This window comes from Ochotona curzoniae, unplaced genomic scaffold (genome assembly GCF_017591425.1).
Source record: "Ochotona curzoniae isolate NIBS_2020 unplaced genomic scaffold, NIBS_Ocur_1.0 scaffold_1037, whole genome shotgun sequence".
In the NCBI taxonomy this organism is placed as follows: Eukaryota; Metazoa; Chordata; class Mammalia; order Lagomorpha; family Ochotonidae; genus Ochotona; species Ochotona curzoniae.
In genome coordinates, this window is record NW_024467083.1 from 20578919 (window position 1) to 20866412 (window position 287494).

The 287494-nt window shown below is 45.3% G+C and overlaps 6 protein-coding genes, 1 non-coding gene and 1 pseudogene across 16 annotated transcripts; 4 read left to right on the top strand and 4 right to left on the bottom strand.

Annotated features, from left to right (window-relative positions):
* Nucleotides 1–18901: 18901 nt before the first annotated feature.
* On the bottom strand, nucleotides 18902–106984 carry ST7L (suppression of tumorigenicity 7 like). 8 transcript variants are annotated; one of them, XM_040998980.1, is made up of 15 exons: nucleotides 106195–106984; nucleotides 103297–103379; nucleotides 98956–99118; nucleotides 94445–94499; nucleotides 88553–88668; nucleotides 80759–80837; nucleotides 72244–72398; nucleotides 70423–70520; nucleotides 70039–70153; nucleotides 63621–63693; nucleotides 62649–62751; nucleotides 35062–35212; nucleotides 31153–31245; nucleotides 20081–20217; nucleotides 18902–19233 (listed from the first exon to the last, which is right to left on the bottom strand). In XM_040998980.1, the coding sequence occupies exons 1-15, from the start codon at nucleotides 106397–106399 to the stop codon at nucleotides 19024–19026; spliced, it is 1836 nt and encodes a 611-aa protein (XP_040854914.1). In that variant the 5' UTR covers nucleotides 106400–106984; the 3' UTR covers nucleotides 18902–19023. The 8 variants fall into 8 exon arrangements, with proteins under 8 accessions (XP_040854914.1, XP_040854918.1, XP_040854920.1 ...); XM_040998984.1 differs by lacking the exon at nucleotides 18902–19233 and having other exon boundaries at nucleotides 19391–20217; nucleotides 103297–103328; XM_040998986.1 differs by lacking the exon at nucleotides 18902–19233 and having other exon boundaries at nucleotides 19391–20217; nucleotides 35062–35116; nucleotides 94445–94513; nucleotides 98967–99118.
* A 64-nt stretch (nucleotides 106985–107048) lies between these two features.
* On the top strand, nucleotides 107049–148631 carry CAPZA1 (capping actin protein of muscle Z-line subunit alpha 1). The gene is made up of 10 exons (XM_040998989.1): nucleotides 107049–107151; nucleotides 130137–130200; nucleotides 133069–133120; nucleotides 136271–136334; nucleotides 136949–137155; nucleotides 140629–140708; nucleotides 141960–142038; nucleotides 145099–145170; nucleotides 146585–146647; nucleotides 147024–148631. Exons 1-10 carry the CDS (start codon nucleotides 107113–107115, stop codon nucleotides 147162–147164), a joined length of 861 nt encoding a protein of 286 aa, XP_040854923.1. The 5' UTR covers nucleotides 107049–107112; the 3' UTR covers nucleotides 147165–148631.
* A 3979-nt stretch (nucleotides 148632–152610) lies between these two features.
* MOV10 (Mov10 RISC complex RNA helicase) lies at nucleotides 152611–172809 on the top strand. 3 transcript variants are annotated; one of them, XM_040998380.1, is made up of 21 exons: nucleotides 152611–152806; nucleotides 153023–153224; nucleotides 161977–162180; nucleotides 162385–162620; nucleotides 162811–163069; nucleotides 164273–164407; nucleotides 165321–165489; nucleotides 166834–166988; nucleotides 167206–167382; nucleotides 167472–167619; nucleotides 167957–168115; nucleotides 168394–168497; nucleotides 168603–168700; nucleotides 168804–169020; nucleotides 170264–170381; nucleotides 170582–170773; nucleotides 170917–170991; nucleotides 171691–171816; nucleotides 171904–171992; nucleotides 172240–172361; nucleotides 172450–172809. In XM_040998380.1, the coding sequence occupies exons 2-21, from the start codon at nucleotides 153088–153090 to the stop codon at nucleotides 172539–172541; spliced, it is 3012 nt and encodes a 1003-aa protein (XP_040854314.1). In that variant the 5' UTR covers nucleotides 152611–152806; nucleotides 153023–153087; the 3' UTR covers nucleotides 172542–172809. The 3 variants fall into 3 exon arrangements, with proteins under 3 accessions (XP_040854314.1, XP_040854315.1, XP_040854313.1); XM_040998381.1 differs by lacking the exon at nucleotides 152611–152806 and adding an exon at nucleotides 152835–152904; XM_040998379.1 differs by lacking the exon at nucleotides 152611–152806 and having other exon boundaries at nucleotides 152921–153224.
* A 432-nt stretch (nucleotides 172810–173241) lies between these two features.
* Nucleotides 173242–179192, bottom strand: RHOC (ras homolog family member C). The gene is made up of 5 exons (XM_040998382.1): nucleotides 179115–179192; nucleotides 175532–175695; nucleotides 174950–175070; nucleotides 174655–174785; nucleotides 173242–173833 (listed from the first exon to the last, which is right to left on the bottom strand). Exons 2-5 carry the CDS (start codon nucleotides 175685–175687, stop codon nucleotides 173660–173662), a joined length of 582 nt encoding a protein of 193 aa, XP_040854316.1. The 5' UTR covers nucleotides 175688–175695; nucleotides 179115–179192; the 3' UTR covers nucleotides 173242–173659.
* Nucleotides 179193–184299: 5107 nt separating this feature from the next.
* PPM1J (protein phosphatase, Mg2+/Mn2+ dependent 1J) lies at nucleotides 184300–189160 on the bottom strand. The gene is made up of 10 exons (XM_040998949.1): nucleotides 188859–189160; nucleotides 187422–187536; nucleotides 186777–187064; nucleotides 186465–186577; nucleotides 186154–186238; nucleotides 185511–185629; nucleotides 185265–185328; nucleotides 185039–185146; nucleotides 184739–184890; nucleotides 184300–184603 (listed from the first exon to the last, which is right to left on the bottom strand). Exons 1-10 carry the CDS (start codon nucleotides 189146–189148, stop codon nucleotides 184456–184458), a joined length of 1482 nt encoding a protein of 493 aa, XP_040854883.1. The 5' UTR covers nucleotides 189149–189160; the 3' UTR covers nucleotides 184300–184455.
* A 5292-nt stretch (nucleotides 189161–194452) lies between these two features.
* On the top strand, nucleotides 194453–201396 carry TAFA3 (TAFA chemokine like family member 3). Its single transcript, XM_040998763.1, has 5 exons — nucleotides 194453–194629; nucleotides 197522–197637; nucleotides 198238–198387; nucleotides 199286–199410; nucleotides 200529–201396. The coding sequence occupies exons 1-5, from the start codon at nucleotides 194598–194600 to the stop codon at nucleotides 200538–200540; spliced, it is 435 nt and encodes a 144-aa protein (XP_040854697.1). The 5' UTR covers nucleotides 194453–194597; the 3' UTR covers nucleotides 200541–201396.
* Nucleotides 201397–225724: 24328 nt separating this feature from the next.
* LOC121168618 lies at nucleotides 225725–226389 on the top strand (annotated as a pseudogene).
* A 50228-nt stretch (nucleotides 226390–276617) lies between these two features.
* LOC121168919 lies at nucleotides 276618–276702 on the bottom strand. Its single transcript, XR_005885784.1, has one exon. It is a non-coding gene; the product is annotated as a small nucleolar RNA SNORD86 (small nucleolar RNA).
* Between the last annotated feature and the right edge of the window lie 10792 nt (nucleotides 276703–287494).

Here is a 287494-nt window from a genome sequence, read left to right on the forward strand (position 1 = left end):
CCTCTACTCTGTCTCTGACATGGCTCCTGTCCCAATCCTCTCGTATATGATGGAGGCTGTCTTTCAGATTAGGAGTGTCTTAGCCTCTCTTCCACTTCTTTCTGCTGATCTTTATTTCGTATAATGCATGCAGTAAGTGTTATTTGGACACAAAGTGAAGCTAAAAGATATTATCTCTGTCCTTTAAGGATTTTAGAATTTTTTAGAGAAGGCACATGACTGAAGTGCCTCAGCTGCATAGCCTCTAGCCAGTTTCTGTTACGTAAGAGTGCCAGCCTTAACCCTGCAGGGAAGAGCCCTGAAGAATGGCACTAATCCACACCCTTACTCACAGTGATGCTGGAAAAATGAAATCAGGGATTTTGGCTTAATTAAAGGAATCAGAGGTTGCCTGGCCTGGAGGTTCTGTTTGAAAAGTCTGTAGGTCTAACTGTGAATGCTCACAGCCTCATTTCTATCCTCCCTATTACAGAGAATAATTTCTTCCCCTTTCTCTTGGTTCCCTTATCAAGAACACCAACCACTGTGTTCTTTGCCAAATTCTCAGACCCACTCAGGACTAAGTTTCTACATGGCTTAATAGAAGAGAGATAATCAAGAATTTTTTTCCCCTCTCAGCCTTCCTGAAGTTTTTATTTAAATGCTCTAGTGGTCAGAGGGCAGAAGCCCAAGCTAGCTGCAGAGAAGGGAGGACGCCAGGGAGCGTATGTTTCTCATCCCTGGGAGGCATTCAGCCTAGCTCCTGTAGCCAAATTACAGCACCAGAGAACAATGTGATGCATTCCTGGGCAGGTCGGTGGGACCCTGGGCGCAGGGGCCTTGTGGAGAGAGGTGCCAGACACAGAGCTCTCCGTAAGCAATCCTGCAGAGCCGCCCCCTGGGTGCAGAAATGAAATACGGGAGAGCTTCACATTACACAGAGACCTGTAGCTCACACCTGGTTATTGATGGCCTTGGTAGAGGCCTCTGCCCCTTCCCTCCCCCCTGGAAACTGCCTGCTACTACGGGGGTTGGGCATCTCTGAAGCAGTGTTGGAAAGCAAGACAGAGGTGCTTCCTTTTTCAGTTTCTGCCCTTCCTGTCAACCCAAGTACAGCCATAAAGATACACACAGAATGCACACATATGATGTACCACTCTCAGCTACATGCGACCACTCTTAGCTACATGGAACTAGTAGTATATTCTCCCCTTCAACAACAACAACAACAACAACAAAAAAACAACTAAAATTCAAACAGTATTCCAGAAGTCATACTGACAACAGGGTCTTGTTATAACCAAGGAATATTTTAAAGCTACACTGTCAATATGCCGACAACTGGAGGTGGCAATATGCCGACAACTGGAGGTGGCAGGGAAGGATACAGAGAGGGCATAGATAGAGGAGATCAATGGTAGAGAATGATAATCTAAGCAAAGCTGCCACAACAATGTAACCTGTCAGACATGGTTCCTGCTGGGGACAGGGAGATGCACACACCCTGAGTACTCTAAATGACAGGACAACCTTGGATGATTGCATGAAGGATAACTGCTAGGCCTATTGCTCATGACCTGTCATGGCTGTTGATTTTTAACTCTTACTGGGATCCTGTGGATTTTAGAGATGACTGCCATGAAAGAGAGGTAACAAGAGACCAAGCGGTAGCTCTGCTAGGGTAACTATGTCACAGCTACTGCACAGAACTGAGCTTTCCCAGAAGCTGGCATTCTCTTTGGGCGCTCAGTAGGTTTCAGGCACTAGCCAGTAGAGTTTCTGTAATACTCAGATGCCTGTCTCTGATCCCAAAGTTAAAAGGGCTGGAAGAGACAGAGTTCATAAGTTCATTTCCCTGTTTCCAGTCATGGCTTAAATTATCTCGGAGCATCTCTGTGGCTATTGCTCACTTACTTAAGATGTTTTCAGTCGTCCTGGATTTAAGAATGCAAGATAAGCATTCTTCCCTTGGCCTTCTAACTCAGAGCTATTCTGGATTTCAAAATGCCTTTCCTCACTTTCATTCTGTCCACAAATCCGTGGATGGAACAGTGGGACATGGGAGTTCTTGGCCAAAAGAGGCAAAATCTAATGATTCGCCTTCATACCATGGGGCCCTGTAAGTAATCCTGAGCAAAGTGCAAAACTAAGTTGAGGGAAGGGAAGAGAAACACAGCAACATCCATAGTTGTCCTATTTGACAATTTCCAAGGTGGAGCTTACCCTAAGAACAACAACGATGTTCTTAAAACACTTTGAAAATAATTTACAAAATATTTTAATAATGTAATCCTCAACAATCCTGTGAGGTAGGGGTTAATATGCTATTTAAAGAGGTGTAGTGATTTGTCCAAGGTCATATGAACAGTGAGTCAAAATTGAAAAACATTCTCTGACCTAAAATTTGTGTCTTCTCAAAGCCTGAGAATGCCCAGGGTTGAGAGTACCACAGTACCACCAGCATCTTCAGAATAAAAACCAATATAAAGTATTTAAGGCCTGTGGGAGTTCCAGGACCACCAATGGGGTAAACCTAAGCTTTTTACAAAGAGAAGGTCTAGATTTTACTGGACCTCATCAATAAATTCCCTTTTTGTCATTTCTGGCATGATCACCACCTCCACTGAGTGATCACTACATAAGCTAGTCCACACTTACACAACTCTGGCTCCTAGTTCTTTCAAATTCCCCTTCCTTATCAGCCTGGCCTTTAGACTAACATTAAAATTTTGTTTTAATTTTGTCAAATTCCTTTAATGTGATGCTAAATGTGTAGACAGAGTAGCAGTAATCATGAGAGGCCATGAAAGGAAGTTATTAAGACACTGGGCTTTCAAGGTATGTTTCAGAATTCCCTTTGAGACTTTTTTTTTAATGCTGTCAACCCAAGGGTTGAGAACATAAAAACAAAGAAAAGAGGGCTAAGAAGCTGTCCCTTTCCAAGCAAGACACCTACTCTTAGCCTAGTAAAACCGTGGGGCCACTGGCCGAGACCAGTAACTCATCTACACCAAGGCAAGGGGTATCTATCTTTCAGGGAAACTCCTGCAAAATGAGGCAAGCCTCAGATTTTTTACTTGATCAGAAACTTGTGCTGCTCTCAGTCCCTCCTCCTAGCCTCATTCAAAACCTGAACTTCCATTTAGGTACAAAACAGTGAGGAAAAGCAGCTCCAAGAGGTGATGTGTGCAAAGGGAACCCTTCCCTGTTCACTCCTGGAACGCATTTTGCTAGAGACAGCCCTTACATACCCTACATACCCTACCCATCGTACTCCTGCACCCCAACTGTGAAAGCAGAAGGGGAAGCTGCAGGAGCATCATGTTCATCCATCACAGTCCTGGGATGCTACAGCTCCCTGACGGAGGCCCTTGAGTGAGGGGAAGAACACCTCGTGAAAACAGTGTACCTTTCAGGATTTCTCCCAGAGCAAACCTTACTTTTTGGTCCATGGATATTGGCTCTCACTGCTCTCCATGCTTCCCACCCCCACTGCCTCCGCATGTGGGCTCAGAAGTCATCATCTAAAGAATTCCATTGCTCACCTCCTGCATAGCAGCACAGCCCCATGAGGCCGCACACCAGATGGAGGGGATAAAAGTACGAGGTCATGGCTTCTAGCAAGAGGCTTTTTCTTAAACTAACCCTGACTTCTGGAAAAGAGGCAGAGCAAGAGAGTGTCGGGTGAGCTGCTGACGACAGCAGCTTCATAGGTCTTGTGTAAAAAGGAAGGAAAAGCTAACTTGGCTTTCACTGGTAATTTGCCTACACCCATCTTCAGGTCTACTTTTGGACACACGTCTGCTTCCTGAAGGTGTCCGAGGAGAGTGCAGAGGCTGTCAAAGTGAAGGGTTAAATCCTTCTCTGATGTAGGGGCCTATCCAGCAGGCTGCCACACACATGCTGAGGTGGAGGCCAAGCCCTGAACACATGCCCTGTTTCCTTAGGAATGCAGCTATGAGGGAAGGGAACGGGAACGGGAGGTGGATTAGAACTCTGGGGAAGCTGACAAGGTCGTCAGGAGGCCTTTCAATTGTTTGTGTCTAATAAAGACAAGAGGGTGCAAGAGGATCATTATTCTGAGAGTCAGGTTTGCTGGGTGACAAGGTAGAGAAGCAGCAACTACAGTGTAACCAAACAGTTTGGGAACAGATGTCTCAGAAGAGAGGAATCAGGTAAACGAGATGACAGAATGCTTTTCCACAAGATACGACTTTCAAACTGCACTTTTAAAAGATAAAAGGTATGAACTCATTGTGGGCAGTTAGGGAGGGCATTCTACAGAAGGAACTGGTATGTGCTGAACCTTAGAAGAGTATGGAAATATACAAAAAAAGATTCAAACAAGCACACATTATATACACTGGGGAATAGAACGAAACTGGAATTCTGAGATCACTGCTTAAGTAGTGGGAGGTGACTATGTGTACATAGACTGTCGAGTGGTTCATTATACAGCCACATAGCATCCAGATTTACATCAGTAAACATCAGGGCACTAATGAGAAAGCATATGGATGAGGCCATTTGTTATAGCTACAGGGACTAAAAAGTCTGTAACAGCCCAGCAAAATGCTATGTATTATTCATTAGTTTCTTATTTCATATTTTGGGCTAAGTAAGAGGTACTAAATATCCTACCAAGAGTGTTACTAACTTAGGCTTAGAGACCCAGAATAAAACCTCAAGAAATCACAACCTGTAACACAGTTAGTTAACCCACTGCCTGCAGTGCCAGCATCCCTTCTAGGTGCCAGTTCAAGTCCTACCTGCTCTGTTCTGATCCAGCTTCTGCTAATGCACCTGGGAAAGCAGCGAAGATGGCCCAAAGCTTTGGGACCCTGCATCCAATGGGAGACCCAAAAGAAAGTCCTGGATCCTGGCTTCAGACTTGTTCAGCCCTGGCAGTTGGGGCCACTGGTGGGGCTGTTGGTGGAGCTGGGCAGCCGGAGGGGAAACCAGTGGATGGAAGATATCTCTCTCTCTTTCTGGCCCTTTCTTCTGTATAACTGCCTTTCAAATAAATAAATCTTTCAAACAATAAATTTCAAACTGAAAAAAATTTCCCTCATTCTTAGCCTTAAAATCAGGCTGTTCTCTATATCCTATTTGGTATATTGGACTTTAATATCCAGCATATTTATCATCTTCAAGGTCACAGTGAATAAGAAGAGGGCTGCAAAAGACCTTTAGAGACTGCAAAACCAGCTCACTAATACTTGAGGAGGTAATTTTGATGTGCTACAAGGTGCTGGAGTAGCAGCCAAAGACAGATTTTGATTTCTTTATCACTAATTAGGTCTCTGGTTTCTTGCATTTGCTGAAGGTAAAAACAGCTGTTTACCTGGCTTTTATCATATGTCGTAACTGAACTTCCCTAACTTTTAAGAACAAAAACCACAAGGGCAACCTTGTTCTTCCAGTTTCCTGGTACCCCTTTCAGAAAAAGAATCCATATTGGATTTTGGGTCTGAGCCTGTATGGTGCTGAATCTATAGACAGGGATTTTAATGCCCACTGAAGCAGCCAAAAGCTCAGTGGGCTCTGAGTTTTGCTTTACTCAACCCATACAATTTGACGCTGCAAGGAAGAGCCACTTAAGAGAGATAGCATTTGTCGGGATCATCTTAGTTTTTCTCCCCTGCCTAGGCATTTATGAAAGGTGATTGCTGAGACCCTTCACGAAAGAAAAGCTCCAGGGGTTTACATTCACCTGTGACACCACTATGAATTCATTGAGAAGCATGTTTCAGGTTGCACTATAATTTCCCTATGTAACATAAACCCATGGAATCTGACATAAGCTGATTGCTCATGCTGGTTATTTTATTTACATTTCTGAATGGAAGGGATTTCAATACTCATAAAATATCTAACTGACTTATTATTTTTCATCTGTTCTCCCAGGGCAGCTATTATAAAATAGGCATAGAGACAGAACTCTCAACTTGTATGACTGGTTAAGCAACCAAGGAAAAGTTATTGCTCAGAAAGCAATTTAAAAAAAATTTAATATGGAACTTGAGGCCAAACCAGAGATATGGTTACTCTCAATGCCATCCAAAAGATAAAATTGAAAAAAAAAATCTACATTTTTAATTTTGGTCCAAGTCCTAGGGGAGTAGGTAGCTTCACAGGAATGGAGTTTACTTAAGTCTTTCTGGAGACCTAATGTTAGCACAGTCACTAATAGAAGCAAGAACACAAGTGGATGGAGGTTAGTGGGTCCTCATAATGTGTTACAGATTGGGCTTCCGAACTGGTAAACAACTATTATTCATGCATCCAGCTCACTATCTGAAGATGGACATTTTGTTAACCTACCCCCCAAAATAATAATTTCTGCTCTTATCAGTAGGTGTGGCAAGCTCAGATGGATTGCTAAAAAAGTAGCACTTGCCAGTAAAGTAGATTCCAGAGCAAAATGCTCAATCTTTTGCTTCCAAGTCATTGTTCAAGTAATTTCTGTTCCAACTGGGTTAAATCAGCATAGTTTTCAATGCTCTGATACAATCTGAGGCCGATTCTTCTACTCCTTGTAGCTTTATCATTTTACCATATCTATATATTTACTGATTACATGCCTAATTTCCCTAAGGGGAAGTTCTGTGTCTTTTTTAAAACACGTACTTCAAGGCTAGCATTGTGGTGTAGTGGGTTAGGTTGCCTCCTGCAATGCCTACATGCCATATGGGTACAAGTTTGAGTCTGTTATTTCACTTCCAACCCAGTTCCAGTTCCTGGTAAATATGCCTGAGGAAGCAGCAGATGACCCAGGTGCCTGGGCCTCTGCACCCATGTGGGAGATCAGGAAGAAGTCCCTGGCTTCTGGCTTCAGCCTGGCCTAGCTCCATTCACTGTAGCTATTTTGGGTGGTGGGTGGTAAACCAGAGAAAGGAAGATCTTTCTTGTCCCTTCTCTAGCTCTGATTAAAAAATAAAATATGTATTCCAATGTCATATTTCCCATGATCCATCAGTTGATGCATATTATTTGACTAAGAAAGTCCAATAAAGTGCTTTAAAAATAATCTCAGGGATTCCTCCTGTGAAGTTATGCCTGTCAAGCATGCAAAAGTGATTAGCAAAATTAAGCTTGGAAAAGAAGGTAAAAGAATCTAATTTTAGTGACTTATCCCTATATCCACTCATTTGGTATCTATAGTTAGCACAATATGTACCCATTTTCAAAATCAAAACAAGCTGCAGGATGCAGCTTTCATGTGAAGATGTGGTTCTGGGACATTCTTTCCTGTTCTCATTTACCCACACAGCCAAATTAATTCTGGTCCTTAGTCTTATTATTCCATCTGTTTCACAATGACACCACACTATTTCATTTTCAAAACCAGGATGGCCCTTCCTAAGTCTATTAACCTGTCATTATTAGGAATGAAAGGATATATTAATCTGTCATTACTAAGAATAAGAGGATATTACAAAAAGATGGAATGTATGAGAACAGACACACCTGTCTTACAGGAGTTACTGTGAATCTAAGGTGAGATGTTTTGTAAATATTGAATTGTAGAGCTTTTCATTTTTTAAAATAAATTCTGGACTATTCATATAAACATAATAAACACCACTGTTTATAAAAAATATGAACTCTAGCAGCAAGGTGTAAAGATACAATCCCTCCACATTATATCTATTTGGAGAAAAAAGATACTTCTTTTTGTTTCTTCTTAAAGGAATCCTAACCAAATTCTTCCAAAAAGAAGGGTCCTCTATGATTCCATACTGAGTTTCTGGTGTACCACATATTATGGGAAGCACTTGAAAATAACTTATCTGTCACTTCCAGTTGAATAAACATGCAGTGAACTACTCTGAGTAATACCCTCTACTTTACACTAATACATTTTTATGCCTGCCTCAAACTCCCAACAGTTAGATTGAGAGCTGTTTGGAACAGGAACTGTATTTTCATATTTCAAAAGGGCACCCAATACGACCTGCTCATTAATGAAATATTGAGAAAAGAAATCCATTAGTACTAGTATCTTAATGCAATGAATTTGAAACTCAGAGTCCTACAGTATGTTATAAAACAATCACGACTCTAGTATATTATACAGTCATAATTTTAAGTGCTGAGGCTCTTTAAAAACCTAAACTTTAAAAAGAAATTAAGACAAACCCTAATGGAGTTATTCCATTCAGTCAGCTAATACTGCAAGAGGACTCTTTTCAGGGTACCCAGGGACCTCTGAATTGCATGTTATAGTGCAGTTTTTGTTTTGCTTATTAGAGGTGTATTGCACTAAAATATAACAAAAGTAAATTACATAGAGAAGTCATCCTAGCCGGAGCTTAGCTGCAATAGAATCATTGGACTCCCAGTGAAGGATAACACCCTCTTGCCACCTCCCTGCCACACACACCAAAGGAATCTGAATCAAGTCAATTTTAAAAATGCAGCTGAATTTTATCAGAAGGTAAAGTTTCAACTTTGAGAACCATAGGAACCAAGGATGAATTATGAATAAGATTAGTAAAGTGCCTTCATCCACACCCCAGCCAGAGAACATTTTTCTGTCTTACTGTGACTGAAGGAAAAACAGCAATGTGTTTGCCTGCCAAGAACAGCTGTGGCTGTACTCTAGATAGGAATCTAACAACACTGGGGGATTCAAATTTAATTGTAAAGCTGTTGCTACCTGGGAAGAAAGGCTTTAACTCTGGCTTGTGATAGAAACTGGGACTCCAGCATATTGAATAAATGAGAAGAGCTGGCATGTTCCCAACAGGAAGTGTGAGAACATGCTCCCTTTTCAAACGCTCCCTCAAACTGCTTCTTTCTCTGCATGTCACACTGATAATATATAAAGGTGCTCACCAAAAATATAACTCTTTCCCATACTTGGAACAATACATAACATTTCCAGGATGTTTGAAATTATAAGAAAAAGTGAAAAAGAGATTATGAGGTCTGAATTCCTTGAATATCAGTTCTCTTAATTTTGCTGATCTGAGGCTCAAATTGCTTTTCTTGAATCCGGTTATTGTGATTATAGACATGGGGCAGTCATCATAATGTTATTACAGAATGAAGAGAGAGAATATATTTCTTAAAATCAGTAAAAATAGCAATAAACCCCACTCTTTCATTGAGATTTCATTAGCAATGAATGCACCTGTTGCCTACTTGATACAAGAAGAGTACATTGGTTACCTAAAATTCCCACTTTAGGACAAAATCCTGTAAGTTATAATGCTTTAGATGTTTACTTGTTAGTTTTATCAGCTTGAAAAGCAGAGAAACAGAAGGAAAGGGAGAGGAAGAGAGACCTGCTGTCTTTTGGTTCACTCCCCTAATGGCCACATCAGCCAAGACTGGGCCAGACCAAAACCAAGAGCCCAGAACTCAGTCTAGGCTTCCCACATAGGTGGCAAGGACTCAAACACTTGGGCCATCTGCTGCTGCTTCTTATGGCACATTCACAGGGAACTGGATGGGAACCAGAGTAGCCGAGACTCTAAGGAGCACTCTAAAGTGAGATATAAGGACTGCAAGCTGTGTCTTAACCTGTGCATATGACACTCTTCTCCCATGCTTTGATCTTTTTAGACTTCTACCAAGGGCCATTTGGATATGTATAACATTATTTGTGGGCTTTACAAAATAGTCAACTTAAAAATTAACCTGCAGTAGGTATCCTGAATTTCAGATGCCACCAGAAGTTGCCTTGGCAGGTCAAGACTGAATTTCTTAGGCCTTATATGGACCATAGTAATCTTTCACAAACTTGTCCCTTGACTCTGAAAGACAGGTATTAAAAGATGTTATATTTATGACATTTATTACATTCTTCTTACAATTGTATAAAATTGGTCAATCTCCCTCTTAGTCATTATGAGCCAAGGCCTATGTTTCTTCATTATTTCTGTACTTTGCAGGCATTAGAGAAGCTGAAGTCCGTTCCACAGCTGTATGAGTATGTGATGGAAAGTACCAAAGAGCATTTCCCTAAGCAGCTAACTACAAAGAGGAGGAAAGAAACTGGGAGGAAGCAGTTAGAAGGCAAAGGAGCATATTTTGAAGCCTCAGAGTTCATCAAATAGACTTACACCAGCAGTTTACTTAATTACTAATGTCTTTGCAGTTAAGAACTTCTCCTATAAAACTGTGTCACACAATGCAATATAATTAATAAAAATAAATCTTAAAAAAAAAAAGAATTTCTCCAACACAGAAGGTACCTTTTCTATTCTTAAGCTAAGATTAACCTTCTTAGTCTAAGATTGTTCTCCAAAATCAACTCTCCTAGGAAGACTTTACCAGCAAAGCCACCTGACTATTACACGTTGCTATTCTAAGTCCTTGCAGTATTACTAAATTTGGATTGAAGTTTATCCTTTTGTATGTGTTTTGGTGTAAGCTGTAAAGTGATATATTACTGAAACCAAAAATACATATCATTACTAAAGTAGTAGGCTAACTTGTCTGCTGTGTGATTTTTGGTACATGATATAACTGTGATGACTCAAACTCCTCATCTCTAATATTATCAGATTACAATCTATCTCCAATGGCTACAGTAAGGAGAAGGACAATATAACTTTAAAAATGATAAGAACTGGGCCTGGCATGGTGGCCTAGTGACTAAAAGTCCTCATCCTAAATGTGCTGGAATCTCATATGGACACCAGTTCTAATCCCGATAGCCCTACTTCCCAACCAGCTCCCTGCTTGTGGCCTAGAAAAGCAGTTGAGGACAACCCAGGCTCTTGAGACCCTGCAGCCACATGGGAGACCTGGAGGAGGCACCTGGTGCCTGACTTCAGATCAGCGTAGCTCCAGTGATTGTGGCCACTTGGGGAGTGAATCAACGGATGGAAGATCTTCCTCTTTGTCTCTCCTCCTCTCTGTATACCTGACTTTGCAATAAAAATAAATAAATCTTTAAACAAAAGAATTAAGAAATAATTAAAAATGGTAAGAACTAACTGAAGTCTAAGTTACTCTTACTTTAGGATTGTAATAAATAGTATTACTAATTTAGTTCTTTTGTACATTACAAATTTGACTTGAACAGGAAGGGAACAAAACTCCACTTACAAAAACTATTTCTTTTTTTTTAAGATTTATTTATTTATTATTGGAAAGGCAGATATACAGAGAGGAGAGACACAGAGGAAGGTCTTCTGTCCGATGATTCACTCCCCAAGCGGCCGCAACGGCTGGAACTAAGCCAATCTGAAGCCAGGAGACTCCTCTGGGTCTCCCACATGGGTGCCGGGTCCCGAAGTCTTGGGCCATCCTCGACTGCATTCCTCGGCCAGAGGCAGGGAGCTGGATGGGAAGTGGAGCTGCCAGGATTAGAACCAATGCCCATATGGGATTCCGGCGTGTTCAAAGCTATGCTAATGCGCCGGGCCCGGACAAAAACTATTTCTTACAATTATTGTTTTCTTCCATAGCCCATTATTCTCTCCAGTTACAGGACTATCCTAGGTCTTCAAAAGATAAAGATGTTCTCTAAAACAAAGAACAATAGGTTTCCAAATGTGAATTCTAACATTACTAGTATAACAGATTTAGAATGAGTGATTTTAAGTCAATACCAAAATATAGTGGCTCTACTAAGCAGTCCATCTGCCCAGGTGCTAATGATTATGCAATAACTATCTGGGCAGTAGTTAATGACAGGATGTTCCGAACTCTACCCTGAAACTTTCACTTGGGAGATGATTAAATATACTCCTAAACAAATTCATAGAGAGCTTTTTTGAACATCACTCTTTACAGGCACATCTTTTTTTTGTAAAAAAATTTATTTTGGATGATGTTTACATAGTCAATCAGGGTAGGAAGGATCTAGAGTTAGGGAGAAGTAGGTGTGACTCATTGTTTGCAAACTTTCTATTTTTTCTTTCATTTCTGGGGGGACAGGAGAGACAAGGGGATAAGCTATACCCAGCCTCCCAACCATCCCAGCACCCAAGGATGGAGAAAGGCCACTCGATATCATCCCAGGATCACAACTGCGCATGTTTTGAAGGTTCTACCCAGGCCCAATGCAATAGTTGTTTTTTTTTTTTAAATTAAAGATTTATTTATTTTTATTGCAAAGTCAGATATACAGAGAGGAGAGACAGAGAAGATCTTCCGTCCACTGATTCACTCCCCAAGTGACCACAACGGCCAGTGCTACGCCTATCTGAAGCCAGCAACCAGGAGCTCTTGCGGATCTCTCATGCAGGCACTGGTTCCCAAGGTTTTGGGCTGTCTTCAACTGCTTTCCCAGGCTACAAGCAGGGAGCTGGGTGGGAAGTGGAGCTGCCAGGATTAGAGCCAGTGTCTATATGGGATCCCAGCACATTCACGGTGAGGACATTTAGCTACTAGGCCACCATGTCAGGCCCAATGCAATAGTTTTGCAATGCTGTCGATTTCACCTGTCTATGGATAAGGAATCCCTTCCAGTGTCCATTGGCTGACATAGTCGACCTTATACTCTCCAATCGTCCAGATATTTGCTGTCATCATTTGGCTGGGGTAGTTGTCCGTATGTTCTGTTTTTCATTCTTTGCTGTGGAACCAGATGCCCTCTGCAGGCCCCAGTGAGCTGCCATGGCCTCTGTGTGCATCAGCACTCTAGCCTTTGCACTGAGGAGTACCAGTTCTAGGTGGGCTCATGGACCTGAGCCAGGTGACCTGGGCCCACCAGAACTGCCACCCTGGGACTCACAGACCTGGCCTCCTCCACTTAGGCAGGCTTGGTGATGTGGACAAGGAGACCCAGGCGCCTCTGGACCACCCCCCCCTTCCCCGATCCTTGGGGCATCCATTGCTCAGGAGGGTCCAAGGACCTAAGTCCTATTGAACCCTCTACCTCGGGTGCTCACATATCCAACACCCACCACACAAGTGGGGCCTAGGATCTGAACCAGGAGACCCAGGTTCATGCCACATCTCCCACTCCTGCGGCTCATCAAACCAACAACCATTTCGCAGGTGGCTTCATGGTCCCGGCCATGAGACCCAGGACTGGCTCCCTGGACCTTGCACCCTTGCACAATTGGACTCACCCTTGGACTCACAGACCTAGCCCCTCCACACGGCAGGCTCAGTGATTTGGACCAAGAGACCCAGGGCCAGGCTGGATCCTCCATCCCTAAGGCTCATTGGTGCAGCTCCCAAGGCCCCGGGGACAGGCACATCTTAAATGGCAAAAAAGGTGCTTTCCACAAACTTCAAAACCAAATTAAATTCTCAGGAAAGCATAGACAAGCTTTAAAAGTATACTGTTGTTCTTTCTTGTTTGTTTGTATTCCCCCTTTGAAGAGCTCAGTACTCAGAAAATTTGGATAAAGAAGTACACTAGGTATTGCATACATTTTCTGACTAGATCTTAAAAGGGAAATAATGAGACTGAAGCATGGGGAACTCTTACACCATGTTGAAAATGCATCTTACTATAAATATCTTGGTTCACAATGAAAAAGAGATATCCAAGACTACCCCAATAAAGGCTTTAGAGGCAATAGCAATACAACAAAAAAATAACAAACTTTTTTTTTTAAAGATTTATTTATTTATTTATTTTTTATTATTCTTTTATTGGAAAGGCAGATATACAGAGAGGAGTGTTGCCAGCCGCATCTGTATGTACTGGCTACATGCCGTACCCAAAATGGCGCCGGCCGGAAAAGCCACACCTTGGTTCCTGGTGACGTAGCTTTCGTGGTACTGCGCAGGCGCCTAGCACATGCCCAGTGAGCTGAGGCGTGGCCGGCGCATGAACACTGGGACTGACAAATCCAGTCGCCCAGGACCCTGCGTAATCATGACGCCGACCTATCATCGGCGGAGGCGGGGCCAGTCAGCACATAAGAGCAGACAGCCTGCCGGGATCTGGGCCTTTCCCTCCTCATCTTGGTGCGCGCAATAAAGATTACCGCAGAAGACTTCACTCGCGTCTGCGTCTTATCGCCGGACGATAAGAAACGTGGGCGCGACAGAGGAGAGACAGATAGGAAGATCTTCCGTCCGATGATTCACTCCCCAAGTTAGCACAACGGCCTCGACTGCTTTCCCGGGCCACAGGCAGGGAGCTGGAAGGGAAGCGGGGCTGCCGGGATTAGAACCGGAGCCCATATGGGATCCCGGGCATGCAAGGTGAGGACCTTAACCACTTGCGCCACCGCGCCGGGCCCAAAAATAACAAACTTTTTAAAACTTTGACCTGTTGCAAGGGAGGCTCATTTTATTACTGTTTAGGCTCTGGGAAATACCTCAGATGTATTACTTTGGAAATAACATGGTGATAGAACACTTTTATAATAATAAAAGCTCAATTACAATTAAACATACTTTTTAAATGACATGCCTAGTCTTATGAGCTAAAGAAGTCTCACAGCTTTGAGAAAGAATCCACTTTCAAACAAAGCGAAGAAACTTATTTTAACTGACAGCTTAGTTTCTGAGGGTGGTGTTAAATATTTAATAAAGAAGGATGCAAATGTTATTTTTTTTTGGCATTAACAAAGTCAAGTGGAGAATAAAAAATATATTTCACTTAAAACAGACTTTAAGACTCTATATTACCCATATAACAATAAAAAACTATGAGCCTTTAAAAAATAACTATATATTTTTTTCTACTGGAAAATATCAACATATAATTATCAACTCTCCTAGTTCTGAAGATGATCTTTGCCTTGGGGAAAAATAATTAGAATTGTGGACAAACCCTTCTGAAAGCTTTGCATGGCATTTATATCTGCTTAGTATTTGAAAAAAAATGTAATTTGTGTAGAAAAATTTTAATTATTTTTAGGAAGGGTCTGAAGAAACCCCAGTGAGACATTCTGTAGAGAGGTCCTTTGTTAGTATAACATCTGACCTTCTCTATCTTTGGAAATCATACAACTTGGCTAATGCAGTCCTTAAAAAATTAATCAAGCAGATTGTAAGGCCCTAGTTACAGTAGAGTCAGCCAATTATGAGTTGCTCAGAAATTTATCATTGGCATGCCCAACCACATTTTCCCACATACAGATTAGTAGAAATATTTGGAAACAGGGCCCATTCCCACCCACCCCACTTACAATATGTGTTCAGTGAAACCAATTTCAACAAAGTTTTGTCTTAGTAAAACAGGCAATTTATTTGGGAATCTTTTTTATTTCTCTGTTTACCTGTAACATCTTTTTCTGCCAACATTACAAGTACTGCTCTAGTTAAAACCCAACCAGTGACTTTTATATTCAAATACAGTATCAAATTAAAAGCCATATGCCACAAGACTGAATTCATCAATAAGATTAGTAAAATTCCCAAAGATCATCTTAAAGTACCACTGTTGTGATAATAGGCTCCCAAGCTTTACTATGAAGAAAGCTTTTCTTGCACAGCAAAAATAAAGGGGCCAGTATACATGAAGGTTGGTTTTCCACAGAGCAGGCAATGCTGCTCTCAAATAAAGAAGCTCCTCCCAGATAAGCAGAATCAGATTCCAATTCAGTTGGTTTGCTGGCTACCCTTACTTTGAACTCTATATTTAACCCAGCAAGCTTCAAAGCAGGTGAGAAAATGACCTACAACTTAAAAGCAATTTTTCCTTTTTCAGGAATTCTGGCCTTGGAGACTATCAGCTGTGATATCAGCACATTCCACACCTCCCGGGATTTATGCACTTTTTTTCATTGCTCTAAGTCTAATGTCAAACTGGGTTTTCATTTCAACCAGGAGAAAAATCAAGGCAAAAACAAACAAACAAACAAACAAACAACAAAAAACAAATCCTAACTTGCTGAAAATAAAGCCTTGTTTGCAAAAAACATCCCCCCCAACACACTTTGGTGACAATGATGACAATATAATGGCAACAACTGAAGCTAATGCTCACCTAGATTTTATTTTGAGTAGACATGGTTCTAAACACTGGATATATTTTAAAATCATTTAATCCTTACCAACACTTATGTGGTATTACTATTCTCATTTTACAACTGAAGGTAGAAAAAAGGGAGTAACTTACTTGAGATTGCCCAGCCCATATTTGTCAGGGATGTAATTCAGAGCAAAGCAGCCTGAACCAGGGTCTAAGCCTATATCCATTCTGCAATGCTGCCCCTTTTCCACATTGATGGGGTAGAACTGCCTAGGTGTTCTAAGTTCCTCATATTGGCGAGCATGAGTACAAAGGGCCTATTGCAGCTTTAAATGTGCATATAGGACCATGTGGAACCTTGTGAAAATGCGTATTCTGGGGCCTGGTGTGGTCGCCTAGTGGCTGGGGTTCTTGCCTTGCATGTGTCAGGATTCCACATGGGTGCCAATTTGTATCCCGGCTGCTCCACTTCCCATCCAGCTCCCTGCTTGTGGCATGAGAGGCAGTCTAGGACAGCCCAAGGCCTTGGGAATTTGCACCCATGTGGGAGACGCAGAAGAAGCTCCTGGTTCCTGGCTTCAGATCAACACAGTATCAGCCATGTGGCCCTTTAAGGAGTAAACCAACAGCTGGAAGATCTTTCTCTCTCTCTCCTCTTCATAAATCTGATCTGCCTTTCCAATAAAAATGAATAAATCTTTAAAAATATATAGGTTCTGATTCACAAGTCTGGATTAGTGCCTGAGAGTCTAATTTGTTGTTGCTGTTTGTTTTAAAAAAGTTATTTACTTGAAGTCAGAGGTTTAGAGAGAGGGAGAGACAGAGGGAAAAATCTTTCATCCACTGGTTCATTCCTCAGTGGGCTACAACGTCCAGAGCTAGTCCAGGCTCAAGCCAACAGCTTCTTACAGATCTCACAAATGGTTAGCAGGGGCCCAAGAAGTTGGGTCATTTTCCACTGTTCTTCCCTGCATTAGCAGGGAGATGGATCAGACGTGGAGCAGCTGGGACAGGAAGTAGTTTTCTCCTCAAGTGCCTGCCATAGTCAGGGTTGAGCCAGGCTGAAGCGAGGAGCCAGGAACTCACCTGCTGCCTCTGAGGGACTGTACCAGCAGGAAGCTGGAATTAAGAGTCACAGTTGAGATCTGAAACTAGACACACTGATATAGACTGAGGGCATTCCAACCAGCAGCCCCCAATTGCTAGTCCAAATACCCACCAGGCGATTAGAAATTTAAAATGAACATGTAAATCGCATAGGGATAAGTTGTGTTTATAAAACCTCATGTGGCTTGGGCTCTGGAGGGGCCTGGGACTCCTGGCCTAGGTCACTGCTCCATCCTATGTGGTGGGGGCTGGGTCCTTGAGACCTGGGGGGGGGGATGTGGTGGGTTCCAAGTGGCATGGCCCGGGGTCTTGGGCCTGCCTGTGCGGTGGATGTCAGTTCCATGAACCCCAGGGATCCAGAGGGCCTGGGACTCCTGGTCCAGGCCACAAGCCCACCTGCGTGGTGGGAGCCAGGTCTGTGAGTCATGGGTGGGGGTTCTGAGGGGTCCATGAGCCCACCTAGAACTGGTTCTCCTCAGTGCAAAGGCTAGAGTGCTGGATAGCAGAGCATGGTGCACACAGAGGCCATGGCAGCTCACTGGGGCCTGCAGAGGGCATCTGGTTCCACAGCAGAGAATGAAGAACAGAGCATACGGACAACTACCCCAGCCAAATGATGACAGCAAATATCTGGACGATTGGAGATTATAAGGTCGACTGTGTCAGCCAATGGACACTGGAAGGGATTCCTTATCCATAGATAGGTGAAATCGACAGCATTTCAAAACTATTGCATTGGGCCTGGGTAGAACCTTCAAAACATGCGCAGTTGTGATCCTGGGATGATATTGGGTGGCCTTTCTCCATCCTTGGGTGCTGGGATGGTTGGGAGGCTGGGTATAGCTTATCCCCTTGTCTCTCCTGTCCCCCCAGAAATGAAAGAAAAAATAAAAAGCTTGCAAACAGTGAGTCACACCTACTTCTCCCTAACTCTACCTGATTGACTATGTAAACACCATCTAACATAATGATAATAACAAAAAGGGTTCATTTTAAAGTTAGACATTGAAATGCAGCAGGTGAAGTCATACCCCATAACCTAGTCTTTGGTTTGATGCCCAGCTGCTCTGCTCTTCTGATCCAGTTTCCTGCTAATGCAACTAGAAGGCACTAAAATTATGGCCAAGTAGAAGACATGGATGGAGTTCCAGGCCTTTTTTTTTGACCTGGCCAACACCAGCTTTTGCAGGCATTTAGGGAGTGAATCCACGGTTAGAAGGTCTCCATCACTTACTCTATCCCTCTGTTACTCTACCTTTTGAACAAATAAGTAAATCTTAAAATTTTAATTAACATAAAAAACTATTTTTAAGAAGTACATCATCAGGCACATTTTTAACATGATAATCATCAGTTATATAAATATGAAAAGACAGTGAATATAATGCCTGCTTACTCTTTAGTTAGAATCATATTTTACCTGTAATTTTTATTCTAAAATAAAAAACTTGTCTTAAAATAGGTAATAATTCATTCTCAGACTCTGCTAGAGGAGAGCTAAAGAATACATTCTGGTATGTTATCCTGAAGGTTCTTGTGGTGTTACTACTGAACTCACAGATACAGGCAGATTCCATACACTACTGACAGTGCAGGCAATGCATAAATCCAACATTATTTTCAACCAGTACCTCATGGAAATAAACTTCGAACAATTGCTCAATACTTACTACAGATTGTGGCTATTCTCACTCTATTTCACCTCCTTGTCACTTCAATGATCTGAGAGAAACCCAATAACCACCTCTTCCATTGCTCAAATTACTCAAATTACTTCCATTGGTTCACTACTCAAATTAACAGTACATTTATTTTCCAGCTATTTAAATGCATTGGCTTCCCTTTCTAGCGCATTTTGTTTTTCCCTGCCAGATTACATAGTAAAGTCACTACTTTGACATGCATTCTCTTCTGAAATCAGCACCACTGCAAACAGGGCTATGGCATAATCAATCACTAAGCTTCCCTTTTACACTTAAAGGAAACAGAATAGTCAGTTTCCAAACCAAATGTCTATCCTCCCTGAACAACAGTGAAAAGTCATTCTTCTTACAGCTTGACCCAGAATCAAGTGTAGACTTAGACTCCTAGGCCTACAGCCAGTGGCAACTTAACACATTATACAGCCAACCTTGGGGAAAAGGAAACCATTGCTGGCTGCCACTGGTGCCAGAAGAAGGCCAGCTAATCTGTAAGGCACAAAACAAACTATTTTTAAGGCAATAAGGGAAATGGTGAAGAAATAGGGAGTTAGAATGAAGGCATATGGAAAAAAATACAGAGAATATGTCACTAAGAAAGGACTACTTTTCTATGCTCTTGCTGATTTTACAGTTCAGAAGATAATGGAGCACTTTCTTTTTTGGGTTTTAATTCCTACCACCCAGTAAAAATGCAAATGTGTACATCAAAGATCGAAAAGGCTTGGAGACTTGAAGAGAATTATTCTGGGTAACTTTATATTGAACCAGTGACATTAATTAACTTATACAGAGAAACACACAGTCATGGAATACTCTTTGAGTCTTCAAGTAGTTCCTGAGTCAAGAAATGGGGAAGTAGTCTAAAGTAATAGGTAAAAATGAAAGGAAAGCTCTGAACATGACTGTACATGGAAAATTGGGAAAAGGTCACTAAAATCATGTAAAGAAAATAATAAGAAGAACCACTGAGTATGGAGGTCAACTGTATACCCAGGTGAGACGTCCCTCATGTCCCATCCTAACTACCTATTGTACATTTTACTTGCAGCAGCTCCATAGAACTAATAAGTTCAATAAACTAGGAGAAAAAAAAACCCAAAAGCTTGTTTACAAAATAGGTAATGTTTATAAATATTAAAGAAAATATACTAATAAAAACTATTCTTACTAGTAATGAGTAACAAGTTTATCACCAAAATGAGCTATATGGACCAACTTTATAATGTATGGTATTGTTTTCTTTAAACTTTTAATCAACAAATGTATAGCTCAAATCACAAAAAACTTATGCTTGACATATTTATGACAGCAATTTTACAAATCAATTCTTGTAATTTAACATAACGAAGTTTTCCACTGCTCAACCAGGTTAGGCCAAACATCAGGGATGGTTTTCTTGTGGGTTTTACAGATACTCCACACAAGTCCTTGAGATCATACTTACAACTTTGGCAAAAATACCCATGATTTCAGGAAACTGGTGTGTGAGAAGGGCTATCACCGCTGTAGAAGAGCACAGTCCTGCTGTGAAATGGATGAAAAAAGGAAGCTCTTTCTTTGGGTAAACAGAAACATGATGAAAATCTATGGGGAGAAAGATAGAAATTATTTTAATTTCAGAATACAGCATAAGCCACTACTAGTATTTCGAACTGAAATCTATTTTTAAAAATTAAACCAGGAAAACAATTTTATAAAAGAACAAGTAGTCTCTAGCCATGCAAGGCAGAGAAAAATTATTCATTATTTATTTCAATATCAGCAGCCAGATTGTGCTGGGGTCTAGGAACAGGACAGTATCATGCAAAATACTGTTTATCATGTTATGCTGAGGTGGTTCTGAAAAAAAGATTTCTGTCTTACTAGCTGCATGACCTTGAGTGTTACCAAATCCTCTAGAAGTTGCTATGGAGTTGGTGATGTAACCACTTAGTAAATATGAGTTGCTGAGAGCTTAGAAACAGTATAGCAACAAAGAAGCATACATGGCTTTGGACATTTCCCAGAGTCAACAGTTAACAATTTTATACACTTATTAATATGTTTTATATGTGGCACTTCACTGAGCACTATAACATTTAACCAATGTTATAGTTTTTGATTTAACAAAATCAAAGCCATAGGATTCTGGCCATAAGTGAAGTCTCCTGCCTCTCTCTTGGTTTTGTTTTTTTTTTAGATTTATTTATTTTTTTTAGAAAGATTTACAGAGAGAAGGAGAGACAGACAGAAAGATCTTGCATCTGCTGGTTCACTCCCCAAATGGCTGCAATGGCCAGAGTGAGGCTGATCTAAAGCCAGGAGTCAGGAGCCATGGCACTGGCTCAATTGGCTAATCCGCCAGCTGTAGGCACTGGTATCCCATCTGGGTGCCAGTTTGTGTCCCAGCTGCTCCTTTTCCATCCAGCTCCCTGCTTGTGGTCTGGAAAGACAGTACGGGATGGCCCAAAGCCTTGGGACCTTGCACCCAAATGGAGACCTGGAATAAGCTCCTGACTCCTGGCTCTTTATTTGGTCTGATTTACGTATTTACTCAGGTACTATAGTCAATACTCAGATTGACTATTTAATTATCAAGTACTTACATTTCAAGTACTTATACTGATTTTAAATTTAAAAATCCTTGAATAACAATTTTGAGATGAACCTATTTTGAGATGACACATAGTAAACATTCAAAAAATATCTGTTATACTCAGAGCTACTCTGGGACTTCATTAGTCCAGGAAGTTGATCACTCAGGGCTAGACACTAACCCAGAAATTCCTGATGTAATATCCTGCATTAGTAAGGGATGACTAATTCAGTGTTGAATCAAGGTCAGCCATAAATTTCACTTTTTTAAACACAATGATTCACAAAGCAGATTATACCTAAGCTTCCTTCAATAGCTATGATATTTTTATGTCTTATACTGTACTCTGAGGATATAAAACAAAAACCAAACTTACTAAATAGCTAACAAATTTCCAGATTCTTGAGCTATGTTTTTTTTTTTCAAAAAAAAAAAAGGTATAACAAAACTGAATTTTGTTGAAAGCTAGAAACATTAGAAACTGTAGACAACACTGTGCTTTCAGCACCCAAAGAACCAAAGTCCCCTTTGCCCTATCCCTCAGTCGGGAGAGGCCAATTTCTTCAGCAAACCAAGAGAAACAAACCCCGGTATTTGAGAAGACAGGGAACAAGACAGCAAAAATAATAGTATTAACAAAATTATTAACATTTGTGGCTTATAAAGTCCTTTAATTTATGGTAGCTTGTTTGATCTTTTAATAAGCCTAGTTAGATAACAGTCGTAGTCCCACTTTATAAGGTACAAGGCTACAAAGTTTTAACTAAGAAAACTTCCTAAAATATGAGGTTTTTAAACTATGGAGAGCTAATTATTTCTTCTTGGATTGCTTCATGTAGATTCATTTGTCAGTCAATGTTTGGCTAATATATCAATATAATGGATGACTGACTAATACAGAAACACTCCCTTGGAACGAAAGTTCAGATTTCATCACTAGCTTGTAGAGAAAAATTTATCAGGAGGCATAAAAGACAACTAAATAGCTATGTGAACAAGGGGAATAGTTCAAGTCTGAACTTATGTGATCCATAAGCAAATTCCAGAACACTGTAAGTCATATCAATTTTGAAGGAGAACTAAAAACAATACAAAAAAATAAGTACCCATGGGTATTAGAAGTCCACATTATTAAAATGTGTTCATTCTACCAGAATCAGAGACAAAAAAAAAAATACTTTAAGAACATACAATATAATCAAAGAACAGCCCCCCAGCAGATCCCTCCACTGCTGTTTTTGCAGTTTGCACTCTTTATGCAGTCAGAATTAACAAGGGGTTGCAAAAATGCAAGCAGTCTGGTTTTACAGTTTATGGGTCTGACAATATGAAAATAACCCTGAATGGATTCATATTAATATTTAAAGTTAACTTCATATGTGACTACTCCAAAAAGCTCATGGAAAAATATAATTAATACATAAATTTATTTTGGTGCAAAAAAATCTATGAAGTCATGAAGAATGTCCCCCACAATATGTATTTTCCATTAACCTTTACAGATCTCTCAAATTTGTAACAATTTATAAAGACAAGCAGTATTTTTAAAAATTTATTTATTTGTTTTTATTGGAAAGGCAGTTATACAGAAAGGAAGAGAGACAGAGAGGAAGATCTTCCATCTGATGGTTTACTCCCCAAGCGGCCACAGTGGCCGGAGCTGAGCCAATCCAAACGCAGGAGCCAGGAGCTCTTCCAGGTCTCCCACACAGGTGCAGGTGCTTTGGGCCATCCTCAACTGCTTTCCCAGGCCACAGGCAGGGTGCTAGATGAGAAGTAGGGCTGCTGGTTTTAGAACCGGCACCCATATGAGATCCCAGCACATTCAAGGTGAGGATTTTAGCCACTAGGCTATTGCGCTGGGCTCCAACAAGCAAATTTTTAAGCTAAATGTATTATCCTGACATAATACACTCTTGCATATTTGCCTTAAACATCCCTGTTTTCATTAAAATAAACAAGTACTGGCATCACCATGAACTTTTCTCATTAATGACATCCTAATTTCCAAAGTTCATGGATTCTTCTCAGTACTTACCTACTATCTCAGATACTCCTTCTTTAAGTTTCCAAGACATCTAATTCTGATTCTTGTATCTGCTGACCATTTGTTAAATGAACTATTTTCTGCCACCCAATCCTTAGACTTTTTGAGGCCTCATTGTTTCTGTACACTTAACTCACTCTGTATAATGCACAGTTTCCTTCATGATCTTGTTCATATCTTGGACTTCTTTTGCTAGTTATAAAATGATGGCTCCCTATTCTGTCTGTGAGATATAGAGACAAAGAGCTATCAGAATCCCGGTGGTTGGTTTGTTTCTTTCTTTCTTTGTTTCTTTATGTTTAGCATAACCCGCTTATATCCTCAGGCCACAGCCGACTGGACCAGAAATGAAGATCTGAATAAATTTGAGTCTTTCTCCAGAAGCTTTACAAATGGGGTTGAGAAGTCATGTCAAAAAGGGACTGAGGGGAGCCGACTGCAAAAGGCAGCCGAAGGCAGACACACAGACAACTGACTTGTGGAAATCCTAACAGCCCTCCAGTTCTGGTGCTAGTCCCTTATGAGGTCAAATAACAATCGTTGCTTTGGGATTCTCGATATCCCAGGTTGTTCCAACATATGCCTATTTATGCTGAAGTGGCTTTAGTTTACTTATTCCAAAAGTATGTTGACAACATTTACTATTTATACATTATAAATGAACTTCATAATATACACATCACAGATATGTATAACAAATATATCTTATATACATACTGTTATAAGATGTAAATTAGATCTTTATATACATGTGTTAAATAGTTCATATAATGCGTAAGTACATAAATACATATAGACATAACAATGAAATGTTACATGAGCAACATAATGAAAGCCAATATTTATTTACTTCCTCAACCCTTATTCCCAAATCCACTCCTACTGTTGTATGAAAGATGTAGCATTCTTCAAGTCATGAAAGTCAGAAAATGGTGAATCCTGCTTAATCCTCTGGAAAGACTGGTTCTTCCTCCTCAAACTTCCATATAATCTAATCTATAGATATGGCAATTAGCACATTGTTTTTAAGCTTTTTTATTAATCTGTGAACAGCCTAGGAGTCCAGAATAGGGTAAGAAAGAAAGGTACTAACATTTATCCACTTTTTTACTTAAGAGGCAGAAACAGACATGTGGGTCAGGACCAGGAGAAAGGAGAGTGTACTTCCAGTAGCTGGTTCATTTCTCAAACACCCAAACCAGTATCTTAATTGTCAGGTCAAATGTAAACCACAGATTTAATATGCCCTAGGCTTGCTTATTAGAATAAATTAATGTTCCTTAATAATTCAAACAATATTAAATGGTAGTTTTTATAGCAAGCATTATAAACACACAAGAGGAAAAACAAAAACAAAACCAAAAACAAATCCGTAGGCATTCAAAGAGTTTACTGTTTAAAGGGGAAATGAAGTACACAATCAGGGCCAGGGAAGGAATGTGGTATGGCAGTTTAGGCCACCACTAGCCTCCCAAATGGGTACCAGTTCATGTCCTGCCTGCTCCATTTCTGATCCAGTTCCTTGCTAATGGCCTGGGAAAGCAGTAAAAAATGGCCCAGGTGACTGGGCACCTGCTACCATGTGAGATGAGACCTGGCTTCAGCCTCTTCTGCTCTGGTTTGTGTAGCCATCTGGGGAGTGAACCAGCAGATGGATGATATCTGTCTCTTCCTCTCTCTCTGTAACCCTGCCTTTCAAACAAATGTTAAAAAAATATATATATACAGGGGCTGGCATCTAGCCAGGACCTCAATTTTGGTCTTCCATATAGTGGTAGGGATTCAGTCACAGCACGGGATCACAGGAGGTAGAAAGTGGTGAGCCAGGAGCTGTGGCTGCGGAGACCTTGATAAAAGTCAGATCCATTACCCACAGCCTTCCAGGGTTTGCACTAATAGGAGGCTAGAGTCAGGATGTAGAGATGTAGGTATCAAAATCAGGCATTTGCAATATGGACTGCAGGCAGCTTAACTGAGAGTCTTTTATTTTCCTCCATCTGCTAAGAAAAATGATCTCTTTCTGTTTCTCCAGGTGCTCTGTTCTTTCATTATTAGCAATATTACTATTACTCTCCTTGAGGGACAGAAGAGAGAGAGCTCCTAATTCCCAAATATCCACAACAACCTGGACTTGGGCAGCCTAGAAGAAACTGTCAAGTCTCCCCAGCAGCTGGCAGGAATTCAGTTATTCAAGCCATCACTGCTGCATCCCAGAGTCTGCATTAGCAGGGAATGATTCATAAAACAAAGATGGGTACCAAAGCCAGTAGTGAGACCTATTGCTGTTTGTGACTTTCAGCATGCTTATTTATCAAGTACATTATAAAAATAAAGGAAAGGGCCTGGCGTGACAGTGTAGTGGTTAAAGTCCTCGCCTTGCATACACTGGGATCCCATATGGGTGCCGATTCTAATCCTGGAGGTTCTGCTTCCCATCCAGCTCCCTGCCAGTGGCCTGGGAAAGCAGTTGAGGATGGCCCATGCCTTGGGACCCTGCACCTGTGTGGGAGACCTGGAAGAGCTCCTGGCTCCTGCCTTTGGATTGGCTCAGCTCCGGCCACTGTGGCCGCTTGGGGAGTAAACCATCAGATGGAAGATCTTCCTCTCTGTCTCTCTTCCTTTCTGTATAACTGCCTTTCCAATAAAAATAAATTAATTAAAAAAAAAAAAGCCAAACAGAGATTCACCAGTTCACAGAGGAAAGCAGCAGATTATAATGTAGCTTAGATAAGGTACAGACTATTCTTTTGAGAGATTTGGCATCCTGAAGAGGGATTATACAGAAACATTCTCAGCAATCCTAACCATGCCTTGTTCTCTTGTTAACTCTTGGATTGCTCTTTTTCAAACTGAAAAATGCAGTTCTGTTAACTATATATATATATATTCTCACACACACCATTTTGCTATTTTGGATCCTTCATCAAACCATGTAAATTTTAGGACCAACTTAAAATTACAAAATACCTCCCGGGATTTTGATGGAGGATAATGCTAAATCTCTAGATTACTTTGGGAAGAATTAAAATCTAAACAATCATGGGTGTTCCAATTCATCAACACAAAATCTTTCCATTAATTTAGACTTTTGTTAATTTAACTCAGCAATGTTTTGTAGTTTTCAGTATACAAGTGTTGTACTTCTTCTGTTGAATTCATTCCTTAATACCTTGTTCTTTGTGATGCTGCTTCAATTGGAACTGCTTTTTAAATATCATTTTCAGATTGTTCATTATAGTATACAGACAAGACTACTAACTTTTAAATATTGATCTTATATTCTGCCACCTTGCTGATTCCACTTTTATATGAATCATCTTTTCTAGCATTGATGTTTTTTTCTTTTTCTTTCCTGAGTATAAGCAAGATGGTGAAATATGGTAAGGACATGTTTAAACAGAAAAACATTAACCAAGGTGAATTCCAGGAAACAGGAGAGGACAGACCTATGGCAGAGGGGCACCTGGAGACTGATGGACACAGGAAAGTAGTAGAGACAACGTGTGGTGTTGCAGTGACCAGATACCCTAGTGACATCTACCGAGTGGTGATCTGAGCTTCACTGGCAGCTGGAACTCCACCAGCAACAAGGTGGGAAGTGCAGTTCACTGGGAACTCAGGAGGTAAAACCAGAGCAGAGACAGAGCAGCAGATCCCAAAAAAGTGTGGGGACTGGGTGGATTTCACAGCCCAGACCCCGAGTAGAGCTGAATCAGGCACCATACTGTGTATGGAGGAAAAGGCTATGGGTCAGGACTGAATGGCACTGAGCTGGGAGTGAACTCATTTCTGGCTCAGTGAACTGCAATAACATGACATCTTACAGGCTCCATCCATGACAGGTCCGGGGGTAGCCCCCCAGACCTACTAGCAAGCATATTAAGAACTTCACGAATGGCACATCGTGCAGCATTTTACACAGTGTAGCAAAGATTTTGAGACTGTAGGCACAACAGCAGCTGAGTTGGGAGTGAACTCACTGTGCTGAATGCATTGTACTGATCCCACATCAAAAATAATACTGACTTTGGCATTGTACAACTCAAAATGGTCTGTGTGATCCTTAGATTTCAGCAGGTTTGGCAAGATCAGACCACCAACAAGCTAGCTACTTTGGACACCTGGTGTTGCCCTAATCCTGGGAACTGCTTGAACTGGAAATGGGAGAAACATTGTACAGACAATGGTACAGCCACAGCATGTGATCACAGGAGTTGGAAAGTGGTGAGCCAGGAACTGTGGCTACGGAGACCTTGATGAAAGTCTAACGTTAAGAGCCCAGACCTGAAACTCACTGGAGGGAGTAACACAAGTGACTGCAAACAAAGAACCAACTACAATAAATAAAATCAAGCTGCAGATCTGTGGATGATACAGCTTAGAAACCTGCTCCAAAGAGAAGAATCTGCTAACCAGAAGTACAATGACAAAGAGCAAAAGAAAAAAGAGACACAATGAATATTACTGAAGACTCCCTACAAAAGAGTAAAAGCCTTTGCCAGCCTCAGAGTTAACTGAGGAAGACATCGAGAAAATGGGGGATATAGAATTCAAAAAACTCATTATAAAGCTTCTAATCAACAATAAGAAGCACACACTGGAGTTCAAGGAAGTTAAGGAGTATATCACATAGGAAACAGCAAAACTGAAACAAAACCAAACCAAATTAATGGAAATGAAGTACTCAATAAAGCAAAATTAGAAATTAAATAGAAATTCAATGGAAAGTCTGCATAATAGAATGAAGGAGGCAGAAGACAGAACCTCAGAATTGGAAGATATTTCTTTTCACAATGAGACAGTCAAAAAGCTGGAAGTAGAGCTGGGTCAAGCTAAAAAAAATATTCAAGAATTAAGAGACACTATTAAAATGCCAAGTATAAGTTATGGGAGCTCCAGAAGGCGTAAAAAAAAAGAAGCTGGGTTTAAAAATGTATTTGGAAAACACATCCAGGAGGGGCACAGAACTCCAAACAGGGTTGACCAAAAGCGATTTTCACCATGACATATGACAATCAAGCTCTCTTCAATTGAACATAAGGAAAAGATCCTTAAATGTGCATGTGAAAAAAAATCAACTGACATACAGAGAAATGGCAACTAAATTCACAGCTACCAGAAGAAAATGGAGCGACATATTCCAGATTTCAAAAGCAAAAAAATTGTCGGCCCAGAATAACGTACTCAGCAAAGCTTTCCTTTGTCTTTGAAAATGAAATAAAATTCTTCCACAGTAAAAGAAAGTTAAAAGAATATCTCTTCCAAACCTGGTCTATAAATGATACTTAAAGATGTTCTCTTGACAGAGAAGAGGAATAACACCCACCGAAACCAAAGGCAAATGTGAAGAACATCCCAGTAAAATAACAGAAGACTCAATTAAACAATGAACAACCCATTGTAAATGATAGGACCAAATTATCACTTATTTATATTAACCCTGAATGTAAATGGCTTAAACTGATCAGTCACAGATTAGTAGATAAGATTAAAAACACAAAACCCATGTCTGCCTACAGGAGACATATCTCACCAACAAAGATCGGTGGTAACTGTATTTCACAGATTTTGATGTTTTTGTTTTTAGTTTCTTCAAAACACTTTTTTCTCATTAAATTCTTCACTCACAGATCAAATAGTGGCATCATTTTCAAGAAGGTTCTTGATTTTCTTGTCCATTTCTTCAGCAACACATTAGTCATTCAGTAGCATGTTACTGAGTTTCATGGTGTTACAAAGTTTTGCTTTTCTTCCTGTTGTTGATTTTGTTTTGTGGCTTTTCATCTAAGGGGATGTATAGTAACTGTGTAATGGAGACTATCATATCCAGTGGCATGCTGTTTAAATTTACGGTGTTGTAAATTTCTGTTTTTCTTCCTGTTGTTGATTTTGTTTTGTGGCTTTTCAAGTGGGGGTTTGTATTGTGACTGTGTAGTGGAGACTGTCATGTTCAGCTGTGAGGACACAGTGCAGTGTGTATCTCTGCTTCAATCGAGTAAGGACTCCCAGTGAAACTGTTGGATGTGTCTTGACAATGGGATGCTGGATGCTCTTGCCAATGTCAATGCCAGCAGTAATGGATCTATGACCACTTATGAGGAACCATACTACTGTAATGGTATGGGAGAACTCAGTGGGGTAGGGGTGGGAAAATCCCAGGGCCTATGAAAATGTATCACAAAATGATAACAACAATTACAAAATGAAAATAAAAGACATTATTACTTTATTCCAGATCCGAAAGTAAAGCAGTCAGTCTTTTACCATTAAGGTTTTTTTTTTTTAATGATTTATTGATTTATTTGAAAGTCAGAGTTAGAGAGAAGAAGAGACAAGAGAGAAGAAGAAGAGGTCTTCTACCCACTATTTTACTCCCCAGATGGCCACGACAGCCAGGGCTTGAACAGGTTGAAGCCTGGAGCCAAGAACTTCTTCCAGGTCTTCCAAATGATTAGCACCGCCCCAAGCATCTGAATCATCTGCTGCTGCTTTACCAAGGCCATTAGCAGCGAAATGCAGCATCTGTATATCACGCCTGTGTTGCAAGTGGTGCCTTTATGCATTACACCACAATGCTGGCCCAAAGTATGATAAATGAGGGTTTTTCATAGATACTCTACCAGGCTGAAAAACTTCCCTTCCATTAGCAGTTTTTGTCATGAGTAGGTTTGGAATTTTGTTAAATGATTTTTTTCTGCTTCAATAATTTTTACTAGTAGATTATAGGTGAAAAAACAATCTTTTGTAAGGTAAATTCTACTTTTATAACAAACTCTTTTTATACATTAGATTTACTTTGGTAAAATTCTGTTGAAGATGCGTGTGTCTAAAAGGCCTATTCTACAGTTTTATTAAAATGTGTTTGGTTTTAGTGTCAAGTTCCTATTGCAGTCACCAAATGAGTTCAAGACTTCAAGAGTGCTCCCTGCTCTACCTTCTGAAAGAATCTGTGAAGGACTAAAATATATATTAGAGAGAGAGATACTGAAGATTCCTTTCTGTCTTTGAAGAGCAGAAAGACAGAGATGGTGAGAGCCAAAGTGAGAGAAAGAAAGATCTTCTGTTTACTTCTTTATTCACTTCAAAGGCCACAACAGCTAGAGTTGGTTTAGGACAAAGCCAGGAGTCATACATGCCATCCTGTTTGCACATACGGGTAGTAGGGGCCAAAGCACTTGGGCCATCCAGTGCTGCCTTCCCTGGCACATTACCCAGGAGCTGGATTGAAACTGGAGAAGCCACTGGCCAGCTTTGTTACATAACAGGTAAAGTCAATGCCTATGATACCAGCATCTCATATGGGTGCCAGTTCATGTTCGCTATTTCACTTCCATGCTAGCATCCCAGTAATGGCCTAGGAAGAACAACTGCTACTCACTTAGGAGACCTGAAAGAAATTTCTGTCTCCTGTGCTGTTCCTGGCCCAGTTCTGGCTGCAGGAGCCATCCAGGGAGTAAACAAGCAGATGGACAAACTCTGTTTCTACCTCTTTGTCTGTAACACTACTTGGCAAATAAACAAAAATACATAGCTAAAAAAGAAAAACCCAAGCAGAGCAGCCAGGACTTGAATTGACATTCTAACATGGGAAGCTGCTGCTGCAAACAGCAACTTAATCCATTTATACCACAGTGCTGGTGCCAATATCACTATTTTCACTTGTAAAATAACTGTTCTTATTAATGCCATGCATCTTTGTGCTCATTGCTTTTAAGTTAGACAATTTTGCTCAATAAATATTTGAAAATGAAATGAATTCTACAACTATATCCTAGAAATGGTTAAAGTAATACTTAAACAATGCTTGAAATTTCAACCAATAGTACTTTAAATGGAGAATATCATGGAAAACAATCTAATTAATTTTAAGTGTAGGAGAACAGAAACATTTACTTACTAGGCAATAGCTCTCTATCAGCAGTCTCTGTACAACTGGGATAAGGATAAAATAGATGTCCTTTCTCCAGTGGGTACGGAATCATTCTGAAAGCTGTGCAAAAGAAACAATACAGCTGTGACATGTAATTCTGCCTCATCATCCTATATATCACATTAAAGCTACTCTAAACATTTTTATGAAATTATAATATATTACTTTTTAAAGCAGCATTCTAGGCAGATAAAACAAAACAAGCAAGACAATAAGGGGCAGATTAATATTTATTTAGAGAATAATGAATGGGCCAGTCTGGCTGGAGTAAAACTTAAGGGAATGGTGGATGGACATGACTAGCTCCTTTTTTTTTTTTGCCTCAATCTCCTCATTACAAATACAAAAGACTTTACTGTACAAAATTCTACTTCTTACAGGAATATTCATAATATTATAACATGTATAATTGTACCCATAGCCACTGGCAGATTAAAAGACCTCTCAGGAGTTCCCAATTACACACGTGAAGTTCTCCAATGTTTCTATAAGCACAGCTTAATCTAGATCAGGGTGACCAAAGTACTGCCCTTTGCTCATATCTGGACCACCAACTTTGTTTCATTGTTTGTTTTAAATATTTATTTATTTGTTGAAAGGCAGAGTTAGAGAGAGAGGCTGGAGAGAGATGGAGACAGAGAGAGAGCCAAGTTCCATCTGTTGGTCCAATCCCCAAAGGCGGATAATGGCTGGGGCTGGGCCAGGCAGAAGCCAGGAGCCACAAGTTCCTTTTAGGTCTCCCACAGAGGTACAGGAGTCCAAGAACTTAAGTTCTCACCAAAATTGTATTAACGTTGTTTTTCTTTTAGTGGCTGACTCCATTAAACTTTTTAAAAAACACAGATTCTGTTTTGTCATAGTAAACAATAGCTGCTTATCAAACTCACAGAGCATTATCAGTAATAACACTTGGAAGTTACTCAGCAAGCTTCATGAACTATAGTATAAGTCATATATTTATACAGAGTCTCCCAAGTGTCAAGGAGACTGTCAGGCACTACAGACACATACCAGATGAATGACACAAAGTACTTAGTTTTGAGGAGTTTATAGAAAAAAAAAAAAAGAAGAAGAAAAAAAGAAAAAGTCTTAATATGCAAAGGTGTTTAGTTCCTCAAGTACACAGTATCGGTTTTACTTATTTTTGTATTATTAGTGTTAAGCACAGTTTATGACTGTCAGCAAATGGTCAATGCACTGATTTTCTTGGCTCCAAGGGCACATAAGCCTTCAGGGCTCAGTAATTTTTTTAAAAAGATTTACTTATTTTTATTGCAAAGTCAGATATACAGAGAGGAGAAGAGACAGTGAGGAAGATCTTCTGTCTGATGATTCACACCTCAAGTGACCACAATGGCCAGTACAGCGCTGATCCAAAGCCAGGATCCAGAAACTTCCTCCAGGTCTCCCATGTGGATGCAGGGTCCCAAGGCTTTGGGCCATCCTCGAATGCCTTCCCAGACCACAAGCAGGGAGTTGGATGGGAAGTGCAGCTGCCAGTATTAGAACCAGTGCCCATATGGGATCCTGGTGCATTCAAGGAGAGAACTTTATCTGCTAGGCCACCGCGCCAGAACCCAGGGCTCAGTAATTTTTCACGGTGCCACAGACTGAAAGACATATCTAATAAGTGCATTTATTAAGCAGTGTGTCAAAACAAATTAAAAAGCTTATGTCCTAACAACTTAGGAGAAATTTGAAATAAAACACATGGAAATTGAAAGAAAAAATTTCATCCTTGATTGAATATTTCATTTTCAAGCTCCTCTTATTGAGGAGCTATATTGCGAGCCTACTGGACACTGCACAACTTCTCAAAGCTTGGGACCAAGTCCGAACTAGCATCCTTATTTCCTGTTCTTCAGTGATTGTGTATGATGCTCTTGTAATCACAGCAACAAGCAAAAACTGAGCTTAGTAAGGATGGAATTTTGGAAGGAGTGTAGAGTGACCTAACACTGCACCTCTGAACTATTTGAAGCCAATAGTTGGGCTGCTGTCTAACTGATATTTTATTGTATTCTCAATGGAAATGTAAAATATTCAATAGCATTCTCATGAATGTCTCATGGTACCTCATGCCAAACCTTTGGAACAGAGAGGGTGAACCAATTTTATTGAGTGAGCATGGGATTTACTTTAGCATTTTTATTGATACTTTTGGAAATTGATAATCCCAAAAGAAGCACTGCACACAACTAATTGATAGAACATTTTGATTAAGCTTCCTCACTTTTCTATTTGTTTTAAGATGTGAATAAGAGATCTGGTGGGTAGTTTTTTAAAAAGTCCAATTTATTCTCCAAAGGAGATATATAAATGGCCAGTCATTCAATGTCACTAGCCTTTAGGAAAATGCAAATAAAAGTCACAATAAGAGTCTACCTCACATCCATTAGGATGCCTATTCTTTAAAATTACAGAAAATAACAAGTGCTGTAAAAGTTATAGAGAAACTTGAAATTTTGTGCATTTATAGAAGGAATGTAAAATGGTACAGCTGTTATGAAAAACAGTCCAGGTTCCTCAAAAAATTACACAGAATTTTAAGAGTGAGCAATTATAGATACATGCTGCAATGAATTGAAAGCAGGAATTTAAGTAGATATTTATAAACCCACACTCACAGAAGTATTATTCACAATAGCTAAAATGTAGAAGCGGTCATCAATAGATATAAGTGGATAAACAAAGTGTGGTACACACAATGAAACATTATTTATTTTTAAAGAATGAAATTCTGGGTCCCAGCACATTAGCCTAGCAGGTAAAGTCCTCGCCTTGAACGCCCCAGGATCCCATATGGGCACTGGTTCTAATCCTGGCAGCCACACTTCCCATCCAGCTCTCTGCTTGTGGCCTAGGAAAGCAGTCAAGGATGGCCCAAAGCTTTGGGATCCTGAGCCCATGTGGGAGACCTGAAAGAAGTTTCTGGATCCTGACTTTGGATCGGTACAGCTGTATGTAGTGGCCATTTTTGAGTGAATCATCAGACAGAAGATCTTCCTCTCTGTCTCTTCTCCTCTTTGTATATCTGACTTCCCAGTAAAAATAAAAATAAATCTTGAAAAAAATGAAATTCTGACACAAATTCTGATGAACCCTGAAGCCATTACATGAAGTGAACAAAAAAACTAGATACAAAGACTGTTATGATACCACTTAGATAGAGAAGTCAGACTCTCAGAAAAATAAAGCAGAAAGGTGGTTGGGATAAGAGAAAGATGAAAATAGGGAGTTACTATTTAACAAGTACCGAACTTCAGTTTGGGGTAATGAATTTTCTGGAGAGAGGTAGTGGTGATGATTGTACCAAAATGTGAATATTCCAAATGCAGCGAAGTATATACTGACAAATGATTAAAATGTTAAATTTTATGACAAATGATTAAAATGTTAAATATTATTTTATCCCAATTTTTAAAAAGAACAGAGTGTACACTATTTGTGAGGAAAACAGTTTCATACTGTTGACATCTGAAATCAAAACAACGAACCAGACCAAATTTTAAAATATTAGAACAATAGCTCAACCATATTAAAAAGCTCATATGCCAAACAGCATAAACTTTCATTCTCTTTCCTTACAAATATTTAACTTAAATGAACATATGGCAGAATATCTTAACAGTTTCTCATTTTAGTTTTCTTAAATATGGTATCAGTATAAATAAATTCTCTCAATAAACTGCAATCATTTCTTCTCAATAATTCTTCTCAATAATTTCTTCTTTCAATAAACTACAATGCTACTGTTTAATCTGAAACCTACCTGCAGTACAAATTCCTTTCAGAACCCAATTTCTTTAGAGTAACTGCATGTGAATGCAATGACGAGTCAAGAGATTGGTGTTAAATTTGGAAAGAAATACTTACTGCCTTCCCACGTGCACTGTAAGAGGTTAAGAGCACCTTCTATTCGCTTCCAGTGCTGAAGATGAAAGAAAGCATAGGCAATTGCTTCACTATCACCCCGTTTCAAAATGTGCTCTGGGGGCAAAATCAAACTTTTCATCTCTAGCAAATACTGGAAAAATAACACACAACAGAAAAAAGAAAAATGAACATGACTCAAAGTCAGGAACCCACCAAAAAAGTATATTCAGATTATAAAGCCAAATTGATTAAAAATATTTAAACTCATTGAAATGACATGAAGGTATTATTGATTAAATTTGTAGAAAATGCTTATATAGGCAAATACCCAAACTAAGACTAGTCCTATAATTAAAATGAAGGTGATATAATAACCTGTATGACCATGCTAAATACAGAATGGAAAGCTCAAGCTCAGGAACTAATGTGAGAATAAATATTTATTCCTCTAAAAAATATAAAGTGTAAAACCATTATTCTTAGTAAGTAGGCCAGTCTCCAAAAGATAAATATCATGTTTTCTCCTATTTGTGATAGTACAGAAGAAAAAAAATTAACGTACATGAGAGAAATCAACATCTTGAGATTTGAGTATTGTTTATAGTCCTTTGTCTATACTCTTGAGGAACAGTGGTTTTTCTACTATTAATTGTTGAATTCTAGTAAAGCATTAAGCTTGTGATTATAAAATAAATTGCAAGTAGGTAATTGTAAAAATTGAAGGAAAAATTAAAAAAGAAGGAGGGAAGGTGGGAGTGAGGGAGGATAGGATGGAAAATATCATGTTCTTAAAACCTACATGTGGAATGCATGAAATTTGCTCCCTTTATACACATTTTAGGAAGTAAAAATGTATTTTGTGGTAACATATAATTCTTTTTGTCTTACATTTTATAGCTAAAAAACTTAAAATTTGGAAAAGTTCAATTAACTTAATATTTACAAGTGCAAAGTATTATGCCTTTTTAGGGAACACCAAAAAACATGTCATCCTTTCGCTGAAGCTTCATAATATTACAGGAAAGACACATTTCTTAAACAAATAATTGAATATTTATATAAATAATTATAACCAGATTATAGGAATGCTTTATTAGAAGTAAAAATACCATATATAGGAAAATGGATAGCAGGTATCAGTTTTTATTTCATTTTTAAAACTTTATTGACATGCATAATTATAATTCACTTATTTAAAGCATATACAACAAACACAATGATATCTCAGAAGGATTTATTTATTATTTGAAAGGCAGATTTACAAAAGATCTTCCAACAGCTGGTTTATACCCAAATGGCTGTAATGGTCAGAGCTGGGTGGATCTGAAGCCCGGAGCTTCCTCTGGCTCTTCCACATGGGTGCAGAGGCTCAAAGACTTGAGCCATCCTCGGCTGCCCTCCCAAGTCATAAATAGGGAGCTAAATCAGAAATGGAATAGCCAGGACATGAACTGGCTGCCCATATGGAATGCCAGCACTGAGAGGCAAAGGATTAGCTTATTACACCAGGATGCCAGCTCCAACACAATGGTTTTTAATAAAGTAACACCTATGCCAACAACATTACAGCTGCTTTTAGAACATTATCACCTCCAAAGGAAACACTGTTTAGTTATTGCATTCCTCCTAAGCAACATCTGTATAGATTTACATATTCTGGGTATTTCCTATAAATGGAATCACATGACAGCTGATATTTGTGCCTCGTTTCTTTTGCTTATCATGTTTTGAAAGTTCATCTAGGCTGTAGCACGTATACTGTTATCTTATTTCTTTTTATAACAAAGTAACATTCCATTGTATGGCTAAATCATATATTGCTTATTATCATATATTGTTTATTCATTAATCATTTGACAGATATCTGGTTGTTTTCACTTTTTAGCTCTGAATAATGTGGCTAAAAACATTAGCATATCACTTTGAGTTTGAAAATATCTTTTCATTTTACATAGATAAATATCTTAGTATAAATGCTGAATGATAAAACAAATCTATAGTTAGAAGGTATTATGATTTGCAATCTGGAAATAAACCATGTATGAAAATTCAAATTGATATTTGAGGATGGGTAAAATGTAGATGAGAATTAGGAGGGGAAAAATATGGGGAAAAAAAGAACATATTGAAAGCACAGGACCATCTCAAATGTGTTTAAGGGATTTGCAAATGTGCCTATTAGAGAAATTATGGTTCACAAACTCTTCATATACAAAACTAGATTCTATCTTAGAGGAGAATCAAGATGGCAGAATAGGGTAAGGACACGTTTAAACGGACAGAGAAACATTTAATCAGGATGAAGCAGAGAGGACATATTTCAGGAAATAGGAAAGGACAGAAAACAGCAGAGGGATACCTGGAGACTGACTGACACAGGAAAGCAGCAGGCACAGCAGTGTGGTGTTGCAGTGACTGATACTCCAGCACAGCGATCTGAACTCCACCAGCAGCTGGAAATTCACCAGCAACCAGGTGGGAGGGGACTTTCACTGGGAGATTGGGAGGTGAACCCAGACAAAGAACTGTCCTTCCTGCTGGTCCCTTTGATTTGACCAGGAGCAGAGACAGAGCAGCAAATCTCAGATGGGCAGTGTGAGAACAGAGTGGATTTCATAGCCCAGTCAGCCCCTAGAGCTGAACTGGGTGCCATTTTGCTTAAGGAGGAAAGGGCAAGGGAAAGGACTGAGCATGCGCTGAGCTGGGAGTGAGCTCATTTCTGACTGAGTGAACTGCAACAACGTGGCCTTCTACAGGTTCCACCTGGCATAGGTCTGGGTAGCCCTCGGATCTGATAGCCAGCAGATCAAGAACTATAGTGGTGGTACATCAGGCACCATTTTGTGCACTGTGGCAATAGCTTTGGGACTGCAGGGGACAACAGTGAACTGCTTGGGCCCGGCGCAGTGGTGCAGTGGTTAAGGTCCTCGCCTTGCATGCCCCAGGATCCTATATGGGCGCCGGTTCTAATCCCAGAGGCCCCGCTTCCCATCCAGCTCCCTGTCTGTGGCCCAGGAAAGCAGTCAAGGATGGCCCAAAGCTTTGGGACCCTGCACCTGCGTGGGAGAGCCTGAAGAGGATCCTGGCTTCGGACCGGCATAGCATTGGCTGTTGTGCTCACTTGGGGAGTGAATCATCGGACGGAAGATCTTCCTCTCTGTCTCTCCTCTCTGTATATCCGCCTTTCCAATAAAAACCCGGAAGGTACAGAAAGAGAAGCTGAGTTTGCAAATGTATTTAATGAAATAATAAAGGAAAGTTTCCCTAATCTAGAGAAAGAATTGGGAAACAAGATCCAGGAGGGGCACAGAACTCCCAACAGGCTTCATCAAAAGCGATCTTCACCAAGACATATGATTATCAAGATCTCTTCAATTGAACATAAAGAAAAGATCCTTAAATGTGCATGTGAAAAAAATCAATTGACATATAAAGGAATGCCAATTAAGCTTACAGGATATCTCTCACAGGAAACTCTACAGGCAAGAAGAGAATGGAGTGACATATTCCAGATACTAAAAGCAAAAAAATTGTCAGCCTAGGATAACATACCCCACAAGCTTTCTTTTATCTTTGAAAATGAAATAAAATTCTTCCAGAGTAAAGAAAAGTTAAAAGAATTTGCCTCTTTCAAACCTGCCCTACAAACGAGACTTCAAAATGTTCTCCTGACAGAGAAGAAGAATAGCATCTACCAAAACCAAAGGCAAATGGGAAGAACATCCCAGTAAAATGACAACAGAAGACTAAACCAATGAACAACCCATTCATAAAATGACAGAACCAAAGTGCCGCCCATACATATTAAACTCTGAATGTAAGTGGCTTAAGCTCAATCAAACATCATAGATTAATAGATTGGATTAAAAAACAAAACCCATCTGTTTATTGTCTGGAGGAGACACACTCCAACAAAGATCAGTGGAAACTATATCGCATGGGTTTTGTTGTTTTCTGTTGGTTTCATCTCTTCAAAACACTTTCATCTGATTAAATCATTCAATGACTCATAGATCATACAGTGGCATCATTTTCTTCAAGAAGGCTCTTGATTTTCATTTCTTCAGCTGCACGTTAGTCATTTAATAGCATGTTGTTTAACTTCTCGGTGTTAATTTCTTTTTTCTCCCGGATGTTGAGTTTGTTTTGTGGCTTTTCATTTAAGGGGATGTATAGTAGCTGTGTAATGGAGACTGTCATATCTGGTAACATGTCATTTAACTTCATGGCATTGTAAATTTCTATTTTTCTTTCTATTACTGATTTTGTATCATGACTTTTCATTTAAGGGGATGTACAGTAGTTGTGTAATGGAGATTGTCATATCTAGTAACATGTCATTTAACTTCATGGTATTGTAAATTTCTATTTTTCTTTCTATTGTTGATTTTGTATCATGACTTTCCATTTGAGGGAATGTACAGTAGCTGTGAAATGGAGATTAACATATCTAGATGTGAGGATGCAGTGTGGTATGAATTTCCTTTTCCAGACAAAGATGGACTTACAATGAAACTGTTTACTATATCTTGACAATAGGATTCTGGACTCTACGCCATTGTCCATGCCCGCAATGTTGGACATATGACTGAGTATGAAGAACTATATGTTAGTAATGACATAAAGGAAGTAGGTGGGGGGGAGGGGATAAGGGAATATGGAACTGTATCATAAAATGATAGCAATAATAACAAAATGCAAAAAAAAAAAAGTTCAATGCCAGAAGAAAAGGCACATCTTACTGGGAGTTGGCAAAAAGAAAGGTGCTCTACTTGTCTTCTAGTTGTCTCTACACCATGAAGTCAAAATAAAAATACCAGTGATGACCAAAAAAAAAGAAACCAAAAAAACAAAAACTAGATTTTATCTTAAACTCCTCAATAAAATACTTGCCCAACAACAAAAGAAATAGAAGCTATTTCACTAATCAAGTGTCCTAATGATATGAAGAAAGATACAAAAATTAACCATGTGTACCTCTTCTTTACCATTAAAGTGGTCAACTGAAAATAAAATTTTCTAACAAGTATTTAGTCAGCTAAAGACGTCCTTCAAAGACCAAAGCCAGAATACACTTCTACAACAAATCTGAAACAATCTCTGATTTTGAACAAGCTGATACCACACTAGGTGTCATAAAGTCCAAATCACAGTAACTTCTGTTATGAAACATAAAGAAGAGAAACATTCCAGAGGTATCTCAAAGGATAGGCTCTCACATTTAAATTCTAGTTCCCCAGGTTCTCACACAAACTGCTGAGATAACACAAGCCGGTGTTACATTTGGGAAATACTTTGTAAAACTACTATAAATGATAGGAGCCTAGGAAGAATTTTAAAAATAAGAATCTGTAGTAGTTCCAAAATGCAAGCCTCAGATTATCAATATGTATACACTCATGATACAAATACATCTAAAATATTTTTCTTCTTTATGAAATACGCCATTTCAACAATGACTGCACTTAACTCCCATCTTTAATTACGTTTTGCTTCTGGCTCTGTCCAAAGTGTAAGAATTCAGTCTGCTTATTGATTTATTTTAGCAGATGTCACAAACTATAAGATTATTTACTAATCTAGTTTGGGGACTTAACATTTCCCATTCAGTTTCTTAAAGGAATGCAACAGAGGTTGTGTCCTGGTCAAGCAAAGCCCATTTGCTGCCTGGTTGGGTTTTCTCTCCTTAGCGCCTTGCGTCTATATTCAGGAGTGTAATATTCTTTCTAATCCTCCCTAATCCTTGCCCATTTTTTTAAAACACAGTAAAAGATCACTCACACTATGCGGCTGTGGGAAAATGGGCTCAAACAGGTGACCTCTGACAAGACTCCTTATGCACTTTGTGAATGCAGTAAGAGCTTCTTCACAGAAAGCAAAGAAAATGTGACAACTATAGTGGAATTATCATCATGGAAAGTATTTTTTATTTTCAGAAGAACACTATTTAAATGCTTAATTGCCATTCTACTAAAATTCAACAAATATCCCAATAATTTCTAATGAGTTTTAGAATCTATTAACTTTAAACTAAATCCCAACATAATAATTAGTATATAGCTGGTAACTACTTGGCAAAGGCAAGCAAAGGTATCCAATTAAAAATTATTCCATAAAATTTATATCAGGAAAGATATCAATTGATATGTCAAGAAAATGCTTGTTTTAGAAAAGGATGTATTTATTTGAAAGACAGAGTTGGAGAAAGGGAGAGAGGAAGGGAAGGAAAGAGAGCCCCTCAATCTTCTGGTTCACTCTGTAAAAGTGCAATAACCAGGACTGGATCTGGCTGAAGTCAGAAGCCATGAACCTCATTGGGTCTCCTAAGCGGTTCATCTTCCACTGCTTTCCCAGGCGCACTAGCAGGAAGCAGAATCAGAAGCGGGGTAGCCAGGATACAAATGGACACTGCCAGTGTCACAGGTGGCAGCTTAACTTGCTATACCATAATGCCAACCCGAGAAAATATTTTTTCAAACAGCTGTATGCCTGTATTTTCACTGTTTAATAATCTAAGTGATAAGTCAGATATTAAACAAACATGTGGAATACTTATTAAGAAGTTTTATTTCAGAATTTTACATCAAAATCAATTTTTAAAAACTTCCTTATGTTTACCTTTTATTGTTAATCCCTACCAGCAATTTCCTCTCTAATATGACTTGAAGGCAAAGCAATTTTTCAGTTTTTAATTAGATACCAAAATAAAATCTGGTCCCTATGGTATAAGTTTGGTCTGACTCTAATGCGTGGGCTCAGGTCCTGGCTCTTACTCTTGTGTCCAGCTACCTGTTAAAGCATACTCTAGGAAGCAGAAGGTTATGGCTCAAGTAATACAGTTCCTGCCATCCACTTGGAAGACTTGGGTTGAGTTCCTGGCTCCCACCTTTGCCCTAGACCAGACCTCATCGCTGCAAGCATTTAGAGAACATACCAATTGAATGGTATTTCTTTTTCCATTTTGTATGTTTCTATTTGCTGTCTCCCAAATATATTATAAAAAGTTATAGAACTGTTCTTTATAGGTTTAAGTTACTGCACAGGAACAACCACATTCATCATATTCTACCACATTTCACAACTTAGTTAACTGGGTCAAATTGATATACACAATTAAAATATATTTGAAATCATATTTCAGGTTATTACTTACATATATTTTTTTGTTAAGATTTATTAATTTTTATTGGAAGGCAAATCAGATTTACAGAGAGAAGAAGAGACAGAAAGACCTTCCCTCCACTTGTTCACTCCCCAAATGGCCAAAACGGCAAGAGCAAAGTTGATCTGAAGCCAGGAGCCACAAGCCTCTCTGGGTCTCCCATGCAGGTGCAAGATAACAAGGCTTTGGGCTGTCCTTAACTGCTTTCCCAGGATACAAGCAGGAAGCTGGATGGTAAGTGAAGCAGCTGGGACACAAATCAGACCTTCTTTGGGATCCCAGTGCGTGCAAGGTAAGAATTCAGCCATCAAGCCCTACATTTATTTTCTAACTCTCTTGGAAAACTAAAACCTTACTACCTACACTTTATTTTTAGAATTGGAAATGTTAAAGCCTAAAAGGTGGTTTATTTAAATTTGCTTAGGATTTTTATACTTCTTGGACATTTACATGCTCAGTGTGCAAAACAAATAAATCCAACAGAGTTCTGCTGTAAAAACATTACATACTGTATTTATGGAGAAAATTTATGGTTGTCTGGATTTCCTTTTTATGCACAATAAAATCAAAGCATATGCAACTCACTTTTTACATCATGGTACATGTTTTCCTATCTCTATAAAACTACCATTTTACATTGTTGTATAATAGTCCATTAAATGGAGTCATTTCAAAGTTTAAGAAATAAGGTCATTCTGAAATTATATTACTGGTCTTAAAAGGTAGGGGAAAATGGTATCATTAAGTAAAAGTTGTAAAAATAGTTACCTAATATGGCTTAAAATCAGGAAATGGTGGATATAAAACTCGGCTTTTGTTTACTTTATTGGGTTTTGAATGCAAGCTAGTTTGAAAATACAGACATATCTATAAACATTAATTGAGTGGTTGTTATCTTCTATGTCAAATATTGGACATAAAACGATGAATAAGAGCCCCATTCCTGTTCACAGAGAAACAACGAAGGGACACATAAACAGACAAAAAGAAAGGAAAGGGAAGAGAAAGAAAAATATGTGATTGAGATATTAAAGAACAGGGAGGAAGAGAAGCATTATCTCTTCCTGGGAACACTGGGTAAGAATCCTGTATAAAGGAGGTAACAGGCGAGCAAGGACTCAGAAAATGAGTGGGAACTTGCCAGGTGAAGAACCTAAAAGTAGCGTAATGGTAGTAAGATATAACAAAACAAAATCAATCCAGAAAACAGAGTCAGGAGGAATGAGGAACAAGGTACAGTGCCACGAGGGCAGGTAGGAGACAGATTCTGGGCCTGGCAGATGGACCTCTCTATGAGTAACTCTAAGGTATTGGCCCTTATTCTAATGGCAATAGGGAACCAGCAGAGATTTTCTTTGTTTTAATTTTTATTATTGTTTTATGATACAGTTCCATAGGCTCTGGGATTTCCGGTACCCATTCCAAAGTCCCCTCCCTGTTCCCTCCTCCCCCAGCAGAGCTCTTTAAGTAGCATAACATTAGCTGCTTAGGTAGATAATTCTAGCAACAGTCAAAGTAGAAAAGGCTATATGGCAGAAGTTTATGGAGGACTGTTTCAAAATTCTACTTAAGGTGATAATTAATTTGAGACGATTTCTAGATTTATATTTGTATGCTAAGAATTGCATTGAAAAGTCGGGTAAAATATACACCCAGCAGAAACAAAATTATTTCAGGGAAGTAGAACTGGGAAGGAGAGAACAGAGGAGTCACTACTTCGAAAATTTATGAAGTGTCTGAATTGTTAAAATCATCTGTTATGTCTATTATTATAATAACCTAACATTTTTAAATATAGATAGTGATGGCACAAATTAATCAATAACAGTGGGATGTTGTAGATAGTTCAAACTGAAAGACATTTCAAAGGTTAATGAAGAAAACAATAAAGCTATAGATCAAAATTCAAACATAGGAAGGAGAGACAGTGTACAGAAAACATTTGAAAAGAAATTTTAGCTTTCAAGGTACTTATTGAAGATTTCCACAACCATGTGAATGCAAACCTATAAACAAAGAAGAAAGCCAAAGCTAAAAACACAAAATTTGGAAATTATTAGCAAATAAATGTACCTGAAGACTTTGCAGGCCCACTTTAACTCTGAAGAATACTACTGTTGTATTTGCAATAAAATAGAAATCGCTTAGGACAAAACTAGCATTCAACTATGGACAAGATACTACACTCACATAAAATCTGCATATCAGGGCTTTCACTAAAAATTAAAAAATGAAAGCTGCTTAAAAGCTATAGCTAAAAAGGACGATGTGTGGTCTCATGGCTTCTTTCATGACTCCAAAACCTTACCTATACTTACACTCAAATTCACTTCAATTTTGAAGTGCTTTGATCTTTATAATTTATCTTTAGATTACTTCTTTTGATTACTTTGTAAAACTTACAACAGCTTTAGACCAAAAGCAATATAATTCTGACCTGAAGTAATGATAATGCTTTATAATCTTCCTCTTAAAAGCAGAGGCTAAAGAAAAATCTCTCTGAAGGCATCTGAAATTAAGGTACTTTGCTCTTGATCAGTCATGCACACAAAGAACCAATTTATCTCTGCAATTAGTGTTCTCAGGGCAAATTCTATGAGATTGGACAGGCAAGCTGAATGCAAGGAGTTCACACAAATATGTATTAGGGAGACTAAAGACAGTCCTGGATAGAAAGTGAACAGAACTGCTACGTAAATAAATTGAAAGAAAACAATAGCTTCCCAACAGCCTCAGGAGTAAAGGAAAAGAGCCTTATACTGAGGGAGACAAAAAATAGCCTAGAAAGAGCACGGATTTGCAATATGAAAACATATTGCACATCATCCTACAGAGTGACACTTTAAGAGATAAACATTGCATGCTTCAACTCTTCTACTTAGACGAAGGGCGTCATAGAAAAGTGAGGTCTTATTTGGTCTAGTTCAGAACATAAACTTCAACCCCACTTCTCCCTCTTCTCCACATACTCCTGCTATACCACTCAATCCCAACTGAATGCCTATTTCCTTTTTAGCATTTACATATTGAATAAAACACAGGTATTTTGACCAATGAAATACACACTGCTGCTAAGCGGTTTCTATAATACATACTAGATAAAAATTGACATCCTAGGCCTAGTGTGGTAGCCAAGTAGCTAAAGTCCTCGCCTTGCGCATGCCAGGATCCCATAAGGGCGCTGGTTTATGACCTAGTGGCCCTATTTCCCATGCAGCTCCCTGCTTGTGGCCTGGGAAAGCAGTTGAGGACAGCCCAAAGACTTGAGTCCTTGCACCTTTGTGGGAGGCCCAGAAGAAGCTCCTGGCTTTGGATCAGTTCAGCTCTGGCTATAACAGCCACTTGAGGAGTGAATCAGCAGATGGAAGATCTTCGTTTCTGTTTCTCTTCCTCTCTGTATACTTGACTTTCCAATGAAAAATAAATATTAAAAAAATTTCTGCTGAAAAAAATAATTTTAACATGCTATCAATAACATATTCCTAAATATATACTTAAAACCTGTATTAAACATGTTTTTATCATTGTGTTATTTTTTCAAAAAGATTTATTATTTATTTTTATTGGAAAGTCAGATATACAGAGAGAGGGAGAGACAGGAAGGAAGATCTTCTGTTCGTTGGTTCACTCACTTAGCAGCCGCAATGGCCGGAACTGAGCCGATCCAAAGCAAGGAGCCAGGAGTTTCTTCTGGGTCTCCCATGTGGGTGGCAAGGTTCCAAGGCTTTGGGCCATCCTTAATTGTTTTCCCAGCGAGCTGGATGGGAAATAGGATCACTGGGTTTAGAACTGGCACCCATATGGGATCCTGGTGCATGCAAGGTGAGGACTTTAGGCACTAGGCTAACATGCTGGGCCCATTATTGTGTTATTTTTAATGTTCTATTTTAACTCTTGCCCTAAGGGCTTCATTTACATATGTAGTCCTCAAATTAGTTAACTCCTAATTATATCAATATCTTCACCTTCACCTCATCTCAACAAAGGAGAACCTAAATCTTATGCTTTATAGTCACTAAAATAATATACATAAGCAAAAAAGTACTTATAGGATGGATCAAACGGGAAGGAAATAACAAAAATAAAATAAAGCAATGAACACCACAATCAATACTATTGCCTGGCTTGCACTCAACACATGCTGTCTCATTTAATCTGAAGGCAAGATACTTACATAGTTTTTTCCAAGCTGTCATATTCTGTTTTCTTTACTGAGATATAGTATAAAATGCATAGATTTTATACTTGCAGTTCAAGGAGTTTTAAAAAACATAAATAACTAACACCCAAATCGAAACACAGTACATACTCATCACCCCATAAGGTCCTTTTCAGTTAATTCCCCACTCTCATCACTTGGTGGCAACCACAGATCACTTATCTTTTCCTGAACTTCATATATGGATGGAACCATTTAGGATATACTTTTTTTAATGTTTTGCTCTGTCATGTCTTTCTCACAGTTGAATAGTAACCTGTTGACTAAGTACATAGCAATTCGTTTATGCACTTATCTGTTGATGGACATTTGTATTGTTTTCAGTTTGGGACTTGTTTGAATTAAAAAAAAACACCCTTCTAAATCCAAGTATTTTTATGGATATACTTTAATTTCTCTTGAGTGTATGAGTTATTATATAGAAATGCTGGATTATGGGTGTGGACATATGTGAACCTTTGCAAGAAATCAACATTTGATTTCCTGAAGAGCTAATTTTGTAGTCTCAGTAATATATGAAAGTTCTAATTTCTGGGGCCTGTGTTCTGGTGCAGTGGGTTACACTGTCACTTGAAATGCCCCTATCCCTTACCGAAATGCCTAGGACTGAGTCCCACCTGCGCTTCCAATCCAGTTTCCTGTTAATATGACTGGGCAACAACAGATAATGGCTCAAGTACCTGGATCCCTATGATGGCTGTGAAACATCAGGTAGAGTTTCAGCCTTCTGGCTACTGCCCAGTCCAAGTCCCACTGTTGCATGCTTTTGGAGGTGAACCAGTGAATGCAAGCCTATGTACTTTCACTTGCTCTCATGTTCTCTTTCTGTCTTTTCCTCTCTGCTGTTCTGCTTTTCAAACAAATAAAAAGAAATTTTAAAGGAGTACATTCCTATATATCTTTCATAAGTATTTTTTTAAGGTTTTTTTTTTTTTATTGCAAAGTCAGATATACAGAGAGGAGAGACAGAGAGGAATATCTTCTGTCTGATGATTCACTTTCTAAATGGTCACAACGGCCGATGCTATGCTGACCTGAAGCCAGGGGTCTAGAGCATCAGCGGGGTCTCCCACCTGGGTGCAGGATCTCAAGGCTTTGGGCGGTTCTCAACTGCTTTCCCAGGCCACAAGCAGGGAGCTGGATGGGAAGTGGAGCTGCCAGGATTAGAACCTGCGCCCATATGGGATCCCGGCGCATCCAAGGAGAGGACTTTAGCCACTGGCCACCACATTGGGCCCAGATTCCTATATTCTTACCAAAATTTGTCCAGGGAGACCTGGACTCATGGAAATCTTACACATTGTGGTAGGAATGTAAAACAGTGGAGTCACTATAGAAAACAGTTTGACATTCTCTAAAAGTTTCAAATGCAGAATTAGCAATATAATCTATCAATTCCATTCCTAGGTATTTACCTTTAAGAGACATGAAAATGGGAGTGGGAATTCGATCTTGGCAGCTCAGGCGACAGCAGCCCTTCACAGTGGTGGTGACCTGCTTTCGAAGAGTACCAAAGCCAGGTCAGACTCAATGGCCGGGACTCGGCCCATGGGCACCATCGCCACACAGAGAGAGTCCTAGGCTTTGGGTGGCCAGTGTGCCCATTGGTTGCCAGGTTCTGCCTGCTGGCTGCCCAGCGGTGAGTTCTACAGTTTTTAGGGTATATAATTGCTGCCTGGGGATATCCAGGGATAAGGGAAGTGTAAGTGTAGGTGAGGGATGAATTCTGTGTGATTCCTAGCCATGGGGTCACGGAACTTGCTTGCAAACATGGGGACTGAGATCTGAGGGTTTGGAGGGGAGAGTCCATAAGTTCTATTTAGACCAGGCTGATTCACCAACCCACACTGGAATCCTGAGATGGGCTGTTAACGTAAATCACTGACTGCCACATACCAGTCTACATGAAAGCTATGGCTGGGGGCTTGTCTGGCAGGGTTAGGTACCAGTACCTGACTGAGTGGCAAAACAGAGGATGGATCACACCTGGCAAGGTAAAGATGCTAGCCAACATGAGAGAGAACCAGATCCAGGGAGAGATTTTCTGGGGGAAGTGCGGGCCCAACCCCATAGAAATACAAGTCCCACTGGTTAGCTTGCGAGTTGGGGTGGTGATGGGCTGAGCTAGGTATGAACATGGAACCTGCTATCACTTACTGGTAAAGGAACCGACAACAATTTTGGCAGGTCAAGGCAGCAGCACCCAAATGTGCATCCAAAACAGGATGTGGGGTGGGCCGAACTGCAACTGGAAAGGGGGCAGACCAGGCAGGGCTGAGCAAACCTTAACTCATGAGGAAGAATAGAAATCAAGATGGAACACAGGTCCATCTAGACTCTTACACAGACTGGTCTGCATGAGCCAGGGATACTAGGCCACAGTATTGAAGGCAAAGGCCAAGACTGAAGAGGGGCTATGCCAAGCTGGGTCAGAGCAACCACTAGCATGCATGCAATTTATGGTTGGGAACAGGCCTGACTGGGGAGCAAAGAAGATACCCTAATTGGGTTAGGGTTCCCACTGGTGAGTGCAGGGGCTGGAGTGGGGGCTGCATTCTGGTCTGGATTTGGCTGCAGCCTTCCTTTGCACAAGTGTGGACTGGGACTGGACGCACAGACTGTGCTAGACGCCAGCAGCATCTGGTGCTCTGGAGGACCAGGGTAGCTATAGGACAGACTAGGTTAGGTCTCTGCCCCCATTGAGCCATGTGTGAGCTGTGTCTAGGTAAAGACGAGCCGTAGCTGGGCTGAAACATTCAATAGTGAGAACCAGAATCTGTTGAAGTCCAGTTAGGAAAGGCCACTGTTCCTGCCAGGACAGGAGGTAGACTAAGTAGGGCTGGCTCATGGACCTACCAATATGCATGAGATCTGGCAATGGGACAGGCTCTGATGGAGGAGACTGGGAAACTTCTATGTCGGAACACAGTCCCTGCAGGTGAATGCAAGAATCACGATAGGGAGCAGCCCAGGCCAGGCCCGGGAAAGGTACCTCCTGGCATACATTTGGCATAGGTCTTGCACAGACCAGGCTGAACCAGTTCACATCATCTGCTGGCAAATCCGAGGACCAGAACAGAGTGAGGGTGGGGCCAAGTATGGTTGCAACACAGCCAGTGCACATTACAGTTGAGATTGGATGCCTGCTGGGCTGGGCTAGGCTATAACCCTCACCAGCGTCAGCTGGAATTGGGGGTGGGCTGGGCTGGGCCAGGCTACAACACCCACTGGCAAATGTCAAGGTGAGGAGGGCCATACAGATGTGGCCGCAGCACCCAACCAGCACACGTGAGAACCAGGGAGGGAGGAGAGAGGGAATGCGGAGGACTCCCCTGCTGGACAACCACTCCCGCTGAGGAGCATGAGCTGGGATGGGGGCATACCAGACCAGGCAGGACCACAACACCTGTGTGCCTCATGTGGATTAGATAAGGGAAAAGCCAGGCTGGGCTGATTGTTCCTACTGGTGGGTGAGGGTTGTTTGGGCTTAGCTGCAGCATCAACTGGCAGAAGCTGGCCCTGGGGGCTAATCTGTCAAGTTAAACCACAGAACCACCTGGAGAGTGCATAAACCAGGAGTGCAAGTGGGACCAAGAGGGAAATAATGGGCACCTCCCTCTTGGGTTACCACTCCCACTGGAGAGTATGAATACCAGGCCTGGAGCAGGAGTGGCAAGACAGAGTGGTACCCACCAGCATGTATGTGGGCTGGATAATAGAGCAGGTTGGGTTGCACTAGGCTTCAATGCCCATTGACATGTATGAGAGCTGAATGGGATGTGGGAAAGAATGAATAAGTTTGCGGTACATATTGGTAAGCATGGGAACAAGGGTAGGGGGCAGGCCTGGTGGGAGTTATGGGGAGTCGCCCCAACTAGGTTGCAGCTCCCACTGGTTTGTGTGAGGGCCAAGTATGAAGTGGGCAGGTTCAGGCTAGACTGCAACACCCACTGTTTTGTGTGGAACACAGGGTTGGAAACAGAACTGACCCAGCAATTGCAACCACTAGCATCTACATAAGTTGACCACGGGCAATGGACTATGCCAGATCCTGTACTGGCAAGCACACACAAGAATCAGGTTTGGGATCACCTCAGATGAAGTTTCTCTGTGGATCTCTCCAACTGAACTGCTGATCTCAGAACCCCAACCATGAAGAGACTATGTCAGCCAGTGGATTCTGAAGAGATTTCATCGAGCTTGGAATGGTGAGACTGGCAGCAATTCAGCACTGTTAAACTATCAAAACTGCTTGAGCAGGACCCTCGGAGCATGCACCCCGTTGGGGATCCAGGGATGGGTGGGAGGCTGGATGGGGCTTTTCCTTTTATCTCTTTTCTTACCCTGAATACAGAAAAAAAATCATACTAATGTGGAAACAATGGTCTTACCCACTTTTCTGTAGCCCTTGACCCTTTGTACCCTAATCAACTATGTAAAGAATACCAAAATAAAAAAATTAAAAATAATTAAAAAGACATGAGAACATAAACCCACACAAAAAGTTACTTATGGATGTTCATAATAGCTTTATCTATTCTAGACAAAAAATAGAATCAATCCAAATCTCCATCAATGGATACATAAATATAGGGGAATAGATAAGAATGGAGTACAGGAACATGTTGCAGTATGCTAAGTCAAATAAATCAGACAGAAAATCTCATATACTGTATTATTCTGTTTATATGGAAAGTCCAGAATAGGAAATCTATACAGACAGAAAATTGATAAGTTGTTGCCAGGAACTAGGGGAAGCAGGAACGGAAGTAATGGTTAACACATGTAGGTTTCTTGCAGGTGAAATAAAATGTCTTATTAGTAAATGGTGGTAATGATCTTACAACCTTGTGAATATAATAAAAATTAATGGGATCAGTATTGTGGTTTAACTGGTAGAGCCACTGCTAACAACATTGGCATCCCATATAGGAAAGAGTTCAAGCATTGGCTGCTCTACTTTCAATCCAGCTCCTGCTAATGTACCTGGGAAAGCAGAAGTGTTTGTGCCACTGCACCCATGTGGGAGATCCAGAAGAAACTCCTGACTCCTGGCTTCTGACCACTGCTACCATCTAGACAGTAAATCAACAGATGGAAGAGTTCCTTGGGTCACTCTCTACCTCTTCCTCTCTCTGTAACTCTTTCAAATAAATAAATAGCATTTTCTTGGTACAGCAGTTAAGATACCACTTAGGAGGAATCAAGATATATGCATAGGGCCCGGCATGATAGCGTAGCACCTAAAGTCCTCACCTTGAAAGTGCCGAGATCCCATGTGGGCGCTGGTCCTGGTCCTAGTCCTGGCAGCCCCACTTCCCATCCAGCTCCCTGCTTGTGGCCTGGGAAAGCAGTCAAGGGCGGCCCAAAGCTTGGGGACCCTGCACCTGCGTGGGAGACCTGGAAGAAGCTCCTGGCTCCTGGCTCCTGGCTTCGGATCAGCTCAGCTTTGGCTGTTGCAGCCACTAGGAGAGTGAATCAAAAGATGGAAGATTTTCCTCTCTGTCTCTCCTCCTCTCTGTATATCTGCCTTTCCAATAAAATAAATATTTTTTTAAAAAAGATATTGGCATAGGGTGCAGACATGTTCGAGATGATTGAGAATCATTAGGGTAAGGCATAGAGAGCAGATTTCAGGAAAAGATAGGATTCTGGCAATCAACAGGGGGGTACCTGGAGAGTTGCTGGACACAGGGAAGAGGCAGTGATGGAGCAGTGTTACAGGGAACAAAAAACCTACCAGCTGCCAGTGAGCAGGGATCTGGACTCCAGCAACAACCAGGAATCCAGAGGTGGCCACAGATCAGCTCTTGTGGCAGCCAGGTGGGAGCCCTGGTTCACATGGGGGGCTCAGGAGGTGAGGCTAGGCTGGGACTGGTCAATCCTGCCAAACAGTTTGGCTCAGCAATGAATGGAAAGGGAGAGGGGGACTCCATGGGGCAGACTGGGGGCAGGTCAGAGCTAATAGCACAGGGACCAAAGTCAGAGTGAGCACGTTTCCAGTTAGTCACACCCAGCTAATCCCATGCGGAGGACAGCGACAGCTTCATTTCCTGCAGGATCTGTTTGGTCCCTAGATAGGAAGGCCAACAGCCCCGGCTCAGGCAGTGCCCCGTCAGGCACCATCTTGTGTGTCTAGACAAGATCAGTGTCTCCAGCAAACCAGTTATCTAGGACAGTTGGCGTCTTCCTAATCCAGGACACTGATTGAACGTAAAAATTGACTTGTAGACCTGTAGGTAATACATCTTAGAAATCTGCACTAAGGAAAAGAATCTGCCACACAGAATTGCATGTCAAAAGTTAAAAGAAGAGACAGAGGCACAATGAATGCTACCGAAGACTCTCTGGTTAAGGAGCAAAAGTCTCTACCATCCTCAGGGTTAAGCAAGGAAGACATGGAGAAAACAGGAGACACAGAATTTAGAAAATTCATTATAAAGCTTCTGACCAACAATGAGAAGCACAGAATACAAGAGCTCAAAGAATTTAAGGAATATATCACACAGGAAATGAATCAAATGAAAGCTGACATTTCAGAAATTAAGAATACAGTAGAGCAAACTAAAAGTACAGTGGAGAGTCTCAAAAATAGAATAAATGAAGCAGAAGAACGAATATCAGAGATGGAAGATAACTTCCCGTCATCAAGAGAAAACAAACAAAAAACTGGAAGCAGAGCTAGGCCAAGCTAAAAAAGTATCTAAGAATTAAAAGATATGATTAAAAGGCCCAGCATAAGAAATTATTGGAGTTCCAGAAGGCACAGAAAGAGCAACTGGGACTAAGGGTGTATTCAATGAAATAATAAATGAAAACTTCACTAATCTAGAGAAAAACTTAGAAAACAATATACAGGAGGATCACAGAACTCCCAACATAGTTAATCAAAAGCGAACTTCACCACATTACAGGATAATCAAGCTCTCCTCAGCTGAACACAGGGGAACAATCCTTAAATATGCACATGAGAAAAATCAAGTGACCTATAGCAGAACCCCAATCAAACTCACAGCTGAGTTTGTGAGGAAATGCTACTGGCCAGAAGAGAATGGAATGAAATATTCCAGACTCTAAAAACGAAAAATTTTTATCCCAGAATCACGTATCCTGCAAAGCTCTCCTTTGTCTTTGAAAATGAAATAAAATTCTTCCACAATAAAGAAAAACTCCAAGAATTTGCCTCCTCTATATCTGTCCTACAAATAATATTCAAAGATGTTCTGGTGAAGGAGAAAAGAAAGAGCAGTTACCAAAACTAAAGGTAAATGTGGAGAACATCCCACTACAGGGCAAACAGAAGATTCAATCAAAGAACAAGTCATTGCCACTTATCCATATTAACACTGAATGTAATTGGTTTAAACTCATCAATCAAATGCCATAGATTAGAGGACTAATTAAGAAAAAAACATCTATCTGCTACTTACAGGAGATACATCTCATCAGCAAACATCAGAATAAACTGAAAGTGAAAGAATGGAAAAAAGATATTCCAAGTGAATAGTAAGGAAAAACGTGTGGGTGTAGCCATTGGCAGGATTGACATCATCAAAATGTTCATATTACCAAAAGTAATACACAGATTCAATGCAATCCCAATCAAAATCCCAACTACACTCGTCTCAGAAATAGAAGATGCAAAAATTCATCTGGAAATACAAGAGACCACAAATAATCAAGACTACCCTGAAGAATAAAAATCAAGCTGGAGGAATCACAATACCAGATCTCAAGACACTCTACAGAGCAGTGGTCATCAAAACAGTCTGGATTGGTACAGAAACAGAGAAGAGCAATGGAACAGAATAGAAACACCAGAAGGGAGCCCACACATGTATAGACAACTAATCTTTGACAGGAAATTGCAAACAATCCAGGGAAAAAGCCTGGTCTATTCAACAAATGCTGTTGGGACTACTGGATAGCAGCCTGCAGAGGTAAGAAGTGAGACACACACCTGTCACATTATACAAAAATCAGCTCTAAATGAATCAAGGACCTAAATCTATACCCAGAAACCATCAAATTATTAAAGGAAAATATAGGAAATACTCTTCAAGAAAGAGGAACAGGGAAGCTGCCACCAAACAAGTTTGCTCATGCTTGCTTACAGCCAATTCTTACTTAACCTGCAGCCCAGGGGACAATTGATCAGCTCTGTGTGTTATATAGTTTACCTCTCTAGAAATTTGGTAAGAATGAAATTATACAGTATGCTGACTTTATCACTGACTTCTTTCACTTTACATAAAGTATCTGAAGTTTATTTATGCTGTTGCATGTACTATTTCTTCTATTTTTTGATAAGTATTGCTCCATCAAATGGAAAAACCACAATTTATTTATTCATTTACCTGTCTGAATCACCTCAAATTTTAGTTGCTGTGAACATGAGCATCTGCATAGAGAATCTCTGGGTTTTTATTGTTCTTGAGTGGATTCCTAGAAAGTGAAGTGACGAGTCATATGTTGTAAGACTAGTTGCAATGTATGCAATTTCTTCACATCTTCTAGCAAGTAAGGAGTATCACACTGTTGTTTTATATTTCCCCAATGCCTAGTGTTATCAACTATATTCAAATATGTTCTTTAGTGAAGATATATATTATGTGTACACATATATATCTTTTGCTCATGCTTTGAGTTATTGTTTTCTAAGTTTATGTATATCTAGATATTATATATATATATATATATTCTATAAACATATGTATGTAAATTATATAGTCTTATCCTGGCTACAAATCCTTTAACTGATACATAATTTGCAAATACCTTCTCCCAGTCTTTGGCTTGTCTTTTCATTTTCTTAATGTCTTTAAAAAAATTGTATATTTTTAAAAGATTTATTGGAAAGGCCGACTTACTGAAAGACAGAAAGATCTTCCATCTGCTAGTTTACTCCCCAAATGGCTGCCAAGGACATAGCTCTCAGATCAAAAGCAGGAGCCAGGAGCTTCTTCTAGGTCTCCCAAGTGGGTGTAGGGTTCAAAGGCTTTGGGCCATTCTCTACTCCCACAAGCAGGAAGCTAGATGGGAAGCAGAGCAGCCAGGACATCAAGTGTCACCTATATGGGATGCCAGTGCTTGCAAAGCTAGGATTTAGGCACTGAGCCATCGGGGGGGGGGGGGGGGAGGATTCATATTTGTTTGAAAGGCAGTGCAAGAGATAAAGGTAGAGAGTAAATCTTCCACTAGTTGTTCATTCCCCAAATGGTTGCAACAGCCAGGGCTAGGTCAGGCCAAAGCCAAGAACCAGAAACTCTATTCAGGCCTCGCATGTGAATGTGAAGGGTCCAAGTACTTGAGCTATATCTGCTGCTTCCCTGGGTGCATGAACAGGAAGAAGAATAGTAAGTTGGGGAATTAGGACTTGAACCAGCACTGAAATATGAGATAACAATGTTTAAGTTGAGCTTACCCTTCAAAGTCACAATGTTGGTCCCCTTAATGATATCTTAGAAAAGCAAAGTTTTTGTGGCCTGTACAGTAGTAGGCTAAGCTTCTGCTTGTGACCTGGACATTCCATATGGGTGCCATTTTGTGTCCTGGCTGTTCAACTTTCAATCCAACTCCCTGCTTATGGCCAAGGAAAGTAAAAGAGGAGATGGTTCAAGCCCTTGGGCCATTGTACCCACATAGGAGATATGAAATAAGTTCTTGGTTCCTGGCTTCAGATTGGCTCAACTCTGGCCATTTTGGTCATTTAGGCAGTGAAACAGTTGGCGGAAGGCCTCTTTCTTTGCAACTCCGCTTTTCAAATAATTTTTTTAAGCGAAGATTTTTAATATCTAAAAACTCTAATTTATCAATTTTTTCTTTCATGGATCAAATCTTTGAATAAATCTTTGCCTAACCCAAGGTCACAAAAAAATTTTCCTACCATGTCTACCAGAAGTTTTATAAATTTTTCTTTTACATTTTAATGTATAATTTTCCAGCAGTAGGAAACTGCTTAAGTTGCCTTGAACCTAGGCAAATGTTACAGTTTTAGAAGAAAATCAGCGTATAGCCAGCTAGCATCCTGGACCTGGTTAATGCCAACTCTGTGTTAACTATACCAATGTGCCAGTACAGTTGCCTGTTCTATTTGGGGGGATGGTAATCCTGGAGCACCACCTCAGGCTCATGCCATCCAGGCCTTCCCCCTGCCACATGCACATTGTGGGGCTATGCACTGCCAGTGGCCGGGTGATTGAGGACAGGTTGGAATGAGGGTTTTTGTGATATGTATAGAATTATTTTTGGGTCCTCCATGGACTGGACCACTGTACACACAGATAATCAATCGAGTTGAGCAGTGTGCGGAGCCGTGCAGTTGGGTCAGATGGCACCGCTCAAGGCTATGAGGAGTTTCTGACTGCATGGCAAGGCCCGGTAGAATGTCTCCAGTCACCTTATTGCTGCCTCACCACATTGTATGGACACTCAATCACCTCTCTGATGTTTCATAGAATTCTCCTGAGGCTGTTGTTTTTCTGCTAATGTGAAGTGATTCCTGTAACTGGTATGACACCTCAAATTGATCAATCATGTTATGATAAAAACACCTTTAGTAATGTAAGGTTATGACACACAGTTAAAAGTATACAATAGTACAATTGAGCCCACAATGTTTCCAAACATCTTGTTATGTGCCCACTTTTGTCCTGAAGTTTGCCCTAATATAACCAATGTTTTCCTTAAGAAATGGCTTGAAAATATCTTGGAATAGATGGCAATCATGGAGGTACAAAGAGTTTGTTTACCATGCACCTTGAACTGTTACAACACATGATATGATGCATTTTAGTTTCTTAACACAGAAAGCAAAAGTATATGGGGCATCTTTTATAAGGAAATAGATGTGAACCCCCTCAAAATGGTTTAAAATCTCTATCTTATATTGACACTTATATTTAGGGAAAGAAAACAGTTTATAAAGATAAAAGAAAATTTATTGTAAAAGCCCTCTGTTTGTAGATTGGCTGAATTGCCTTGATCCCTTTCACTGCCCTTTAACAAAAGAACAGAAAACAATTGAATCAGCACTAGGTGACGGTAATTAATGCATGATTTGATTATAAGATTTAGCAAAGAATATATGTTATATGCTTTTATAAAATCCTTTCATTTATGACCTTTTAATTCTGTACTCTTAATATTTCAAACAACATTAGTTAGTTTGTGTTTAGTAAAAATTGATTTTGAGTATAAGTAAACCACTTGTCACTATGTAATCACATGTGTTCTGTCAACTGTGGAGTTCCTGGCTTCAGCCAGGCGACTGCAGGTTTCAATGAGTAATGGTTTGTTGAACATATTTTCCTTAGGATTGTTTTTTGTATTCTCTTAACCATGAAGTAAAAATGAAACAATTGAATATTGTGCAAAAGCTTGTGATGATTTGTGTATAAATAAAAAAGGCAACTTTTCTGAGTTGTCCATTATGAGCATCATGTCATAGTGGTCCGTGTCTTATCTCTTCTTCCTATCATCTCCTCGATCCGTGCATCTTCTGCAAGCTCTCAGTCAACCGGAGCTGGTCTCCGGTAGAGCAGTGGCAATCAGAAAGGGGAAGTGGATGGCCTCCCCGGGTCAAGACAAAGAACCCATCCATGCACACAAGAGCAGCAGCTGGGGGTGGACTGGACTGGACCAGGCTAGGTCACAGAGACCACATGTGCTAGGGAGAGCTGTGTTTAGAGGCAGGTCTGGAAGTTCTTTGGGGGTCATCCTGTCAATGTATACGAGCCAGGCTTGGGAGTGGGTTGGGCTGGGCTAGGTTGCAGCATTGGCTGGTTCATGTGAGAGCCAGGACTGGGGGTAGAACTGATCAAGCAGCAGTACTCAAGGTACATGTGTTGGCTGGCACAGGGGGCAGACTGAGCCCAATCCTGCATCAGCTGGTGCACCAGAAAGCAAGGTCTGAGGTGAGGTGTCTTAGGGGGCTCCCTAACTAGATTGTGCTCAATACATGACCTCAGGGTTAAATCACATAGACCTGCTGCAGCACTGGGCCACCTCAAATGCTGACTTTGTACAAGAATGGAAAACACACAGCCAGCTCATCTAAGCAATGAAAAGACTTCAAGTACCTCATCAAAAGATGGGGAGGATAGTTGAAAAATACTCCAGGCCAAGCTCTAGTACAGGCACCTAGTACAAGGCACACTGAGTAGACAGGGACAGCCAAATGGCTTTAGAAAGAATTTTTCACCTCTGGTGAAACGAAGCTGATGACTTGTCAGGAATAACCAAGACCACTCAATTAATACCCTCAGAACACTCTTCCCCACACTGGGGCCTCAAAAACAACATCCAAGGACAGTCTCTGTCCCCAAGCATGAATGTAGTGTGACAGCATTGAGCAGTGTACTTTTTCCTCCCTTCCCCCCTGTACCCGACCCTCTCCATGCTAATTAGAGGCTATTTGAGTCTGCTACCTTCTCATTTTCATAATAAATATTAGTAAATTAATAAGTTAGTAAATTTTCAAATACAAGTTTTTAAATTAAAAAAAAACTATTTGAAAGAGAAGGAAAGAGAGTGACCGAAACAGGTAGCGTCATCTGCTGGCTTACTCTCCAAATGCCTGCAGTGCCTGGACTAAACAGACTGAAGTCAAGAGCCAGGAAATCAACACAGGGTTCTCACATAGGTAGCAAAAACCCACTTCCTTGGTTATCTTCTATGCTCTACCAGGAGCTGCATTGGCAGGAAGCTGGAATAAGGTATAATGGGTGGAAATTGAATTCAGATACTTCCATGCAGGGCCCAGGTGTTTTAAACCGTGTTATAACAGGTACAACAAACACCACCCCTTATTTTCAACCAGCTATTGGTTTACTACCCAAATTCCCACAATAACCAGGATTGGGTCAGGCTTAATCCAGGAATATTACATAGGTGGCAGGAACCCAACCAATGAGTTATCACCTGTTTTCTCCTATGGTGCACATTAGCAGCAAGTAAGTTAGAAGTGGAGCTGGAACTTGGACAAGGCACTCCAACACCAAACAAGGGCAACCTAATCAACTTTTTACCTACCAGGCCTTAAGGCTGTCTTATATTTTTACAACTTTCCAAACAAAATAGTTGGCACTACAGTCAAAGAAAACCAGGCAGAAATGGAACCATAAGCATTATGCAAGAAAAAATGAATATTAAATAGAAATAAGCATATAGAAGTTCTAGATGTTGGAATTTTCAGAAAAGAACTTTATAGTAACCACCTTTAACTATTTTAGGGTTTAAAAACCTCTATTTAAAATTTTGGTAGAGTTTCCCTTGCTGTACAGAAGCTTCTTAGTTTGATGAGGTCCCATTTGTTTATTCTGTTCTCAACTGCTATTGCTTTTGGTGTCCTTCTTAGAAAGTCGGTACCTACTCCTAGGTCTTGCAGGGTATTTCCTACATTTTCTTGCAAGAGTTTGAAGGTTTCTGGATGTAGGTTTAGGTCTTTTATCCATGTAGATTGGATCTTAGTGTATGGTGATAGATGTGGGTCTATCTTTTTGTTTCTACAGGCTATCAGCCAGTTGTCCCAACAACATTTACTAAAGAGTCCTTCCCACTTGCTTAAGCTGTCATTGGTCTTTTTGTCAAAGATTAATTGGCTGTATCTGTGTGGATTCCCTTTTGGTGCTTCTATTCTATTCCATTGATCTTCCTTTCTGTCTTTGTGCCAGTACCAGGCTGTTTTGATAACCACTGCTCTATAGTATGTCCAGAGGTCCGGGACAGAGTGGGAGAAGATCTTTGCACACGATATAGGCGATAGGGGGCTAATTTCCAGGATATACAAAGAACTTCAAAACAACCAAAAAACCAAAACAAACAAGCCACTCAAGAAATGGGCATGGGAAATGGGCAAACATTTCACAAAGGAACAAGTCCAAATGGCAAACAAACATATGAAAAAATGTTCCAGCTCCCTAGCAATAAGGGAAATCCAAATTAAAACATCGATGAGGTACCACCTAACACCAGTAAGATTGGCCCACATAAACAAGAACACCAACGACGCTTGCTGGCGAGGATGCGGGGAAAAGGGAACCCTACTCCACTGCTGGTGGAGCTGCAAATTGGTACAGCCTTTATGGAAATCAGTCTGGAGAACACTCAAACAACTCAAAATCTGCATACCATATGACCCAGCAATAGCACTCCTAGGAATATATCCAAAACACCTGTTTTACGACAAACCAACATGCATCCCTATGTTCATTGCAGCACAATCAGTAATTGCGAAAACATGGAAGCAACCGAAATGCCCATCAGCAGAAGATTGGATAGGAAAGCTTTGGTTCATCTACTCCATGGAATACTACTCAGCTATTAAAAAAAACAAAATGCAGTTCTTTGTGGCTAAATGGGCACAACTGGAAACTATAATGCCAAGGGAAATGAGCGAATCCCAAAAGATTAGATACCACATGTTTGCCTTGATTTAACCTGTAATTTTTTGTTTGGTTGTTTGTTATTTTTTGAACCTGTCATTGATACTGTCTCAACCCAGATGTTTCGAAGAATGGAACTTGCATTATTTTTAACATATTGTTTACCCAATACTATGTCAATTAATTCCATAATGTTGTATAATGATACTGAGGCTTTGTTGGGGCTTTTAACTGACTGGAACTTTACTCTGTTAGACCTATCTTCAGACCATAGAAGGTCTCCCCAAGAGGCCACTGAACTTATCTGGACAATAAGACGCTGAACTTTATGCTAGGCATGTGTTTGCAAGCAATGAATCTCAACTGAACTTGAACTATGGTTATGCAACAAGGTGGAGGAATCCACCATGGGGGGAGGGGTATGGGAGGGGTGGGGGGGATCCCCAGCGCCTATAAAACTGTACTACATAATATAATGTAAGCAACAATAAAAAAAAAAAAAAAGATGAGACTTTAAGATGACAATAAAAAAAAAAAATTTTGGTAGAGAATTAAAAACCAGAAATAACATAAGAAATATGAAAAGAAATTGAAATCTAAGAGATGGAAAATGTTTCAAAGGGGTAAAATCAGAGTATACTTTCTGGCAATGAATTTATGCTAGAAATTACAACCCTCTCCACTCCAAAAAATAAGCTGTATCAGAAAATTAATAGCTATAGCACTAAATGAAATAAATACAAAGGAAAGGAAGAAGTGAATATAATTAATCTCAGAATAATGATTCATTTTAGGTAGGAGGCAAGAAGTTACAACTGGGAAGGGGAATTAGGTTGATATTATTCTCTTTTTTTACCCTAGTGGTACTTCTCAAGTATTTATTTTACAATAAATCATTAAGATGCACAGTTCTGTTTCACTCTTCTATAAGGTTTAACTTTTCTAGAGCTTTTTACTTTTCTACAACTTTATCATAATTCATAATAAGAAATTTAAATTTTTGAGATCAGTATCCCTAAATGAGAGAATAATATAAATTAAAATAATGCTCATCCTTGAATTTCAGTAATTTTCTTAACCTTGTCTTACTTGCTCTAACAGGCCTACAACTTCCTCTTGGTGGAGACTATCTTTCAGAGATTAATATCTTACTGTCTACTAGCTTCAAAATTCCACTAACACACTATACTAGAATCAACAGCTATGATTACATTTTGTAGTAGGACATTTATTCTCAAGTGTTCTGCATTTCCTAACATGGAACACTGCAAATGCAAAACTCAAACCTGGGTGATAACACATACAGATTAACCATCAGTTTATATAACTGCAAGATGTGCAATAAAACAAATGAAACAGGTACAAATTGCATCTGAGACAGAATAAACATCACCTAAAGCAGTTTTTCTGGGAACTTTCACATCTGTTTCCTATCACTGATTATTTTAATCTATTTTCTTCAGTTTTTCTGTCTATCCAACTCTACTCCAAAACCCAAACATTGTCTAGAGAAAGCTTTTACAGTTTAAGGAAATTTGACTTAATGATCTAAAATACAAATGATATTAAGTCAAGGCATCTGATTTTTTTCTTCTCTACCACAAAAGAACAGTTAAGTGACAAAGTTAAACTTCTGATAGCAATCACTAAGTCTACACTTACTATCACTCTTACTCACCTTTCTAAAAACCTTTTAACATCCCTTCTAAGTTGAGTAAGAAGCATCAAAATATAAAATAATTCTGACAAACTTTGGTCTACACATTGTCATCAGTCTCATAAGCTTAAATAGAAGTAATATTTTCATCAAAAAATTTCTCACTTTTGGAACATGAGGATTAAATTCCACAGCTCTATGAATTGCTTCCACAGCATTAATCTCTGCTGAGCTTAACCCTCTTCTAGAAGCTGTTTCTGCTGAGAATCTGTAAGAAAACCAGAAGACGAAAAAATAAGTATACAAGGAATAACAATAACAAATAAAGGAGAAAAAAAAAAGAAAAGAGAAAGAGATAGAAAAGAAAAGCTAAAGGAAAGGATTTAGATCATAACATTCCTCACTGAAACAAAGAGGTTTTTGGCAAGACAAGGCCAGATAACTACTAATTAAACTTCTAGTTCAACATACAAATGAAAACAGAATAAAGAACAGAAATCTTCAAACTAGAGTAAAGAAATCAAGCAAATGTCCAACGAAGGCACTCTTTGTGAAAATAAAGTAAGATATGTTACATTGGGATATTCAATGAATTTCATGAAACAATTATATTTTATCTGCTCTGCATATTTCATTCAAATTCATATCAAAGCATAGTTACCTAAGGCAGAAGAAAATGGTCAGCAGCTAGCTAGCTAGCGTCTGAATATCTTAATATGCAGAATAAGGAGAGTTAAGGACAGCCAAAAATACAAGGAAAGGGACATAACTCCACTATAAGAACAGATAACATAAAACTTTCCTACCACATGCCTTACCATTATCATCACGACTGCTATTTACTGTGTGTATTTTTTAGCAGTGCTCTAGGCAGTTACAAACCTAATCCTCACAGTCACCTTACACTGCTATCACTTTACAGTACAGATGAGGAAGAGTCTCAAAATGCCTGAAGTCCTACAGCTGGTGTATGGCAGAGTCTGAATTCAAGTCCTAGTTTACTTAGCTCTAAAAAGCCTCACCTGTAATAAGGAGCCCCAAAGCTGCTGACGATCAAGGCAAGGTAAAAGAGCACTGATAAAATCCTTAGAGGAAAACACAACCTTCTAAATTATTATAGCGAGCACAGCTACTTACTTCTCTGAAACAGTCCTTGTCTTCAACAAAGCTGCTGTATAACAGATTGCTGCTGACTTTGGAAGGCTTATATCTGTAACAATAGTTTTCAACTTAGGTAAGAATTTTTAGAACGATCAAATAGTGTTTAATAAGAACAATTCACAGCAAAAATTCAACAAATGTAACAGTAGAAGCATCTGGACATGTACTTGGAAGATACAAGTTTGAGTCCTGATTCTTTTATTTACTAGCTATACATCCTTGAGCTAGTAGCAACGGCTTTGATCACAAGTTTTTCTTCTCAAAACAAAGAATGAAACTTTTAAAAACTGCATCTTTTTACCTATTTGAAAGAGAGGAAGAGACATAAAGACACACAAAGATCTTTCATTGCCTATTTACTCCCCCAAATGCTGAGACTCAATTTGCTATCCCATACGGGAGATTGGAACACAAGTGCCTGAAACATTACCTGTGCCTCTCAATGTGCACATTAGCAGAAAACTGGAGTGGGAAGCAGAGCTGGGACTTGAACTTAGGCACTTCAATGTGGAATGTAGGCATTCCTAGTGACCACTACACCAAAACCTACCTTAAGAATGCCATTTTTCTGGCAGGGATTAAATCAAGTCTATGAAAGCCCTCTGTACAACGGTGAAAAGTGCTCAACAAATGTTTATAATACTCCACCTACAAGAATATTCAGTGGCAAAGGCACAGAACATCGGGAACTATATTAAAAGCTCCACCAGCTTAGAGAAAAAAGAAACAATTAGAAAAAAAAATAGTACTTGAAGTTCATACAAAGATGATTTTTTTTAACTTTTTATATTTTCCACATATTTTTAACATTCATTGTACATGTTTGTGGGTTACAATGTGCTATTTCTGTTTATTGGATAGTACATAAACACAATGTATGTTCAGCAAAATAGTATAATCAACATTTCCCCTCGATTGACATTACTATATGATTGTAGGATTGAAGCTTCTGCTTGCTCATACAATATCTACTAAATTATTGTGACTACGTTATAGTCTCCTCACTATGCTGTACGACACTTGGAACTTCATTATCTTTTGGTCAAACTCTGATTCAGCACCTGCTACTCCCAATCCCAGGACCACCCCTCCCAGCTTCTAATAATCACCATTCTGAATTCAGATGTTTTTAGCTTCCATATGGATTTGTCTATAGCATATGAGAGTTCTATTTCTAGTTTTTAAAGAAAACCATACAAATACAAGTCACTGGTGAATGACTGGGCTTGAAGACTTGTGCCGTTGCGGGCAGCGGGGGACTATGAACTGCTCAAGAAAAGGGGGAATGCTGATGTGTGGGAGGGAGGATCACTGAGGGAGAACAGTACAGGTGAGGAACGGTTTCTGGGGATTTCTACCAACTAGGCTACCGTACTTGCAGGTAAATGAGTGGGCTGAGACAAGGTGATTTGGAGGGAAACTAGAGGATCTTTCTGGGACAAACCAATACACCTGCCCATGTAAGAGACCTGAGCTGGACTTGGTATTGACCACCTCCCATGGGTGTACACAAAAGCTAGGGTTGGAGGGCCGATCTGTCAGGACTTAACCACAGTACCTGCCAGTGAGCATCCGAACAGGGGATGGGTCATGTTAAGCTGGGCCATGACACTAACCAGCACAAGAGAGAATCAGGTCTAGGGGCACATTTTATGAGGATCATGTGGGCTCATCCCTGTAGGATTTCAATTTCTGGTGGTTTGTTCAAGAGCTGCAGATGGTGATGGGCCAACCTAGGCATGACCACAGAACTGACACTCATGGGAACTAGGATTGGAAATAGGACAAGCTGGTTCTGGCTGTAGCACCTGCAGGTATACCCAAGAATTGGGTTGAGGTTGGAGGGTAGTAACAACCACCAGCACACACAAGGGCTGAGACTGGGGGAGCAGATTGTCAGGGTCTAGCATCTGCTGGCACATTTGAGATATGGGACTGGGAGTAGACTGGTGTGAGAATTTTGGGAACTTTCAGAGCTGGATGTTGGTCAGGCTAGACAAGGATGCGTTACTTAGCAGGTGTGGGGGCAGCCTCAGGGTGGTAGACCGGGCAGGGTCTGGCAAGCTCAAGAGCCAGATTGGGGTGCAAGCCATGCTCAGACTAGGTTGTCACACCTACCAATTTGCATGAAAGCCAGGGATGGGCAGGGATAAACTATAGCATCTATCAGTGAGAGTTGGGACTGGGGACTGGCTAGATCAAGCCAGGCTGCAGCATCCAATGACAAAGATCAAGATGAGGAATGGGCTATATTGATCTGGATCAGAGCAACCATCAGCATGCGAAAGATCTGTGGCTGGAAGCAGGCCTGGTAGGGGAGCTAAAACGATGCCCATGCTGGGCTATTGTTCTCACTGGTAAGTGTGAGAATAAAAATGGGGGGGGGGGGGACAAATTGGGCTGCACATGACTGCAGAATCCCTTGGCATGGGTGTGGACTGTACCTGGGGTGTGCCAGACTGGGCTAGGCTCCAGCACCTGCTAGTGCTCAAAAGAGCCAGAGTGTATGGAAAATAGGCTGGGCTAAGTCTCGGCACCTGCTGAAGCACATGAAACCTGGTTCTTGGATGAAACAGGCAGATGGCACCCACAGGGAAGAGCCGGAATGGGGTGGGCTTGTAGGGCAGGCTGCTATACCTGCAGTTAATGTTGGGACAGAGTTGGGCAAAGTCAAGCTGGGCTAAGCATCCATGGTATATGTGATATCTGCAATGGATGGGAGATGTCAGGATGCAGTCCTATTAGTGAGTACAAGAATGGAGTCTGGGGGCAGTACAGATTAAGCCACACTACATATCTACTAGCATACATATGGGTTAGGTCTGGGGGCAGGCCAGTTTGGGACAGTTCATAGCACCCACAGGCAGATGTGAGAACCAGGAATGGGTGCAGGCCAGGCCAGGTTGGGCTACAACACCAGCCAATTCACATTAAGGCTGGGACCAGGGGCTGGCTGGACTGTGCTAAGATATAGAACCCACCAACATTAACTGAAACAGGGGGCATGCCAGGCTGAACCAGGTTGCAGTACCCATTGGTGAATGCCGAGGTGAGGCAGGGCATGCCGGACTGGGTCGCAGCACTCAACAGCACACCTGAGACCCTGGGGTAGGGGGTGAGCCCAGTAGAAGGATTGCAGGGACTCCCCTGCTGAGTCACTGCTCCCGCTGGTGACAGTGAGAGCTGTGACTTGGGGTGGAATAGGCTGGACAGGACTACAAAACCAAATGGCTTTCATCTGTGTTGGCCTGGGGGAGAGCCAGGTTGGACTAAGCGATAATAACCACTGGTGCATGCATGAGCCACAGTAAGTACAGGCTGGTTGGGCTCTGTTGCAGCATCATCTGGCAAGTGCTGAGACTGGTGGCAAGTCCTGTCAGGCTAGACTGCAGAACTACCTGGAAAGTACAAGATCCAGGGCTGGGAATGGGCCTAGTAGGGAAACTGTGGGTATCTCTCTGATGGGTTACAGCTTCCACTGATGAGCATGAGAAATCAGGGCTGGGAGTGGGCCTGTTTGCAGTAGCACCCACTGGCAAGAGAGTGGGGTTGGTTGGGCTGAGTTGGACTCCAACACCTACTGAGGTGTACAAGAGCTCAATGGGATGCAGGACAGACTGGAGCAGTGTACTGTACATATAAGCATATGTAGGAGCTAAGGCGTGGGGCAAGCCTGATGGAGGTTATTGGGGTTGTTCTGACTAAGCTGAGTTTCCGCAGTGCATAAGTTGTGAGTGAGGGCCTAATGTGTACTGGGCAGGGTTGGACTGGGCCACAGCAACTGTTGTTTTGCATGAGATGGAACTGGGGACTGGGTAACTGCAACTGTGGATGACAGACTTAGCTGGACCACACATCTGCTGACACACAGGAGTCAGGTCTGGAGTCGCCTTAGTTGAGGTTTCTTTAGGGACCTCCCAAACTGGATTGCTGGACTGAAAAGTGTAGCCAGGGGAAAAACCACAGATCTGTGGTCTGAGCATGGAGTGCATATGTCAGAACTAGGTCTCCTTGATTGTTGAACCCTTTGCAGTAGATGGCATACACAGGTGCATATGGGGGACATGACAGACCACTGTGATCTGCAGAGGATGTCTAGTACCATGGCAGAGGATGGAGAACAGAACAAATTGGACAACTATCCCAGCCATGCATGACAGCAAGTATTGGGGTGAATGGAGACAATAAGATGAACTATATTAGCCAATGGACCTTGGAAAGATTTCCTTATCTTTGGAGCAACAATTTCACCACCATCTCAGAACTATCAAAACCACCTAAGCAGTACCCTCGGAACATGCTCCACATCATGGATGCTGGGATGACATCAAGTGGCTATCCCACATACCCAGGTACTAATGCGGTTAGGTTACCAGGAACAGCCCTCTCCCCTTCCTCTTTTACCCTAGATACAGGAAAAAAAAATGAAAGCAATTGTCTCATCCACTTCCCCTATTCTTCCTTGATGCATCACCCCAACCTGATGAGTGTGCACCCTTCTCAACTATGTAAACATCATGAAAAAGAAATTACAATTTTTTTTTAAAAAAAGAAATCACCATACTGCTTTCCATAATGGTTATGCTTATTTACATTCCACATAGGAGTTTCCCTTTCTCCAAATCTTGAGCAGTATTTGCTACTTTCTTCTTGGTAACAGCCAATGTTTAAAGGTTTGTTTGTTTATTTGAACGGCAGAGTTACAGAAAGAGAGGGAGGGACACATAGAGGAAAGAAGGAAGGAAAAGGTGGGATTTGGGGGAGAGAGAGAAAGATCTTCCATCTGCTCGTTTATTCTTCAAATGGCTGCAATGTCCGGGGCTGGTCCAGACCAAAGCAGAAGCCCTAAACTCTGCAGGTCTCCCAAATGAGCACCAGGAGTCCACACACAGGGAGCTGAATGGAATCCGAGCAGCAGCAGATGGAAGTCAGAATCAGCACTACACCATGGGATACCAGCATCAAAAGCAGCAGCTTGAACCACTGGCTACAATGCTGGACCCTGTCAGTAGCCATTCTAACAAAGGTGAAGTGATACCTATGTTTTCTTTATTTTCTAAATAACTATATAGATGCAATCTTAAACAATGCCCAAAATAGTGAATAAAACAGCAAGACTGAAGAACTCTAGATGCTGTTGATTCTAGTTATACAAACAAAATGGAGAACTAAGCAAGTTGCTTTTAACTTTTCAATGGTAAAACTTGGAACTTAATGAAAACAAATAAAAATCCAGAAGCATATCCACTTAGACATGCTTTATTAACTTTATTTTTAACAAAACAGGTCATATTCCAAACTTTCATAATCTTGCTCATCCTAAGTATCACAAGTAGGACGCCAGCCTAGTAAGTTACATTCAGAAAGAATTTCTCACAAATATCTCCATGAGCTTCCACTATTCCACAGCACTTCCTAAGAATTCCAGATGGTTGAAAGAAATAAACTTCCTTTTCCAAATATAAAACATTTCTAACTCTCCAGAAGATGGGATTCTTAAGCTCGTGTGTAGGAAACTATAACAGGAAAAACATGAATAAATTACTTATAGGTGTTCTGTTATAATGAAAGATATGACCTTCTAAAATATTGTTTATCAGGAACTCTCCAGCTTGGGGACTAAAAGCTGATGCCTCATTCAGAATAAGGAGAAAGTTTCTGCATCTTTTAAAATTCTCTCATTTCTATTTGTGGCAAACTGGCACTGTTACAGCATATAATCAAAATAGCCAATATATATTGTATTGCTAATTGTGGGAAAACTAATTAACAAAGAAATGATTTAAGTTTAGGCTTGCCATTTATTGATCAACTTTTCCCAGTACTTCATTTTCAAAAATTCCACTTTCCTAATTTAGTAATAAGAAGAGAAAAATAACTATCCTATCTTATTATACAGATCAGATCAGATAGTAAAGCTTTGTACTAAAAAGTATTGTAAAAATGCCATTTTGAATTACTTTTATAGGAAAATTCTCTTAGCCTTCCTTGACACTCCAGAATAAACCAGGCATCCTCCTACACGCACAGCGCCCATTGTTTTCTAATCATCTAAACAGACTCTCTTCAGTCTAACTGCTGCTTATACTTTCCACTAAACTACAAATTCTGTGAGGTCTCTACCCCTGTCCTCTGTGACTACTATACTCCAAAGCCTCACTCATACTAGCCACTTAATAAATACACAAATTAAGTATCGACAGAAGCAGGCACTTGATTTTGAAAGTTTTTGATAAACTAGATGTTTTATAGCAACTTACATCTATGTACACTAAATATCAGTTGACAAGACTTGACAGAAAAAAATATATATGGTATAAAAGGAGCATATGTAGGATTATGTAACTAAAACAATACTTGAATCATGCTATCAATTCCAACAAATACGACTTACCATCATACTTTGCTAGGACTGCCTGAACATCTGCATAGGCCTGTAATTCTAAAAGTGATTCTAAGAGATTTTCATGGATGTTCAACATGGTAAGAAGAGGAAATTCTTTCATCAACTGTATATTAAAGGGAAAAAATGATTAAAATTGTAACAAAACTCAATAGAGCTGAACCAGTTTTACTAAAGCAGAAATTTATTTGTTCTATATAAAACTATGAAGACCAAACTCTTAAGAAATGTAAATACGTTAAGGAATTATTTTGTTATAATATCTACCAAATTTTTTTAAAGTGATTTGTCATTAAAAATAATTGGCAACTTGAATTACATTTTTAGTTTTTCTGAGGAATAAATACAATTAATTCGGTCATTAATTTTACTTACATCTCTCATTATTTTTACTGCTTCTCTTATTCTTCCTAACTTTCTTGCACACATTGCCAATCTTCTTTTAATATACACCAGCACATTGGTATCTCTCCCTATTTAGAAATGCAAAAAGATGTATTATGGCCTGCTATTTTTCAACATACTAACCACTAATTTTAATTGCTTACATTGAAAGATCCAACCAAAACTAAATTGTGTCAGAAGGAAGAATATTAATGATTGTTGAATTTGGGAGATGAATACTGAGTAGAGGTTCTCTGTACCTTGTGTGTATGTTTTAAGTTTTCTGTGTAAAGCGTAAAATATATACAGAATTAAATAGAAGGGGAAACATATATATATATATATATATACTGAATTGTTTTTGCCTCTAACACTAAGTAATCTAAATATTGTAACATATAGAGAAATGTATTTAAAATTAAAAAGCATATTTTAACATTAGCATAAAAGAAGCAAACATTAACAGAAAATATAATGCTAAATTATTATTTAATGTATATATAAACAATTATATTTCCTATACTTTTCACCAAAAAATAAAAATGTTATTCAAAATAAGATTTCCGTAGTTAATGTAAACCTTTCTTAACTATGAGCAAAGAATTAAAAAAGACTTCTGGAAGAAGCTATAAAATTCTGTAGCCTAACTATATTTAAGATTACACGAGGACAAATGGCTTTACAAGCATACTTTCAGGTTGAAAAAGCTCATATTCCCACAGTTGTATGTTATAACAACATGAACTAATGAAACATAAACAGCAATATTTAACTTAGAAAGACAACATGTAAATTTTAATTTTCACAAACAAAAGTCTTAGAATTTAACTGCTAATGGATAATATAAACATATTTCAATTTATTGCTCATTATATGCCAAAATCATGAACTAAAATCCTCTGTCCACAAAAATAGCAAGCAGCAGTATTGTTGAGTCTAACATCCTTTTTAAAAGTTTCTCACTCATAACTAGGAAAATATGCCCAAGAACTAAATGAAAAGACCTCACATTGGGTTATAGCCAATTTTATCCCAAACAGAACATAGAGAAAAAGCAACCAAAAAATCAATGCACATATAAGGCTAAATTTTGTACTTAGCTCAGAAAGCATGAAATAACACACTTCTATTGTTTTCAAGTGTAAAGATAAAGGTAATAGCTGCTTATTATCACTAGAAGGCTCTCCAGTGTCCTGAACATTTTTTGAGTTATGCAAAAACATAACCAGTCCAATTTTTAAATGAAAGATTACTGTTAAGTCTCAGGATAGCATATTTCCTCTCAATAACCGGGGCAGGGCTGATCTGTTTTCTTTACACAAGCATTCCTTGGCTAATATACATTGTCTTGCTGGTTTGTAGGCATTACAATTAATGATCACTTACGAAAATTAGCTAACAGCTACAAATTTTAACTATTGCTTCTTTCTTTCTAATTTTATTTACTTATTTAGAAAGAGAGAGAGAGAGAGATCTTCCACTCACTGGTCTACTCCCCAGTTGGCCATAATGAGCAGCACTGGGCCAGGCCAAACCCAAGAGCCAGCAGCTGCTTCGGGGTCTCACACGGCAGCAGCAGAGGTCCAAACACTTCAACCACACTCTGCTGCCCTTCTCAGGGCATTAGTAGGGAGCTGGAAGGGAAGTGGGACAGCTAGGACATGAAGTAGCACCCATACAGGTATAAGAATACGAAGCAGCTTTAATCCCTGTGCCATAATGCCAGCCCCCTATTGCTGTTTCATGTTTCAAACATTAGACTGAATTATAGAAGCTAGAGGAGACAGCAAAAATCAGTTTAAATTTGCTTACTCAGTTGAGCTTCATGCTGAGGACTTTGGTGCTGGCACTGCTGTGATCGCCTATACATTGTTTCTCCTGCTTTGAGTGCCTGCTTAAATAACCTTTCCGCATCTATAATGGTTGTTGCTTCTTCCTCAGCCAATAGGACGTAAGCAGTGGCACAGCTATGAAGAAAGCAAGCAAAAACAATTCTAAGTAAACTAGTTAGGCAAATAATTGTTTTATTTTGAGCAACATGTTTCTTTTAACATTCATTTCATGTGGGACAGAGTGCAAACTGGAAAGACAGCATCTTGACCAATAGAGCACTATAACTTCTGACTCAGAAATACCTTTTGCCAAAATCTGAGCATTCCGTCTGCATGCTGCTCTGTATCCTTTCGGACTCAGCCACAACAGGATGCAGTAAACTTCCCTTGATCTGAATTCCAATCCTTCCTCCTACAATCCTCCTCTTCCTCCTCATGCTTCTACCTAATCCAAGTGTTCTTCACTCCATTAATACAGAGATTTTTCTTTGTGTCTTTTAAGTCAACAACAGGCTAACAAGATAAACTAATTTCTATTTTGGTCCAACAAAAAGAACAAGCTTCCTTTTCATTCCCAGAAATACCAAGAACATCTCTCTGAAGGCAATGTGCTAGTTTGGATTATCTAAGCCTGCACTGTCTACCATTCTAATCATTAGCCACACGTACTTGAAATGTGGCTACCCTCAATTAAGACATGATGTCAGGGTAAAGTAAGTGCACACAGGAGTTTGTAGACAGAAAAGCCGGAAATATTGCAATAATATTTTTAAAATAATGATGTACAGAATGTGTTAATATTTTGAACATAGTTAAATAAAACATTATTCAAATTAATCTCCTCATTTTTTACTTATTATTACCCTTCTACATGTTATTCTATATGTGTGTGTATACATAGATATATATTCTTCCTTATATTCTTGTATTGAAGCATGCTGATCTAGGCAAGGGGAGAGAGATAATTGGTAAAAGCACAAGACCAACAGTGATGGCAAGACAGCTATCATCAACTGGTGACAAGAGAGTCTTCCCGACATGGAAAATGAAATTCATACCATTCATGATATCCTAAACTAATAATTTCACTAAACAACAAATATTTCCCTATTATAATGCACTGAATTTTTCTGAAGCTTTAAATACAATGCAACTTCACTTTTTTTTAATTTTTAAGAATTTATTTTCATTTTATTTGAAGGGCAATGACACAGAGAAATACTTCATCTGCTGGGTCACTCTCCAAATACCTACAACATCCAGAGCTGGACGACAGAGAGGTCAGGAACCCAGAAGTCAATCTGAGTCTCCTATATAGTTGGCAAGGACTCAGGTACTTAAGCTATCACTGGCTGGAACACCCACTCCAAACTGCTACCTAAAACACTAAGTTCTTGGGCCCAGCACAACTTAACCACTTACCTTGCATGCACTGGGATCCCATATGGGTGCCGGTTGCTATCCCAGTTTTTCCATGTCCCTTCCAGCTCCATGCCTGTAGACTAGGAAAGTAGTGGATGACGGCCCAGCTAATCCACATACAGCTTTAAACTGTATAGTTTAATTGTATATTTTTTTGTGTGAATTTTACCTCAATAAGAAAGCTCTCTCTCTCTATATATATATATATACACATATAGATAGATACACACACACAATTATGTATATATGTGTGTGTATATATATATAAATATATATGTGTGTATATTTACTTATTTTGGAAAGGCAGATATACACAGAGAAAGATCTTCCATCTGTTAGTTCACATCCCAAATGGACACAATGGCCAGAGCTGAGTCAATACAAAGCCAGGAACCAGGAGCTTCATCCAGGTCTCCCAATTGGGTGCAGAGGCCGAAGGCTTTCACGTGTCCTCAGCTGCTTTCCCAGGCCACAGGTAGGGAGCTGGATGGGATGTGGAGAAACCAGGATACAAACTGGCACACATGAGGGATCCCTGCCCATGCAATGCTAGCCCTTTAGCTGCTAAGCTATCATATAAGGCCCAGAAACCTATATTTTCAAAAGTGTAATTCATTAGATAGTCATAATACCAATTTTTATACTAATACATTGTTGAAATGATATATGAAATCTTTAAGGAGAAGAACCTCTTTAACCCTGTACTTATATTATATACTTTTAAATCATGGTGATAATTTGATTCTCACCTAAAAAAAAAAAAAAAAAGCTATTTTTATTGTGGTTACTTGAAACCATTTTAATTGCTTTTCAGAATAGCAATTAGGACCCTAGTGTTGTGTCTTGTTTTATTTTTAAAAACTTATTTTTCTTAGAAAGCTAGATTTACAGAGTGAAGGAGAGACAGAAAAAAAGATCTCACATACACTGGTTGACTCCCCAAGTGGCCAAATGGCCAGAGCCGAGATAATCCAAAGCCAGGAGCCAGGAGCATTTTCCAGGTCTCCCACATGGCTGCAGGGTCCCAAGGCTTTGGGTCATCCTCAACTGCTTTCCTAGGCCACAAGCAAGGAGCTGGATGGGAAGTGAGCATCCAAGTTATGAACTGGTGCCCATATAGGATACCTGCATGTGCAAGGCAAGGATTTTAGCCACTAGGCTATTGCACCAGGCCCAGTTTAAAGCAATTTTAAAGTATATTAATTTGGGGGGCGTTACCCCGGCCACCATGCGGCCGGGGTTCCCCAGGCCCAGCTGCTTCTTGACCTGGTAAGCAACTAAGCAGTCTCCACGCTCACTTGGGGGACTGCTTCGGGCGGCCAGCAGGTGAAGCCTGGCGCCAACTGATGCACTGGCCGCCCGGCCAGGGAGCCCTGAGAACTTGGTTCTCTGTATGCTGCTCAGACAGCTCCATGCCGAAACTGCGGTATTTTGGGGACACCAAGCAACCCTAAAGATTTCCAATGTCTGTAAATCTTCCTCAGACGAACCTGCAGCTAATACGGTCTCACCCCATATGTTCTGAATGATTGTAATTCCCAATATACTGCCAATTCCTTACGATACACAGTAACTGGGTGGGAACACAGAGAAATCTCTCATCTCCTTTGAAAAAGCTAGGAATCCGCGTAGTGTAACCTACAGGAACTGGATAGGTATCTTAAAGTTGATAGATCCAGATCAGCATTAGACAATAGCAAAAACTACAATGACACGCAGGGGGAATTAGGAACGACCCAAAACAGTCTATTAACAGGTGGTCATATGCACAGAACTGGGGAGAACCCCAGGGCGGAACAGCGGGACAGGAGGAGGCTTATCTCCCACCCACAAGGACTCCTGGACAGGAGTATCAGAACGGACACAAGAACGTCATCACAACTGCCAAAGAGAACACGGGGATCTGGAATGCCTCCGGATGCCGAGAACCCAGAGGACAGACATCCCCCCTCTTTGGACAAACTACACGAGATGGAAGAAGCCCGAGTCCTTCCACATAGGAACTAAAGACATCAGAACAACAGCCAGGAACCACGATCGGTCATCAGAACCAGAAGATCAATAAACTTCCTGCGGGACAATGGGAGAGGAACATTCTCCAGTCCTTACCTAGTTCCAGCTCTGGGCCTCCGCCCTCTATAATGACCAACAAGGTTCCTCCTAAACCCCCTCCCCCCTACACACACACACACACACACACACACACACACACACACACACACACACACTAATAGGATGAGATAAGCAAAGAACAATAAAGAAAGATAGGTCATCAAGGACTCACACATGTCCTATTAGATGGAACACAAAGAACAAGTACCCATCAGCAAGGTATGAGAGATTTCTCTGCAACACCCCCCAAACTTGTTGCACACCTCAATTGATGAGGTGTCATTGAAATAGTTACAGGAGGTTGTCAAGAACTTACAAGTAAATTTAACATATTGTCTACTCAATACTATGTCAGATACCACATGTTTGCCTTGATTTAACCTGTAATTTTTGCTTGGTTGTTTGTTATTTTTTGAACCTGTCATTGATACTGTCTCAACCCAGATGTTTTGAAGAATTGAACTTGCATTATTTTTTAACATATTTCAATACTATGTCAATTAATTCCATAATGTTGTATATTGATGCTGATGTTTTGTTAGGGATTTTAACTGACCGGAACTTTACTCTGTTAGCTCTACCTTCAGACCAGAGAAGGCCTCCCCAAGAGGCCACTGAACTTATCTGGACAATAAGATGCTGGACTTTATGCTAGGTATATGCTTGCAATGAAGGAATCTCAACTGAACTTGAGCTGCAGTTATGCAGCAAGGTGGAGGAATCCACTATGGGAGGAGGGGTGTGGGAAGGGTGGGGGGAATCCCCAGTGCCTATAAAACTGTATCACATAATACAATGTTAATAACAATTAAAAAAAAGAAATTAAAAAAATAAAGTATATTAATTCAAGGAATTCTTTAAAAAAAAAAAAAGATTTATTTTTATTGCAAAGTCAGATATACAGAGAGAGGAGAAGAGACAGAGAGAAAGATCTTCCGTCTGATGATTCACTCCCCAAATGACAACAACGGCTGGAGCTGTGCCTATTTGAAGCCAGAAGCCCAGATCCTCTTCAAGGTCTCCAACATGGGTGCAGGGTCCCAAAGCCTTGGGCCATCCTTGACTGTTTTCCTAGGCCACAAGCAGGGAGCTGGATGGGAAGTGGGGCTGCCAGTATTAGAACTGGCGTCCATATGGGATCCTGGTGCATTCAAGGCAAGGAATTTAGCTGCTGCTAGGCCACGGCGCCAGGACCCAAGTCAAGGAATTCTAGCATATTGACAGAGTTCTTTGACCATCACCACTATGTAACTTGAGAACATTTTCATCATTCTGAATTAGGCAATCACTCACCATCTCCCTCAACTCAGCTAACCCTAGCAACACAAATCTATTATCTATTGCTTGAAAGTTTATTTGAAAGGCAGGATTAGAGAGACAGGAAAAAAAAAAGAGAGAAAGAGGAGGATATCCTCTATCTACCAGTTCACTCCCCCAAAGCCAACTAGTTAGGGTTAGAGTAGGCTGAAGCCAGGAGCAAAGAATTTCCTCCAAGTCTCCCACATGGGTACCGGGGCCCAAACACTTGAGTCATCCTCTGCAGCTTTCTTATGCATATTAGCAGGGAGCTAGACTGAAAGTAGAGCAGCTGGGACTCAACATGGCGCTGGAGTGACAGGTGGTGCTTTTATCTACTATGCCTCAGTGACAGCCTCACTAATGTTCTTTGATGCACAAAAGATTTTAATTTTCATGGGCTAATTTATTTCATTTTTGTGTTGCTTTTAGTTGTAGTGTAAAATCTAAGAAATTACTTCAAAATCCAAGATCAGGGCCTGGCGTGGCAGCCTAGTGGCTAAAGTCTTTGCCTTGCACATGCAGGGATCCATATGGGTGCCAGTTCATATCCTAGATGCTCCACTTCCCATCCAGCTCCTTGCTTGTGGCCTGGGAAAGCAGTTGAGACTGGCCCAAGGCCTTGGGACTCTGCACCCATGTGGGAGACCTGAAAGAAGCTCCTGGCTCCTGGTTTCAAACCAGAGCAGCTCTGGCCATTGCTGCTGCTTGGGGAGTGAATCATTGGATGGAAGATCTTCCTCTCTGCCTGTCCTCCTCTCTGTATATCTGACTTTGTAATAAAAAATAAATAAATCTTTTTTAAAAACCCCAATATCATAAAGATTTTCCCCATGTTTCCTCTAAGAGTTTTGTATTTCAGCTCCTATGTTTACATCCTTCATTAATTTTGAATTGATACACATGGTATGAAGGGCCCAATTTTTACATTTTGTTTTTGTTATTTTGTGTGGCTATCCAATCATTCCATGGCTGCTGCTCCTGATTCTAGTTTTTGGCCAGCCCAGAACCCAGGAGGCAGCAGATCATGGCTGAAGAGCTTAGGTCCCTGGGATACACATCAGAAACCTGGATTAAGTTCCTGCCCCCAGCCATTACAGTCATTTAGGGAATGAACCAGCAGTGTAAGTGCTGCCTCCTGAACAATCTTTTGTTTTGTTTTGTTTTGTTTAGGTGCCATTACAGTAACACCACATTTAGACACATTTAGACAACACATTTAGAAATAAATTTAACCAGGCATGGCATAATGGCTTAGTGGCTAAATCCTCATCTTGCAACCACCAATAACCGACACGTGCATCGGTTCATGTTCAGGAAACTCCAAGTTCCTTCCAGCTCCCTGCTTTCCATGGCCTGGGAAAGCAGTAGAGGTTGGCACAAAGCCTTGGGAACCTATACTTGTGTGGGAGACCCAGAAGAAGCTCCGGGCTCCTCACCTCAGATTGGCTTAGCTCTGGCTGTTGTGGTCACATGGGGAGTGAACCAGTGGACAGACGATCTTTCTGTCTCTCTCTCTGTAAATATGGCTTTCCAATAAAAAGAAATAAATCTCCTTTTTTTAGGAAGGAAGGAAAAAAGAAAGAGAGAGATGATGGATGGATGGATGGATGGATAGATGGGAGGGAGGGAAGAAAGAAAGGAGAGGAGAGGAAAGGAGAGGAGAGGAGAGGAGAGGAGAGGAGAGGAGAGGAGAGGAGAGGAGAGGAGAGGAGAGGAGAGGAGAGGAGAGGAGAGGAGAGGAAATTTAACAAAGAAACACAAGACTTGTGTATTTAGAAACTACGGGGACAGGTGTTTGCAGCAGCCACTAAGGTGCCACCAGGGATGTCCACAACATATTTCAGAGTGAATGGATTCAGATCCCATCTGCTCTAAATTCTAGGTTCCTTTTAATGCACCTTATGGGACACGGCAGGAGATGGCTCAAGTACTTGGGTCCTTGTCAGGCACACAGGAGACATGGCTAGAGTTCTAAGCGCTCAGCTTCAGATGGCCTCTCCTCCACAAAAATCAGAAGTTTTATTAGATGGATTCTGTGTGTGTGCTGTGGCACACTTTCAATTTTCAGCCAAGCCGACTACAACTCTGTCTTAGCCTTTCCTTCCTACTGTGTAGGACCTGAAGGCTTGCCATCCAGGAGCACTCAGCTCCTTTTCAGGGCTTTTCCAAGCACAAGTCTAGTTAATGCCATGTTTTCTGTCTCTGATATTTCCAGGAATATGGAAGAGCTTTTCAAAGTGTCTCATTCCCCAGCTTTCCCTCATAACTTTTTTGTCTTGTCTATCCTCTGCCCTAGCTGTTAACCCTTGCTCAAGTAGGAACTAATGCATTTGCCTTTAATGTTCAAATAAATACCCTCCACAGTAGTAATGGCAACCTTGAAATGGCTTTTATTTAGCAAAAAACCAAGAGCAAATCTTTTAGCTGATTATTCAGGGAGCCATCAAATGGGTCAAAATAAACAAACATTGTTCTTTGGAATAATCTGTTTTGCTTCCTCTGGTACTAAAAAGCTATACAATACACAATGCTGGCTTCACGGTTCTGCTGAGCTAGGACTTGAGGATGGGACCATGGTAAATTAAAACACAACACGACTCTTATGAAAGTTCATCCACTAGATTACTTTTAGCTAGTTTCAAAATTTCAGTAAGGCTGTTTACAACAGTTTTTTTCAGTTTATTCACTGACTTTAGAGTTCCCTACACTGACATTTTAAAATAAGATTTATTTTTATTAGAAAGGCAGATATACAGAGTGAAGGAGAGACAGAAAGATCTTCCATCTGCTGACTCACTCCCCAAAAGACTGCAATGGCCAGAGCTGAGCTGATCCAAAGCCAGGAGCCAGGAGCTTCTTTCAGGTCTCCCATGTGGGTGCAAGGTTCCAAGGCTTTGGGCCATCCTCAACTGCTTTCCGAGGCCACAAGCAGGGAGCTGGATGGGGAGTGGGGCAGCAAGGATATGAACAGCAGACCATTTGGGATATGGTCACTTGGGGTGAGGGATTAGCTAACTGAGCCATTGCACCAGCTCTGGAATGGCATTCTTAACTAGGACACTATATTGGGGTGAGGTAGAAGATATTTATTAGTGAACTTTAAATTCACTATCTAGGAGGCATTCCTTGATTAATCTAAACTGATATCGTATTTTAACTCTTGCCATCTACTTAGTATGTATTAGATTAATATTTATTGATCTGTTACTTTTAGATATTGCTTTTTCAAAATATAAAACTGGAATAAAAAAATAAATGCTAACATTTTAAAAAGCCCTTAAATTGCCAAAGCTGTTTTATTTTGAATCCCCTCTTCATGCCTTTAATACAATTACCCAATAAAGTTCTTAGGGATAAGCAAATGCTTCAAATGAATAATTTGAATGAAAACAATTATTAAAATAAATGTATTTTAGTGCTCTTTTCACTATTAAGTATTATCAATATTTTCCATTGGCATTCCCTACTTTTAAAAGTATTTCTAATAGAATCTCTACTCAAAAGCACTTGTTCATGTTTTCAGAATATTACCTCTAGTACGAAAACAAGGAGAAGGACTGATAATGACTACAATTGTCTCAGGAACAGATACAAGGAAAGAGAAAGTCATCTGCTTGCATTTGCTTCAAAAGAAACTTATTTTTCATATACTTCAAACTTACTCATTGTTTAGTTCTAAAGCTTGATAGGCTGCTTTGATCCGAGCTGGGGGATTTCTTTCCCTCCATGCCTTCTGCATAACTGCGGGAAAAAACATTTCAGAAAGTAGAGGATATGGTCACACATGGGCAATCTTATGCCAAACGTATGAAGAATGAGCCAAGAGAATAAACAAAGCTTTAAGTAACAGGTTTACACAAGTGAAATAAGAAATTGAGTTATTAGTTCACATTAACCTTATGAAAAATTTACATCAAATTTGGAATTGTGCATATAAAAATACATGTTCCAAACACTTGAATAACAGCATATAAGGTACTTAAAAAGGTTAGTCACATTGTTACCGGACACGAACATTTATATATCTAATATCACAGCAAAACTGAGTTTAAGGGGCAGGTATTAAGGCACAGAACTTTAGGATACCAGCATTCCATATTGGCACACCAACTCTACTCCACTTTCAATCCATCTTCCTGCTAATGTGTCTGAGAAGCAATAGATGATGGCTCATGTACTTCGATCCTTGTCACTCGCACAGGAGACCAGGACAAAGCTCCTAGCTCCCAGCTTTGCCTGACTGATCCAGTTATTGAGCGATGTGGAGAGTGAACCCAGCAGATGGAAAGTCTATCTCTAGGTCTATGCCATTCTCTGCCACTCTGCCTTTCAAGTAGATATACAAATCTTCAAAAAAAATTGAGTATGAATAACATCATATTGTGACCAATATGAAGCACTACAGTTATACTTTTATTACTTTGAAAAGATTCTATGGACCTGCTAAAATTTATAAATTTAAAAAACAAAGTCTTGTTTAACCAAGAATTCATTCTAGAAAAAAAATGTTTGGATTCATATTTTGTATAAAAAGGAAGAAAAAGGAGAATCAATTTAAAATATGGTACATCTCTGGAAAATGTCAGCCTCATTCAAGATTCAACAAAAGCCTGAGTTAGAGCTTCTCTGGAATAGCAATAACAGCTTTGCTAGCATTTACTGTGGTGAAATGAAGATTTCATACTAAGCAAAGTTTCTAAAACTTGAGCAAACAAACAAATAAGGTTGATTCATGAAGCTATCCGGCCAGCTTCAAGATTGATAAGAATACTAAAGAATATGAGTGTTGCTCTTGGAACGAACCCCATAACTGTCCAGAAAGAATAATGTGGAAAATGTTTGAGTTTTCCTTTGGAAACAAAATATTAGTCTTGGCTAAGAAAAGGAGACAATATATTCCACTTGTGTAACAAAAATACATTTCTCATATCAAACATGTCACCAGCTAGCTGACAGCTAGTGCTTCCTGAGCTTGACAAGCTGATGCAACTCAGCACTCAGCTGATACTGCACAGGTAAAGAGCATCAACTTGCTGAAAAGCCAAGCTATCACACAAAAATACAGTGGACTTGGAATTTTTGATGGAGTGGTTCTCTCCTATGAATTATATGATACTTATTTACAAGACAAATTTTAGCATGAAATTTTTACATGATCATTTACCATTCCAGTTTATAAAGAACATATAGATCATAATTTATCCAATTCCCTTTGATAGTCAATTAAGTTACACCAAGTTTTTTTTTTTTGGCAGAAAACATGTTAGTAATTTTTTAGTGTCTACACGTATCTGAACAAAGATTTTATTTCTAAAAGCAGAACAGTTGGGCAAAATGATTACATCCTTTAAAACATTTTAATCTGGGGAGTATGGTGGCATTGCAAGCTAATCTTCCACCTGCTAGTGCTGGCATACTATATAGACATTGTTTTGAGTCCCAGCCGCTCCACTGCTGGTCCAGCTCCCTGCTAATGTGTCTGGAAAAGCAGCAGAGGATGATCTAACTCCTTGGGCCCATGCATCCGTGTAGGAGACTAGGAAAAAGCTCCTGGCTCCCAGTTTGGGATCAGCTCAGCTCTGGCCATTGTGGCTAGTGAACCAGCAGATGAAGACCCTCTTCTCTAGTTTCCTCTTCCAGCTCTATCTCTTAAAATTTGCTTTTTAAGCAAAAATAAATAAATCTAATGAAGATATTTTTTATGTATAACCCCAAACTTCTCTTGATAAGTCCGTTTTAATTTGTATTCTTTCAATCTAAGAGACTTTCTCTATGTTCTTACAACCGTGTTATAAGTATCCCTAAAACTCAAACTCAGAAACTCAAATTGCTTCTAAATCTGAATAACTCTTGAGCACCAACATGATGCCACAGTGGAAGATTCCATATCTGATCTCATGTGATAAGTCACAGTCAAAACATAGGCATCCCGAAAATGCTATATAAAATTATATTTAGGCTATCTGAATAAGGTGTGTGTCTACACACACACACACACACACACACACACATTTATATTACACAAATGAGTTTTGTTTTTAGACCTGAGTCCCATTCTCAAGATACTGTACTATATACATGTATATGTAAATACTGCAAAAACATTTCTTTAAATCATCATAATTTCTGGTCTTAAGAATTTCCTGTAAGGGATGCAAAAACAACATACATCTCTCTTCTATCTTTCTTTCTTTCTGCCTCTTTCTACTCTTCCTTCATCTCATTATGATTATTTTTATTTGAAAGTTAGGGAGAAGAGAGGGGATAAGTGCACTCACACTTGCTCATTCATTCCCCAAACACTCAAAAAATCAGAAGTTGGACCAGGCTGAAGTCACAAGCCTGCAACTCATTCTGAGCATCCAGCATGCATGGCAAGGATCCCAGCAGTTGAGCCATTATCTACAGCCTCCCATTGTGTGCCCCATCATGAGACTGGATCAGAAGCCAACCCCGGGCTGGAACTGGAGTACTCCTGTGAAGTGCAGGTGTTCTAAGCAGCATCTTAGTCTCTGTGCCCAACATCTGTCCCAATCCTTTCTAATCAGAAGCATTTGGAAATATACATCATTTTACTGTACTTTTAAAAAGTTGTGATGAGATCATCTAACCCATATGTAAGTACCTTTTTTATTTTATTCTTTTGAATGTTCTATTCAACCTTCAAATATTATTCACAACCAAGACAGCCCTAAGCCTAAGGGAAAGGGGAGAACACAGGAGAAAAAATCTGCATTTTATTCTAAAACACACATAATGCTTGCTTAGCAGTCAACTGCTCTCTAGAAAGAGCTACTCATGGGATTAAAAATAATCAATACAAGCAGTTGGTAATTAACTCAAACTTATCCATTTCTCAAATTAAATAATATGTTAGCAAGCACAAGAGACCAATAGTCATCCTAAGATCAGGGGTCACAAATGTAAATGACCACAAAGGGCAGGCAGGAAGCACATGCACCACCTGAAATGGGAAGCCACAACTCAACTTTTGCCAAGTGGAAATGCAGGTTCAGTTTTTTCATATTTTCCAACTTTCAAACCTGTAAATCTAGATTTTAATGTAAAACTGCCCAATTTTTAAATTCTGAAAACCAAAACAAATAAAACAAAATACTGGTGACTGGCCTTTGAGGGAATATTTGGTATCCATTCAGGATGATCAAATTAATAATGTCAGAAGAAAACCAGCTAATTCAGTCATTACTGATGACAAAATGTTAAAGGAAATTTGTCATATCACACATATCTACACATCTGTCTTTTGTAAAAAAAAAAAAAATTGAGAGGTAGAGAAAGAAAAGGCAAGGTTCATTGCCTGGTTCATTCCCCAGATGTCTACAAATGATAGAGCTGGCCAAGAATATAGCCAGACGCCAGGAAACTCAATCTGGCTCCCACACAGGCGACACGGACCCATTTTCCTGAGCCATCACTGCTATCTCCTAGGGTTTGCATGAACAGAAAGCAGGAGCGCAGGGCCAGGTTCTCAACACAGGCATGCAAGGTGAGACTGGTGCCTCTTATCCAGCGTCCTCAGCACTAAGCTGAATACCTGCCTCCATTTGTTTCTTCTGAATGCAGAGCTATTGATGTAAGTCATTACCCTCATGTGAATCACTAACACGACCAATATAGAACCAAAAGTCCCTCTCTGAATTTCAAAATAAACTATCCTTGAGTTTAGGCATTAACAAGGATTATGGAAACATCTAGATGTACATGGAATTCTCCCAGACTAAAATGGTATGCATTGTCTTAACAGAATCAGTTTCTAAAGCTTCAACTCCACCCCCTAGCCTCGGCAAAGGAAACAGGTGAATGCAGAAGGTTTTCCTCCATTTTTGTTTTAAGATTTTTTTTCTTTAAATCTCAATTCACTAGCATTTTTTGTGCAGAAATGCTATCATCACAAGAGTATATTTTTTTTGAAAGATTTATTTATTTTTATTGCAAAGTCAGATATACATACAGGAGGAAAGACAGAGAGGAACATCCTCTGTCCCTTGCTTCACTCCCCAAGTGGCTGCATCAGTGGGAGCTGCGCCAATCCGAAACCAGGAGCCTCTTCTGAGTCTCCTACATGGGTGCAGGAGCCCAAGGATTTGGCCCATCCTCTACTGCTTTCCCAGGGCACAAGCAGGGAGCTGGATGGGAAGTGGGTCTGCCAGGATTAGAACTGGCGCTCACACGGGATCCTGGTGTGTGCAAGGCAAGGACTTTAGACACTAAGCTATTGCACCAGGACCAAGATTGTTTTTAAAAAATTTATTTTTATTGGAAAGTCAAATATAGAGAGATAAGAGACAGAGAGGAAGATCTTCCATCTGCTGATTTACTCTCCAAGTGGCTACAATGGCCGGAGCTGTGCTGATCTGAAGCCAGGATTCTGGAGCCTCTTCTGGATCTCCCAGGCGAGAGCAGGGTATCAACGCCTTGGGCTGTACTAGACTGCTTTCCCAGGCCACAAGCCAAGAGCTGGATGGGAAGCAGCGCTGCTTAGATTAGAACCAGTGCCCATATGGTAACCTGGTGCATAAAAGGTGAGGACTTTAGCCACTAGGCTACCACTCCAGGCCCTTATTTTAACTTTTTTGTTTGAAAGGAATTGCTGGACAAGTCTGCTGCTTCAATACTCAAGTGGTCAGAACTTACAGATGTGAAGCCAAGAGCCAGCAGCTGCTTGAGGACACAGCTTGAGCCATTCTCTGCTGCTTTCCCAGGCCATAAGCAAGGAGCTGGATTGGAGGTGAAGCAGCAGGACATTAACCTGAACTGCTTAGGGATACTGGCACTGCAGACATAGGCTTAGTCTATCACAGCATGGTATTAGCCCCTAAGGCTTCAACTTTTAGGACATTCCTATAACTATCTGACAAATGCTCCTCTGCTTGATTTATCAGTCACACTACTGTTCTCTCCCCTAACCAGCCAAAATCCCCCATATCTCTTCTTTCTCTTATATGCACCCTTTCATTTCACAAAAGAAATGCTTGTGTCAGAGTGTAAACCTCTCCAGGTGCCAAAGGGACAATTTAGCTTGCATTCAGGAGCATCCCTTCACCATGGCACCCTATAATGTGCATTTCTATTTCTTATTCTTTCTCTGCAAAGTTATTAAAGAGGCAGATAAAGACGGAAATTACATCTAGTAATTCATTCCCCAAACGCCTGCAATACTGTGCAGTCAGGAATGCAGTTGAAGTCTCATATGTAGTGGCTCACTGACATGAGCCATCATTGCTGCCTACCAAGTCCACACGAGTGCAGCTGAAGGCAGAGGAGAAGCTATGGAACCCAGGCCCTGCGCCTGCATCTTAACCTTACACCAAGAAGAAAGTCTCTTAGATTGAAAGAATACAAATTAAAACAGACTTATCAAGAGAAGTTTGGGGTTATACATAAAAATATCTTCATTAGATTTATTTATTTTTGCTTAAAAAGCAAATTTTAAGAGATAGAGCTGGAAGAGGAAACTAGAGAAGAGGGTCTTCATCTGCTGGTTCACTAGCCACAATGGCCAGAGCTGAGCTGATCCCAAACTGGGAGCCAGGAGCTTTTTCCTAGTCTCCTACACGGATGCATGGGCCCAAGGAGTTAGATCATCCTCTGCTGCTTTTCCAGACACATTAGCAGGGAGCTGGACCAGCAGTGGAGCGGCTGGGACTCAAAACAATGTCTATATAGTATGCCAGCACTAGCAGGTGGATGATTAGCTTGCAATGCCACCATACTCCCCAGATTAAAATGTTTTAAAGGATGTAATCATTTTGCCCAACTGTTCTGCTTTTATATCATTTTTAAAGATTTATTTATTTTTATTGGGAAGATGATCAGATTTGCAGAAAGAAGGAGAGACAGAAAAAAAGATCTTCCTGCCATGCTGCATCCCATATGGGTGCCAGCTCAAGTGCTGGCTGATCTATTCTCATTCAACTCCCTGGTAATACACCTGGGCAAACAGTTGCAGATGGTCCAAGTGCTTGAGCCTCTGCACCCAAGTGGACTGGACAGAATTCCAGGCTCCTGGCTTTGAACTCACTCAGCCCTTGCTGCTTTGGCCATTTGGGGTGTGAATCACAGATGTTCTTTCCCTCCCCTTCTAGGTGATGCCTTACTCAACCCCCACAAACACATATACTGGAACTCTGTCTTTCAATAATAAAATAAACCTTTTAAAAAGAAAAAGGAAATGAAGTCTTTATTTGACTGAAAGGACTGCCAATGAAGACCCATTTAGTCATGTTATATTTAGGACATATGCCAAGTTTAAAAAGCTAAATATGGGGCCTGGCATGATGGTCTAGTGGCTAATTCTTGCCTCACAAGCACTGGGATCACATATGCAAGCCAGTTCATGTCCTGGCTGCTCCACTTCCCATCCAGCTATCTGCTGATGGTCTGGAAGGGCAGTGGAGGAGGATGGCACAACGCCTTGGGACCCTACACCCGCATGACAGACTCGGAAGAAGCACGTGGCTACTGGCTTTGGATTGGCTCAGTTCTGACTGATGTGGCCATTTGGGGAGTAGGCCCATATTTGGGGGATCTCTCTCTGTCTCTCGTGTCTTTGGATCTGCATTTCCAAGAAAAATAAATCTTTAAAAAAAGAAAATGCCATAGATAACATTAGCTATTATTAGTGAAATTGCTTACTACACTCAACACCTAGACTACCCATTGGTTCACACTTAGTTCAAAGAATAAATACAAATATGAATAGTATGTCAAGAAAGATTCAAAGGTAGAACACGATCCTTGTTCTTCTTCCAAGTTTCATACTCTGTTAGAGAAGACCAGCATGAAAGCAATGCATAATGCTGACAAACACTTGTGGATGAATAAGTAACTACAATTACTTCACAGAGGCTTGTACTAACTACTGTAAAAGTACAAAGAAGAAAGTGTCGAATTTGATAGGAGATCCCAGAACAATCTTCCTGGAAAATGTGACTTTTAATTTGGGTACCAAAGGATAGAAAGTAAGTCATCAGATAGAAAAAAAGGGTAAGAAAATGAAAAAAACAAGGAAAGTTGTCATCAAGATTTTTATGTAAACAATTACTTCAGAGTCTCAAGAGAAGACAGAGCAAAACAAGATTTTTCTATGACCTAACACTCATATTGCAAAATACCCCTGATTCTTCTTTATATACATTGTCCTACTCTTTTTATATATAACTGCAGGTATTTATTTGCCAATTCAAAACAGAAAACGCTATTGTAAAGGTAGATTTTTTTATCTGAAAGGTTTTTTTAAACAAGAATCATAAAATGTTTAAATCTTTTATAAGTAAGGGTAATAAGAAAGTATATAAAGTAGTTTATAACCATACTAATTTTAATTTAACCTAAATTTCTTATCAATAATTCCAAACCAAACAACTCTTGATAATAAATAATTCGACAGAACTTTCATGATCACTTTTATCTCCACAAACAGATATGACACCTACCTGTGTCTGAAGGACGTAGACTGTCTGTGTCACAGGTGAAAAGGGTCTGATGGTCCTGAGCTGACAAGTTCATGTCATAGTACGTAAGTGGCTCTTTCCCAGTCACCCACGTGTATCTTTACCAGAACACAAGAAAAAACTCAAATTGGACGTGAGCCCATCAGTCTACTACAACACACTATTTAGATTCCTAAAATGCACTGCCAAGAATTCTGTTTGGTTTTTTTTCAAGTTTATTATAAAAAATATAACAAAATTTGTAACTTAGAAACCAATACTATGAAACAATCAGTAGGCCACCACTACATAATGCTGGTAACCCATATCAGAGCGCCAGTGTGGGTCACTCCGCTTCTGGTCCTGCTCCCTGCTCTTGTGTCCAGGAAGCCACCAGAGGACAGCCCCAGTACCAGGGAGCCTAGCTACCAAGGTAGGAGGCCAGGACGGAGCTCCCGATCGCTGGCATTGGCCTGGCGTAGACCAGGCTTTTGTAGTCATTTGAGCAATGAATTAGCAGTTGGAAGAGCCTTTGTCTCTCCTCTCTGTTGCCTGCTTTTTAAATAAATAAATAAATAGAAGGAGAAAGAGACAAACTAAACTACTAAGATATTAAAACATCAAAAAATAAGCAATAAGGCCTGGCATGATGACTCAGTGGCTAAATCCTTGGCTTCAATGCGCTAGGATCCCATATGGGTACCAGCCGATGTCTTGGCTGCTCCATGTGCCATTTAGCTCCCTGCTTATGGCCTGGAAAAGCAGCAGAGGATGGCCCAAACCCTTGGGACCCTGCACCCATGCAGGAGACCTGGAAGAAGCTCCTGGCTCCTAGCTTCTGACTGGCTCAGCTCTTGGAGCCACTTGGGGAGTGAACCGGAAGATAGAAGACCGTTGTGACTATCCTTCTCTCTGTAAATCTGCCATTCCAATAAAATAATAAATCTTTCAAAAAAAATACCACCAATGAATGCTACTTTGAAAATGGGGCCCGGCAGCGTGGCCTAACAGCTAAAGTCCTCGCCTTGAATGTACCGGGATCCCATATGGATGCCGGTTCTAATCCCGGCAGCTCCACTTCCCATCCAGCTCCCTACTTGTGACTTGGGAAAGCAGTTGAGGACAACACCAAGCCTTGGAACCCTGCACTCGCATGGGAGACCTGGAAGAAACTCCTGGTTTTGGATCTGCACAGCACTGGCCATTGCGCTCACTTGAGGAGTGAATCATTGGATGGAAGATCTTCCTCTCTGTCTCTCCTCCTTTCTGTATATCTGACTTAGTAATGAAAATAAAATAAATCTTTAAAAAATAAAGAAAATGGATCTGAGGGGCTGGTGCTGTGATATAACAAGTTAAGCTGTGGCCTATAATCCCACCATTCTATATGGGCAGTGGTTCAAGTACAAGCTGCTCCACTTTCAATCTAGCTCCCTGATAATGCACTTGGGAAAGCAACAGTAGATGATTCTGCACTCAATGGCTTTGACCTGGCCCAACTCCAGCTGTTGTGGCCCTTTTGGGAATGAACCAATGGATGGAAGATCTATATCCCAACCCTGTAATTCTGCCTTTTAAAACAAAAAGAAAAATAAATCCTAAGAAGACAGGTACAGACACTAGTTCCATTAAAAAAAAAAAAAAAGAAAAAAATAGATTTGAAGGAATAAATCTATTTGAATTAAATAAATACCTGTTAGATAGCTATATTATTAATAATATCACAATTATCTTTAAAAAGTAAAAGTACAGGGCCTGGTGCAATGGCTCAGTGGTTATATCCTCGCCTTGCATGCCCCAGCATCCCATACGGACACCAGCTCATGTCCTGGCTGTTCCACTTCCCTTCCAGCTCCCTGCTTGTGTCCTGGGAAAGCAGAAGAAGATGGCAAACAGCCTGGGGACCCTGCATCCATGTGGGACACCTGTAAGAAGCCCCTAGCTCCTTGTTTTCAATTGGCTCAGCTCTGGCTATTGCAACCACTTTTACTAACAGTGAAATTTATTGGTGGTCTAGGTAGAATGCAGTACAGCCATTACAAATAATGTTTCTGAAGAATTCATATGTGTGAAGACTGTGATGAGAAATCACATTATAGCAGAAAAAGGTAAGTTATAAAGCAATATGTACATCATGGTGTTTTGTTTATATATACACAGAGAGAGAACAGATTAGAAATAATCTGAAATATTATTAGCAGTTATCACTTGCAGTGAGAAAAGATGATTTTTACTTTCTTCTTTTTTTAAAGATTTATTTATTTTTATTGGAAAGTCAGATTTACATAGAGAAAGATTTTCCATCCATTGATTCCATCCCAAATTGCTGCAATGGCTGCAGCTGAGCTGATCTGAAGTCAGGAGTCAGGAGTTGTATGGTATACCCAGAAAAAGCCCCTGGCTCCTGGTTTTGTATATGCTCAGCTCTGGTCGCTGCATTCACTTGGGGAGTGAACCAGCAGATGGAAGAACTTTAGTCTCTCCTCCCTGTAAGTCTGATTTCCAATTAAAAAATAAGAAATCTTTTTTTTAATTTGCTGTGCAGTCTATAAATAAAAATAATCTATGTTATAATTTAAAGTTCTTAAAGTACGATATCCATAGCCTAAACTGGAAATAAATAAAATTTTAAAATGTCAGTAAAGGAAAAACAAGAATTAGGACACAAAATGAAGCCTAGAATTAACCTAACATATGAAACATATAGAAAAGAGTTCTATATACCTGCTAGGCAATGGCTACAGTAAAGACTTTAAGCTTTCTTTAAAAAGATGTGGGTTTTTTTTTGGTTTTTTTTTTAGATTTATTTTTTTCTTGCAAAGTCAGATATACAGACAAGAGGAAAGGCAGGAAGTTCTTCAGTTCACTGATTCACTCCCCAAGTGAACACAATGGCTGGTGCTGCATCGATCCAAAGCCAGGAGCCCGGAGCTTCCTCCAGGTCTCCCACACAGGTGCAGAATCCTAAGGCTTGATGCTGTCCTTGACTGCTTTCCCAGGCCACAAGTAGGGAGCCAGATGGGAAGTGGGGCTGCCGGGATTAGAACCAGCACCCTCAAGGTGAGGCCTCTAGTTGCTAGGCCACCACACCAGGCCTGTGTTTCTTTTTTTTTTTTTTTTTGCTTTGTTTTGTTTTAAAGGCAGAGTGACAGAGAGAGGGAAGAAAGGTGGAGAGAGAGAGAAAGACAGACATCCACAGGTTTACTCCCATAACAATTCCAATGCCTAGGTCTGTGCCAGGCAGAAGCTAGGAGCGAAGAATTCAACCAGGTCTCCAAATGACTAGCAGGAGCCCAAGCCCTTGGTTCATCATCCATGCATTCCCAGATATAGGACTGGAAGCTACATTGGAAGAGGAGCAACTGGGATTCTTTTTTTTTAAAGATTTATTTTTTTATTATTTTTTTATTGGAAAGGCGGATATACAGAGAGGAGAGACAGAGAGGAAGATCCTCCGTCCGATGATTCACTCCCCAAGTGAGCGCAACGGGCCGATACTATGCCGGTCCAAAGCCAGGAGCCTCTTCAGGGTCTCCCACGCGGGTGCAGGTTCCCAAGGCTTTGGGCCGTCCTCGACTGCTTTCCCGGGCCACAGGCAGGAAGCTGGAAGGGAAGCGGGGCTGCCGGGATTAGAACCGGCGCCCATATGGGATCCCGGGCGTGCAAGGTGAGGACCTTTAACCACTGGTGCCACGCGCCGGGCCCAGCAACTGGGATTCTTAATACGGTACTCTGATAAGTAATACTGGCATGCCATTTGGGAGTTTAATCTCCTGTTCCACAACACTGGTTTTGGCTTCAAGAATTCAAACACCAATACAGTTATAAACTCGATTTAGACTTTCACATGGAGACAAACCAAGTACTCAAAAGCAGTATAAGCACTCCCGATGCTAAGAAAATTTTAAGATCTTCATAAGGTAATGTTTAAGAACCTTTTTTTTTAAAGGTTTATTTTTATTGGAAAGGTAGATTTACACAAAGGAGAGACAGGAAGATCTTCCATCTGCTAGTCCACTCTCCAGGTAGCTGCAACAGCCAAAGCTTAGTCCAATTGAAGCCAGGAGTCAGGCACTGCTTCTCTGCCCCTCCCCCGCCTTTTTTTTTTCTTACAGGATCTCAATATAAACTAATAACACCTCTCTTACAAGAGCCTAATTTTTCTTCCCAGAGTACCACAATATCTTATATTGCCAACTCCTCAAGTACAGAGGTTATTGCTGTATCATTTTGGTATTTTCACATTTTGCATAGTGCCCACACTCAAACACAGCAGACACATGCTTCTTGTTCAATAAATTAAATGCTCAATCTACCTCCAGGTAAAATACTGTGTTCCACAAAATGAAAGTGAAATATCTGGCTGTAAGCTTCAAAATATTTTTTTTTCATTTAGAATAAAAGCTGGAAGAGAAATGCACACAGTTGTATAGGCAGAAGATTGCAATATAAAATCAACAAATAAGTACTATACTCTGTACTTAAGTCACCAAAAAAAAATCCACATTCACATTCAGATATTTTTTACTGATTCATCAAATAATGCTGAAATTGGATACGACATACATAGGAATATGCTGATATCTGTCATTTTTTCTGAACCACACATATTCTTTGAAGAGAGCTTTTTAACTAAGGCAGGGAGCTAATTAATATTTGTTATATATCATAAACATGATTTCAAACAATGCTTTTCATTCTTGTAAAAGCAAACACAAAATATATTCGATTAAGTCTTGAGATATATGTCAGAATCACCAACAACAAGGCTGTCATATATTAAAAAAAAAAAAGTCTCTCTAACATTTTCTAAAACTTGGAGCAGGTCCCAGCATATTACTAATAGCCTATATGCCTTTTGTTTTTTGAATTCAAAAGCAGTCAACAATTCAGACATGCAAAGACAGAAAGATCTATTCACTGGTTCACTTTGTGAATGCTTACAACAGCCAGAGCTGGCTCAGGAGCCAGGAGCCTGGAACTCAATCCAGGTCTCTCACATGTGTTGTTAGGACACAACTACTTGACCCATTACTTTCTGCCTCAGTCAGTGTGCATAAGTGTGAAGCTGGAATCAGAAGCTATTCCAGGTTTCAATTCAGGCACTTCATCATGTAATGGAAACATACCAAGTGGCATCTATTTTCTCTTAAAGATTTAGTTGCTTCAACGACAGAGTGACAGAAGAGAAATTTTCCATTTCCGGTTTCATTCTCCAAATGGCTGCTATGGCTGGGATTAGCAGGGCTGAAGCCAGGAATCTAACACTCCATCTTGGTATCCCAGGTGAGTGGCAGAGGACCAAGTACTCTGCCCATTTTCTGCTTTCCCAGACATGTTATCAAGGAGCTGGGCTGGGGGCAGAGTAGCAGTGCTCAAACATATCAGCAATGTTGTAGGAAGTAACTTAACTTGCTATACCAAACACTGTCTCCAACAAACAGCATCTTAACCATAGTATCAAAGGCCAAGCACAATAACCTAGTACCTAAAGTCCTAGTAGCTAAAGTCTTCGCCTTGCTTGCACTTGCTGGGATCCCACATGAGTGCCAGTTTGTGTCCAGGCTTCTCTGCTTCCCATCCAGCTCCCTGCTTGTAGCCTAGGAAAGTAGTTGAGAATGGCCCAAAGCCTTTGGACTCTGAACCCATGTGGGAGACCCAGAAGAAGCTCCTAGCTCCTGGTTTCGGATGGGCTCAGCTCTGGCTGTTGCAACCACTTGGAGAGTGAATCAGTGCACAGACAATCTTTCCCTCTGTTTCTCCTTCTCTCTGTAAATCTTTCCAATTAAAATAAATAAATAAACATAAATATTTAAATAGGAAAAAATGCTTAACTCCATAATACTTATACTCTAAGAACATTACCACATTTATACTGAAAGCAAAATATAATACCTCCTATATTCTGCTCCTCTGAAAAGGTTTAGAGGGTTTCTCCACACTTTACATTCTGAAAAACAATGGGGAAAAAAAGCAGAGATGAGACAGTTTAATTAAATACAGTCAGATCCTTGTTTAATCAACATTTATTGTCAATCTTCTGTATATTCGATACAGTGCTAACCATGGATGGTGCAATAGTGGGTAAAGCATGGATCACCTCACTTTCAAGAAGCATAGAATTAATTCCGTCTCTTTAGCATTCAGTGCAGAATTTAATTATAAGACTTGTGATGCAATTATTTGGTTTTCAATTTCCCCTCTAAAATGTGATCACTTAAAACTTAGTTCATTTTTATGTTCTTGGATCCTATCATAGCATCTGGAACTGACTTGCTTAATTGCATTAAATATAGCATGAAAGTTGGCCATGTAAACAACTGCCTAAACTGTGCAATAAGTGCTGTAGTAGAAATTTGCTTCATTCCAAGAGAAAAATAAAGTGATAAATTTTCCTGTGGGGAAGTCAGGGGAGGCTTTAGAAAAGAGGTGACATTTGAACTGACACTGAATGACTGTAAAAGAGGAATAAAAGATTGCCAGTTGAAGAGAACTACAAAGGCAATATCATAAAACCACACAGCGTGGTAAGTAGAGAATAAGGGGTGGGAGGCAGAGCTATAAAGGAGGCTAGAAAATAGACTATGGGAAATTAATGAAGGGGTTTATGTATGACACTAAGGAGTTTCTATCTTAACCTTGGTGAAAAACAACACATCAAAAGTATACAAGCAGAAAAATAACATAACAGATCTTTATCTAGAACAGTTCTCAAAAGGATTCCTGGAATTGCAAAGTAACAACTCTTTTCATAATAACTTTTAAAGCATTATTTGCCTTTTGGGCTGTGTTGACTTGAACCCAGTTTCAGGACACTGAGAGCTGTCCTTAAAGTTTGCTCCCTAGGCACCTCTCTTGTCTTGTCCCAATCCTGCAAGGCTGAGCTAACGATTCAAAAGCAGTTGTGGACAAAACTGCTACTACTTTAAGAAATGAAGCAGTGACACCAAATTGTATATTAAGTATGGGGGGGCAGGGGAGGGACTAGGAGAAGCAACAGAGGAAAGGAAATTGGTTAGGATATTACAGTGATAGTTTAGAAAAGAGATGTCTTAGACTGTTGGGAGAAAAGCAGCCAATAGCTTGCAGGCATTCTGGGTCTGGTTAATGCCAAGTTTGTGTTAACTATATCCATGTGCCAGCATAGTTGTCTATTCTATTTTATTTATTTTTAAAGATATGTGGGGATGATGTAGAACACAGGAAAGGGACATGCCACCCCATTCCCCAGGCAGACTGCCCAGGGAGAGGTCTCTGGGGATGTACCAGAGTGGGAACAGCTGAGGGCACGGTTGACAGGGAGGAATAACTTCTGGGATCTTCCACAGACCAGACCACCACACTCCCAGGTAAGTAAAGGTGTACATCCCTCTCAACTATGCAAACAATATTAAAAATAAAGCAATACAAATAAAAATTTTTAAATAGGATAGAGATGTCAAGGGCCTAAATATGAGGCATTAATGTTGGAAAGAAAAAAGGAACAGAAGATGGAGTCAAGATAATTTTTCAGAGAGAATCAGTGTAATTTAGGATTAATTACCTGGAAAAGGAAGAGGAAATAGACCAGACTGTAACAAAAGTTTCCAGTATGGAAACTGGGTACCACTAACAAATTTTAGAATCACAGAACAAGAACTAGAAGAAGAAAATAATTAGTTTCACTTTGGATAGTAAGTCCAGGATAGTCCATATCATCAAAAAATGTGATTAGGAATATGGCTCTGGAATTTAAAGAGCTGGGGGGGGGGGTCTACATTTAAATGGGTTTTCCTACCATATATGACTGTATTCAGGGTAAATACTATCAAATGAAATGCAGCCACTCAGCAGAAAAGTTAAATAAAGAGCTATAGACTTGCCTTTGAAACCTAACAAGCCATTCCTTGTGAAGTCTTCGGTTCTTGTCCTCCCTCCAAGAGTAGATGACCATTCCCCTCTATTCTGCCACCAGGAAATCCTGTACATACGCTTACCTAACCACACTCCAGCTGACAATTTGTTTACCCACATCCTCTACCAAGTCAGAATATTAAGGTTATTTTCACAAATTATAAATGGCATATTAAATCTTAAAATAAGGAATAAAATCATATAATGTATTATTGCTATTCTTAAATTTCATAATTTGAAACAGAAATATGCTACATATTTATACATATACATACATATATACATAAAAAGAGAGAGACAATGAATGAACGTGAGAAAAAACTTTTATCCACTGGTTCACTCCCCCAAATACCCAGAACAGTCTAGGTCAAGCAGGCCAGACCTAGAGGCCATGAACTCCCACTTGGAGTCTTCTGAGTGGGTGGCAGGGACCCAATCCTTGAGCCATCATTGGCTGCCTCCCGAGCGTGTACCAGCAGGAAGGAAGATAGATTGGGAGCAAGGTCAGAACTCCATCCTAAGTACTCCCATATGGGATGCGACATCCCACGTGGGAGCTTAATCCGCCGTAGCACAACATGCACCACATTGTTAATACTTACATACTAAACTCTGAGCTGGAGGACAGATTTATGTCATATTCATCTTAATATATCCTGTTCTCAGGGAATTAAAGAATTTTTTCATCAACAGGGAGAAATGAGATAGGGAAAAAGAAGTCTCATTCCTTCCTGTGCTACTGAATGGTTGCCAACCCTACCCCCACTATTTCTGGTCATGGTTCAGGACTCTGCTTAAATGGTACGTCCTCAGGAACTTTGGCCACATCTAAGAACACCAGCAACTGCACTCAAGCAGTAATCTAGGTGGTTGGGATTACAGAACAAATGAGACATTGTAGGAATCTTACAGCATGAACTCCTTTGCATTACTAATGTATCATCATTGCCTTTTACTAAATGAAAATAGTAATCTAAAAACATAGTTTTTATTTGGCTTTAAAAATGTTACTTCCTTAATTATATGTCATTAATAATACTAACTTATTGGGCCTGGCACAGTAGCCTAGTGCCCAAAGTCATTATGGGCACCAGTTCTAATCCCAGCAGCCCTGCTTCCCATCCAACTCTCTGCTTGCAGCCTGGGAAAGCAGTCGAGGACAGCTAAAAGCTTTGGGACCCTGCACCCAAGTGGGAGACCCAGGGGAGGTTCCAGGCTCCTGGCTTCAGATCGGCTCAGCTCCAGCCATTGTGGCCACTTGGGGAGTGAATCATCAGATGGAAGATCTTCCTCTCAGTCTCTTTTCCTCTCTGTATATCTGGCTTTCCAATAAAAAAGAATAATAATAATAGTAACTTCCTGTAATTTGGTACATATGCAGGAAGTATCTGTAATTAAAGGATGATGATGAAATATTCATATATAAAGAACAGAGATTTTAATGTCCTCTCTGAAGAACTTGTAGACTGAAAATAAAAAGTATATTTTCTCCTTTGCTCTTTTAGCACTCAAGCTGCTAGATTACTCCTTTATCAGTAATAAGACCCCTGATTATATGATGGGCATTGAGAAGCAATGACCACACCCACCTTTCCCTAACCCTTGATCCTTCCCACCCTGATTGACTATGTTAATGAATGGAGAGTACGATTATAATTTTAGTTTCACTTATGGTTATAATGGCCATCTGACAAAGGCCTGACCAGTGGGAAGTAAACCAAATCAATATGTGACATTTCAGGGTAGTGTTTTGGCCTACAGTGAAGTAGGGTAAGGAAGAGGAATGTTTTTCTAGTCTTTTGTCCTTGCTGCTAATTGGAATATAAGTATGAAGGATGAATCCATAGCAACTGTCTTGGGTTACAACTAAAACTTGCATTTTGAGATCAGGGACTAATAAAATAGAAAGGATCTAGGTCACCGATGACCACCACTCTCCAAACCAGCTATAGATACTAATATTTACATAAAAACCTATTTGAACAGTTATAACAAAATACCAGTGTACCTGGACCGCTGCGGCTGCTTGGGAAGTGAATCATCAGATGGAAGATCTTCCTTTCTGTCTCTTCTCTATGTATACCTGACTTTCCAATAAAAAATAAATCTTAAAAAAACAAAAACGCTTTAAAAAAAAAAAAATGGGGCCCACCACAGAGGCCTAGCAGCTAAATCCTCGCCTTGAACGCGCCAGGATCCCATATGGGCGACAGTTCTAATCCCGGCAGTTCCACTTCCCACTTAGCTCCCTGCTTGTGGCCTGGGAAAGCAGCAGAGGATGGCCCAAGGCCTTGGGACCCTGCACCCGCGTGGGAGACCTGGAGGAGGGGTTTCTGGCTCCTGGCTTTGGAGCGGCACAGCACTGGCCGTTGCGCTCACTTGGGGAGTGAATCATTGGACAGAAGATCTTCCTCTCTGTCTCTCCTCCTCTCTGAATATCTAACTTTCCAATAAATAAATAAATCTTTAAAAAAATTAATTATACAGCTCTGAAAACATAGAAAGATAGTCACCTGACAAATTCTGTCTGCTGGTTACACTTTGTCTGCTGCTGGAAAGAGAAACTGGCTCTGAGATATTGCTGTCTGCTCCTCCCATCAGTGGTCTCAAATGGCTTACAGACACTTGCTCGATAAAAGATGTGCCATGCTGATGGAAATACCACCATTCAAATATCTGTGACAAACAGAAAAAAAATACACTTAAAATGGAATTGAGCAGAAAATACACAAATTTAAACTAAAACACTCTCAAATCGTATGCTTATTATTTTTAAATACATTTGCCAAAAAATAAACATAAGAGTCTGGGGTCTAGCACGCAGGGGTCTAGCATGTAGGGGTTTGCCTACATGGCAGATGCTGGGTCAATGAGCCTCAGAGGTAGGAATTCCAGCAGGGCCGAGGTCATCTAGCTCAGCTCCTTGGGCCAACCTACAAGAACTGATCCTCCTCAGTGGAAAAGATGAAGTACTGGACAGCTGGGCCAGATCCACATGGTACAGGACATCTGTACCATGCCAACAGGGCAAAACAAATTGGACAACTACCCCAGCCAAGCAATGATAGCAAATATCTGGGTGGATGGAGACTAAGGTCAATTATGTCAAAAGGGTTTCCTCATCCTTGGGTCAGCAAGATCAACAGCGTTTCAAAACTATCAAAACCACCTGGGCAGAAGCCTTGAAGTATATGCCGCATTGGAACCCTGGGCTGACACTGGCCATTCCCCATCCATGAATACTAGGGTGTTTGGGAGGGGTATGGCTTCTCCCCTTATCCTCCCCCAGAAACAGCAAAAAGAAACAGAAAATTAAGAAACAATGATCACACCCACCTTTCCCTAACCCTTGATCCTTCCCACCCTGATTGACTATGTTAATGAACATCATCTAAAAATTTTTTTTAAATAAAATAAATATATTTAAAAAAAAGATTCTGGAGCTGGCATTGCAGCTTGGCAGATAAATCTGCCATAGGCGGTACAAGGATTCCATACGGACACTAGTTTGAGTCCCAGCTGCTCTCCTTCTGATCTAGGTCCTTGCTAAAGTTCCTGGGAAAACAGTGGAGGATGGCCCAACTGCTCAGGTCCCTGTAACCCATGGGAAATCTGGAGGTGGCAGTGGATCCTGGCTTCAGACCAGCTCAGATCTGGCTGTTACAACCACCTGGGAATGAACCAGTGGAGGAAGATCTCTGTCTCTCCCTCTTTTTCTTTCTCTGTAACTGTCTTCAAAATAAATAAAGTGTTAAACAGACACACACACACACACACACAAAGTTCCTGAACAACATATGACACATAAAAGTGAACTATATTTGTTTTCATTCCATCATGAACTTTCAATAACCTCAGGCAAAACTATGCATTTATAATCAACTGTTAAGAGCAATAGGAAACATTTTAACTATTACATTACAGCACCATGTTAGTCTTTTTTTTAATTATTATTATCGTTTTTATTGAGAAGAAAGATCTGATTTTTGGAAAGAAGCAGAGACAGAAAGATCTTCCACTCACTGTTTCACTTCCTAATGGCCACAAAGGCAGGGGCTGAGTTGATCCTATCCAAAACCAGGATCTAGGAGCTTCTTCCAAGTCTCCCATAGGGGATATGGTCCCAAACTTTTTGGTCATCCTTTACTGCTTTACCAGGCTACAAGCAGGGATCTGGATGAGAAGTGGGAGCAGCCAATATGTGAACCATGTCCATATGTAATCCCAGTGTTTGCAAGGTGAGGATTCACCCACTAAGCCATTGCACCAGGCCCTTGTCATGTTATTCTAACTGCAGCATGATTAAAAGAATTTTAAAATAACTGGCACATTGACTTAATGCTACACAAAGATCAGAATGGCCACATTTGACTACCAGATCAGCCATTTACTAGCTGTGTGCTGGAGGTAAGTCATTTCAGGTCTAACATCTTGGAGCCTCCATACCCTCATCTATTGGCTCAGCTCTGGCCACTGCGACCACTTGGGGAGTGAAACCATCAGATGGAAAATGTTCCTGTCTCTCCTCCTCTCTGTATATCTGACTTTGTAATAAAAATAAATAAATCTTAAAAAAAAACACACAAGAAGTATGATGGGATGAGCACTGTGCCATAGGCTGCAATGCTAGCATCCTATATGAGCAAGGATTTGATTCCAGACTCCTCCACTTTCAGCTAAGCTCCCTGCTAATGCACCTGGGAAAGTGAACCATTTCTGTCTGCTTACCACAGTATCCCTAATATCAAGAACAATGCTGGATGTATAAGAGGCTCTCCACAAATATTTACTGAATGAGCTTTCAGTTTCAAATTCTTTACTTGAACTTTAAGTAACTAGTTTTCTATCTTTTGACTATAAAACTACTTTAATGATTTCCTCTTATTATTTATAGCCATTGCATCTACTTGGGGTATGAACCAGCATAGGGAAAATTTCTCTCTCTCTTTCTCCTCCTCTGTAACTCTGCCTTCCAAATAAATGAAAAATCAATCTTAAAACGAAGAATTGGCTAGGTGCTGATGTTGTGCTGAGGCAGTGAGAGAGGAAACAGGGATGCCACCTGCTGATTTACTCCCTAGATGGCCACTATGGCCAGTGCTGGGCCAAGCTGAAGCCAGCAGCTTCATGTGTGTCTCCCACATGGATAGCAGGCACACACATGTGGACCATCTTCTGCTGTTCTTCCCAGGTCTTTAGCAGGAAACTGGATCTGAAGAAGAGCAGCGGGGACACAAACTGGCACCTTCCTAAAATACCAGCAATGTGACACAACATCTACCACTTGAATTTCCCAATTTTTATAATTTTAATATCCTGTTTTAAAGAGTAACAAAAAAAAATTCTAAATGATCCTAAATATACACACACACAGGGTAACAAAAATGTTATAGAAAATGGAATTAAAAGTTTTCTTTATGGCAAAAAATTTCCAAGTATAGTTTTTTTCATGATACTCATCTTCATGAATTTTCTGAAACAATTTGTGTCTGTGTATGCATCTAGATAGATACTTATATTGAAGTTATCCCTCTCTAAAAGAAAAAGAAAAATTAATATTTAGATCATTTATGTGAGTTACTTAAAGTTACTAGTTAGTGAAGAGTCAAACTCAAAATCACATCTTCTGGCTCCAAAACTAATGTTTTGTTTTGTTTTATGAGATCAGCTGTTTAAATGTAGTTTATTTTATTTATTTACACTTCGGTATTCTATAGAGCAAACATGCTAGAATATTCTTAGCTGCTGGTGTGTTTTATAAACCAACCAATTGTGAGCTTTGTAATTTTTATCTTAAATGCTTCAAGAATTTTTCTTTCTAAACCCAGAGTAAAAAAAAATCCCTTTTTTAATGACATTTTACTTTAACAAAATGGTCAATGTTAGTAGTAGTTCCTATCTTAAAAAAAAAATCTAATACAAATATTATTTCTTCTATAGCTGTATAGCACCACCTAGAGATGAGAAAAAAGAACAAAAATTTTGATGTACTGTATCATACTTTCAAGGATTTTTATCTATAGGGCATTTTTTCCAAAGAGTACACTGCGAAGCATTATATCCTAAGGATGTTAATGAAGATCACAAAGCTATGAAAACATGTTTAAATTTCAAATGCTTTCTTGGTCAAAGAATAACTTAAACAGATTTATTTATTCTGGGACTTACCAGAATAATAGACAAAATTCATTAAGTGCTCACCCTGAGATAATTACTATAAGCTTTTACATGCATTATCTCATTTAGTTCTCACAATCCTATAAAAGTGGACATTATTATTATTCCCTGTTAACATATGAGGAAATTAGGGCGTGGAAAAACCAGACTGAATTCTAGATACCAAAAATTTTAGTCTGCCCAATATTGCACACAGTAAAATATTGGCAAATTCTACACAAAATCTACATACTCTGGATCTCTTGAAATGTGCAAAGGGGAAGATCTTGTAACACAGGTCACAACTCTACAATGTCAAGTAACTAGTGTCAGTCCCTTTTGGGAGGAGGGAGGAGGCATGTACCTTCCAGTTACCCAGTTCTCAAAGCAAAGAAGGAATTTAATTCCTAAATGGCCCTCATTAGTCACTTTGTTACCATCCTAGGCCCTTTGACATTTAGTTGTTAACTCATACCCAACTCCTCCTGATTGCAGAATACCAGAAGGCTTTAACGGGCACATAGATATTGGCAATCTGTGTAACTTTTGCCCAGCTTATTTGAATAGATACCTTTTCAAATACTGAATATATTTGGGCATATGTACTGTTACACCAACACTTACAATTTATTGTAACCAAAGAAAAGAGCATTTTTAAACATACCAAAACACAAATGAAGGAAATGGCAAGTACTTACAAATATTAGTCCTGATATCAAAGAAGAGATCCCTGTAAGTGCCACATAGAACTTGGGTGTCAATGAATTTAAAAACACTGTCACTGTCAAAAGAAAAAAAGTCAAAAATTAAAAATTGCAAACTGAAAGTATTTAATTTGCAAATATGCAAGAAATTTTTAAAGAAAAATTATACAGATGCTTCTTGATGGGGTTACTTCCTAATAAACTTATTAAGTCAAAAATGCATTTAACATATCGAACCTACTAACACAGTTTAGCAATGATCGCTGTAGTGTACCAGTCACATACTCTCCAGATCTGTGACTAACATTACAACATCACAAGAGTGCATGTTGCTAGCTCAGCGGAAAACCATCTACCTCCACAACTCGTCAAGTGTGGTTTCGACTGAATGCGTTTCATGTTCATATCTTTGTAAAGCCAAAAAATTGTCAAATCAAAGTATATTGATCTAGGGGGCAATTTATATTAATATCTAGTAAGAAATATGAATTTCTTTCTTGAGAAAGTTTTAACTGTTAGGGCCTGCCCTGTGGTACAGCAAGCCAAGCTGCAGCTTGCAATGTTATCACCCATATCCTAGCACAGTTTCAAGTCCTGGTTGCTGTGATTCCAATCCAGTTTCCTGATGACAAGCCTGCGGAGGCAGTGGATCATTGCCCAAGTATCTGAGGGTTCTGTCATTCACATGGCAGACCTAGATGGAGATCAGGGCTTCTGGCTTCAGCCCTTGTGGCCATCTGGGGGAGTGAACCAGGGGATGGAAGTTCTCTCTGCCTCTCCCTGCTTTGTCATTCTTTCAAGTAAATATACATATTAATGTAAATTTCAAAAGGCTACTTTAACATTAATGGTATACTGGGCCCGGCGCAATGGCACAAGTGGTTAAGGTCCTCGCCTTGCACGCCCAGGATCCCATATGGGCGCCAGTTCTAATCCCGGCAGCCCCGCTTCCCATCCAGCTCCCTGCCAGTGGCCTGGGAGAGCAGTCAAGGACGGCCCAAAGCTTTGGGACCCTGCACCCACGTGGGAGACCCTGAAGAGGCTCCTGGCTTTGGATCGGCATAGCATCAGCTGTTGCGCTCACTTGGGGAGTGAATCATCGGACGGAAGATCTTCCTCTCTGTCTCTCCTCTCTGTATATCCGCCTTTCCAATAAAAATAAAATAAATCTTTTTAAAAAAACATTAATTTAATGGTATACTAAAAATTCATTCACACATGAAAAGGTAGGAGTTTATAAGCAGCATATCAAAATGAGGTAAATTTAGCTTGCTTTTGAATGTAAAACTCAAGGACTTGATAAAAATCACAACTTCAACAAGAACTTTTGCAAATCCGTAAGAAGTTTAAACAGACCTCTTTTTACAAAGGAAGTTTACAACAAGTCCTTATTTTGGAGAAATACAAACCAGTGTTTGAAATGGGAGGGATGTGGTAAATCAGCTCCAGAGGGACAGAGTAACAAAATGAAAGTTTCAAATAATTGTCACACAAATACTGTGGGCTTTAGAAAGAAAAAAAACTCTAACACGGTCAGCTACTCTCACGTAAATGGATATCTGGTTAACACACAGGGGCAAAAAAAAAAAAAAACCCAGTAAATTTAAAAACATTTTACTGGGCATACAAACATCATTAAGCACTTTATTCACCTGTTACACATGCCAAATTAGCTCTTCAGTATAGTATTAGCAATTTCTGGTTTCATATTTGTATCTTTTTTTTGTGTGAGATCAGGGTACACCTGTATCTGTCTTATAAAAAAATTAGTGATGTTGTAGCCAGCATTGTGGCATAGTGAGTAAAGCCACTACCTGCAGTGCCAGCATTCCACATGGGCAGAGTCAGATCCCTGCTAATGCACCTGGGAAAGCAGCAGAGGACAGCCCAAGCCTTTGGGACCCTGCTTGAAACAAACTCCTGGTTTCTGGCTCCTGCCTTCGGATTAATCAGCAGATGGAAGATCTGTATCTCTCCCTTCAACTCTGCCTTTCAAATAAATAATATATTTTTAAAAATATGTCAGAATATTATCTCACAGTCTTTCATGTCATCTCATGGACTACAAAAAGAGGTATTTGTCATCTTTTGCTACAGAAAAATAAAACCATGATACTAAGTCATCGCAGAATCATTTCATCCTATTCTGAGGCTGCTGCTCAGAGCTTTAGTGAAATCCTGTAACAGGCCGGTAGTTCTTATCTAGCTTCCTCTTGCTCAGAGCTGCAAGAACAGTCCCTGCGGAAAAACCACGGGGGATAGCTACCTCTGACATATCTTTTTATCTTCAGGATAGACTACAAAGCAAGCACTCCGCACATAATGTAAACAGCTAATTAACAACCCCACTGTTACTTCTCTCTCCCTTGTCTCACTCTCAACCCTACCTAGTTCTGTTCATTATTCCAGATAAAACTATCACTATCACGAAAACTTTAAGAGCTTTTAACACAAGCGTATGGTGCAGTGTGGTCACGGCATTTGCCCTGAGATGTGCTTCTCTGCAGCGGGTTCTCTTGAAGGGCGGCGGGAGATTCAAAGCAATGACTTAAGGGCACCCTTGCCAACAGGGAGGGGGCTTATCAACTGGATATGCAAATCTGCAAAAGCGCTCTTCTGTCCTACTACCCGAAGCTTACAGCTGGTCAGGTGGATTCTCCGCAGGTGAGCGAGAACAGAGAAGAGGGCGGATCTTAGTTCTAGGGAGGAGCGGCTAGCGGCAGATCGGCTTTGACAATCAGCTGCCGGGCTGTGGCTCTAGAGGAAAAACCATGCCACGGGATCGCGCAAAGGCCGGCACCTTCTCCAAATCCCTCCTCTGCTGTCGGGTCCGCCCCCCCCCCCCCGGCCCTTGGCGACCCCAACCTTCCCTGGGAGACCCGAGTGTCTCACCCGCTGCCAAGTTCTCACACAGCCTCAGCGGGACCCTCAGAGCGTAAAGCAGCCCCAACCCCGCCACGAGCCACAACGAGGCCCCCGTTCCCGCCAGCCCGGCCCGTAGCCGCTCCTTCCAGCCCAGCCTCGGGCTCACGTCGGGAGGAGATGCCGGAGTCGAGGTCGCGTCGCCGGCTTCACACAAGCCGTGCCCGTCCGCCATCTTGCCGCTGCCTCGGGCGCCGGGAGCTGGGAGGGGAAAAGGGCAGGAAACCGGGAGTCGGGAATCCTGGGATAGTGGCGGACCTCAAGTTGGCCTCCGTGAAGTCTGAGAGTCCTGGGGGAACGGGGCGCCGAGCTCTGGAAGGAGGCAGAGCGCGTCCAAAGTGGGGGTTCCCTAGTTCTGAGGGGAGGGGCGGATGGCAGCACGTATTGAGGGAACTAGACTGAGATGTGACCCTGGAGTGCGTTTTTCTTTTTGCTTTCACCCCCGAGTCCCGGAATTGGAAAACAAACCGACTGTTTCAAGGGCCGAGCAGCTCTTAACGCTTTGGACTCGGCTGCCATGGAGATTACGAATACCAGGAAAACTTAATAGTCGAGTAGTAATCGCTGTTTGGTCGGATGGAGCCCAGGCGGCAGGAACAATCCAAACACTGCCAGCATTCAATAGCTGAACGGGGAAGTGAATATAATTCAGTGGGGGTGGAGGGAAAGAAAAAAAAAAGATACTAGACTTCAAATCCCTGAAGGCAGAAGCGACTTCCTGGGGCGCTGGCCGCAGGAGCCCTCACGCCCGCGCCTGACTGACATGGCGCCGGGCCGGTCGGGGTTTCCGGGCGGGTCCTTGCGACGGCCCCTGCGGTGATTCCATCACTCGGCTTTCTTCCCGGCCTGCCTCGCGCCCGCCGCCGGGCTGGGCCAGAGCAGCCCAAGATGGCCGACTTCGAGGATCGGGTGTCGGATGAGGAGAAGGTAAGGGGTCCCGCCTCTCCCTCACCTCCTCCCCCCCGACAGGGAACAGGGGTCCGACTCGGCTGCGGTGGGAAGCTTGGCAATGTCCCCAAGAAAAAAAAAAAAAAGAAAGTTCTTGGCCCCTGATGGCATCCGCTCTCCGCAGCCGGAACGCTGCTCTCTTAAGGCGCCTTCCTCTGCCTCACGGTGGCCCCAGTTCCCCATTACTCAACTCTTCTTTTCCTCCGGGTCTGAGGCGCAGCCCCTCGGCCTTCCCACCAGGGACGACACTTTCTCCCTTTAGTCTCTCGTGACCGTGGGCTCTTTGTGGTCCTTAGGAGAGGGGCCGGTGGTGATGTCGCAAAGCAGGGAAAAGCGATTTTTGACCTTCTTTAGCAGTTGGGCTCGTCCCATCCCCCCAACCCCCCATTTTTAAATATGATTGGGGCTAGTTTAGGGCGAGTCACTTCCTGGTCAGGGTGGCCTCTTAACTTCCCTTTTGCTCCTCCTTCGTCAGGAAGTGATTTCTGCTGTCCCGAGTCCTTAACGAGGAGAAGTCCCCAAAGGTTGTCCAGCTCCCCCGGGGGTGCCCACCTCACTGCACGTCCGCAGCTTTTCTCACTTACTACCGGTGAACTCACTCACTCACTTGTAAGCTTCGGGACAGTGGCTTCAACATTTGAACTCCACTGCTCCCCGCTGACCAACCCCGTGATGGATTGTAGGGTACCTGTCACCGCCGCGTTGGCTCCATCCATCCGTTGATCTGAACACCCTGACGATTATTTTGATTGTTTTAGCTTTTTTGTGAACAAAAAAGCCGTTTTTTTTTTTAATTCAATAAGGGTCTTTTATACAGTATGAACATGTTAACACACTTAAGTCTGGACAAGCCACCCTGCCAGATTTGATGCTCCATTGTGATGCTTAAGATTGCAGGTGGATGTGGCAGCCTACAATTTGCAGATTCCTTTTAAAGTGTCTTAAATAAGTTCATGCTCCACTTTTTCTTTTTTAATGACAACTGTGCACTTTCCTTAACAATGTCACGCTTTCACTACATCATTTTAGAGCTTGTGAACACTAGAACGGCTTTACTACGCAGAGTAAGAATTAGCACTTGTGTCTCCTATAGTGGCTGTTAACGGAAGTGTGTACCTTTGAGTGTGCTGTGAATTTGAGTGCTTGCTTGCTGGCTTTTAAGATTGGGGTGGAAGAAGGGACTGTGTTTGTGACTCAGGATGCTTCTGGACAGAATAATTTTGACATGTCCTACCTGTTTATGGAATGCCATTTTGAAATGCTTGAGAATGTACTCAACACCAGCCATTGAAGAGCACTTTAGTGTTTGGTTGTCTTGCTTGGATGTTGATTCGTGTGTGTGTGTGTGTGTGTGTGTGTGTGTGTAGCATGTAGGAGGGAAAATCCTCCTCTAAAAACTTACACTAGGAAAACAACCGAAATGTTATTTTAAGGCAAATAGTTGTGATTCAGATAAAATTACACTGAAAATCCTGGGATAAAATTTTTATTAACTGATGGTCTGCTTAGTTTAAGCAAAAATATTGTTACAGCAAATTTTTATTAAAAACCTTAGTTAATAAACTTTTAAAGGTTACTGTGCCAATGTGAAAGGCATTTGCTGGTGCTGTCAGATTGTTTTTGTCTTTCTCAGTAGGATTGAATGCCTTACAAATTAAATTTGGGAAAATATCTGTTTATTTTGAAGTACAGATTAGATGTTTTTGGACACTGTCAGGATCTTTCACTGATGGTCTTGATTTTGTACCAGCAGATTTGTGACTATTTCCTCTTATCTGCAGGCATATTGTTTAGTCTTAATTATAACATAACGAGCAAATGATAATTAGTGAAGTGAATCTTCCCCAAACTGTTGAATTTCATGTTGGGTAAAGAGTTCTCATCAACCACATTGTCTTTTTTAGGGTGAATGGCTAAGTAGAGCTAATGGGATGAAAAGCTCATTGAATAAATCCACTTGATTTGCAGTTGAAATTTCGTTAGGTTTCATAGTGGAGGTTAGAAATCTGTCTATTCTTATCTATTGTGAATCTATGTGTAAAATCAGAGGGCCTTGATCCTAAGGCTATTTCAGTTCCTCCTCAGCTTCATATCGGCCCTGCTCACGCCTTCCCTAGTTTTCTGATTTCTTTTAAATGAATGAATGCAAGACTTGAGAAGGTATTTTTTCCAAAATGAATTGATCCTTTGGCTGTCTCCGCATTCTTGAACCGTAACCCTTCACAAGGTTTTTGTCTTTAAGACTTTCACAACTACTAAAAACACATTTTGAGCCTTTCTTTATATCTGATTTTTCCTTGAAGGAAATTTAAATTTTGCTTTTTTTTTCTCCTTTTAAGTTTAAGCTGCAACTGCGTTTTTTCTGGGGTATTGATGTCATTGTGTCAGACATTTTAACATTGCTCTTTATCTTTCTTGCTTTCTTCAGAAAGCAGTAAGCTTTGGGGTGAATTGAATGATAATAATTTCTGATTCTCTTGCAAGTATTTGAATAGAAACTAGTAAAATCATCCCTTCTCAAGACTAACTGCTGAAGTTTTTATCACTTTATGAAGAGGAAGTTGGTTTTTTTTTTTTAAACTTCTGCGTTGTTACCTGAAATGGTCATGAAGAGCTGTCTAAATAAAACAGGAAGTTGAAAGTGTAATAACATCGGAAATGAATGCTTTCAGTCATATCCTTGAGTTTGCAGTTTCTAGGAACCTGCTCTAATCTAGTTACTTGGACTCTCCAGTTACTTCGTTGTAAATTCCTACAAGATCAGGATGCCATAACTGACAGCACTGACATGTGAGCTGGTTGTTCGGGTTCTTAACATTGTCTATTTCTTTTATTTCATGGTTCCGCATTTAAAAAATATAAATGGAAGCACATGTTAGTGCTAAAGAAAAAGGTAACTAGCTGTTTTTCCCATCAGCCTAACTAGTATAAGTTTAGTATGGAACTTCAAAAATGCTGTAAGTGAGAAATGGTTCTCTGTATACTTTCAGTCTAGCCGATGATAGTGGTTTCAGAGCTGGTGTTTTTTTTTTTTTTACAAGTTTATCAAAATTACTTAATGAAGATAGAGAAAATGTTATAAATAACTCAGAGGCATAAATATGAGGGTTTTATATAGAGCTCATGAAAACTACATAAATATAAAATTCTTGTAGAGGAGGTAAATCCCAAAGTTTATTTACCTTGGCTACAGATTGATGATTAGCATTAATACTGTCATTCTTTGCCATCTCTCCCTTTCATTTTCTTTGCTGAATAATGTTCATGTAATCTGTTTGATAAACAAATTCAGATCAATCTTTTGTTAAGAATGTAAGATCATTGGAGTGGACACTGGCAAAAGGAGCTAAGGTACAGATTGGGACCACTCCCCATCCCCCGATCCCATACCTGAGTGCCAGCTGGAGCCCAGCAGCTCCACATCCCATCCAGCTTCTGATTATGCAGGTGATGATTCTAAATGCTTGGACCCACATGGGATGCTAGATTGAGTTCTGGGCTTTTACTTAGACCCTGTGTTGTGGTTTCCTGCTGTGGGTATTTCGGCAATAAACCTGTAGTTGAAAGTTCAGTCTGTCTCTTGTTCTATCTCCCTACCTTTCAAGTAGATGAAATTAAGGCAACATTTTTAAGAAGAGTATAGGCTTGGGCTTGCTGCTGTAGCCTATTGGCTAAAGTCCTTACCTTGCATGCACTGGGGTCCCATATGGGGACTGGTTCATATTCCAGCCACTCCACTTCCCTTCCAGCTCCCTGCCTGTGGCCTGGGAAAGCAGAGGAGGATGGCCCAAAGCCTTAGAACTCTGCACCTGCCTGGGAGACCCAGAAGCTCCTGGCTTTGGATTGGCTCAGCTCCTGCAATTGCAGCCATTTGGGGAGTGAAGTAGCAGACAGAAGATGTTTCTGTCTTTCCTTTTCTTTTTCAAGAAAAATAAATAAATCTTAAAAAAAGAAAAAACAGAAAAAAGAAAATCCATAGCCTAGGTTTGTCTTCTGAAGCAATTGTTTTTTAATTACACTGGATTTTTTTCTCATGTAATAAATGAATACTCAGTATGCATGCATCCATTTAATTAATCATAAATGAATTGTCCTGGAAAAGAGTGATCTTGAATGCTGGAGGATTAGGATCTCCCTGATACTTTTGTAGCCATGGGTGATTTTGGAAAAATCATTTGTGAATGGACTTCGGTTTCCTTCTAGAAACAGAGGAAGAGGGATTGGATCAAACCAACTGAACAAAGTTTAATGAATTTATCAAAGTAATGGAAACATGTGTTTAAAAACTGAAACGTTGGTTTGAGAAAAAAACACTGAAACATTGGAGCCAGGCACAATAGCCTAACAACTAAAGTCCCTCACCTTGCACACCCCGGGATCCCATATGGGTGCTGGTTCTAATCCTGGCAGCCCTGCTTCCCATCCAGCTCCCTGCTTGTGGCCTGGGAAGGCAGTTGAGGACAGCCCAAAACCTTGGGACCCTGCACCCACATGGGAGACCTGGAAGAGGCTCCTGGCTCTGGATCAACACAGGTCCAGCTATTGGTGGATCCTTGGGGAGTGAATCATCAGACTGAAAATCTTCCTCTCTGTCTTTCCTTTTCTATGTGTATCTGACTTTGCAATGAAAATAAATAAATCTTATAAAAAATAAATCTTATTTTGAAAACCTGAAACATTGGTTTGAGAAAAAGAAAACCACTGAAACACTGGCCCAAAATTGTGGTGTAGTGGGCCAAGTCACTGCCTCTGATGCCAACATCCCATATGGACTACCAATTTCTGTCCCAGCTATTCCAGTTCTCATCCAATCTCCTTATAAGGCCTGGGAAAGCAGTAAAAGATGCCCAAGGTGCTTAGACAACTGCTGCCCCTCTTAAGAGACCAGATGAAGCTCCTGGCTTTGGCCTGGCCCAGCTGTTACATTGGAGCCATGTGGGGAGTGAACCAGTTAGGAAAGATCTCTCACTCTATCTTCTTACGACCTCTGTAAGTCTCATTTTCAAATAAGTAAAACAAAATGGAAACATTAAAATATCCCAGGGAGCTCTTAAATTGTCTGCTTCTATTTTCCGTGATAACAGAACTGTGAATTAATAACTGAAACCGTTATCTTGTCATCTTTTGCACCTTTGCACCAGTACACATACACAGTGTAGGCACAGCTTGTTGGTATGGAGATCACAGCTTTATTGATTCTCTGATTTCCCTAGCACACACGCCTTTATTATAAAATAAAATATTTGCTTTTCTCTGTGTGCCAGTGCTGCATTTCTGATAAGCACTGGTATTTCTAGTGTTCAGGCATGTGCTATACCCTGAGTGCCCCTCTGTACATTCATTGTATCTGAGCATGCGCTGCCTTCACTGATACTCTGCTGCGCCTCTGCTGGGAGTGTTATGGCCCTCCTGGGAACAGACTGCTACTAGACCTCATGAAGTTGCAAAACTTTATGATTACCAAAATTGCTATGTACATGGTTCAACTCTTGCGAAGTCCCTGATTAAGGTATTTGTGCATCTGCTGTAAATTATCTCCTTTAAATCTAGAAAAACATACCATATAGGACAAGATATCATTTATTTTCTCTCTTCAGTGCTCAAACTTCTCTTGTGTCTTTGCTAATTTTCTCACCTTTTTGCTGATTTTTTTTTTTCACATCTCTTTAATTTTCATCTCTTGAGTCAGCATGTGGAAATAAACTATGGATGGAAGAAATTAGTCATGATATAAAGACAAATGACTATGTAGGTATTTTGGGGTTCGGCAGTAATTTTAGTGTTCATTTAGTATTACTTTTCTCATCTCCATCAGAAGCTCTCGTCAACCTTTGCATTTCTATTCATCTCACCGTTCTTTGAATGGTGCAGGCTCAGAACATTGGCATTATCTTTTTCTCCCTTAAGTCCTATGGCTTGTTCCTTCCTGTCATTGGATTATGTTCCTCCATTTCCATTAATTGATTTTTTTTAAATTTTAGATAATGGGAATTACTGCCCTAAAATCAGAACGGTTAGAACAGGGCATGAATAAAGTTTAGTCCAACCCCTCTTCTAGCCATTTAGTTCCTCTAAGAAGCAACCAGTAATTTTAATTATTTCTGTGTTTTTTGTCTTTTATTCAGGAAGAAGTAAATTTACTTTATACTTGGCAGTATCTCGAACATGTCTATATTGCTCTCTGTATTGCTTCTCACATTGTCTTCTTTCACAATCTTTGCTTGTGTTTAAGTTTTTTAAAGACTTATTTATTTTTAAAATTTCTTTATTTTTTGAAAGGCAAAGTTTTAGAAGGAAAGGCGAAGAGAGAGATCTTCCACCTGCAGTTTCACTCCAAAGGAGCTGTGCTGATCTGGAGCTTCTTCCGGGCCTCCCACGTGGGTGCAGGGGCCCAAGAATTTGGGCTGTCTTCTGCTGCTTCCCCAGGTCATTAGCAGGGAGCTGGATCAGAAGTGGAGCGGCTGGGACGGGACACTCATATGGGATGCTCACATGGGATGCTGACACAACAGGTGCAAACTTAGCCTATTATACCACGGTGCCAGCCCTGGCTTGAATTATTAACTGTGTTAATTGTTCCATCTTCAGACTCTCCTTTCTTTCTACATTCTGGCTGTTTTACTGCAGATTGTTCACAGCCATGTTAATCTTGAGCGCATGCTATAACTACATATAGGTACTTCAGGATAGTTCTCTAAGGTGAAATACTCAGTTGAGTGGGTCATAGGATGACAGATCAGTCATGGCGTGGTATGAAGCTGAAGCACTGAAGGCATAGTGCTAAGCCAGGCCAGTGCAGATTTATTGGGCCATGAGAAAACTGCCTTGTGGTTTCTGTATTTTGTATCTAGATAACCTACAAGTGCCTGTGTGCTAGGAACATTATATTGTAACCATAGGTTTATCTACAAGCATGTCTCTAGAATAGGAAATTATTTCCATTTTATAGTTGAGTAAATTGAGACACATTTGAGGTTTAAAAAAAAAAGTACCCAAGTGACCAGAAATAGTCTGCTTCCAGAATGTGTGTTCCTACTCATTCAAAAAATATTTTTTCAGGCCCTATGCAGTAGCCTAGCAGCTAGAATCCTCACCTTGAATGCACCGGGATCCCATATGGGGCCAGTTCTAGTCCGGCGGCCCCTCTTCCCATCCAGCTCCCTGCTTGTGGCCTGGAAAAGCAGTCAAATACCGCCCAAGGCCTTGGGACCCTGCACCCATGTGGGAGATCTGGAGGAAGTTCCCTGGCTCCTGGCTTCGGATTGGCACAGCACTGGCCTTTGCGGCCGCATAGGGAATAAATCATTGGATGGAAGATCTTCCTCTGTCTCCCACTCTCCATATATCTGACTTTCCAATCAAAATAAAATATATGTTTTTCTTTGAGAGGCAGAGACAGAGCTGGGGATTACTCTGTAAAGCCCCAAAATGCAATAGTTGGGTCAGGTCAAAGCCAGCAAGTGAAGACTCAATTGGAACTGAGCTGGACCTCCCCAAGGGGCACTCCGGATGGGGCGGAGTGTTTCCTAAACCTGAAATCCAGCACTGCTTCCTTCTTCCCGTTTTGGTTCCTTTCAGAGAGGAGGTAGTTGTTAGGATGGTGAGCAATTCTAGTGATTGACACAGCCCTAAACAGCAATCATGTTAATGGTGTGGTAGCATGGGTGCTTACATAGACACTGAGACATTCATGTTGCCCGGCTATTACTGCATTTTGCCGAACTGACAGAATGCCCTTTGCACTTCTTTAAATGTGCCACTAAGAATTTAGTACGTTTTTAAAGTACGTTGTAAATACACATCTACTTTGAAGATTCCCATGACAAGGATAAAGGGGTCGGCTGCCTGCTTAGAACTGCAGTATGAGAGTGCCATGGGCCGTTTTTGCCCAGAGTAGAAGCTCAGGTATGCTTCTGTCAGAAGCAAATTTCTTGATTTGGTACTACTGGTCAGAAATCTATTTTTATAAGCTTCCCAGTAATTCCTGCGCAGTTCTAGAGCCATTATCTTCATGGAATCTCTGAAGTTCAAATCTTGGGCCTGTGCCAGTTAAATTTAAAAGCTTGATTCATCAGGATACTGAACTCTAAATCTCTCTCAGGGGTAAACTCATAGTGACTAGGCTGATGAAATTAATTAATGTATGAGGTGGGGTTTAATAAATACAGAAAAAATATTTTTTGACAGGTCAGAAACATAGGAAATTATAACATAATCTTTTTAACAGTTTGAGCTTGGAAATAGAGCCAGGAAAGTTAACTATGTGGTCTAGGGTTTTGTGAAATTTTCTTTCATAACAGGTGTACACCCAGTGTAACACCCAGTGTAACAGCATTGGATCTTTTTCACTGACAGGTTACTTTGTCACATTGCCAGCAGGGGGTTTACAGGGCTGGAAAGAAGTCCCTCTGTAGAAGCCATTTTCCTATTCAGCCTTAGTTAATGGCTCTTCCATTCTTTGGTTGCATAGGCTAAATCCAATAGTATTATCTTTGATTCAACTCCAGACTTTTTCCTTTCTCGCCCTACCCCTTTTCCAGCCACTCTGGAAGAAGTCCCCATACCCCTCACCTGGATTATTAGAGAGTCTTTTTGGTGTTACTGCTCGTACTGTTCAGCAAGCTATCTTTAAGGAACCACTCAGAGTGGAGTGGTTCAAATGTCGGTCCCAATGTGCCAGTACTCTGCTCAGAACCCTCTGCCGGTTTCCCATCTTCCTCAGCATAGGACTTCTTCACTCTGTCAAGTCCCCTCCTGCTCTGGATTTACTTCTTTGCTCCTTATTTGTTCGCCTTTATCTCCCACGTTTTTATCCCTTTGCTCTACGGTCCAGCCACACATTTTCTCCTCGGGGTCTTTGCCTTGGCTTTTTTCACTGGAGCCCTGTTCGTTCGGTATCCCTTATTCTCTCCAGCTGTTTAATCAGCAGTTACCTGCACATTGACGCCTTCTCTGGTATCCAGCTTCAAACCCAAACGTTTACCATCCTGTTCTTTGCCTTGCCGTTTAGTCCTTAACATGTATCACTTACTAGCACACAACATGTTTTGTTGTCTGTCTATCACAAGAATGTGTGTGCACCGTGAGGACAGTGTGTTACTGAAACAGGTATCTGTGGAATGAATCACGCTTTGATAATATCTGTCTTGATTTTTAAGTTAACTCTCAGAGGGCAGTCTATCTTCCTGGTTTTGTGAAGCCAATTTGAGGATGCTAGTGTTTCTGTGTTACTGAAAAATTCTATTTTGTAATAGAGCTTTCTATGCAGCATGTCTCTGTTACCCACCGTGGGAGGAAGGGGGCTTGAAAAAAGTTAGCTTAACTGCTGCCATCTGACTCATCTTACTGTTTTAAAAAAAAACTCTCCAAATAAATCCTCTATTCCTAGAAACTGATCTGCTTACGGAAAGCGTTTCCTCCCACTTTTTTTTTCATACTGTTGCCTCACTTGTCAGGCCTTCCCCAAAGGATCTAATACACTTTGCAGAGCTGAAGCTTAGATTCTGTTGCCTCTTCCTTGTAATTGTCAGTAGTCCAGCCTCTGTCCATCTCCTTCCTCTCAAGTTCTGTGCCATATTTTACCAATACTACTGATTTGACAATTTTGCTGCTTTGAATTGTAGTGATTTTGGAATGTTTGACACATCCTTACTAAGAACTTTATTTTTATAAATAGTTTGAAAACAGTGGCAAAGTATACAAAAATTGGAAAACTTTGCTTACTCTATATTTCTCTAAGGTTATTTGTATCCACATGATAATTTGCATTTTTATACTAGCTCAAGATGAGTCAGCTAAACTTTCCAGCATATAAGAATCACCTGAGGAAGTTTAAATATTCTGATACCCAGGTTCCCCAACCTGTCAGTCAGAATTTCTGCTTATGGAACTCACCCATCAATCTATTTGAATCTCCCAGATAATTCTAATCTATAACCAAGGTTCAAATTCACTGGTTTAAGCCAAAAGGCAATTTGTTGACTGTTTCACAGTATTTTTTCTTAAGTTTTTAATGATCCACCTCAATGTCTGGGATCAAATCAATGATTTGTGTGTTTAAGATTTATTTACTTATTTACCTGAAAGGTAAAATGATAGAGCTAGAGGGAGTAGGGGAGAAAGAAGGAGTGTGTGCTGGTTCACTCCCCAGATGGCCACAAAACCAAGGCTGGGCTAAGCCAAAGTCAGAAGCCTGGAATTTCTTTTCTTTTCTTTTTTTGTTAACTTTCTGTTTGATTTTTAATATTATTTACATAGTTGAGAGGGATGCACACCTATGTCAGCCTCTGATTAAAGTGGGGTTGAAGCATGGAGGATGTTGGGTGGGACAAATGTTTCATTTTACTTTTTTCTCCTGTGTCTGCAGGGAGGGAATGGGAAGGGGCCACTCCTTGCTGTCCAGCCATACCACATCAGCACCCAGGGACAGGACCTTCATTTGATAATGCCTTAGAGACCCCAATGTGGGGAATAGTGTTCTGAGGGTGTTACTTGTGTGGTTTTAATTGTTCTGAGGCCAAGACTTCATTGGCTTCATTGCACCAGAGTTGAGAAAAATCTTTCTGAAATCTTTTGGCTGATCAAGTCCACCCCAATGCATTCATGGACCCAGAAACATGTCGTAAAGCTTGGACAGGAGAGTTGTCCAAACTGTTCTGCTTTCCATCCAGTGATAAGGCATTTGACATTCTCTCTTGGCCCAGATGAGCTGATTGTGGCCAGGATCTGAGTCCAGTGATCTAGTTGGGGAGTCCCCCAAGAAGCCTTACCTGGAGTGACCTCATATCTGACTGTTGTGTGCTCCAGTGCAGGTTCAGTCTTTCACCTGCACCAGCTGCTTAGATGCAGCTGCCTGGTCAGTTCTGCTCCTGGCCCCATCTCTCACATGAACTGGTGAGTGCTTGCAGCCTAGCCCTGCATAGCCCAACCCAGCCCTGTTCTTTACACACACCAGCAAGTGCCCCAGCCTAATTAGGGTGACCCTCAGTAACACTCGCCCTAAACCTCGATTTTTGTATGTGCTGCCGCCTAGCCTGGTCTGTCCCACATCCCACACAGCTCTTGTTCACCCTGTGGGTGCTGTGAGAAACCTGGAATATTCATCTGGGTTTCCCACATGGGTGATAGGCCCAAGTTCTTGATCCATCTTCAGTTCTTTCCCAGGGCATTAGCATGGAGCTGGATAGGAAGTGGGACAGCCAAGGCTTGAACCAAGCTCTCTAGTATGGGATGGAGATGTCCAAAGTAGTATCTTAATCATGTGCCAAGTGCTTCTTTCAATATCTGAACTTTTTTAGAAAGCACATCGCTTGAAATTTGGTAGGGCCAGCATGATGACTCAATTGACTAATTTTAGCCAGCAAGCACTGGTTTCCTTAAGGGTGCTGGTTCCTGTCCCGCTGCTCCACTTCCCATCCAGCTCCCTGCTTGTGTCCTGAGAAAGCAGAGGAGGATGACCCAAAGCTTTCAGACCCTGAACCTGCCTGGGAGACTCTTAGGAGGTTCCAGGTTTCACATTGGCTCATTCCAACCATTGTGGCTATTTGAGATGTGAACCAGAAGGTGGAAGATCTTTCTCTTTGTCTCTCCTCTCTGTAAATCTGCCTTTCAAATGAAAATAAATGTTACCCAAGAAGAAAAAAGGAAGCAAAGGAAAGGAAAGGGGAGGGGAATTAAAGGGAAAGAAAAAGGGAAAAGAAAGAAATGTGAAATGTGGTACCACCTAGTGTTTGCTTAGTGAAAAATTAAGCATATTCTGTGTCTTGGTCCATCTATTACTTCACTTGATTTTTTAAGTATTTGTTTATTTATTTTTATTGGAAAGTCAGATTTACAGAAAGAGGCAGAAAGATCTTCCATCTGCTGATTTACTTCCCAAGTGGATGCAACAGCCAGAGTTGAGCTGATCCAAAACCAGCAGCCAGGAGCCCCTTCCAGGTTTCCAGTGCAGGTGCAGGGTCCAAAGGTTTTGGGCTGTCCTAGACTACTTTCCCAGTTCATGAGCAGGAAGCTGGAAGCAGGGCTGCCAGACACAAACAAGTCCTCATATGGGATCCCAGTGTGTGCAAGGCAAGGACTTTAGCCATCATGGTACCACACCAGGCCCTTCATTGGATTCTTTAAAGCAGTTCTAGATATGAACAGTTATTAAGATCACAAATGAGGAAACTAAGCAAATAAGAAAGCTGGAGTGTGAAATCAGGTCAGACTCTTGATTTTGAAGGAAAATCTAAATTGAAGACCTTTTTTGTGTGTGTGTGAGTTAGAATGCCATAACATGCCAAAGATGCACCATATATTATACACAGAGTCTGTGGACAGTGCTGTGGCCTAGAGATTAGTCCTCCATCAGTGCTGGCATCCCATAAGGCCACTGGTTCAAGTCCTGGCTGCTCCACTTGTAATCCAGCTCCCTGCTACTGTGTCTGGGAAAACAGCTGCGAAGGATGGCCTGGGTCCTTGGTCCTACACCCATGTGGAGATCCAGAAGAAACTCCTGGCTCCTGGCTTCAGATCATCCCAGATCCAGCTATTTTGGACATTTGGGCAGTGAAACAGTATATGTAAAATCTCATGTCCGTCTTTCTGTTAACTGCAGTTCAAATAAAAATAAATCCTTTATAAAAATAAACAAAGGCAAAATCTTTGTTTGCCACTGGTGCCGTTTCCATTCAGCATGCTTTCTCCCGTGGCCAGCTTTACCCTTTTGAACTTGACATGTGGATTTCTTATTCCCTGATGTCTAAATCTTAGGTTGTCTGGTGGGAACCTTTTTCTTATTTTTTAACTTTGTTTTGCCTATTTCTGGCAATTGGTATTTTAATATGTTTAAAGTCCTGGGTAGCAAGTTGCTTATGGGATCTTTACAATCATTTTTATCTTTTTTTTTTTCTGACTCATTAGAACAGTTTATCTCAGACTTTGCTACTTCTTGGTTCTTAATCTCCACATTTAGGCATACCTGCTAATTAAACTGTAAAGGGTCCTTTGCTTCTCTGTGGGATGTGTCTGTGTGTGTATGTGAGTGAGAGAGGGCCAGACAAATTAGAGCTGTTTTGCATTTAAGAATTTTTTTTAAAGATTTATTTATTTATTGGAAAGTCAGATATATAGAAAGGAGGAGAGACAGAGAGGAAGATCTTCCGTCCAATGATTCACTCCCCAAGTGAGTGCAACAGCCGAAGCTATGCCAATCCGAAGCCAGGAGCCAGGAACTTCTTCCGGGTATCCCACACGGGTGCAGGGTCCCAAGGCTCTGGGCCATCCTCAACTGCTCTCCCAAGCCACAAGCAGGGAGCTGGATGGGAAGTGGAGCTGCCGGGATTAGAACCGGTGCCCATATAGGATCCCGGCGCATTCAAGGCGAGGACTTTAGCTGTTAGGCCACGCTGCCGGGCCTTTGCATTTAAGAATTTTTCTAGTTTCATTTAGACTAAGCCAATACTTTGTTTGTTTTATTTAATATGGCTTGCCATTTAACTTGAACTTGTAGCTAAACATTCTTAGAAATCTTTACCACTATTGTTTGTGTCTTATATTAGAAGAGTCTATAGGATGATTTCCCTCTAACTTCATGCACAGGGAGATTACTAATTAAAAGGGAAAGACTGGAAGAAGTAATTAGAAAATAGAACCTGGTATTTGTTTCATTCTTGCTTATAAAATTAATTCCTAAGTATGTCATTTTATACACTAAGTGTTATAAACTGCAAAAATTCCTGCTACAGAAAAAATTATCCTGATACTTGTTAAAATGGTTGGAAAGATTATTCAAGACTTTTTATTTGAGCCGGTGGCATGGCCTAGCAGCTAAAGTCCTCACTAATCCGGCAGCTCCAATTCCCATCCAGTTCCCTGCTTGTGGCCTGGGAAAGCAGTTGAGGAAAGCCCAAAGCTTAGGGACCCTGCCACCTGTGTGGGAGACCTGGAGGAAGAGGTTCCTGGTTCCCAGCTTCAGATTGGCACAGCACCAGCCGTTGCGCTCACTTGGGGAGTGAATCATTGGACGGAAGATATTCCTCTGTCTCTCCTTCTCTGTATATCTGACTTTCCAATAAAAATAAATACATCTTTCAAAAAAAGAGAGATAAATCTTGGAGTCAGCCTTGTGACATAGCGAATTAAGTCTCCACTTTGGACTTCTTCATCCCATTTCAGAGTGCTCTGTAGCCTTAGCTGCTCTACTTCCTATCCAGTTTCCTGTTACGGTGCCTGGGAAGACAACCAAGGATATAGATAGGCCAAATACCTGAACCCCTTCCACCTAGTCTGGAGTCCTGGCTTCAGCCTTGGCCCAGTTGTAGTCATTAAGGGTTTAAACCAGCAGGTGGAAGACCTGTTCTTTTTCTCTTGTTCTATCTCTGCCCCGTTCTTGCCCTCTGATGTTCTACCTTTAAAATAAAATAGATGTTTAAACCTTTTTAAAAAAGATACACCTTTGTGTTTTTTAACTTTAGGCCTGCTGATAATGATAACTCATACTGAACTTATACATCAGAAAATTTGTCTGAAAATTTTGTCTCATAATGTTGCCAGTTTTAAACTGGAAAAATGTTTACCTTATTTGGAATTTTAAAAAAAAAGATAACAGTTATTCAGTGAAGCCAATGTTTCATTTTTGACCTAGAGATCACTAAGATATATATCTTTTCTAGAATTGTAGCCCTAAATTAAGTCCTGACCAGCCTCTGAGAATCCTTAACTGGCAGGTATTTTGTTTGTTTGATAATGGCACTGAAACTGGATTTCTGGACCTATTTTGATATTGAAATATATGTATGTCAACAACTTATAATTTACAGCTACCAAATTTACTGCCCCAATTTGTTGTTGATAGTTAAGGCCTTAGAACCAGATGGAGAAAAATAAAATTGGAAAAAGGTTTAAAAATAAAATTCTTTACTCTTGTCAAGAATAAGCATCTTAAATAATCTTCAAATGGGAAATACTCCATTAGGAGATAGCACTGATTCTAAGATTCTTAACCATAATAAAAATAGAGTATATCTCCTTCAGGAAAAGAAATGCAACTGCTTGCTTGTGCATTTGTAATTCTACAATGGTATATAAGAAATAAGTAAAATAAGTATTTAAAGAGGCACAACTACCACACCTGTGCGCCTCATGCGGACTAGATCAGGGAAAAGCCGGGCTTGGCGCATTATTCCTACTGGTGCAAACAAAATTAAAGTGGGCGAGGGTTGTTTGGGCTTAGACACAGCATCAGCTGGAATCTGGGAGTGGGAGAGGCCTGGGAGGGAAATAGTGGGCTCATCCCTCTTGGGTTACCACTTCCACAGGACGACATAAAACTAAGATAGCGGCTGGGGTGGATGGGGTGTGGGACAGACTGGATTACTGCTACACTTACAGGCAAACCAGGGTAGGGGGTGGGCCTGGTGGGGGTTATTGTGGGTCGCTCCAACCTAGGCTGCAGCTCCCGCTGGTTTATGTGAGGGCCAAGTATGTGCTGGGCAGAACCAGGCTGGACTGCAACACCCATTGGTTCCAGTGGAAGTCGGGAGTGAAAACAGAACCAACCCAGCAATTGCAACCACCAGCTGATTGGAACGATGGACGGTGCCGGGCCCTGTACTTGTTAGCACGTACAAGAAGTTTCTTTGGAGATCTTCCTAATCTAAATGCTGGACTCAGAACCCTAACGAAGAAAAGAGAGAAGACAGAACAGGTCAACCAACCATCTAAGCTATGATGGACTATGTCAATCAGTGGATTTTTCAAAGACCTCATAGTGCTTGGAGTGACAAGATTGACAGAGATTCATAACTGTTGCAATATCAAAACCACTTGAGCAAGAACCTCAGAGTATGCCCTACAGCCAGGACCTGGGAGGGTAGGAAATTGGGTGGGCTTCTCCCTTAAATACCCCCCTTTAAATATGAAGCTAACAATATGGAAAACATACTAGTATTATCCACTTTCCTGTAGCCCTTGAACCTTCTTACCCTAATTAACTATGTAAAGATTGTCAAAATAAAATTAAAAAAAAAAAGAAAAAAGAAATGGAGAAGTAAAAAAAAAAAGAGGCACAACTTACTCCTGTCCTTTGTAAATGTGTATAGCCTACTTGCAAAGCATTAAAAAAGAAAAGTTGGAAAGATGTGTTTATGCTTTAGAAAAACTTTTTGGTAATAAAAAAAGTTGCTATTGTATTTAGTTACTGATGAAAATGATGAAGGTAATGATGGAGAACATAAGGTGACTGGAACATAAAGAATATCTGGGAAAAGGGAATTATTTTTGCAATGATTTGAAGGGTTTGCTCAATTTAGTTAGGTTTTTAAGTGTTTATTTTTGTTCTCGAGGTGGATTAGCAGAGCTCTTACAGCTGATGCACTCCCCGAGTATTCAAAGTGTCCAGGACAGTCAGTCCAGGTTTCCCCTGGGTGACAAATCCAGCTACTTCAGCCATCACTGCTGCCTCCCGGGATATGCATTAGCTGAAACTTGAACTCGAGCAGTTCTAGCATCTAGACTGCCAGGCCAAGCCCCACACTTTGATTTAATAATTTTTGACTTATCTATTTTCACTTTATTTGAAAGGCAGAGAGCAGCAGACAAACAAATCTTCAATCCACTGGTTGATTCTACCAATGCTTACAATATCCAGGATGACCAGTCTAAAGCCCAGAACTTGGTCCGGGAGTGGGTGGCAGGTACCAATGTAGCTAAATTGTCACCTGCTCCTTCACAGGGTAAGCATTAACAAGGTGAAATCAGGGTGGAGCAGGGACTGGGACTTTTATATAGGATTCGGGTGTCCCAGGCAAAGTCCCAATGCCAAATACTCATCGCTGGTGGATTTTTCTTCTGTTTGTTTTGTTTTTTTCTTGAGGGTTGAGAGGCAGAGAGAGAGAAAACAAGCATTTAAGCTACAGGCAGGTGCTTTCTAATGAGGTTCACTCCCAAAATGTACACAATGGCCAGGAGAGGGCCAAGCCAAAACCGCGAGCCAGCAGCTCAATGTCTTCCTGCCGGAACTCAATACTTAAGCAATCACCTGCTGCCTCCCATGGTGCATGTTAGCAGGAACCTGCACTTTAAGTGGAGCTAAGATACAATTAACTCAAGTGACTACTTAACTCCCTAATCTCTAATGCTCCTTCCTTCCCCCAGTTCCCTCAGGAGATGCTTCACTTGAGAGGTGATTGAAACATATTTTAAGGGCCTGGCACATGGCCTAGCAGCTAAAATCCTTGCCTTGAGAGCACCAACATCCCATATGGGTGTCCTGGTAGCTCCACTTCCAATCCAGCTCCCTTCTTGTGGCCTGGGAGGGCAGTAGAGAATGGCCCAAAGCCTTGGGACTCTGCACACCTGTGGGAGACCAGGAGGAAGTTCCAGGCTCCTGGCTCCGGATCAGCACAGCACCGGCTGTTGTGGTCACTTGGGGGAGTAAATCATTAGATGGAAGATCTTCCTCTCTGTCTCTCCTCCTTTCTGTATATCTGACTTTCCAATATAAATAAATAAATAAATAAATCTTTAAAAAAAGATATTTTAAGAGATGGAAAATGTTTTTAAGGCTTATTTATTTTTATTGGAAATAAATAGAATTTTTAACGCCTCTTTATTAAAGTAACAGTTCAGTTTTGTTAACAAAACCTCCATATTAGTCCATATTAGTGATGCCTAAGTAGAGCTGTGCTGACATTCCTCCTTTCTATGGGAAATGCCTGTCTCTTTGTTTCCTCATGCCAACTTTGATAATGGTTGAAAATCACTGTTACAGAAAGTGACATCCCTTATTATATTGCAGCAAAAATATTTGTACACTCACTACTTAGCCATTTATCTCTCCCATTTCACTCTATTAAATTTTATCTTAATTTCCATCCACTTTTGAAGCTAGATAAGCAAAACTTAACACAATTCCTAGTCCCCCCCCCCCCCCCCCCAAAAAGAAAGAAAAACAGAACAAAGCCAAATGCATATTAATACTGCAGGGTCTAGTAGAAGTCTTGATTCCATTCCCACTCCCCTTTGTACACTCCCCCTTTTAAAAGCTATCTTAATCATCATCTTATGTTTTGTAAATAATAGAATAGTATTCATTAAATTGCATTCCTAAAGGACAGGTGTTAGTCTTTTTTGCTTGTTTGTTAAGGATTTATTTATTTTTATTGAAAAGACAGATCAGATTTATAGAGGGGGAGACACTAGCAGTAGTTCCAGTTAAAATTTGGTGACTGTACGTATATGTGATGCTATATGATCTTGTAAGACTAGGAATACCTCATTCTATGAACCCTTTTTACTCAATAGCAAATCTCAAACGTTCATCCCTGTCATCAGAATACTTCTCAAGTTTATTTGCTCTCAGAACCCCCTCAACCTGCTTGAAAATTGAAGTTTTTACTTATAGCTTATATCCATTGTCTTAGATATTAAAACCAAGATATTCTTTTTTTAGAACTTTTGTTTTATTTTTAGATGATGTTTACATAATCAATCAGAGTGGGAAGGATCCAGGGCCAGGGAGAAGTGGGTGTGGTCATTGTTTCCAAGCTTCCTATTTATTCCCATTTCTGAGAAGGGAAAGATAAGAACATAGACCACACCCAGCCTCATCCATCCCAGTGCCCGAGGATGGGGAAAGGCCACCAATATCACCCCAGAGTCTAGTGTGGCACATGCTCTGAGGGTTCTACCCAGGTGGATGTGATAGTTCCAAAACGCTGGGTCATGCGACCCAGAGCTCTGCAGAACCCTCCCTCCACCCTGCCCAAGTTCACAGACCTGGCACCTCCCAACAGGTGGGCTCAGTGACCTAGGCCAGGAGACCCAGGCCCCTCCAAAACCAAGATATTCTTTTTTTTTTTTTAATGTATATCTTTTTTTTTGTAATATTTTTCTTTGATTTACATAGTTAATTAGGGTAAAAAGGTTCAAGGACTACAGGAAAGTGGATAATACTAGTATTCTTTCCATATTGTTACCTTCATGTTTAAAGGGGGGATATTAAGGGAGAAGGCCCACCCAATTTCCCACCCTCCCAGGTCCCGGCTGTAGGGCATGCTCTGAGGTTCTTGCTCAAGTGCTTTTGATATTTCAACAGTTATGAATCGCTGCCAATCTTGTCACTCCAAGCACTATGAGGTCCTTGAAGAATCCACTGATTGACATAATCCATCATAGCTGAGATGGTTGGTTGACCTGTTCTGTCTTCTCTCTTTTCTTCAAAACCAAGATATTCTTAAAACCTTAACTATTTCTTGATAGCCCTGTGGGTGCAGCATTATGTATGGCATAGTGGCTTAAGCTGCCATTTACAGTGTCAGCATCCTATATTGGAATATAAGTTTGAGTCCCAGCTGCTAAGCTTCCAGTCCAGCTCCCTGCTAATGTACCTGGGAGAGCAGCCAATGATGGGCCAATTGCGCAGGCCCACCTCATTCAAATGGGAGACCTGAATGGTGTTCTGGCACCTGGCTTCTGCCTGGCCCAGGACTAGCAGTTGTAGACGTTTAGGAAGTGAAGCAACAGATGGAAGATATTCTCTGTCCCTGTCTATCCCTCTCACTCTGCGTTTTCATTTTTTTTTAAGATTATTTATTTTTATTGGAAAGTCAGATATACAGAGAGGAAGATCTTCCATCCGCTGATTCATTTCCTAGGTGGCCGCAATGGCCGGAGCTGAGACAATCTGAAGCCAGGAGCCTAGAGCCTCTTCCAGGTCTCCCACGTGATTGCAGGGTCCCACGGCTTTGGGCCGTCCTCAACTGCTTTCCTTGGCCACAAGCAAGGAGCTGAAAGGGAAGTGGAGCATCTGGGATTAAAACCGGTGCCCATATGGGATCCCGGTGCGTTCAAGGCAAGGACCTTAGCCACTAGGCTACTGTGCTGGGCCCCAATCTGCTTTTTCAAATAATCAGATAGATGAATCTTTAAACAATTTTAATGCATTCTACTAATATAATTTTTTAAAGAAAAATTGTTTCAAAGCAAAAGACAGTATGAAAAACAGCATTGTTTTATAATAATTTTCATCAGTTTGTTATGACATGCTGTCTTAATTTGTTTCCTCTCTGTGGAATGCCCTCCCTGGTCTTACCTACTGAGCCTCCAATTCAACTCAAAATGTCACTGCCCTAGCAGAACCCCCTTCCTTCTTGGCATGTGCAGAGTTGCCTGCACTTCCCTGTGTGTTCAGTTCACGTTTAATACCTGCTCTGCTGTGTTTCTGTCTGGAGGTCAGCTTCCTGAGGGCAGTGACCGTGTCTTATTTAGTGTGCAGTCTTTACTTCCTGATCCTCTTCCCGTGACTGCCAAATGGATGAAGTGTTCTTTTATAATGTAGCATGAGCTCATCTGTTATCCACACTGGTGTGGTCTTTCATTTGTACCAACTCCATGAGATTTTGCAATTTAAAAATTTCAGGAATACTCTACAATTTGGACATTTTGTTATTAAGTGAATTATAAAATGTGGCAATGGCTTCAGTTCTTTTGTGGAAAATGCTTTGTCGGTACTGTGCTAGTATGTGTGTATATTTATATTTGGCTTACAAACATTTTGCTTCACTGGAAGAAATTTGTTAACTAAATGAGGACTTTAGGAGATGTACATTGCCAGGAAGTAGAATATACCATAGACCGCTCAGATATGCCACATACAGACTGAAAAGAAAAGGCCTGTTATACAAAGTAGATTGACTAACTTTATTTTATCTTTTAATTATTTACTTGTTTGAAAGGCAGAGTTACAGAGAGAGAAGGAGAGGCAGAGAAAAATGTTCCATTACTGGTTTAATCTCCAAATTACTGCAACAGCCAGGGATGAGTCAAGCTCTGCCCAGGAGCCAGGCACTCCATCCAGATGTACACATAGATGACAGGGGCCCAGGTCCCTGAGCTGTGGTTCACTGCTTCCCAAGGCACGTGAGCAGCTGCTGGATCCGCAGTGTGAGTAGACCTGGGGCTTAGGTTCGTTTTCAGAAGATAAGCTACACAAAAAACCATAGTCTGCAGCAGTAGGTCTACTGCCCTTCTCTGCAAGTCACCAAGATTCAAGTTGCAGATAACAGGACTGACAAGTGAAATTCTAAAATTAGAACCCAGCGTGTATGAAAAACTAGTACCCTGAGAAAGAAGAACAAAGTTCAGCAGAGGGTCTGAAATTTTAGGCAGCAGCTGATAGGTAATACTGTAAACATAGCTATTGTGCCTAGAGATGATTGCACACATAGAATACATTAAAGGAACGCTGGAAATTGAAAACAGAGCTATGGAGTAGCTAACTAAATCCAAAATGAGCACATTTGAAGAACATTTCAAAGTATGAAATAACCAAAAAATAAGTAGAAGAAAACTAGATATGCAGATTAGATCTTAACAGTTATATTTATTTATGAAAGGAGATCCAGAAAAGAATGACAAGAAATATTTTCTATAGCATTGTTTAGGAACTCTTATACAGGATGAAATGGTAGAAGTGATAGAAGTCATCTTTATTTCACGTTGAAAAGTAATGACTCTGATGGGGCAAGAGTTTGGTACAACTGCAAAGATGTCCTTGAGACACCTGCCTCTCCAGATCTGAGTGTCTGGCAGCTCCACTCTCCATTCCATCTTCTTGCAATGTGCTGACTCAAGTATCTGAGTCCCTACCAGCTATGGGGGTTGGGAGGAACGCACCTAGATTGAGTTCTTGGCTTCTTCCTTGACCTGACCCATCTTTGGCTGTGAGGATGAAAGAATGAACTAGTGAATGGAAGATCTTGCTTTTCAGTTAAAAAAATAATAATTAAAAAATTTAAACCCATACCAAAAAATTAGTGACATTCTTTATACCATTATTAGGATTTTGACCCTTTATCCAGTCCAATAAAAAGCTAGTAGTTTGCTCTTGTTATGACAATGAAATGGATGTTGAATTTTGCAGTTTTTTTTAATGGGTTGAGATGACACATGGTTTTGCTCCTTTAATTTGCAAGTGGAAATTATATTAATGCATTGATGTTGAGCTAATTTATATTGGAATAAAAGCTATTTGGTGGGCCCAGTGCAATAGTGTAGTGGATAAATCCTTGCCTTGCATGTGCTGGCTACCCCACTTCCATCCAGCTCCCTGCTTCTGGCCTGGGAAAGCAGTAGAGGATGCCTCAAAACTTTGGGACCCTGCACCTGCATAGGAGACCTGGAGGAAGTTCCTGGCTTCGAATCAGCTCAGCTATGGTTGTTGGGCTGCCTGGGGGTGGACTGGCAAACAGGATTTCTGTATCTCTTTCTCTGTATGTCTGCCTTCCCAATTAAAAAAAAAAAAAACCTATTTGGTGTATTGCCTAATTTGCTAGTATTTTATTTAGTTTTCTTCAGTGTTTGTGAAGGACGGCCATAACTTTTTGGATGTAGTGTATTTTGCTCAACCACCGGTCATTCAGCTTTTTTTTTTTTTCAATATTTTTTTAATTGAAAGAGTTACAGAGAGAGAAGGAGAGAGAGCGTGCTCTTTCATCCACTGGTTCACTCCCCATGTGGCTGCAATATCTGGGACTGGGCCCAGGAGCAAACAGGAGCCAAGAGCTTTTTCATGTCTCCCACTGGGTGGTAGGGGCCCAAGAATTTAGGCCATCCTCCCCTGGTTTTTCGTAGGCAAATCAGCAGACATCTGAATTGGAAGTGGAACAGCCACAATACAAACTCCCACCCACATGAAACACTGGTATCCCAGATGACAGCTTTACCTTTGATGCTACAATGCCCACACCATCATTCAACTTAAAAAAAATCAAAAAGATTGAAATCAGAGGATACCCATGCTAGCGTCAGCCAGCCATGATATTTTATGAAAGAGAAAAAAAGAAAATCTGAAGGTTCCTAAACAGTAAAAGCTTTAAAAAGTATTTTAAGGGATATGATGAAAATTTTATAATCTGTATTTCCTTCTCCCTCTATATGTTGGTCTTCATCATTCTCTTACTGTAAATTTTATTTCTGTTTAGGTACGCATAGCTGCTAAATTCATCACTCATGCACCCCCAGGGGAATTTAATGAAGTATTCAATGGTGAGTAAATATTAGCATTTAGTTATTTTAAACCCTCTTTAATTACTGTAATGTATTGAGTGCCTCCTATCTCTAAATCCTTATGACATGTTATAGCTACAGCTAAGAAAATCGAGATTCAACAAGGTCACACAGATAAATCAAAACAAGGATTCAAATCCAGTTCTGAATCCAAAGCAATCTCTTAACCTATAAATTAGGATAGCTGTGTTATCTGTGAAAAATTCTGATAGCAGTTTATGCAGAAACAATGTTAAGCTGTTAGGCATTTAAAATAATAGATTCAAATTTCTTCAGAGCTTACAATTGGAAAGCTTTCTAGTATAGTATACTTTCTAGGGCCAGTGGGGCAGAACTGAAGACATTCAAGAAGTTTGTTAAATTTATGTAATCAACTTTGTCATCCCTTCAAGCTTGCTGTTAATTAGGTCTTTGGTAGAATCAGGTAATCTGTGCATTTACAACTTTCCATACTTTTTTTTTGTCTTAACACACTTAGAAAATGACTTCATAATAAAGTCAGTCAGCACAGTTCTTTTTTATTCATTTCTGTGCATCTGGATTCCTTTTAGCAAATTTTTTTTTTTTAATTTTGATGATCTTTACATAGTTGATTAGGACTCAACAAGTCAAGGGCTACTGTAAGGTGGGTAAGGCCACTGTTTTCACATTCTCTTTTTTCCTTCCTGTAATTGGTGGAAGGAGAAAGACCACACGCACCCTCTCAACCATTCCAGGGTCCCCAGCGTGGGGCATGCTCTGAGGACACTGCTGAAGTGTTCAACTATTCTGAATTGTTGCCAATCTCACCATTCCAAGCACGATGAAATCTTCAGAATCCAATGACTGACATAGTCCACCTTAGCATCTCCATTTGCTCAGATTTTCACTGATAACACTTGGCTAGGGTAGTTGATCAATTTGTTCTGTCCTTTGTTCTGTTATCATATGTCCTATGCAGGCTCCCGTGGACTACCATATCTTCCATGTGCACCTAGATATGCTGTCCACTGCTCCATCTGAGCCACTGAAGAGGCTCAGCTTTGACACATGCACTCCACGGTCAGACCATGGAACCTGCAATTCTCTTCATGGTTGGGGTTCTGAGTCCAGCAGTTAGATTGGGGTAATCCCAAAAGAAACTTCGTCTGAGGTGATCCCAGACCAGATTCTTCTGTGTACTTGCCAGTACAGGGTTCAGCACAGACTGTTGCCCGCCCCAGTCGGCTTATGCATATGCTGGTGGTTGCAATTGCTGGGTCAGTTCTGCCTTCAGCCTTGTCTTCTACACAAACCAATGGTGTTGGAGCCCAACCCGATCCTGCCCACCACACACAAGGCCCTCATGCACACCCCAGTGGGAGCTGCAGTTCGTCAGAGCGACCTGCAATAACCCCCACTGGCCTACCCCCTTCCTTGGTTCCTGTGCTTGCCTGTATGTACCGCAGACTGGTCCAGTCTGTCCCACATCCCATTCAGCTCCCAAACATGTCAATGAGCATTGAAGCCTAGGTGAAAGATTTATTTTGAAATTCTAATTGTACATTAGGAGGTTAGCTGCTTGAGAGGAAGTCATCTGCACCAGGCCCAGAGCCCAGCACTTGATAAAAACAATCAGCAACATCTACTTGTAAAATTAATGCAAAGTCAGAGTAACCGGGAGAAACAGAAATATCCACTCTAAGAAGTATAGACTACAGTAGAAGTAATAAAGGTATTCTTTATTAAATTATTTGTGAATTTTGAATACTAACTGCTAGGGAAACGAATTCAACTTTAATTTTCCTCAACTTTCTTGCATGTTGACCAAATGTAAATTTCAACAAGTAGGCTTTGAGAAAATTTTCCTTAAACTTGAACTTTTTGTGAATTAAAAAAAAATCTGAAATTTTTTTTAATGAAGGAGTTATTTTATTTGAAAGGCACAGTTACAGAGAAAGAGATTGGACTTTCAAACAGTGGTTTGCTCCTTCAAACAGATGCAGTTGTAGGGCTTGTCGTGCTGAAGGCAGGAGCTGGGGATTCCATCTGGGTCTCCATGTGAGTCGTAGAGGCCCAAGTACTTGGACCATCTTTCCCGGCTTTCCTAGACACATTAACAAAGAGCTGGTCTGAAAGTGGAGCATTCAGGTACTGCAGCCTTGCCTTACCCTGTTGTGCCAATTAAATTCTTGACTTAACAAAATGAATATCCTTTGTAGAATTTCCTTGTTTTCTTTCAGTCAGCTTGAAATGAAAAACAAAATTATGAAAACAGTTGATGCTTACAAAGTATTAGCTTAGGAATTAGCAAGCTGCTCATGGCCTGAGTACTGTTTTTATTGGCACATGTTGGCCCTTTTCTCAGAAGCTCTGAGAGTCAGTGCCCTTTGGCGTGTAATTAACCTTCCCTGTTGGAAGGAATGCTTGGTAGTTTCTTGGTAACAAAGAGAGTCCTCTTCCAAAAGAAAAATGATAGATTGTTCAGCACATAGCTTTTTAAGATGATTTTGGCCCCCCACATTAGATTCTTTAAAGAATGTGTTCAGAAATTTACTGCCATTGATGGCCTAAGTTTTCCTGATCTGATATTATAGAAAAACCTGCAGTTCTTACTCTTGGCTCATTGTAAAGTATTCGTTTAAATAGAAAATTAATATTTTATGTACCAATAGCCTTCTGTAAATCCTGTTTTTCATTTGCAATAAAACCCCTTCAGAATTTATTACTGAATTAGAACACAAATAATTATATCTTGAACATTTGCATCTGTTATTTGCATTTTTAGAATTTCTATCCATGTATTATATCCAAAGACTGTTTTTAAAATTTGCTATAATTTTTCAAGTTTGTTTTTTACTCAACATTTTAATGTGTTTTTCTCCTCAGATGTCCGGCTACTACTTAATAATGACAATCTCCTCAGGGAAGGGGCAGCACAGTGAGTATCTTTCTAAATCCACCTCAAATGTTATTCGAATCATCAGTAAACCCTAACATGCTTCAGAATAAAGCAGTTGATTTTAGCCGTTTAGGTGGGTTTTTGTTTTGTTTTGTTTTGTTTTGCTTTCTTTTTTAAGTGAAAACATGTTCTACCAAAATGTTGTTTACTTATGGAAAACCTTATAAGTGAACCTTTGGTTTCTGGTTCCAGGTGCCCTCAAAAACACAGAGGTGGTTTTGGTTTGTTATTTTCTCTTCTACATCAGGTCTAACTACTTTCTAGCTCTCAAGCCCCCTTGTTCCCTGGTTTTATCACTCACCATTGTCTTCAGCGTGCAGTTACCCTCTAATCAATTGGCTGAGAGTTCCTTTGTGAATAGGAAACCAGAAGTAGAAAATGGCTGTTGAGAATAAGGGTATTGTGATGTATTGCATCAAATAGTTGTCATAAAAGTCGTCTGATGTGATGTGTAACTATGAAAACTTCGTAGCTGCCATGCAGGAAACAGTCATCTCGTACCCTCCATCACACTTCTTTTCTGAACCCATTTGGTACTGATAAATTCTGCAAACATAGAATGTGTACAACATCACCATAATTATTTTCATAAATGATACCTTAATTGTGCATTGATTCAGGAAAGCCAGGCACACATTAAAAGTAAGCTATGATGCTGGTTTCTGCTAGATGCATAGAGTCTGCTCTTGGGAATGCCAAGCATCATAGCTTACTTTTAATGTGTGAAACTGTATTTATAAATATTCTGGCTCTTCAAGAACCTATGCTTAAGGATAATTTTCCTGGACTCAAATAATTTAATTTTTTCATAGGAATGAAGTGTTGTTTTGTTTCTGTAGTGAAAGTCTCTAGGGCAGTATCTTAAAAGAAACGTTTACTAGTCTTGCTTTAGTGATGATGATGATGACGATGTTCTTCATCATTGTCTTCTATGCAAAGTGAAAAAAGCCTATAACAGGGGTTACTCTCTTTGCTAAATTTCTACCTGTTCTTCTTTATTGCAGAACCATTCAAAATTCCTAGCAACTTGTATATGAGAAGGATATTCTAAGTCACATTAGAGTGAATTTTATTTTAATAGAAAAAGGAAGGTATTAAGTGTTGAGCAGAGAATCACAGGATGAATTTTAAATTTTAGAGTTATTCTTGGCTACTGTATAAGGAGTCAAAGACTGTAGACAGATAAGACTTCCAAAACTATTAGAAATAGTTCAGAGACTGATGATAGTGGCTTGGACTAGAGTAGTATCAACTAGGATGTTGGGAAGGTGTCATAATGTAAATATGGCATTAAGGGGAACCTTCCACATTTACTGATGGATTGGATATGAAGAGTGAGAGGAATAATCTGGGGCCAGCCAAGGTTTTTGATAAATAAACATATTTAGAAATACAGTAACTTTGAAAAAAATTTGAAGACTTTAAGCTTAAAGATGTTTAAATAGTTACTCTGATTTCTCTTGAAAAACCTAGAAAAGGATTGAGAATTCTGTAAGAAGATGGATACTTTCAGGGCACACTGTGGCACTGCAGATTAAGTCACCTCCGATGCTGGCATCCCATATGGACGAAGCTCGTGGCTTCTTTCTTCAGTGGGGTCCAGCCTTGACCTTTATGGTCATTTGAGAAATGAACAGGTAGATGTTAGGATCTCTCCGCTCCTTTCTCTGTAACCCTGCCTTTCAAATAAACATTTTCCCCCAAAAAAAGAAGACTGATTCTTTGGGGATGTAAGTATGTTAGCTCTCTTACACTGCAGCTTAGTTGCCCTCTTGTACTTTAGCTATTTTAGCTTGTTTTGTAAAATGTGCTTTTGAGCCACTGAAAATGAAGAGTCTCCGAAAAATCACACACTGTAGCAAAATAGTTAATATTAGGCATGTATTTTTTTTAAAAATTTATTTATTTTTATTTGAAAGGCAGATACACAGAAAGGAAGATCTTCCCTCTGATGGTTCACTCCCCAAGTGGCCGCAACAGCTGGAGCTGAGCCAATCCGAAGGCAGGAGCCAGGAGCTTTTTCTGGGCCTCCCACACAAGTGCAGGGTCCCAAGGCTTTGGGCTGTCCTGACTGCCTTCCCAGGCCACAGGCAGGGAGCTGGATGGGAAGCGGGGCTGCCGGGATTAGAACCTGCACCCATATGGGATCCCGGTGTGTTCAAGGCGAGGAATTTAACTTCTACTCTATCTTGCTGGGCCCAGGCATGTTTTTGTTGTTTTTTGTTGTTGTTTTTGTTTGTTTGTTTTAAAATTTTTTATTTTATTACATTTGATTTTTTAACACAGTTTCATAGGCTCTGGGATTCCCCCAACGCCTCCCTATACCCTCCCCTCAGGCATGTACTTTTTTAAAGATTTATTTATTTTCATTGGAAAGTCAGATATACAGAGAGAAGAAACGAGAGGAAGATCCTCCATCTGTTGATTCACTCCCCAAGTGGCCACAACGGCTGCAGCTGAGTTGATCAGAAATCAGGGGCTTCCTCTGGGTCTCCGATGCTAGTGCAGAGTCCAAGGCTTTGGGCCACCCTCTACTGCTTTCCCAGGCCAGAAACAGGGAGCTGGATGGGAAGTGGGACCACAGGGATTAGAAAGCCAGGTTCTAGCCATACATTTTGATTGTTTACACACATCCTCTTTTAAATGATATCTCCTCCTGCCTTACACCCTGCTCCTAAAGTTGGCTACTGCTCAGCTCTCTCTCACTCCTTCCACTTTCTTTCCAGTTCTGACAGTTATGTTTTTTCCTATCTGTCCTGCCTCAGGGAATTAAGGATAAGAAAAATATTTCAACAATAGTGTAGCAATTAAAGATTCTTTTGAGTTACAGAAAACTGCTTAGATCATTGTAACTTTTGACAGCTCACAATAATCCAAATTCCTATAACTTCAGAATTGTTCAAGTGGAAGTAGGACAAAGCTCATTGAAGAGCTTCAGGTGCTTCTGAGATTTTTGGAAAGGGGTTCTTTCAGAAGCAGTATTTCAACACTAGTCATCTAGTGGACAAAGCACCAGACAGTGTTTTAACATCCCCATTGACTTATGAACTACCTTATGTGTTTATTTATATATAATTCTTTTCTTCCCCTCCACTCCCCACCCCGTCTTTTTAAACCTTTGAAAAACAGTGCATTTGCCCAGTACAACATGGATCAGTTCACGCCTGTGAAGATAGAAGGATATGAAGATCAGGTAATCATTTTCTGTTGGGTTATCCCCATCAGAGATTTCAGAAACAAAGAGTAGTTTGACTCGGGTGCTAAATAAGTTTGGGTCTTTATTTGATAAATATACTGTATGTTAGGAAATTATTCCTCTCTATCTCTCTCTAATAACTTTAGTGGTTACTTCTGATTAAGAAAGGAGGGCTTCCCTGAACAAGAGCAGTGAAAATAGTTTAGCCTTCCTAGCTATCTCTAATTCTCCCTGGTAAGAATGCAAGGAGACATTCTACTTGATGGGGAAAACAGAGGTATCCCTTCTGAAGTTTTGGGCTACTTGTTTGGGAATTTACTAGTGGTGGGAGGTGATTTTATACATGTTTTATAAAATGTTTCATTTTATCCACATATCTTTACCAACTATGTAATTTGTGCTTCCTGTTTTAAAAGCTCACTAGAAATAATTTCTTAAAATATTTGAAAAAATAATGCATAAAAGAGTAAGAATGGGGCTTGATTTAGAGTAGAACTGAAAGAAATCAAGTGAAAAATTAAGTATCTTCTGCAGTACTTTAATTGATTTAATGTGATAAAGAACTATCCTTTTTTTCAGAGTTATTCTTATTTGTAATTCTTCTTTGGAAGGTCTTAATTACAGAGCATGGTGACCTGGGTAATAGCAGATTTTTAGATCCAAGAAACAAAATTTCGTTTAAATTTGATCATTTACGGAAAGAAGCAAGTGATCCCCAGCCGGAAGAAGCAGATGGAGCGTTGAAGTCTTGGAGAGAATCCTGTGACGGTGCTTTAAGGGCCTACGTGAAGGATCATTATTCCAACGGCTTCTGTACTGTTAAGTATCTGCCCATTTCATTATCTCAGTGCTGTATTTCTTATCTTTACTTTGAGGGCTTTAGCTTGACAAACATTATTACTTCTTTTTTCTTAGTTATAGTTTCCTTTCTATTGTAGCTTCATGCCATTTTTGAAAGTATAACTTAAGTGAGAAATTTTTTAATGCAAAGTTCCTTTTATAAACTCTTTAAGTACTAAAAATTTTAACTACGAGTATGTTCTGTTTTACTTCACCCTTGAGAAATTGACATACATCTATCAAATCCCCCCCCCCCCAAAAAAAAAATGTTTAAGGTTCTTAGCTTTAGACACTGGGAAAAAATAAAGAATGCTGGATAAGTTATTGCCCACATATGTGACTTTATGATATAGGGGCACTTTTGCACCAAACTAATTCTATATAGTTTATGTTTTTGTTATATAATTAGAGCTGGTTTTACTAAACTGTTTTTAATCATATAAGTGATATGATGATAAACATGGCTCTACTGTAATTCCTGATTTACAAAATTGTAAGATAGTATTAAGAAAAAAATGGTTTAAATATATTTTTTATTTTTCTTATTGATTTTTTGACATAATTATGTATGGTTATGATGTATACAACCTATTGTTTGAATATATACATTGTAAAATAGCTAAATTAAGCTAATTAACAATATTACTTCACATATGTACCTTTTTTGTACTGAGAGCACTTAAAAATCTATTAGCAATTTTTAAGTATGTAGTACATTGGTATTATGTGAAATAGATTATGTTTATGATGATAAATGGCAGTAAGAATATTGGTTAAGAACATTTACTTTGAAACCTTACCAACTAGTTTGAATTCTATACCTGCCACTTGTTATGTATGTTTGATAAATTAGTTAACATCTCTGTGTCTCAGTTTCTTCATCTGTAAAATGAATAGTTTATCCCTCTCAGTGGGTTGCTGTGAGTTTATGAATTAATGATGAATATAAAGTGCTTGTAACACTGCCTAGCACAAAGTAAGCTCTGTGTAAATGTTAAATGTCATTATTATTGAATGGGGTTTTCTTGTTCTTGGCTTGTATTTTGATGATAGTGAAAGCCAGTCATTGTAAATAAATACATATTTCCTTTTGGAAACCTGATACTGCAAAGAGTATCATGTCAATGACACTGTCTTTTAAAATTGATAGTTCCATCCAAAATAATACTTTGAACTTATCAATTGTCACCCACTTAAATTTTTCACTGCCTGTTCTTTATCTGGAGAGTTCTTACCTTACGGTATACTTTATCTCCCATTGTCCACACTTGGGCATCCAATTGCTGCACTTTATTAGGGGGTCATGACTAACATGAAATCTTTATTTTTATTCACACTCAGAAATCTTGTCTTCCATTGTGTGTGAATCTAAACCAGAAGCATCGTATACTCAGGATATCCTCATGTGACTTTTTCTTTTTAATGTACATAGTTCTCTTTATCTAGCAATAATCCTATTCTGTCATTACGGATGAAAAACCTATTCTTCAGTCCTAATTCCTACAAACTACGTATCTTTTTCTTCACCATCCTTTCTATCCTGCCCTTTCTTCTTTTTCATTCTTTCTGTCATCTCTCTCTCTTTGATCAACACATCAACATTCTCTCTCTACCTGGCCTTCTGTCTAATCCTTTTTTTTTTCACTTTAGTTATCATTCTATAAAAAGTGTTCTCTATGGGTGGTGATGACTTCTCTAACATCTGACCTAGTGCCTTTTCCTTGGTTCTTAGCTTTTGATATTTCATACTAAGGTCAATCAGTTATTTCCAGAGATCATCTTTTGCTTAGGCTGCTGTTTTCACCATCCTCTAAATATCTTACTGTCTCTGCTCATTTTCATTTTTTCTCCTCTGTAAATGTAAGCATTCCCCAAAACTATTTTACTTTCTTGAAAGTGAATAGTCCACTTACTGGAGGGAGAGCAGCACAAACTTTGTCTCAGAGAAGCAGTCTATTTTGTTTGTTTGCTTTTTAAGATTTTTTTAAATTTATTTATTTTATTGGAAAGGCAGAAATACAGAGAGGACAGACAGAGAAAGAGCTACCACCTGCTGATTTACCCTAAGTGGCCATGGTAGCCATAGCTGAGCTGATCCTAAACTAGGAGCCAGGAGCTTCCTCCAGGCTTCCACTTAAGTACAAGGTCCTAAAGGCTTTGGGGATCCTCTACTGCTTTCCCAAGCCACAAGCAGGGAGCTGGATGGGAAGTGGTGCAGCCAGGATATGAACCAGCACCCATAGGGCATTCTGGCAAGGGGAGGACTTTAGCCACTAGGCTATTACACCAGAGCTGTAAGATTTATTCTTACACCAGAGCTGTAAGATTTAGAAGGCAGATTTACAGAAAGGAGAGACAGAGAGAAAGATCTTCCATCCACTGGTTCACTCTCTTAAGTGACCACAACTGCTGGAGCTAATCTGGTTTGAAGCCAGGAGCCTCTTCCAGGTTTCCCACATGGGTAAGGGCCCCAATGCTTTGGGCCAACCTCCACTGCTTTTCCAGGCCACAAGCTGGGAGCTGGATCAAAAGTAGAACAGTTGGTACTTGAACCAAGGCTTTTATGTGCAGTTGGTGCCCACTGCACCAACTACTGTGTGCCAAAATACGCTTGCATTGTATTTTATACACCAATGTGAATTATTCTCTCAAACTCATAATCCTGGTCATGTTGTTTTTCTGTCTCCTTTATTACATGTAAAATAAAGCCTCACATTTGTTTTTGAAGATTTATTTATTTGAAAGGCGGGATGGCAGAAAGATTTTCTGACTCCTGACTCACACTCAAATGCAGATAACACCCAAGACTGGGCCAGGGTGAAGCTGAGAGCCAAGAACTCCATTAAAATCTCCCAAAACAGCAACAGGGACTCAAGTACCTGAGCCGTAATTCACCGTCTTTCCAGCCACAATAGCAGAAAGTTAGATTAGAAGTAGAAGAACCAAGACTTGAGACAGCACCCTGATTTGCGATCCAGGCATCCTAAGTGATGGCTTAACCCACTGTACAACAGCATCCACCTGGAGTCTTAACTTTTTCCTCATCTGTGCACTAATATATGACCTAAATCTACCATCTTATTTTGTTTCCCACTAGTCCACTTTATACACAACCTTACCATTCACTAAAGCAGCCCTCAGGTTCTTGCCTGAGCTGTTCATTCACTTTTTGCCGCAGTTCCTACCTAGGAAAATCTCCTCTGTCTTATGAGACCCAACCTGGATCACCTCTCCCTTAGCACATAAAGAACAGTATTTCATTCTAGTTTTGTTGTTTGGGTTTTGGTTTGGTTTGGTTTTTGCACCCTGTCATTCCTGGAACTCCAAGAAAATTGTTTCGTAATCAGACTGATTCTTTGTCTACCTGAGAATTTAGCACACTGTTTTTCTATGGTGATGAGGATATAAGTTAAATAAGGTATTGAGGTCTAACTTTTTTTTCCGGTAATAGGTGTATGCTAAAACCATAGATGGGCAGCAGACTATTATTGCCTGTATTGAAAGCCACCAATTTCAGCCTAAAAATTTCTGGTAAGAAACAATTGTTCTTCTCTGTTTCTATCTGATTTATATTAGAAAGAAGCCGTTGGTTAAGACTTGATTTTTAAGCTGAGTTGTGATAAACTTAGAGTCTTCAGTTCCTTGCCTGTAAAATAAGGAATCTAAACATTATTGGTATCCTTCCAATCCTAATGATTTGTATTTCTGTTTTTTAAAACATACTACTATTGACTAAGAATAAGTGATTAATAAAATGCCTACTTGAAAGTTGGATAGGGCCCGGCACCGTGGCCTAGTGGCTAAAGTCCTCGCCTTGAACACGCTGGGATCCCATATGGGCACCTGTTCTAATCCCGGCCGCCCCTTTTCCCATCCAGCTCCCTGCTTGTGGCCTGGGAAAGCAGTCGAGAATAGCCCAAAGCTTTGGGACCCTGAACCCGTGTGGGAGACCTGGAGGAGGTTCCTGGATCCTGGTTTCGGATCAGCACAGCACCGGCCGTTGAGGCCACTTGGGGAGTGAATCATTGGACGGAAGATCTTCCTCTCTGTCTCTCCTCCTCTATATCTGACTTTGTAATAAAAATAAATAAATCTTAAAAAAAAAAAAGAAAGTTGGATGATTTTGTTTTTTCTAAAGATTAATTTATTTTTATAAGAAAGGCAGATTTGCAGAGAAAAGGAGAAAAAAAGAAAAAGATCTTCCATCTGTGGGTTCACTCCCCTAATGGCCAGAACTGAGCCGGTCCAAAGCCAGAAGCCAGGAGCGTCCTCTGGGTGTTTCAAGTGAATGCAGGGTCCCAAGGCTTTGGCCCGTCCATGACTGCTTTCCCAAGCCACAGGCAGGGAGCTGGACGGGAAGTGGAGCAGCCAGGACATGAACTGGTGCCCACGTGGTATCTCGGTGCTTGAAGGCAGAAGATTAGGCTCTTAAACCATCTCACTCGCCCTAAAAATTGGATTTTCTAATTGGGAATGTTGTTAATAATGCTTGAATTACTTGCATAATTTGGCCTAGTTGTCTGTGTTTGAAAGACGCTCCTATGAATACAATAGCCATGGTTTTCTACTTAAAAGAATATAAAAAGTCTAAAAACTTCAAAAAAGATATGATTAAGGTGCTTGGATCCAAACTTTTATCTGAGTAGATATACAGCCCTGGATATTATTAAACTAGAAATAATTATTCCTGGGGTTTTTTTTCCCCCTTTTTGTCAGCTTTTCTATTTCAGTGACAGATCAGTTCTTAATTGTATGTCATGCTAATTCTGTGTGTTTTAATAGGAATGGTCGTTGGAGATCAGAGTGGAAATTCACTATCACACCACCTACAGCCCAAGTGGTTGGAGTGCTCAAGATTCAGGTGAAATTCCAATATGTTTATAAACTGTGGTTAAATCTTCATGCAAGTTTACATTTATTCTGGTGTTAAAATAAAAACTGTATAGAGGACAAAAGAGAGATCAGTGAAGTTGCAACTTAAAATACACACACGAGCATCAACTTTACATGGCACAATTCACAGTTGAGAACAATGTAAATAGAATGAAATTTGCAGTGTTAAAAAATCATAACTACATAAATTATTGTAGTACTTAGTGTACATCCTGTGATAATTTTGTGACCACCTTCTTTACTGCTGTGGTGAGCTCAAGTGAGTAAACATCTGCTTAAAAATGCTGTGTAAAACTAATCACTTTCCTCACGAGCAGTTTGCCTCTTCGTTAAATGATGTAGCTTAGTAAACAAGTCATCTCTCATGACTTGGATGTTTTTCACCAAAATATGCTTTACTCATATGCAGTACATTTTCCATAAGACTTGTAGTCAACAGCAGGCTAATAAGTATGTTTGTAAGTAGCAAAAGTTACTTGTAGGGTTTTTTTTTTAAAAGGTTTTATTTATTTGAAAGGCAGAGTGACAGAGGGAGACACAGAGGAAGATTTTTCCATCTACAGGTTCACTTCCTAAAATGGGTAAACAGCCAGAGCTGGGCCAACCAAAGCCAAAAGCCTGGAACTCCTTGGTCTCCCATGCAGGTGGCTGGTACTTAAGTACTTGGGTCATTATCCACTGTCTTCTCAAGCACATGAGCAGAAAGCTAGATCAGAAGCTGAGTAGCTGGGACTCAAAGCAGTGCTCTGATACAGAATGCCAGCACCAGGTATCACAGACACTGACTTAACCCACTGCACCTCGGTCAGTCCTGTGTACACAGACTTTCAGTTGTGGCTCCTAACTGCTGCATTTTTAAAGGCTCAGCTATGTGTGCATACATATGCACTCAAGTATATCATTAAAGTATTGATTCTTTAAAAAGCTACATGGATAGTTTTTTGATTTGTTTTTGCCTTTTTTGAGGGGTTGGTTTAAAAATAAGTGAAACTAAATTAAAACATAAGAATTAGAATTGCTGGTCTCTTAGAATATAAATATTCAAGCAAAATAGATTGTTTTTTAAAGATTTATTTTATTTTTATTGCAAAGTCAGATGTACAAGGGCAGGAGAGATAGAGAGGAAGTTCTTTTGTCCGATAATTCACTCCCCAAGTGACCACAATGGCTGGTACTGCGCCGATCTAATGCCAGGAGCCAGGAGCTCTTCCAGGTCTCCCATGTGGGTGCAGGGTCCCAAGGCTTTGGGCCATCCTCAACTGCATTCCCAGGCCACAAGCAGGGAGCCAGATGGGAAGCGGGGCTGCCGGGACTAGAACCAGTGCCCTTATGGGATCCCGGCGTGCTCAAGAGGAGTACTTTAACCACTGGGCCCATACGTGTCTGTGCATATGTGCAGCTGAATATATTATTTATTTGGTTACTGTATGAATTCAAGTCTTCTAATATCCCAGAAGTGATTTAGCTTTCTGAATTCTGAGTGACTAAAATTAAACAGTCATACTGGTCCTGACATGATGATTCAATGCCTAAATCCTCACCTTGCATATGCCTGGATCCCGTACGGGCCCCAGTTCTGTCCTGGCTGCTCCACTTTCCATTTAGCTCCCGCTTATGGCCTGGAAAAGTAGTGTAGGATGGCCTAAAGTCTTGGGACCCTTTACCTGTGTAGGAATTCTGGAAGAGGCTCCTGGCTCTGGCTTCAAAACAGCTCAGCTCTCGTCATTGTGGCCACTTAGGGACTGAACCAGTGGGCAGATCTTTCTCTCTGTAAATCTGCCTTTCAAATAAAATGTAAGTCTTTTAAAAAAATAAGTAGTTTTTAAATAAACAATTAAGTTGTAATGACAAGTTTGATGATCAGTACCTAGCAGTTAAATTTTGCTTTAATACCTGTTACGGTTGTCCTTGTTAATGGTCTAAGTCCATTCATCACAGAGGTGGTCAGTGAGGTTCATGGTTTAGTGAGGATAAATAGTGGGTGGGGTACACCTGATAGGCCAAGTTGGCATCCCAAGAAAGGGCTGCGAGCACTGTCTGTATTCAGACTGGCGTTTTTATGGAGATGGGAATCTGCCTTTGCTACTCCCCTCCTCCATCTTTTGGAATATTGTGGGGAGAGGATTTCCAGAAGTGGAGTTCCCAAAAATCAACTTATGCTAAATACCTACCTGAAATCTGTTCTTATGAAGTGCTTTTCTCTTAGTTTTCCATCTCCATATTAATAAGTCTCCTACCACACTCCCCTCCCATATATTCATATGCGGTTAGATTTTTGATCTTCCCTAAATGAAACCACTGTACACAATTTTGTTACACTTTTTTTTAAAATCCTGTTGCTGGATACCCTGCTCCACCCTGTTCACATAGGTGCCAACTCCTATTTTTAAAATTTTGTTTAATGCATCAACGTTATTTATAAGTTGTTGAAACTTCCTGCGCCTTACAAGTCATTGAAGTTTTACTCTGTCTCTTGGGTATTACTCCTTATGGCACTTCAGTTTATATCTTCACAACTTTTTATTTTTGTAGTGCAATTAAACAATAAAATAGTTTGTTTTTCATTTGTATCCTTAATTTTTAGGTTAGCTTTCTTGCACCTGATCAGATTTACATAACAGTTGTAATGTTACAATATATGGAGAGATGTGTCAAGTGTTATCCTCTATTAGAACACCTTGGTTTTCACCAGGAAAAACTAATTTTCAATTATTTTCATACTGTTAAGGACAGGGTCTTTAAAAAAAAAAACAGGCTCTTTTTTTTTTATTCAAAAGGCTAGCACAGCGCCAGGAATGTCATAAGTACATTGTGTTTGCTTAATTAATTAAAAATAAATTTTACCTACTAAGGAACGAGAATTTTTAAACTTAAGTCTTCTATGATGTTTAATTACTAACTATGAATTACCATTGGTGATACTATTTGCTCAAAGTTGATAAAGATGGCTTACAGATTTGCACTTTTAGCAGCAGGTTTCTAAACAAACTAATTCCATATAAATTTGCTGAGACATTGTCCCACACAGGTTCACTATTATGAAGATGGCAATGTTCAGTTGGTTAGTCATAAAGATGTACAAGATTCAGTAACTGTGTCGGTGAGTATGGAATGTTATATCTGTCTCATTTGTGTCTTGTTTTTTATTTATTTATGTAGTTTGTTTGTTTCTGTTGTTTTGAGCCTCAGTGCTACCAGTAGAAAGTCAGCTTGCTTCCCATTGTTTCCTTTTGGTCTCACCAGCCAGCTATACTACTTAGTCTTTGACCAAAATAGTGACTATGATTTAAGAGAAACTCTTCTTTCTTTCTTTCTTTTTTTCTCGGTTATAAAGTGTTCTCAAGTACATTTGCATCTTCGTCAATGAACACCAGGAGCAAGGAAAGTTTACCTTATTGGATTCTATAGGGCTGTAGTCAGATCATTAGAGAAACAACATTTTTTGTTTTTAATAAAATTAAAACTACCTTGGAGCAAGGGACAATAGTTTGTTCTAGTATTCTTTTATAGTCTCATTGCTGTTATATACTTCTAGGAGTAATTGAGTAATCCCAGAGAGCTGATATTTACATATTACATCAGTATTTACCTGCTAACTTACTAAAGTTGAAGTTGTAAAAATTAAAACTGAGGGGCTAGGGTTGTGTTACAGCACATTAACCCACTACATACAATGTATGCATTCCATATGGGCAGCAGTGGAGTCCTGGCTGCTCCACTTCCAATCCAGCTCCCTACTAATGTCCCTAGGAAAACAGAGGAAATGGTCCAAATCCTTGGACCCCTGATCCCACATGGGAGACCTTCTTCTACAGAACTATCTATCTTCTACAGAACTGTTATGCAAGTATGAGAGTGAGAAAAGCAAATAACCTTTCCTTAATGTTGCTGTGAAAATAGAAGGTTGTTTTGATCTCTTTGCTGTCAGTCTTGAGAATGGTACCTTAAGCATTAAATCTTACCTTTAACTCTGATGTATTTAACAGTAAGTGGAACAGAGAGTACTTGCTTCATTCTGTACGTAAATCATGTAATATTAAAATATACTTAGTTGGTTTAACATTATTACTAACAAAGGAACATAAACTCGATATAATTGATATGTCTGAGGACATTATTCCTAACATTTTATATGAAGAATACTTTTAAAGCACGATATTGACAGAGTGTAAGATCAGCTATGTTCTGTCAGAGCCCTAGATTCAGATCCCGTTTTTATTATTCTGGAGTTCCATGATTTTGGTGCAGTTACTTAATTTGCTCTGGTTTTTCATTGGGGAAATGGAGATGATGATAATGTTTACTTCACACATTTGTTGTGAGCAAAGGAAGTAGTGGGTATGGGAACACTTGAGTAAACAAGATAAGTATTATTCCTTCAACATCTGCATTTTTATGCAGATTGTATGTTGCATTATGCAAATATTTATTAAGATGAACTTCTCAAGATATTTTTCTTTACTGCTTTTATACTTTTGAAAATTCTTGTTTTCCCTTCTTCTTCCCTTTATTAGAATGAAGCACAAACTGCCAAGGAGTTTGTCAAAATCATAGAGAATGCAGAAAATGAGTATCAGGTAAGAAGATCTCAAACTAATTTTCCAGATTTAGCACCTTATAATTATGCTGCTAACATATTTTGTTAGACTTAAGTATGTCCTGTCATGCAAATACACATGCCATTCAGTGGTGCTAAGCGTGGCGTCTTTGCAGATGTTACAGTTTGACATTGTGCTAATGATCAGGGTTTCAAAATTGAAAGGGATCTTTGTCTGAGGTTTTGAACTAACGTGAGCTCTGGCCTGCTGCAGGGATGGAGAGGCACTCACTATAAGCAAGCCAGGGAGCCCTCTCCATCCTTTGTGGGAAACCCAAGCATGCCCTTTGACTAGTTATTTTCTTTTAACCAGCACATTTCTGTTCAAACAACTCATCTTCAATTATCTGTTACAGACAGCAATTAGTGAAAATTACCAAACCATGTCAGATACCACATTCAAGGCCTTGCGCCGGCAACTTCCAGTTACCCGCACCAAAATCGACTGGAACAAGATACTCAGCTACAAGATTGGCAAAGAAATGCAGAATGCTTAAAAGCTGACTGTAGATTCTTCAGTATGTGGAATGAAAAGGATTCAACGTGTGATCATATGATAAATAAGTGATTTATAAACAAGAGTGATATTTTGCTAGGGCTTTCAAAGTTAACAGGTTTTGAAGTACTGTTGAACCTATAGCATTGTCTTCATTTCTTTTGTGTTCTCTGCCTTGTAATTTTCTGTTATCAACTATATCTACTTGTACATCTTTTTTTTTTTCCCTTACATTTAATGTTGGAGAGAAAAATCTATCCTGAAGTCATTTTACTGTTTAGAACTTTCTTAGCCATGAAGCCCTGACACTGATGTAGACAGGTAATGTGCCCATTACTTTTTTATCCCTGTTCTTCAAAGCACTTCTGGTACTTCAGTGGGTTTTACTGACCCATGAACAGCTAAAGAGGCTATATTACAAACTATACTTAAATGGAAGACACATTCATCCTTCTCCCTTCTGACTGCTTTGATCATTTATAGCATCTCATAATAGTTGTTTTCACAAGTTTGAATTGCGGCTTTTCAGGTCCTTTTGGAGGGGCCAAGGAGGTTTTCTGGAAATTCCATGATAGCCAGCTTCTCTGGAGAACTTGTTTTTAAATCCAAAGACTTGAACCACATTCCCTGCACATGGACATGCTTTCCTTTTGTAAGCCTTCCCTTGTTGTCTTCTTTCCATCTAGTACTATTGTAGTCATAGACATCTGCATTTTTAGAACAGTTTTACCCATTTATGTTTTTTTTAATTCAAAAACTGCTGACCTACTGTGGATATAATAGAGTATAAAACTTGAAAAATGCAGATGTTGAAGGAATAATAGTTATCTGTGCTTTAATACTTTGTGGCAGGATTGTACTATAAGCAAATGGATCAACTATGTAAATCACAAATATGAAAAATGAACCAAAGTGAGAAGGCTAACTTCTAGGCAGTATCTTTCTATAGTAACCTATAATTTAAGGGAATACTAGTGAGTCTTCTAAATAAGATGTAAGACTTGTTGCAAGCTACTTTCCCTCAGTCCTGCCTGCCAAGAACTCAGATGCAACTGTGATGTAGAACCCTTCCCAGGTATATTGGCAGGTTTGTGTGTGATCTCAGCATACACAGGTAACATAGATATGAGATGACAACTGAAAATGGTGGATTCATTTACATTGTTTACACTTCTATGACCAGGCCTTAAGGGAAGGTCAGTTTTTTAAGAAACCACGTAGTGTCTTCCTACCTGTCTCCAAATACATGTTTAAAAAAAAAGGGGTGTTTGTGCTTCAGCATTGTTTTTGCTCAGAAATACAGTCAAGCAAGAGTTTGTTTCCAAGTGACTCATTGAGCTGTGTAAGCATTTTTGTTTATTTCAATAAAAGATATTTGTATTTTTTGTTATTCATACTATATCCATCCATACCACACTATCTTCTGTATCAGATAGTCCAATAGAAATATACCTGTTTTGTTCTAAAATTGTCTGAGTCTCCTTTTTGATCCATCTCTTCAGTCTTTGTTCTCAAGGTAAGATATTCAACTGCATTTGATCCTGTTTCTTGATAATGTTCGGGGTTTCTGATATTGGCTCCCATTGTCACCTACTGTAGACTCAGAAAAGATCCAAAGATTTGCTACAAATAACTTTTTCAATGTGAGCAATGTTTCTTTGGATTATACTTCATTCAAAGGGTACCAATAATTCAGGGTTTTTGCGTTGAGATTTCCATTGATATAAAAAGGAAAACTCTCATTTTCTTCCTTGCCTTTTATTCAGAAAGCAAGGCTCAACTGTGGTCGTAGTCACTCAACAGGAAGTTGAAATTAAAAGATGTGTGCATATTGAACCCCTGGTAGTTCACAGTAGCTTAATTCTAAATGCTACTTCCCTGTCCTCCAAGCCTGGAACAGACTGTAAGAAAAGAAAAGCTTTGATTCTGGGATAGTTCCAAGCTTCCCCCTCCATCCAAGGCCAGTTCAGATGCCTACCTACCATTTGACATTTTGCTGTAGCTCATTCTTTCTTTGTAATGTAATCCAAACATTCTAACCTTTAACTTGCTAATAATTCTTTGATTGATGTACTTAGCCTTGAGAGACTTTAAGGAAAAAAAAAACTTTATTCATGGCTATCTAATAAACGGTTTGGTTATGTTTATAAGTGGGAGGAAGTCAGCCTTCCTTGCCAAGTTTTGCAGACACAGAACTTCTTAATCTCACTTAGCAGAGTAGTTACTTATATTGTGTCTATTTCATCACACTGCACTGAAATCAGCCTCTGTAGCCTAGGGCAAAGGTTTCCCAGCCAGATGCAAAGGAGCTGCCTGCAGGGCCTCACTCCCCTGTTGAGTTTGGAATGACACTGCTGAGAATTGTTTTATCCAAGCCTCCATGGTGGCCTAGTCCCAATGCAGGTCCTGTTTTATCATTTAGAACTTTGATGATGGATGCAAGTAGGTTCACGAGCATCTTGGCAAACCTTGACATTTTACCTCCAAACTCAAAATACTGATATGTATACAAAGGATCTTCAGAAAATCTGTGGGAAATGTGTATTATGAAAAAAAATGTTTGGATTTCCAAATTCTTTAAATAGAAATGAAATATATATATATATATATATATGTAAAATTGATTTATTTTTGTTGGAAAGCCAGATTTTACAGAGTGGAGAAGATACAGGGAGAAAGATCCATCCACTCCCCAAGTGGCCACAATGGCCAGAGCCGAGCTGATCCAAAGCCCGGAATTTCTTCCAGGTTTCTCACTTAGATGCAGGGTTCCCAAGGTTTTTTGCCATCCTCCACTACCTTCCTGTGCCACAAGCAGGGAGCTGAATGGGAATTGGAGCAGTGGGGACACAAACTGGTGCCCATATGGGATCCCAGCATGTGCATGGCGAGGATTTAGCCATTGAGCCATCACACTAGGTCTTTAATTATATTATCTGTTAGTTTGGGAATACCTTCATGTTGTTGAATATAGAATTTATATGGAACTATTGAGCAAACCAGATGCTTGTGATCACTTTCTAGTTGTTGAGCCACCTACTGTATGGACCTGGAAAGCTTGGTAAATGCTGAAGAAAACTGCACGGTCCTGTAGTAGGATAAGCAAAAATCTCATTTGAACACAGAATATGAATATTTAGGATACATATAGGCCCTTTGTGGGCAAAAACCAATTTCATGTTCAAATGTACGATGTCAAAAGGTGTTCTGTGCAGTGCCAGCGTAAGGATATACGGTTGATTCTCATTCAGCATAGTTAGGTACTGTATGAGTTGGTGAGTGCTGTAACTCATGCCTGAAGGAAGCTTAACAACAACAATTTTCTCTGGAAAGCATTCTCATGCGTGGAACACCAGAACACCGCTCACTAATTCCTGGACTATTTTAAACAAATCACCAGCAAAAGCCACCAAAAAACCATGGCACTGGATGTGCCACAAAAAAGTGAATTTTGCGATCTGAGGGCTGGAAGAAAGCAAAGCGTTGTGGTGCCCCACCTCAGGTTGGAGCCTGCATATTGGGCACCTCAGATAGTACGTCCATGAAAGGCAACAAAAACACTGCAAATACTGATTGGGGGATTATAAGTAAATTATAGTACATGAATTTGCAAATACGAAACCTGGTAATTGTAACTGCTGCAGCCTCTCCTTGGTGTGGCAGAATGACCCATTTTAGGGTTTAAGGGCTGTTTGTTATCTTAGGGAGCAGAAAAAACTACAGAACACTCATTCTGAATTACAGAAAACAAATTGAGAGTAATGGGCCCAGCACATTAGCCTAGTGGCCAAAATCCTCATCTTGTAGGCACCAGGATCCCACATGGTTACTGATTTGTATCCAGCCTGTTCCACTTCCCATCCAGCTCCCTGCTTGTGGCCTGGGAAAAGCAGTAGAGGATGGCCCAAATCCTTGGGACCCAGGACCCGGGACCCTGCACCCTGTGGGAGACCTGGAGGAGGCTCCTGGCTCCTGGTTTTAGATTGATTCAGCTCTGGTTGTGGCAGCTGCTTGGGGAGTGAGCCAGTGGATGGAATATCTATCTCTCTGTACATCTGACTTTCCAATAAAAATAACTAAATCTTAAATTTAAAAAAAAAGTTTATTTAAAAGTGAGGAAGAGAGATCTTCAGTCTTGGTTCATTCTGCAGATGGGGTGGGTCTAGGCTGAATCCAGCAGTCAGGAACCTCCTCCTGGTCTCTTGGGGGAATCATAGTCTTACATACAGATGCAAGCAAGACAGGAAGGCTGTCCTAGCAGACGGCCGTCAGAGCATATCAGAAAGTAAGCTTTCAGTCCCTTGTTTTCTACATCAAACTGGTTTAGAAAACCTACCTATGTTGTAACCAGAATCAGGGAGCCTCACCTTTTCAAATTTTTACCACACCAAAGTTGTGTGTTGTGCCCACGGGGACAACTGGCTCTACCGGGAAAGAGGAGGATGTATATTCCAGAGTAACATGGTTTGGATTCGTTGATCCAAGTGTTTTATTTAGTGGGTGTTAAGTTTTTGAACCTGTAAGTTAGAAGTTTTGACAAAAGTCGAGGAAGACTTCATTACCTCATCAGGTAATTGGCAGAGGAAAAAAAGGTAAAATATTTGCTTGCAGTTTTCATTTTCCAGCCTACCCCAGTGAATGGATTTTCTGTAGCTTTGGGTCGCTCTGACACTGCATTTCCGGGCATTTCTGACTTAAACTGGTACTCTGAAGCCCCCTATGTGCTGGCCCTTGCTTCCACTGTGTTGGGAGACTGTGTGGCTGCCCACGAGCAAGTGTTAAGAACTGTAGCTCGGATTTATTTGGAACTGTTAATATACCAATAGATCTAAACGTTTTAGGGGGGTGGGGGAAAAATACAACCTGTCTTTGTCCAACTGTAGTGTGTTTTCTATTTCTTCGTCTGGCAGAAAAAACAGATGCAAAAGGCTAGGTTGTGTTTGTTTTCGTGGTGGCCCCACCCCCTTCGGTTGGTCTCCGAGAGCGTGCCTTGGTCTTCTCTCTTCCTGGTACTGACGCTGTGGCTGTTAACCATTCACTTCCCAGCCCAATAGCCCCTGGCTTTAGAGAAGCTGGTGTTTTGATGACTGGGGCAACAGATTAATCATAAAAGAGCGCTCCATAATTGGAATGCAATTAAGTACCCAAATGTGTGGCTCGAGGGTGAAGTTAACCTTCCCACACTCTAGAAGCGAGTGTGACAGAGAAAAGTAACAACTCTGTTTCTCGGCGGGGCCCCTTGTCCCTCCCTCCCACATGCACACACCTCTATCTCAGGGACGCCCAGTTCTTCACCCCCCCCCCCCCCCGCCCAAACTTAAGTTTGACTCCAGCCTTCCTCCGGCAAGCCCGAGAAAAGAACGTGGGGGAGGGGGCGTGCCGCGCGCTTTTGCGCAAGGTTTCTGTCCCCGCAGTCTGGGGGGAGGTGTTGGACGAAGCCGCCCCAGTCCAGCTACAGCTTGACCCAGGTCCTAGTCCCACCCTTTGCTCTCCTGCTTTTCAATAAGTCCCTAGGCTCCTCCAGAAGGTGGGCGTGGGAGTCGCCCGGGCTCTGGCGCACAGAGGTCCTCCCTGTGCGGTTCAGGGGGCCCCAGGCGGTAGCCACGTTTGGAGTCTGGCTGGAGGCCAGGGGAGGGAGCTGGGGTAAGGGGAGGGCCCTGAGGGAGGGGTCAGACGCCTTAGGAAAGAGTTAATGTGAGGAGGGGGAGGGGACTGGACTGAGTGCGCGGAGGAAGGCTCAGGTAGGTTAAGAGCACTGGAGGGAAGCCGGTCAGGGAGAGGGGAGCCTGCAAATCTGGGTTGGGAGTGAGGGGCGCTTCCCCCGCGCTGCACCCTCACCCCCTGGCCGCCAACTTCCAGCCGCAGCGGCGACTTTCAGTTTCATTTCCACGGACTCTCCTGCCTGGGCCGCAGCAGCCGCCGCGATGCCCAGTAAGTTCAGCTGCCGGCAGCTCCGGGAGACGGGCCAATCCTTCGAGAGTTTCCTGGTCGTTCGGGGACTGGACCTGGAGACGGATCGCGAGCGGCTGCGAACCGTTTACAACCGCGACTTCAAGATCAGGTACGACCCGGCCCACCTCCAGCGCCCAGGAGCGTGGGCCCACGGCACCGCCGCGACCCCGGCTTCGGGACCACCCTTCCCGCTCTAGGGCTCGGAGAGACGCAGCTCCCGCTGTGGCGCAGGCTGGTCCAGGGGTGGCGCGGACCTCCCCTCCCGTGCCTTGCCCACGCCCCGCCCGCGCCTCCCGGAGTCTCCCCCTGATCCGCCCGCGCCCGATCTCTGCCGAGAGCCTCCCGAGCTGCCGTGACCCACAGCCTGGAAGCCGGATCTGTGCCCACGCGCACGCACCGCTCGCGGGGGGCCCTGGAGCGGGGGGCTCACGCTTGCATTGGGGGAGGGGAGCCTCAAGAGAAGGACGGGGTGGGGGGGAAGGAGCTGCCCGCCGGGGGCTCTGGCGCAGGCTTGTTGGGGACTCCCTTGTTGCGGAGCCGCTATCTCAGCCGAAGAGGCCCAGCGTAGGCGCGAGAATCTCTGAGAGCGCTAGAAAGAAGCCAAGAGCACAAACTGCGTATGTAGCAAACCTCCATTAGCACCTGTGGCTTCTCCATGGAGACCAGGGCCGGGGGCTGCTTCCTGGAGGCCCCGTTCACCCTGGGGCAGAAGGCTGCTAGGTCTCGTGTTCTCTTTACCAAATCAAAGCGACTTGCGGCAAACCACGGTGTGGTGCTTCAAAAACGCCTCCATCAACAGGTCCTGGGGCCAGAGGATAAATGCGAAGACATGTACAAACAAATATGGGGCTGTAGGGAGTTGGAGCTGAATCAGGGACTCCTGCAGAATTGGGGGTGTCCGCAGACCAGAAGGCCACTGAGCTGGCTAATGAAGTTTCAGAGTTGGTGGAGGTGGCAGGAGGAGGTGGAATCTTATTTTCAGTAGTGGATGTCACATTTTGAGAGGGACATTAACTGTTGCTTGAGCAACATCTGAAAGAAAGGCCAAAGATGGTGAGGACCCTGGTTTGTGCCCTCAGAAAAACTGCACACAGCCCAGGCAGCCGGTGTGCAGCTCCCTCTAGTACTTGGGGAGATAAAAGAAGCCTGCTAAGGAAGGAGAAAAATGCTGGTGGGAAAGGAAGAAAGAGCCCCGACCTTGGAGTACAACCTGTCAATACTCCATGTACACAGACCCACGATCAATGTTCACAAAGCTCAGCCGAGCTCTGCTGCTGCTGCTCTGAGCACCGTCGTTAAAGTTACTCCAATACGAAGGACTTTACTGTGTAGTGTTGGGATGGGACTGTGGCCCTAGAGGCTTTCTAACCAGCAGGTGGAGGGAGAGGAGACAGCCTCTTGGCAAAATTGAGCTAGACAGACCTGAGACTAAAGGGTTTAAAGAGCTCAGAGGTGCCCGACTGAAGTTTAGCCAGGCTTCTTCACTTCTTAACCAAGGGCACATGGCATAGTTCACTACTGGAGACAAACCGGCCATTTTGGAATTTTTCCTGAAAACCAAGTGCATTGTTACCTGTGAATTTAGGGATTCTCAAAAGCAGTTTTTACTCTATGTGCCCTTTCTTTCTTTCTTTCTTTTTTAAGCAGTTGCCTGTAATTGTTAGGAATATGATGGAGAAAGCAATGTTGACCTTGGCTTTGAAGGAGAGAGAATGTTTTTCAGTATGTGAGAGAGGAGGAAAAGTCTCAGTGTAGGTTCCTACCTTGAGACCCCAAGAATCTGAGATGGAAAGAACTGGGTAATTTTTCTGGTGTGAAGGGTGATCACGAGGGCCACCCCAAGGGGCAGAAATAGGTTCTGTTGTCATGCCATCCCCATAGGGTAGGGGAGACTGGATTAGGAGCAGTTTCCTAGGCAACCTTTTTATTTTAAAGATTTTTTTATTTTTATGGGAAAGGCAGGTTTACAGAGAGGAGAGACAAAAAGATCATCCATCTGCTGGTTCATTCCCAAATAGCTACAGTGACCTTGCTGAGCTGATCCAAAGCCAGGAGCCTGGAACTTCCTCCAGGTCTCCCACACAGGTGCAGGATCCCAAGGCTTTGTGTCTTGCTGTCTTCCAAGACCACAAGCAGGGAGCTGGATGGGAAGTGGAGTAGCCGAGACATGAACTGGTGCCCACATGGAATCCCGGCCCTGGCAAAGGAGAAAATCAGCCAAATGAGCCATCAGGCTGGGCTCCCTAGGTAACTTAAAGGGAACCTGCAGTGCTGTGAAATCAACCCTCAGCCTGCTGGTAGGAATGCATTGCTTCTTGCTCTGAGCTCTCATAGCTCACCCTTCATACCTCGGGAAGAGCCCGGTGTTACAGACACACCGCTGCTGTGTCTGTCCTCACAGCCATCCCCACCACATCCTCAGCCTTGAGTCCAGTGTGCATCTGCCCTGTGTGCAGTCGAGGCCTGAGGAGTATGAGCAGAATCTAATTCAACGAGTTGACGTACTGGAGAAGGAGCTGAAAATAGCTGGGCAAATGAGAAGATTCCAACACAGGAAAGAAGTGCCTTCCAACTAGATTATTTTATGATGCTGTCAAGCGCTCTGCCCTGCACCCTCTGCCTTAACCCAGCTCACGCACATACTCGGCAAGGCCTGCCGTGCGTCCCTGCCCCGATGCCTGCCTCTGCAGAGAGGACTCTGGCGGAGTGGCGCATGTATATGCAAACCAGTGAAAGCACAGCTTGTGGGGGTGCTCTGCCCTTTAGAGGTTTCCTTGGACTCTGAACAATGATCTGAATGTTCTACTTCCCCAGTTGTACAGAGTATGAATTGGGGCTGGTGTTGTGGCTCAGTGGATTAAGGTGCCTCCTACAGCAGAGGCATCCCATGGCAGCCGCAGTAGAATGATAGTTCTGTAGAGCCTGGGAAAGCCGCCCGGTTTGTGCCCTTGGATCCCTACCCAAGGTTGGGTTGATGGACTTTCTGGCTCCTGGCTTCGAACCTGCCGGCCTTGACTGCTACACACTTTGATGAGTGAGTGAGCTAATAAATGGAAGATCTTTTTGCCTCTGTCTTCTTCTCTTCTGCTTTTCAAAATAAAAAAAGCATTTCGTTTGTCTTTTTGAATCTGAGACTGAGGCAACCATTGGCACAGAGGCTGAGAGCTGCGTGAGGTCTTGCCTTCCACGTCCAAGGGCCTAATTTGAGTCCAGGCTGCCCATTTCAGCAAAGGCTCACCTGAGGTAACAGGTTACAGAAGTTCCTGCTACCCACATGGAAGATTCAGGGTGAGTTCTGAGCTCTCAGCCCTGGCTGCTAATGGACATTTACAGATATGAACCAGCAAATAAAAGACCTTTCTCTGACTCTTTCTCTCTGCCTTTCGAATGAAATGAAAATAAGGGTATACAAAACTTGTTCAAAAGTCAGAAACTGGTGTAATCAGGCTTTCGAGACATCGTACTGGCTTCTGATATGGAGAGTGGTGGCTTAGTGGCAAGACTTTCATTCACATTTGAAAAAATACACTTGATTTTGTCCCGGATATGCAGATTTCACAAAGCACTTACCCTCTTCTCTCTGATTTCTTTTTTCTTCTATTTGATTTCAATTTTATACAAATCTTGCTCTTGATCCACTAATGAGCTCAGCAACCCAGTTTGTGAAACACATAGTTTATTTATTTTGAAGGCACATTAGCAGAGAGTTGGATCAGAAATGTAGCAGCCGGGCCCTGAATGGGCACCCCTATGGGATGCCAGTGTCACAGGTGGTGGCCCAACTGGCTGGACCACAATGCTAGTCCTTAGATGTCCCTTGAAGGTTGCTTCCAAAGCTGATGCTATCATGTTACTGTTGTTGTCTTAGGAGTCATTTACTTATTTCAAAGAGTTACAGAGAGAGGGGGAAAGATGGAAATTTTCCATCGCGAATTCACTCTTCAGATGGCTGCAATGGCCAGGGCTGGACAAGATTAAAGCCGGCAGTCAGGATCTTCAGCTGTGTCTCTCATGTGGGTCATCTTCCACTGCTAAGCCCAGGCCGTTAGGGAACTGGATTGGAAGTGGAGCAGCTAGGTCATGAAGTGGTACCCATTTAGGATATGGTCATTGTAGCAGGTAGCTTCACCAGCTATATCACAACACGGACACCACCCCCCCAGTGCACCCCCTTCATCATGTTCTAAAGTAACATTCTAGCTTTTGGCCTTTTCTGAATTGGGTCTAAAAAGATGAAGTTGTTATTCACCCAGTAAACAACAGCAGCCAAAGATAAGGCAAACACAGACAAACGCTGAACCTGTATGGGACACCCGGAAGAAGCTCCTGGCTCGTGGCCTTGGATCAGCTCAGCTCTGTTCCAGCTGTTGTAGACACTTGAGGAGTGAATCAGTGGGTGAAAGATCTTCTATCTCTTCTCCTCTCTCCTCTCTGTATATCTGACTTTCCCAATAAAAAGAAATAAATATATATTTTTTAAATGATAATAATTAAGCCTCAGAGGTTGGTGTTTTGTGACACAATGGATTAAGCCATCCCTTGGGGCACTCGCATCCTCTGTTGGCGTGCATGTCAGAGGTCCAGCTGTTCTGCTTCCGTGTCCAGCTCCTTTTTAAAGCTTCTGGGAAGCAGCGGCTGAGGGGTCCTGCCATGCACATACGAGCCACAGTTGAATGGATTTGGTGCATTCCTTTCCCATGATTGTATAATACTCCATGGTGTAAGTTCCATCAGTTGATTTAGCCATCTCTTTGCTAATGGGCGGGTGTTTGGTTTCAGATTCTTGATCCCTGTGAATGACCACAGTGAGCATCCTTGCATGTCTGTCATTACACGTGGGTGTATTGTTTTCCAGGAAATGTGTTCCCAGGAATGGGATCCTTGTGTCTTCAAGAATCCCTGAATTTCACGTGTCAGTAGGTGCCACCAGATTGTTGCCAGCAGTGTATGAGAGTTTGCTTTTCAGCATAGCCACAGCAGCGCTGCATGTTAGGATTATTTTTCATTTTGACAGTCTAATGGGAATAAAGTGATATCTCATTTCTACTTTAATTTGCATTTGTCTATATTTAGAGCTGATTTTCATCTTCTTGGGCTTCTGGATTTGTTCCTTAAATTGAATATTCAGTTTTTCCCTTGAGTTGTTAGTCTTTTCTAAGAAAATCCGTATTGACGTTAACCCTTTGCCTGTTGTCCACAAGCACTTTTCTGGTTGATCTGTTGAATATGCTTATAGGGTGTCCAGTCCAAATTAGAAAGTGTTCCCTGGAAATCGAGGTGACAAGATGTATATTACAAAGTATGCTTTCTCTCCACAAGAATATAGGAAGTCTGATTTTAAAACTTTTTTTAATTGCTGTGGAAGAATTTTAGACCAGGGCTAGGTTTGGTGAGTTTGAGCAGTAGCAGGAACAGATATGGAAAATAATTTGAAACATTCTTAGAAGATAACTTTTTGACTACTTTACGTTTTAGCTTTTGTCTTCTCTTAAAAGGCAAATGACCTGGCCGTATGGGACCCACAGTCCCTGTGGGTAACATGTGCCTGGAAAGAAGCCAGCACTTACTGCCTTGTTAATTTGCTTTCTTTAAAAGGCAGTGAGTCAGACAGAGATCTCCCATCCACTGGGTCCACTCCCCAAATGCGCAGCAGTAGCTGGGGCTTGAGCCAGACCCAAACCAGGAGCCTAGAGCTCAATCCACATCTTCCAGGGAGATGACAGGGAGCCCAAGTACTTGAGCCATGCCTGCTGCCTCCTGGGGTGAGCATTAACATGAAGCTGGAATCAGCTTGGGGCATCCCAAACACCCTCCTGACCATTAAGCCAAACCTGGCCCCAAGTAGTTACTGAAAGCAGGGTATGCCCTCCCTGTTTTTTTGGGTTTTTTGGTGGTTTTTTGTTTGGAGTTTTTTTGTTTGTTTTGTTTCTCAGTCCCCACAAACCCCTTCCCTTGCTTCCCTGCACTGAAGAGGGAGCCTGTCCAAGACCCCTATACAGTGTTTCTGCGAAAGCATTGCATTGAAACATATAGGTCATTCTTAACAGTGTTAGAGATGGTTGTGAAATCAAGGTACAGTGGGGAGAAGAGGGGTTGCTGTGAGATACCACGTAAAGCTACCACCTGCAGCTCCAGCATCCCATACAGACACCAGTTTGTGTTCCCAGCTGCTCCACTTCCAGTCGAGCTCCCTGCCCAAGGTGCCTGGGGAAGCAGCAGAGGATGGCCCACGTGCTTGGGTCTCTGCACCAGAAAAGCTCCCTACTCCTGCCTTCAGACTGGCTCAGCTCCAGCCATCATGACCAACAGAGGGAAGATGTGTCTCCTCCACCTCTCTTTATATCCCTGTCTTTCAGTTAAATGTATCTGGAAAGAAAAAAAAAAAAAATAACAGGGGAATGTCAGGAAATTAATGGGAAATGGAATTTAAAGCTAATTTTGGTGCAAAAGAATGTGTAAATCCATGCAGTGTTTTCATAATAGGCACTTCCCGTTGACCTCTGTGGAGACCTGTCAGAATTTGGCTGCTGTAGGCGTTGAGTTTGTGCCCTTTGCCACTGACAGGGGACCTGGTGGAAGTTCCCAGTGACCTCCTCCTCTTCACTTTCGTTATTGCAGCGCTCCACAGCGCTGGATGTGGGTGCCTGATTTTGAATCTTGATTTTTCTCCTTCTCTGCAGGGTTTCTTCACTTTCCTCTCCTCCCTGGGTTTTTCTAGCCTCCACTTCTCAGGTTACCATTCATGTTCTCTTAGTGGATCCCAACTCACTTTCTTGGTTGTATCTGCTGCCTGAGCACTCCCTGGTATTGGCCTTGGCTTTGACCTGAGTTCTCAGCTTCTGCCTCATTGCCACAAGATTCTCCAGCCATAGTGTGTCCACATCCAAAAGGCATGGCTCTCCCCGCCCCCACTGCCTCTACCTCCTCTCCAGGACAGTCCTAGACTCTTTCCTCTTCCATCCTCCATTCCCTCTTCCTGTAAATCACCAAATCCTGCTCATGGTTGCCAGCCCCAGCCTCCTCCTCTTCTATCCCTACCACTGTCTGGTTTTAGGCCTTTAGTTAACTGGGCAGTTATGATCAATGGCCTTCTTCTAACTGGTCTCCCTGCCTACAGTCTTGCCTCCAGCAAATCCATCCTTCAATCCTGATGCCAGAGTGATCTGAAATGCACACATGATCTTGCCACTCCCCTGCTTAAAACCCATCAACCACAGAGGTTCTGTAACCACAGGGTAGCCTCTGACGTGGGCTCCAAGTAAGTTCTCTTCCTCTTCCCGCTACTATTAGTACAGCTATTACTACTAATACAAATACTAACCGCAGTAGCTAATCTTTACTCAGCATTTTCTCTTCTGCTTTTGGATGATTTATTATCTTTTCAAAAACAAATCATAGTCAATTCACAGTTTTCTGAATAGTGCCATTACTCATTGCCTGGGGTGAGGGAGAGGGGCAGAGTTGCAGGCAGGGTACACCAGAGATAAAAGTTCAGAACTGCATGATCTGGTTCCTCCTGAGGGAGCCTCCTGCTTTAACTTTGAAAGATAAAGAGGTATGCTAGGTCAAGATTGGCTTCCATTCCCTACAGAGCCTCAAGGGGGCAGGGCTGTCAGTGGGCCCCCCTCTTCAGTGTCCTTGGGCTTCTGGGTACCAGCAAGTGAAAGACAGTGGCTGACATCCAGGTTCAGGAACAGGCTTCTTGGCCTGGCGTGCAGAACCGCATGACCTGGTCCCTTCCCTCCTCTGCTGCCTCCTGCCGCTCCCTCTCCTACACTTTGACACTAGTAAAACCCAACTGTATGTGAAACTAACCATCACTCAACCTTACCGAGGTCTCCTATGTGCCAAGCCCTGGACCAAGAGTCACTGCAGGGCCAGTGTCCTGGGATCAGCCCCACAGCCAACCCTGCAAGGCAAGTCTTGCTGTCCCTATCTCCTGGAAGGGAAATTAAAGGCTCGGACAAGTGTAGTCCCTGAGCTGACCCAGCCAGAGTAGCCCAAGTGGGCCGCCCCAGCAGCAGCCTTGCATCTGCGCTTTGGCTTGGGCACCTCCCTTGTGCCTGGGCAACATGCAGTCGTCCTTTAGACAGTGTCCCTGCTGCTGTCCCACACCCTGTCCCTCTGCCACCGTGTCTGTCCCCACACCCTGTTGGAACCTACGTGTGCTCCTCCAGGCACAGCCTGCACCTCGGTATCTGTGAGCGCCCAGCATCTAGTGTTGTGGCTGGCACATAAGAGGCCCCTGTAAGCATTGGTTGATTGACTAAACTGAATTCCAGGCGCTGGACCTTGAGGTCATTGTCCTTCTGACACGTTTTCCCTGTCTTCACCTTCTCTAGGCACAAGGCCAGGCTATTTGGTCTCTGGAAAAGGAGCCCTTCCCTTCCTGCACTCTTTGACCTCGGGTGGATGCTGTCTGAATAGCCACCTTGCCCACACTGGACAGCTCTGCTCTCCCGCCCTCCCCTCTGCACCTCCAGCCACCTCTACTCTCCTTCCGCTTCCCCTGCACCTCAGTTCTTTCCTCTGAGTTGTTTGCATTTTTTTTCTGTCCCAAATAATTTGAGGGGGGGGAAAAAACTGCTTTTCCTGCTTTCTCTTCCCTCAGTCTTCCCCATCAGTGGTCTGAGGGGGTGGGCTTTCCTCAGATGTGTGCGGTCTACACCCTGCTGTTCCCACCCATTCTAATTTTCCCTTTCAAAGGCCCATCACCCTCTGATTTCTCCCTCACCCCCAACTTTGTCTTTGGGCCCATCGTGTCCAGCGCAGCGACCCTCCCTTCCCTCCTTGCTCCACTGCCACCCAGCGTCCCCTGGCCCTGACTTCCCTCACTTCCTAGTCTCCTCTGCTTCTGGCAGCTTTGGGACCCCCGCCCCTGGCTTCTCCTCCATGCTGTATGGAATGAAGATTGCAAATCTGGCCTACGTCACCAAGACTCGGGTCAGGTTCTTCAAACTCGACCGCTGGGTCGATGTGCAGGTCCCAGAAAAAAGGAGAATGAAGCCGGGGTCAGATATCAGCAAATGCCACAAGTCGCTGCTAGCCAAGATCTTCTATGACAGGTGTGTGGGGAAGTGGGGTGTGAGTGTGTTATTGGGGCAGGGCTAGGGGCTGGGCAGGACATGGGGAAAGGGCTGGTAGGTGGAAGAAGCAATGAGGTAGCCTCAGCGGGGCTCAGGTCCTCTGCTGCTTCCAGGGCACCCCTTGCTCCAGACCCTCCCACCTCAGCAGCACACCCCCCACAATTCAACTCCCATTCTCCCCAGGGCTGAGTATCTTCACGGGAAGCATGGGGTAGATGTGGAAGTCCAGGGACCCCATGAAGCCCGAGACGGGCAGCTCCTCATCCGCCTGGATTTGAATCGCAAGGAAGTGCTGACTCTGAGGCTTCGGAATGGAGGCAGTAAACCTGTCACCCTCACTCACCTTTTCCCGCTCTGCCGGACACCCCAGTTTGTCTTCTACATGGGAGACCAGGAGCTGCCCTGCCCCCTGGGCCCTGGTGAGTAGTAGGTTTGCCAAGGGAAGAGCTCTTGGTGAGCAGGGAGAGGCAGGGCCAGTGCTCTGGAAAGCACGCTCTCCTGTCCCTGCCCACAGTCATTGTTCCTGTCCATTGGGTTGTTCCTGCCTCGGGCCAGGGCTGTCTGGGGGCAGGTACCTCCTGTCCTCTTCACACCACCATTCTCATCCAGGTGAATGCTATGAACTCCACATCCACTGTAAGACCAACTTTGTGGGCTACTTCCCAGCCACGGTGCTCTGGGAGCTGCTGGGGCCCGGCGAGTCAGGTTCGGAAGGAGCTGGTACTTTCTACATAGCCCGCTTCTTGGCTGCTGTGGCCCACAGCCCCCTGGCTGCACAACTCAAGCCCTCGGCTCCCTTCCAGCGGACCCGGATTACTGGAAATCCTGTGCTGACCAACCGGATAGAGGAAGGAGAGAGACCTGACCGGTAACTGACTCACCCCTACCCCACTCCTGGCCATGCCGGGCTGCAGGTGCCCTGATCACAGCCCCTCTCCCCACTGCAGCTTGTCCACACCTCTGGGCCCGAGGGCGCTTTTCTGTGGTAGGTCAGAAAAGCAGAGCACTTTGCAGGCCAGCAGCAGAGCTGAGGACCGTGAAGAATTTTCCCTGGGTTACCAGTTGTCAGGGAGCTCACCGTACACATCACTCTACTCATTTTTTAAAAAAGATTTATTTATTTTTACTGGAAAGGCAGATTTACAGAGAGAAGGAGAGACAAAAATCTACTATCCACTAGTTCACTCCCCAGATGCCCACAATAGCCAAGGCTGGACCAGGCTGAAGCCAGGAGTTCCATCCTGGTCTTATTTGAGTGGCAGGGAACCAAGTACCTGGGCCCTCTTCAGCTGCCTTCTCAAGAACATGAGCAGGAAATTGGATCAGAAGCAGAGCAGCCCAGACTCCAAATCAGCACTCCGCTATGGGATGCTGGCACTGAGAGCAGTAGCTTAATGCTCTTTTTGTTAATGACGTAGATATATAGATATAGACATATATATAGATTTACAAAGACAGAAGTCTGGAAGGTTTTACACCAAAAAGTTAGTGTTAGTTATCCCTGGAGAGTAGGCCTCTCATTTATTTCTTGCTGCCTGCCGTCCAGTTGTCGTTAATGAGCATGTGTTACTTGTATGAGTGTCCCCCTAATGGGAGTGGTCCAGCCCAACAGTAAGCACACCCAGTGTCACTGAGCTATGCCCCTTGGTGGGGGGTGGAGAGGGGAGTATTCCAGTATGAGGGATATCCCCCTGCTGCTAGAGACACATTCACAGTCATTTCTGGTAGCTTTTTTCAAAAGGGATTTGAAAGACAGAGATCTCCAATGCACTGGTGCGTTCCCCCAAATGCCTACAATGACCCAAAGTAAGCCACGGATAAAACCAGGAGCCTAGGACTTCATCTGAGTGGCCCTTGTAGATGGCAGGGATCCAAGTACTTGAGCCATCACCTGCTGCTTCCAGGGTGTGCATTAGCAGGAAGCTGGAATGGAGCCCAGAGCTGGGATTCAAACCCAAGCACACCCAGTATGGGATGTGAGGGCATCTTAAGTGGTGGCTTCAACACACTGGGCTTTAACCCACTGCGCCAACTGCTGACCCATGTTGGCTTTTCTCCCCAACTCCTGCAGGGCTAAGGGCTACGAGCTGGAGCTGAGCTTGGCCCTGGGGACGTACTACCCACCACCTCGCCTCAGGCAGCTGCTCCCCATCCTTCTTCAGGGAACCAGCGTCTTCACTGCCCCAAAGGAAGTCGCTGAGATCAAGTAAGTCCCGCCCCGTGCCCTGCACAGCCCACCGCCCTCTGCCCTGAAGCCTCTGTCCTCGCGAGAATGTCTCACTAAGCACACACCATTTGCCAGGCATTGTTCCAGGTGAACCAGTCAGAAGAGGTCTTGCCCAGTCTGTGGGAGACAGTGTTTATCTCACAATTTCTTAAGCTTTTTTTTTTCTAAAAAAAGTTTTGTTTGTTTGAAAAGTAGAATTACTAAGAGATCGAGAGAGTCAGAAGATCTTCCTTCTGCTGCTTTCCTCCCCTAATGGCCACAACAGCCAAGGGTGGACTAGACTGAAGCCAGGAACGTGAAATTCCATCCAGGTCTCTATGAGTGCAAGCACATGGGCCATGCTCTGTTGCTTTCCCAGGCACATTAGCAGGGAATTGGATTAGAAGCAGAGCAGTTGGAACGCAAACCAGTGCTCATATGGCATGGCTATGTTTCAGCCAGCAGCCTAACACTATTTGCTAGGACATTGGCCCAACAATCTCTTAAATTCAAAAAAAAGAAAAAAGAAAGTTTCTCCTACTGTGTCATGTCTTGAGTGCTATGAAGACTTAAAGTGATACTAAACCAGAATTAAAGCAGGATGAGGGAACAGGCTAGTGCTGTGTTGCAGAGTGTAGCTGGTTCTGGCCTCTTGGAGGAGATGAGGGTGTGAGTCACACTGGAGAGGATCTTGGGTGAAGAATATTCTGGCCAGCAAGCCACAATGCAGATGCTGAGCCAGGCGGGGGCATACAGGACAACAGGAGTCATGACTTCCAGCCTCCAGGCTTCCAGCCCCCTCGCATCTCCCTGCCTTTCTGGTCTCCCCTGCTTCCTAGTGCTTCCATCCTTCCAGAGCTACAGAGGAGAGAATGGCTGCCCTAACCCATCCTATTCCTGTCCCCACCACCAGGGCACAGCTGGAGTCAGCCTTGAAGTGGAGGAACTATGAGGTGAAGCTGCGGCTGCTGCTGCACCTGGAGGAGCTGCAGATGGAGCATGACATCCGCCACTATGACCTGGACTCGGTGCCCATGACCTGGGATCCTGTGGATAAGAACCCCAGGCTGCTCACGCTGGAGGTTGGGATCGGTGCCAGTGTGGGGAGGGTGGACTCCCGGTGGCTGGCCCAGTGTTGCTGAGAGCAAGGCCAGAGCAGGAGCAGGGCCCATGCACCAAGGAGCAGAGCAGGGTGGTGGGGAAGACACAGATGTTAACCCAACTCTGCTGCCTCCAGCTGCGTGACCTACAGGGACGCCTAGGGGTTGTGGTTTTTTGTTTTGTTTATGAATTTTTTTGCTGTTGTTGTTTTTAATTGGAAAGGCAGTCATAGAGAGATATTTCCATCCAGGGGTTCCCTCCTTAAATGGCCCTAATGGGTGCACCAGGGCTGATCCAAACCCAGGAGCTTCCTCTAGGTCTCCAGTGTGAGTGGCAGGACCCCAAGCACTTTGACCATATTCTGCTGATTTCCCAGGCCATAAGCAAGAAGTTGGATGGGAAGTGGAGCAGCCAGGGCATGAACTGGTGCGTTTATGGAATGCTGGTGCTCCTGGCACAGGCCCAGTTTGCCACACCACCACACCAGCCCCACACACCCTTACTTTTGCTGAGCCTTAAGTTCACTTCTCTGAAAGAATTGGACTAGATGTTTGTTTTTTCCTTTTTCTTTCTTTCTTTTTTTTCTTCTTTTAGAATTTATTTATTTACCTGAGAGGCAGAGGTTTTTCCACTCACTGGCCCACTCCCCAAGAAGCCAGAAGCCTCTCTGAGGTCTCCCACGTGGTGGAAGGGGGTCTCCAGGCTCTTGGATTGTCCTCTACTGCTTTCCCAGGCAGATTAGCTGGAATGCAGATCAAAAGTCAATCAACCAGGACTGGAACTGGTGCCCATATGGGATGTCAGCACTGCAGGCAGTGGTAGTGCACATTTGCGCCATGGCACCAGCCCCAAAACTGGATACTTCTTGGAGCCTTTCCTAGATCTTGGAGCCCTTCCTGGCTCTCAGGTTTGAGCATGTCACATCAGCCCCAAGTCTCCCATGAGAAAGGATTTTCTGCCCACAGATACTGGTGGAAAGGGAGAGGGTGAGTAGGATCAGGAAAGGCTTGCACAGGCTGGGAGTTTTGAACAAGATTTTCAAGGTTGAGGAGGAAAAAATCTTGGTCAAGAGTGAGGTGGGCAGTTGGGCGTTCTGGGAAACCAGCTGCCAGGTCCTGGAATCAGGCACTGCAATTCTGCTTTAAGGAAGATTTGTCTCTTTCTCCTTTCCCTGGCTTTTGCCCTATCCCGTGGACAAGGAAAATGGGGTGCTGGGATGGCATAGCCAGCTCCTTGCCTTGGCTCAGAAGGCTGGAGCCCTTGTCAGCATCTGCCAGGCAGCTGGAGAGCCCCAGGTCAGAAGATTGCTGTGTTCCCACCTATAGGTTCCAGGCGTGGCTGAGAGCCGTCCTTCAGTGCTGCGAGGTGACCACCTGTTCGCTCTCTTGTCCTCCGAGACCCAGCAGCAGGACCCCATCACCTACAAGGGCTTTGTGCACAAGGTGGAGCTGGACCGGGTCAAGCTGAGTTTTCCTGTAAGGTGGGCGATAGGGACAGAGCAGTCTCCAGGTGTCCTTGTGAGAGGGCACAGGGTGGGAGGGTTTTCTTCCAGGGAGTTGGGAGGGCTGGAGTCCAAGGTGCTGGGCAGCTGGCTGTCCTTGAGACACACAGGGTCCCATCTTAGACTGCTTTCCCTCCCCTCTACCCCAGCACACATATACAATGCAGCTCTTCCCCTTCTCTCCCCTTGCCCAAAGCCTGCTGAGCCGCTTTGTGGATGGGCTGACCTTCAAGGTGAACTTCACTTTCAACCGCCAGCCCCTACGGGTCCAGCACCGTGCCCTGGAGCTGACAGGGCGCTGGCTGCTGTGGCCCATGCTCTTCCCTGTGGCCTCCCGGGGCATCCCGCTGTTGCCCCCGGATGTGAAGCTCAAGTGAGACTGGGGCCACAGGAGCCGGGAGGCGGGAGGGAATGAAACCAGAAGACTTCAGGTTCACAGTCTTGTTCCCATACCTCTGGCAGGCTGTATGACCGGAGTCTGGAGTCCAACCCCGAGCAGCTACAGGCCATGAAGCACATTGTGAGGGGCATTGCCCGGCCAGCCCCCTACATCATCTTTGGACCTCCAGGCACTGGCAAGACTGTGACCTTAGTGGAGGCCATAAAGCAGGTGAGGCTGGACTTGTGTAGAAATAAGCAGCCTTCCTCAGATGCTGCTTTCCTCGTCTCCAAATGCATCTGTTCTCTGAACAACCATCAGTATGGCACGTCAAAAGTTGGGTCAGCTTGGATATTGGGCACTGTTGTCTGTTGGGCACAGTCAGCACTCACGTTTTGGTTATCATGGCTTTTACATGGACAGCAATAGCTGTCCAGCATTTAAGGTGCTGTCGGGATCAGCAAGGGCCAGGAGATCGGAACAGGCCTTTTGTGTCATCACAGCCCTAGTCTGAGTCACCACTGAGGTCTTTGGATGCCACCTCCCACACCACTTTTCTGCACCATAGGTGGCGAAGCACCTGCCGGAAGCCCACATCCTGGCCTGTGCTCCGTCCAACTCAGGGGCTGACCTCCTCTGTCAGCGGCTCCGGGCCCACCTGCCCAGCTCCGTCTACCGCCTCCTGGCCCCAAGCAGAGACATCTGCATGGTGCCCGAGGACATCAAGGTGTCTAAGGAAGTGGGGATTGAAGGACTGAGGGATGGCCGCAGGGAGGTGGCACTGATGGAGGTTGGGGGGCAGGCAGCTCTCAGGGCAGACACTGGGATGGAAAACCTTGGATTCCAAGTTTGTTATGTGAGCTTAGGTGGATCAGGACCCCTCTGTGAGCCTCTCATGTCTCCTCATCCACAAAGTGAGGGCGTGTTAAAACTAGGGGCCCAGAGCCAGTGGGATGAGGAGGGTAGGTAGAGCCCTGCTGATTCTTCTTGGCCCACAACCCACAGCCCTGCTGTAACTGGGATGCCAAGAAGGGAGAGTATGTGTTTCCTGCCAAGAAGAAGCTACAGGAATACCGGGTTTTAATTACTACGCTCATCACGGCCAGCAGGTGGGGAGTGTGTATAAATGTAGGGCTGGGGATGAGAGGCCGGCCTGACTGAGCATTGAGGTCTGGCTGTCATGTGCTCCATGTGACCCACCTGACACCTCCCAGGCTGGTCTCGGCCCAGTTTCCCATCGGTCACTTCACACACATCTTCATCGATGAGGCTGGCCACTGCATGGAGCCTGAAAGTCTGGTGGCCATAGCAGGTAAGGGTACAGGGTGGGCTTGCAAGGAGGGCCCCCATCCAGCCTGGGGTTGGAGAGGCCCTCACTGCTTTCCCTTTCCTCCCACACCACTCTTGCCTGCCAGGGCTGATGGAAGTCAAGGAAACAGGCAATCCAGGAGGGCAGCTGGTGCTGGCAGGAGACCCCCGTCAGCTGGGGCCCGTGCTGCGGTCCCCACTGGCCCAGAAGCATGGGCTGGGGTACTCCCTGCTAGAACGCCTACTCACCTACAACAACCTGTACAAGAAGGGTCCTGAGGGCTATGACCCCCAGTTCATAACCAAACTGCTGCGCAACTACAGGTATGGCCCCCCTGCGTTCTCACCTTGTCTCTTCCCATCCTTCTTGCAGTTTTCCTCCCTGCCAGAGGCTGGAACCCACAGCCCTGTCAACCCAAGGTGTGATGTAGCAGGACTTTACCTTGGGAGAAGCAAGGCCTTGTCCCACCACTGCTCCCAGTGGTCTCTGACTTAGCAAGTGATCTCACCCCTGGCCAGTTGGCTTCTCTGTATATTAGGGGTTGACCAGTGTTTGTTGCAGGTCCCAGATGAAGTTACCAAGTAATCTGGGCAGAAATCAGAAATACCAGGAGAGTAAGAGTCCAGTTTTTCATCAGCCTACTCTAACGCAGCTTAGAGAGCTGTGCTCTTGTTCTAGTGGATGGATCCAGACATCCAAAATGCAGAGAGTTGGGTCTTGGGTACAGTGGTTGAGTCACCGCTTAGGATGTCTGGATTCCATATCAAAAGTGCCTGAGTTCAATTCCCCAGCTCCATTCTGCATGCCAGCTTCCTGCTAATACACACCCAAATGATAACTCAAGTGCTTGGGTTCCTATCAGCCATGTGAACAGGAGACCCAAATGGAGTTTCTGGCTCCCGACTCTGTCCTGGCCTAATGGGTATTTAAAGAGTGAACCAATGGATGGGAGGTGTCTCTTCCTCTCTCCTTTCTGTTTCCTTTTGTGTATGTGTGTTTTTGTTTGGTCAGGGTTTTATGTAGTTGAAAGGCAGAGCTAACAGAGAGTGAGTTCTTCGATCTGCTTGTTCACTCCTCAAATACCTGCCAAGTTGAACCCAGGAGCCTGGAACAGCATGTAGTTTGGGGCATCCTCTGCCACTTTCCCAGGCAGAGTAGTGGCAAGCTGGATTGAAAGCGGAGCAGCTGAGACTGGCTCTGGTGCCCATTAAGTAACAGGTTAACCTACTGGCCCTTCCTCTTTCAAGTAAAGCAAATTATATATTTGTAATGCTTAGGTGAATTCTAGGCTGTCACTAAAAATTCAGTAAATGTTAGCTATTGTTGCCTCTTAGACTGAGGAATTTTTTTTTTTTAATTTTGTCCTTGACACTCCTGGATGAGATGCTGTCTGGCACCACGTGTGGCTCCCTTTCTGTGGTGTGCAGTGGCTGGCGGCAGACATCAAATCTGGATGTGTCCTGTAGTGTGGGGAGGGCGCACTCAGAGCAGGGTCCCTGGGGGTGGGGCAGAAGCAGTCTCGCCCTTGATCATACCCTTCTTTTCCCTTCCCCTCCTGCCTCCCAGGTCCCACCCCACCATCCTGGACATCCCTAACCGGCTGTATTATGATGGGGAGCTGCAGGCCTGCGCAGACGTGGTGGACCGAGAGCGCTTTTGCCGCTGGGAGGGTCTCCCTCGGCAGGTGCGGGTGCCCAGGGCAGGGGGCTTGGGCTCCCACTCTTGTAGTACCCTCAGCAAGGCAAAAGGAGGGTCTGGGTGCACACTCAGGGCCTCTTTTTGTGTCACCTTGGCCCCGAGACCCCCTTCTTGCCTGGCAGAGATTAGGGGTGCACAGAAGAGGAGAAGGCAGCCTAGCTCAAGTGTCCCCCTGACCACATCCAGGGCTTTCCTATCATCTTTCATGGCATCATGGGCAAGGATGAGCGTGAAGGCAACAGCCCATCCTTCTTCAATCCTGAAGAGGCCGCCACAGTGACTTCCTATCTGAAACTGCTGCTGGCCCCCTCTTCCAAGAAGGGTAAAGCCCGCCTAAGCCCCCGCAGTGTGGGCGTCATCTCCCCATACCGGAAGCAGGTGAGGCTCCAGTGGTGTCTTCTGCGCAGCCAAGCCAGCAGGCTCTGATACCAGGCACTCCAGCCTCTGCTGCCTCCTGACTGGCTCCTAGGCACAGGGATCATGCTGGGAAAGAAGCAGCTGTACCTGTCCCTTCTTTGCAGGTGGAAAAGATCCGGTACTGCATCACTAAACTGGACAGGGAGCTTCGGGGACTGGATGACATCAAGGACTTAAAGGTAACAACTTGGCTGTTCCACATCCACCCCCTCCGAGCTGGCACCTGTGTACTCTGCACCTTGCACTCTTTGCCCCTGCTGCTCTTGTCCAGCCCCCACCCACCCACTGCCTTGAGATAGAACTGGGGTTCACTATACCTCTTGCTCTTGGAGATCCCAACTCATGGGATCAGCGACACCCAAGGAAGGGATGAGGCCCCCGTCCTGAAGATGAAGTCCACACTGCAGCCCACCCTCTCCCACACCCTCAGTAGTCTGACTCTTCCTCTCAGGCGACAGGTCTGCATGCCAGCTGCAGGTACCAATCACCTGGGGAGCTTTGCACACTGCCAGGGCCCCACCCAGTGCACAGCTATCTGAGGGCAGAGTCAGGGCCTTGGTATTCTTTTATAGCTCCTTGAGCAATGTCACTGTGGAATATGACTGTTGTAACTGGCTGGAGGCCTCTCCCTGGGGAATTCTGAGCAGGAGTCCCCAGGGCTGAGTATTCTTCGCGAATACCTCCAGGGATACTGGCTGCTCCCAGTTTCCTGGTCTTTGCAGTGCCGTTTGCTGTCCCAGCCCACTCCTACCCCTTCCCTGGGGTCCACCTGCAATTCCTGCTTTCATAGGCCTCTGTCTTCATTCATCTACACTTGGCTCACAACTCAACCTCCCCCTTGGCCACGCCCTGTCTCAGGCCCTGCCTCTCTCCTCCAGGTGGGCTCCGTGGAAGAATTCCAAGGTCAGGAACGCAGTGTCATCCTCATCTCCACCGTGCGCAGCAGCCAGAGCTTCGTGCAGCTGGATCTGGACTTTAATCTGGGTTTTCTCAAGAACCCCAAGGTTAAGGGGCTGGTGGGCAGCAGGTTTTCTTTCCTCCAGGGGGGCTCTTCCCTTCCATGACCCCACCCTCCCTATTTTTCCTTCCAGAGATTCAACGTAGCTGTGACCCGGGCCAAAGCCTTGCTCATCATAGTGGGCAACCCCCTTCTCCTGGGCCATGACCCCGACTGGAAAGCGTGAGCATTGTCCCCCCCACTTACCCCTTCTGGGCAGCCGCAGCCCCCAACCCCGGACAGGTGAACATCACTAAGCACCTGCTTAGGGCTGAGTTAGTGTCAGACATGTTTGTCTTCACGACACCCCCCCCCCAGTCCTACTTATGAGTTAACTGCCACTACAGGCTAAGAGATTGTAGGCCCATGTGGCAGGAGCGAGGCCGAGCCTTCAGAGGCTCCTGGGTGCAAACATCCCTGTACCCCACAGATTCCTGGAGTTCTGTAAAGAAAACGGGGGGTACACTGGGTGCCCCTTTCCTGCCAAACTGGACCTGCAGCAAGGACAGAACTTACTCCAAGGTCTGAGCAAGCTCAGCCCCTCTACCTCAGGTACGGCTTGGACCGGGGTGGGCCAGGTTAGGGGACGATTGCAGGCGGAGGAGGTAAGGAAGGCAAAGCACACCGCCTCTCATTCTAGGGCCTCATGTTCACGACTGTCTCCCCCAGGAGCGGGAGAGCGAAGGGGGCCTATCCCTGCAAGTCGAGCCAGAGTGGAGGAATGAGCTCTGAGAACACAGCAGCCTGCCTTCTCACACCAGCCAAGCCTTAACCTCCTGCCCGGCCCCGAACTGAGAACCCTGCCTGAACCAGAACCCAGCCAAGCTGCCCCTCCAAGGGACAGGCAGGCCAGGGGTGTGGGGGTGGCAGTTTACAAGCCAAGCCCTCTCACCCCCTCCCCTGCTGGGGGAGAATGACACAGCAAGCTGCTATTGGTTGGGGAGGGGGGAAGCAGGAGAGGGAGAAAAACTCTGATAACAAGATTTTGTTCTATGCAAAAGCCTCCAGTGTCTTCCTAAGCTCTGCCTGGTGGTGGGGGTCTGGGTGTGTGGGGGGGGGTTGGAGGGGAGGGCCTAGGTTTCCAAGCCCCTAGGCTGACCTTCTAGGACCCAGTGAGACTGTTACACCCTGCTTAGTGCCACACCCCTCCCTGCCCCCACACCTCCAGAGGAAACCTAGTGGGTCGGGAAGCCACCCACAGGTTTCTAACTTTAGCCCAGGCTGGACCACTCCCCTTACCGGCCTTCCAGGCCCAGAGCCAGGTATGACCTCATCCTTTGCTCAGAGACTCCACCCTGCACTCCTAAGTCCTGCCTTTGCGGGATGACTGGGGCAAGACACTTGAAAAAGAAAGAAAAAAAAAAAAAGGATGGGACATGGAGCCAAGCAGGGACCAAGTAAGGGAGAGAGACAGGAAGTTGCTATACACACATTGAAGCCTGTGGCCTTTTATTCATGCCCCTCCCCAAGTACGAGATGAGGCCCCTGACCCAAGCAGAAATCCCATTTCTCTCCCCCAGACACATTCCTGGGAGCCAGAAGTGTCTAAAGTGCTGGTGTGTGACCGTCCTCTGAAGAAGGCCAAAGGCAGCAGTTCCTTGGACAAGGTGGCACAGCAGCGGGAGCAGGAGGCACTCCGCCCAGAGAAGGACAGGCACAGGCAGGCCTGTGTTCCCAGCAGGCTGGGAGGGAAGGCCTCTCATGGCCACCTGGTGGTGGGGCAACTTTAGATGCAGTCCTGGGCAGAAGGATCTGAGACGGGAGCCTTCAGCAATGGGAGTTCCAGGAGGGTGAGGGGTGAGGGGAGGAAAGGCAAGCGGGGGAGGCCTAAGGGGAAGGTGGAGGGGATTTCAGAGAATGGGACAGCCCTTCCGGCGCTTGTTCTTGCGGACCTGCAGGCCAGCACGAGTGGCCATCTCGAAGACCTCCCGCACCCCCTCCTTGGTCTTAGCTGAGCACTCGAGGTAGCCAAAGGCGCTGATGCGATTCGCCATGTCCCGGCCTTCTTCGGACCGAACAGGCTCCTGGAAAGACAGGAAGAAAGTGATGTTCAAAGGAAACCCATGGCTGAATGCCCTGACCCCTTGGGTGTGGGAACTGGAACAATGTCCCCTTCAGCACTGACCCTACAAAGCACCCAGCCCTGGCCACCCAGCCAAAAACCAAAGACTCAGGTTTACATTCAGAATTCTCCAGTGTTCTATATTCTGCCATCCCAGCCTATCCCCCAGTGGGCATGTGCTGCTGAGAGTATGAACCAGCCACCTCCTAACCAAGTTCTCTGCCTCTGTTCACTTTTCTCCAATCCATCCTCTTGAGCAGCATCCTCTTGAGTTTCCAATGTCAAACAAGTAAGCCAGACTTCAGCACCCAGTTTAAACGGAGTCCACACTCCCTAAGCAGTAGTCCTCTGGTTAGAAAGTCACGTAACAGGTGCCTGCATAAATGAGCCGCCTGCCCCCTGGGCCTTCGTCCCAGCCACTTCATCCTTGCCAGTCGATACCTGCCCAGGTGTTCTCTGCTGACACTACAGCACCCTTAAGGGGAACATCAGAAGTTATTTCTCCTGGACAGCATCAATTGGAGACCAGTAGGGCTTAAGCCCAGAAGCAAAAGCATCTCGTCTTACACGCATCTTCATAAACCCAATTCCAACGACAGAACGGACAGTAAACTGCACTCAAAATGTCAAATGGACACGTCCCTTCACACATGCTGTCAGGTACACCTGAGGCTAGGAGGCATGCAGCACCGTCCTGCCTTAACAGCGCAATGAGCTAAGAGAAAGCTCCCCTCTTTCTCAGCGGAGCGCTCCCTCCCCACCGGCAGCCGAGAGCCCACCCACCTGCTTCATCTTGGCCAGCTCTCGCCTGGTGTGCTCATCCTGTCTCAGGTCCTTCTTATTCCCCACGAGGATGATGGGCACATTGGGACAGAAGTGCTTCACCTCCGGGGTCCACTTCTCAGGAATGTTTTCTGCACAGACATGTTCCAATAGGTGCCCCCACAGGCCATCAGCATCACAGTCCTTTTCATATCTCATATCCCCCTCCCTGAATACACGCTCCCCAGGCCCTCAAAAGGGCCAGAGGGACCACTAATTCCCAGGGGTGTCAGTCCCCTCCCCCCACTGCCCTCACCTAGGCTGTCGGGGCTGTCGATGGAGAAGCACATGAGGATGACGTCCGTGTCAGGGTAGGAGAGAGGCCGCAGGCGATCATAGTCTTCCTGTCCAGCTGTATCCCATAGAGCCAGCTCCACCTGCCACACAAGCCAGTGAACAGCCAGCCAGAGAGCCCCAGCTCTGCCCCCCCCCAGACAGCCTCTCCATTCCTTCAGAAACACTGAACATCTGCCTTCCCACTGAGCCCCTGCGAGATGCCAGGTCTACTACAGCATAAACGAAGAAAGCTTTTTTTTTTTAAGATTTAAGACATGTATGACCTTTGTGTAGTTCAGGAGTGGCCAATCTGAGTGGTTTTATGTTAGTTGTACAGTAACCCTTTTTTTGGGGGGGTGCGCAGGGGAGGGTGTTTTATGTCTTAACCATCAACACCACTTGGGGTGACCAGGGAGCATAAAAACCAGAAACTAAAGGACCTGGCCCAGATTCTGTGGGGGACTCAGGGGTCTCCAGATTGTCCATGACAGCTTTCACTGTATCTAGTGAGGAAAGACACAATAGGTCCTGAGTGAGTGGGGACAGGACTTTGCGCCATCACCTGCTTGCCGTCCACCTCGATGTCAGCGATGTAGTTCTCAAAGACGGTGGGGACGTAGACCTCTGGAAACTGGTCCTTGCTGAAGACGATGAGGAGGCAGGTCTTTCCACAGGCCCCATCCCCCACGATCACCAGCTTCTTCCGGATCGCCGCCATGGCCGGGGCTGAGAGGCAATAAGAGGCAGTAAGGGTTTGAAAAAAAAAAAGCCAGCAAGTCTAGGAGCCCCTCTATAGGCACCTCCCTGGAAACGAGGGCACTCAGCAAGGGAGCAGGGAGAGGGGCTTGCCCAGGCATGTTCTTGTCAAGAACCAACTGTGTGGGCAGCAGAGCCCGAAGGCCATCCTGGATTGGGACCAGGTCTCCCCGAGAGGGCAGAACACAGCAGTGGGAGGTGGGCTCAAGAACCCCACCCTGGGAGGGGTGGCACGGTGGCCCAACAGGCCAATCTACCACCTGGGCACCGGCATCCCATATTGGCTCCAGTGCTAATTCCAAATGCTCCACTTCCAATCCAGCTCCCTGCTTATGGCCTGGGAAAGCAGCAGAGGTTGGCTCAGTCCTGGAAGCTCCCGGCTTTGGATCTGCTCAGCTCTGGCCATTACAGCCATTTAGGGAGTAAACTAGTGGATAGAAGACCCTCTCTGTCTATAATTCTGGCTTTTAAATAAATCTTAAACTAGAAAAAAAAAAATACTTCTGGGAAACAGGTATTCAAGGACCTGCCCATAAGAGCTGCTTCTAGCACCCAGTGCAGTAGCCTAGTGGCTAAAGTCCTTGCCCTTGTACATGCCTGGGATCCCATATGGGCGCCGGTTCTAATCCCAGCAGCTTTACTTCCCATCCAGCTCCCTGCTTGTGGCCGGGGAAAGTAGTCAAGGATGGCCCAAAGCCTTGGAGCCCTGCACCTGCATGGGAGACCTGGAAGAAGCTCCTGGCTCCCAGCTTCGGGTCAGCTCAGCTCCGGCCGTTGCGCTCACTTGGGCAGTGAATCATTGGACGGAAGATCTTCCTCCAAGTCTCTCTTCCTGTCTGTATATATGACTTTCTAATAAAAATAATTTTTTTAAGAACTGCTTTTATCTTCATTTTATTGCAGTTCTTCAAGTTGGGCTTCATGAGCTACCAGGATTTTGATGTCTTTAAAGTTTTATAATCACAGAGTTCCAATCTAGAACATACAGCCCCTCGGCCAGGCCACCATTCCTGCCAACAATAAACAGGTTAAAGAATCCTTTTCCAAGGCCCCACACCAGCAGAAGCGCTGCCAGGTGGTATCTACCTGGGTAAGGGACAGACTGACAGATCCCCTTGGGTGCCAGGCCCTGGGTTGGGCATTCTCACAACAGGTGGCCTCCTTGGCAGCCTCAGACACCTAGGGCGCAGATGGTGGCTTCAAAATGCGACAAGTTGGGAAACCAAGGCTCCCTCCAGCCAAGTCAGCTCTGCAGCATCCCGTGCACAGGAACAGCCGCTCAGAGCAGCACTGTGGGACCCCAACTGGGCATCAATCCAGAGGAGCAAGAAACCCCAGATAGAGGAGATGGGGAGGGGGGACATCGGCGGCAGCCAACACCCGCAGCAGCAGAGGCCCTGGTCCACCACACCCAGTCCCCCCAAGCCCCGAGCTACACAAAGGCGTCTCAGTCCCCGGCAGCCCAGAGCTCGCGTCTGGGCAGTCTGCCTTCCCCCACCCCCCTTTGCTCCCAGGCCTGGCAGCAACACTGGGTCACTCAGCCCTGGCAGGGGACAATGACCACACTGTCGGCAGCCACACATTCACCACAGCAGAGTAAGTGACGGAGAATCAAACCCACCAGGGAATCACCACCACCCACTCTCCGGACAGCCCCTGCCTGCCTCCGCGGGCAGTCCGACGGGCAGTCCGACGGGCAGTCCCACAGTCCGTGTGGCTCACTGCAAGGCCCTGCCCACCCCTCCCCTGTGACTCAAGGCCAGCAGGCCGGTGTCTCCCCGTCTGTGTGTGTCCCACACACCAACGAGCATCTGTACAGCTCATCACACCTTCCCAGCTCCCCTCACTTCCTCCTTCCTGGGGAGAGAGCCAGCTCAAGTTCCCAGGCCCTAGTGGGCCTGGGAGGAAGAGAAGGCGGGCTTCCCAGGAACAGGAGCCACAAGGAAGAAGGCCGCCTGTTGGGAAGGGGGGTGAGGGCTGGGGCCCCAGGCTGGGAGGAGCCCCAATAGAAGCGAACAAATGAGGGCCCGTCCAAGCAGCAGCCAGCTGGGCAGGGAGCAGTTAAGAAGGGGCCAGTAACCTGATCTCTAACCCCAAACCAGGCTTTTTCCCTCACTCCCACATCCTGCCCACAGACTGTCCCCACCCCTGCCCTGGCCTGCCCCAGGGAAGCCAGGACTGCAGCCCGAGGTGGGATCCTAGCACACCCCCCACCCACCTCCTCTCACCACACACACACACACTAACAAAGCTATCATGGGAAGGAATAGATCATGAATCACAGAACATTTACACAAATCCCCCAGCCCCTGGCACCCTGCAGGACCAGTGACGAAGGAGCCTGGCACACTGCACTGTGAATTCCAGGCACTCTGCTGCTGTTAGATTGTGAAGTGGGGGAAGCTGAAGCCGGAACCTGGGGGCTGGAACAACCCACAAGGAGTGGAAACCCTGCCTGCTGCTCAGTGAGAAGACTCGCAGCCCGGACTTGGCTGGGGCAGAAGAGCCTGCAGGCCCAAGCTAGGCCAGGCCACTAGGCCCAACGCCAAGAGGGCATGGCCAGTGGACAGCAAGCTCCCTGCGGGAGGCAGCCCCAGAGGAACTGCCCCACTAACCCCAAGAGAGGTGAGTGAGCACCCTCTCTGAGCAAGGAATGGAACCCAGCAGAGGAGGCACGGGGAGACCAGCGGGGTTCCTCCCACGCTCTCAAGATATGATGCTGGGAACAGCCATCCTCTGGCCTCAGCATCCCCTCAACATCGCGGGGACCTCCCCAGCGGCACCCCGTCCACCTCCTGCCCCCCAACTTGCCAACCAAAGTTCGGGAGAGGGAGGGAGGGGAGATTCCCATCCACACTGCCCGAGCCCTCCCGACCCAGCCCTGCCTCCAGCCACCGGCCAACTCCAGGAGCCGTCCAGGGCGGCGTCCCGACCCCGAGCGCAGGGGCAGCTACCCCCACTGGCTCACGCCCGGGCCCTATTCCCGCCATTACCCCCTTCCCACCGGCGTCCGACCCAGATCCAGCCGCCCGGGGCCAGGGCGCCCCCACGGGGCTCCAAGCCGCCCCCTTCGCCCCAGGCCCGGCGAGGCAGGTTCGCGAGCTGGGCAAGGGGAAGGCTGGGGGTTCCGACGCCCCGAGAGGCGAGAGCGCAAGCCGGGCGACACTCGGCGCCCTTCGCCGCAAGCCCGGGCAGGGGCCGACCCAGGCCGACCCCCTCCAGCCCCGCTCCACCCCGGACGCCGCTGCGTCCGAAGGGAGGCAACCAGGCCCACGCTCGGGCCAAAGCCCCTGGCCGACCGCGCCCCAAGCTCCGGACGCGGGGAAGGGAGAGAGAGTGCTCTCCGGGGGCGAGTCCCCCAGACGCCCCGCCGCCCCGGCCCCGGGTACCTTCCGCTCCGCCGCCTCCAGCTGCGCGGCCGGTGCCGGAGGCCGAGACTGACCCGAGGGCGCCCGCCCCGCCCTCCTCGAGCGCCGCCGAGGGGAGGAGAGGGGCGGGCCGGCAGGGGAGGGTCGGTCCGGGGGCGGCCCCAGCGCTCGGCCCGCCTCCGGCCCCGGCGCCCGCCGCTCGAGGTCCGGGCTCCGGGGCAGTCGGGGGGCAGCGGGGCAAAGCCGCCGGCAGAGGCTCCGCTTGCAGAGAGGTGGGCGGCGAGCGAAGCAGCGGGACCCCCGAGGACCCCGCCGCAGCCCCCCGCGGCCAGCCCCTGCGGCGGACCGGCGTCGGGAAAGTTGAGAGGCGCTCGGGGTGCGGTCAGGCAGGGCCGCTGCTGCCCTCCGGTGGCCAGCCGGGCGCCGGCTCCTGCAGCACCTGAGACCTGGGCTCGGGGAGGCGTGGCTGGGCAAGGGCGGCCCCAGGGCGCCCATCCTGGGCCCGAGAGTCCCTTGCCATCCCTCAGCCAGACCTCCGTTCCACTTCCATGCATGCGATTCCATAGGTTCAATTCCTGCCTACTCCACCAAAGTCACACCCGCAAATGCTTCCGGAATCCCAGGTGCAAAATTCAGTTCCTACTCCTGTGGTATTTTTTCCAGATGGCTAGGAACCGTTAGGCCTCTCTGCGGCTTGCAGTGTTTATCTGGTAAGGTCGCCCTGTGGGCAGGCCGGTGCACGAGGAAAGAAATCCTTCAACCTTTCTGTTAGCTTGTGATGGGGACACGACGGGCTCAACTTTTGACACTCATTACTGCTCTCTGGGGTGTGTGTATGCAAACTGCATCTCAGAAAAAGTGGCGTACAGAAATGTACCCGCAAAAATTCATGGGGCCATTCTGGACTTTTCTCCTGCCCCTTCTCACACTCCCATGTGTGGCTGTTTGTGGCACTTAGTAGGGCTTCACCAAATATTTCCTGAATGAATGAACATTAAAAGTGGTACCTACTTCTTTTAAAAAAAGATTTTAATTGGAAATTCAGATATAGAGAGAGGAGTAGAGACAGAGCAAGATCCTCTGTCCACTGGTTCACTCCCCATATGGCCACAGCAGCCAGAACTGGAACCTCTTCTGGGTCTCCCACGTGGTTCTAAGATCTTCAACTGCTTTCCCAGGCCACAAACAGCAAGCTGGATGGGAAGTGGAGCAGCCAGGACATGAACTAGTACCCATATGAGATCCTGGCATGTGCAAGGTGAGGACTTCAGCCACTAGGCTACTGTGCCAGACCCAGTGGTAGACTTTTTTAAAAGATTTAGTTATTTAGTTATTAAAGATTTATTTTATTTTTAATGCAAAATCAGATATACAGAGAGGTGGAGAGACAGAGAGGAAGATCTTCCATCCAATGATTCACTCCCCAAGTGCCCACAACAGCCAAAGCTGAGCCAATCTAAAGCCAGGAGCCAGGAGCTTCTTCTGGGTCTCTTAGTGGTTGCAGGGTCCCAAGGCTTTGGACCATCCTCGACTGCTTTCCCAGGCCACAAGCAGGAGCTGGGTAGGAAGCAGGACCACCAGGATACAAACCAGTGCCCATATTGGGTCCCGGTGCAGTCAAGGCGAGGACTTTAGCCACTAGGCCACCATGCCAGGACTACTAGTACTGACTTTCTTCAAGATGCAAAGTACTGTGCTGCAGAAGATGAAGCTGTGGCCTGCAGCTCTGGCATCCCATGTGAGCATAGGTTGGAGTCTAGGCTGATCCGGTCCCCTGCTAATCCTCATGGGAGAGCATCTGAGGATGGCCCAAATGCCTAGACCTCTCTGTAAGTCCTCACTTCCCCCCGCCCCAACCTGGCAGGAGACTTGGAAGTTCCTGATTTCCTGGCTTCCCCCTGGCCCTAATCTGGCTGTGCTGACCATCTGAAGAGAGAACCAGCAGATGGAGGCGCTCTTTGTGACTATACCTTTTAAATAAATAGATCGTTTTTTTTTTTTTTTTTAAAAAATCTGGAGCCCAGCGTGGTAGCCTAGCACAGCAGCTAAAGTCCTTCCTTGAACACACCAGGATCCTATATGGGCACCGGTTCCAATCCTGGCAGCCCTGCCTCCCACCCAACTCCTTGCTCGTGGCCTGGGAAAGCAGTCGAAGACCGCCCAAAGCCTTGGGACTCTACACCCGTGTGGGAGACCTGGAAAAGGCTCCTGGCTCCTGGCTTCGGATCAGCTCAGCTTTGGCTGTTGCAGCCACTAAGAGAGTGAATCAAAAGATGGAAGATCTTCCTGTCTCTCCTCCTCTCTATATCTGACTTTCCAATAAAAATAAATCTTTTTAAAAATATCTGAAGCACAAGTCACATGCGAGAAACGTGGGGACAGGTCCTAAGCCTGGTCACGTCTCTGTTCAATAATCATTCATTATGAGTGCAGAGAGCCCCTTACAGCCTAAGAGAAATATAATTTCCAGCTAGCTAACATTTATAGAACTCTTATCACAAAGACCTGGGTCTGTCTACATGAACTTGAACTACCTTGGACCTTACAGCAACCTAATGAGGGGGCAGCAGCATTTTTTGTTTGAAGAAATTAACTTTTTTTTTCATTTTTTCCAATTTTTTTTTTCTTCTTGATATTGAGTGAAGGGGAAAGATAAAGGGAGAAGTCACATCCAGCCTCCCAAACGTCCCAGTATTCACGGATGGGGAGCCCTCACCCCAATATCAACCCAGGGTCCTGTATGGTGCATGTTCTGAGAGTTCTGAACAAGTGGTTCTAAAATGCTATTGGTTTCACTGATCCAACGGTGAGGCAGACCTCCCAGTGTCCATTGATTGGCTGACATAGCCGACCTCAAGTCTCCATTCACCCAGATTCTTGCTGTCATCGTTTGCTGGGATAGTTGTCCAATTTGCTCTGTTCTTCCTCTGCTATGGTACCAAATGGGCTGCCATATTCTCCATGCGCATCAGGGTCTGTGTCCACTGCTCCACCTTTTTAACTCGCAGGCAGGCCCAAGGACCAGGGTCAGGTGACCTGAGCCCCACCAATCCCACGCCCCCAGGACTCACAAACCCGGCACCCACCATGCAGGTGGGCCAACAGACCTGGGGCAGGCGGCCTGACCCCTGTTGGATCTCTCACCACCGGGGTTCCACAAACCACCTTGCTGGTGGGCCGCAGGACCCAGACCAGGCGACTGGAGTCCCATGGGATCCTGGGGCAGCAGTATTTTCTCTACTTCACTGGGTAGGAAATGGAAGCTCACAAGGATGGCAGCACTAGTGCTGGCCCCTACACCAAACAGAGCCCAAACAGCGGCACTTTGGAGCCCCTGCTCTTAAATGCTATTTTGTCCTGACTCCTAATACAGCTGTAATCCAGGAGGTAATGCCTGAGAAGAAGGTACACACAGACTGTGGGACACACGATCCTCAAGGACAGGAGATGTGTTCACGATTAGGAGGTATCTAAACTTCGAGTAACAAGGGCCAGTATTGTGGCATAGTAAGCTAAACCACTGCCTGCAATGCCACATCGCCTATCTGAGCACCAAATTGAGTTCCGGCTGCTCAGCTTCTGATCTAGCTGCCTGCTGATGTGCCTGGGAAAGCAATGGAGAATGACCTAAGTACCTGAGCCCCTTGCCAGCCACCTGGATATCTGGATAGAACTCTGGACTCCTGGCCCAGTCCCAGCTGTTGTGGCCATTGTGGGGAAATCTGTCATTCTCCTCTTCAAACAGTTTTGTTTTGTTTTAACATTCATTTATTTTTATTTGAAAGTCAAATTTACAGAGAGATCCTGCATCTGCAGGTCAACTCCCGACATGCCACAATGACTGGAGCTGAGCTCATATGAGGCCAGAAGTCTCTTCTGGGTCCCCCAGATGGAGACAGGGGCCCAGGGACTTGAGCCATTCTCCTCTGCCTTCCCAATCCACAAGCTAGATGGGCAGTGGAGCAGCCGGGACACAAACCAGGACCCACATGGAATGCTGGTGCTGACAGGTGGTATATTGGCCTGTTGAACCACTGAATGAGCCCCTCAAACAGGTATTTTTTAGAAATTTAAGAAACTCGGGTCTGGCACAATAGCATAGCAGCTAAAGTCCTCGTCTTGTATGCACCAGGATCCCATATGGGTGCCAGTTCTAATCTCAACTGTACCACTTCTCATCCAGCTCCCTGCTTGTGGCTTAGGAAAGCAACCGAGGACGGCCCAAAGCCTTTGGGATGTTGCACCCATGTGGGAGAGCTGGAAGAAGCTCCTGGCTTTGGATCAGCTCAGCTCCAGCCGTTGTAGTGCTTGGAGAGTAAACCATCAGATGGAAGATCTTCCTTTCTGTCTCTCCTTCTCTCTGTATATCTGACTTTCCAATAAAAATAAATAAATCTTAAAAAAAGAAAAAAAGAAATTGAAGAAACAAATTAGAGCTACGAGAGACCCACAGAAAGCTCATGTGGCATTTGTGGAAGATGCAGCTGGAGAAGGAACAGTGGTCAGACCCGTGAAGTCCTCCTATGACACACACATCAATTCTGCCCTGAAGGCAGTTAAGAAGCCACTAGGGAGACAGATAAAAAAAGACCTAAAGTGCTGACAAGTGGGAATAGAGATACGTGGACAAATAGGAATGTTTAAAAAAAAAAAACCGTAATCAACAATACAGCCATGAGTCACTCAACAACAGGGGCACATTCTGCAGAATGGATCATTTCAGAATGCCGCAATTGCACGCACTTTCGCAAACCTGGATGGAATGCCCTATTATGTGCCCAGGCTGTCTGGTCTATGCCATCATATACACAGTTCTGTTGACTGCACAGTGCATGGCTGTATCTTGTAGCACAAGGAGGGAGAAATGAAAACCCAGGAGAACCAGTTCTGTTTTGTAACTTCAGTATGAGCTGAGAAGCTAAAACAGGAGAAGGAACCTCTGTGTCTGAAGGCGGAAATGATGAATTCCGTCTCTGTATGTTGAGACGTGCAGGGGACAACTGGGATTATGTGTGGCTTCCAGCTCAGGGAGAGCCTGAGCTGGGGACAACAGCCTTTGGCAGGATGGAGTCAATGAAGCGGATGAGGACGCTCAGGTGAGGGGGTGGCCTGCGAGAGCAGAGGGCAGAGGGAAACAAAACAGTAGGACTCTTCTGGGGTTTTCCTTGGGTTTCCACATCCAGTCAAAGCAAACAAAGACACGTGCTGTGAGTCTACTGGTTTATTTACCAATAGTGGTCATTCTAGATGGAGCAGACCACCACCCTTGGGACAGAGCGAGCTCAGCAGAATCTGGGGTCCGGAGAGGGGTGAGAAGAGAGGGGCCGCTCTATGATGGCAGGGGAAGCTGAGGCTGAGCCCTTCAGGAGTAACTGCCGGGCCCTCCCAGGGGGATGACGAAGACGGAGATGTCATCCCCAGAACCCAGCTTGTTGTTGGGCAGTCGCCAGCCACGGTCCCGGGGGGTGCCCCGGGCCCCCAGGACCAGAGCTTGGGCCAGAGCTGTGTACCTGCCAGGAACACATGTGTGTGTTCATGTGCCAGACGCAGAGGCAAAGGAAACACACAGGCTCCCAGGTGGGTGGGTACCCAAGCATGGCCTCCCCTCACCACCACACCGTGCTGGGGTCACCTGCTGGGCTCACCTGCTGGGGTCATTAGGCTCATAGGCGGACAGCACCTTGTCAACAGTGGCGGCAACCTCACTGTCGTTGGTGACATCCCACAGGCCATCTGTTCCCAGGATGAGCACATCATCCGGGCAGTGTTCATACTGTGTCAGGTCATACACTTGTACCTGGTGGGCAAAGAGGGTAAGAGGGGGCTGCGCTGGGGTGGGGGCGGCTTGGTGGACAAGGAGCCTGAAGGATAAAGGGGACCGTGAGCCAAAGTCTGCTTGAGCTGCCAAAGAGAGGGTAGGCCTTAACCATGTGGCCACAGCTCACCTCCGGGAAGCAGGAGAGGAAGGGCTTGATGGGCAGGGTGGAACTGCAGACCCTCAGGTTGTGGTCTCCCAAGCCTCGGGTCACCCCGATGGTGGCCATCACCCGGGCCTGAAGGGAATGAGGTGGGGAGCTGCTGTACTGTCAGCCATCTCTGGGCCTTTCCCAGCCCTTCCCTCAGGACAGGCCTCTGCCTCCTGCCCTCGCCCACCTCTACCTCACACTTCACCTTTTTGCCCTCCCCACAGACTAGAGGAAACTTGAGATCCTCCAGCTCGATCTTTTTGTAGGCCCTGAAGAGAGAGGGAGAGGCGGGGAGAGGAGGCATCACCCAGGGATGAAGGCCTGCTTCCCCTGGGAGCAAGCAAGGACCACACCCCCTGTCCCATCCCAACTTCCAGGCTCTGGCTTCCCCCCATCCCTCCCTACTGGGTGTGGCTTTGTGTTGTCATGGGAACAGGGAGGGATGCGTTACCAGCCAGTCATGTTCTGGTCCCGGTACAGCATCCTCTGGCCGAGCTCCTTGGGCAGAACTCTGCGAGGAAACTCGAGGTGGGTGAATTCCCCACCCAGCAGCTCTGGTTTCAGGAAGCCCTGAAGATGGGAAATGGCCAAACAGTGCAGAGGGTCAGGGCGTATCAGGCATACCTGGTCTAGAGACCCGGTTAATTATAGCAGGCCCTGAAATAGAGTGTGCCACGTGCCCGCACCTTCTACTGCTGCAGGAACTCATTTAGTCCCCACAGCAACCCATGAGGAAGCACTGATGTGTAGAGAGGCCGAGGAGATTGTTCAAGGTCGCACGATTAGCAAGCAGCCTCCACCAGCCAGGACTCACCTTTACACAAGAAGCCCTCCTGCTCTCCAAGGGCCTTGGCTGCTCGCTCCCCCACCTCTGACTCCACTTCCTTCCTCGGCTGGCCCATGGGAGGAGGGAGTATGGGACCAGCCTAGGTTCCTTCCTGCAGCATCAGGCAGCAGCTGGCTTTAGCTCTCCAGGGTCTAGAGCCTGGCCCTCCCAGGGAACAGCTTTGTGTGTCTGTGCAGGAGAGCGGGGAGCCCCGGTGCAGAGTGACACCAGCCCGACAAAGGCACCAGGAGGTGTGGGTCCTGCTCACCAGCAGCTGAAGTCGCTGGCGCTCGGTCTCCGGGGTGAACTCCCGGGACATGGGAATGACTTCACCATTCCGGACAATGATGGCCCTGCCCAGAGAAGAGAGAGCTGTGGTCTGGCTGCCTTTGGGCCCTTGGGGGAGACTTCCAGAAAGAGCAGGCTCTCCCTGGAATAACCAGGAGGCTGCCTCACCCAGACTTCTGGCCTTTCCTTCTGCTCCCAGCCCCACCCTGACTCCCTCCAATCTGGGTTGGACCTCTCCCACCTCACTTTTTTATATTCCCCCTCCCCAGAGCACGCTGCCCTCTCCCATACCTGCTGTCACCTGCATTGGCCACATACACCTTGCCTAACAGGTAGACCACAACCAACGCGCAGCAGCCTCCTTCCACTTGCTGGCCATGCCACTCCCGGGCCATCTGCTCGTCCTGCACACAGGGAAAGGTCTAAGGGAAGTGGAAGAGGAGGGTCCAGCAACCCAGCCACCACCCCCCTTCCACCCTTCCATCTACAGAAGTCACCAGGCCCCACCAGAGCACAGTGGAGGACAAGAAGGACAAGTGGGTAGAACTTGGGGTCTCAGGGTCTCACCCACAGGCCCAGCAGCCCATAGGGCCGCCCACTCACCATGAGCCGGAAGGCATTCTCGATGGCCCCCACGACCAGGCTCTCATGGGTCACTTCCTTCTGTGGAGAGCAGCAGGACTGAGGCCCAACTAGCTGAGAAGGATTGGGGGAACCTGGTGTCCCCGGAGTGGGTGAGAGGCAGAGTGGAGGTGGTGAGGGGTCCTGAAGTATATCTACGAGGTCCTTCAGCTGCTCCCTGACGTGCCGGTGCAGGAGCCGCGAGGCCATTTCAGCAGCTCCGCCCCCCGCATGGCCATCAAAGAGGCCCCAGTAGTAGAAGCACAGTCCCTGGTGGAGCAGAAGGAGGTGGGAGAGAGTGAAGAACAAGAAGACCAGGCATCTGAACCCACATCGTGGAGCTCACAGCTCGATGGAGAGGCAAACCAGACTCATTCTCCAAAAAACAGGAAGTGCTCCAGAAAGCTGAGCTCAGAGGATGAACAGAGTTGTCCCAAATCAGCACTGCAGACCAACCCAGGCATCCACAAACATAAGCAGATAGTGGAAAAGTCAACATTCACACTGACAGGGACTCAAGCCAAAGGGACAGACCAGGAGGGTTGGGAGGCAGGTCTCGGATGGAACATCCCGGGAGAGGTGTTCCCATAGTTCCCCGGAAGGATAGGAGACAGGGCGGGGGCTCACCTGGCCTCTCCTAGGCTCTTTGGGGACCCCAGCCACACTCCTCCGACCTTCCACATACACCACTTCACAGCAAGCCTGGTCCTCGTTGTGCCGGCTCTTGCCAGCGTTGATGACCCTGCCAGGCCAGAGAGAGAGTGCACATCAGGGAGGATGCCAGGCCAGGTCCTGGAATAACCGCCCCCCTCCGCAGACGCACACATCTTCTGCCTGCTGGCCAAGCCGGAAAAAGGTCACGGCCACCTGGGATGCAGGCCAGAGGAAGGAGGGCAAGGACTACTGTCTGGATGGCAGGTCCTCCCGCCTCCCCCCTGCCAGCCGGGCAGCAGCACTGGCCTGCCTCAGTACCCTCCCCCGCCCCCCCTGCAAAGGAGGCACCCCCAATGGTGCAGCTCCTAGGTGTTTGGGGAGAGCAGGTGGAAACACAAGTATTCCTTCGCTGACGGCCAAATGCCTATGTCGCACCCCCAGCCCAGTGAACTGTCCCAGGCGCCTCATCCTGGGCACACCCACTTTCATGTTAAACCACCCGGGAAAGTTTCTGTAGATCTGGCAACGAAGAAATTGCTCGAGCGGGTGACCCGAAGAGGGGAATAAAAGCTGAGCAGGCGTGGAAGCCCACCTGGACTAGGCAGGAGACACAGAATCCCTCACAAACTCCCTCCCCAGGAGGCTACAGGAGATGGATGGTGCGTGCCAGCAGCCCAGCCACCTCCCTCAACGACCTCAGTGCCCCCCCACCCCAGTCAGCCTCAAGGCTCCCCCTTCCTGGCAGATGCATTAAAGACCCCCGCAACCCGGCAGTAAGGTGGGCACTGCAGCCACGGGGGTCGCTTTCCGTACTGACTGGCACCTGTCGGAGGCCGGGGGGCGTCCAACTAGGACCCCTCCAGCCGCACCGCCGGGCCCCGCCCCCGCCCCAAGGCAGCCGGCGGCCTCCCGGTGTCGCGAGCTATTTCTGGGTGTGGAGGGGGAAGGGTTCGGTGAGAGGACAGAGAACTGGGGCGCTGAGGCTGGCAAGCTGACGAGCAAGTCTTCCCAGCCGAGAGTCCCCGACCGTCAGGAGCCGCTCGGTGCTTCCGCCCTCCTCCCAGGTCCTAAAGGGCCGAGCCGCGGCTGAGAACTGGCCAACTCATCCTCAGCGGCCCCGTGCCCTCTGAGACTGGGAAAGTGGTCCGGGGTCTAGGGCCGAGAGGGTAAGGGTGGTCGGGGAATTGGCCAGGTCCTGGAGAAGGCACTTCGGCTGCACCCGGCTGGAGAGCGGACTGGAGGGGGGATGCGGCCCGAGGCTCAAGTGGACAGGAACGGTCCTGGGACGAGGGAAGGCACCTGGTCCCGGGGCGCGGCGCGGCAGGGGAAACGCACCCCAGGGCCAAGGGTGCCTGGCCAGGAAAGGGGCTGGGAGTCCCATCTGGGTTTGGGTGCCCTGGGGGCGCTCACTCGGCGTAGCCCGTGCTCCAGGGCAGGCGGCGGCCCGTGTCCGGAGGGCTTTGCACAGCCCGGCCCGCGTGGTCATCTGCACGGCGCAGCCCCCCGGGGCTCAGCTGCAGAAAGGTCGGTCTGGAGAAGCTCGCTCGAGTCTCCCCGGTCTTGGCAGGCGCCCCGCTCTTCACCGAAGGACTCCTGGGTGTTTCTGCAAAGGCGGTGGGCGGCGCCGTGGTCTCACCAGGCGGGTCCGGTGACTTGGGGCTCACCAGGTGCGCCACGGCCGAGCGCACCCGGTTTAGCATGCTGCCGCCTGCCCCGCCCAGCGCCGGCCCCGCCGCGCGCCCGCCCCGCCCCCGAGCGCGGGGTGGAGCTCGACGCCGCCTGCCCGCCTGCCTGGCCGCTGGACCCGGGCGGGCCTGGCCAGGGCCGCGCGCCACCTCCCCGGGCCCTGCGCCGCCCCGGGAACCGCCCCTCCGGCTCCAGGCTGCTTCCCAGCCGCCGCATTCTTGCTCGCTCCAAGTCAGCTTTCTTAGGGGAAGTGGACTTTGTTGCTACGGGAAGTGGGTGAGCAGGGGAAACCTTGTGTAAGCTTTGTTGTGGGTTAGATCGCAGGTGGAACTTCCCCATTGTGACGGGGCGTCTGGGCGGGGCGGGGGAGGCGGTTCGGGGAGGGTCGGTCTCCTGGCTTAGTTCACAGTGGCAGCGGAGCCGATGACTTGTGAAGCACCTGGTGTGACCGTACCTCCGTCTGAGGCTGCTGCAAGGAGAGCCAGGAGAAGATGCGGGGTGGGGTGGGGGCGCTGATGGCGCACTGTCCCTTCCAGACCAGCTCTAGGTCTGGTGGAGTGGTTGCCACTCCCACCCCACTACCCTGACCAGGGCAGGACTAGTTAGTACAAATACTGATGCCACCGCAGCGACAACTCATGGAGGCTTCTGCCAAGCGCGCCCGCACACTGGGTCACGCTCACTGCACGGCCGCCGCTCCTGGTGCTGTCACCACTGCCCTCCGCTGCTCCGGTCATGTGAGTGACTTACCCCCAGGAGGTCACCTCCAGGAGGGCGTCACATCCATGTCCACCTCCCCACGCCCAACCTGGCTCCATCTGACCTCACTGCGTCGGGCGGGAAGTCTCAGAAATCGGGCGATTGGGTGATGAAAGTCGGGGTTCCTCCCCCCCAAGCAGCCCCCCTCAGGGACGCCGAATAAGTTCTGAGGCTGCCGCCAGGAGGAGACAGAGACCAGGCTAAACGCTTGGCTGGCGAAGGCAGCCCAGCTCTCTGGGAGACCCTGCCCGGCTGGCTACCTGTGGGTCCTCCCTACCTTCCCGGCTCCTCCCTCCCCCAACACACACCGGAGCTCAAGTGGGGCACAAGGTCCCTGGGCACGTTGGGGTGAGCCACCAGGAGCCACTGGCTCTTTCCACCCAGGGGCTTCCTGGCCATATCCCGGGCTAGAGTGTCCAAACAACGGGTTTGGCTTTCCTGGCAGTTTCCAAAAGCAAAACCCACAATGGCTGTTCAGATTGGCTGGCTATAATTATGCCTGAGGTTTGAGCAAGCGACAGAGCCAGGGAAAAAGGAATTTAAGAGAGTCAAACAACACAGCCTGAGGCACAAAGCGCACCTGGGACAGAGAGCACGCTGGCTGGCTGATGATCGCCAGCTGATGGTTTGTCTCCCTGGCGAACCAGCGCAGCCCTCAAAGGAATCGCGTGGTGGCAGCGACAAAAGTAGCACACAAGAAAATAAAACAAAAATGAAATTTGCGGTTGTGCCTATGTTTATGTGTTTTGGGGGCAGTTGACAGACCACCTCCAGTCTCACCCAGCTCCCTAATCCCTGCTCTTGGCAGGGCCCCGGGGGCTCTCTCAGTGCCCATCAGCGAGAAGGCCAAGCCTGCTTCCCCCAGCCATGCCCAAAGCAGAAAGTTCTGCCCTGACCACCTCCTGTGGCACCATCACACCTTCTGCATCCCGAGACTGTCCTGGACCGGGTGAGAAGTCATTACCTGTTCTCCTCCTCCAGGAGGGGAGGGAGGGTGGAGTGGGTGGAAGATGTGTTTCTCTGCTCAGACTGCTGGGGAGGAGCCTGCCCGGGCAGCTCAAGACAGCCCCCTTCTCCCCACCCCCCAGAGGGAGGCCTCTACACCTCCTTGCCCCTCCCCTTCCATGATACTCCAACCCCGAATGTTCCCTTAAACCCAAAGGTTACCTCTGCCCCAAATGTGTCTACTACTTTCATGTGAAAAATACAACCCAGTAAAGATTTCTGCAATCGCATTTCCGTAAGAGGTGCTTCCAAAAATTTAGGGAATCATAGGAGCTCACTGAAAATTCAGGGAGCAGGTATCCAAAGGTGGAGATTCTGCTTGAATTACCTACATCAGAGGACAGGAGCTTCAGTACCGGCTCCACTCTAATCCCAGCCGCCTGTTAGTGCAGATCCTGGGAGGCTCAAGTAGTTGGTCCCCACCACTCATCCGGGAAACCTGGCCTGAGGGCTCTGGTTTCTGCCTGATCCTGCTCCGACTAGTGCATGCACTGGGGAGTAAATCAGCAGACAGATTCTTCTCTGTCAGTCTTTTTCTCTTTGTTAGTCTATCTCTGAGTTTAGACAGAATAATTTTTTTAAAGATTTATTTATTTATTGGAAAGTCAGATATACAGAGAGGAGGAGACACAGGAAGATCTTCCGTCCAATGATTCATTCCCCAAGTGCTCACAACAGCTAAAGCTGAGCCAATCTGAAGCCTGGAGCCAGGAACTTCTCCTGGGTCTCCCACACGGGTGCAGAGTCCCAAAGCTTTGGGCCATCCTCAACTGCTTTCCCAGGCCACAAGCAGGCAGCTGGATGGGAAGTGGAGCTGCCGGGATTAGAACCAGCACCCATTTGGGATCCTGGCATGTTCAAGGTGAGGACTTTAGCTGCTAGGCCATGCCGTCAGGCCCATAGAATGAATAATTTTTTAAAGACATTTATTTGGGGATAGGAATTGTGGCACAGTGGGTTAATCTGTTGACTGCCAGCTTGAGTTCTGGCTATTGCCAGGGCTTCCAATCCAACTTCCTGGGAGTCAGTGAATGGTGACTCAAGTACATGGGCTCCTGCCATCCGCATGGGGGACCCAGCCGAAGTTCCTGGCTCCTGGCTTTGGACAGGCCCAGATGGGGTTGTCCCAAGTGTTTGGAAAATCAGCCAGCAGATCAAAGTTCCCCTTGCTCTCTCTGCACCCTCTGCCCTTCTCAAAAAGTTTCCCTAAATGAAAAAAAAAGAAAATCTAGCTATAGGTATTCCTAATAGTCATATTTATGAACTTTTTGAAGTACACATTCTGCAAGTTTTCTGATTAACTGGCTCAGATTTGACTTCCAAAGTGAGATTCACGCCCAGGGGTCATTGCACAGGTGAGGTTACACATAGGGCTCGGACACCAGCTGACTGCAGTCCTATAGCCTGGCATCCTAGGTACTAGGTTTTGTACAGCCAAGCTGTGGGTGGAGGGCAGGTGCGTGCCAGGCTGGGGTGGCGGGCTGCGTCAGGATGGAGGACTCTCCTGCTGCAGCCACAGCCATCCTCCTCACACACTGCTGTGTTCTAAACTGGTTCGGTCCGGTTCGCTGCACTGTTCCTTGAGCGGGTGAGCAGGTCTGCCCCCTGCTGAGTGCAGCATTACAAGTTACCTTTTCCTGGGACTCCTCTGAAACACAAGCTCAAACAGCAGACAGCTTCAGACCCTCGGCCCGCGTTTCCGTGGCGGCCTCACCCATCCCACACTCCAGTTACAGCCCCACACCTGGGATTGGGATTCTTCTATCCTCCTGAAAGGCCAACCTGGAAGTGTTGTTCAAAGAATTATGCCCACTGATAGGCCTGCCCAGTAGCTGCTCTGTCCTGCGCGGCCTCACGAGGCCATTGAGCACCTGAAGCCGAGCGCGTGCTGATGAGGAACTGAGTTTCGAGTGTTAGCGATGCCATCTAACAGCGTGAACTAGTGGCTACTGCACCGGGCTGTGCAGTTACAGGCTCCTATTAAAACTGAAAAACCCCGAAGGCCTGACCAATCACCTCTCGTCCTCTTCCTATCCCCTTCGCAATCGCGGCACCTCCTGCCTCCCCTGGGTCACGCGAGCCGGACCTCGAGGCGTGGAGGGCTTTGAAGGACCTCCAGAGCCGCCCATGGAGCCGGAACCCGCCGGCGCTCGAGGTCCTCGCGCCCCTCCTCGTGCCCTTGGCCGCCAGGGGCCGCTGCCTCCCGGCCGTGCCCGTCGCCCTGCGGAGCTCCCGGGCGGAGCGGGGGCGGCCCCGGGCGAGGTGGCGCGGGCAGCGGCTGCAGCTGCGCGCTCGCCGGCCGGCCAGCGGGGGCTTCGCAGAGGACCCGGCTGAGCAATAAGGAGCTGGCGGGGACGGCCCGGAGCTGACGTCTGAGACCCGCCGTCTGGGGCGCAGCCGCTCGCTCAGGAGGGGACGGGGCTCCCAGGGTCAGCGGCTCCCAGCTGGAGTCTGCCGGTCGGACTCCAGGTCCCAGAGGACGTGGGTGCAGTGCAAGTAGGTTCCCCCTTGTGCTTGTGTGTGTGTTGGGGGGCAGGGATCGCAAGATTTGGAGGGAGGATGAGGCAGGTGCGCTGGGGATGGGCTGCAGAGGGCAGGGAAAGGTGGAAGGCTTTTGTGTATGTGGGTTCACAACTCAGCCTCACCACCGGCTGGACGGGAAACTGAGGCAGGCGCATGGGCACCGGAAACAAATCTTAGAAAATCAGATTCTTTGGCTGTCTCGGAGAAAAGGGCAAGAGTGCCAGAGACCTGGGACCCAGTGTTCCGCCCAACCCTGAGGCTCCTGGACCTCGGAGTTCATAGGAGATTTGGGTAGACTGGATTGAAGGATGTTGGAGGAATTAGGATCACTTGGAACAAGGCAAAGTTGGAGTTCTGGGGGATGAGGTGAGGAGGGGGTGAGGAGTAGGGAGAGGAAATACTAACTTAGAAAAGGAGGCCAGAATAGGTGAGGAGGCTGGCCCCTGGGGCGCTCCCTCCCAGAACCAGGGCCACTTCCTCCACCTGTGCTGGTGGAGCCCTCTGGCCCTAGCTCCGCGGGGGCTGACACACAGGGTCCTCTGTCCTTCCTGGCCCCCACCAGCCTCTGTGTTTCAGGCTCACTTCCCGTGGGGCTGGGAGGGAGAGAGAGGAGAGAACAGAGAAGCTTTGGGGAGCCATAATCTTGGCGGCAAGTCAGGGAGCGGCTCATTCACTCGCTGTAGGCTTGGGGTGAGGATGATGGGGTTGAGTCAGGGTTGGGGAACGGGATAGGAGATGGGGGACTCGGGCATCTCTCTGAGGGGCTTCTTCGGAGGAACCTGCTTAGGACCCCTCACAGGTTCAGCTCCCTCCCAAGGCTGGGGATGTGGCAGGACTGATTCCCAGAGCCTCCATCATCTCTGCTCCACCCTGGGATGGCCACAGTGCCTGCCGCTGTTCTCTGGCTCCTCATCCTCCAGGCTCCAGGCGAGGGAGTGTGTGTGTGTGTGTGTGTGTGTGTGTGTGTGTGTGTGTGTGTTGGGGGAGAGGACTCTGCTCCTTGCCCTGGCAGGTAGGTGGGACAGCTTTGGAACTGGCTGTGCTTCTGTGGCCAGCCCACTCACTCTCTCTTCTAGGTTCTCCATCCCTTTGCAGAGGCTGGGGCTCTCTGTGTCTCTCGCAGTCTCTCAAAAATCTTGCCTATTTGTCCTGGTGCAGCGAGTCATACACCAGTGGATGAACACAGAAGCTGAGCGATCCCAGAAGAGGTGAGTCAAACAACACTTGAAGATGAGATGTGGGCTGTGGGCGTGGCCCAAGCTCCGCAGCCTAGGGAGGAGCTGGGACTGGGCCTTGGGTTTGACCCTTGCTAGTCCTGGAACTGGGCTGGCACCTGTGCGGCTCACAGAGCAGTAGAGGTGGTGGCTCTGCCTACCTCTGAGCTGGTGACCCTGCTGCCCCCCAGGGCTTCTCCCATCCCCTGCTGTGACTGCCCCCTCAGCGACTGGGAGTGGAAAGCAAAGGAGGGAGAGTGGAAGTCGGCACTGCTGTGGGCAGATTCAGACCCTTCTACTGCCATGCTGTCATCCATTCCTGGGCGATTCAATTGACCTTGATTAGCCTACGCTTCATTTTTTTTTTAAATTTTGATTTTGTTTAGGTTGAATCACTATTATATTCCCATGTTAGACCTCAAAAGATAATAAAACTTGGCAGGGGAGCGGGGGTGAGGAGGCAGCGTTGTGGCTCAGTAGATTAACTATGACACTAACATCCTATCTGAGCACCAGTTCAAGACCCAGTTGCTCTGCTCCTCATCCAGTTCCTGATATTCACCTGAAAAAGCAGCAGAGGACTTAAAGCAGGGGTGGAGTGGTCATTTAACCCGCAGTTAAGGTGTCCACTTCCCACGTCACAGTGCCTGAGTTTAGTTCTGGGCTCCAGCTTCTGACTCTAGCTTCCTACCAGTGCAGACCTGAGAGGCAGCGATAACAGCTCAAGTAATCAAATCCCTGACCCACAGGGAGCTCCTGGCTCCTGGTTTCAGCCTGGCCCAGTCCCATTTCTTACAGGCAATTTGGGTACAAACCGGTAGTTGGAGATCTCTGAATCTGCTCCTCTGCCTTTCAGATGAATAACTGCATGAATAAATGATTTTTAAAATAATTTTAAAAACATTTCATTGGAAAGGCAGATATGCAGAAAGAAGGAGAGACAGAGGGAAAGATCTTTCATCCATTGGTTCACGCCCCAAGTGGCCGCAATGACCAGAGTTGAGCCAATCCAAAGCCAGGGGTCAGGAGTTTCTCCCGGGTTTCCCATGTGGGTTCAGGGTTCCAACGCTTTGGGCTGTCCTTGACTGCTTTCCCAGGCCACAAGCAGGGAGCTGGATGGGAAGTGGAATAGCTGAGATTAGAACTGGGACCCATATGGGATCCCAGGCATGCAAAAGTGAGGATAGCCACTATGCTATCATGTCAGGCCCAATAAACACAATTTTATTGAGAAAAAGATTAGGTCTAACCATTTAGGCTCTTCAGTCTAAGGGTTAAGATGCCCATATCCCTTCTCTGAGTACTTGGATTCAACGCTTGACTCTGAATGCTGACTCCAGATTCCTGCCAGTGTAGACCCTGGAGTTGAAGGCTCCAACAGGTGGGTCCCCGCTGCTTATGTGGAGACCTGAACTGAAGTCCTGGCTCTTGGCTCCATGCTAGGGGCTGTGGGCATTTGGGAGAGCACTGGCAGAAAGGAATTCTCTCACTCTGCCTCTCAAGCAAATAAAAAGGAACCAAATTAATTTTTAAAGAAGATTTTATTATTTATTTGAAAGGCAGAGAGCGAGGAAGAGCCAGAGAGAGTGAGATCTTTCATCCACTGGTTCACTCCCTCAAATACCCTCAGAGCTAGGTCTGGGTCACCTTGAAGAAGGGAGCCATGGACTCCATCCTGCTTTTCCCTGCATGGGTGCCAGGGGCGCAGGTACTTGGCCTGTCATCGGTTGCCCTCCCAGAGACCTCCTCAGGGTTGCAGAGTAGCCAGGCCTCGGAGCAGCACTCCCATATGGGATGCCAGCCTCGCAAGTGGTGGTTTAGTGTGCTGCACCACAACACTGCTCCCCTTAATCATTTTTTTTCCATTTTATAGCTTTTTTATTATTCCAAATGTGAGTTATGCTCATTGTAGAAAAAAAAACATACAACTCACGGATGTACAAAATATAGAATAGGAGTTAGAGGAGAAAAAATGAACTCACTTCTTCACAAACTGCTCAGATACACATTAGAACATCAGGTTTACATAAAGAAAGCCATAAAGCCATATCATTATCCATGAAAACTTATAAACCACCCAGTCATTTTTGCTATACTACTGGTCTAATTCTGTATAACATGTTCCAGGTACTAGAAGACAGTTACTTAACAGGGTTAGTCTTTTTTTTTTTTTTTTTTTGGATACAATTTAGTTGGAAATAGGCTCTCCCCTCCCTTAATCGTTTTTTAAAGGTAAAACAATTAGAAGAAAAATAAATTTTCCTTCTGCCTCCATCTCCCAGCCAACCAGTTTCCCTTCCTAGTGGCAAATAATATCATTAGGGTCTGTGTACCTCCTCTAGAGCTAGTTCATACATATGGGAACAACACAGATGCAAATTTTATCCACCCCATCATGCCATCTAGTTCCTCTTTATGACAGCAAACCGTCTTTGAAGATTGCTGCACACCTTAGCACTAATGTTTTCCTAGTGCACCTTCCCAGCTGACCTGACGGGCCCGTAGTGTTCAGATCCCCTAGGATGTACTTAGCCGGCCTTTACTGATGGCTGGCTGTGATGTGTCTTGGTCTCAGCCATAAGCCAGACAGTAACCATCCTGCTTTGTCCAAAGCTGTGAAGGATTCAAGAGGGCTCAGTGCTCCCAGAGTAGGAAGCACCTGCTTTATTCTTCACAGTGCTCCAGGGCACTGCATCTATTGCATCCTTCAAGGCTCCATGTAAAATATATCCTCTTCCCCACGGCTCTCCCTCTCCTTCCAGTGACTCTGTGTCTGAGGAGGTGTGCATCCTACCTGGAGTTCATAGCACAGAGGAGGTGCCCAAGGCTGGGCCAGGGAGTGCTTCTACCTGCAACTGAACAGGGGGTGTGTGCTTCTGTCTGCAGGATGAGCAAGAGAACGGTGTGGAAATGGAGCCCTGGCAGCTGGCTGCTGGCACTGTGCCTGGCCTGGCTGTGGACCCGCCTGGCCCTGGCTTCCTTGCAACCTACAACTACCACAGGTTTGGGGGAGGTCGAAAGACCTCGGGAAACCTGGAGAGCCAGACACCTAGCCCACCCCGTTTCAAAGCAGGCGCATCTTCGAGACACTGATTCCAGGCTTTCTGGCTGCCCCTGGGTTCCTCTGCCAGGACTCTCGGCCTCTCTGTGCTGTCCTGGTCTGGATAAGGCCTGTGAGAGCAGAGAGGGACTCACTGCTTACACTTCCTTCCGGGCAGGAAGGTGCCCCGTGGGGAGAGAAATGCTTGGATGAGGGCTTAAGTCTAGCCTCCTGGCCTAATTCTGTGGTTTTCCTTGTGTGATGGCTAAAGCCTGTGTAAGCGGATGAGCCTCCCCTACGCATTGTAAGCCCTGGGGCCCTCACCCTGAGAAAGCAGGATCCTGGGGCTGCAGGGGGACTCCAGCTTTCTTTGGCCAAGGCCCAACCATAGTCAAAGTGGGGGGCGAACATGACCTCCTCTGCCATTGGAAGTCTCTGAGTCCACCCTTCCCCACCTAGATAGGAGAGGAAGGGCTCTGGAACGACCAGGGTGGGCGGGAGGGCAGTAGGGCTGGGAGTTGGGAGGTAGGGCCCCCTGATCCTCATGGCCTGGCCCCTACAGTCCCCGTGGAGCAGGGAACCTGCGAGGTGATTGCTGCCCGCCGCTGCTGCAACCAGAACCGCATCGAGGAGCGCTCACAGACTGTCAAGTGCTCTTGCTTGTCTGGCCAGGTGGCTGGCACAACACGGGCCAAGCCCTCTTGTGTGGATGGTGAGTGAGGGCTTGGGACCCAGGAAACAGGAGGCCCTGAGCAGAGATAAGGAGGTCTGGTCCAGCCTCACCAGCTGCTGGAGTCTGATTTCATATCCTTCTCAGGGCTTTCCTGGTCACAGTCTCAAGTGATGGGATAGGGGGCAGAGGAGGGCAGCAGTGACCAGTGCCTGTCACAGATAAGGAGAGCTCATATTAAGCGCTCTCCCTGTGACATCTCCCCACCCCCCACCTCCCCTCCCTCCGGCAACTGGCCAGACCACAGGTGCCTACGTTTCCACCTGACCTGCCTCCCACACCTCCTCCACACAGGTGCCTCTGCTGGGGCTCTCTGTCCCTCTCTGCTATATTAGCCCAAAGAGGGCTGGGCAGACCCAGCACTCCTTTCCTGGCCTCTTTCACACGCCTTTCTCTGGTTCTCTGCCCTGTCCGGCCCCTTTCAGAACACGATTCCTTCACACACACCCACTTCTCACCTCCCTGCCCATGCATGTTCACACGCCCACCTGGAAGCATACCCACCTTGCTCACACGCCCGTTTGTGTACAGCTAGCCTGTGGCCCTCTGCAAACAGCTCACACACTTGCTAACCACACTTTAAGCGGGCGTGTTGGAGGTTGTGCTCTATGCTAATGATCTGGTTTCCTTAGAAACAGTCTCTGCTGCCTTCACCCTTCACTGTGGCTGGGATTCATGGGATTAAAGTTGCTGGGGGCCATGTTCCCAAGCCTCAGCCTGAGCCTGGGACTGCCTCTCTGGGCTTCCTGGAGGAAAAAAGACCAGGAGATGCAGGACTCAGGCATGCATGGAGAGAGGCACCTGGCTTGCAGGCCCTCTTCGGGACCACCCGCCCGTGCTCCCAGAGTTAGAGCTGTGCCCCTGCCTCCTGCTCCCACAGCATCCATCGTCCTGCAGAGGTGGTGGTGTCACATGGAGCCCTGCCTGCCGGGAGAGGAGTGCAAGGTGCTCCCTGACCTGTCAGGGTGGAGCTGTAGCAGTGGACACAAAGTGAAAACCACCAAGGTACCGGGAATGCACACTTTCTCCACTGTTCCTCTTCCCCGCCCTTTAGCTTGGTACAGACCAGGGGTCACAGGAGCCCTGAGGTCCAGGAGGTCAATGTCCCTGGGTAGGATCTATAGACCTGGATCTGTCCTGGCTGTAGGGACCATGAGCATGGGCTCGGGATTTGAAAACCAGCATGTGCTTGTCATCAAATTTTCGATGTTCTATATACTTTTTCCTATCAGGGCCATGTGGGTATTTATAGCAACATTCTGCAGCCATATATAATTAGCATCTTCAAAGTTAGCCTGCTACACACATGTTGAACTTTGAGTCCCTCCTGCAGTTGCCTTGGCAAGAACAGACCAGATGATTCCAAAAAGCTTATATGACCTGTGGCCCAAACGGTCCCCACTTGTGGTTTGCTTTCACAGAGTGTCAGGTCTATCAAAGCAGAAAGTTGAGGAGGTGATGCAGGTAACTTGGGGAAGGAGGACTCGCTGGTTCCACCTGAATTCTGGATCCAGCAGCCATTCTGCCCACCTCTGCCAGCCCATCCCCTCACACCTACCTCACTGCCCTGATGACCGGCCCCCACGTTCACACTTCCCTTCCTCCAGTCTGTGCTCTGTCTGTTGTGACAGTCCCCAAGAAGATTACTCTGTTCCTACTTAACTGCTTACCCCACAGGACATGCGGTTATTAATGTTTTATCAAGACCATTGACACGTCCATGTGTGTTGTGGTTGACCAGCTGCACTGCTGTCATCTTGTGGTTGCAGTCGAGGGAGAAATGGTGGGAGAGCCATGGCTCTGCCTCCTGCTCTCCTACAGCAAAGTAGCAGGCAGATTTGTAAAAGATAGTGGGGAGTGATGTGTTGGCCACCATGTCATAGGTCTGGTATTACCTGTAAGACCTGTAGCTGTGCTTACAGCTTGGGTAGCTCCTGTGATGCAACCAATAATGGGACTTGGCCCAGCTGGTTTGCATGGCCTACTGGGCTGCCCTTTCCCCATCTGGGCTGCCATGGACCATGAGACTGGTGGCAGAGGCCTCCGCATCCTAGGGAATCCCTAATATACTGGACTGGGGCAGGCATGGCTTTCTCTAACCTTCCATATCCCTTCCTCTCCAGGTCACACGATAGCCTTTGGGGATTCCAGCCTGGGTGGGACAGGCTTGATGGAGCCACAGCCTGAAGAATGGTATCCAGAGATGAGCCAGGCCAGCAGACCTGGGCATGGACTCTATCAGGACATACTCCTGCGCCATCAGCAGAGCGTTGGTCGTCCCAGGGACATTTCAGTGAAGCTTGCCAGCAGATATGGGTGGCTCTCCAACCATGCACCTGGTGCTGAGTGCTCCAGGGACACAGAATAAGGTTAAGGCATAAACTCCTGACCTCTGGTTCAGCTCATTTGGTTTAAAGTGTATGGTGCCATGTAGCTGCTGGAGCTACATACTATGGGGGCATGGTGGAAACTTAGGGTTGAGACTCCCATAATTCTTCAGTTAATTCCTGGACACAGGACATAAAGACAGGAGGTCCCATTCTCCACCCACCCATTTCTTCCTTCACATCAATCCTGCATCCCCAGCAAGCTACTAACATGTTGATTGAACACACTGCTGCCTTACTGCTGCCAGAACAGAAGCTTCTCACTTGGATGGACTAGAGGAAGCAAAGATTGAATGAAACAGCTTTTCCACAAGGCTTCTGTAGGGCCAGGACATGGCTTGGGCTATCCATGGGGTGTGGAATGGATGAATCTCACAGTCTCCCCATCCAAACCCCTGAGATTTGGGCTTGCTTTGCTTGTTTAGCAGATGGGGAAACTGAGTCCCAGGGATGTGGGGTTACCTGACTAAGGTCTCGCAGCCTGAGTTCCCAAGTCTCTAAGAATACCCACTCTCCACGGGCCCAGGTGCTGGGATTCCAAGAAAATAAAGATCTATTTTTATTTATTTATTTGTTTGTTTGAAAGACAGATTTAGAGGGAGAGAGAGAGAAGAAAAAGAGAATCTTCCATCTACTGATTCACTCCTCAAATGGCCACAATGGCCAAATTCAGATTGGTTCAAAGCCAGGAACCTGGATTGTCCCCTGGATCTCACACATGGATGCAGGGGCCCAAGCACCTGGTTCATCCTCCAGTGCTTTTCTAAGCTCATTAGCAGGGAACTGGATGGGGAGGGGAGCAGTCAAGACTAGAACCGGTACCTCTATGGGATGCTGGCGTCATAGGTGGAGATTTAACTGCTACACCACAATGCCCTTCCCTTGTTAATTTTATCTCAAGCAATAGACCCTACAACATACTGAACAGCAACACTTTTTCAAGGACAATGAGAGCAGAAGCTTTTAGCAAGGTCCCGTCATCCTATCTGAATCATCCGGAAGACTCATACCCCAAGCTTGGTCTCCAGTCTGCTCTTAGCCCTAGGATAGCCTCAGGGACACTCAGCTCAGTTACAGCCAGGGCCATCCAAGCTGTCATCCCCACAGCCCGGCTCTGTCCTATTTATTCTGGAATCTTCAGGCGTAACTCTTTGGAGGCCATGGCTGCAGGAGCGGGGTGGGTAGAGGACGGCTCAGAGTCCTCTCTCTTCCAGGGTACCTGCTGGATAGGAGGTGGGGAGCAGGATGGATTGGGGGTCAGCACAGACAGGCTGGCGGCCACTTAGGTGCCATACCAGTTAAGAGTCACATTTTCCCTGACTGCTGGGGTTGGAGTTACCCAGGCCCTAAGAGTGGGGCATCAACGTGGAGGAGGCTGTTTTGGCCTTTGGAGCAGGCAATTGAGTGATGGTCCCCAATGCTCCTTCCCTCCTCATCTCCCTCCTCACCCCAACTTCAGTCTTTTTTCTTGCTTTGGGTGAACCATTATGCCCGCTCCTTAGAATCTGCATGCTGTGGGTTCCCAAGGCAGGGCAGTCAAAGAGTTGGTCTGAATATGTCACCGCCTCCTTCAGGGCTGGTGGATGCAATAAGGGTTTGGCAAACTTGATCTGGAAAGAAGAGAGTAGAGAATAAATATTTTGGGCTCTGGAGGCCACATGCAGTCTGTGTGGCAGTTTCCTCGTTGTTTTTGCTGTTCTGTTTGTTTTAGCAGGGAAATGAGTCTTGGCTCAAGGGCTGTGCAGTGATAGACCCTGGGCCCTTTCAGACTCCGTGACTGCTCAGAAGCAAGCCAACTCTGCAGCTTGGACCGCGCAGCACTCCAGTCTCCTGGCCTGCTCTCTGTGCGGTGGGAACCTGAGCTTGAGGCCTGGGTTGGGTTTTGTTTTTCTCCTAATGCTCCTTGAGAGGTCAGCAAGTGAATTATTTAGGCTACAAATGAGATAGCTTGGTGGAGTCCGGCAGTAAAGAGCCTGCTCTCCTGGGGGCCAGCCATGGACTTCCTTGTTGCCTCTGCCCTGCTCATCTGTTGCCTCCACAGGCTGCTGGCTTGGCAGCAGGGAGACCAGCCAGAGCTGATGTGTTGCACCTCCTCCACCATGCCACCGTGCTCCGCCTCCCAGGCCTCCACCAAAAGCAAGGTGCCGACCTTCCCTGACCTCCCTCCTCTCTCTGTGTTTTGGCATGTTCTGGAATTGGATGATTCGATCATTTATTTGTTTCCTGTGATCTATGCATGGGCCCTTGAGATGGCTAGAAGAGCCCCGCCTAGGAGGGTCTGATGGAGAAGGGAAGGCTTCCCAGCTCCCTACAGCAGCTTCTAGAGTTTCCCACCAAGGCAGTCCTTGTGTGCATTATGTAGCTTTACAGTGACAATCTTTGGAAATAGAAATGAATTTTCTTGGGGCATTGTATACCTGGAGTCATTTGTCACCCTCTTCTCCCCTTAGTGGAGTGGGAACTCAGATACCGTGAAACTAGCTGGCACCCTACCCCCTCAGCTGCAAGGGCCTTGGGCAACTTGCCACCTGCAGGAGATCATGTGACTAATTTGCTAATTTCTGTTGGCCTCCTGGCAGCTTCATTAGGGTCTGTGAGCGACACCCTAATCAATTGCTTCAGAGAGCTGCCCAGAGTCCGGGTTGCAGTCTCTTAAAATCACAAGCTTATACCTAGAAAGGATTATAGAGACTAGTTAGCCAGTTCTCTGATTTGGTCAGTGAGGCCAGTGAGTCCAAGCAAGGTGAGGTGACTTACTCAAAGTCACACAGCAAAGTGGTGGCATATCCAGTCTGGTAACCGCTCCGTATAGCACATCCTGCTCCGGTGCCAATGGAGAGCTTGAATAGCAGCCAGGACTTTAGTAAGGACAAATGGGAAATGGCATCATTCATAAAATCACCCAACGCTGGGAGAGGCAGCCAAAACAAAACAGGAAGCACTTAGCCAGCTATGGTCACTGGACGAGGAAAAGGAGGGACACCAAGGAGCGACTGCAATCACTCATTCAAAATACCAAGGCACTAAATAAGGGACTGATAGAATTATGATTCCTTATGAAAGACTATACCATTGTGGTAAAATGGGGAAAATCTGTCAGGGGGTGGGAGTTTGGGGGGAATTCCAGCCTATATGAAATTGTACCACATAATTCAAAATTCAAAATAAAAATATATTTAAAAAATACCAAGGCACACACACACACACAAATAGAATTGCTGCTGCCACATGCAACATGGCTGTGTTCTTGAGGGGATGGGACAGAGCCCCCAACTACCTTTGGAAGATCTGTGTGGTCTCCTAGATGGCTTCAGGGGTCCTCAAACATCCCTGCAGGGAATCTGAAACTCAGCACTTAAGGGCAAATCCTGGCCCTCTGCCTTCTTTTCTTCTTTTTTTTTTTAATAAATTTTTATTGGAACATAGCTGTGTTTATTATTGTCTATGGTAATTGTTGTGCTATAATAGCAGAGTTGAGTCATTATAAGGAAACTATATAGTCCGTAAAGCCTGCATTATTTATCTGAACTCTTTTTTAAAAGAGTTTAAACTTTAAAAAAAAACGTTTATTTTTATTGGAAAGTCAGATTTACAGAGAGGAGAGACAGAAAGATCTTTGGTACGCCAGTTCATTCCCCAAATGGCCACAACGGTCAAAGCCGAGCCGATCCAAAGCCAGAAGCCAGGAGCTGCTTCTGGTTCTCCCACATGGTCAGGGTCCCAAGGCTTTGGTCCATCCTCTGCTGCTTTCTCAGGCCACAAGCAGGGAGCTGGATGGGAAGTAGAGCAGCTGGGATACGAACTGGCGCCCATATGGGATCCTGATGCATGTAAGGCAAGGACTCTAGCCACCAGGCTACCGTGCCAGGCCTATCAATTTTTTTTTAATTAAGAAATCTTTTCCACCCCCTGCCACAGTGTTTGTCCTGAATTTTTCTCAACATGTTCTAGCAATCTAGTGGGGGATTTCTTTTCCTTAGGCAATGTTGTGTCCCCTTTGATCCCATCCAGTGTCACCTGTGCTATCCAGTAACCAAAGAAATGGAGGCATAAAGCCCGAAACAGAAGCCAAAGAAAAGACTTGGAGGAGATGCATGTTTCCCAAGGTGTAGTCACACCCCAGGGCAGCTCAGTTCATATTTTCCATGTTCATGTAACTTCTTATTTCAAACTGAAGAAAAGTAGCCTTGCGCACATGTATGTATAACTGCACATGCATGCGTGGTGCTGGTGTCCACTGCATCTGAAGTATCCATCTTTATGCCCCACAAGCAAGGCCTGAATGGTAGGTAGTAAAGTTAACAATATCACACCATTACGAACCTCTTATTGCAAATATTAATAAATTGCTTTCTTCCTTCTTCCCTTCATGTCAGTGATCAAGCCTCTTTGTTACCCCCAAAAGACCAGAAAAAAAAGTTCACACTACCTGTGACTTCCATCAAAACTAAGAGGGCAGGGCGTTTGCCGAGAGGTTAAGATGCTGGGTCAGGAATCCCACCTGCCCCGTGGAGTGCCTGATTCATTCCTGGCTTCCTGCTGCAGTGCGCTCCGGGAGGCTGCAGGCGATGGCCCAAGGATTTGAAGGCTGGTGAAACCTGGATAGTGGAGGCATTTGAGAAGTGAGCCAGTGGATGGATTTTCTCTCTCTCTTTCTCTTTTCTTGCCTCTCAAACAGTCTATATGCAATAAAGAATAAAAATATTTCCTGGTTGAACCAACCAAGTGGTTGTAACTTAACACATACCATGAATCTCTTAATCCCCCAAGAGCCTGTGAGGTACGTGTTATTAACACCAGTTGACAAGTGCAGATATTCAGACAGAAAAAGTTCTCATTTAATCGCTGCCTCACAGGCTGCGAGTCCAGCACCAGGACAAAGCTTGCTGAAGGTAGGAGTGGAAGGGCAGACATTTCTGTGTATGCAGTGTCTCATTTAATCCTCACGGTAGTTCACAAGGTAGACAGCATCACTGTCGTACAGGGAAGGCATCTGAGGCTCAGAGGCTATCCACCAGAGATGCACACAGGCAGGAAGAGCCAGGGTTTGAGCTGGGGCAGCTCAGCTCTGAAACTCACAGATTGTTCTGGTCAGATCCTTGGGAACTGAATGCGCAGAGTCCTGACAGTCAGTGCTCAGGGAAGGTAGGAGGGCCGGGGTAGACTGGGTAACAAGGGCCATGAAACAGGTGTGCCCTGCGTGCTGCGGTAGGGGTGGCTGAGAGGAAAGTGTGTGTGTGTGTGTGTGTGTGTGTGTGTGTGTGTGTGTGTGTGTGAGAAAGAGAGAGAGAGAAAGAGAGTGGACGCAGGCTGAGAGAACAGCATTTGTAAAGAGGGTTCAAGACTAGCTCAAATAATTAGCTGGAGTATAAAAGGTAAAGAGAGAGGATGACAGGTGGAGCTGAAAGTTGGTCACAGCAGCACTCAGAAAGAAGCTGGATGAGTTGTATCTGTTTAAAAGATTTAATTATTTATTTGAAAGTTAGAGTTAGTAGGATTGTGACAGGTGTTCGCAGGATTGTAACAGGAATCTGGAATCTTCCAAATGCTGGTTCACTCCCCTGAAGATCACAGGGCCAGGCCATACCTAAGCCAGCAGCTTCATCTGGGCCTCCCATGTAGCTAGTAGGGCTCCCAAAACTTGCTTTTCTCAGTCCATCCACAGGGAGCTATATTGGAAGTGGAGCAACCAGGATACAAACTGGTATTCAAATGGAATGCAGGCCTTGCAGATTATGTCTTCTTTTTTTTTAAAGATTTATTTTATTCTTATTGGAAAGTCAGATATACAGATTGGAGAAGAAACAGAGAGGAAGATTTTTCATCCACTGGTTCACTCCCCAAGTGGCTGCAACGGCCAAAGGTGTGCTGATCTGAAACTAGGAGCCCAAAGCCTCTTCTGGGTCTCCCATGCGGGTGGAGGGTCCCAAGGCCTTGAGCTGTCCCCGACTGCTTTCCCAGGCCACAAGCAGGGGGCTAGATGGGAAGCAGAGCTGCCGGGGTTAGAATCAGTGCCCACACCTTTTCATTTGAGGGAATGTATAGTAACTGTGTAATGGAGACTATCACATCTATTAGCATGTTATTTAATTTCATGGCATTGTAAGTTTCTATTTTTCTTCCTGTTGTTGATTATGTTTTGTGACTTTTCATTTAAGGGGATGTATAGTAACTGTGTAATGGAAACTGTCATATCCAGAAGTGAGGATACAATGCAGTATGAATCTCCACTTCCAGACAAAGATGGACTCCCAATGAAACTGTTTACTATATCTTGACAATAGGATGCTGGACTCTCTGTCATTGTCCATGCCCGCAATGATGGACATATGACTGTGTATGAAGAACTATACTATAGTAATGATATAGTGTAACTTAGTGAGGGGGGAGGGAATTGGGGAGGGGATAAGGGGAAATCCCATGATCTATGGAACTGTATCATAAAATGATAATAATAAAAAGAAGTAAAATTAAAAAAAAAAAAAGAATCAGTGCTCATAGGGGATCCTGGCATGTGCAAGGCAAGGACTTTAACCACTAAGCTACTGTGCTGGGCCCACAGATTATGTCTTAACCCGATGCATCATAACACAAGTCCCTTGAGCTTTATCTTTTTTTTTTTTTTTTTTATTAGAAAGTCAGACGTGCAGAGAGGAGCAGAGACAGAGAGGAATATCTTCTGTCCAATGATTCACTCTCCAAGTGAGCACAATAGCCAGTGCTGCGCCAATCTGAATCCAGGAGCCAGGAACTTCTTTTCAGGTCTTCCACATGGTTACAAGGTGAGAATCTTAACTATTACGCTATCAAACCAGGCCCCCTTGAGCTTTATCTTAAACAGATGGAAAACTTCCTAGAGCTGGGGGGCAGAGCTGGGACAGATTGCCATGTGAGATTTAGAGCAGTCAGGGAAAATCAGATAGAAGCCTGGATGCAACCTAAGCAAAAATCACAAGTCACGGAGCCAAATGCAGAGGTTGCCGGGGGAAGAAGTGGGGGGAAGCTGAGGACGTTGTCCCATCTGGATCTCTCCATTCCTTGCTCAGGGCTGGCTTTTTCCCTCCCCACAATCACCAGATGGGTGACAGCCCAAGTGCTGGCTGAAGGACATGAGAGCCCCCATTTCCCACGTGTCATCTGCTGGTTCACTCCCCAAGTGCCCACCATGGCCAGGTGTGGGCCAGGCCAAAGCTGAGAGCCAAGAACTCAGTCTAGGGCCCTGCGTGGTAGCCAGGTGGTTTAAGTCCTTGCCTTGCATGCACCAGGATCCCATATGGGCATTGATTTGTATCCTGGTGGTCCTGCTTCCTACCCAGCTCCCTGTTTGTGGCCTGGGAAAGCAGTTGAGGACGGCCCAAAGCCTTGGGACCCTGCACCCACGTGGGAGACCTGGAGGGGGTTCCTGGCTTCTGGCTTTGGTTTGCCTCAGCACTGGCTGTTGTGGCCACTTGGGGAGGGAAACAGTGGACAGAAGATTTTCCTCTCTGTCTCTCCTCCTCTCTGTATATCTTTCCAATTAAAAAAAAAAAATTCAGTCCAGTTCTCCCTGGTGACAGGGATGCAAGGACTTGAACCAATACCTGCTGCCTCCCAGGTATTAGCAGGATGGTAGCAGGAAGCTGGACTCAGGAGTCACAGCCCAATTCCAACTCAGATACTGTGTGGGCTGGGGGGTACCCTACCCGATACCAGCCCCCCACCTCTGGCCCCAGGGTCCTTCTTTGGCTTATTCACCCAGAAGCAAACACTAAGCAGTTACTTGTAAAGTGGTAAAACAGGTTCCCTCAGATTCCCAGAGTAAGGACAGCTGGGACACCCACAATCCAAGAGCTGCCAGAGCTGGGGACCAAAACAGCAGGTGCAGCCAGAGCTGCTCCCGAAAGCCACTCTCATGCAGCCCCTAAACACTCACAGGCAAGGCAAGTCTCCTTGGAGCGGAACAAGGGGGCTGCAGAGCTCACTGGTGGGCCCCCACTGCCGGAGTCGCTCCTGGGGCTCGCAGGCCGGCCTTGTAAACCCCAACTGGTCCAGGAGCGGAGCTAATGCTGTTTGCTTTTAGCTACTGACTGTTCAAGATTAAGCTGCTGGTAAGCCGATTGAACAGCAGTAATCTTTCCAGAAAAATCCTTTGATTAAGTTTGCATAGAAACAATTGGTTGCGATTGTAGATGTTAGTCAACTAAAAGATGTTGGAAAGGAAGGGAGGTGAGAGAGGACCTGGGTGGAGGTGGGTTGCAGGTGCGTGTATGCACGGGCCCGCGTGTGTGAGGGCGCGAGCATGTTGGGTCAGGGGAGATTGAGGGTTGCGTAAAGTTTTTGGGCCGGCGTTTCGCCGTGGCTGACCGGTGCAGGCAACCGCTGTCCAGGGCCAGGTTCCGCCTGCACCGCCCGTCTCTCTCCCCTCTCGCTTCCTAGCATCTCTGGGGTCCCTCCGCTGTTTCTTGCATACAGTTGCGGCTGTTCCCACCTCTTGTCCCGCCCCGCCGTCCAGAGGTTGTGGGAGCGCTGATCTTGGGGTCGCGGCGTGTGGGAGAGGCGAGCTCCTGATCGCTGCAGAGGCCAGGAACTGCACGCCTCGGTTGGGAACAGAGGAGCAGGGCAGGGCCGGACGTCTGGGGAAGATTCTGAGCTGTGGGAAGGCTGGAGCGCCAGGCGGGCCCTGCAGAGACCTGGAGAGGCCGCATCTCCCGTTCCTGGCTGCATCGTAAAAGTCGGCTCCTCTGGACTGGGCCCTGGCGCCGATAGGTGCCTTCCCGACGTGGGAGCAGGTGCAGATACTGCGTGTTTAAGATGGAGACTCTGTGACAAGATGTCCTTCCTGATTTTTTTAACTGTTTTATTTGGGATATAATTTATGCACAATAAAATACACACTTTTAGGTATATAGTTAGATGTTTGGACACATCTGTATACCACTACCATGATTAGATAAATGAACGTTTCCAGTATCTTCAGAGATGACCTTGTCTCTCTCTCACACACACACACACACACACACACACACACACGATGGATTGTCTCAGAAAGAACTACAAGTCAGGAACTGCAGGGTTGCTAGCACAAAGGAGTGATAAAAGTTGAAGGAGGTGGAAATTATTTACGTTGCATAGACACATGGCAGTGTGGTGATGCACCTCACGGATATGTACAATTGCTCTCAGTCAACTAAAAAAATAAAAATTCTTAGCCCTTGCTGCTTACTCTGTCTAACTGGATGTCCCCCAGCAGGGCTCTCAGGCCATCTGTGGATTGCTGTCTCTGTAAGTGATGTTTTACATTTTCTAGAGTTTCCAAGGAGTGAAATACCATGACTGAGGACAGCTGTGACTCATCTTCCGTAATATTCCATCATTACTCCCTTCAGTTTGGGAGTGATGCATTGTCTGATTTTACCCCAACTTGTTTATGCTTTCTCTTGTTCATAGACGTTTGGCCTTTTTCCCAGTTTGGGCTATTTTTGAATTAAGTTGTTATGAATATTTGTACCAGGCTAGGTAGATATATGATTTCATTTCTGTTGGATCCATACCTAGAAATGGAATTGCTGATTCACATTGGAAAATGTATTTTTAATTTTATAAGAAAGTGCCCAACTGTTTTATGAAGTGATTGAAGGGCTTCACATTCACACCACTAGTTCAAGGGTACTTCAGAAACTTCGTTGAAAATGGAATTCAACAGTTCATTTTGGTGCAAAATAATTTTGAAATCAATGTATATAAGGGGTCTTCCAAAAAGTCAGAAAAATGTACGTAATTTAAAAGTTAATCCTACTGGGCCCGGTGCCATGGCCTCGAATGTGCCAGGATACCATATGGGCACTGATTCTAATCCCGGCAGCCCCACTTCCCATCCAGCTCCCTGCTTGTGGCCTGGGAAAGCAATCAGGGATGGCCCAAAGCCTTGGGACCCTGCACCTGTGTGGGAAACCCAAAGGAAGCTCCTGGCTCCTGGCTTTGGATTGGCTCAGCTCTAGCCATTGTGGCCACTTGGGGAGTGAATCAGCAGATGGAAGAGCTTTCTCTCTGTAAATCTGCTTTTCAAATTAAAAAAAAATCTTTAAAAAAAGAAAGACTTGACTGATTGTTTTACGTCTTGAGAAATTTGTTATTTTTCTATAATTTGGGAGGAAGGAATGTGACATTTCCAACTTTCCTTATAGGTTTGTCTACCTCTCCTTTTCAGTCTGGTATGATGTGTTGTAGTCTTCAGAGGCGCCTTTTTTCTCACTTGCCTAGCCTCACTTCTAACCCTTGGCCTCTCTGAAGTCTGTCTGGAGAAAAGTCAAAGCAAGGATCCGAAGCCTCACATCAGCTCTGGCTACTATTGGTTTCTCACGTTGCAATGACTATTCTTTCCTCAGAGGTTGTTCCTGCCCAGACTCAGCCAAGCACACGCAGATGGAGCCCAGCCCTTAAGAGGAAGCCTCTGCAGGTGTCTAGAGTTCAGTCTCTGAGCAGCACCATTTGCTTTGGTGTTTCCCAAGTTTCTAGCTACCTCAGCATTTGCAAGTCCTGACCTGAGTCTTTAGTTAGATGAGCTTGCTCAGCTCTGTTCTGGCTTTATCTCCTGCCCGGCAGCCTGGAAACACTCTCCAGGCAGACGCTGGTGCACACTGGGTCTCACCTTTGCTCCCACCTTCCTTCAGGCATGCTAGTTGTACCGTAGCTGCTGGAGGTTAATGGGCTAGTTCCCTACCCAGAATCAGTTTTGATGTTGAGATGAATGATATACACGTACAGGGCAACATGAAAACATTCATTGCTCATGTTGTGGGGCTTTCTGAAGTGAGCAGGCTACTATCCAAGCTTTCCGAAGTAACTTAAGCAAAACGAGGGGAGAATGGCTCTGGTTTTCTGTGTTTTTGTGGCCAGGGTGAGGGTTCCTAGATGTGGGCAGATTTAAGTTTCCCTGCTGGCACCAAGCTTTTCTATAGGCTTGACAAGAAGGCTAGATGAAGCAGTCATTTGACACAAGTGGTAGGCTCACATTCCATTAGAATCCCAGGTCTGCTTCCAATTCTAGCTTCTGCTCATGTGCACCCTGGAAGGTGGCAGTGATGGTTCAAGTACTCTGGTCCCTGTCATTCACATGGGAAACCTGGATGGAGTTCTGGGCTCCTGGCTTTAGCTTGGCTCAGTCCTAACTATTGTGAGCATTTGGGAACTGAACCAGCTGATGGAAGATCTCTTGGTCTGTTTCTGCCTGTCTCTTTCTCCCTGACTTTCAAATAATTTTTAAGTGTTTTTAATTTTTAAAAATTATTTTATAAGGATTTTATTTATTTTTGTGGAAAGGCAGATATGCAGGAAGAAGGAGATACAGACAGAAAGATCTTCCATCTGTTGGTTCACTCCCCAAGTGGCCACAATGGCTGGAGCTGAGCCAATCCAAAGCCCTCACAACGAGGGAGCTGGATGAGAAGCGGGGCTTTAAAAAGATTTGCTTATTTTTATTTGAAAGGCAGATTTACAGAGAGAGAAGGAGAGACACAGACATACCCAGAGAGAGAGAGACTCCATCTGCTGATTCACTCCATAAATGGCCACAAGGGCTGGAGCTTGGGCCAGTCCAAAGCCAGGAGCCAGGAGTTTCTTCTGGGTCTGCCACATGGGTGCAGGGGCCCAAGTGCTTGGGCCATCGGCTTTAGCCTTCCCAGGTGATAAGCAGGGAACTGGGTGGGGAACCAATGGCCCCCCCAAAAAATATTTTTAAAGCAGATGATGAAGGAGGGGTAGAGTAGGGGTTGGGGACAGAAAGGATCAGAGGGTGGTGTGGCAAGCCAGTTAAGCTACAGCCTGTGATGCCAGCATGCCATGGGAGTGCTGGTTTGCATCCCAGCAGCTCCACTTCTATTCCAGCTCCATGCTAATTTGCTTGGGAAATCAGCAGAAGATGGTTCAGCTGCATGGGTCCCTGCCACACACATGGAGAGCCCAGGTGGAACTCAAGGCTCCTGGCTTTGGCCTGGCCAAGACCCAGCAGTTGCAGCTATTTAGTGAGTGAACCAGCAGATGGAAGGTTTTTCTCTGACTCTCTGTCCTCTCAAATAAACAGTAACAGAAAGAAATGTGTTGGCAGTCAAATAGGGTCAAAGGATCCTATTATTACTCCATGTCGGAAAATAGCTATTTCAAATATTTTGTCTATTTTCCAGTTATTTTTAGCTATGGGCAATTGCCATGGCAGTTAATCCTTTGTGGAGGAAGCAGTCTAGCTGCTCCATTTAAAAATGAAATTGCAGTGATCGGCTCAGGCAGACCAGGCAATACAGACAGCACCAGAAGCCCAGGACTGAGCAGACCAGAAGTCCTGGCCCCCTCTTTGTCTAGGTCTCAAAATGAGTTTAACATTTGCAATACACTTGGCTCTTGTCAGGACCTTTCTAGACACTCTGTTTCCTTCAGATTGTACCAGCGGGAGGGAGGGAGGCAGAGTGGAGGGAGTGCTTTGTCCTGCAGGTAATTAAGGGTCACAGCCTAGCTGTCTCTCAGCTGATAGGACAGGTGCAATGAGGAAGGGAGCACGCAGGGAGATGGGGAGCACAAGCTGTGATCTGCCAGAGGTGAGGTTGACCCACACTCTTCTATACAGAAAGGGCTGTTATAAATATGATCTTCAGAGAAAGCCACTGAAGGTGCTCACATACCAAGGAGCTATTAAGTGGCTGTTCCTAGACCCCGAGGCTCAGTTCCAAAACCTCAAGTGTGGCTGCAGACCTGCGTCTCTGAAAACCACAGACCTTTGCGTCTTCATGACTAAAGAAACTAAGGTAGCCCACTGTGCGGCCCTTTCTGGTCCGCAGTTTCCAGAACTCTCTAGGTTGTTCCTCCCAAGCCTCTCTCCCCCGACTTCTCCAGACAAAGACTCATCTCCTCCTTGACAGTTTTGCCTCCCTCAGAGCAGTCAGAGGGTTTCAGGATGGAGACTGGAGGCTGAGATAGTGTCCTACGCAGATAGAATTATCCGTGGGTAGAAGCAGCACCGGGAAAGGAGTGGGGAGCAGTAGCAAAGAGACCTAGAGACAGGACCAGCAACCTGAGAGCCGCATTGCCTGGAGCCGTACCTTGCCCTGTGTTGGGCAGCTTTGGACCAGGATGTCTGAGAAGTGGATGTCCAGAGGGAATAGTGCCTGTGGCTTCTCCAGATTGATGTCCCATCGTAGCGCCAGCAGCTCACAGTGATTCTGGGTTCATTTGATGCAGGGCCCTCTCTGCTCTTGCACCTGTCTTTATGGTGCCTCAACCCTGACACCTGCCTCCTGCCTTCCCCAGCCAAGACAGGGCTCCTGGAACCGCCCCATGTCCTGGGATTACAGAGAGGGCTTTTCTGTGACTTCTGTGCAAACGGATAAACTTGAGGCTCATCGGAGAAAATCAGGTCGTCCTATCAGTTCTTTGCCAGGTTATCTTTAGGCAAGGCGTGGAGCTGCATTGTGCCTCAGTTTGCTTCAGGCACAGGAGGGCTAATGACAGTGTGTGCTCACAGAAATACATGAGTCTGTCGGAGCACTCAGCGGGAAGCAACATTGGCTGCTTTTATCTCTGATGATGGGAGAAGGTAGGGCAGGGGATGTGAGCTGGGTGTCAAAGAACAAACACCACACGCGGGTTGCCATTCGGCGAATTTCCTCCTGTTGCCCAGGCAAGGAAAACAAGCATACTCTGATATTAATTCTTGGCTGGAGGATCTGAGTGATGAGTATCCTTTGAGAAGACATCAGACTCCAATGTTTCATTAGGGGAGGTACCCGTGCGGCAGGGCTGCCCTTTTTCCTTCCCTGGCCCACTGGCTCCCCCCAAGCAGGCCCAATCATCTCCCCCACCCTGGCCTCCCCAGCAGGCCCATGTCCTGGGTTGATGCTGCTCTCTACACACACCAGCCTGAGAGCCAGCGCGTATGTTCCCACGTGACCCTGAGTTCTTGGGTGTGTGCTTGGAAAAGCCCCTTGTCCCCTCCTCAGACCATGAGTGTAAGGAGGGACTCGGAGGACTGACCCCCAAAGTCAGTGCCACCTGAATTTCTGCTAATCCAGTGCTGCCTTAAATCCCCTAGGTCTCAGTCCCCTTGAATACCTAGTTACCCAGCACTACTGTAAACCTCCTAGCTCTCAATCCCCTTAAAATCCACTTGCCTAATCAAGGTTAGTGACCTTCAGGTTTGAAGTGTGCATTCCACCAGTTCTTTGAGGCATATATTCCTGGTGTCCACCTACAGCTGCATCTGCCAATCCCTGGCCACGCCACTCCCTATCTCCCTACCCCGAGGCCATAAACGATGCCTCTTCCCTTTGTTCTCTTTCTTCTGTTCTGTCTCTCTGCCCTGCTCTCTATCTGCCCGTCTGTCTCAGCTCGGCTCTCACCTTCTCCTTGTCCCATGCTACCTCCCTCACTGGAATAAAAACCTCTTGTGTAGCTCACTTGCTGTGTCCGGAGTCTTGGGTTTGTGGACAAAAGCTAACAATGGAGGGCCTTGAGCTACAAAACTTCCTTGTCCTCCTGCAGGGTCAGACACACAGGAGGGACTGTGTGGGAGAGGTGAGCATGCAGGCTTTCTCTTTGCCTTTGATTGATAGTCTCCTGTAATCAATGAAGTAATGGGTTAAAGCTTATATTTCAATCACAACTCAGTTGCTTTGAATAAGAGGCAGGAGAGAGAGTAAAATATTGATCAAGTACCATGTTTCCTCTGTGCAGAGCAAACTGCCTGACAAAACAATACAGCTTCCTTGCTGGAGATGCCCCAGGTCAGGGTTCTTCCAGACACCAACTAATGGGTTGGGGCTTAGCACCTGGGCACACTGGACATTGGCCAAGCGCCATGGAAGGAGTAGCCAGGAAAAGGATATTGATTCTTCCCATGCGATGAGATGAATGAGCGTAACATTTAGCTGTGGGCTGAAAGTAGGCACAGACCTGTGCATGTGTAAGGAAGGCTGCGTGTCTGCTGTGGCAGGTGAGTATGTGCAGTGTGGTACTGCGCAGCTGCAGCTCAGAACCTGGGGCCATGGTCACTGGGGTTGCCAAGTCCACCTTCTCCAGCCCTGGCACAAACAGAGGCTCCAGACAAGCATGCGAGGAAACTACAGAGGGATTCCTTAGGGCTTGTCTGGGATTGTGGGGACACCTGACCCTTCCCCTGGTAGCAGCTCTGGGCTCCATCTAGGCTGCTCCATCAATCCCTGGACTGGGCCACACTATACGCTTAGGTAGGAGAGACAGCTGAGATGAGGTAGTTCAGAGGCAGAAAACCGGATGGCATGTCTGGGTCAGGCCAAGGCACTCGTCCACATGGGTGGACCTGGGATGGGCTAAATAGCCTCTCCTGCCTCTGACTGGGAGGTATGCTTGGCTGGGATGGGCTGTAGAACCTGACCATGAGTGTCCGAGCAGGGATTTGGCCATCTCAGGCAGGGCTGTAGCACCAGAAAGTGAGAGAACTGGATCTCAGGACCAATTCTCTAGGGGAATTTTGGGCTCGCTTCCATTTGACTGTAGCACCCATTAGTTTGTGTGGAGGACTGAGGGTTGTGATGGGCTGAGCCTGGCTGGACATCAGAACTCATCAGGAAACCACCTGACACTCGTGGGGACTGGGGCTGGGAAGAAGCCAGGTAGGGCCAGGCTGCAGCACTCACTGGCACCTCAGGACTGAGGGCAGACCATGCCAAGTAGGGCTGCTGCTGTCATGGGTGAGATCAGGGCTGGGAGCAGTCTTGCTAGGGAAACTTGGGGAACAACCCTACTAGGTTTCAGCTTCCTCTGGGGAGCACAAGAGCTGGGGCTGGGGGCAGGCCAAGTCAGGCCAGGCTGCAGCACTGCTCAGTGTTTGTGTGGGCCCGTTTTGGGGGCAAGTAGGGCTGGACCAGTCAGCAGAATGAGATGGCAAGCATGAGAGCCAGGACAGCATGTGGGCCATACTCAGCTGGGCTTGACAAACACCTGCCAATGAAAGCTGACACTGGATTGCAGCATCTGGCAGTCCATGCAAGATTTGGGGTTGGGACTGAGCCTAGTTAGGGGAACTTTGGGAACTCCTCTGCTAGTTTGCAGTTCCCACTGGTGAGTGTGAGAGCTGGAGATGTGGGCAGACTAGGCTTGGCAGGGCTAGAGCACTCATCAGCATGGGTATGGGTTGGGTCTGGGGGAGGGCCAAACTGGGCTAGCCTCCAGCACCTGCTGACATTCATGAGGGTCAGAATAGGTGTGGGATAGGCCAGGCTAGGCTATGGTACCCACTGGGTCACATGAGAGCCAGATCTAGGGGTGGGCCAGGCTGGACTAGGCTGTAGCACCCACCAGCAAGAACCTGAATGGGTATAGGCCAGTGGAGCTAAGCTGTAGTACCCTCCAATGAGTGTCAGGATTTGGGATAGGCCACGTGAGGCTGGGCTGCACCAGCAGCACATGGGACATCTGGGACTGGAAGCAGGCCTGGTAGGGTAACTGCTGAGCATGAGAGCTAGGGCTGGAGGCAGGCCAAGCTGGGCTACAGCACCCATTGGCACATCTGTGGGGTGGGTTGAGGTGTGAGCCAGGCTGAGCCAATCTGCAGCACATACAAACAACACCCTTGGAACATTCTTCCCCACATCAGGGTTTCAAAGGCATCATCAAATGACTGTCCCTCATTCCCAGGTGCTGATATAGCTTGACAGCAAGGAGTGGCCCCTTACTCTTCCCCCTTTGTGAATATAGGAGAAAAAATTTGAAATATTTGTCCCTCCCACCTTCCTCCATACCTAAATCCTTCCCACTCTAATCAGAGGTCCATGTGCAGATGTATCCCTCTCATTTTTGGAAACAATATTAAAAATAAAATTAAAAATTAAAGAAGGAATTGTTTCAGTGTTCATTTTCTCCGCTATTATCAACTATGTGCATGCTTACTAAAACTCCTTTTAAAAAATACTGAAGGCTACAAAGAATAATATAATTGTAGTGGGCCTGGTGTGGTAGTCTAGTGGCTAAGGTTCTTGCCTTGCACACACTGGCATCCCATATGGGTGCTGGTTTGTGTCCCGGCAGCCCCACTTCCCATTCAGCTCCCTGCTTGTGGCCTGGAAAGCAGTCGAGGACAGCCCCAAGCCTTGAGATCCTGCAACTGCGTGGGAGACCTGGAAGAACCTCCAGGCTCCAGGCTTAAGATTAGCTCAGCTCTGGCTGTTGCAGCTGCTTGGGGAGTGAATCATCAGATGGAAGATCTTCCTCTCTGTCTCTCCTCCTCTCTGTATGTCTGCCGTTCCAATAAAAATAATCTTTAAAAAGTCATTTGTAGCCTTTTCTTTTAAAAAGAAATAGCGATTTCTTTTTCCTTCTTTATGGCTTTGATAACCACAAGAAACAGACAACTTGATCTTGCCCCCAGAGGCTTTTATTTATTTTTTTTCCAAACAGACTTATTTTTCCTGGTTGGCAGGAAACCTGGAGGTAGGCTAGTGTTCCTTTTGATGTATTGGCTATCAACATTATCAAAATACCTCATGGTCATAAAATAATGATTGCAGCTCCCCAAATCACAGCCAGATCCAAGGCAGTAAGAACAGAAGGGAAGTCACAGCATTGAGGGCTCCTTTATGAGAGAAAAGAGATTTGGCAGGCTCCCCCAGAGGTGCTTGACTGACTTCTATTTACAACCTATCGCCTGTACTGGAGCACAAAGTCCCTCCTACTGTTCCTGAGAGGTGGAGGAAAGCATTAGCTCCTTCAGAGTGGCTCCCTAAACTAGAGTTGGAAAAGGGAGTTGGAAGAATCTATCAGTGGTGTCTGCCACAGGTACAGTACTGATTGGCCAGAGCTGGGTCCCATGTCTACCTCTGGAGGGCATGAACTGGGCTCGCCCACTACCACAGGGACTAACAGTGGTGAGGGAGAATTGGGTGTTGTAAGCAGGAAAGGAAAATGGTTGCTAGGGAGACGGGGTGAATGATGTCTATTACACTGGGGATGGAACATTGTGTGTAGCAAAACCCCCAGACTGAGTGGCTCAGAGCAAACATTGGTTTCTCATGATCCCGTGGGTCAGTGGAGCAGTTCTGCTCTGGGCTAGCTTTTGTGACTTCTCAGGGCACCACCCTGGAACGTAACGTAAAAATGGTCTCTGCTGAGTGGGTACTGAGAACTTATCAGATGGTGTCATTTTCCGGCTTACTGCCTCTGCTTTTTCTCCTTCTCCTGGTGTCTGCTAGTACGTGTTGAAGGATTTATGCTCTATGGAGGCATATTATGCTTAGATGTAACTACAGTGGTCGAGGGTAGCATAAGGTGCTATGCCCCAATGGCTGCAAAAGTCCTCTCCACAGCCCTCCAGGGCTTGGAGCACATTTTCTCATGGCAGAACTGTGGGGTGGTACAATGACAAGGTAACATGTGGTACGGTATGACGGTAGTGTCTTCTAGATGATTAGCATTTACTGATTTATTTTTAAAGATTTAAAAAAAAATTGATGGAGTTAAGGAGAAAGAAAGAGTATGAGGAGAGAGAGTCTTTCACCTGTTGGTCCACTCTCCAAATGGCTGTGATAGCTAAGGCTGTGGCAGAGTGAAGCCAGAAGCTGGGAGCTTCTTCTGGGTCTCCATTGTGGGTGTAGGGGCCTAAATACTTGGGCCATCTTCCGCTATGGTTCCTAGGCACCTTAGCAAGTTCAGAAGTGGAGCAGCCTGGAAATGATCTGGCATCCACATGAGGTGTTGGTGTTGCAGGCTGTAACTTTACTCGCTACCTCATAGCTCCGACCCCAGCATTTATTTCGAGTGGGGTTTACATCATATTAAAATAAAGAATCTGAGCTGATGTCAGAAATTATTATTGGTTCTGTCTGATGGGGAAATCCCCACTATTCTTTGCAACTTCTGGAAGTAAGGTAATGAGAAAGGATTCTAGGATTGTAGGGTTTGAAATAGTTGCTACAGTTGAGCTGGGATGTTCACCTGCCATTTCTGACTGCCTGGGCTTGAGTTGTGGCTACTTCTCCAACTCTAGCCTCTTGTTGATGCATACCCTGGGAGGCAACAGGTGATACAGATATTTGGGTCCCTTCTGTTCATACGGGAGACCTGGATTGAGCCAACCTGCCAACCTGTCAGAGAGAGAGATTGATTCCATCTGCTGCTTTCCCAAATGGCTGCAATGGCTAGTGCTGGGCTGATCCAAAGCTGGGAGCCAGGAGCTTCTTCTGGATCTCCCACATGGGTGTAGGGGTCCAGGCACTTTCCAAGGAGCAATAGCAGGGAGCTGGATAGGAAGTAGAGCAGCTGGGATTCAAACTGGTGCCCATGTGGGATGCTGACACCGGATGAAGGCTTAGCATGCTAATGCACAGCACTGGCCCAAGACTGAGTTTTGAAAAGGATTACTTTGTTCTCCCATTACCCCCCTTTTTCCTCCCAGAGTCCTGTGTCGTTCGAGTGATCATATTCTTCTCATTTCACCCATAAGTAAACAGATGTTCTGAGGGTGTAACTGATTTGCCCAAGGTAAATAACCAACAGATAAGCAAGTAGGTGGCTGAGCTAGGAAGCCAGTCCTCCCAACGTGCACATTCACACCTTCTTTGCCTTGTGTCATGTTCCTCTCATTGCTTACACTCTGGCCCCTGGGAATATGTGAACCATGGCTGATCTTACCCAAAGGGCACTCATGTCTAGGTCAGAGGGAAGTGGGTTCATTTTGCGAGAGGATACAAAACAGCAGCAGCAGCAACAGTGGCTTCCCAGAGCTGTACAGTTCTCCCCAGGGCCCAGCAGTCTTCCGGGAGTGTCAGCAAGCTCCTTTCCCCAAACCTTTCAATTCTCCTTCCAGGAGTCAGGAGAGGTGAACTCTGAAAGCTTTCTGAGTGTACTGAGGCTGCATGCAAAGCCAGCAGGGTGGGGGCAGGAGCATTAATGCTGCCTTTGGGTTTCGGAAGCTTGAATGGAGGCAGGATGATATACAGCCTGGGTCCTAGGAGCTCTTTGCTGTTGCACGCTATGCATCTTCCAGCATGTGAGAGTCATTAGATGAATGGCCAGCCTCACTTACGCATAATTAGCATCAGCAGGTGTGGTCAGAGCCCTACTAATGGGTACTAATGAAGGGCCCAGTGCCACTCCTGATGCCTTCTGCTGCAGAGGGTAGCAGCCATACTCTCACGCCTCTGTGGGAGGTCTCCCAGGCTAGCCGGCGGTAAGCCTTTGGACTTAGCCTCCCTCCCCTGCCACGCTGCCTTGTGTGTCCAGGCTGCTGTTTGTACCAAGGCAGTCACAACTCCTTTCCAAATGCCTTGTCTGTCCAGTGCTCCCTCTACTTTCATCCCTTTGGGCCCACCCTTCCCAACAGTATGTTCCATTCCCCAGCCAATCCACTGCATGCTTTCAGAGGTGGAAGTTGTTCTTTCCTAACCTCACCCCTGCCTGGATTCAATTGCTTCAGAGGCCAGAATTCCTTGCAGCTTATAACCTGGATATCACCTGTCATGGAGTAGTATTTACTCGTCTTTACTGAGCCTTGGGGAAAGCATCTTACTGCTATAAACTCACAGATTCCTTATCCCGGCTGTATGAATTAGATGTTGTTATGGGCCCAATTTGCAGAAAAAAATAAAGTAAGGCAGAGACAGAGAGAGATCTTCCCCTCTCATGATTCACTCCCTAAATGGTTGTAATGTGGCCAGAGCTGGGCCAGTCTGAAGGCAGAAGCCTGGAGTTTCCTGTGTCTCACAATGGGGCCCAAGGACCTTTCCCTGCTTTCCCAGCCACATTAGCAGGGAGCTAGATTGGAAGTGGGGCACTCAGGACACAAACAAACCAGCACCCATAAGGATGTTGACATCGTATATATATGATTTATTTTATTGTTACATGAAAGGGAGAGTTACACAGAAAAGGAGAGACGTACACACAGATCCTCCATGTGCTGGTTCACTCCTCAAATGGCTGTAACGACTGGAGCTGAGCCAGTTAGAAGCCAAGAGGTCTCCCACACGGGTGCAGGGGCTAAAGCACTTGGGCCATCTTCCGCGTTTCCCAGGCACATTAGCAAACTGCTGGAGCAGCAGTGGACAGTCAGGACTCAAACTGGTGCCAATATGGGATGCCAGCATCGCAGGCAGAGGCTTAGCTTACTATTCCACAGCATTCGCCCTTTAACTGTTATCTTATCCATCAGCATAAATGTCTGTGACTGCATTAGTATTATTCCAATTATTATTGTTATTATTACTATTATGTTCTCATCTTGTCCTAGCTTTGGCTAGTGGGAAGCCCCATCAGATTTTATTTCTGTCCTTCTGACATCATTCTAAAACTCTCCAAGAACTCTTGAGTTCAGGCAACATGGGAGGACCCAGGCCTGTCTTGTTTATTTCCAGCTTCAGTGTGGAGTCAATCATTTCTCCAGACAAATGTGCTTCCTTTCAGTGGGAAATGGCATTTCGGAACACAATGCGACAATAGCCATGCTTGCTGCCAGCTTGTCACTGCTTGCTTCCAGGTCTTGTTGGTGAACAGAGCTGAGAAATACCTCGTTCTTGGAAATAAGAAATTTCTGAGTTCATACTGCTATTTCAAACTTAAAATATGTATAACAGAATTTGCTTCTCTTTTCTTTTTTTTTTTTATTGGAAAGGTGGATACACAGAGAGGAGAGACAGAGAGGAAGAGCTTCTGTCCGATGATTCACTCCCTAAGTGAGCGCAACGGCCGATGCTATGCCGATCGGAAGCCAGGAGACTCTTCCGGGTCTCCCACGCAGGTGCAGGGTCCCAAAGCTTTGGGCCGTCCTCGACTGCTTTCCCGGGCCACAGGCAGGGAGCTGGAAGGGAAGCGGGGCTGCTGGGATTAGAACCGGCGCCCATATGGGATCCCGGGCGTGCAAGGTGAGGACCTTAACCACTGCGCCACCGCGTCGGGCCCAATAGAATTTTCACTTCTTTGGTTTGGGTACTTTCATCTCATTTGATTTGCATCTTTTGTTTGTTATTCTGACATTTTTACAACTTTTTTTTTTTCAGAAAGAGATCCTCTAGTCACTGGTTTACTCCCCAAATGGCCACAGCAGCCAAGTCCTGGCCAGGGCAGAGCCAGTACTGCAACTCCGTCCAGATCACCCAAGTAGGGGGCAGAGGCTCAGGTAATTGAATCATCATCTGCTGCTTTCTCAGGCTTATTAGCAGGGAACTGGATCAGAAGCAGAGCAGCCAGGACTCAGGCTGGCACCCCGCCTGGCATGCTGGCATTGCAAGCAACAGCTTGGCCTGAGTGATGGCCCCAAATTTTACATCTTAAAAACATGAATAAGACTTATTTATTTCATTATATGCACACACACATATATGTGTCTGTATATATATGTATGTTTGTATGTGTGCATAGAATATAAAAAGAAATATGTTTTAATTCAATCTGTACTACTTAATAAGTGTCTCTCTGTGTGTGTGTGGTATGCTACATTAGTGGCTGTAGTTCTCTAGTCCTTCCAATTGTGAAAGAGCCCCTCTGTTTCATGTCTTTTCCAGTCTCTTGCTGACAAAGTTGAGTCTGTATCAGCACTAGCATTGTGTAGACGTTTGACCAAGAAAATGAAGCAGCAGTGATGCGGGGTCAGGCCCATGTGCAGGCACTAGGGGTCCTTGGCTGCCTCTACGTAGTCACTTGTACTAGCTGAGAACACACCTGGACAAACCTGAGGCACACCTGGAGCAGAGCAGAGCTCCCCCAGTCCTTGCCTGGTTAATCTAGCTCAGCCAACAGGTGTTCCTTCTGTTGCATAGCATGCAAAATACAAGCATGTATAAATACACATTCATATGGCCTCTCCTGTACTCATTTGCTAATGCTGCCATAGCAAAGCATTTCAAACTAGATGGTTTAACCAAAAGAAATGACTTCTTTCACGACTGTAGAGGCTGGAGGTTCAAGGGCTGAGTCTTGGCACAGCTGTTCCCCTTGACACTGGGGAAGAATCTCCCTCACCTGTTCCCAGCTGCTGGTTGGAGCTCTTGGTTTGCAGCTGCATCACTGCAATCTCTGCCTCCAACATCAAATGAGTTGCTTCCATCCGATGTCTAAATTACCTTGTTCTTTAAAAAATTATTTTTATTGGAAAGATAGATTTACAGAGAGAGGGAGAGACAGAGAAGAATCTTCCATCTGCTGGTTCACTGCTCAAGTGGTCACAACAGCTGGAGCTGAGCTGATCTGAAGCCAGGAGCCAGGAGCTTCTTTTGGATCTCCCATGTGGGTGCAGGGCCCCAAGGCTTTGGGCTACCCTCAACTGCTTTCCCAGGCCACAGGCAAGGAGCTGGATGGGAAGTGGGGCTGCTAGGAACTGAACTGACAGTCGTATGGGATCCTGATGCTTGCACATTACCCTATTCTTATGAGAGAGGTCATTTGATTAGAACCCATCCTAAGTTTATATGCTATTTCCTTTTAGTTAAGATACTACTTCCACATACAGTACTGGGGCAAGCATTTGACCCAGCAGTTAGGATACCATTTGGAGCATCTACATCCCATACTACAGTGCCTGAGTGAGTGCCAGCTTCACTCCCAATTCCAGCTTCCTGCTAACGCATACCTTGGGGAAGCAGCTGGTGACAGCTCTAGCACATGGGTCTGCACATGGGAGACCTGGATTGAGTTCTAGCTTCAGCTTGGCCTGGTCCCAGCTGGGCTAGGTATCTGAGGAGGACATTTTCAGGTCTTCCATGAAGGTGGTATCGGTGAAACAGTTCAAGTCATCATCACTACCTCCCAAAGTCTCCATTAGCAGGAAGCAGGAGCCAGAGCCAAAGCAAACAATGGAAGCCAGATGCTACCAAGTGGGACGTGGGCATCTTAACATCTACCCATAAAAGTCCAAACTTTAAGAAAGTCCAAGTGCACTCTGGTTAACCATGGCACTTTTGTGCTATCCTTTTTTCTTCTGCCTTATGGCATGGGAATTCATCTGATAGGCACCTAAGGCAATGCTTCTGTGAGTCTCCAATAAATGATGCCCTGTACACTCAAGTTTGCCTTCCTCTTCCATCAATCTCATGGCATGGCATTGTTTGCACCTCCCAGGATAATTTGGCAGCAGGGTAGAGGCTGAAGTGGAGGAAGCAAGGCAATGAGTCCATTAGGAAGAAACGTCCAGGTAAGAGGGTGAGAGACAGAGTCTAACAGTTAAGTCACATGTTAGATCCCGGGCAGCACAAACCTGAACCTGCAAGCTGCCACTCACCATGCCCAGCAAGCACACGTACTTCAGGACCCCGAGGTTAGTTGCTGTGGGTGCAGAAGCCCTGTTTCTGACCATCAGTCTCTGAGCCTGAGGGCAGAGGGCTACCCCTCTGACATCTTTGTGTTGGCTGGTATGGGTGGTCTTGGCCTCATGTAGTAGTCTGAAGTGGTGGGAGATGACAGACCGGTACTCGGCTGCACTGGCTACATCCAGATCCTCTGGGAGAGCTTCTTCCTGCTCAAGTTTTTCTCCATGATCCTTGCCCTCATCTTTCTGAGGCTGGCAACAGGAATCCTGGCCTGCATCTTCAAGGACTGGATGAAAGACCAGCTCAACTGCTTCATCAACAGCAGCCAGGTCCACAGGGGTAGTACTGAGCTGAAGAACCTCACTGACTTCTCAGGAATGCTGGTCATGCTGCAGAGCCTGGGGGTCCAACAACTAGAACTTCATTATCGGCTTCAACTGCCGATAATGACTTCAGCCTGAGCCGGGAGCACAAGCAGGCTATCCCTCTCCTAGATCAGGAGATGTGGAAGATGCCTTCAATTCCCCACATGGTCGTAATATCCAGCTCAGACTGGGCATGGAGCAGGTTCACAGGAGGGTGCCTTGTCCAGTCACAGAGAAAGCCACGGTGGCTCCACCTAGTCCGTAGCTGTGTGTGTGCATGTGCGTATTTGTGTTTGAAAACTAAAAAGGGCTCTTTGCCACATCGACTGCAAGAATGAAGACCATTCTCGGCAACCAGAATATCAACATTCCAGAAAATGTTGACATCATTCTGAAGGGGCACACAGTGATTGTGAAGGGGCCCAGAGGAACCTTGCGAAGGGACTTGAATCACATCAATGTGGAACTCAGCCGCCTGGGAAAGAAGAGACTCCGATATATGGTGGGGAAATCGCAAGGAACTGGCCACGGTTCGCACCATCTATACTCACGTTCAGAACATGATCAAGGGAGTTACACTGGGCTTCCAGTACGAGATGAGGCAGGTGTATGCTCACTTCCCCATCCACAGGGTAATTCAGGAGAACGGGTCTCTGGTGGAAATTCGGAACTTCCTGGGTTCGGATGAGGCCAGGTGTTTCTTGTTCAGTGTCTCAAGCCCAGAAAGATGAATTAGTCCTTGAAGGAAATGATTTTTCATTTGTTTCATTTGTTTCATGATTTTTCATTTGTTTGTTTCAAATTCAGCTGCGTTGATTCAACAGGCCACCACAGTTAAAAATAAGGATATCAGGAAATTTTGGGATGGTATCTATGTCTCCGAAAAAGGAATAGTTCAGCAGCCTGTTGAGTAAGATCTAAAGTTGCCCAGCTGTTGAAGTAAGGTCTTGGATTGTTTCTTGTGTCATTTTATTAATGCAATAAAAGATCTGTTGATTTGGAAAAAAAAAAAAAAGAAGAAAGGAAGTTCAATATTTATACCTGGGCAGCTCCTCCCAGACTTGAAAACTTCCCACTCCTGGGCTGTCACTCACTCTGCTGCCACCTCCCTTTGTGACAAACAACCTCCTGCTCTGTCCTCCCCGAATGGGCCATGTTCATGGCACCACCATCCATCAGCCAGCCAAGGCAGACATGTGGTATCATCCTTGATTCTCCCTGTCCTTAGCCCGCACCGCTCAGTCCACTGAAGAAGCAGCCGTAAGGTCTTGGTGTATGCCAGACACAGTGCTGTGTATGGGCAACATAAAGGCTGGTGAGGGTCAGGCTCTGCCCTGGAGGAGCTCTCAGTCAAGTGGAGAATTCTGACAGATGGCTACACAAGCCAATGGTATTCCCTCTTACATTGTGTTCCCTAGTTCACAGATGGAGAAACTATAAAAGGACCATTTGGCCAATCCTTCTAAGCGCCATGGCCAGGACTCACACTTGGACATGAGCATTTTTCTCTTTTGACTGGCTTGGAATTCCTGCCCATTTTGTATTTTGGTGCTGAGGTCTTCTTCATTGCTAATGTCACTGACTTAATCGTAAGTTCATTCTCTGTCCCCTGGACCTTGAACCTTCCTCCAGTGGGCCACTTTGCCTTGCAGCCCCCAGTTCCCTTTTTGTGTTGCTGCCAAAGTGACCCTGGAAAGCAGAGCTAGTCATGCTGTGCCCTGCCCAGCAGCATAAAGTTCCCACTGCTCAGTAAAGCTGCTGAGACCTCTCACGGCCTGGCCCTGCCCACCATTCTGACCTTCCTATTAAAGGTCCAACCCCACTTGTAAGCTCTACATCACTGTAATTCTTTCGGTGAACCTTGGGTGTGTTCCTGAATCACTAGGGTCCCCAAGGTCCTTGTTTGAAAATTAGGGATGTTGCTAAGAGCTACCACATAGGATCATGAAGAGAATTGAATGAAAGAACATGTTTGTAAAGTCCTTGGAATCATGTCTGGCTTATCCACACACATCCGGTGCTGTCAGCCTCTCTGGTCCTGATGTTGCATGGCCCCTCCCTCCCTCTTTTCCTAGCAAATCCTGCTCATGTGCCAAGATCCAGCCTCCTCCCAACAAATCTTCGCAGATTCCCTGAGTAGACTTGGCCACTGCCTCTGGGTGTCCCCGCAGAGCCCTACCGCGAAGCTTGGTGCCACACAAGTCACTCCCCAGTTAATCTGTCTGCCTTTCTTCCTGGTCAGTAACACCCCTTGATTACAAATGCTGTTTCCTTGACCTTACTTCCTGGTACCAAGCCCAATGCATGGTTCTATATGGGTGCCCAATGAGTGTTTGGCCAGCAGACACAGGAAGGCGTAGGTTGCTAAGTCTGTGTAACTACAAACTTCAGCTCTCTGGAAAGGGTGCGCCACAGTCACGCCCCTGAGCCGAGCCTGGGCTCTCCCCAGCTGTACTCAGGAACCTGTGCTCCCACTGCTGGGAAAGAGGCTGCTAATCTCCTGACTTTCCTGATCCCCAGTGCAATGCCCCCTCCCAGCCCCAACATCTGGTTCTGCTTGATGAAATGCTGGATTAAGGACTGCCAGTCGCTGTGTTCCACTGAAGCCACTTCTCCAGACTCTTGGAATTTCATCAGCAGCTTTAGCCACCTCCTCCCCACCCACAGCCCTACTCCCAGAGCCATGTTTGGAGGGGGCAATTCCAAACAGGAATGTTCAGATCAACAGCGGCCTCTCTGCCGGTTCATGCTTAATTCCCCTGATTCCGTCCTTCCAGATGGATGTGGAGGAGGCAGACAGGAGCCCCGGAGGGGGCTGGCATGACAAATAAAACATGAGGCTGCATGATTTCAGATGAAGGCAGGTCCAAGGATGTATGAGTCAGGCTCTATCTATGGAAGGGACTGGAGGCAGTGCAAGTGCGTATGACACGCAGAAGTCCCTGTGCTGTGCCGACTGTCCACCTCGGCTGCCTGGCAGATTCTGCTGGGGCACTCAGAGAGCCGCCACTTCCCTCTGCCTAATGCCTTATGGGACCCAGAACTCTGGTCGGTCCTAGGATCGGAGTAACATTTGTCTCTGTGGAAACCTAATGGCTGCGAGCCCGAGTGGAACCTTAGCATGGGCCCTGGTGCTACCTGCCACCTGCTGTGGCTTTGACGAGTCACGGCTGCTGTTCTGCGACCTCCGTTTCCTAAGTTAGAAATCAAGAAGTGTGATCTCAGCTGTGTCTGCTCCTCGTGGCTCCTGGGAGTGTGGAACGCCATCAGGGACACTGCTTGTTTACTCATCACACCCTCCCTGACTCATCTCTCCTGCTGGTCACTGTGTTCTGGGAGCCTGAGAGAGGCCCAGGCACGTGGCAGCAGTGAAGTCCAAACGCTGAGTCAACCCTGTGAAAGTGCCCGGCTGCCACCCCACAGTCCTGAGTCAGTGCACGGAGAAACGGTTTCTGCAGCTCAACCTGATTGCTGGTCCTTCCAGCTGCTTCAGGCAGGATGCAGGAGCTGCAACCTCATCTAGCTCCTTTTCTAGCATCATCTTCTTTCCCAGCAACAAGAGTTGTTGCGTTCTGGCAGGCTAACTCATACACCTTTCCCGTTTCTAAAAAACTTTATACCTTCTTGATGCTTTCTTAGTCATGATCACACTGAATCTTTTTTTTTTAAAAGAGTTATTTATTTTTATTGGAAAGGCAGGTATACAGAGAGGAGGAGAGTCAGAGAGGAAGATCTTCCATCCAATGGTTCACTCCCCAAGCAGCTGCAATGACTGGAGCTGAACCAATCTGAAGGAGCAGGAGCCAGGAACTTCCTCCAGGTCTGCCACATGGGTACAGAGTCCCAAGGCTTTGGGCCATCCTCTGCTGCTTTCCCAAGCCACAAGCAGGGAGCTGGATGGGAAGTGGAGCTGCCGGGATTAGAACCAGCACCCACATAGGATCCAGGCATGTCCAAAGCGAGGACTCTAACCACTACGCTATTGCGCCAGGTCCTGGATCACATTGAGTCTTAATAGCAGTTGTTGAAGAAAGCAGGTCAAGTTAGAAAGCCAAGGTGCAATGTGGTGTGGGGACCTGCTCAGGGATACCACATATACAAATATACCTACAGTGGGCTGGTGCTGTGGGATAGCAAACTAAGCTACCATTTGGGACAGCAGCAAGTGAACCATCAGATGGAAGGTATAACAAATGTTCTTTCCCTCTCTTTCTCTTCATGTACCTCCCCCTGCTGCCCAATCCTGTTGTGGTGGGCAGGACCTGCCAGGGAAGGCAAGCCAAACTCTGGGAGCGATGAAGGGCTGCAGGAGGGCAGCAGCCAATCCAGAGTGGCCAGCAATGGAGCAGACAGTCCTGCTGGATGCCTGGAGGTCTTGGGGAAGCTGGAGAAAGAGCATAAAGGAAAGGACTCAGCACCCAGGTCTCTTGCTTCTCTTCCTTCCTTCCCTAACATCAGTCATGGCTGCTGGCAGTAAATTCAGCAAATCTACTTGGCACTAATCTTGTTGAGAAAATTTACTGTAATTTGGCTTACAGAGAGGGATAATCATATTTGTGTAAACTTTCACAATTGTCAATAAAGGCTTCATTTATCTTGATGGATGTAGTCTTTTTTTTTTCTCCTAAGATTTATTTATTTAGTTGAAAGGCAGTGAGACTGAAAGCAAGCAAGTTTTTCCCTCTGCTAGTTTATACCCCAGTGGCTGCATGGCCATATCTGGGGCAGGCTGGAGCCAGAAATCTAGAACTCTATTTGTCTCCCATATGGATGGTAGCAAGCAGCTAAGCACTTACATCATCTTCTGCTACCTTCCCAGGTGCATTAGCAGGAATGCTGGATTGGAAGCAGAGCAGCTGGGACTCAAACCAGCTATCCAATATGGGATGACAGCATCACAGATAACAGCTTAACCTGTGGTGTCACAGTGCTAGCCTGGATGTAATCTTTCTTATTTATATATAATTTTTTTAAATTGGAAAATCAGATATACAGAGAGGAGAGAGGAGAAAAGACCAAGAGGAAGACCTTCTGCCTGATGATTCACTCCCTAAGCCACACCCAGCTTCCCAAATGCCTCTGCACCCTGGGTCCAACCACCTGACACCACCTCAAGGCCCCCGATGTGGGGCATGATCCCAGGGTCCTTCTCAAGAAGTTTTGATAGTTCAACAGTTCCGAATTACCGCCAATTTTGCCGATCCAAGCACAATGAAATCTTTCAGAATCCACTGGTTGACATAGTTCACCTTAGAGCCTCCGTTTGCTCAGATATTCACTGCCAACATTTGGCTGGGGTATTTGATCAATTTGTTCTGTCCTTCAACCTTTGTTGTGGTACCAGGAGTCCTCTGCAGGCTCTAATGTACTGCCATATCCTCCATGTGTACCTGGATATGCTATCCACTGCTCCATCTGAGCCACTGAGAAGGCTCAAATTTGACACATGCACTCCACAGTCAGACCATGGAACCTGCAATAGTTGTCATGGATGGGGTTCTGAACCCAGCAATTCAGTTGAGGGGGTCCCCAGTGAAACTTCATCTGAGGTATTCCCAGACCCGATTCTTGTGTGTGTTTGCCAATACCAGTTCTGGCACAGTCTATCACACACACTGGTAGTTGCAATTGCTGGGTCAGTTCTGTCTTCAGCCCTGTATTCTATGCAAATCAATGAATGTTGGAGCCCAGTCCCATCCTGCCCACTGCACACTTGGTTCTCATGCAAACCAGTGGGAGCTGCAGCCTAGTCAGAGCGGCCCATAGTAACCCCCACCAAGCCCACCTCCTGCCCTGGTTCTCATACTTGCCAGTATATACAGCAGACTGGTCCAGTTTGTCCCACATCCCACTCAGCCCTCATACATGTCAATATGCACTGAAACCCAGTTCAACCCAACCAGCCCCACTATCCAGCCCACATATCTGCCAGTGGGTGATATCTCTGTCTATCCCTGCCTACCCCAGTCTTGGTTCTCATGCTCACCAATTGAAGTGGCAACCCAAGAGGGAGGTGCCCACTGTTTCCCTAATGGGCTCACTCTCACTCCTGGCCTTGTACTCTCCAGGTGGTTCTGCAATTTAACTTGACAGAATTTGCCCTCCATGCCAGCCTATGTCAGCTGATGCTGCAGCAAAGCCCAATCAACCCACACCTACTATGGTTTATGCATGTGCCAATAGGTACAGTCTGACCAGCCTGGCTTTCCCCTGATCCTGTCCTAGCAGGAATCATGACTTTCCCTGACTGGCCCTCACCCATTCTGGTTTCTACTGTTGGGTGTTACAGTCCAGCCAAGTCTGGTCCACACCTAGATATAGCTCACACATGGCTCAGCAGGGACAGAGACCTAGCCTATCCCAGCCTACACCCACCCTAGTTCTCATGAGCACCAGAGGATGTTATAGTCTGGTCCAATCTGGTGTACCCCAGATCAAGTCCACACTTGTGCCAAGAGATACTGCAACCATGTCCAGACCAGACAGTATCTCCAACTCCAGCCCTCACACTCACCCTGTGGGAACTACAACCTAGCCAGGATATCCCCTTGGCTCCCCAACCAGGTCTGCTCCCAACCACAGATCTCACACATGCCAGTGGTTGCTCTGACCCAGCTTGGCATAATGCCTCCATTGTCCTGACCTTTGCCTTTGGATGTTGAAGCCTGGCCTGATCCGGCCTGCCCCCAGTCCCAACTCTCGCTGGCGGGTGCTGGAACATGGCCCTGCTCAGTCTGCTTCCATCCCTGGCTCATGCAAACTAGGAGGTATGACAGCTAGCTCAGCATGACCTGCACTCCAGCCTGGTTTCTGCACTTTCCAGTGAGCTAAGGTTTGCTCAGCCCTGCCCAGTTTGTCCCCTTCCAAAACCAACCCACACACTTGCCAACGGATGGAACTGCTTTTCCCAGCTTGCCTAACCCCCCAGGTCTGGACCATGTGCTCACTAGCAGGAGCTGTGACCCCATAGGGGAGTTTCCCAATATCCCGCCTCAGCCTACTCCTAGACCCAGATCTCACACATGCCAGTGGGTGCTAGGCCCTTGCCCGGCAGAGCCTACTCCTCCATCTTGGCCTTTGTATGAGCTAGTGAATGTTGTTGCCTGGCCTGCCCCACACCTTGTTTTAGGATGCGCATGTGGGTGCTGCAACCTGGATCTGCCCAGCCTATTCTCGGCCCCAGTACCAGTGAGTGCTGGTGGGTTCCATGATCACACCTAGTTCAGCCCATCACTACCCCAACTCTTGAGCTGATCAGAGGGACTGGGGTTTCCACAGGTTGGGCCCACTTATCCCCACAGAATCTACCCCAAGACCTGGTTCTCTTATGTGCTGGTTAGTGTCATGGCCCAGCATGATGTGACCCATCCCCTGTTCTGACACTCAGGTACTGGGATCGAGCCCTGCTAGATAGGCCCCCGACCCTAGCTTTCCTGTGGGCTGTTGTTTGGCTGTCAGACATGCTCTGTGCTAACAAGCCCATCTCAGAACTCCCATGTAGGCTGGTGAATCGGTGTGACCCATACAGATCTTCCAATCTCTCCCCTCCAAATCACCAGGTCTCAGTCCCCTCACTTGCCTGCAAGCACAGTGGTCCTGTCATTGGGAGGCCCTCAGGATTCATTCCTCACCTATACAAACAGTGACCTCAGCCATGGATGTCCCTAGGTGGTAATTCCTCATCCCCAAGTCCCCAGAGCTCATCAGCGGTGGCCAGCGGGAGAAGCCTGGTGCCAATAGGCACTCTGGCTGCCTGAGCCAATGCCCTGATTTTTTCTTCTAAGATTTATTTAGTTTTTATTGGAAAGTCAGATTCACAGAGAGGAGGAGAGACAGAGAGGAAGATCTTCCATCCGCTGGTTCACTCCCCAAGTGGCCGCAGCTGAGCTGATCTGAAGCCAGGAGCCAGGAGCCTCCTCCAGGTCTCCCACGTGGGTGCAGGGTCCAAGGTTTTGGGCTGTCCTCGACTGCTTTCCCAGGCCACAAGCAGGGAGCTGGATGGGAAGTGGAACAGTTGGGATACAAAGTGGCTCCCATATGGGATCCCGGTGTATGAAAGGAGATGACTTAAGTCTGTAGGCTAATTGTGCAGGGTCCATTTTAAAATTTTTTTCTTTTTCTCGGCTGGAGCTGAGCCAGTCCAAAGCCAGGAGCCAGAAACTCTTCTGGGTCTGCCACATGGGTGCAGGGTCCCAAGGTTTTGGGCTGTCCTCAACTGCTTTCCCAGTCCACAAGCAGGGAGCTGGATGGGAAGCAGGGCCGCCGGGACCAAAACCAGTGCCCATATAGGGTCCTGGCATGTGTAAGGCGAGGACTTTAACCACTATGCTATCATGCCGGGCTCCATTTTTAAATTTTTAAAAAAATATTTATTTTTTGGGAGGGTGGAGAGGGGTTGTGTGGACACCTCCCCAGGAGCAAGAGCTGTCATAATCCCCTTCTCCATTTCGCATGGTAACCAATAAAGCCTTTCATACTGAAAAAAAATTATTTGTTTAGAAGGCAGAGTTATAGAGAGAGGGAGACAGACACACAGAGGGAGCGAGAGATTGTCCGTTCATCGGTTCACTCTCCAAGTGGTTCCAATAGCGAAGGCTGGGCCAGGTCACAATGAACCCTGAAAGCTTCATCCAGGTCTCCTGTGTGAGTGCAGGGGCCAGAGTACCTGGGCGCTCCTCAGGGTGCTTTCCAGATGCATGAACAGGGAGCCGGATCAAAAGTGGAACAGCCAGGAGTCCAGATGTCCAGATGGAATGCTGGCAGCAGCTTAACAGGCTGTACCATAGCATGTGCCACCTAGATACGGTATTCAAAACAGCTGTTCTTGGATCGCAGGATGATACTGGAGGCATTGAGAGCTGGTGGGAAGGCTTTCTGGACCCCAAAAGAGACCCACAGTCTTTCCGGGACCCCACTGCATGCTTTCACCCTGTCCTCTATCTATATGGGGGACTGACAGCAGCCTGGCAGGAAAGAAAATCATAAGGATGATATTGTAGTCACTTCCAAGCCTCCCAGATCTGATTGTCCAGACATCGTGAGCCAGTCAGGAGTGTGTCTGGCACATAAGCACCATCACCGAAAGCATCTCTTAGGATTAGGCTCCTCATAATGATCAAGGTGATGCATAGCGAGTTGGTGAAAGATAAGCTTAGGCACAATCAAGTTCGAAAGCATCTTCCTAAGCAGAGAGTACCAAACCGTGAGCAGTTTGGATCCCATCCTCACCCTGGGGGTAAGGAGGGCAGAACAACTCTGGGGTGTTCAGGAAACATCTGATGGGTTCATACAGACAGTCTCTAGTTAGGATATTGGTTATTCAGTGCTTTGTGATTGGTAGTCTTCATTAAGAGGTTAGTTGGCTGCTTCCGGCTGGTTGAGCTTAAGTTTCATTTTACCATTTACAAGGAACTGTGTTTTTTTTATTTTTAAGGTTTATTTTATTTATTTGAAAGGTAGAGTGGAGAGAGAGAGAGACTTTCTATCTACTGATTCATTTCTCAAATGATCATAATAAGCACGGTTGGGTCAGGTGAAAGCCAGACGCCTGGGATCCCATCCAAGTCTCCCACATGGGTGCAGCAGCCCAAGGATTGGGACCATTCTTTACTACTTTTCCAGGTGCTCTAGCAGGAAGCTGGGTCAGAAACAGGGCAGCTGGAACTTGACCTGCATAGCAGCAACTTAACCTGTGGCACCGCACGCCCTGAGACAGGCTTTAGTTCACTTATGTGAGGAACACAGGGCCCACAGTGGTCTCCCAGCTCATTTGTTAGGGACACAGAGCGGCCCCTTGCACCGATTCATGCTCCAAATGCTGTGATGGTCGGGGCCTACCCAATTAGGAGCTGGGGACTCAGTCTGGGTCTTCCCAGCAGGTGTCAGGAACTCAGCTACTTGGCCCATCCCTGCTGCCTCCTGCGGTTTGCATCAGTAAAAAGTGGATCAGAGCCAGAACCATGCAGTCCTAGACAGAATGAAGGTGTCTTAGCTGCAAGGAGAAACACTCAGCTCTAATTTTTGTTTTTAACAAAACACATTGCATCGTGTTTGTCGCACAGCCACTGCTGAAAAATAGTGTCTATTTTCAGGGCAAGGGCCTTCTGACCTAGTCTAATGGATACAAAAATTGCAAGGGGTGTTAGGAGCTGGGGGAAATGGGGAAAAGTGTCAAGAATGTGAGCTGGGAAGGTGAGAAAGAAGAGAGGGAACAAGCCAGTGAGGCACCCTGAGCCCTCAGGTGACACAACTGCCAATCAAAATGAGCCAAGTCTAAAATGAAAATATAAAGCCTTTACTTAGCATGATGGCAAAAGCAAAACAAAAGAAACAAAACAAAGCGCAAGAAGTAACAGGCTAATCCTCTACCTGCCAGTGCCGGCATCCCAAATGGGCCCTGGTTTGGGCCCTGGTTCATGTCTCAGCTGCTCCATTTCCAACCCAGTTGCCTGCTGATGGCCTGGGAATGAGCAGAGAATGGCTCTAGGTGTTGGGACCCTACACCCATGTGTGAGACCTGGAAGAGGCTCCCTCCTGGTTCTCAGCTTCAGACTGGCCTACCTCTGGTGGTGGTGACCACAACCATATGAGAAATGAACCAACAAGTTGAAGCTCTCTCTGTCTCTGTGTCTTTCTGTCTCCATCACTCTCTGACTTTCTAAAAAAAAAAAAAATCTTCAAAACAAAAAAGCATTTGCTACAACTTGAGCAAACAGTGGCTTCCCCGTTGCCTCCTTGCCTCAGCAATATTTAGTAGCAATACACCTGCCCCTCTGTGGGGAATGCCTCACTATTGAAAACACCCAAACAGAAGGATGTGGCAGTTTTAGGGACCTTGGACGGGAGCAGGGAGGGAGCCAAGCAGAAAGGGCTGGAGAGTGTTCGTTGGATTTCCAATCCCGCCTCCTGCTAATGCCCTTGGGAAGGCAACAGATGATCACCCAAGTGCTTAGGTCCTGGTCCTCCTGTGGGAGATGTACATGGAGTTCTAGGCTCCTGCCTGCAGCGTGGGCCACAGCCCTGGTTGTTGACACCAAGTCCTGACACAGAGCTTGAAATATCATCCAGTGGTAGACACCATCATATCCCAGTCTCCTAACCTCCTTCCCTTAGCTGGAACTGTCCTCACTCTGTCTTACTGACAGCACTAAGCCCACTGATTTGAGGGGGTGATACAGCCAGCCCTACAAGGTCCTAAGATTCTCCTGGCCTGTTTCCTGTAGGTAACAACCTGGATTGCTTTGGACCTAGACAAGTGTTACACTGCTGGGAGAAAAGCAGCCAGTAGCTGGTGGGCATTCTGGGACTGGTTAAAAATCTGTGTTAACTATATATATGTGTGCCAGCATAGTTGTCTGTTCTTTTTTTTTTTCCAGGAACAAGGAGTAGAAGACCTGTTTTACCGATGTGGGTACCATCCTGCCACCCTCACAATAGCTGCTGCCACCGCATGTGTGCACGCGTGTGTCTGGAGGGGTCATCCATTGCCCCAGCTGGGGGACAGATCGGAATGGGGGCCACTGAGGTCTTGTTTGACATTTAAAGATGATTTTTTAAGGGCTTCCATAGACTAGGTTACTGTTCTAGCAGGTAACTGAGGGAGCTGAAACAGGAGATGGATTGGATGGGGAAATCTAAAGAACCTTCTTGGGCCAGGCCAACATGCCTGGCAGCCAGGGTTGAGAGTGAGTTGGGCAGGGCTAGGCTTGGCACTCACTGGCATTTGTGAGAGCTGTGTCTGGGCACAACTCTGCTAGAGGCTCTTAGGGATTACCCTGACAAGACTGCAGCACCCACAAGAGCTGGGGTTGGGGGCTGGCTGTGCTGTGCTAGGCTGCAGCACCCACCAGTTTGTGTGAGAGTTTGGGCTCAGGACAAGACTGCCCTGGAAGATGTACCCAACCTAATCCAATCCGCCATGCATGAGATGGTGCCGGGGGAGGGCTGGACTCAACCTGGCTCTAGGTAATACACACAAGAGCCAGGTCTGAGGACCTCCCAGATGGGTTCAGATGGGGTTTCCTTTTTCTTTTCTTTTTCGCTTTTTAAAGATTTATTTCTTTTTATTGGAAAGGCAGATATATACAGAGGAGGAGACAGAGAGAAATATCTTCTTTCTGCTGGTTCACTCCCCAAGTGGCTGCAGTGGCTAGAGATGAGCCAATCTGAAGCCCAGGGCTACGAATTTCTTCTGGGTCTCCCCATGTGGGTACAGGGTCCCAAGGCTTTGGGGCCATCTTCTAACTGCTTTCCCAGGCCAGAAACAGGGAGCTGGATGGGAAGTGGAGCAGCCAGAACACAAACCAGAACCCATATTGGGTTCCGGTGCTTGCAAGACAAGGATTTAGACACTGAGGCATCACAGTGGACCCCTGATGAGGTTTCTCAGGGTTTTGACCTTTGCCCTTGATCCCAAACTTAAGGAAAAATCACAAAGACAGGTGGTTCAATTCTGGAATACATTACAGAATTGGGCCACCTCAGTTGGCAACCGCCTGCAGCAGAACACAGCAGAAAAACTGAAACATTGAACTCACCCACCTTCCCCTGCACCCCCGCCCTCTCCATCCTAATGGGAGGCTCCCATGAGTCTGTAACTCCTTCACCTTCATAATAAATATTAAAGTGAAGTAACAAAAGCCACTTTAGTGGAAGGGGCAGGACGCTCGACAGGGACATTGTGGGCTGTTTCCACCCATAGGACCTGCTTACCTTTTTTGACTCTGCAGCTCCTTTCACAGCTAGGGGTTTGTGCCTGTAAGGGGTTAGGATGTTAGGGTTTGGAGGAGGCACGAAGATGAATGTTTAAGACAGAAAATCCGGTCAGAAGGACAGCATCATGGAGTCTGGGGACAGATTGCAGCCCACCTGGAGAGCAGGTGAGGAGAGCTGTGCGTCAGCCCTCCTGACAGCAGACAGGGGGCTTCTTCATGCTGCTTGTGGGGGGTGGACCATGTGGATGTGCCCAGTGTCGTATTGAATTTGATAAGATGGGTAGGGAATGTATTTACGATGTATTGTCTTAACAGTTTGGAATGTTCCAGGTGAGGAGCTTGTGAAACTCCATGCAGGGACAGTCTAATGTCTAGTAATAAAAATTCCATCTGTTTTTAGATTGTCTGTCTGCGCTCAGCTTCATTGAATTTGAGATAAACTAACTGTGTCACAGTGGGCTAGCAGAGATTAACAGTGTCTGTCTTCCCACCTAACACATTGACCCATCTTAGCAAGGCCACCAACACCTCTGATCAGCCAGGAACTTGGGCACAAGCTGAACATAGCACCTTCAACCCTAACTTGAATCGGTAAGAGCTTGAGTTGTCTTTAGGCTAAGTTTTTACCCAGAGTCCATCATTCAACTCAGCTTCATCTGCTTTGTAGTCATGCCAAGCTAGCATCATCCCCCTGGAGACTGTTAATTCTGTAGTACAAAACTCAAAAGAGAAAATATATATTAAAAAAAAACATAGCAATCAAATTTGCATCTTAAAGAGCAAGATTAGGATCTGATTGCAAACATATTGTGATTGATTATTCATGTCAGTACAAGAAGGTTGTCTAATCATGCAGTCATCTCAGACACCTCAAAGTTAGCAACTCTAGAAACAATGAAAAGAGATGAACAGTTGAAGTCTAAAAGCAGACAGCAAGCATTACCATAGCATAATTTCAGATTTGGGAAATTCTCAGAGTCAGAATCCAATTCAAGGCAAATCTAATTTTCTGAGAAAATTGTAGTGCCCAATCTTTTGAAGATTCAGGGCCTATTAAAAAGTGACAATTGGCCCTGGCACAGTAGCCTAGTGGATAAAGTATTTGCCTTGCATGCACCAGGATCCCATATGGGCACTGGTTTGTGTTCCAGTGCTCCACTTCCCTCTCAGCTCCCTGCCTGTGGCCTGGAAGACCCGTAGATGATAGCCCAAAGCTTTGGGAACCCTGCACCCACATGCGACCCAGAAGAAGCTCCTGGCTCCTGGCTTCGGATTAGCTCAGCTCCAGCTATTACAGCCATTTGAGGAGTGAATCAGTGGATGAGAAATCTTTCTTTGTCTCTCCTTCTCTCTGAATATCGGAGTTTCCAATAAAAAATGAAAAGTAAATCTTTTTTGAAGTGACAACTGTGTGCTTCCTGCAAGGCTGAGAATCTTGGAAATCAGGCATTTTTGTTATAAGTAGATGAAATTCTTATTGAATTCATGTGAACAATCGTATTACCATGAAAAAGCAAATGTTCTTATAAGTTTGGGTTTTTAAAAAAATTCTTTTTTTAAAAAAGATTTATTTATTTTTATTACAAAGTCAGATATACAGAGAGGAGGAGAGACAGAAAGGAAGATCTTCCATCCGATAATTCACTCCCCAAGTGAGCACAACGGCCGATGCTATGCCAATCCGAAGCCAGGAGTCAGGAACTTCTTCTGGGTCTCCCACACGGGTGCAGGGTCCCAAGGCTTTGGGCCATCCTTGACTGCTTTCCCAGGCCACAAGCAGGGAGCTGGATGGGAAGTGGGGCTGCCGGGATTAGAACCGGCACCCATATGGGATCCTGGCGCGTTCAAGGCGAGGACTTTAGCCACTAGCCCACGCTGCCGGACCCATAAGTTTGGATTTTAGAGGAATTTAGTAGGGTGAAAAAGATAAGTACTTTTATCTTTTTAGCAAAGCTCTGTAACCCATAGAAAATTTCCTAAACTGGGCGCCACACAGTAGCCTAGAGGCTAAAGTTCTTGCCTTGCATGTGCCAAGATCCCATGTGGATCCTGGCTCTAATCCCGGCAGACCTACTTCTCATCCAGCTCCCTGCTTGTGGCCTGGGAAAGCAGCAGAGGATGGCCCAAAGCCTTGGGACCTTGAACCCACATAGGAGACCTGGAAGAAGCTCCTGGTTTCAGATTGTATCGGCTCAGCTCTGGCTTTTGTGGCCAGTTGGGGGAGTGAACCAGTGGATGGAAGTTCTTTCTCTTTCCTCCTCTCTGAATATCTGCCTTTCTAATTTAAAAAAAAAAAAAAGTTTCCCCAAACCTACAAGGTGAGGTATTCAAATACAGAACCAACAGTGTTTTCATTGATCTTAAAGCAATCAGAAATCTAATATCAAGGGGCCAGTGCCGTGACGTAGCAAGCTAATCCTTTATGCAGTGTCAACAACCCATATGAGCTGGTTTGAGTCCTGGCTGCTCTACTTTTGATCCAGCTCTCTGCTTATGACCTGTAAAAGCACTGAAGAATGTCTCAGGTCCTTGGACTCTAGCATTCACATAGGAGACCCATAGGAAGCTCCTGGCTCCTGGTTTCAGAACAGATTAATTCTGGCTGTTACAGCCATTTGGGGAGTGAACCAGCAGATGGAAGATCTCTCCCTCTCTGTCTCTCCTTCTTTCTGTAACTTTGCCTTTTCTTTCCTACTAAGTCCTTCAACTTGCATTTTGAAATAAAGTTTTCAAAATCTATAAAAATATTTTTAAAGATGTATTTAATTTTTTTTGAAGTCAGATTTAGAGAGAGAGAGAGAGAGAGAAATCTGGTTTACTACCCAAATGGATGCAATGGCCAGAGTTGGGATGGTCCGAAGCCAGGAACCTAGATTTTCTTTCAGGTCTCCCATGTGGGTACAGGGCCCCAAGGAGTTGGGGTGTCCTCCACTATTTTTCCAGCCCGTTAGCAAGGAGCTGGAATGGAAGTGGAGTAGCCTGGAAAAGAACCAGTGTCCATATAAGATGCCAGCAGGTGGAGATTTAACCTACTAGTCCACAGTGCCACCCCATTAAGACATTTTTAGCAAGAAAACAGATACACACAACACAGTGAATATTGTTTTTCATTTGTCTTTCTGATAAGCAAACCCAAGCACTAATGTACATTAGCAGTTCTGAAAATATTTCTGCCCCTTTTAGCCAAATTTAAAGCAGTTTATCAAACATTTAACTAAGTTATCTCGACCAGTTCACATTTGATTAATATAATTTTTCAAAACCATTCTTTAGGTATATTCCATTTACTTTGTATTGGTTTGCTTTGATTTAACAGCATAAACGCTTTGGTGTATGTAATGGAATGGAACTTAAAACACCTTTAGCTGGGAAGCTGTGAGCTATCCCAGAAATCTAGGAAGTGGACAGTTCTCACTGGTTCTCACGGAATACGAGTCCAAGCATGTTGCAGTTATGGCTTCCTTTGATTGGTCAGTAAGGGCATGCTCTTTAGAGAATTTTAAAGGAAAAGACTTATGTTTTATTTGAAAAGCAGAGTTACAGGGAGAGAAGCAGAAATAGAAAGAGATCTTCCATTCACTGGTTCACTCTGCAAATGGCTGAAAAGGCCAGGGATGGGCCAGGCCAAAACCAGGAGCCTGGAACTTCTCCTGGGTCTCCAATGTGGATACAGGAGCCCAAGCCCTTGAACCATCCTCTGCTGTTTTCCCCGGTGCAGGCACTAGCAGGGAGCTGGAATGGAAGTAGACCAGCTGGGACTTGAACCAGTGCCTAGATGGCATGCTTGCATTTCAGTCAAACCTAACAAGTTCTATATACCACAGCACTGGGCCCTGGATGGAATTTTTATAATGATCAGGTAGGCTTCAGTTGACTGGGGGTTCTCCATGCTGGTGGTAGTTGTTTTCTGCAGGAATTCTGTAGACATATCCCTGCCTGCACCCTAGAATTCCCCTAAGTAAACCCCTTGAGACATTACTGGCCATCATGGTTTTATCTATTAAGGCAGCAAAGGACTTATTGAGTCTGGTGGTTAGAATCTTGCAGGGCCAGCTGAACCACTCCCTCAAGCCAGTAAGTTGTTGAGTATAGTGCTGTTAAAAGGCAAAGGAAGGACACTTTCAGCTAAGGGAGAGAGGCTGGCAGAGCGAGGCTTGATGGTATCCGGCAACTGCATTTGAGTTGCCATTCAGGGGCGTGGTTTCAATCCTTCTGCTGCTTGTTATTTCTCAATCCCACAGCAATGGAGTCACTTGTCATTCAAGTTCCTTCCTGTTGTTCAAGAGATGATGTGGCAGGTTTCAAGATTGCAGGAGAGGCAGCTGTAAACATTCCCTTCAACAAACTTCTGTTCAGGCTGGCGTGGCGGTTGAGCAGCTGAAGCTGCCGCCTGTGTGGAGGCATCCCATATGCACATGGGTCGTGTCCCGGCTGCTCCACTTCTTTGCTGATGGGCCTGGGAAAAGCAGCAGCAGATTATCCAAATTGTTGAGTCCCTGAACCATGTGGGAGACCCAAGGGAAGTTCCTGTCTTTTGGTTTTGCCCTAGCCTAACCCTGGCCATTGTAGCCATTTCAAGGGTGAACAACAAGATGCAGTTGGAAGATCTAGGTGTGTGTGTGTGTGTGTGTGTGTGTGTGGGTGGGTGGGTGTGTGTGTGTAACTGCCTTTCAAGTAAATGAATCTTAAAAAAAAAAATCCATATTCCTGAAGGGGCGGCACTATGGCATAATGCACTAAGCCACTGCCTGCAGGGCCATCAACCTATATGGGCACCAGTTCTAGTCCCAGCTGCTCCTCTTCTGATCCAGCACCCTGCTAACGAGCCCGGGAAAACAGTGGAAAGATGGTCGAAGTCCTGGACCCCTGCACTTATGTGGAAACTGGAATGACACTTTTGGCCTCTGGCTTTGGCCTGGCTCAGCCCCACCACTGTGGCCATCTGGGGAGTACAGCAGCAGATGAAAAACTTTTCTTTCTGTAACTCCGTGTTTCAAGTAAATAAAATAAACCTCTTTTTTTTTTTTTTAGATCCATGTTCTTGGTTTAACTGGAGAGACTTCCTGAGTCATGATGTCATGATAGAGTGGGTCCAGTTAGTTTTTATGCAGCTTTCTCCAGCAGGTACATCAATATCATACAGCAACAATCATGGACTCCTATACTCACAATGAAAACTAGAAACAGTAATCATTCCTGCCAGGAAGGACTTGCAGTCCCAGAACCAGGAATCAAGCCATTGCTTTTGATTCAGTGTGGAATCAGACACAGCGCTAATGTGTATATCCTCTATTTGAACGAGGCCACGAGTTCCCCTGGGGGCCCTGGGAGGGCATCTAGAGCCATGCTGCTTTGTAAAACTGTGCTCCCAAGGACAATCCTCTGGCCAGCTGGGGCACACACTGACCTGGATTCATTGTGGTGTGCTGCCCCAGAGTGAACCAATCTGACCCCTGCAGCTCACCAAAGTGGCTGTTATTCTCGGACACATCAGCCCATGAGTGACAATGTCCAGACATGTAAAAGTAGCTAGCATCTTTCCTAGGAAGCAGGGCCTTCTCTAGAAGGTGAAGGTCTAGCAGTCTTTTTTGGCCGGTTACCTTCAAGCACAAGCATCGTTCCTTGATAATGATTCAGCCTTATCTCATTTTGTTAAGTGTTGGCACCGGTGTGACTCCATCTTGATTTTTGTTTTCTCTTTATAAAGATTTATTTTTATTGGAAAGGCAGATTAGATTTATGGAGAGGGGAGACAGAAAGGTCTTCCATTTATTGGTTCACTCCCCAAATAGCCAGAGGTGAGCCGATCCAAAGCCAGGAGCCAGGAGCTTCCTCCAGGTCTCCCTTGTGGGTGCAGGGTCGCAAGGCTTTGGGGTCATCTTTAACTGCTCTCCCAGGCCACAGGCAGGGAGCTGGATGGAAATTACAGCAGCTGGACATGAACTGGTGCCCACATGGGATCCTGGTGCTTGCAAGACAAGGATTTAGCCATTGAGCCATTGCACCATGCCCTCCACCTTGGGTTTTCATTCCCTCCTTGTAATCAAGATCCTTTTCTGAGAACCTCGTTCTTCTGTCACCTGTTTGTCCCTTGTTGCCAGGCTAGATTTGACTTGCTTGTCTATATAGTTCCTCACTAGGAGAGAAGTGTCTGATGGCCAGGAGTCAGTGTCAAACCATCTCAGGCACAAGGAGCAACAAAGAGGCTCTAGAAAGAGTGGTCCTTGGCTAATCCTACCTGGAGTTCCTTGTTAAATTTGATGTTATCTCTCTCCAAGTGGGAGCCATGCCAAGCTGGTGTTATGCTGCTGGGGATTATACTTCAGGATTCTGGCAGGCAACAGGCACACATCTCTAAAGGAAAATACCCAACAAAACTAACAAGACCATAATCAATTGAGGTTACCTCTTTAAAACAATGAATGGAGTTACAATCCAATAGCATACATACTACAGCTTGTATAAGTAGCGTTACTAGCTATAATCCTAGATTAAAAAAGACTCTCAAAATTAAAAAGCCAGTTCAAGACAGACAGGCTTTTGTTTGTTTGTTTGTTTACACCTTAATGCATTATCTTATGAAGTTTAATGGGCAGTAGCATTGCAGGGTTGGGAACCCTTGAAGTCAGGGGTCCTGGGCATAATTTTTTGGCGTGTCAATGTTCCCAACTACATCTTGTTGTGGTTCCTCTTTTTAAAGGCTTATTTGGTTTTATTTGAAAGGCAGAGTCAGAGAGAGAGAGGCAGACAGAGAGAGAAAGAGAAATCTTTCATCTGCTGGTTCACTCCCCAAATGGTCACAATAGCCAGAACTGAGCCAATCTGAAGCCAGGAGCCAGGAGCTTCTTCTGGGTCTCTCACGCAGGTTATGGGCCATTCTCTACTGCCTTCCCAGGCCACAAGAAGGGAGCCGGGAGGGATACAGAGCAGCCGGGACACGAACGGGACACCCAAATGTGATCCTGGCATTTCCAAGTAGGATTTAGCCCTGGAGCCATCGCACTGGGCCCTATTCCTCTGCCTTTTAAACAAAATTAATAAATGTTTAAAAGGAAAACAACTTTTATTAGTCCTCTCCATTAATCTGATTGCAGATGTTTTCAGAGAAGAATCAGAATTATGGATGACAAAAGACTTGAAATAGACAGTTAACAATCAGCAATTGACAATGTCAGTTATGTTTATTGCATACAGCATTTATGAAAACATCTGAATCATTTCTATAAAGTCTTTCCATCTTTGGCCTCCCTGCCTCTGATAGAAAGAGCAGGCTCTAAGATCTTTGAACAGGGCAGGAGGGCAGCTGGCATGGCACACCAGTCCTCCACATGCGGAGCTGGCATCCCATATGGGTGCCAGTTTGAGTCCCAGCTGCTCAACTTCTGATTGAGCTCCCTGAAAAATGTGCCTGGGAAAGCAGCAGAGGATGGCTCAAAGAAGCTCCTGGCTCCTGGCTGTGGACCAGCCCAGCTCCGGTCACTGTGACCATCCGGGGGAGAGGATGGAAGGCCTCTCTTTAGCTCCTTCTCTCTGTGTGACTATGTCTTATTTTGAACTCCCCTTGGAGGCAGTTTAGCAGAACAAAAAAGGTCAATTAAAGGTATTTTCTCCTGAGGTACATACTCATTGGAGATAAAGTGACTGGATTCAAACTTCTTCATAAAAAGCAAGCTTCTTCCTAAAGTGACACTAAGAGGTGGGGCCTAGCGGGAGGTCATTAGCGCATGGCTGCGACCCTTGTAAAGAATTAAAGCCTGTTTCAAAGGACTGGGTCAGGTATCCAAGGACTGCATTTGTTATTGTGTCCGTGGGTTGTTGACAACAGGCCTTCTGGCAAAGTGGGTTAAGCCACAGCTGGGGTCACCAGCATCCTATATGCGAGTGCTTGTTCAAGTCCCAGCTGTTCTTCTTCTGGACTGGCTTCCTGTTCTGTTTTTTGTTTTTTGTTTTTTTAATAACATTGTATTATATGACACAGTTTTATAGGTACTGGGATTCCCCCCCACCCCTCCCATAGCCCTCCCCCCTATGGTGGATTCCTCCACCTTGTTGCGTGCCCACAGTTCAAGTTCAGTTGAGATTCCTTCATTGCAAGCATAAACCAAGCATAGAGCTGGACTGGCTTCCTGTTAAAGCACTTGGGAAGACAGCAGACGATGACCCAAGTCTTTGGGTCCCTGACGCCCATCTGGGAGGCCCTGGTGAAGTTCTATTACAGGAGTTAGGGTGTGAGCCAGTGTGAAAGATCTCTCTCTCTGTTGCTCTGCCTTTCAAATATAAATTATTGTTTATTTTTTTTAAAAAAAAGATTTATTTATTTTTATTACAAAGTCAGATATACAGAGAGGAGGAGAGATAGAGAAGATCTTCTGTCTGATGATTCACTCCCTAAGCGAGCGCAACAGCCGGTGCTGTGCCGATCCGAAGCCAGGAGGCAGGAACTTCCTCCAGGTTTCCCACACAGGTGCAGGGTCCCAAGGCTTTGGGCTGCCCTTGACTGCTTTCCCAGGCCACAAGCAGAGAGCTGGATGGGAAGTGGAGCTGCCAGGATTAGAACCGATGCCCATATGGGATCCCGGCGTATTGAAGGTGAGGACTTTAGCTGCTAGGCCATGGTGCCAGACCCATATTGTTTCTTTATGATAACTTAATTTCCTTAACAGTAAGTAAACATCAGCATGATTATAAAATAAAGACAAGATAACCTTAGACAGATAACTGATAACCTTAGGCCCACGAAGTTCCAGGAGTCAGTGACAAGTGAAAACTTCCTTTTGGGCTCTGCCAGTTGTCGCCCTGAGGGGTTCTGCAGCCAGACCAACCCCTCCTCTGCCCCTCGCACTCATCCTGCCAGCATCTCCTCTGTGTTCAAGTTCTTGTGGCTTAAAATAGCCGGAGCGGCTTATTTTCTGGCTGACGGATGAGCTTGAGAGCATTGGAGCAGCACCAGGGACTCACTCCAGGGACAGCAGTGTGGCAAGAGCCGCAGGGGCTGCTCAGGGGCTGCTCAGGGGCTGCTCAGGGGCTGCGCAGGGGCTGAGAGCTTTTTCCGCATCCACCGAATCCTTGCCCAGCTCTTGTACTCCTTCACCGTCCTCTCCGTGAAACCACAACAATCAGACGCCCAGTACTCAAAGTTGCTACAGAAATCGGCGTAGCACAGCCTGGCCTCAGTGTGCCTGAGATGTGATGGTGGAACTTGTACCCACAGATTAGCTGGTCATAGTGTCTGCTCATGAGTCTTCCAGAAATCTCGCTAGATGTCCAAGTGAGATTGGACACCGCCCCGGGCCACACCTTCCATCCACGTGAGATCTAGCTTCGGAGGAATAGAGGAACGTATCCAGAAGCCCAAAGCCTCCCACCTGTCCCAGGCAGCTCCCTTCCCCTTGGCTGACACCCTGCAGTAAAATATATTAAAACCCACACTGGGGGATCAGCCTTCAATAAATAATGCTGATTGTTCTAATGCACCTGGCATGAAATATTCACAAGTATTAATGCATCTTGGTTTAAGTAGTCACTGGTGCTTTTGTCCAAATCGGTGGTGAACTTAGGTTCTATTAACGCTGCTTTTCTTTCTTTCTTCTTATTTTTTTTTTAAACATGTATCGATGTGGGTGCCAGGCTCAAGGTTCCAGGAACTGACTCAAGACAGAAGATGAGGAGCTATGAAGGAGAGGAATAAGTGATAGATGTGGTGGTCAGAGCCCCTCCCTCTCCTGCCCACTCTCTGTTAAGATTTATCTTGTTTATTTGAAAGGTGGAGTTACAGAGAGAGAGAGAATGAGAGACAGGGAGAGATCTTTCATCTGCTGGTTCGCTCCCTAAATGGCTGCAATGGCTGGGACTGTGCCAGCTGAGGCCAGGAGCCCAGGGCTTCTTCCAGGTCTCCCACGTAGATGCAGGAGTCCAAGCACTTGGGGCGTCTTCCACTGCTCCCAGACACAGGAGCAGGGAGCTGGAAGGGAAGTGGAGCAGCTGGGATTTGAACTGCTGCCCATATTGGGTGCCAGCACTGCTGACAGTGGCTTAAGCCATGACACCAGCCTGTCAGAGCCTTCTCCGGAAGTCACGGATTCCTGGCCTTTCCAAGCATGGCACTGGCTACCACGGAGAGCATGGGGCTTCTTTGGCCAACACAAGCCATTTTAAGGCATTGCATCCTCGATTGGAAGCACTTACCCATGCGTCAAGTCTTGGGAGGTCCTGTTGGGGAACATACAATGGGCCATCCAAATGAGACCTCCAGGGGAAGCTCTGGGCAGCTGGAGACTGAGAAGGCTGAGGCAGGCACCCTGCTGATGGAGAGATGGTTGACGTGGCTATAAATCATATCCGAGGTTCAGGGTTGCTGACTGACAGGTGGTTAGCGGGCGAAGACTCTGAAAGGTGAGCCGACAGGAGGAAGGGAATTTTCACCCAGCCGGGGCTGGAGTGCTTCCCGCCTCACTTTCCTTGGACACTTACAGGAAGACACTGGTTGGGGCTGGGAGCTCGCCAGCAGTAACAGGCCCATCGTGAGCCCCTGGCCCTCTCTGGGTTTTTGAAGTGACTCCCCTAGCCAGCTCCACGTGGAGTTTGTTAAGACCTAACCCACCGGCGATGGGCGGATGTAGCTCTCGCAGCAGCACGCCCTGGAGGTCAGCTTTTGCCTCTTCCTTATCAGCGGAGCCCACTGACCTCTCCTCCTGCGCCCCATGCCTCCTTCCTGTCTCCCACCAATTAGATCACTGCAGGCTCCCACCAGAGTCTGCTCCAGGCCTGGTGTCCAGCAGCCCCGTCCTCCTCTCAGCCCAAAGACATCCAGCTGCTCTTCCCAACATGGCCCCGTCCTCCCGTCACTCTCTCACCCCCTGGAGGCAAGGTGGGGACCTCTAAGGGCTGGGACCAATCAAGGACTAGGGCGCTCGGCCTGCATGGCTTGGCTACTTGGAGGCCATGGCTGCCCTAGCACGGTAGGACAGTGCCACCTAGTGGCGGCTGGGTGCAGAGCACCCACAGGGTCCTGGAGCTGTCTTGTGGAAAGCCAGGACCTCCAGGCAGTCCCTGGACACTGTCTAATTTCCTAGCAATCTAGAGGCCTTTCCTGCGATACAGTAGATGTTACATGCTGAGCTTGATTGGTCTCCTGCTTGGGAGATGCCCAGAATCAGCCTGGACATAGCCATAGAGGAGGCCCAAATGGGCACTGGGCTTACAAAAGCAGTGCCCAGGACCAGCCTGCTGACAGAGGCAGTATGTCCAGACCCTGGGGTTGTCATCCTATTCTATGCCTCATTGCCATCGTGTGCACCCACTCCCATTACCCAGGACTTTGAGTGTGGGACAGGTGTCTGTCCCCACGTTGACAAGGCACTGCTTACACATCTTAGCCAGGACCTGGTCTGTCCTGAGGGTGGGGACAGGAGAGGCACTGCACCTGTGTCCCTCAGCCTGGTCCAGGTCTGGAAGCCACGTGTAGCCATGTTCAGCTTGCTAGAAGTGAGAACTGTGCAGGCACGCTAAGGCTGCCCTGTTGGAGCTCCCAGCACAGGGAGTGTGAAGCCCATGGAGGGGGCTGGACTCAGTACCCCTGGATGCCAGTCACTTCACATGAATCCCTTCCCACCGCATATTAACACTGCCCCGCTTTACTGCCCTCACAAGCTGCTGAAACAGAGATCAGCCAGCCCTGATGGAAGCGAAAACAACCTCCAGCTCATCCACAGGCTGATGGACAGGTTGGGCCAGCGCTGGGTGTGCGGCGGCTTGGGGAGGCCCCATGTGGCTTGAGGCAGTCCTCCAAGGAGCTGAGACCATGTCCTGCATACAGCTGGCAGGGAGGGCCATGGTGGCACATGGCATCTGCCACTCTTCCCTGGGTGACGTTGTTGGCATCAGTGAGCCAGGCAAGTCAGGGACAGCTGGAGGGATGATGGCCACAGCACAGGAGCGAGTGGTCAGCCTTCCTCTGCATCCCACAGCAGGTGCGGGCTGCAGGCCTGGTGGGCAGGAGGCTGCAAAGGAACCAGGAGCCCCCCTCTTTTTTTTAAGATTTATTTATTTTTTTGAGCCCGGCGTGGTGGCGCAAGTGGTTAAAGGTCCTCGCCTTGCACGCCCGGGATCCCATATGGGCGCAGGTTCTAATCCCGGCAGCCCCGCTTCCCTTCCAGCTCCCTGCCTGTGACCCGGGAAGGCAGTCGAGGACAGCCCAAGGCTTTGGGACCCTGCACCCGCGTGAGAGACCCGGAAGAGGCTCCTGGCTTCGGATTGGCATAGCATCGGCCCGTTGCGCTCACTTGGGGAGTGAATCATCGGACGGAAGATCTTCCTCTCTGTCTCTCCTCTCTGTATATCCGCCTTTCCAGTGAAAAAATAATAAAAATAAATCTTTAAAAAAAAAAGATTTATTTATTTTTATTGGAAAGTCAGATATACAGAGAGGAGGAGAGACAGAGAGGAAGATCTTCCATCCTATGATTCACTCCGCAAGTGGTTGCAACTGCTGGATCTGAGCTAATCCGAAGCCAGAAACCAGGAGATTCTTTCAGGTCTTCCACACGGGTGCGTGGTCCCAAGGCTTTGGGCCATTCTAGACTGCTTTTCCAGGCCACAGGCAGGGAGCTGGATGGGAAGTGGAGCCACCGGGATTAGAACTGGTGACCATATAGGATCCTAGTGCATGCAAGGCAAGGACTTTAGCTGCTTGGCCACTATTCCAGTGGATGGTGGCAGGGAGGCCTGTGTGTTTAATTGCCAGCAAGGAGATCTTGGGAAAACTTCTTTCCTATTGCCACCATGCAGAGGCCTCATTAAAATGGAAACTTCTATTTCCTGTTTTCAAAATTTCACTAGCAGGGTATTAGCTCTCCCTTTGTGTGGATAAGCAGCTGATTAACCTGAGCCGGTGACAAGAAGGTCAGAGACGGAGACTGGCTCAGGAGTTTCTTTGCACCTTCACTTGTGTTTTCCAAAAAGAACTGGCCTCGGTGGGGGAGGCAGGGAAGAAAGGAAAGCTGTGGAGAGCTGCACCCGGGCTCTCTTGGGCCAGCACTAGCAGCCAGCTTTGTCTCCCTCAGGACACTCAGGTCCTTGCCCAGGCACACGAGCCCCTCCGGCTGGGCCGGCCATGCGGGTCTCTCCTCTGCCAGTGTTGTGCGCCCCTCATCCCGCCCCAGGCCGCTCAGGGAGAGGGTATGCCTCCACAGGCTTTGCAACAAGCTGCAGGTAAGCGCATCCTTGGGGCAGCCGCTTTGGAGAAGGATTTGACGTTCTTCTCTTGGAAAGTGAAATGCTTGCATGGCTAGGACCCAGCGTCCATGCATGGGCACGCATGTGTGCGGCAGGAGCTAGGTACCCAAGGTGCACAGCGTGAGACTGGAAACAACCCAAGCACCCGGGGCGCTGGGCAAGCTCAGAAATAGCAATGGCAGGCAGCTGTGAGGGTCCTGCCTGGAGGGAGTGTCTTGCAGAAGGTGCAGCTGGGAGGAGGGGACCCTGAGGACGTGAGGCCTGGCTCTGTAGGAAAGAGGCACCCCCAAATGTGTAGGGCCAGTGAATTCCATAAAAAAAACAAAAAGCAAAACTAAGCAACGGTCTGAACATACGTATCTGTGCAGTAAAAGCTCTTTGAAAAGCCAGGAAGTAAAAACTGTACAATTGAAGGTAGTGATCACGTCCGACACTGGAAGGCACGTGTGAAGCTGGCCCTCCGTGGGAGTGAGGGCTCCCTGTGTTGCTCGGACATTGTACTCAATGGTTGCGCACCCCTAAAGGGGACCCCAGTCGGCCCCACCTCCTGAAGTCACCGTTCCTCACACAGCCTAGCAGGGCTGACCCTGTGCTCAGTACAATGTGCAAGGGATGGGTGTCACTTCCAGGATAAGGCTTTTAAAACAATTTTTATTTATTCAGAAAGCAATGGGAGCCCTGGTGCAATGCCTTGATGAGCAGCTAATCCTTCCCTTGTAAGCACAGGCTTCTCATATGGGTGTCGGTTCTAATCCCAGTGGCTCCGCTTCCCATCCAGTTCCCTGCTTGTGGCCTGGGAAAGCAGCAGAGGACAGCCCAGAGCCATGGGACCATGCATCTGAGTGGGAGACCCAGAAGAAGCTCCTGGCTCCTGGCTTCAGATTGGTTCAGGCTCTGGCTATTGTGGCCATTTGGGGAGTGAATCAGCAGATGGAAGAGCTTTATGTCTCTCCTTCTCTCTGTAAATTTGCCTTTCCAATTAAGTAAATAATTTTTACAAAAGAAGAAGAAAAAAGGCAGGAAGCAATAGCACGCGGAGCAGAGATCTGCCCCCATCCCAGGCCTCAAAGGTCCGCTGACTGGGAACCCCTGGTCTCCTGTGTGGGTGAGGGTGGCCCAAGTATTTGGGACATCATCTCCTGCTGCCTCTCGGGGCGTACATTAGCTGGGAAGCTAGTCTCGAGGGTGGAGGCCTGCCCACGTGGGCTGCTGGTGCTCCAAGCAGCATGTCAGACATCTACCAAAAAGTTAGTTCTGCAGATTGTACAGAAAGAAGATGAGATAGAAAGATCTTCCATCTGCTGATTCACTCCCCAAATGGTGACAATGGCCAGAGCTGAGTCAATCTGAAGCCAGGAGCCAGGAGCTTCTTCGAGGTCTCCCTTGTAGATGCAGGAGTCCAAGGCTTTGGGCCATCCTCTACTGCTTTCCCAGGCCAAAAGCAGGGAGCTAGATGGGAAATGGAATCATCAGGACTCAAACCGGTACCCATATGGAATGCCAACTCTTGCAGGTAGAGGATTAGCCTGTTGAGCCACCATGCTATCCTCCCCCACCCCCCATCCCCCAAGACTAAGTTTTAAGACACTGATGGCAGGCATTGTGGTGCAGTGGGTACTGTGGCGGCTTGTATCCAATATTGGCATTGGTTTGAGTCCTGACTGCTCTACTTCCGATTCAGCTCCCTGGTTATGGACTGGGGAAGCAGAGGAAAACAGCCCAAGTGCCTGGGCCCTGAACCATGTGGGAGACCTGGAAGAAGCAACTGGCTGCTGGCTGTAGCCTGACCCAGACATGGCTGATACTGCCTGGAAAATGAGCCAATGGGTGCCAGATCTAATTCTCCATTTGTCCCTATAACTGTTTCAAATAAATACGCATTTTAAAAAGTAAAACTGGGGCCCAGCGTGGTGGCCTAGCGGCTAAAGTCCTTGCCTTGAACACACTGGGACCCCATTTGGGCGCCGGTTCTAATCCCAGCGGTCCTGCTTCCCATCCAGCTCATTGCTCGTGGCCTGGGAAAGCAGTTGAGGATGGCCCAAAGCCCTGAGTTCCTGCACTTGCGTGGGAGACCTGGAGGAGGTTTCTGGTTCCTGGCTTCGGATCGGCACAGCTGCGGCCATTGCAGCCACTTGGGGACACTTCAGCAGACAGAAGATCTTCCTCCGTCTCTCCTCCTCTCTGTATATCTGACTTTCCAATAAAAACAAATCTTTAAAAAGAAAGTAAAACTGAAAACAAATTAGAAAAGAGAAGATTGCAGGAAGGCCAACTGGATGTAATGGGAGTGAAACCCTAAGAGGGATGGGGGACAGGACCAGGAGCAGAAGGCAGAGCTGGGGTCCCAAGTAAGGCTTGCAGGGCCACACTGGGCCACACGAGGGCGCCCCTCACCGCCACATGGTGGGATGGAGGGAAGGCGGAAGGGAGGGGGTCTTCCTGTGAGGGACCGCCCCACAATGCCACTTCTCTGGGCTTTTCTTTAACAAGGATGACGACGACAACAACAAAATCAGTATTTATTCGAAAGGGGAGAGAGAGAAGAGGGAAGAGAGCAAGAGCTTGCACTGTTGGTTCCCACCCCAGATAGCTGCATGGCTGGGGCTGCGCCGGGCAGAGCGCAGGAGCTGGGAGTTGCCCACGCGGGTGGCAGGAGCATCCTTTGCTACTTTCCCAGGTGTGTTAGCAGGGAGCTGAATCAGAAAAAGGAGAAGCTGGGGCCCGAACCCGTGGCCACACAGGATGTGGCTATGGCAGGTGGTGGCCTAACCAAGAATCAGAAGTGAGGTGGGCATTCTGAGCTACCGAGTGCAGAGCACAGGCCCAAAGAAGTGAGCAAGTGGAGGCCTTACTCACTCACAGCACAGAGCGGAGCCAGCCAAGACCAGAGGCTGCCTCTCCACTCTCCCTGCTCCACCTCCCAGGGAAGGCCCTGCCTGCCACCTGCCCCCAGCCTGCGTCCCCGGTCTGTGTCACCTTTGGGGGTCCTCTCCAGGCTCTGGCAGCTGTATGGATTTGGGAAGGAGGGGGGACCGGGAAGGGACTGGATTGTAAGTCACAGGGTGTGAGGATGCGGAGGTGGGGTGTGGTCCAGGTTTACTGCCCTGCCCGTCCTTGGAGGCCCGGGCAGAGGCACCTGCGGGGAATGTGGGGCACGCAGAGCCCAGGACTGTGCATGCGCAGGGCGCCCGAGCAAGCCTGGCTCTCCTTGCCGTCTCATCCCCGCTTTCTGTTCCTCAGACACTTGCTCTTCGGTTGCTCAGAGTTGCTCTTCTGCGGTTTTCTTGAATCAGTTCAGTTATTACTATGTGTGAGTACAGTTTTTCTTCTTTTTCTTTTGGAAGTTCAGTCTGACAGTTACAGAGACAGGGTTCCTCCACACTGATAGGGTTAGTTATAAAGGTGACTGTATTCCTAGAAATCTGGAATCTCCAAAGAGACACCTGCATCCTGTTAGGAGAAAAATCTCCTGCTTCCTGAATCACCAGGGAGGACCTTGGATCTTGGAGTTTGAGATTTATAAGAATGACAGCTACCTTTGAGGCATGCTGTTTTATTACTGTCTGCATCGAAGTGATCGGATCAGGATCCCAAGCCTATGCATTGTATATTTCTATTGCCTACTTTCTGCTTTGTGTCATAAAACCCCCCTAATCGTGTAGTTGCCCACCTGTCATTAGCTTTTGGTTTTCCCATAGATACTTGCTATAAAAACCGCACAGTTGGGCCTGGCGCAGTAGCCTAGTGGCTAACCTTGCATGAACCAGGATCCCATATGTGTGCCGGTTCTAATCCTGGCAGCCCCACTTCCTATCCCTCTCCCTGCCTGTGGCCTGGGACAGCAGTTGAGGACGGCCCAAAGCCTTGGGACCCTGCACCCGCATGGGAGACCTGGAAGAAGCTTCTGGCTGCAGACATTGGATCAACTTAACTCCAACTGCTGCAGCTGCTTAGGGAGTGAACCAGCCAGAAAGAGATCTTTCTGTCTCTCCTTTCTGTAGATTTGATTTCCAATAAAAAAAATTAATAAATATTAAAAAGAAAGAAAGAAAGAAGAAAGCAGAGAACAGGGCCCAGCATCATGGCTCAATGGCTAATTCCTCACCTGCACCCACGTGGGGGACCTGGGAGAGACTCCTGGCTCCTGGCTTCGGATCGACGTGGCTCTTTCCATTGCGGCCGCTTGGTGAGTGAATCATCAGACGGAAGATCTTCCTCTCTGTCTCTCCTCCTCTCTGTGTATTTTACTTAAAACAAACAAAACACACACCTATTTCATTCAATGTGCTTCTTGTTCATGGCAAGAGGTGGCCGCCCAACTGGACGTTAAATAAAAATCATTTCACCTGCCTTGAGTCTCACAGTTTTCTTGAAGTCTTACACGCACCTCCCCCAGCTCGCTCCGATGTCCATCTGACTGGCATCTTGGTGAGAACTGACAGTGACCGGGGAACAGTGCTGCTCCGTAGACTACATGTCAGCGCTGCTGATGTCCTTCTGTGTCCCAGGGTCCAACCCAGTGTGCAACGATGCCTTCAGAGAGCCCATGGGCGGTCACGTGCTCAGGTGTGTGTGATTCGGTGATGAATTACAGCTTTATTCCCTGAAGAGCTAAGTCAACACCACCAGCTGCTCTCCATTCATTAGTCTTCAATTTACCTGAGAAATTTACCAGAAACTTCTCTCACTACAAGTCACGGTAGGTTACAGTATCATTACAACTGCTTTAATATTACAGCGATGGGGCCCACCATGTGATGCAGTGAGCAAAGCTGGCACCCCATAGCAGGGAGGTGGTTTGAACCCCAGCTGCTCTGATTCCAACGCAGCTCCCTGCTAATGGCCCAGATGAGACAGCTGGAGCTAAGCTGATCTGAAGCCAGGAGTCAGGACCTTTCTACGGGTCTCCCACATGGGTACCAAGGTTCCAAGGCCTTGGGCCATCTTCTGCAGCTTTCCTAGGTCACATGCTGGAAGCTGGATGGGAAGTAGAGCAGCTGGGACATGAACCAGCACCCATATGGGATGTCGGCACTTGCAGGTGGAGGATTAGCCAGTTGAGCCACCCCCCTCCCCATTTTTAATAGTTGTATGCTTTCATAGCAAATGTTCACAACATTTATGCTTATTTTAGCAACGAGAGTCAGAAAAGTTAGCTGCTCTGCTCAGGGCCACACTTTCACGTCCTCACAAGCTGGGGTTGTGGGTCTTCCACAGAGCTTTCCACACATTCTACCCAGCAGCCTGGAAGTTACAGGTGCTGGGAATTCATTAGTTCTGATATGCCCGCCTCAATTCAGCAGAGGCAGAAAATGCTCCCAACAATATGTCTGAGTGAGTGAATAAAGGCCAATCCCACTTCACTGCATACAGAAATGTCTGTTTTCTCAGTGTCAGTGTTTATCGTCTAACCCTTCTAGAAGGTTGGATCTATGGACTAGGCAGCTGCGTTTGACTCGTTTACGCATCATTAAAGCCGAGTACCTTGCCTAAAACCGGCCCGCCATCTGCTGATGAATGTGTTGGAAAACACTGACTTCGCTCTGAGCCGGCGGATCAGACTGCAGTAGACCACCGGAATCCCTGGGAGCTGGGGGACCTGCGCGGAGTGGGCGAGGGCAAGCTGGGCTCCCCGAGTTAAACCTTCTGCAGCTGGCAGGTGCTCAGGAGCACTCCCTGCAAGAGGACTGCGGGGTGGTGCTGGCCGGAGAGGGGCCGGTGGCTGCACCTGCACGGTGGGTGGCCCGTGCACTGCAGCACCCCGCAGCCTCATCCAGCAGCGCCCTTCCGTGTCACACTCTCCTGTCAGCCGCCAGGGGGAGGTTCTGAGAGGCAGAAAACAAATCACCTGCTGTAACAGTCATCAGCTGCGTTTTTTGAAGACGAGCGTCTCCTGCCACAGTTCTATTATGAATCTGTCCACCTGGGCTCTGTTACTCGTGATGACATAACTGTCACATCCTTGTGAAGGAAGCTGGGGAAGAGGGTGGAAGGCCATCACCTTGCCACCGTCCACACCCGGAGTTTCACATGTATCCGCCGCCCCTTCCTGCCGAGAGTACGGCACATAGATTGAGCTGACTGGTTTGATTTCTGCTTTTCCCTGTGAACACTGACCTTTCCATCCGCTGATGTTTCAGAACTGTGTGTTCAAGTGTGTAACACAGTTAAAGGTTTTCAAATGCGTGATTCAGTTGGCTGTCAGGTATGCCAGGAAAAGACACCCAGAGAGTTTGAAAGACAAAAATTCAAGGCAATAATCTTTTTTTTTTCTTGAAAAATTTATTTATTTATTTTTTGTGAAGGCAGATCTACAGATAGAAGGAAAGAGAAAGACCTTGGATCTGCTGGTTCACTCTCCATGTGGCCACAACAGCCAGAGCTGAGCTGGCCTGAAGCCAGGAGCCAGGAGCCTCCTCCACATCTCCCATGCACATGCAGAGTCCCAGGCTTTGGGCCATTCTCTAATGCTTTCCCAGGCCACAAGCAGGGAGCTGGATGGGAAGCAAGGTTGCCAGGACACGAACAGACGTCCATAGGGGATCCTGGCATATGCAAGGTGAGGATTTAGCCACTAGGCTACTGTGCAAGGTTCAATAATATCTTCCTTTAGGAAAAATTAGATATACCTATTTATTTGAAAGACAGAGTGACAGACCAACCAGGGCTGGTCCAGGCCAAAGTGAAGAGCCCTTAGGGTCTTCTAGCTGGTGGCAGGTCAAGCACTTGGGCCATCTTTGCTGCTCTCCCAGGACATCAGCAGCGAGCCAGATCAGAAGCAGAACAGCCAAGACTTGGACTGTTTCTCTGATATGGGATGCTGGTGTTACACACAGCTGCTTAACCCGCTGAGCCGCAACACTGCCTCCAACATACTTAGTATCTTTGAGATGCTGATAAATGTCAGGATTAAAAAGCAACACTGCCTCCAACACACTTAGTATCTTTGAGATGCTGATAAATGTCAGGATTTAAAAGCAAGGCTTCACTGAGAACATACGGGTGACAGCACGCGGAAAACCGATCAACTTCACCAGTTGTTACTGTAACATAAAGTCACGTCACACATCTGTTGCCATGGTAGTTTAAAAGTTGGACAGTACCAACTTCTGACATGGATGCCATACAGCTAAATTTGCAAAGTTAAAGTGGAATTGCGAAATTAAAGCCTGCTCAGAAGTGCCGGAGTCCTGCTCCAGCTGAGTTCGGAACTTGAGAAGGGTGCATGGATGAGGCGCAAAGAGGAAAGAAAGATGGACAACTAGGATTTCATGATCATGATGGACAATGCGGGAAAGCTGTCCACTTTATTTATACAGAAACAGTCAAACTCTGGCTCAGACTTTTTACGTCATAGTCAAGTGGGTGTTTCTAATGATAATTCTGCCATTTGTTTTACCTAAAAACAAGAGAAGTTCCTGCTACAATTCTTATCCTACAACTCAATCTTGTATCACAAAGAAAAGGGGAACCTAAAGAATGAGGAAAGAATGAAACCCTAAATACAGGTCCCTTGATTAGCGTAAGGTCAATGGGGACAGCCAAGATAGTAGGAATAATAAAAGGCTCTTTTGCAAGACATTATTATTGACATTAACCTCCAAGTTCACATTGAGTAAAAGGCCAGCCTCACAGTAGCAAATAATGCCTGAATGGATTATAATTCTTCTGCAGGGTTGTCCGGTGTCCATGCAAAAAAAGGTGGAGCTGCATTCAGGTGGTTATAGAGACGTTCACCGGGCCCTGCCATACAGTGGGAAGTTCCTTGCAGCCTGCCTGCAATGGAACAATACTCTTCACACCTTCATGTCCCCCACATCCACTGCACAGACCCAACACAGAAGTAGCCTGAGAGCTGCTTCACAGTTAAATATGTATTCGTCCCGTGACCCCACAACTCCAGCCCTCAGCTATTGTCCAAAAGAAGCGAGAGCAGACATCTGTATAGAGAGCTCTCTGTGGGTCTCAGAAACACCAACAATGGAAACCACCCAGATGTCCACTGCCTGGTGGCTGCAGACTGCGCTACGTGCGTAGGAGTGCATATCACTTGGCAATGACGTGTGGCTAATTGAACACAGATGGATTCCAAATACCTGGGTGTGAGCCAGGCGCAGAATGCACCTCTGAGCTCTTCTTTTTGGCAACATTTCTGACTCCAGCTATGAGGGGCTTCCCACACCCACCCCTGGTTCTCCAGCACTGAAGGCCAGCTGGGGTCTGACAGTTCAAATCAATTCTGCCACTCACTACCCGGGCATGGTGCCAAGGTCCATGGGTTAGAGACTCAGTCCTCCAGAACTGCCCTCACTTCACGTGCAGGTCCTTGGCTGCCACCTGTAAGCAGGAGGTTGCCAGGACTCCTCGTCAGGTTTTACAGTTTGCTGAACTGGCCCCAGGACTCAGTATAATAAGGTTGGGGGGGGGGTCATCAAAAAGGACTCAACTCAGGAAGCAATGCCCAGGCGTGGCGTGTGGGAGTATAACCCAGACCAGCACTGCCACATGTTCTCTAGCCCAGACTCTGTCTGAACTCTGGTGCCCCCTGTTGTGAAGAATGGCTTGAGCCATTTCTTGGAACTCTATCAGTTTGCTGGGTCCACCCTGGCTGCTCCAATCCTGATCCAGCTCCCTGCCAAGGAGTGAACTCTTGGATGGGGGGGAATCTCTCTCTTTTTTGGCTAATTCTTTTCTTGCAATTGCCAGGACAGCATATAGGTATTGGTTTGTGTTCCAGCTTCTCTATTTACCATCCAGCTCCCTGCCTATGACCTGAGAAACCAGTGGAGAATGGCCCAAACCCTTGCCACCAGCACCAGCGTGGGAGACCAGGAGGGAGTGCCTGGCTCCTGGCTTGAACTTGGTTCGGCTCAGCTCTGGTCGTTGCAGCCTTTTGGAGAGTGAACCAGCAGGTGGAACATGTTTCTCTCTGCTTCTGTTTCTCTCTGTGATTCTGTCTTTAAAATAAATAATAATTTCTGATGACATGCTATTAGGTCGCCTCCCAGTGGTAGATCTCATGCACATGGGTACTACAGCCTGGACCATCCCAACCTGTTCCCCACCCCAGTACCAGTGAAAGTTGATTGGTTCCATGGTCATTCCTAGCTCAGCCTGTCACTAGCCCCAGGTCTTGAGCAAACCAGTGAATATTGCAGTTCCACAGGGGTGAGCCCATACATCTCCCGCAGAATCTGCCCTCAGACCTGGCTCTTTCACATGCTGGTTAGTGTCATGGTACAGACTAACATGACTGGTCCCCCATTCCAACACTCCCTGTCAAATACTGTGATCTAGCCCTGCCACAAAGGCCCCCAGCCCTAGCTTTGGTATGCACTGGTGGATGGTCATGGCAGTGGTCAATGCTACCTAACCTAGCTCAGTCTCTTACATGGGTGGGTGCCTTGGTCTGACCAAGAAAGGTCCTCCAGTTTTCCTCCTCCAAACCACTTGGTTTCAGCCTCACTTACCTGCAGTAAGTGGCCTTGTTGGTGGAAGCTCCCGTAAGTCATTCTTCACCTGCAATATATTCCCTCAGAAATCCTCTCTCCCACACATCCCCATACCCCCTTCCCTGGGTAATCCACAGTCCCAGGGGAGCATGGGTTCCCTAGCCTGGTCCTCCCAAGCCCAGTCTTCCAATGGGGTGGCATTCTGGCCTGGAGTTCTGCCTACTACCAGGGACGTAAGCTGGCACAGATGCTAGCCTGGGAACCTACCCCTCAGCCCGCCCGTTATCCAAGCATGATCACAGTTCACCAAGCCAAGTCCACCAGCACACCATGCCAGCATGGTGACCTACACCTGAGATCAAGTATGTGCAGAAATCCCCAGGCTTGCTCTGCCAGCGTGAGCTTGAGCCCCAAGGTCCCCACATGCCCCACCACAGAGCCATCCCCTAGCACCCCTGCAAGCCCACAGCCTCCCAGCCTCAAAAATAAAAGCTTAGAAAAAGAGAGAGTGTGAACTCTAGGGAGAACCTTCCACATGCTGATGAGACTCTGGCACCGAACTGGCTTGATACCCAGAAGGAAGCTCTGGCACCGCTTCCCCAGCCCTTAGGGCTCTATTGCCAAATGCACAACAAATGCCACCAAGGCAATGCTGCCCTCCTGCACTCCCAAAATCTGTAACATTTTCCAGTAGGCAGATCTGCAACCATATGGCCCAGGAGAAGACCTGTGGGCAGTGGGGAGACCACAGGAGGTCTGCACAAGGCCACCAAAACTGCCTTGACCCACGCTGCCCTGTCCAACAACTGCCACTCACACTTTAGCTATTGCCATCAAAAAACCAAAAAAACCCTAATTTCATTCATTCAGTAAATGATGACCAGGAGTGCATCATGATTTAGTAGGAAAGCCACTGTCACCACCATGCATCTTAGATGTCCCTGTGTGAGTCCCAGCTGCTCTGCTTCCCACCCAGCTCCACCACTCACTGGGGAGTGAACCAAAGATGGGAGACTTCTTTCTGTAACTGCCTTTCAAATAAACAAATCTTAAAAAAAAAAAAAAAAGATAATTGCCCATTAAATATTAAAATTGTCTTTAAAAGCTTGCTTTTCTGTTGCTCTTAACCTATTTACAGCTTACAACTTTTAAAGATAACGGTGTGGTCATTTTTCTGAATAAGAAACTTTCTCAAAACAATTGGTGACTGCCAGGAATGGTGCGTGTGCACACAGACATACTCCTGTAGAAGGATAATCAGAATCTTTGCTATTGAGGGAGACAGAGCCAGTTGACTCTCCTCCGAAAGGCTGGCAAGGAGATGATTGAACAGGAAACCTCCTGGTTTGCAGGTTTACATAAAGGACCTGCTAGAGGAGTAAGTTGTATATTGTTCTTGGTCTGATGACAGGGAGAAGCTGTGATTAAACCACTGCCCCACAGGCAGGGGCAGCTGCAGTATTTATTCTCCGGAGTGTCGCTGATAGAGTCCAGCAGACAACAAGGAAATCAGAGTAGGACAAAGGAATCTCTTCTGTTACACTCATAGCCACAGAGGCATTCCTGGCTGGAAAGCTGCCAAGAAAAGCCTCACCATCCTCCAAAATAAGCAGAGAAAACAAAAGGCAGAGGTGAGGAGTTGTGCTTTCTAGGAAAGTTCAGAGTAAGAGGTTTGTGCAATAGGGGAAATAAAACCCAGCATCATTGAACACCTTCTGTGTTTCTGGGACATGTTGCATAGATTTCAACTTCAGCCCAAAAGGCCTTAAACTATCTCTAAGGCAAGACAGATTGCAGATAGCCTCACTGCCACTGTTTACAAGGATTCCTCATGTGTCGAGGGTAATATCAACACAGACTTGTAGCTGTGGGGAGCCAGGTCCTAAAGCCACTCTTGGGACTGGGAGGGGCCATTGCAAGACTGCAGCTGGCCCAGAGCCAGGAGGCGGAGCTGGTCTCACCAACAGGTAAACAGGAAGTCACAGGGATAGGCTAAATGCGAACCCCCGCTCCCCCCCCCCCCCGCGATTACTGGCCTATCACGTAGCGCCAAGTGAGCCACGGGGAAAAGTGATTGGTGGAGAATGATATAAAAGTAGCTGGTAAAAGCTAGGGGAGAAAAGACAGACGGAGGACTGGGGGGCACGACGAGGAGACTGGGGGATAACAGAGGAGACTGGGGGGCGACGAGGAGAAAGACTTGGGGAATGAAACAGAGTATGGGAAGAAATGTGGGAGGAAGGGTGGTGGAAAACGGGAGGGAAGGGTGGTGGAAGGAAGCGGGTAGGAAAGCTTAGACCAGTTGGGGACAGGAGCAGCGGAGAGAAGGATTTAAACGCAGCCGCTTTGGGCAGTGAGGTCCAGTTGCCGGCTTTTCCCGGACCCTCAGGAGTATGTCTCGTTCGTTTTAGTGTTGCTGCTGCTTGGCGACAGTGACAAGTGCTGGCTCTCGTACGGGGAATTTTTCAGCTTGCGCCAGGATAAGGCAGAGAGGGGAATCTTTCGGCCTGCGCCAGCATAAGAAAAGCGGCAGAATGGAGGAATGTTTTGGGCCTGTGCCGGCATACAAGAATGAAAAAAATACAGAGAAACGGGAAGGAAGAAAAGCGGAGAGAGTACAGAAGCAGTAGACATACATACGGGGTATTCCCAGCCTGCGCCAGCGTAAGTGTATAGAGTAAAAGTTATTTTACTTTCACATTCGAGGCGGTTAAGTGGTTTTATCCCAGAGAGGCAGATTTTAGCCCTAAATATCCCAAAGAGAAGGATTTGGGCCCTAACAAGCAGTGGTTTCTTGTTTCTGAGAGGCGGCATAGCCATTGGCAGTGACTGCTCATAAGATGGACCTGTGAATCAGATGAGATAGGAAGAGACTCCCGAACCACCCCCAAAAAGGACCTACGACACCCCAAAACAGCAGGAAGTAGCTACAGAAGATTCGATTCTACGCCCCTCAGCAACCCTCAGAATTGGGGTTGGGAAGTCTCTAAGGAAATTAGGCAGCTAGTTTAGGGTCATGAGCTTGGAAGTCACCCACAAACCCTGGAACCTTGCGGGAAAGGACCTTAACACTCCATGGCCATGAAAGGTGGTCAAAATCAACCCCCTGAAATTTATCTTTCCCAGAAAAAAATAAAAAGCGGGGAGATGTGAGGAGTGGGGTGCTAAAGCCACTCTTGGGACTGGGAGGGGCCGTTGCAAGATGGCGGCTGGCCCAGAGCCAGGAGGCGGAGCTAGTCTCACCAACAGGTAAACAGGAAGTCACAGGGATAGGCTAAATCCCCCCCCCCCGCGATTACTGGCCTATCACGTAGCGCCAAGTGAGCCACGGGGAAAAGTGATTGGTGGAGAATGATATAAAAGTAGCCGGCAAAAGCTACAGGGTGGTAAAAGCTAGGGGAGGAAGGGACAGACGACAGAGGACTGGGGGTGGGGGGTGCGACGGAGGAGACTGGGGAGGGAGAGGGTGGGGTGTGGGGGTGCGCGATGGGGCGCACGACGAGGAGACTGGGGGATGACGAGGAGAAAGACTTGGGGAATGAAGCAGAGAGTATGGGAAGAAATGTGGGAGGAAGGGTGGCGGAAAACGGGAGGAAGGGTGGTGGAAAACGGGAGGGAAGGGTGGTGGAAGGAAGCAGGTAGGAAAGCTTAGACCAGTTGGGGACAGGAGCAGCGGAGAGAAGGATTTAAACGCAGCCGCTTTGGGCAGTGAGGTCCAGTTGCCGGCTTTTCCCGGACCCTCAGGAGTATGTCTCGTTTGTTTTAGTGTTGCCGCTGCTTGGCGGCAGCAACAAGTGCTGGCTCTCGTACGGGGAATCTTTCGGCCTGCGCCAGCATAAGAAAAGCGGCAGAATGGAGGAATGTTTTGGGCCTGTGCCGGCATACAAGAATGGAAAAAATACAGAGAAACGGGAAGGAAGAAGAGCGGAGAGAGTACAGAAGCAGTAGACATACATACGGGGTATTCCCAGCCTGCGCCAGTGTAAGTGTATAGAGTAAAAGTTATTTTACTTTCACATTCGAGGCGGTTAAGTGGTTTTATCCCAGAGAGGCAGATTTTAGCCCTAAATATCCCAAAGAGAAGGATTTGGGCCCTAACAAGCAGTGGTTTCTTGTTTCTGAGAGGCGGCATAGCCATTGGCAGTGACTGCTCATAAGATGGACCTGTGAATCAGATGAGATAGGAAGAGACTCCCGAACCACCCCCAAAAAGGACCTACGACACCCCAAAACAGCAGGAAGTAGCTACAGAAGATTCGATTCTACGCCCCTCAGCAACCCTCAGAATTGGGGTTGGGAAGTCTCTAAGGAAATTAGGCAGCTAGTTTAGGGTCATGAGCTTGGAAGTCACCCACAAACCCTGGAACCTTGCGGGAAAGGACCTTAACACTCCGTGGACATGAAAGGTGGTCAAAATCAACCCCCTGAAATTCATCTTTCCCAGAAAAAAATAAAAAGCGGGGAGATGTGAGGAGTGGGGTGCTAAGGGCCACTCTTGGGACTGGGAGGGGCCGTTGCAAGATGGCGGCTGGCCCAGAGCCAGGAGGCGGAGCTAGTCTCACCAACAGGTAAACAGGAAGTCACAGGGATAGGCTAAATCCCCCCCCCCCCGCGATTACTGGCCTATCACGTAGCGCCAAGTGAGCCACGGGGAAAAGTGATTGGTGGAGAATGATATAAAAGTAGCCGGTAAAAGCTAGAGGACAGTAAAAGCTAGGGGAGGAAGGACAGACGACAGAGGACTGGGGGTTGGGGTGCGACGGAGGAGACTGGGGAGGGAGAGGGTGGGGTGTGGGGGTGCGCGATGGGGCGCACGACGAGGAGACTGGGGGATGACGAGGAGAAAGACTTGGGGAATGAAGCAGAGAGTATGGGAAGAAATGTGGGAGGAAGGGTGGTGGAAAACGGGAGGGAAGGGTGGTGGAAGGAAGCAGGTAGGAAAGCTTAGACCAATGGGGATAGGAGCAGTGGAGAGAAGGAGCAGCGGAGAGAAGGATTTAAACGCAGCCGCTTTGGGCAGTGAGGTCCAGTTGCCGGACCTCAGGAGTATGTCTTGTTCGTTTTAGTGTCGCCGCCCAGTGACATGTAGGTGCCTATTTTACTGCTTTGCCATTTAAAGAGCCAAGACATCGGAATTGCATGAGAATGCCTGAAGCAATCTGATCAAAATCCTGAATAGAGTACACTTACAACGTAACTATAATGTTTTCTCACTTAAAACAACGAAAATAGCAATCAAAACAAAAGTGTAAAACAAGAATGTCTATTAACACATTTTTTCACATTTCAAACATAAAAATACGCCTTTACAAATGAAAAAAAGTCTAGTGTGACAAATATAAAAATCAGGTCCTTGCTTACACATCAACAATGAACAGAAAATACATTTTTCTCCTTTCTGGGACAGAAGTGATCCAGCAACTGCAACCACTAGTGTGAGTGTGTAGGCTGATGTGGGTGATAAACCGAGCCAAGCCCTGCACTAGTTGGCATACATAGGAGTCGGATCTGAGGTCACCTCTGGCAAGGTTCCTTTGCCAGATGGGCTGCAGCAACCACGAGCACGTGTAAGACATAGGGAGAGGTGAGCCCAGAAGGGGTACTGTGGGAGCCCCCTGCTGGGCTACTGCTCCTACTAGTCACATGACAGTATGAGCCAGAGCTGGGGTAGACCGGCTAGACAAGGCTACAAAGCCTGTTGGCATGCATGGGAGCTGGGTTAGAGCTAACTATATCCACTGGTGCATGCATGAGCCAGAGAAGTGCAGACTGGTCAGGCTTTGCTGCAGAATCAGCTGGCAAGCGCTGAGATGGGAGGTGAGTCGTGTCAGGCTAGACTGCAGAACCACCTGGAAAATGCAAGATTCAAGGCTAGGAGTGGGCCTAGTACGGAAACTGTGGAAACCTCTTCGAGGGGCTGCAGCTCCCACTGGTGAGCATGAGGATCAAGTCTGGGGATGGACCTGGCTAGATATACCAGTGGCACCTGCCAGACTAAGTGTGGGCTAAATAGTGAAGTTGGTTGGTATGGGGGTCCTCCTGTCCTGCGGAAGAAATCACCCACACTTGAGACAGAGTCTCCGAGGTGCTTTATTCCGATCTTCTGTTGTGAACCGTTATGACCATTAATTCCATTATGCTCCAGCCCCTCCCCCCACTAAACCCCCCCCCGCTTATCTGTCAAACTTGCCCAATCAGCTTAAAGATCACCAAGGCAGACCAATCAGGGCAAAGGGCCAATCACAGGGCAGGAAATGGTCAATGCCCCCAACAGCTCCCCCTTGTTTTATTAAGCAAGGGATCGTGCCTGTCTTAAGTGTTCTGAGTTCGGGCTCCCCTTACCTGTCATGGGCTAACCACATGGCTAGGAATGTGGCACCTGTCTTAGGTTGGTGAAGCCATATTGGATACTTACCCATCTCTGGCTACCGGTCCAGCATGCCTAGCCAGACTTCTGGGGATTCTCTGTTGTGAAGGGCAAGCACAGCTTGCACTAGCAGCCGCTGTTACTGCTGCTGATGCTGTGCTCAAGGACGAATCATCCACAGACCCCAAAGAATGATAATAAGATAAGGCCCAGGGCTACTATACTGGCCCATTGGTGTGCAAAGGAAAGATCCTTTAGTATACAATTTGTCCATTGCTCTACCGTGGCAATCTCTACTTCGGTGCTATTTATGGCTATAATTTGGGATCTTAGTTCCTACGTCAAATTATCAAATCGTATGGACCAGCTTCCATTAGGGGATAGCATAGAGGATAACTCTCTGGACAAATTCAATACTCGGGAACCATTAGTGACAATAGAGGGAGTGACACACATTCCAGGTAGACTAAGCACACAGGGGGTCCCCATATGATGGAAATAAGTTGTGGAATGCATACCAGCACCGCAGTGCCAGAGCCATTCCAACACTGGTTAAGGGCTCACTTTACAGAGCAATTCAAAAGGGTAACATTAGCACTCATGGAAACAATAAACATAAATGAAGCTTGTACACATACATAAACAGCATTATAGACAACATCACGACTGCAATTAACTGTAACATCTTCCCATATTCTAGAACTATTACTACGATAATTTTTCTGATATGTCTGAACACCCACCCCTACTAGTGCAAAGTACCCAGACATTCCAAGACTAAGCAGAAACAGATTGAACAGGGTTACCATATGTATGTATAGTTATACCCTACAAAGGCAGAATTTGAACAGGTAGGAAATAAACTGGTCACCGCAAGACCAGGTGCTACTCTTCTAGGAGTCACAGTACTTTTGACAGCAGTTCATTCTGGGGGCCATTTCCAAGGCCCTAGACAGCGAGGCAATATTTGCTGCCCCCTTTTTATGGTGCAGTTTTAGCTGGAGATTCTGGCTGTCTCCTCTCGGTATCTGAATGAACATCGGGCTCTGGTCGGCATCAACCACATCCACAGGTTCATTTTGCTCCGGCTTTCTTATCACTCACATCAAACGTTCTGGCACCCACCCCAGTCCGTCAGAATCCTGCGGAAAAACACAAACCACTCCTTGCGTCCGTCGTAAGACAGGATGTGGGCCCATCCATTGTTTTGTTAAAATATCCTTCCACATCACCCAATCTTTGCAGGGGCCTCCACCAACAGCATGGTGTTCGGCAGCAGAATGGCCATCCAAATCCAAAATCAAAAAATTAAAAATAGAAGTGACTAAAACCAATTAATGTTTCGGACTATTGGGATATAGGGTGGCTCCTACTCTCCCTTTTTGTTTTATTAATATGCTTTGAGAGTTGCGTGGACATGCTCTACCACAGCCTGGCCCGTGGGATTATATGGGATGCCAGTGGAGTGTTCAATCGCAAATTCAGAACAAAATTTATCAAATGCTTTGGCTGTATAGGCAGGTCCATTATCAGTCTTATAACTGACAAGACGTCCCAGGCTGCAAAAGCCTGAAGGCAATGAGATATAACATCTTGAACCTTTTCCCCTGTATGAGCTGTGAGGCATAAAGGACCCCAGAGCAGGTATCAATAGAGACATGAACAAAAGAAAGGCGACCAAAACTGGGAACATGAGTAACATCCATCTGCCATATATGATTAGGCATAAGACCACGGGGATTAACCCCAAAGCAAGGCTGGGGTAAAAAGGGGACACAATTTTGGCATTGTCTAATAATAGTGCGGGCAGCATCCTGAGAGATGGGGAAGCGCTTTACCAAGGTTTGTGCGCTAACATGCCACTGTTGGTGAAAGCGCTTTGCCTCTTCCTCTACGGAGAATGCTAAGAGGAATCTAGAAGCAAAGTCAGCCCTGTCATTGCCCTAGGCTAAAGATCCAGGCAAGTTGGAATGTGCCCGTATAAAGCCCACATAAAGAGGATTGGTACGGGATAATAATAATTGTCGGACTTGAAACAGGGAGCACCGTAGAGCGAGGTAAAATATATTCTACCATCTCAAGGCGTTTAACAGCATTCACCACATATAAGCTGTCAGAAAGAATGATCAGGGGCTCAGGCACTAACCGCAAGGCCAAAGCAACAGTGGCCAATTCTGCAGCTTGTGGAGAAGGGGAAGCAACCACAATTGGGAAAATTTGGGTATCCAGGACAACTGCCCCTGTGCCACCTTTAGCCCCATCTGTAAAAGCAAGCCGCGCTCCACTAATGAGCTGCTCCTTAACCACCTTGGGAAAGCACAATGGGATTTTTTTTGCAAAACTGCACCCATGGATGGGATGGATAATGCGTATCAAATTGCAAAGAAAAGCAGGACAGCAAAATGGCCCAAATGTCTACCGTTGGGCATAGGCTGGCAACTATTTCTCTAGAATAAGAGGTAACACATAAGCTAGGATAAACACCAAAGGCTTCTCGGGCTCTCTCTCCACTGCTTTAAGAATCACTTGGCCCATAAGTTCAGGGAAGGTGGCAAGCACTTTGGAAGGTTACATGGGTAAATAGATCCAGACTAAAGGCCCACCCTGCCATAGCAGCGCAGCAGGAATACTTTCAGATATAATTGGAATGGACAATGGTTGTGAAGGATCACAACGCTCAACCTGAGCTTCTTGGAGTCTACGCTGGACCAATTCAAGAGACTTGTGTCCCTCCAAAGTAAGCTTTCAGGATGAATCTAATGCGGGGTTTCCATGAAGTATAGAAAACGGGCTCTAAATCTTTGGTGGTAAAATGAAGATATGGTCGGATCCAATTAATATGCCCCAATACCTGCTGGAAATCACTAGGGGTCTTTAAACCATCTATTCTGATTTTAAGCTGTAATGGGGCAACCTGACGGGCTGTCATCTGTAGTCCAAGATATTTTACATTGGAGCCCTCTTGAATCTTCTCAGGGGCAATGTGCAATTCCCACCATGCTAGTTCTTGCTTCAAGCACACTAAGGTGGCCTGCACTTCTTCTTTCTGCTTTCCTGCCACAAGAATGTCATCCATATAATGATATATGCAAAGCCGCGAAAACTTTCGTCTTGCAGGGCGCAGTGCTTGAGCTACATATAGTTGACACATAGTAGGACTATTCATCATACCTTGTGGGAGTGCAACCCATTGGTATCTCTGATCTGGGCCTTGATGATTAATAGAAGGCAAAGTAAAGGCAAAACGCTCTGAATCTTGTGGATGTAGAGGTATAGAAAAAAAGCAATCCTTGATATCAATCACAATAAGATACCATTCTCTGGGCACTACGGTGGTTAAAGGCACACCAGGTTGTACTGCACCCTTAGGTTGCATAGTGGCATTTATAGTGCGAAGATCATGCAAAAGCTGCCACTTCCCTGATTTCTTTTTAATAACAAAGATAGGCGTGTTCCATGGAGATACTGAAGGCATTATACGTCCCAATGATAATTGTTCTAACACTAACTCCTGGGCAGCCATTAACTTTTCAGAGGTTAGGGGCCATTGCGACACCCATATGGGCTCATTCAATACCCACGTAATCTTCAATGGCTGTTGTTTCACAGTGGCCCGGCTGAAAACCCAACCCTGCCCTTCCTGGGTATTGTCTAGCCAGGATTGGTTCTATTCTTCCTTGTTCTTCTTTATCTAGACCCTTTCCTGAATAACCCATATTCTCTATGATATTCCATGCTTGTTGGCTTCCTGTTTGGTAGGACTCATTGCTAAGATGAAGTCCCATAGCACTTAAGACTTCCCGGTCCCATAGGGTCACAGGGATGGCACAAACATAAGGCTGAAAGGACCCTTTGTGACCTTCGCGATCTACCCAGGAAATAACAAATGCACTCTGTTGTGGTTGGCTAGCCACTCCTAAGCCTCGTAAGGTTTGATTAGATTACTTTAGGGGCCATTTTTTTGGCCAATCTGATTGCCCAATACTGACATCTGCCCCAGTGTCCAAAAGGCCTTCGAATGGGGTGCCACGTAGCATAAGGGTGGCCAATGGTCGGTCCTTGAGGGAGACAGAACTAGGGCGTCTCCAGAGGATGCAAAGCCTTTGTCCCCATGGGTGGCATGGTGACTCTGCCAGCTCATGACAGCTAGGAAGGACTAACAGTTGGGCAATACGCTCTCCTGGAATTATAACAGTTATTCCCTTTGGTGAAGAAACCATAACTTTGACAATGCCAGTATAATCAGAATCAATTACTCCTGGGTGAACAATCAGGCCCTGCATGGTCTAAGAACTCCATCCAAACACCAATCCCACTGTGCCATTAGGAAGTGGTCCATAAAAATCAGTACCAAGTGCCTGTGGGCCCATCTCAGGGGTTAATACCATGCGGGAGGTGGCACAGAGGTCTAATCCTGCGCTTCCGGGCGTGGCTCGGCATATTGCCTGGTTGTCTGTTCTATCTGCTCCTGGTGCACCCCGTATGCTCTGTGGGGGCCCCGGGATGCTGGGCCCCTCTGCCCGTTTTTTGGCTTAAAGTTCCTTCCAGGGGTCGGCCAGAAATATCTTGCACTGAGCGACACACATTAGCCCAGTGATTCCCCTTCCCACATCTCGGGCATAGCCCAGGCTGAGGAGGAGGACGAGTGGGCTCTCTTTGGCAGCAGTCTCTTTTAAAGTGCCCCGGTTTACCGCATCTGAAGCATATCTGATCCCGCCCTTTAAACCCCTTCTCCTGTTTCATAGCATTCATTATCACTTTAGCCTGTCCTGTTGCCTGTAAAACTCCAGCTGTAACTTGATCATGGACATCTCTACAGATTTTAACCCATGTATCCAAGTCCTTATGCTTCCAAGGGCGTATGGTTTCACGACACCATTTATTAGCATTTTCATAGGTCAATTGCTTCATTAGTGGCATAGCTTGTTCTACATCAGGAAACAATTTCGATGCAACCTCCATGAGGCGGCTCACAAAGTCCTCATAGAGCTCATTAGGCCCTTGGGTCACTTTAGATATGGAAAAGTGCAAATCGCTTTTGCTATGAAGGGCCCTCCAAGCATTACGCCCTATAGTGGCTATCTGGGCATAAACAGGCTCGGGGTAATCTATTTGGTTTTCCTGTCCCGCTCGAGCACCTTCCCCAAGAAGTATGTCTATGTCCCATGCAGGATTGCCTGCTTGGGCATTACGGCGCACAGTGTCTAATGCTAACTCGTGGCAGGCTGACTGCCAGACCAAATACTGTCCAGGGGACAGGGTGGCTTTAGCTAAATTTTTCCAATCATCAGGGGTCAATGCTGAGCCTGCTATCTGTTCCAGCACCGTGAGGGTGAAGGGGGCATGAACACCATAGGAATCAACAGCAGTCTTCAAATCTTTAATTAACTTGAAATCAAGTGAGACCCAGGAACGACCTGGGGGATTTTGTGTTCTATCCTCTGTAACTGGAAACACTTGGCCTGCCTCGGCAAAATTGCGCCATGAACTTGCACCCCAAGGCGGGGGAGGGAGGACATACTCGATCTCCCTTTCGCTCCTGGCATTGCCAGGGCGGCACAGTTGGCGTGAGTGAAGGGGTCTCCCGGAGGGGGAACCGGCTGCCAGATAGACCTTTTTGATTGCATTGAAGTGGTCTCTAGTTTCTGCGCGAGTTCGTCAATATCTTCACCAGAGACCCCCGCCTGACTGCCTGAGTCTGAGTATTCTTCACTGCTACCTCCGCCTTTTAAGGGAGCTTCTTCCTGCATTGAAGAAGTTAAATTGCCCATGTTTCTAACACCTCTGATCATTGCTAACCTGTGAACTTTACTGATCGTTAAATCATGAAATTGACCGGTCGTTAACCACAAATTTGAATGGGCCGTAAACACGATCGAATCGAGAATGGGCGGTAAATGCGATCATAAGTGAACCTAAATGAATCTGAATGGTCGCTAGACCCCAGCTTTAATGGTCGCTACCCCGCGAACTTGACGTGCACGTCCCTGCCTAGTGTGACTTCCTGAGCAAAAGCTCAGTTGTAAACTAATTCCCACTGTAAGCGGCTCCCTGAGCACCCCGCGGAAGAAATCACCCGACACTTGAGAGTCTCTGAGGTGCTTTATTCCGATCTTCCGTTGTGAACCGTTATGACCATTAATTCCATTATGCTCCAGCCCCTCCCCTGTTATCTGTCAAACTTACCCAATCAGCTTAAAATTCACCAAGGCAGACCAATCAGGGCAAAGGGCCAATCACAGGGCAGGAAATGGTCAATGCTCCCAACAGGTTGGGCTGAGCTAGACTGCAGCACCCATTGATATGTACAAGAACTGAAAGGGTCATAGGATCTAATGGGCCAGTTGTGGGCATGCACCGGAACCAAGGCCTGGAGCAGGCCTGGTGGGGGTTATTGGGAGGTCACTCCAACTAGGCTGCAGTCCCACTGGTGGACATGAGATCTGAGTGTGTGGTGGGCAGTGTTGGGCTGGGCTATAGAATCTGTTGGTTTATGTAAGAGATGGGGCTGTAGACAGAACTGACCCAGTAGCTGCAACCACCAGTGTGTCTGTAGGCTGATGTGGGTGACCAATTGAGCCGGACCCTGCACTGGCTGGCAAACACGGGAGTCAGGTCTAGAGTCACCTCTGGCGATGTTTCTTTGGAGACCCCCACAATTGGACCACTGGACTCAGAACTCCAACCACAAGGAAAATCACAGGATCTGTGGGCTGCCTGTGGAGTGCATGTGTCAGAACTAGCCTCCTCAGTTGCTGAAGACAGTACAGTCAACGGCATGTCCAGATGCACATGAGGGACATGACAGGTCATTGAGGTCTGCAGAGGACGTCTAGGCCCAATTTTAGAGGAGGGAAGGCAGAACAAATTAGAGAACTATCCCACCAAGCGTTGATAGCAAGTGTCTGGATGAATGGAGACTCTAAAGTGGATTCTCAGCCAAAGGACCTTGGAAGGATCTCCTCATCCTTGGAGCAATGAAATCATCAGCATCTGAGAACTATCAACATCCCTTTAACAGTACTCTCAGAACATGCTCCACACTGGGGACCCTGGAATGATATTGTGTCACTGTCCAGCATCCCTGGGCACTGATGCAGTTAGGATGCTGGGAGCTGCCCTCTCTCTTCTCTCTCCCTTCCCCCAGATGCAGGAAGAAGAAAAAGGAAATTGGAAACAATGGTCTCATTCACTTTCCCCTTTTTCTCAACCCTTCCCACCTAATCAGTAGTCCACATGGGGTATGCATTCTTAACTATGTAAACATCATCAAAAATAAAAATTAAGAAAATAAAACAAAGCTGGATTTTCCTTGCAGATAGCTCACCCTACATAGTATTCATGCAGTGTCTACACAAGCAGTTCTTTCAAAAGCTTTCTTTTTCCTTCTCACTACATCTTCCCCCTTTCTTTTTGTTAAGATCCACTTTTTTTTTAAAGATTTATTTTTATTAGGATGGCGGATATACAGAGAGGAGAGACAGAGGAAAATCTTCCGTCCGATGATTCACTCCCCAGGTGGCCGCAATGGCTGGAGCTGAGCCAATCTGAAGCCAGGAGCCTCTTCAGGGTCTCCCATGCGGGTGGAGGGTCCCAAAGCTTTGGGCCGTCCTCGACTGCTTTCCCAGGCCACAAGCAGGGAGCTGGATGGGAAGTGGGGCTGCCGGGATTAGAACCGGCGCCCATATGGGATCCCAGGCTTGCAAGGTGAGGACCTTAATCACTGTGCTATCGCACCAGGCCCAGATCCACTTGTTTTAAATTGAAAGGCAGAGCTACAGGGAGGGGGAGAGAGAATAGAGAGAGAGCAAGAGAATGAGCTTCCACCTACAAAGGTTGGCACTGAGCTGACATGAAACCAGGAGCCAGGAGGTCCCTCTGGGGCTGACAGATGGGTCTAGGGGCCCAAGGCCTTGAGCCACTCTCCATTGCTTCCCCAGGCCATCAACAGAGCTGGATGAGAAGCAGAGACAATGTCCCTTTTTCCTAAATCATCCAAACTAGTGAAGGACAGGAACAGAAAAGGAAATATTCTTTCATGATGGTTTATTCTATTTCACCACCCGAAATGCCAGCATCTCTGCTACTCCACTTTGAATCCAGCTCCCTGCTAAGGCACCTTGGAGAGCACCAGATGAAGGCCTGATGATCCGTCCCTTCTACGCAGGGAACTTCCTGTTGTCCTGGAGACTCTCCTGCAGCCTGCCCCTTCTGGGTCACCAGCCGGTTCCTCCTGGGCTGAAGGTGTCTTCCTCTTGGGAGAAAGTGCATGCCGCCATATGGCCCCGCCTGACCAACCACTGCTTGGGAAAGCTGTTCTTTTCCCTGGGTTTGGGTAAAGAGATGTGGGTCTTTCACTCTTCTCCTGTGGAACCTGCTGGGACTTTTGCTTTCTCTTCTTTGGGGGTTTCTTGCATTTCTTTACCACTGGACACCTCCTTGCATTTCTTTACCTCCTGGACACTGCTGTTTTCTGAAGGTGCCAGGTGCACCTTTTCCTCTTTTTGGCATCTCTCATGTTTCTCCAGCTTACTGGTGGTCTCTGTGGCTGCCTTCTCCATCTGAGCTATGGCTTCTCTTTCTGACATTCAGATTGTTTTGTTCAAAGATTTGTCTGTCATGATGCCTCAGTGGCTAAATCCTCACCTTGCAATCAATGGGATCCCATATGGATGTCAGTTCATATCCCAGCTGCTCCATTTCCCATCCAGCTACCTGCTTATGGTCTGAGAAAACAGTAGAGGATGGCTCAAAGCCTTGGGAAGCTGTACTCATGTGAGAGACTCAGAAGAAGCTCCTGACTCCTGATTTGTGGCCACCCGAGAGTGAACCAGCAGATGGAAAATCTTTCTGTAAATCTGCTTTTCCAATAAAAAATGTTTTTTCAAAAAGGGTTCAATAATTTAACTTGAAAGTTGGAGTTAGACAGAGAGCTCTTCCATTTACTGGTTCACTTCCCAAATGATCACAGTAGCCAGGGCTGAGCTGATCTGAAGCCAGGAGGCAGGAGCTTCTTCTGGGTCTGCCATACGGGTGGTAGGTTCCAAAGGCTTGAGCTGTCCTTCACTGCCCTCCTAGTCACATTTGCAGGGAACTGGATTGGGAGTAGAAAATCCAGGACTTGAACAAAAACTGAGCGCCCATATGAGACACTTGTGCTATAGGTAGAAGCCTAAACCACTACACCGTGGTGTCTATCCAACATGCAGTTTCTCCAGTGGGACCTCTCCCATTTCATAGAATGGCTGCCCCTTGTCTTGTTCCCAGTTCTTCTCCCCAAGTATGCTGGTGGATACTCCTAGGGAAGTCACTGCATTTGTTTGCCAGGTTACCAACAGGTGCAGCCTTGTTCTGGGCAGCTCCAGGCCAATGAAGGGGGGTAGTGGGAAGTGAACCTGGGTTTTGGTGAATTACCGCTATCTTCCTGGTTGTAGAAACTTAGCTACTTTGCTGGGGCATGGGACTCACTTGGATACCAGGGCTGGCTCTCACCCCATGGCAGTCACCCAGATAGGTACAAAAGCCCTGATCAGCCATCCCTGCAAACTCACGTTTTGCTTTTCATTTTTCTAGTAATAACTGTTGATTTGCAATTTAAATATATGAGTACTTCCAAAGTTCCATGCAAATGGAATAAAAGGCAGGTTTACTTTTGTGTGGATTTTAAAATCTCTATGTATGGGAGTCTTCAAAAATTTCATGAGAAAAGCATATTACAAAACAACTTCACATAAATTTCCAATTTTTTGTGTGCCACAATAAACATCCTTAAGATTTGCTTTACTTACTTGAAAGGCAGAATAACAGAGAAGAGACAGAGCATTTCCAGTCACTGGTTCAGTCCAAGAAAGTCTGCACCATTCAGGGCTGGACCACAGGGCGGCAGGGGCTGAAGTGCGTGGGCCGTCCTAGGCTGCTTTCCCAGGGCTGTGAGTCAAGAGCCGACTGGAAGCAGAGCAGCCAGGACTCACGTCAGCTCTACCAAATGGGATGCCTGTGTCATAAGAGGCAGTTAACCCACTATGCCGCAGCATTGGCCTCTGAAACTTCTTTTAATCCCATTTTCCACAAATGTTCTGAAGTGCCCTCATATGTCTTCAGTGAAGTATCTTTTTTTGGAGGTATCTTTGGAGAAATGTCTATTCAAATATTTTGCCCGTTTTTGAAATTCAAAGAACCAAAGAAGGTTCCTTTTACTATCTAGTTATAGGAGTTCTTTATATATTGTGGGAAACAAGTTGTCTACCAGATATATGATCTGCAAATATTTTTACACTCAGTGATTTTTCTTTCCTTGATGTCTTTTGAAGCACAAATATTTTTTTAAAAAGATTTATTTTTATTGGAAAGGCGGATATACAGAGAGGAGAAACAGAGAGGAAGATCTTCCGTCCGATGATTCACTCCCCAAGTGAGCGCAACGGGTCGATGCTATGCCGATCCGAAGCCAGGAGCCTCTTCCGGGTCTCCCACGCGGGTGCAGGGTCCCAAAGCTTTGGGCTGTCCTGACTGCTTTCCCAGGCCACAAGCAGGGAGCTGGAAGGGAAGCAGGGCTGCCGGGATCAGAACCGGCGCCCATATGGGATCCCGGGCGTGCAAGGTGAGGACCTTAACCACTGCGCCACTGTGCTGGGCCCACAAATATTTTGAAGTCTAACATTTTTTTCTTTTTTCTCACTTGTGTTTTTGCTGTCACATGTAAGAGACCACTGCCTAATCCAAACTTATGAATATTTATGCTTATATTTTCTTCTAAAAGAATTGAATCCTAGCTATATATTTAGGTTTATGATCCCTTTGAACTCTCATTTGTAGGGGTAGAGATCATCTTTGGGAAAAAATTATTTTGAAAGGCAGATGTTAGTAGAAACTGAGAGAGAATCTTTCATTCCACTAGGCCACGCCCTGAATGGCTACAGTGATCAGGGCCAGGCCAAAGGTAGGAGCCTGGAAATCCTTCAGGGTCTCCCATGTCGGTGCACAAGAAATTAGGCCAACTTCTGCTGTTGGCAACGTTTGCGTCGCCACGTACCCCAAGCCCCGAGTCGAGTGGAGGGACTAGGGTTATGAGACAGACAAGACAGACAACACACAACACACTGAGATTTATTCCTGTGAAGTGAAGGCCTTTATTCAAAGTCGAACTCTCTTATATAGTCTGCTTGGCCCCTCCCAGGATCTTCCCAATGGTCAAGCAACCCCTAAGCTCCCCCAAGGACATGCAAAAAGGGGAAGCAGGAAGGAGGGAAATTTCAGTCAGGAGGTGCAAAAATGGGAAGCAGGAAGGAGGGAAATTGCAGTCAAGCCACGGGCTAAATGTATCAGGCCATGATTGCCCTTCCTGTTACACCTTTGAGAAACAAGCTGTGCTGTGGAGTTAACCCTTGGGAGACCCGGCCGTGCATGTCCCCCTTTTTTTGTTTTTAATGGACACCTGTCTTAGGTTGGTCATCAGCTCTGCCAGATCTTACCCGTCTCTGGCTGCCCATTACACATCGTGCTCAACCGGAATTGAGCTCTAGGATTTTCCACAGCTAAAGTCATCATAGTTTGTCAAATGATGACCTGCTCCGGGGCTTGTTGCCTGCATAGGTGGCAAAGAGGAGTAAACAGTACTGCAATCATGGCTGTAGCCATCAGCCCCATGGCTAAGATTCCGCTCCATTCCTTTAACATCCCTGCTCTCAGTTAAATGCCATTTCACGGGGGTAACACATATATGATGTCAAATTGAGGGAGTAGCTGGAGATCTGCATTTCCCATGGGCAGGATACCAGGAAGTTGCACCACTGCTGTCAGGGTCTCCTCCTCTTAATGGCTTTTATCCTGCAAGAACATCATTCGGAGTGGGATCATGCTGAGTTGGAGCCAAGGAGATTTGTCGTGTAAGTCTCTCGGGAACCCATCACGGCATTTCTTCATCCTGAGGAAAAACACAAACGGAGCCTCGCCCCCATGTTAGTACTGGATCTGGTCCCCGCCATTTATTTGTGGCCAGATCTTTCCATTTTACTTGGCCTTTATTCTCATTAGCAGAGCGTAGCCAATGGTGCTCTGCAGGAACTACATCATTGGTGACAGTTAAAAAATTTAACACATAGATGGCGGATGCCAGTAGGGAATGGGGAGAGCTGCAATGTTCGGCCACATCCCCTTTCTTTATTTTTTCTAGATAAACTTTAAGGGTGCGATTGGCACGTTCAACAATGGCTTGACCCTGAGGATTGTAAGGGATGCCTGTTTTGTGAGTTATATTAAAATCTTTGCAGAATTTTTCAAAGCCTTGGCTAACATAGGCCGGTCCATTATCGGTCTTAATTTGTTTGGGGACTCCTATATAGGCAAAGGCCTGTAAGCAATGGGATTTAACATCTTTTAATTTCTCTCCTGAATGAGCAGAGGCATATATTATATGGGAATAGGTGTCAACAGAAACATGCACATATTGAAGTTTTCCAAAGGATGGGACGTGGGTAACATCCATTTGCCACACATGATTGGGCAATAACCCTCTGGGATTAACCCCTAGGGATGGGACAGAGCAATATTGAGCACAGACTTCACAATTGGTGACAATCTGGGTGGCTTGTTCTCTAGTCACCTTAGCATGCAGTCTTAGAGAAGCTGCATTGAGATGGAACCTTTTATGAAGGTGCACTGCCTGTTCATAAGGGTCCATAGTCAGAGATATGTGCAACACCTGAGTCAGTGCGTCTGCCCGCGCATTACCCTCACTCAGGGGGCCAGGCAAGGAGGTGTGCGCTCTTACATGCCCAACAAATAAGGGATGAGTGCGCTGCCAAATCTGCTGCTGTAATTGTAAAAGAAGAAAATAAACTGAGGAGGTTGGGGCTATATAGGCTGTGGTTTCTAAAGGTAAAATAACATGAGCTACATAGCAGCTGTCTGTGTATACATTCAGGGGCTCATTATGGTAAATTTGAAGGGCAAAAAGAACAGCAGCTATTTCAGCGGCTTGAGCTGATTTGTGGGAGATGGAAACAGCCCGTTCTTCATGTCCAGAAATTACAGCAGCCTTGCCTTTAGCTGACCCATCAGTAAAAACCACACGGGCTCCTAATACGGGTTGTTGTCTAATTATTTTGGGAAAAACAACCGGATGTCTTTTGAAAAACTGTACTAAGGGATGGGAAGAATAATGATTAACTGAGAAGAAACCGTGGCACAAAAGACAGACCAATCATCAATATTATTTTGTAGCCATGTCACCTGTTGGGAATCATAGGGAATGGAGATGAAATCAGGATATTTCCCAAAAATCTGCAGGCTGATCTTGCATGCCTTATACAACAAAGATATAACAGCAGTGGGATAGGATTGCACGATTTGTCCAGTGGATGCTGGGGAGTGGACCCAATATATAGGTCCAGTCTGCCAAAACACTGCTGTAGGCGCGTGATTGGAAGGAAAGACCAACAACCGCATTGGCGCCCTATAATCCACATAACTAACATGAGCATTCTGAATGGCATGCTGGACTAGCTGCAGACATTCCCTGCCTTCTTTGCACAGTTGTCTGGGTGAAGAAGGATCTGGATCACCTTTAAGAATATCAAAAAGGGGCTTAAGTTGCCCAGTAGAAATGTGCAAAATTGGTCGGATCCAATTAATATCACGTAACAAACTCTGCAAATCATTCAAGGTTTTCACATCACTTAATCTGATGGTCAAATTCTGAGGGGTGACACCAGTTGGCAAAAGTTGATGGCCTAAATACTGATAAGGAAAATCTGTCCGAATTTTATCCGGGGCAACAATCAATCCGGCTGTGGCTAAAGCCTGATAAATACATTGTGCTGCTGAGGATAGGATGGAACGGGTTTCAGCCGCGATCAAAAGATCATCCATATAATGAATCAAGTAGATATTTGGAAATTGTGATCTAATTCTTTTTAAGGCCTTATCCACATAGATCTGACAAATAGTAGAACTGTTCACCATCCCCTGAGGGAGGACAACCCAATGGAAACGCTGGGAAGGGGCTTTTAGATTGATGGACGGTAAGGTAAAGGCAAAACGCGGAGCATCTTCCAGGTGCAAGGGAATGGAGAAAAAGCAGTCTTTTAAATCTAACACAAGCATATGCCAATCTTTTGGTATTCCCATAGGAGATGGCAAACCAGGTTGCGTGGCCCCCATAGGGGCCATGACAGCATTTACTGCACGTAAATCTTGCAAAAGCCTCCAGTTGCCATTTTTCTTTTTAATAGCGAAGATTGGGGTGTTCCAAGGAGAGGTGGATGGAACAGTATGTCCAGCCTCAAGCTGCTCCTTTACCAATTCAATCGCAGCCTCTAATTTTTTGCTTGAAAGGGGCCATTGTTCAACCCAAACAGGTTTATCTGTTTTCCATGTTAATTTAATGGGCTCCTCTAACTGACGAGGCTGCTCTACAATGGCCCCTGCAAAAAATGTCCTAACCCTGTTCTATCCCCTGGGCTACAAACTTCAATCTCTTTATCACAGACTGGTTGGGGGTCACCTTGAAGATGTCTGCCCAAGCCCTTTCCAGGAAAGTATCCTTGTCTATTAAGCATATTTGGCACAGGCTGAGAGGTCAACACAACATTCATGGCACTCAGCAAATCTCGTCCCCACAGGTTGATAGGAATATGTGGTAAAACATATGGCTGGAAAATTCCTGAATGACCCTCTTGATCCTTCCACCTTAACAACCTAGCACTTTTCTGTGGTTGAGAAGTTCCTATCCCTTGGAGAACGGTTGGGGTGGCCTCTAACGGCCAGGAGCTTGGCCACATTGCCTGGGATATAACTGTAGTATCTGCCCCAGTATCAAGTAATCCTGTGAATTTTCTCCCTTCTATCTCTAACTGCAAGGTAGGTCGGGTTTGCATGTCGGAGACCCAACATGCCAAGGGGCCGGAATCGCCAAAGCCTCCTTGTCTATCTCTTTTATGAATAGGGTTGTCTGTTGGAACCTTAGGGATCAAGATCAGCTGGGCAAATCTCGCTCCTGGTGGAATGATGATAGTGCCTTTGGCTGATTCTACCATGACTTCTATTTCTGTGGGGGTATCCTCATCTTTCACTCCTGGGAGTACTCTGATTCCATGCATGGTAGCACTGCTTCTTCCTAGGATCAGGTTCAAGGTATTCTTAGGCAAGGGGCCCCTGACTCCTGTTTTTATCCGCTGGGGCCCCAGGAGTGGGGTCAATACCTCTCCGGAGGCGGCACAGAGGTCCAGTCCTGCACTACCTGGTGTTGCTCTGAGGAGAGTTGAGATGTCTGCATTCCTTGCCGTGGGAGCAGGACTCTGAAAGTTGGTGCTGTTTCAGAAGCTACAGGTGTCTGCTGGGTTCCGTACACCTGAGGTTGGGGGGCCCGGAGCGGGCCCCTGACCTCGTTTCCTGATAGGGGATTACCTTGGGCATCATACCTGGACCTACAATTACTGTCCCAATGATAGCCTTTATGGCATCTCCGACAGAGATCTGGGGCTGGCAAGGATTGTGGGGGTCGCCTTCCTTCTTGGGGAACATTAGGACACTGTTTTTTAAAATGTTCGGGCTGTCCACATGCAAAACAGGCTTCAGGAAATGCCCTAGGTTGAGGCTGAGGGCGTTGAACAGCAGCTGCTATCACTTGCCCAAGGGCATGGGTGGAATCAATATGTCTGCAAATTTTAAGGTAATCATGCAGAGACTTATCTCTATGGGACCGAAGAGCATCCTGGCAATATTTATTAGCATTCTCAAAAGCTATATGTTTAATTACTGGCATAGCTGGTTCTAGGTTACCAAAGATCTTAGTAGCAACCTGCATAATACGGTCCACAAATTCTTGAAAAGGTTCTGCAGGGCCTTGCAAGACCTTAGAAAGCTGGTCTCCTGTATTAGCATTAGGTAAAGCCTTCCAGGCTCCAAGGGCTGCATTTGTTATCTGTGCATAAACTCCTAGATCATAATTAACCTGTTGTTGGATGCCCTCAAAAGGTCCAGTGCCAGTAAGCATTTCAAGGCTTTGATCTGCATGACACACAGCTGCGTTCTGTTCAGCAAAAATTCTGCACCTATCCTGAAAGTCCCCTTTCCATAGGAGAAATTCACCACCATCCAGAGCAGAATGACACAATTGCATCCAATCACTAGGAGTAAGATTCAAACTTGAAAAGGATTCTACCAGTGCCAGAGTAAAGGGTGCCTGGGCACCATAATCTTTAACAGCCTGCTTTATATTTTTGAGGTCTTTAAATTGAAGGGGCTGATGCTCCCGGCGAGGCGGACCCCCTCGAACTGGAACCTCTATTACTGGGAAACATCGAACCCCGCTTTCTGGCTGATCAGTGGGGCTATCACTCCAGGGCCGCGTGGGATACTTATTGGGTGAATGGCCCACAGCTTCCTCCTCAGGAGGAGTGGTAGGGGTCACAAAATTAGGGGCATATGGTGGTTGCCATGAATTGGATAATTTGCCAGAGAAATGTTTATCTATTCCCGCCTTCTTTAATTTTCTTTTAATGTCCCTAATTTCTTGCTTTAAGAAAATCTTCTCCTCATCTCTTTTGTTCTCACTCACTACTGAAGAAGAGGCCTCATTCTCTTCTGAAGAAGAGGCTTCGTTCTCCAAAGAGCAGGCTTCACTCTCCTCTAAAGAAGAGGCCTCACTCAGGGTGGCCTCACTCGAGGCCTCAGTTGAGGCTTCCACAGACCGCAAAACCACCCTTTCCTGGATTTCTTCAAAAGTATTCTGCACTTCTTTTAACTGTTTTTTAACTTCCACCTTATCACTAAATAAAGAATCACGGACTAAGCGCCACAAAGAAAAGTTGGCAATAGGGAAATTATCTGGGTCCTTTTGCAAGCAGGATTGTAAATTAGCCTTAACCTGTTCCCAATCAGGGATACTCAGGCTCCCTGAAACAATAAACCAAGGACTACTGGATTGAACGGCTTTAACAAAATTTCTAATCATCCTAGTTTTAACTGGCTTCCCCAGTTGATGTAAAAGTTCTTCAAGCTCAGCAGCCAATTTATCCTTGGAGAAGGCAGAACCCATCTTTTTCGCAAGGCAAATGAAACACCAAGATCCAACAATACTTCAAAATAAAGCTAAAACCTTACTGTATTTCACAACAAATCTTAAACCAAACTGTGTTTCAACATAAGACTAAAACCTACTATATTTCACAATAAATCTTAAACCAAACTGTATTTCAAAAGAAAACTCCCTCTCCTACCAGTTTAGGAAAGTCTTACAATACGTCCCACTTACCTGCTGGCCAGCTTCCCGGGACGACCCTTCGTCGTGTATCCTCTCTTTCTCGATCTCGGTGGAACCTCCAGATGTTGGCAACGCCCGCGTCGCCACGTACCCCAAGCCCCGAGTCGAGTGGAGGGACTAGGGTTATGAGACAGACAAGACAGACAACACACAACACACTGAGATTTATTCCTGTGAAGTGAAGGCCTTTATTCAAAGTCAAACTCTCTTATATAGTCTGCTTGGCCCCTCCCAGGATCTTCCCAATGGTCAAGCAACACCTAAGCTCCCCCAAGGACATGCAAAAATGGGAAGCAGGAAGGAGGGAAATTGCAGTCAAGCCACAGGCTAAATGTATCCGGCCATGATTGCCCTTCCTGTTACACCTTTGAGAAACAAGCTGTGCTGTGGAGTTAACCCTTGGGAGACCCGGCCGTGCATTCTGCTGCTTACTCAGATGCATTAACAGGAAGCTGGATTAAAAGTGGAGCAGTCAAGATTCCAATTAACACTCAGGATTCTGGTTTAACTTGCTATGCCACAATGCTGGCCCAATGCATTCATACTTTCTCATGTGGATATCCAATTGTGCCAGTATTATTTGTTGAAAAGCCTGCTATTTCTTCAGTGTGTGGTCTTGACATTTTTGTTGAAAATTAATTAACTTAATAGTAGCCATCTAGTTGAATTAGCAACATGGGAGAGTTTTGTGTGATACTTCCTGAGAGTTTCATGGCACCTCCACTTGGGACTTCTCTTCCATGTAGCCATCACTGGGCAGGGCTCAACTACTTAGGGTATCTTCTGCTGCTCCACAGGCACATTAGCAGGGCAATGGAGCAGAAGTGAAACACTGGGGACTGGAACTGGTGCTCTGACATGGGATGCTGGAGGTGTTACAAGTAGTGGCTTAACTCGCTCTTCCACAGCTCTGGGACTTGGGCCCTGACACCCAATGGGAGAGTTGATACTATTGTTAAACTAACACTTCAGGTACTGTCATCCCCTGCTGAGTGCTGGTTTAAGTCTGAAGAGCGTGCTTTTGATCCAGCTTTCTGTTAATGGCAGCAAATAATGGCCTGAGTGTGTGGATCCTTGTCAGCCATGTGGAAGATGGGGATACAATATCTATTTCCTGGCTCTGGCCTGGCCCAGTCCTTGCTGATGTGGCCATTTGGAGAGTAAACCAGTGGATGGAAAATTTACCTCTCTCTGCCTTTCAAAACAAAACAAAACAAAAAACACCCTTAACAAAAAAGAAATGAAAGCAAGAAGGCTGTGAGTGTCCTTTGCCCTCAGCTCCTGGGATGTGAAGGTCTGGAAGACCCTGCCCGACATGAGTGTCTGGATGCTGGGGGACTTGGGCCACCTCATGCTTCTGACGTCTGGAGGCTGTGCGTCTGCCCTCCGGAGAGGTTGGCCCTGTGGAAAACATGTAATTTATCCCAAGAAAGACTCTGGACCCCAAGGCTCGAGTGAGCTTCCTGGCTTGGCAGTACTGTGTCCCGCACCCATGGGGGCAGTGGGGAGCAGGGAAAGGGCACTGGTCAGTATTCTGTGGCTGGAGGCTGAATGGGAGCCCCACAGGAGACCCCTCCCACACTTGGTCGTGTATGCCTCTTCCTTGCTCATTTTAACCTGTATCCTTTCCCTGTAATGTATTTTGAGTTTCTTAGCTGTCCGTGAGTCTGACTCCACTGAGTCATCAAACTTGGGGGTGGTTTTAGGACCCCCTTCAAGATTGCAGACTTGGGATTAGAAGCGAAGGCATTCTTATGGATATTGTTTCTTCCTGACTGTACGGTTGGGTGGACATTTTGTTCATGACTACTAACCTTATAAAGATGGCAAAGGATTATGAGGACCTGCTACAAGTAGTTGTTTGCCAACAAAGTATATAACCTAGATGAAATGAGCATATTTCTAGAAACAAACTATCCAAGTGACCCAATTAAATGTAGGCAAATCTGACTCTATTTGAGGCAAATAAAGAGAATGAACTAATCAAACAGCTATCACAGGGGCCAGTTTGTGGCACAGTGGGTAAAGCCACTGCCTGTGATGCCAGCGTCCCACATGGGTGTCAGTTCGAGTTCTGGCTGTTCCACCTGTGATCCATCTCCATGCTGATGTGCCTGGGAACACAGTGGAGGATGGCCCAAGGACATTACTCCTTGTACCCCAGACCCACATGAAGCTACTGGCTCTTGGGTTTGGCCTGGCCCCCTGGCCATCATAGCTAATTGAGGAGTGTACAGTGGACGGAAGATCTGTGTCACTCTCTCCTCCTCTCCCTGTAACTCTGGCTTTCAAATAAGTAAATACACTTTGAACAAAGCAAAACAAAATCTACCACAATGAACCCCAAGGCCATTGGTCAATTCTATAAACATCTGAAGAGAAATGAACAACAAGCTTTTCCAAAAAATAGGGAGCGACTTCTCAGCCTTTGTGAATCCAGTATTACCTCAATCCCAAACCAGACAAGATATTACTAGAAAAGGGAACTTGTGAACCTGAATTGCTTATAAATGTGAAGATGTTCAACCAAATATGAACAACATAAAAGCAGCAACATATAAAAGAGGCTGCATACCATGGTGAACTTGGATTTAACTCGGAAATCCAGGGAATTTCCATGGTTTGACATATGAAAATCTATGTATGAAACTATATTAATAGGAAAAGGCCACAAGCCATACAACTGTCTTAATACAGAAGTAAAAAGCAATTTATTCAATCCAACATTCTTTCATAGTTAAAGAAAGTTAATGAGTAGGAATAAAGAGAAATTTCACAAACCTAAAAAGGAAATCTATGAAAATCCCACAGATACTATCATTCTCACTAGTGAAATACTGAAAGTTTTCACCCGAAGGTCAAAAAAGACAAGGATTTACACTGTCACCCTGTGACCCAAACTTGTACTGAAGGATCTAGCCCAGTACCTTGACAATGAAGAGAGCAAGCCTCTATCTTGTATAGGAAAACACGTTCAGTCACTTGCAAGTGTACACACACACACACCTTCTAGAAATGAGTTCAGGGCCTGGCGCAATAGTCTAGCGGTTAAATCCTTGCCTTACATCTACTAGGA

Bases quoted from the DNA above. Each gene is read 5' to 3' on its own strand.
- ST7L (XM_040998980.1), bottom strand. From the start codon at position 106,399: ATGGCGGACGGGCACGGCTTGTGTGAAGCCGGCGACGCGACCTCGACT. The intron at 99,119-103,296 runs GTAAGTACTTGC...TGTTTGTCACAG, and splicing joins TGATATCAGGACTAATATTT to ATATTTGAATGGTGGTATTT. The intron at 94,500-98,955 runs GTGACTATCTTT...ATTGTTTTTCAG, and splicing joins CAGCAGACAGAATTTGTCAG to AATGTAAAGTGTGGAGAAAC.
- CAPZA1 (XM_040998989.1), top strand. From the start codon at position 107,113: ATGGCCGACTTCGAGGATCGGGTGTCGGATGAGGAGAAG. The intron at 130,201-133,068 runs GTGAGTAAATAT...TTTTCTCCTCAG, and splicing joins ATTTAATGAAGTATTCAATG to ATGTCCGGCTACTACTTAAT. The intron at 140,709-141,959 runs GTAAGAAACAAT...GTGTTTTAATAG, and splicing joins TTTCAGCCTAAAAATTTCTG to GAATGGTCGTTGGAGATCAG.
- MOV10 (XM_040998380.1), top strand. From the start codon at position 153,088: ATGCCCAGTAAGTTCAGCTGCCGGCAGCTCCGGGAGACGGGCCAATCC. The intron at 168,116-168,393 runs GTGTCTAAGGAA...CACAACCCACAG, and splicing joins TGGTGCCCGAGGACATCAAG to CCCTGCTGTAACTGGGATGC. The intron at 171,817-171,903 runs GTTAAGGGGCTG...TTTTCCTTCCAG, and splicing joins GTTTTCTCAAGAACCCCAAG to AGATTCAACGTAGCTGTGAC.
- RHOC (XM_040998382.1), bottom strand. From the start codon at position 175,687: ATGGCGGCGATCCGGAAGAAGCTGGTGATCGTGGGGGATGGGGCCTGT. The intron at 175,071-175,531 runs GTGATGGCGCAA...CTTGTGTGGCAG, and splicing joins TCGAGGTGGACGGCAAGCAG to GTGGAGCTGGCTCTATGGGA. The intron at 173,834-174,654 runs GTGGGTGGGCTC...CTGTCTTTCCAG, and splicing joins AGCTGGCCAAGATGAAGCAG to GAGCCTGTTCGGTCCGAAGA.
- PPM1J (XM_040998949.1), bottom strand. From the start codon at position 189,148: ATGCTAAACCGGGTGCGCTCGGCCGTGGCGCACCTGGTGAGCCCCAAG. The intron at 187,065-187,421 runs GTGAGCCCCCGC...CTGCTCCACCAG, and splicing joins AAGAGCCTAGGAGAGGCCAG to GGACTGTGCTTCTACTACTG. The intron at 185,147-185,264 runs GTGAAGTGTGAG...CATTCCCTTCAG, and splicing joins TCTGTGGGGAGGGCAAAAAG to GCCCGGGTGATGGCCACCAT.
- TAFA3 (XM_040998763.1), top strand. From the start codon at position 194,598: ATGAACACAGAAGCTGAGCGATCCCAGAAGAG. The intron at 194,630-197,521 runs GTGAGTCAAACA...TTCTGTCTGCAG, and splicing joins GCTGAGCGATCCCAGAAGAG to GATGAGCAAGAGAACGGTGT. The intron at 198,388-199,285 runs GTGAGTGAGGGC...CTGCTCCCACAG, and splicing joins CAAGCCCTCTTGTGTGGATG to CATCCATCGTCCTGCAGAGG.